Here is a 270,044-nt window from a genome sequence, read left to right on the forward strand (position 1 = left end):
ATCACATATCTTTCTTATACCTCTCAGAACAACCTGCCAAGGTGTCACAGAATGGGCTTCTTCTCACACATCAGTCATCAGTCAAGAAAACCTTCCCCTAGTTAGGCTAACAATTGCTTTTTTGTATGCATTTCCTCAACTCAGGTTGACTTTTTCCAGATGACCCTAGCTTATTTCAAGTTGACAAGAAAGTGAACTACCAAGGGTTACAATGTACTGAGTCATCTGGTATGAACTCAAACAATCCTCCGAGGGGGGAGTGAGGCTGATTATAGGAAAGACAGAAACAACATGCAAGAGACAGAGATCATGGTGAATACCATGGCAGCAGCAAGTGTGTTTCTCATAGCCTTCTTATCCTATAGTACCATGAAAAACAAACCCACAAGCTAACAGAAACAATTTGCTAAAATATACACAAGACATTTGCTCTCACCAAAAAAATTCCCCTGTTCCTTCCAACAAGGTCAATAGAATCGTCAGCTCCTGGCTGTGAGCCTCAAATACACCTCCTCTTATCATTCAATGCCTCAGCAGGCTGGGGAATCTGCCAGTAGGCCTTGACCTATATTGAGTCTGCCTGGTAGGCAGGCTTTTTCTCTTTTCCCCCCTCTGTTTCAGAGTAGTGGCAAACAGCTTCCAACAGCACACCACAAATATACAAACATTAGTAAATAAGGCTATATAAACATGTATGTATGTATGTATGTATGTATGTATGTATGTATATTTGTATGTTTTGGTTTTTTTTTTTTTTTTTGAGATAGAGATTCTCTGTGTAACTGAGACCTGGCTGTCCTAGACTTGCTCTGTAGAACAGGATGGCCTCAAACTCACAGAGATCCTCTACCTCTGCCCATTGAGTGCTTGCATTAAGGGGATATGCTGCCATGCCCAGCTTATGGCATTTAATTTTAATGCTTTCTGTTTATCAAATACCACTAGACGTATGCTGAAATGTGTACAGACAACTGCTTTGGAAATGAATTCTCTTAATTCTTAGTACTCTTACTACAAAGAAAATGATCAAGTTATTTTTTTCCCTAGAAGTACATCATATAAGCAGGTGAATTTGTATGGTTGTCACAAGTATTTGTGTTGCTTCCTTTTCACATCAAAATTAGTGAAGATGTAGTAACCACTTAGACATATAAAGGTATTCTGTATATAACAAATTGGCTGCTATGGTAAGTCTTTTCAAAGGCTAATTTCATGAATGAATCAACAACCAAACACATTCAACACTGACTGTAGCAAGGAAAGATTAATATCCTCTAACTTATAAATTCTGTACTGAGATCATTGATTTAGTTAGGTGCTTTATGTGTGTGAACAGACATGATGACCAAGGCAACTCTTTTTTATTTTTTATTAGATATTTTCTTCATTTACATTTCAAATGCTATCCTGAAAGCCCCCTATACCCTCTCCCTGCGCTGCTCCCCAACCCACCCACTCCCACTTCCTGGCCCTGGCATTCCCCTGTACTGGGGCATATGATCTTCACAAGACCAAAAGCAAGGCAACTCTTGTAAAAGACAGCATTTAATTTTGGCTGGTTTACAGGCTCAATTGTTCAGTCTACTATCATCAAGGCAGGGCACTTGATAGTATCCAGGCACAGAAGGGAGTAGAGGAGCAGAGAGTTCTACATCTTGACCAGAAGGAAGCTAGAGGAAGACTGAGTCTTCCCCACCAGTCATAGCTTCAAAGTCCACTGAAAAAGTGAGGCACTTCTTCTAAATATGTCATACTTCCTAATAGTGCCGCTGCCATGGACCACACATATTCAAACACCACATTCCACTCTCTGATCCCCATAGGCTTGTTCAAATACATACAGCCTATAGCTGCCATATCTAAGCCTAATGCAAAATACATTTAGTCCAACTTCAAAAATCCCCATAGTCAGGCTGGAGAGATGGCTCAGTGATTACTGGAGTGTGGGACTGCAGGTTACAGGGGATTATAGCAGAGAGGGAACTAGTGGCTCATGGAACAAGACATCCAGTCACTGCTGGGACTAACTCCAGAGAGTTGGTGGCTGGTGGCAGGGATGCAGGAGCATGGTCTGGCCCTCCCTTGCTATGTTCTGATTCTTTGTAGATAAGGATTGTTTACCCTGTGACATTGTACATAGGAAATATAAAGATATGGTATAGTGAGGTGAAATAAAAGTAGTTTTTACCATCTAAGTATTGAAGAAAGATGTGATTAAATGCCAATGGCTCTCATCGACTCAGGTGTTTGCATCCTTATTTTCTCGTTCATGGAACTGTTTGGGAAGGAGCAAGGTATGGCCCTTATGAAAGAGGTGTGTCACATGGGTTCATTTTGAGGCTTTAAAAGGCTTCTGGCAATGCCCACTGTGCTTGCTACTTTTTATCCGAGGTTCAAAATGTGAGTTCTTAGTTCTTCCTGATGCCATGTATTTATGCTGCCATCATTGACTCTAATTCTTGGAACTGTAAATGTAATTTGATGCCTTCAGTTATGATTTGCTTTGCCAATGGTGTGTTTTATGACAACAGTAGCAAGGTAAATACACAGAACACAGAAAATCTTCCCTTCTAACTATAGATATAGAAGGATAAATATACAGACGTGTTCTCTGGAAGTTCAGAACACAGAAAATCTTCCATTTCAACTACAGGAAAGAATATTTTTCAAACGTTATCCCTTGAGTAGTTATGATATGTCCTATGCCTTTGAAGTTAGGAATGATCCCAAAATTGACAAGTATAGACTTCCATAAAGAAGTAACCCTTTTAGCCAGGCATGGTGGCGCACGCCTTTATTCCCAGCACTCGGGAGGCAGAGGCAGGCCGATTTCTGAGTTCGAGGCCAGCCTGGTCTACAAAGTGAGTTCCAGGACAGCCAGGGCTATAAAGAAAAACCCTGTCTCGAAAAACCAAAAAAAAAAAAAAAAAAAAAAAAAAAAAAAGAAGAAGAAGTAACCCTTTTAAGAACATTCTCCTTTACTTCTAACCAGGATAATACCAAATAATTCTTCAGATCCCTCCTTTATAGAAGAGTGTTATGCTAGGAATGGTGCAATAAAAGCCACGAGGATTAAAAGATATACTGGAATCAATATGTATTATTATAGTATGTTAGTGAAGCAAGGTCAATTGGAATTCTAAATGAGACTTTGTCTCAAACAAACAAACAAAAAAAACAAATAAAAATTATACTTGTAAAGGACCAGCTGACAAACTTTTTCTTCCTGTTCCTAATTAGTCATAAAAGTAAAATTTTATTAATTTCTCTATTGTTCACTGTGGTTTTTCCCCTCTAATCATGTCCTAAGTTGAAGGTCTGCTTGGTTTTTTAACTTGCTTTTCCTCTGTAATTTTGAGATTTACACAGTGTAAGTTGTTTCCATTGTTCATGATGTCTTTAGAACTTGCAGATATTTAATTAAATTACTAATTATAAAACAACTCCACTTTTGCTATCACTTACAACGTACATCATCCATGAGTTTCAATAGAAAAGCTTCCTCTGCTCTTCCTCCGGGAGCCTTACCGCTCCTAACTGAGAGGAGACTGCTGGATTGGCCTGGATATAAAGTAATTTTTACCTGATAACATTTTGATAGTTTCTCTCTGGTTCATGACATCATAATAATGTACACCTTTAAAAAATTAGGTCTATTTGAAATGGCCTATACTGCGGAAGTGACTTTGTAGAACAGTGTGTCTCAAATTCCTGGATATAAATTTGCCCCCAAAGTGCTGGGATTAATAGCACATGCTATTATGCTTTGAGATACTCATTTTTGAAAATGATTGTATGTGTCCTGGTTCCAAATAACTGATAAGATATTTAGAGTGATTGTATTGTCATAGTTCTCCAGTGTTTCTTTTATCTATGTTATTAATTTCATTCTTCTTTGAGTGTTTGTGTGTTGTCATAGCATGGGCTTTCTTTCTTTCTTTCTTTCTTTCTTTCTTTCTTTCTTTTTTTAATTATTTTATGTATGAGTATACTGTTGCTCTCTTCAGACACACCAAAAGAGGACATCATATCCCATTACAGATGGTTGTGAACCAACATGTGGTTGCTGGGAATTGAATTGATGACCTCTGGGAGAGCAGTCAGTACTCTTAACCTCTGAGCCATCTCTCCAGCTCCCAGCACAGATTTTCTGAAAATTTCAAGGTGATCTTCCTACCTCTGTGTTCTGTTTGCTGGGATTGAAAAAATGTACTACTATGCCCAGTGTGTAAACAATAAGTTTCTCTCTCTCTCTCTCTCTCTCTCTCTCTCTCTCTCTCTCTCTCTCTCTCTCTCTCACACACACACACACACACACACACACACACACACAAATAGGGGTTTTTGCTGTGTCTTAGGATTTTTCTGCCGTAAACAAACACCATAACCAAGGCAACTCTTATTGGGGCTGGCTCACAGGTTCAAAAGTTCAGTCTATTATCATCAAGGCTGGAGCATGGCTGCATCCTGGCAGGCATGGTGCAAGAATAGGCAGCTTCATCTCCTTCATCTGGAGGCAGCTAGAAGTTCCTATGTGGTTAGGAGGAGGTTCTCAGTGTCCACCTTCTCAATGGCACACTTCCTCCCATGAGGCCACACTGACTACAAGGCTACACCTGCTGATAGTGCCACTCCCTGGGCCAAAGATATCCAAACAACCACATTCTACTAAGTAGCCCCCATAGGCTTGTTCAAACACAGGAGTATATGGAGGACATACCTAGCCATAGCATAATAAACAAATACATTTAGCCCATCTTCCAAAGTCCCTTTTGTCTATAACAGTCTCAACAAAGTTAAAAGTACAAAGGTCAAAGTTTCTTCTGAGATTCAATCAATGACTTAACTCTAATCCCCAAAGCACAACAGGAAACAAACTGGACAAACTCCAAACTCTGCATCTCCAGTCTGATGGCAAAGTGGTCCTCAGTCTTCAGATCTCCAATTCCTTTTTCATCTTTGTTGACTGGAACAAATTCCTTTCTCCCAGACTGGTCCCACTCCCTGTTAACAGCCTTCCTCAGCAGATATCCCAGAGCTCTGGCATTTCAAACACCTTGAGGTCACTAAGGCAACTTCAATGTTACAGTTTCTTGTTCCAATGTCTGGGGTCCACAAGTGATTTCTGGGCTCCTCCAAAGGGTTTGAATCACATCTTCAGGTCTGCCCTCTGTAGTACTCATGTCTCTGGTTGACTCTACTCCACTGCTGCTGCTGTTCTTGGTGAACATTCTATGGTACTGGCATCACCAATATATTGGGGTCTTCTGATGCAACTAGGCCTTATCAATAGCCTCTCATAGTCCCTTTACATGGTGCCAAACCTTAACTTCTTTGTGTGACCCCCTTCAGTCCTCATCTGTCCACTGTAACTGAGGCTGTACCTTCACTAATGGCGGAGGTGACTCTAACACATTACCAAGTCCAGTTGCAGCAGGAGGTAAAACCTTGGCTATCTCTGGAACATAGCTTCTTTGTGCTTTCAGAAAACACTTCACAGATTATACCACTGTTGTTGGACTCTTCTTAATCACCACTAAATTCTTAGCTCAGGCTAACCAGTAGTCCCAGTAGTCCTGTCTTGTTTTATTCTAAAGCCAGAGCTACATGGCAAAAGCTGCTTCTGTTGCTTGCTTGAGCTAGAACATGGCCCCTATGTTCTATTATCACCAGCTTTCTGTTTTCCAACTCCTTGACTGCCTAAGCTTGGGCTGTACTGGAACTTACTCTGTAGATTGATCTGGAACTCTGAGATCTGCTTGGCTCTGTCTACTGAATGCTGGAATAAAGGACTTGTACTACTACACCTGGACTTAAACTTTTCTATATTTGGAATTTGCTCTGTACTAGGCTGGCCTTAAACTCAGAGATCTGCTTGCCCCTGTCTCCTGGAATTAAAGGTGTGTATCACCATGCTTGGACCTAAGCTTAACTGCTTGGGATCTTGCCCCAAAGTTATCACTCCCTTTATCTGTTTATCTGCTTGATCATAGATTTTAGCTCCAATTCACTTCCTGATGCCTCACTATTGAACCATACATTTCATATTTTTTCCTTTCTCACCTTGTCCCTTTTCAAACAGTCTTCATAATACTAAAGCATAGAACAGAGTCTATTCTGGACTTTTTTGAGAATTCTTTTGCCATTCAACTAATATGAACCTCTTTACTGTAGCCTAACAACAGCAACAACAACAACAAAACCACAACAAAAAACAGTCTTTAGGCTACATAAGGACGTTTTCCACTGAATCTTCTTGGGCAAGGTCTGCAAAGTTAAAATCACTCTCAACAACAAAATCTTCCATATTGCTACTAGTATAGCCCATTAAGCACCACTTGGAGCATTCTACTGCTTTCAACTATGCTGTGTCCTTTCAGCATACTCTCACCCAACTACTTTATTATCTGAGCTTATCAGAGGAGGCAAGCAAGATCTCTGAATTCTTTTGCAATGTTAAAAGAAAAATATGTACTTGCTGCCTCCTAAGTATCAAGGGGTTGGGCTCTTGGGCTACTGATTCATAGGATAATCAAAAGGACTCTGGAATACATGACCAAATTCATATGTAATAATAATAATAATAATAATAATAATAATAATAATAATAAACTGGGCTTTTGGTCGGCATGAGAGGAGCTAGAAGAAAATGATAGCAGTACTTTTTTTTTTTTTTAACTCTGTAACAAGAGCTGAGCTATCTGGAGATCACTGGAGAGCAAACACAGCTCTTCAAGTTTTTTTTTTTTTTCCAAATGGGATTTCTGAGGTCAGAAACCTCAAGAATTAATTAGAGAGGTGTCACAGCTCTGTTAAAATGTTTTCTAGCAGCTATCCAGAGAAGGCTGTCAGAGAAGAAAACACAGCTCTTTTAGAATGTTTTTTTGTTTGTTTGTTTTGTTATTTGCTTTCTGATTTTGATAACCAAAAATTACTTTTAGAATTTTTCTACTGGACACCCACACAGTGGGTCTATGTTAAAAACATGGCTGCGACCAGTCTAGTGGGTATTTGTAGAAGAGCCCCAGCGTTCCTGAAGGCTGCTTGCTCCCTAGTAAATCCCAAGGACCCTTCTCACTCAGGTCACAGGTCTTCTCTTAGTTTGTTGCATAAGAACACACCACATGTCACATCTTTTCTCCAGTGTAAATTACTTCATACCACACTGCCAAGGAGAGGACTAGCAGAATTTTTTGATGATCCAAAGAATGGGGGAGGAGGGAGAAAAAGTCAAATCTGGAGCTTTATGGACCTGCCAGCAGCTGAGAAACAAAAGCAATGAAAACTTACAGAAGCTTTGGTATGCGCTTCTGAAGGAAAGAACCATGCTTCTAACTCTAGAACAGGAGGCCACGTGATGAGATTGCCAATGCCAAGTCCAGAGTGGTTAGAAAAGGTTGTTGATTCCATGGATGCCTTAGATAAAGTTGTCTAGGAGAGGGAAGATGCTTTAGGCTTCTTCAGATTGGTCAAGAAAAACCAAGACCTGATGCTTGGAAAAGCATCTTTGGACGAATCGTCTGGCACAAATTCAAGCACTGGCCTATACTTTGGTGCCTAAATAAAAGATACAACAGGAGGCGGTTCTTCGCAGTGCCTTATGTGGATCGATTTATCAGACTAAGCATTGAGAAACACACCCGTATTGAAGCAAGAAAGGGAAGTTTACAGAAAAAGAAAGAAAGAATTCTCCAGGAAAAAGTTCCCACATCTCTCTCAAGACTAGAAATCAAGTACCGTCGAAGATGAGGTCCAGAAGTCCGGTTCCATTTTTTCTTAAAGCCTGTGTCCTGATGTGAATATCTGTTAAGCAGTTTATAAAGAAATGTTCTTGTCAAGTGACATCAGTTGTCCTTCTAGCTCACATGACATCTTCATTAGCTCCACAAGTAGTGCTCCTTCTACCAAACACAGGCAGAGTTCAGGTTCAATTCCCACTGAATAGGTCCTGACATCTAAGCAGCTTAATGTCCCACCATGTCTTGGTCTACATGTAATGCTGGTCGCTAGAGCAATGCTAGCAGCAAAGTCAGTTTGGAAATGCTGTTCTCACCAGTAGTGTTAAGCTGTGAAGGGGAGGAGCTGAAGATGGCTCAGTGCTTAAGAGCACTTGTTGTTCTTCCAGAGAACCCTGCACAAATGTGGAAGCTCATAACCTCTGTAACTCTAGTTGTAGGGAACCAACATCCTCCTCTGGCTTATGCAGACACCAGGCACTAACTAGTGTGGTACAGATGTCCATGCAGGTGAAATACCCATATACATAGTTGTTAGCATGAAACGAACGTGGACACTAGTAGTAAAACAGTGATTGCTTTCCCACATCAAGTAATGGTAAAAGCAGTGCTGACAGCAGCAAGTCACAACAGACAAATCCAGAACCCTTCTAGGACAGCAGTGATTTTTGTTTAGTTTTGTAGGCCTAAGGTAAAGAGCACAGGCAGTAACATTTTGTTGGAGACTGACACTGAGCTATAAGCCAAAGTTCCCCTCCCTCCTTGAGAAACTTCTGACCTTTTGAAATGACAGCTGACAGAACATCAAGATCAGATAATAGTATCTGCAAACTTTCTGAGAAAAACCACAGAAGGTTCCCTGAGCTAAGAGTAGATAATAAGTTCCCAGGCAGTTATGCAGAACACCCCTGCCCCCGGGCTGAGGCACGGGCAAGGTTCTCCCTTTTTACTTCCTCCTTCTTAGTGCTTATATTCTGTAACCTTGCTCACAATAAAGAGACCTTGACAATCATTGCTTGGTCTCGCTCGTTCTTTCTCGTCCGTTTCTCTTTCAGGCATGGCCCCCCTCGAGCCCCCGAATAACTGAGTCCTATGGGTCGGGAGAATGTTTATTAGTCAGTAAAGAGTAATTCCACCAACCCCCAGGAAAGCTGGAAAGTACTTAGTGAAAGCAAAATATTTAGCGAAAATAGGCATTCATACAAAATTATAAAATGCCATTAATAAGCATAAGTGCATTGCAAGGAAAGCACAGACTCATTTAATCTATAGAGCCAGTTAAAGCCTTAGAAAGTTTAAGTGGAAATTGAAATATGAAAACATGTACAAACATTCTACAAAAGATGGTCATCTTTTCCTGAGAGTATTAAAGCTACAGATGTGAGGTGACGGCAGGCAGGGTGGAGCCCTCAAGGGCACTTTCTTCCTCTACACTGCTTCCCTCCTTCATATTCCTGTTTGGAAATCCACATTTATTGAAAGGTACCCTGTAGCCGGGCGTGGTGGCGCGCGTGCATGCCTTTAATCCCAGCACTCAGGAGGCAGAGGCAGGTGGATCTCTGAGTTCGAGGCCAGCCTGGTCTACAGAGTGAGTTCCAGGACAGCCAGGGCTATACAGAGAAACCCTGTCTCGATTAAAAAAAGAAAAAAAGAAAGAAAGAAAGAAAGAAAGAAAGAAAGAAAGAAAGAAAGAAAGAAAGAAAGAAAGGAAGGAAGGAAGGAAGGAAGGAAGGAAGGAAGGAAGGAAGGAAGGAAGGAAGGAAGGAAGGAAGGAATAAAGGGAGGTACCCTGTAAGGTGGAAAGAAACAATAATGCCTCTCTTTTTATGAGGTGGTGATTTTCACTCATAAATGTCCTTAACTGCTAAACTATTAAACTCCTTCCTCAACAAAACAAAACAAAACAAAACAATTTTTCTATCTGTATTTTTGACTTGGCCAGTAGATCCAAGCTTATTTTTACAGCAGTTTCTCTGACTTTAGTTAGAAAACCCATGAGCTATCTAGAGAGCTTTTAAAATTTTTACTAGCAGAGAGAGCTGTCTTGACCAGAAAGCTACCTGTCTCAGAGAGTGTTTAGAATAGCAAGTAACATCTGTCTAGAGCAGAGCAGAGCAGAGCAGAGCAGAGCAGAGCAGAGCAGAGCAGAGCAGAGCAGAGCAGAGCAGAGCACCATCTCATCTGGAAAGTCATCTCAGCAGAACATAGGCCACGCAGCTGTCAAGCTTGGACCCAGGGTTTGACTTCAAGTTGCTTGATTCCCTGCTGCTTTCAAATTCCCCTTCTCTTAGGAACCCAGACCTATTTGAGGTTGGTCCTTGGCACTTATACTCTCCGTTCTTTCTGTATATGAGAACTGTGGCATTGTTACATTTATTGGTTAGATCGAAGATCACAGATAATGACTATCAGGTAGCACTGGCCCCTGAGCAATCTACTTTTATAGTGTCATTTATTTGATTTTCAGCTCAGACCTTGTAGTACAAGGTGAACATCCCACAGGCATTTCTGTCCATCATTTTTATAATTTACACATAATTCTGCATGACTTTGAGCTAAGAATGATCTTTAAAATCTCTGCTTTTAGCCAGGTGTGGTGGCTCATGCCTTTAATCCCAGCACTTGGGAGGCAGAGGCAGGCGGATTTCTGAGTTTGAGGCCAGCCTGGTCTACAGAGTGAGTTCCAGGACAGCCAGGACTACACAGAAAAACCCTGTCTCAAAAAAACAAAAAGAAAAAATATCTCTGCTTTTACCTTGTGGCCAAGTTGAGAAGAAGGTTTAACTTAGCATGCATAGGGGTAGGCAAACCTCTATGTGAACGCATCCATATTCCCCAAGTAAAGTCTCAATGCTTCCTTTTTTATAAGAAAATCATTGCTTTGGAAATGGCTCCCATGCTCTCATTGCCTGCCACAAGAAAAAAAATTTTTTTTCTTACATCTCCTGACTAGATAGTTGTACTGGCTATTCTTGGTAGCCATATTAAATATATCTGGAATTAGCTAAAATTCAAATAGTTGGCTATTGTGGGGATTTTTTTTTATCTTAGCTTTTGAAATGGGAGAACCCTTATATAATCTGGATCTTTTAGTTGATATGATCCATCTTTAATCTAGGCCACAGCTTACATATACAAAGGACACTGAAAATGATAGATACCTCTTTCTCTTTGTCTACTTGCCCTACCTCTGGCTAGCAAGTTCATTAAAAAAACAAAAAACAAAAACAAACTGGCATTAGGCTTATTTCTTTGGAATTCTGATATATACTGAAGACCAGTTGAGGCATGCAGCCACATGGACTAAACCATGAGTGTATTCTTCAACTTTCCACTGGTAGACAGCCACTGTTGGACTAGTAGAATGACACAGCTTTTGAGCCATTCTAATAAGTCCACTTCCAACATGATAGAGAGATTGATTCTATCAGTTCTTTTTATCTAGAGAATTGCTGTTGCTATTTGTTTGTTGTACCAACACACTGAGGAAGATGTGCTGGTTAACAAGAGTGCTCCACAGTGTTTGTCATGTGCTTCCTGCTTGGGTCTGAGGGTTGACTCATAACTATTAGGTAGAAAGTACTTGCAGTGTACCTGAACCCTGAAGAAGACGCACAAAAATTTTTTTTGTTTCCTAATATCCCTCTTTAATTGTTAATATTCTGGGCACCTTCCCATTTGTGGGACAGACTGATAACTCCACTGTAAGTTGAGAAATGGTCTATAAAAGTGCCACACCAACCTTAGTTGGATCTGTGTGACAAGTTCCACATACTGAGGCAAAAATTTCAAAAGAAGGAGGCCTCTTGGAAATCTTGACCAGAGCAAAATATTGAGCTGAAGTTCTCATGGCAATGTATCTCTTTTTATCTTCTTCTATTCCTTTCCTTATTTACAAGATGTTCCTGATAGCCTGGGCTGGGGCTGTAAGCGAGACACTGGGTAAGATACCATCCCTTGAGATGGGGGTCACTGCCATGACCTTATCTTCGCGAAAACCAGCGCTTTACTTCATAAATCATTTAGGAAATTACAAAATAGTATTATGATAGATAAGAACTTTCTCAATAACAAAATTTCATATGGCTATACATCTGTCCTCAGAAGTGGGTTTGGTATATGGTAAAGAAAGCCTAAGATTAAAAAAAAAGAAGAAGAATTAAAATAGTTTAAATTTGCACCTTGAAGTTTCACAAAAAATTAGGTAGTAGATGTTAAATAATAACTGACCATAAAAATTTATTAACCTGCTCTTGGAAATATGCAATTAGCCTTGGATGATTTTGTGTTTAACTGTGCTAAATAACAATGATGTTATCTGTCCTACCCCTAATTACTACACTAAACACATCTTCTAAGAGTTGTAATACTTGTTCCTCATTATGTATAAAAATCCTCGCTTGAGAGCTGAAAAACACACTGATTCAAATTGCCTCTGTGTTTATTTCTGTTTGTCACCACCAAATCCTTACCCACCTAGTCTTCGAGGACCCTCGTTCCAAAGATTCCTACATTCCACTGGGGTGACCCGCAGCACACAAGTTATGGACCTTGATTGAGGGAGGAAGAGGAAGTAACTTCTGAGCACTGTGATTGGAGCTCAGGACAGCTCCAAAGTTGCAACAAGGTAGCACAGGGTCACTGCCCACAAAGGGGAGAAACAGGTAGCTCAGCATCCAGAAGCTGGAGTTGTGGATCCTCCCCGACCTGGGTGGGAAAACAAACACAAGATGTACTGAAATGAAAAGCTCTGCAGATCTGCAAAAGGACTGGCCTCTGACTAGAAGCCTGTGCCTGGAATTATTCCTCGCTGTCCCTTCCGCGCACTCTAACCCTAAAGGTGGTGCTTATGTTACTCATACACACTAGCCAATCAGCACATGGAGGCGGTCCTGCCAATCAGAGGAGAAGGCGGGCTTTTCCGGGAGCTTTCCTGCAAGTTCCTCTCCAAAGCGGAGCAATCCGGTGTGTTTCAGTTTGTTGTGGTCCACGTGTCGCTGCTGGGTGCTGTGAGAAGAGCTCAGGCAAACTCAGAAGTCCCGACATGGTAAGTGCAGGGCCATGTCCAACAAAAGGAAAGAGCAGGGGGCTGAGCAGAGGGAGCTGCTGTCTTGGGTCGTCCCTGGGGCTTGGTGATAAACAGCAGCCAGAAAGACAAGCAGCAACTTGTGAGGTTCCCTGTGGTCCTGTTCTCTCCCTGGAGCCGGAGGTGGCCTCTGAATAACCTCACTAGGGTGGCTGCATCTGCACAAAGCATTTGGGGAAAGGGCTTCTGTGTAGAAACATCCTTGGCAAGAAGCCAGACGCGGAGAGCTTTAGTTTCTCTGTATCTTCAGGAAGTTCTGGCCTTAGCATTTAGCCCTTTAATATGTAGGTTTGTAGGTGTAAGATCCCTTTGGCTTTGATTTTGTGGAAGCTGTAAAAGGCACCTCGTGTGTTGGGTAGCACTCCAATGTTGAGCTGTGATTTAGAAGCGTAAAATTGATGATGTAAAGGATTTACCAAAACTTACAGTGACACCAAGTAGAATGTAGCTGAGGGAGGACTGCCTCTAAAACACCCCACGGATAATAGGATGCTAGTATATGTGTTTTTTTACCAGGATTGTCCAGACATCTGTCTACAAACCATAACAAAGGAGACAAATCTGGTTTACAATCATGAATTAGGCCCATCCCGATATCAAAGAACAGGCCTCTAACAAGTGGCTCTAAGGGGCAAAATAGGGTCACGACCAACATTAAGGCCTGGTGTGCCATAAAGGTCCGGTTTTCTTCTTTCTTCCTTTCTTTCCTTCTTTCTTTCCTTCTTTCTTTCTTTCTTTCTTATATATAAGTACACTGTAGCGGTCCTCAGACACTCCAGAAGAGGGCATCAGATTTCGTTTAGGATGGTTGTGAGCCACCATGTGGTTGCTGGGACTTGAACTCGGGACCTTCGGAAGAGCAGTCGGTGCTCTTAACCACTGAGCCATCTCTCCAGCCCCCTTGGTTTCTTCTTGAGCAAAGCATAGTTTTGCCATGTGGACAAGACCACACTTGGTGATAACTGAAAAGGAAAACCACTGCTGTGCTGAGGACTGGCCTGGTCCAGGGAGGCTTTCTATGAGGCCTTCATGAATGGAGAATGGCCCAGCCCCTTCTCAGTCTCCAGAGCCAATGACAGCCTGGGGCTTAGGCTTAGGGGCTTCACCTAAGGCCCTGAAGTGCTGAGAATAAAATAGAGCTCCTTCTCTAAAGCAAGGATGGTGCTTGGGAGAGCGGGTGGTGGTCTGGGGCCAGGGCCTTCGGGGATGGCTTGCTTCAGATCCTGAGATCCCACCACATGCGGCTATGGTTATCAGTCCCGAGTCCAGTGTGGGCTTGGTCAGGAATGTTTTTGAGAGGTTCAGTGTTCCTTTTGTACAACGTTCTTCTATTAGATCCTTCCTGTGTTTTCCCCATTCATGATAGTTTGTGCTGACTCCACACAAGTCTCCTATTTTGTTCCATTTTGTCCCTGTAAGAAGTATACAGGCTGATATTCTCCAGAAGCCTGTGTGGCATAAGACAGAGCCCGTCCAAGACACCCCCATCCCAGCTTTGATACTTTCTTCCTTCAACTTTTCCAACCTTCGCATCTTCTGGCTCCTCTATCTCAGAACCCTGTCACTGATGAATGACCTGCTGTTTCAGGGCACTGATTTATTTAAGAAATAATTCTGATTATATCTATTCTGTGTAAGTCTCCCATCTGTGGGACTTGCAGTCTCTAGTCCATATTTAAATTGTTTAAAACATTGCCCAGGGCTGGAACCTAAGACACACTTACATGAGACAGCATATGTGGAATGTAAAATCTGTTCTGGGCTGTCTCTTCTCTAAGCATTAGCCAGAGCTGATTGCATGCTGCAATTAAAGAGATTTTTCTTAATTAATCTTGTAATTGTTTGTGGAGTGATTGCTCCTGGGGAAGGTATCTTATTCTAGGAGAGCTGCAACTTCTTCCCTGTACTAGAAGTGTTTCTAAGACAAGCTATGTTGACTCAGGCACCATTGATCCCAGTCTCATGCTCCCCGGGCAATGGCCTTGCTTTCCTATTGATGAAAATTCCTAAATTATTGAGATAAAGGATTGTACCACACCAGTGTTAAAATTCCTCATTTGAGTCATGTAATGAAGTGTTCATTTCAGTAACAGGTGAAGGGTTTTGCCAGTGGAGCATGCCTTCAGCCTTCAGATAAGAATAGGAGGCAGCTACTTCTTCAGGATTCCAACTTATACTGGAGACAAGCTGGAACACTAGCTGTCGTGGGACTGAGTAACTACTAGATCCTTAGATTTCCCATTGAAAATCACTCGTTGTTTGGTTAGTTGGGAGTGCAGATTGTTGGTCATTTTAATAATTTGCTGTACTATAGGGACATTCCATAAGTTCTGTGACTTTAGAGAACCCTCATTAATACTCATGTGAATAAAAATAGACCAGGTTTGTGGGTGTAGAAAATGGTTATGTTAGCTGGAAAGAGTCACTCACACACACACACACACACACACACACACACACCACTGAAATAGAAATTCAATATTGGGCTGGAGAGATGGCTCAGTGGTTAAGAGCACCGACTGCTCTTCCGAAGGTCCTGAGTTCAAATTCCAGCAAACACATGGTGGCTCACAGCCATCTATAATGAGATCTGATGCCCTCTTCTGGTGCATCTGAAGACAGCTACAGTGTACTTAGATATAATAATAAATAAATCTTTTTAAAAAAGAAATTCATTATTGACTACTTCCAGCTAACATAACCATTTTCTACACCCACAAACCTGGTCTGTTTTTATTCACTTGAGTATTAATGCCCTGTGCTTGGAAGACTGTCCTGCTGCTCCTTTCAGGCGGGGTCCGACTGGTCAGTGAGAAGAGATATAGACCAGTGAATGGGTGTCCTCCAACCTCCCTGGATTGGGGTGAGGGGACTGACTACAAATAAAGAGGGGCCTGTGTAAGCATTGAGTTCTCTGACCAACTTTGAAGCTGGTGTAATCACAGCAGAGAAAAGGAGGTGGAAGAAGGAAGGTGAGGGCCTTTCTGCTTTGACAGTAGTTGGTAATAGCAATGAGTAGTCAGGAAGTCAGTTTTAGACAATCAGTAAAAGTCCCAACTGGGCATCTAGGAGGCTCCCAGAGCAGGGCAATCACGAATCTGGATGAGGACATGAACTTATTTCTAGAAACCAAATTTCTATATTTATGCTACTTCAAGCAACACAGGATCTAGACAACCTGATGTGGTGTGCCTAACAGGAATGTTATTTTCCCTGTTAGAAAATGCAGAATGTGAGAGAAAAGACGTGAATAACACTTGGTGCGTCTAGTACGTATGTTTAGTCCCTGAAGAATATTGGATCATAAAGCCTGTTCCAACTTTTAAAAATATTTTTTGAGAGATAATTAAATCATTTCATTCCCTTTCTTCCTATTAAGTCTGAAACTTTGGGACAAATGGTTAAGTGGCTTACTTAACAAATCAAAGCAAACCTGGTTCTCTCAGCAGACCTCAGTCCCTACCTGATACAGGGTATGGCTTGCATATCTCGTCCTCTAGCCCAGGGGTAGGGCTGCCCTTCACCCAGCTGCCATTCCTTATGCAGTCCAACCATTTTGGTCACTTGGTCTTTTTCATCTGTCACTAAGCACCCTGACCTCTATGTTGGATCTGCTTTCTCCCTTCTTTCCTCTCTCCACGTGCCTCAGGGTTATGTCTACTTTGTACTCTCCAAGATGTCCCTGGACCTGGCTATTCTCTCTTTTATACCTAATAAACCCAGGAGCAGTCATGTCCTTTCCTTTTTTTTATTTCTTTTTTTTTTTTCCCACAGTCACTTTTTATTAACCACCCCTTGCTTTAAAATTCATAGCCATATTTTTCTTTTCAACTATGTTACTGTTTGAATTTCACTGCAGTTTGCCTGCAGGACTTCCCCAACTATGAAGCAAACATGACTGCGCTAGACATTGCATGTGTAATGGAATATGCAAACACAGGACTCTGTGCTGTGGGTGATTAGAACATTCTATTAAATACAATCTTCCGAGACCAGGGCTCTGCCTGCACCTAGGGTGGAAGGGCAGATCTAGGAAGGCTTCAGCTCTCTGAGGCATTTGCTCTCTGATCCCCCAGTAGAGGAGCTGCTACTGTCCTGAGGCCCAGCTGCATTTTTTCAAGCTAATGAGGGGGCTCTGGGAAGGGCTAACAGTCAGGATCACCAGTGGAAGGTAGCTTGTAGGTTCTTTCCAGGATTCTCCACAGATACATCTACAGCAAGCTGTGAGAAAGACCACAAGTCACGACATGGTGAGTGTGAGGGTCAGCACTGCCAGGCCAGGAGGAACATGTCTGCTGGGCTATCAGAGTCTGATCTGCTGAGACTGAGATGGGCAATTAGTCAGACTGTGGTTCTGTTGGTAGTGATCTGAACAGAAGCCCTTGGCCTCTGACCCTTCCCGAGTGTGGATTCCCAGGGGAGAGGGATGCTCTAGAGCCGTATTGGTGGAAGTCTGTGCTGCTTATAATAACATTATCCAGTGTATACACATAAGCCTTGCTTTTGGTGTGCAGTAGGAAGACAGATTCGAAAACTGAAGGTCTGGTTTCTAGAATTTCTGAACCTTCCACATTCAGTTTTGTGCAACAAATTTTATAGTTTAGAAATTAGAAGGTGGCAATATTTCATTAGAATACTTTTACCTTTCTACTACCTCCAGTCACAATGGCATGATTCACAGAAATTCAATTCTAGGGTATAAAAGGAGTTTCTAAAATGCAGAAGTTTCTCAGATGTGCATGGCACTGGGTAGGTGTGATAGGACATATCACAAATCTTGTGACATAATCCATGTAGCAGGAAGCAGACATTAAACTATTCTTCAATATTGTTTTGTGTGGGAGCTTCAATGGGGCTAGTTTTGCCTGAAATCACAAGGGGTCATGAGAGGCTGCAGTTAAAGCCCACCTTTGTGATTGCTTCCATTTACAGAGAGCTCTAGAGCATGGGTTTGGAAGACAGATCAGTAGTAGGTGAAGGATCAGAAATATAACAGTTTAGGGATCACTTTGAGTAATTTTTGTAAGAATCATGAAGTCTTTGTTTATTTAATTTGTATATATGTATAAAATCAGGTAGCATTGGTCAAGTTCACACTTTTCTTGTAGTTTCGTAGGTATTTTGATGAAAACTTGAATATATTTTGAGGCTTCTGTTTTGGCTTTTTCTCTTCATCCCTGTGTTTTTTCACAAATACTGTACACTTTCTTGATTATTGTATCTTTGCTATAAGTACAGAAGTCACACTGTGCCAATGTGTATACTATTTCTTCAAAATACTATTGAGAATTATGAGCTTTCTCACGTGACAAATAGACTTGGAATTAATGTTCCTCTTATAAATTTTTAGAATTTTTATATTTAAAATATCTTTGTCCTGTGTATCCTTTCCTTTTATTGTCTGAGATTCAGTATCTTAGATTCTCTCTTCCATCTCTATTCTGTGGGTGAACCTTGACCCCATAGTTCCTTTTTGAAGTCTTAAAATTTTGATTTACAGGATGCCCTTGGTTTATGCTTTACTTTTTTTTTTGTATTATTTTATTTATTTAAATTCCAGGTGTTGCCCCCTTTCTTGTACCCCCTACCAGAGTTCTTCACACACACACCCCTTTGCCTCTGAGAGGGTGGTCTTCCCCCTACCCGTTACCTTCCTGCCCCATTATCCACCCTCCCATTCCCACTTAATCCTCCCCAGCATCCACCCTCCTTGGGGCATCAAGTCTACAGGATTAGACTCATACTCTCCCACTGAAGCCAGACAAGGCAGTCCTCTGCTACATATGTGCCTGGGGTCATGGACTAGCCCATGTATCCTCTTTGGTTGGTGGTTTAGTCTCTGGGAGCTCTGAGGGTTCTAGGTTAGTTGATACTGTTGTTCTTACTATGGGGTTACAATCCCCTTCAGCTTCTTCAATCTATCCCCTAACTCTTCCATTGTGGTTCCTAACCTCAGTCAAATGGTTGGCTGTAAGTATCTGCATCTGTCTTAGTCAATTGCTGGTAGAGGCTCTCAGAGCACAGCCATGCTAGACTCCTGTCTGCAAGTACAACATGGCATCAAGTAATACTGTCAGGCTTTGATGCCAGCCTATGGGATGGATCCCAAGTTGGGCTGGTCACGGAATGGCCTTTCCTTCAACCTCTGCTCAATTTTTGTCCCAGCATTTCTTTTAGATAGGAAAATTTCTGGGTCAAAATTTTTGAAGGTAGTTGGATGGCCTTATCCTTCCACTGGGGGCCCTGTCTATCTAGTGGAGGTGGTCTCTTCAGGTTTCATCTCCCCACTGTTGAACATTTCGGCTAAGATCATCCCCTTTGAATCCTGGGAGCCTCTCATACCCGAGGTCTCTGGGACTTTTAGCTGTTAAGAACAAGGACATCATGAATTTTTGCAGGCAAATGTATGGAACTCAAATATCATCCTGAGCAAATTAATACAGATCCATAAGGACATGCATGTTATGTCCTTGCTAATAAGTGGATATTAGCCAAAAATTACAGAATGCCCATAATACAGTGCACATACAATATGAAGTTTAAGAAGAAGGAAAGCCCGAGTAAGAATGGTTAAATTCTACTTGGAAGGGGGAACAAAATAATAGGAGTTAGAGGGAGAGAGGGAGGAACCTAGGTGGGGAGAGGGGTGGAAGAGGGGAAAAGGAGAGCAGGACCAAGTATTGGGGAAGACAGGAGAGAAGCCCAGAGGGCTAGGAGAATGAATGGAAATATGTAGCTTCAGGGGACAGTGGGCAGGGAGAACCTCTAATTTATGCTTTCTTTTTCTATTTCTATTTTAAGCCCAAGAATAGTTGTCTTTTCTTCAAGTGTTTGTTCTTCTGGTTGTGAGCCTTCATGTGGTTGTTGAGAATTGAATTTTTAGGACCTCTGCTTCCTCTGGTCAACCCTGCTCGCTTCAGTTTGGCCCCGCTCGCTTTGTTCAACTCCGCTCTCTCCAGCCCAAAGATTTATTTATTATTATACATAAGTACACTGTAGCTGTCTTCAGATGCACCAGAAGAGGGCGTCAGATCTCATTACGGGTGGTTGTGAGCCACCATGTGGTTGCTGGGATTTGAACTCAGGACCTTCGGAAGAGCAGTCAGTGCTCTTACTGGCCTGGTTGGGAGTTTTTGAGTTTTGATTTTAGGTTTATGTTGTCTGGATTTTCAGAGAGTGTGTTGGCTGAGTGTTGCCTCTTTTACAGTTCTGTCCGGTGGTTGTGCTCAAGGGTGAATGTTTGCTGGTTTTAGAAGTTTGGGGAAAAGGAATCTAGGGAAAGATGATTTTAGCAATCCACGGGACACTTGACAGAAGAGAGGTGAAGTCGCCTCTTGTGATCTAGTCTAGTGCTTGGGAAAACTCTGAAAATTGTATCTAGGGTAACATAGTGTGGTAGATCTGTGGCCAGCCTATTTGGTCTTCTGGCAAGCATGGCATGTGTTTGAGAATGGGTTTCTTTGTGAGTAGGCGCTGGGACACAGAGATGAGGCAGGAGAAGAATGGCACTTGGGAAATGTCTGCATTTCCTGTAACCATGGAAATTTGTAGAGGAAGCTTTATCTAATATTGTGTTGCAATGCTTTGGGCAACTATGAGGATTGGGTCTGAGGTAACAGATAGTGGGATAGGTCTTTGGACAGCCTGCTTAGTGTTCTGTCTGGCATGGCCTATATTTGAGCAGGGAGTGTCTGCCCATAGTTGGGGGTTCAGACACAAAGATGGCACAGGAAGAGAAGGGAATATGGAAATACTCTTTTGTATCTACAAGAGGTAGGGACATGTGAGAGGAAGCTGCAGTCCTAAGGGCAACCTTGAATATTGGGTCTCAGGTAGCTGAAGCTGGGAGTGGTCTGGGGCATCCTACCTAGTTCCTTACCCAATATCTTAATGCTCAGGCATCAGATTTCCAGGGATCATTTATTTGTTTCTATATTTACTTAGTTTTTTGTTGCCTTCATCTGCAAAAGATTCTTTGCTCATTGGATAAAAAGTACGATGTGGATGGGCAGAACAGTCGGCAACTATTCATGCTGGGGTTGACCTGAGTTCAGACCCCAGCACCCAACCCAAGTTGGGAAGCTCATAACTACCTGCTACTCCAGATCCAAGGGACCGACACCCTCTTCTCATGTCTGTCACCTGTACACACATGGAGGATAGTCTGTCCCTCATACAAATGTTCACATAAATGGGATTACATATGTTTTCAAAAGTGCTTATGACCTATAAAGCAGTTAGCTTAATACAAGTTGTTAAAAGTTTATAGTAGAAAGCAAACACTGTTTTTTAAAAATCTACTTTCAATTGAATTTGGTTTTAAAAGTTTGCATTTCCTTACCCTGGTGCAAACTTGTATCCAGCCTTTAGTCATTGGAAACAGATGATTTCTAAATGATCCTAAAACACATTGCTTCTCTTTATCAAAAAGAGAGGAGATACTTTTAGTAGTCAATATTATTTTCTCCAATATCGAAACATTTGTATGCCTTAAGCAAATCTTTCCACTGGAAATAGTGCCGCCCCTCACTTTTTCCCCAGTTCATATTCTATTATTAGCAAAAGAGAGTGCCAGGGCCCACAGGATTAGTAATGCTCAGTGATTTCTTTGGATTTGATTGTGACTATAGTACTGTAGTTCTTGTTTAAAGGGCTGGGTTGTATTTACAGGTCTGTCTTTGTGTCTAATTTAATCAGTGGTGCTTTGTATGTTATATGATTTATTAAGTATAATCTAATTGATATTCACCAATTTTTGTCTTTTGAAAATTTATTACATTATGAGTTCCTTGAGTTTTTGTTTATTTGGTGACTTTCTGTGGAAAAACAGTTTTAGTTTTCTCTTCTTGATCCTAATGACTTGCTTCTCTTCATTTATTACCAAATCTATGTTTTCCTGGTTTTGTAGTCATCAGTGTTTGTGTTTTTGTTACTTAAGAAGTGTTTGATGTGGTTAACACATTGGTTTGGGGTTATTAAAACTTTGTCATATATTACTTTTAACTCTGTTCTAGTTAGCTTTAGTTCTTAACATTTTAGATCATATAGTCTTTGAGGGAGGCTCAATTGATGGTCTGCCTCCATCGTAATGGCTGGTGGCTGTGTCTTTGAGAAATTGTGTTGATTGATATGGGAAGGCACTTCCACTGAGGATAGCAATATCCCTAAGCAAGGGGGCCTGGGCTGGCCAAGAGAGCTAGCTGAGCATGGGACAGTGATCAAGCATGAGAGCAAGTGAAGAAACAAGGTTGGTCCATGCCTTTATTTTCTAGCATGAGTTTCTATCTTAAGTCCTCAAAATGATGGACTGTGATCTGATATAAGCATCCAGAAAAATTGTTCATTACCCGGAAGCAAGTTAGAATGAAAAATGGTACATAAAAAGGGATTTTGATGCTTGACAGAACCTGGGAATATTTTCTTTTAGCATTATATGGAAAAGATAAGATTTGAGATGGCCAAAGGCATAGAACTTTCATCTGCTGTTCTGTGGGACTTAGGAAGATTAGAGTATTAAGACAAAGGAGATAGATGCCATAGGAATCCAGTGGGAAATAGATGCTATGAACATTTTAGCTAGAAATCATGTGTTATATTTTTGGCCACAAATGTTTCTTACTCTGCCCATGCCGTGAGGAACGGGCTAAGGCAGAACTGAAGGATAAGTGTCTGACTTCTTAGATGTAATATTGAATCTGTTGGATGTTTATTTCCATGATTCATTTAGGATGGTAGTGGAAAAAAGAGCAACAAGTGGTGTAGAAAGAAATGCAAAGTCTGTGGTTTGTAGAGAAAAACACACTGAGTGGTTTCAGATGGCAGTCAGTACTGAAACAGAGGCAACAATTTTCAAGGACATTTTCACCATTAAAGGGAAGCCCATTGCGTTGGCTTGAAAGCATAAGAAAGTGCCATTAGAATAACAGTCCCCTTTTCTAAGCCTTGAATTAATGGAAGAAGTGGGCAAAGTGATTCCTAGTCCCAGGTAGGAACTTCATATAAAACCGGCTGCAACTACAGTCCATGTGTGGCAGGGTCCATCCCAATTTAGGAGCCAAATTTCTCAGGCTCACCCATATTGTGCTGGTTCTGGAAACAAGGAAGATGCAAAAATAATCCTCATGGATTCTTCCTTTCTGGTTTCAGTTCAGCGTTCCAGTGTTCTTTGTTTGGCAGAGTCAGGGCTCCAGTGAGGATACTGTGAGAGTTCATTGCAAGAAGGTCTATGGATGATGCTTAGTTGTATTTTGAGACCATAAGATGTTGAGATACCTATGGTATGGGAATCTGCCATGGAGAGATGCATATAGGGAGTGGAAGTACCGAAACTGAGAGATGTATGAGAAATATCAGGGATAGAGCCATGTAAGCACTTTGAACCTGAAGCCCCTTGTGGCTGAGACAGAGCTACAGGATTTAGTGTTTGCCCTGTTTGGTTTCTTGCCATGGTCTAATGCATGTATTCCTCCATATTGGAATGGAAAGGGTTGTTTGTGCCATTGTATATTTGAAAGATATAATTTGTTTTCTGATTTTACAAGATGTGGCAGTCACAAGATTGCTTTGAGTGTCAAAGGAGCCTTTAGATATTTGAACACTGTAGGGGCTATTGTAGACAATAAGGATTATTGAATTTAGACTAAATATATTTTTATGAGAGGGTGACAATGAACCTATAGTGACCAGTCACAATAGACTTATACTCAACCTGTTTCCTGTTCTTTATGACTGTGTTGTAGTTGAAACTTATCAGTCATCTTTCTTCTACTGTCATATCCTCACCATTACAGACTCTATCCATAATTCACATAAGGTACAGTAGAAGCTGTTGTTATTCAGTGCTAAGGTATTTCGCTAGCCTGACATTTTTATTTTTAGTTTTGTTTATGTTTTTGATTTTGAAGACAAAGTATCCCTTTGTGGCTCTGGCTGTCCAGAAAGTAGGTTTCCAGACCAGGCAGCACTTAAATTTAGTAAAGTGTCTCCAGAGTCCTATGATTAGATGTGGGGCAAAATGCCTGGCTTGCTTTGTTTTTATATTATTAGCTGATGGGCTTGGAATCTAGGTTATGTATATGCAGCATGTGTTGTTATTCTGAACTTCATCCACACTTGAATTTTGAAACTTGGCAGGGAGTATATTTATATTTCTCATGATGTCATGTACTCATGTCATTTTTGAATGACTATGAATATTTTCCCTGTATGTACAAATATGTACATCATGTGTGCCTGATGCTCACTGTAGGCAGAAGATAGCCTAAGAACTCCTGAATTTGGTACAATGGGCAATTGTGATCTTCCATGCATATATTGGCAATTTACTCCAATAAAGGCAGTACCTCTGGTGAGCCACCTCTCCTGCTCTATGTTTCTAATTCATGATCAAGATTTGTATTGCTAGTGTTTCCATCTGTCTATCTATAAATGTTTAAATATACATTCCCTTTTATTAAGGTCTTATTAATTTTACTGTTGAAACTGGGTCATTTGAGGTTTCTGAAAGATGAATCAGACTTGGAGTGAATATGTAATTCTTTGTAGGAACTTCAGTAAAGACCTTGGAGTTCTTTCTATCTTTTTTTTTTTGTTTGTTTGTTTGATAGATTGATTGGTTTTTTTTACAGGGGAGTTAGTGTCTTAATATGAACATGTTGATCTCCTGGAACTCAAGGCACAGACCAGGCTGTCATCCAATTCAGTGACGTACACCTGGCTTTGCCTCTTCACTCGTGGGATTAAAGACACGAGTGACTATAGCCAGCATGCTCATCATTTTAAAGTTACTAATTATTCATACAATTTATCTGATTTGTGCTCAGTACAATCGATCTGTTTGCTTCTGTGTCTTTGTGTCTGTTAACTGCCATTTCTCTGGGAAGACTCTTCCTCTTCAAGCGGTGCAGAAATGACAGAGGTGACGCTGATTCATTATTCAGTTTCCTTCTAAAATGCCTTGACTACAATAGAGCATTTGTGTTAGAAATTAATTAGCATTTGTGCAAGAATTACCAGAACTGTATGACTATATTCTCAATGAAGTATACATTCACAATGTTCTCAGTAATATGTTTTCTCATGCACACGTGCCTGGGATATTTTAGGGTAGAGTGACCTATGATGATGTGCAGGTGAACTTCACTCGGGAAGAGTGGGCTTTGCTGGATCCTTCTCAGAAGAATCTCTACAGAGATGTGATGCTGGAGACCTACAGGAATCTCGCTGCTATCGGTAAGACAGTGAATTTCTTTTCACTTTTTAAAATGTCTGTACAACTGTTTCTTTGTTATTGTTACTTGTTCTTGTAATTTCTGTTGAGAATGCGGAAGAATGAGGTGAATTAATCAGGCTTGGTTGTAAAGTTCCCTGAAGTTAGTAACTTAAACTTTCCTAATTTCCAATAGTCTAACATATGGCCTCTATATTTTAGGCTACGTTTGGGAAGACCATAATATTGAAGACCATTTTCAAAGTTCTAGAAGACGTGGAAGGTAATTTTTATGTGCAAACTGATAAAAAATATGCCTTGGAAGAAATTTTAATATGTCCTGCAGGTTTTAAAAAAGGCAACAGGGTAAAAATAGCACCGCTTTAAGTTGTGGATGATTATTAAATCTCACAAAACTATGTATGTTAATGTCATGTATCTAATTTGTGTCTGCAAGGCATTCCTCTAAGTACAAAGACATGGAAACAATACTTTCACAGCTCTCACCACTTGAATCACAGCCCAATAGTTACGCTATAGAACTGTTCAGCCTAACACCACTTTAACATTGCAAGGTGTACACATTAAGTAGGTGATAAGTGTATTTCCAAAACCTTTTAATAAGGAAACAGTCCATGCTAAAGCTGGTGTTAATCATTGCTAACTTTAGTGAGATGGGTAGTTTAGAAAGTCAAGAATGCTGTTGTGGGGAAACCTTAATCTCTGTCCGACATCTGTTTGAGTAAACAAGGTTACACTGTGGGACTGCAAAGTGAACACGTTTTACTTGTTATTCTCCTTTTAATAGGGATGTCATATGTTACAATAGGTACAAGCAATGTGAGCATAGGAGGAATATTGAAAGAAGCAACAAACCTTTTTGTCTTCCAGCACAATTTGAAGATATGTAGTACTCCCCAGTTTGAGTAGATTGTCTAAATGTGCTACAAGTTTACAAATAGTTTTCCAACTATATTAAGGGTATCTACAAAGTCACACTCAGAAAATCACTAGGGATGTGGAAATTTTTCTGTTTGTCTTGGTTCACTTTGCAAATGAAATCAGTGTGGTCAAGCTCTGAGTTCTTCCTGTTATCTTCAAATATGTGAACACACTCATATAGAAACAGGATGCTATAAATGTGAGCCATGTCATCAATGGTCTTCCCATCCCGTGTATCTTCAAAGATGCAAAAGAACCCACAATGAATGGGAACTCCATGGATGTAAACAAAGGAATAATAGATTAAGATCAGGTTGTTCTTTACAATTAGGCTAAATTGTAAAACTTACTCACACAGACGAAAAGATTCATCTGTGTTTTGAATGTGAGAAAGCTTTCACACGTGCCAATTGTCTTTGCAGGTATGAAAGAAGTCATACTGAAGAGCAACCCTCTGAGTTTATTCAACGTGGGAAGAAAGCCTATGTATTTCAGAGTCATAACCAAAGACATGAAAGAATTCATACTGGAGAGAAACCCTATGGAGATGTCCAACATTGTGAAGCCTTTGCATATAACAGTAGTCTCCAGATACATAAAACAACACTTGCTGGAGTGAAATCCTATGAGTGTAACCAATGTGGTAAAGACTTTGTATCTCACAGGTCTCTCCAAAGGCATAAAGGAGAGAAATCTTATTATGAATGTAATCAATGTGGTAAAACTTTTGCATGTCAAGGTGGACTCCAAATGCATAAACGAATACATACAGGAGAGAAAACTCATGAGTGTAATCAAAGTATTAAAGTCCTTGGATGTCAAAGTGGACTACGATATAAAAGAACACAAACAGGAGAAAAACCTTATGAATGTAATCAATGTGGTAAAACCTTTATATATCACAGTTATCTTCAAAAACATAAAAGAACACATACTGGAGAGAAACCCTTTGAATGTAACCAGTGTGGTAAAGCCTTTGCAGGAAATAGTCATCTCCTAAGACATAAAAGAATACATACTGGTGAGAAACCCTACGAGTGTAACCAATGTGGTAAAGACTTTTCACGTCGCAATTCTCTTCAAAGGCATAAACGAGTTCATACAGGAGAGAAACCTTATGAATGTAATCAGTGTGGTAAAGGCTTTGCATGTCAAAGTGGTCTCCGAATACATAAAAGAACACATACAGGAGAGAAACCCTATGAATGCAGTCAATGTGATAAAGCCTTTGCATGTCAGAGTGGTCTCCTGTATCATAAAAGAACACATACTGGAGAGAGACCATATGAATGTAATGAATGCGGTAAATCCTTCATACATCACAGTCATTTTCAAATACATAAAAGAACGCATACTGGAGAGAAACCCTTTGAATGTGACAAATGTGGTAAAGCCTTTGCACGAAACAGCCATCTCCTAACACATAAAAGGATACACACTGGAAAGAAACCCTATGAATGAAAGAAATATGGTAAACTCTTTGGGAGGTTCTCAGGACCCAAAGGAAGGTACCTTTGATGAAATCTCCTACAGTGGGGAGAAGGAACTTGAAGAGCCCACCTCTAGCAGAAAGACAGGGCATCAAGTGAGGGGTGGGGTTGCCATCTTATAGCCAAAATCTTTGACCCATCATTATTTCTGTCTGACAGAACTGCAGGGACAAAAATGGAGAAAAGCCTGAGGAAAAAGAGGTCCAGCGACAGGCCCAAATTGGGATCCAGCTCAAGGGGAGGCCCCAAGGCCTAATACTATTACTGAGGCCAAGATGTGCTCACAAAAAGAGGCCTATCCTGACTGCTCTCCGAAAGACCCAACAAGCAGCTGAAAGAGTCAGATGCAGATATTTACACCCAACCAATGAACAGAAGCTGCTGACCCCTGTGGTTGAATTAGGGAAAAGCTAGAAGAAGCTGAGGAGGAGGGCCACTCTGTACGAGGCCCAGCAGTCTTTTAAATGACCTGGATCTCAGACATTGGGCCACCAACCTGGCAGTATACACCAGCTAATATGAGGCCCCCAACACATATATAGCAGAGGACTGCTGGGTTTGGACTCAGAGAAGATACCTCTAACCCTCAAGAGACTGGAGGCCCCAAGGAGTGTGTATGTGGGGGGAGTTCTGGTGGGGTAGGGGGTTGAAGAGGTAAGGAAGTCCTCCTGGAGATGGGGGATATGAGACGTGCAGTAGTCAGAAGGTGGACCGGGAGAGGGATAAAATCTGGACTGTAAAAAAAGATTAAATAAAATAAAAAGAAACAAAAAGCAGCACATTTTGGGGAGCATCATCCACAGGCAGGCAACAGAGTCAGGGACTCTCCCTGGTCCAGTTGTTGGGGAACCTGTCTGAATACCAAACTGCACATGTAGTACACGTTTATGGGGTATGTGTGTGCAGTATCAGCCTATGAATGCCCTTTGGTTGGTAGTTTAGTCTCTCCGAACCCCCAGAGGTCCAGATCAGTTGATTCTTGGTCTGCTTGTGAACTTCTTTTTTTTTTATTGGGTATTTATTTTATTTATATTTCCAGTGCTATCCCAAAAGCCCCCCACACGCTCCCCTACCCACCCACTCCCACTTCTTGGCCCTGTCGTTCCCCTGTACTGAGGCATATAAAGTTTGCACGACTAATGGGCCTCTCTTTCCACTGATGGCCGACTAGGCCATTTTCTGATTCATATGCAGCTAGAGACACGAGCTCCAGGGGGGTACTGGTTAGTTCATATTGTTGTTCCACCTATAGGATTGCAGATCCCTTTAGCTCCTTGGGTATTTTCTCTAGCTCCTCCATTGGGGGCCCTGTGATCCATCCATTAGCTGACTGTGAGCATCCACTTCTGTGTTTGCTAGGCCCCCGGCATGGTCCCACAAGAGACAGCTACATCTGGGTCCTTTCAGCAAAATCTTGCTAGTGTATGCAATGGTGTCAGCGTTTGGAAGCTGATTATGGGATGGATCCCTGGATATGGCAATCTCTAGATGGTCCATCCTTTTGTCTCAGCTCCAAACTTTGTCTTTGTAACTCCTTTCATGAGTGTTTTGTTCCCAATTCTAAGAAGGGGCAAAGTGTCCACACTTTGGTCTTTGTCCTTCTTGAGTTTCATGCATTTAGCAAATTGTATCTTATATCTTGGGTATCCTAAGTTTCTGGGCTAATATCCACTTATCAGTGAGTACATATTGTGTGAGTTCCTTTGTGATTGGGTTACCTCACTCAGGATGATGCCCTCCAGGTCCATCCATTTGCCTAGGAATATCATAAATTCATTCTTTTTAATAGCTGAGTAGTACTCCATTGTGTAAATGTACCACATTTTCTGTATCCATTTCTCTGTTGAGGGGCATCTGGGTTCTTTCCAGCTTCTGACTATTATAAATAAGGCTGCTATGAACATAGTGGAGCATGTGTCCTTCTTACCGGTTGAAACATCTTCTGGATATTGTGGATCCCTTAGTCCCTCCTACAGATCCTGTACAAGACTCTTGGAGCTCCCTCCAATTGGCGATCAGTCTCAGCTTCCATTTTGGGCAGCTGCAGTCTGGAGCCTCTAAGAGGACAGTTATGCTCATCTCCAGTCCGTAAGTGCAACAGTATCATTAATGGTGTCAGGAGTTGGTTCTTGTCAGTGGGATGGGTCTGAAGGTGGGCCAGTCATTGCTGGCCATTCCCTCAGACTCCATTTCTTTGTTTCTGCACCTCCTGTAGGTAAGACAGTTTTGTGAGTTAGTGTCATCATTTCTTCATTGTGAGTCCTGCCTTGCTACTGGAGGTGGTTACTTCAGAATTTATATCACCCACTGCCAGGAGTGAGTCTCAGCTATGGTCACCTATAGACTCCCTGGAGACTCCCCCAGCCTGCTGCTGATTCCCTATTCACCCTCTGCACCCTCTTTCCTCACATAGGATCCTCCAACATTCCCCTTACCTTGCCTTTCCCACCCTGTTCCCTCCCTCCATCCACCACTGAAGAGTGTTATTTCCCCTTCTGAGTGGGATTCAAGCATCCTTGTAATTTAGCTTCTTTGGGTCTGTGGATTGTACCATAGTTATCCTGCACTTTGTGGCTAAAATCCACTTATAAGTGAGTTCATACTATGCATGTCCTTTTGAGTCTCGTTTACCTTCCCCAGGATGATAATTTGTAGTTCCATTCGTTTGTTGTCCTTGTTTTTAATAACTAAGTAGTCTTCCATTGTATAAATGAACCACATTTCCTTTACCTGTTCTGTTGATGGACATATGGATGGTTTCCAGTTTCTGGCTATTACAATTAAAGCTGCTATGAACAGAACGGAGGAGGTGTCCTGTGGTATGTTGAAACATGCTTTGGGTATATACCCAGGAGTTGTATGGCTGTGTCATGAATAGAATTATAACCAGTTTTTTGAGAAACTGGCAAACCAAATTAATTTACACCGTGATTTTACAAGCTTGCATTCCCACCAGCAGTGGAGGCATGCTCCACTTGCTCCACAGTGTTGCCTGCATGTGCCGTCCCTTGAGTTTTTCATCTTAGCCATCCTGATGGGTGTAAGGTGAAATCATATCGTCATTTTTATTTGCATTTCCCTGATGAGTAAGGATAGTGAACATTTATTTAAGGTTTTTCTCAGCCATTAGAGTGTCTTCACTTAAGAAAACTGTTTTTAGCTCTGTAGTCCATTTTTAATTGTATTATTTGTTTTGTTGTTTTCTAACTTGGGTTCTCTATATATTTCAGTTATTAGCTCTCTTTTGGTTGTATTTTCCCATTTTGTAAGCTTCCACTTTGTCTTATTGATGGTGTTCTTTGCCTTACTTTTCTGTTTCATGAGGTCCCATTTACTAATTGTTGATCTTAGTGCCTGAGATACTGATGTTCTGCTTCGGAAGTAGTTTCCTGTACCAATGAGTTCAAGAACTCAGCATGTGGGCACCGAGGGTTATTGATGCCTGAAGTGAGGAAGGATTAAATATGCCAAACACCTAAAATACTTAATTGTTTATTCTTAATACAAGTAGTCATTGCATGGCTCTTTGAATTTTATATGCACCTGAACTTCATACCTATGTTAGATTGGTTTAAAAATAACTTACACTTGGTAATATCTACCTTGTACACATTGCAGGTAGATAGATCTATTTGCCTGTAGTGCCTCTAATTCAATCAGGACATCATGCATGCATTACTCTTACCACCCAGTTTCTAGGAGAGAATTGTATTGTTATGAAAAATACAAAGTTGCATGACAATAGCATTGCATGTGTCTTTTCTCACATATTTGGCAATTATTGAAACTTGTCTTTTTTGTTATTTTTATTAATTGGTTATTTACATTTCAAATGTCCCCCTTCTTGGTCTCCCTTCCTTAAACTCTCATCCCATCCCCTGTCCCCTTTGCCTCTAAGAGGGTGCTCTCCCCTGTCCTCCCCCCACCCCCCACTCACTCCCACCTCACCCTTCTAGCATCTGCCTTCTCTAGGGTATCAAGCCTCCACAAGCCTTCCTTCCCACTGATGTCAGATTAGTCAGAACTCTGCCTCATATACAGCAGGAACCATGGACCAGCCCATGTATACTCTTTGGTCTTGGATGGAATATTGTCAGAACAGATGATAAAATTTCATTTAAAGTATGCCTTTAAATTTTATACTTATATTTTTTATACTGTAGTTTTAATGTAGATCAATACTAGTATGATTTCTTATGAGAAATCTTTACTGTTATTTTATTCTCCTCTTCAATATTTATCTCTCTTTTTCCTCTCTAACTTAATTGAGCTCCCTGTTTCTCTCATTTCTTTGGTCAGCTCACATACAGCCTGCTATTCTTACCGTGTTTTGCCCTCTCCAACCCGAACTTGAAGTAGCCCCTTTTTATGTCCCTAAAAATTTGTCTTTTCAATGTTAAATACAGTGTGTCATTGAAACACTGAATCAGTTATGATACTCTTGGATGAAGTAAAATGTTTTTAAAATTCTCCAGATATTTTAAAATTGTTCATAGTCAAGTATTAGGAACTATATACTCAATTTGTAGCAAATGTCTTAGAAATTTTTTTAAAGATTTATTTATTATTACATCTAAGTACACTGTAGCTGTCTTCAGACGCACCAGAAGAGGAAGTCAGATTTCATTACGGATGGTTGTGAGCCACCATGTGGTTGCTGAGATTTGAACTCAGGACCTTCAGAAGAGCAGTCAGTGCTCTTAACCACTGAGCCATCTCGCCAGCCCTGTCTTAGAAATTTTATTCTCAATATTTTTTTCTTTGTTCAAATACATTCGAAAACTGCTTGCCTGGCTCCCTACTCTTGGTGTGTGGTAGTGTTTGGGAGTTGTGGTCGGGGATGGGAGTTGTAGAATGTGCAAGTGTGTTCGCTTGTGTGTCTGTGTTTATTTGCTTGTGTTTAGAACTTGTGTTGCAGTTACGATCTTAATCTTATATATGATGCTTTACAACTGTGTCTGTTCTGTCTCAAGATCCTAGTATATGGCTATGTTGTGTAAGCACGTGATAGTAATAGGCAGTGGTATGTATAATCAGATGATCACAGGCGGATGTTCAGCTGGGACTCCCGAAATCACACCCTCTCTGTATTTAGAATCACTGTGTGCACTCATTATAAATTGAGCCTGGAATGATTGGGAAATGATCATCTTAAGAACATATTACTTAAAGGTCTAATTCATAGCATGAGTAATTTTGCGCCTTAGTTTTGTAGTTTGGCCCTAAGAGAACCTGCTGTGTTTTCTGAAGGTTCACAGTTACCCAGATGTGAAAACAGAATGACGATAGATCTCCTAAAATAAAGGGAATAAGTAAAAAAAGAAAAATTGGCATATATATTACTAATAAGCATGACAAGACCAGGAAGCCAAGTAATAAGGAACAGAAATCATTTATAAAAGTCATATATCTGTGTTAAAATTCAAATGTTATCTTTAACATTCACACTAACTTCTCTGAATGTGATCTAATCACACATAAAATGGGAATGTAGAAATGGACATATTTTTACCTTACAATTGGTGGGTCTTTAACAGTTATGGATATCATAGGAAATTTAAATACTTGATCCAATTTTCCTTTTGTTAATGGAATTTGTATCTCAAAAATTTCAAAAGTAAAATTAGAGAATCCAGAAGTTGCTTGATATATTCTGATCTGATTGTTAATGTTCAGAACAATTAAAAAAAAAGTTAATAAGTTTAATCAGATGTCCTGCTCACAGGCTGAAAGGTAAAGTCACTTGCCACCAAGCCTGGCGATTTGAGTTCAACCTTGGAGCTCACTTGGTGGAAGAAAAGAAGGGATTCCTCCAAATGGTCCTCGACTTCTGTATGCTAATTGTGGACTCTTGCACGCTTGATGATTTCCGTCAATGGCATCAGGAGTCGTGCTTTTACAGACAGGATACATGAGGTTCGGAAGTCTAGTCATACCTGGTTAAGAATGCTTACAAGGGAATGTGAAAGGGAGTACCTGAAGCAAGGGCAGCAGAGGATGCAAGGGTTCATTCACTCAGAAACAGAAGACAAGAGATCTCTTAGGCGAAGCATTGTTAAAACACATGTGAAAGCAGGGTCCCCTGTGAAGGAGCTAGAGAAGGTACCCAAGGAGCTGAAGGAGCCCCGCAGGAGGAACAACAATATGAACTCACAAGTACCCCCAGAGCTCCCTGGGACTAAACCACCAATCAAAGAAAACACATGGAGGGACTCATGGCTCTAGCTGCATATGTAGCAGAGGATGGCCTAGTCGGTCGTTAATGGGAGGAGAGGACCTTGGTCCTGTGAAGGTTCTATGCTCCAGTGTAGGGGAATGCCAGGGCCAGGAAGCAGGAGTTGGTGGGTGGGTGAGCTGGGAGAGTAGGGAGGGTATAGGGGGTTTTCGGAGGGGAAACCAGGAAAGGGGATAACATTGGAAATGTTAATAAAGAAAATATCTAATTAAAAACATATGTAAAAGATTTACCTTGGAAAATAATTGTAAAGGATACCACTGCCCAGAACTTACTGGTGTATTGTTGTCACATTGGTGTCTTCTACTTAGCATATGTCAACTGGCCAGAGTTATACAGAAGCAGCTGATCAACATAAACCACATAGATTTGCTATTCAAGTAAACATGATGACCTGATTTGAATGAGAGAGCTGTCATTCTACGTACCAATTGGAAAAGGAGCACAACAGGGCACAATGCAGGGACTTTGACTCAGGTGCTGTCAATCATAGGTGGAGGAAAAGGGAGAATGAAAACCTGTCTGTACCACAGTCTGCCTGGGTTACAGGCAGTCATAGCAGGAAGAAGCTGGTAACAGAAAATAGATCTATCTGGCTATACACAGACACCACAGAGAGTGGATATTCTAATAGCTCCATTCTAGGAGTTGTGGACCAGGATGGTGGTGGCCATGATTATTTGCATTCTCATGGCAGTCTGGTAATGGTAAATGACCTGAATCATCACAAAACAACAGAAACCAGAGACTTGCCCTTGTATGTGCAAGATAAAAGTTTAGCTGAATTACTGCCTCTGCATGACTCAGAGTCTATTTTCTGAGTATAACCAGGTGTAGCTGCTTTCTGTTAGCAGAGACTGAGGGAATGGCCAACAAATAACTGGCCCAACTTGAGACCCATCATGGGCAAGCACCAATCCCTGACAGTATTAATGATACTCTGTTACTCTTGCAGACAGGAACATATTGTTCTCTGAGAGGCTCTGCCCAGCAGCTGACTCAGATACATACACCCACAACCAAAGAGTGGATGGAGCTTGGAGACCCTTATGGAAAAATAGGAGGAAGGATTGCAGGCCCCAAAGGGGATAGGAACTCCATAGGAAGATAAGGAGAGTCAACTAGCCTGGACCCTTTTGGGGGTTCTCAGAGTCTGAACAACCAACCAAAGAACATACACGGGCTGGACCTAGGCTTCCCTGCACATATGTAGCAGCTCGTCCTGAACAATTGGAAAGGGGGCCCTCCCCAAAACTGTCACCTGTATGTGGGTTATGTTCTTGATGGGCTGCCTTGTTTGGCCTCAATGGAACAGGATGTACCTACACAGAGATTTGAAGTGCCAGGGTGGGGAGATACCCAGGGGGCCCCCACCTACTCAGAGGAGAAGGGAATCGAGGGATGGAGGTAAGGATTGTGGGATGGGGAGATGAGGATGTGACTTGAATAAGTAAAATAAATAAATAAATAAAAAATAAAAGCTGAAAAGAAAACAAACAAAAAAACCCAGTCTATTTCTCTCCATGAGCTGTGGAATTCATATCTCAAAGACTTACAAAAAAACTAATAAGAATTTATATTGAGCTACAAAAGACCACAAATAGCCAAGACAATCATAGTTGTAAAAATATTGCATAAATATTACAATACCCAATCTCAAATTTTACATAAGATGTAATGATAAAGACCGCCTGGTACTGTACTAACAAAATCGACAGATGAACCAAGAGAATAGGAAAGAGGATCCCAAAGCCGAACAAGAAAATCACGATCCCTTAAATTGCTACAAAGAAGACAAAGACATGCATTGGAAGAAAGACTAATGGTTCTGTCCATGCAGAAGGATGAAACTAGATAATACCTTTCACTTTATACAAAATAAACTTTAATTGTAAAACTTATCAGAGGTGTTGAAGACTACCTTCATTATATCTGAGTTGAGATCATGAAGTCATGGGAAGACACAGATATTACACAATCCATCCAGGGTAGTGACACTTAGCATGACATATATCTTTGTGGAACACACCACTGAGGAAGAGCTGATGAGAAGTGTTATGGAGTTTGTTTGAGTGTCTGCAGCAATGCTAGTCCTAATAAACACTGTTTTCTGGTAATTTTTTTAATTAGGTATTTATTTCATTTACATTTCCAATGCTATCCCAAAAGTCCCCCACACGCTCCCCCACTGACTCCCCCACCCACCCACTCCCACTTCTTGGCCCTGGCGTTCCCCTGTACTGAGGCATATAAAGTTTGCACGACCAATGGGCCTCTCTTTTCACTGATGGGCGACTAGGCCATCTTCTGATATATATGCAGCTAGAGACACAAGCTCCGGGGGGGTACATATTGTTGTTTCACCTATAGGGTTGCAGATCCCTTTAGCTCCTTGGTTACTTTCTCTAGCTCCTCCATTGGGGGTCCTGTGATCCATCCAATAGCTGACTGTGAGCATCCACTTCTGTGTTTGCTAGGCCCTGGCCTAGTCTCACAAGAGACAGCTATATCAGGGTCCATTCAGCAAAGTCTTGCTAGTGTATGCAATGGTGTCATCGTTTTTAGGCTGATTATGGGATGGATCCCTGGATATGGCAGTCTCTAGATGGTCCATCCTCTTGTCTCAGCTCCCTATTTGATATTCTTAAAGGGAGTACTGGTCTTATCTTCCCTTGAACTTTAACATTGGATGGATTATTGATTTCACAAAGAGTAGAATGAGCTATTAAAAACAATTTGTTACTTATATAAATTATTCTTTGCCTTTATATCTGCTGATTTTTATAATGACTCATACACCTACAGAATTATTGTGGCAAAAAGCTCCTCTTACTTGGATATTATGACGCAGTGGCTCATATGATAATACTTCGAAGAAAACAGACACTGGTTTATTTTGACAAAGAACCAGACATCATTATTCAGCCTGTTAATGTGGACCAAAATATTTGGCTAAAACAGCATAGTACAGATTTGTTGCTTGCTCAAATAGGATTTAAAGGCATTATAGACAATCATTACCCTCTATATAGGTTGATAAAAATTTTAAATGTACATAAGGTTTTATTTTCTAGTATGACATCTTTACAGCCTCTACATAATGTTCTTTTAATTTTTACTGAAGGCTCCTCTAAAGTACGTGCAGGATATATCATAACTAATCAAGAGGTAGTCATAGAGACTGCTGGGCTCTCTGCTCAGCTTAACAGCAGTACTATATGTTTTTCAGTCTCTAAATGGTGGCCTGACCTTCATTTTGATCTCTTTCAATTCATAGCAGGCCTAGTTTCTTAGGACATACCTAACCAATTACCCCATAGGGGTCTACCTGATTGTGATGGAAAAGAGTCCTGCTCCCCAAAGTCTTGCCCAAATGGAGGTTTAGATGGAAATTTGAGATGTGGACATTTGGTGCTTAGAGTCAATCTATGCACTTATCTTTTTTATGTATGTCCCCCTGGATGGAAGGACTAGATCCCAGGCTCATAATTCTGGAGGTGCAGAGGATTTTTCTGTCCTGCCTGGGGATGTGAGACCACAGGAAAAGTTTATTGGAAGGCCCAAGAAGATTTAATTATAGTAGCAAGGAATTGAACAGGATCTGGCCTGTCTAGTTCTAGTTATAAAGGTACTGACCATTATTATTGTTATAGCCTTAGTTGTGCCTCAGTTTTATTGTCTGGGTCCTGGACAGGAGTAGGATCTTGCATCATCTCTTCTTGTAATCTCACTATAGTGAAATTCACTGAGTCTGGCAAAAAGGTTAGAGAAGACTGGCTTAAAGGAAGGACTTGGAGACTTAGATTATCTAAAACCGGTTATGATGATGGATTATTCTTTACCATTAAGATTAAAACTGAACCTATCTGTTTTTCATTAGGACCTAATAAGATCATATAAATAAGCCTTAAAAGAGGAATGATAAAGATAAAAAGAATACTGCTGATAATAGGAATACTGCTTCCCCATTTTCTTCTCCAGTGTCTGGTATCCCTCGTAGTTGTATAGTTGCCACTACTACCTTTCCTACATTTGCGACTCCCCTTACAGAATTAATTGTGGGCATGTTTCATGTGCTTAATGATACTTATCCTAATGTCACTCACTCATATTGATTTTGCTATGATATAGCCCCTCCTTTTTAAGAAGGTAATGCTTTATTATCCAGCAATGTTTCTTACTCTAATAGCTTTTCTGATTGTTGATGGAATCAGAAATCTGGCATAGGTCTTTTCTCTACATGTTTCTGGACTAGGTACCTGCATAGTGAAAATTCATAAAGGTAAAAGAGAGCTTATGCAATCAAATGCTTACTGTTTCTACCTCTTCATTCTATTTTATTCCTCCAAAGGCGGGATGGTGGGTTTATTCCACAGGTCGTAACCCCTGCATTCACATACAAGCGTTTGAAAGCTCCAAAGACTTTTGTGTGTTGGATCAACTTACTCCTAGGCTCACTTATCATTCTTATGACAAGGTCTTGGATCACTGGGATGGAGGCTTCTCTCACCCGAGAGAGAGCTTGCTACAGCATTAACTATTTCAGTACTACTGGGCCTCAGTGTGGGAGGAACAGCTACTGGTGCTTCTGCCCTAGTTTTGTAAGGAAAAAGCCATGCACTTATTAGAACTGCAATAGATACAGCTATAGAAAAGACAGGATAGACACTTCTATTTCCCATTTGCAAGAGAATCTAATCTCCTTCTCTGAAGTTCTCCTTCCAAACACTAGAGGATTTGATATTTTATTCCTTCAATAGGGAGGACTATGTGCAGACCTCCATGAAGCATGTTGCTTTTACATCGATCATTCAGGAGTAGTAAAGGATTCTATGGCTAAAGTTTGAGAAGGTCTGGCCAAAAGGAAAATTAAAAAAGAACAGAATCAGGAATGGTTTGAATCCTGGTTCTCCACTTCCCCATGGCTTACAACTTTCATTTCTACACTGCTTGGACAATTTATTATAATTTATTTTGATGCTTTTAACTTTTGGATCTTGTATTTTAAACAGATCAGATGCCTTGATACAGGATTGCTTTCAGCAAGCTCAGCTATTCACCATGGCAGTTATTAATCACTATGAAGAAATGCATTTACTGTATAAGCAGCTCTGAAATGTCATTCATGGATCTGGTCTTATTTGAAAAGAGTGCTATAGAAGACCAGTTAGCCAGAGACAGGAAGACAATTAAGAGTGTTCTTGAGCTCCTATTGACCTAAGGCAGAGACATACATCAATGCTATGTTGGCTCTACATGATAGGTAAGGAGCAATATAGACACTAACCTAACTAGAACTAAGCAGGTCAGGAAGCAAGAGCTGATGAAGAGGCTATGGAGGGATGTTACTTATTGGCCTGCTTCCTCTGGCTTTCTCAGCTTGCTTTCTTATAGAACCCAATATTACTAGCCCAGAGATGGTACCACCCACAAGGGGCCCTCCCCTTTTCATCACTAATTAAGAAATTGCCCCACAGCTGGATCTCATGGAGCCACTTCCCCAACTGAAGCTCCTTTCTCTTTGATAACTCCAGCTTGTGTCAAATTGACACACAAAATCAGCCAGTACAACTGATCCCTTGTCAACTTGAAACACAAACACATCACTATTAAGCCTCAACCTTTACTTTCTTATTCATCCTCAAGATATAAATAACTTTAAAAGTCCTACAGTCTTTACATATTAAAAAGAACAATCCCTTAAAAATATCCAATATCTTTTAAAATTCAAAGTCTTAAAAATTCCAAGTCTCTTAACTATGGGTTCCACTGAAATACCTTCTTCCTTCAAGAGGAAAAAATATCAGGGCACAGTCACTATAAAAAATAAAATCAAACTCCAACCATCCAGTGTCTGAGATGCACTCAGAATCTTCTAGGCTCCTCCAAGGGCTTGGGTCACATCTCCAGTTCTGACCTTTGTAGCACACACCTTGTCTTTTAGGTTCCAGCTGCCTGTACTCCAATGCTGCTGCTGTTCTTGGTGGTCATCTCATGGTATTGGCATCTCCAAAACACTGTTGTCTTCAGCTGCAACTAGGCTTTACCAAAAGCCTCTTATAGGAGCTCTTCACGGTTCCAAGATTCAACTCCTTTGCATGACCCTTCAGTTCTGGGCCATCAATTGCAACTGAGGCTGCACCTACACCAATGGCCTTCCATGGCCTCACAGTGCTGAGTCTCAGCTGCTCTTCATGACCCCTTCAAAACCTATTACCACCTGAGTGATTCTTACACATTACCATGTCCAGCTGCAGCAGTAGGTAGAACAACCTTGGCTCTATCTGGAACACAGCCTCTTTGTGCTCTGCGAAAACACTTTCCAGAAGTTTTTACCTCAATGATGCTGGTCTCTTCCTAATCATCACTAATTTCTTGGCTGAAGCTAACCAGCATCAATAGTCCCAGTAATGTAAAGTTTTCAATTTAGTAGTTCTGGTATCTTGTTTATCACAGCTGATTCTTCAGTCCCAGATAACCAGAACCACAGAATCTTCACAATCAAAACAGCAACAATCCATAAGAGACTTTAATCTTCCCTCAGTAATTTCACAAGCCAGGTCCCCATCTTCTGCACTGTTCTCAAGGTTATCTTCCAAGCTCCCACAGAACTTTCCACAGAGTTCTTAGCATCCCAATGGCTCTTCTAGTGCAAAGTTCCAAAGTCCTTCTACACTCCTTCCCCAAATATGGTCAGGTTGTCATAGGAATGCCCCACTATGCTGGTACCAACAATGTCTTGGTCAGGATTTCTATTCCTGCACAAAACATCGTGACTAAGAAGCAAGTTGGGGAGGAAAGGGTTTATTCAGCTTACACTTCCATGATGCTGTTCATCACCAAAGGAAGTCAGGACTAGAACTAAGCAGGTCAGGAAGCAGGAGCTGATGCAGAGGCTGTGGAGGGATGTTCTTTATTGGCTTGCTTCACCTGGTTTGCCTGGCTTGCTCTTATAGAACCCAAGACTACTAGAACCAGGGATAGCACCACCCACAATGGGCCCTCCCCACTTGATCACTAATTGATGAAATGCCCCACAGCTGGATCTCATGGAGGCATTTCCTCATCTGAGGCTCCTTTCTTTGTGATAACTCCACCTTGTGTCCAGTTGACACACAAAACCAGGCAGTACACCTGGCAACAGACAACCAAGAAATGCCTCAAAGTCACATCACACAACAAACCTAACACAAGAGATATATTGGGAGGGACAACCCCAGGAAGGTGGATGCCTGACTAGAAGCAGAAGAGAACTGGGCAGAACCAGATGTAGAAGATCCAGGCTTTAAAGTATGTGCCTACTTTCAACCACTTGAGGATCTGCAATAAACCTGGAAGGTATAATAAGAGCAGAGCTCAGCACAGCTGTGTATATTTACTTTATTTTGTTGTTGCTGTGAGCAAACAGCTGGCAAGAAACAAAGAAATATGACATGCCTGTCATCCTAAGAGCAGGGAGCGAGGAGAAGATCAGACATTCAAGGTCATCCTTAGCTACAGTACAAACCAAAAGTAAATGAAGACAGGAAAGAATGAAAAAGAAAGGAAGAAAAAAAAAGAAAGAAAGAGAGGAAGGAAGAAAAAGAAAGAAAGAGAGGAAGGAAGAAAGAAGGAAGGAAGAAGAGAGAATGGAAGTAAAAAATGGCAACAGGTAATGATGGAGGAAATACAGAAAAGATGAAAAGAGGAAGGAAACAAAGATGTTAAAATGTTCATATGTTACCAGTGAATATTGATGATGTGCTTCCTTTAACTTTAGTTCCTTTTTTTTTTTTCTTTTAATTCAGCCAGGGACCTAATCCCATGTAGGGCAACACCCAAGATTGTGGTGTGCCTTCCCTTAACTCTCTAGAACTCCCCTCAGTTAGCTGTTTGGACATTCCCTAAGTCTCTGCTCCACCTCCTTTGCCTGCATTTCTTGTAGACAGGATTTTAGGGTTGAAACTTTTGAGGGTGGGTTGGTGTCTCTATTGCTCCACTGGGGTTCCTGCCTGGCTACAGGAGATGGCCTCTCCAGGTTCCATACCCCAATTTCGGGACTCACAGCTAGGGTAACCCCCACTGATTCTTGGGTACCTCCTTTATCCCAGTGTTTTTTTTTTTTCCTTTTCCTGTAGATTTCCCCTTCCTTCTCTCCCATAAGTTGCAGATTTCCGTTCATATTTGTGACCATCTAGCCATCTCTCCTGTTCTCTCCACACCTGATGTTGAAGCCGCCATTCCATCCCATCTCCCTCCCTCCATCTGCTGCTTATGACTATTTTGGTTGAGCCAGGTTAACCTCTTTTATAAGCTGCTTTAGACATAGTGTTTCACTACAGAAACATAAAAAGCACTTTTGTAAATATATATATTGCAAGACACATAGCAACCTTCAATACCTACTCAAAATCTTTCAAAATAAAAATCGTTATACCTGGATGAGCTATTTCATATAATTGTCAAGGAATATGATTATAAGTGCAAACAAAATAAACAAGGATTACTGTGTTTGCAAGTGCAGACAAAAGAAAGAGGCACATCACATCATAATGCTTGAATGGGTTGTTGGCACTTGTCACATTTTTTTTTGTCTAAGCTTGTGAAACTGAATGTTAGTGTGACAGCTATACATATCCCAAATCCGTTATAGTCATAGAGTTTCTCTCCAGCAGAAATACTTTCATGATGATGAAGATGGCAGAAATGTTCAAATGTTTGACCATATTAAATATATTCAAGTTTTGCCCCTGTGAGGAGCCGCCCTCACATTCGCCATTACAAGATGGTGCCGACATCCTGTGTTCTAAGTAGTAAACAAAAAATCTGCGCATGTGCTGGGGTAGTTTTCCACTCCATGTGCTCTGCCTTCCCCGTGATGACAACTGGGTCGATGGGCTGCAGCCAATCAGGGAGCGACACGTCCGAGGTGGAGGACAATCCTCCATAAAAGGGACAGGGTTTTGCCATTCGCTCCTCTTCTCCTCTTGCTCCTGAAGAAGTAAGCAATAAAGCTTTTGCCACAAAGATTCCGGTTGTCCTGAGCGTGTTCTTGCCGGTAGGGACAAAAGCTCGGGATATGCCCCAGTATGAATTATTTCATGATGACTAAGGCTTGTAAAATGTGAAAAGGCTTGATCTGATGTAGTGTACATTCATACTTTCCCTCCAGTATGGATTTCTTACATAAAGATGAAGACGACAGAAATGTACAAAGGCTTCACCATATTAAATATATTCACAGAGTTTCTCTACAATAATGTTTCTTTAGTGCTCTGAAGATGTCTGACATGCCAAGACTAGATCACATTGATTACAGTCATAGGGTTTCTCTCCTGTATGTGTTGTGTTCTTTTATGATATTGCAGACCACTTTGACACCCAAAGGCTTTACCACACTGCTTACATTCGTAGGGCTTCTCTCCAGTATGTGTTCTTTTATGCACTTGGAGATTACTGTGATTTGCAAAGGCTTTGCCACATTGCTTGCATCCATAGGCTTTCTGTCCAGTATGTATTCTTTTATGTTTTAGGAGAAGAGTGTTTCGAGCAAAGGCTTTATCACATTGGTCACATTCAAAGGGTTTCTCTCCAGTATGTGTCCTTTTATGTATTTGAAGATAACGGGGAAGTACAAAGGCTTTACCACATTCACTACATTCATATGGCTTCTCACCAGTGTGTGATCGTTTATGATTCAGGAGACTAGCTTGACATGCAAATGCCTTATCACACTGATTACATTCATAGGGTTTCTCTCCAGTATGTGTTCGTTTATGCTTTTGCAGACCACTTTGATACCCAAAGGCTTTACCACACTGCTTACATTCATAGGGTTTCTCTCCAGTGTGCATTTTTTTATGCACTTGCAGATTACTATTACTTGCAAAGGCTTTGCCACATTGCTCACATTCATAGGGTTTCTCTCCAGTATGAGTTCTTTTATGTGTTAAGAGATGACTGTTTTGTGCAAATGCCTTATCACACTGGTCACATCCAAAGGGTTTCTCTCCAGTATGTGTTCTTTTATGTGTTAGGAGATGACTGTTTTGTGCAAATGCCTTATCACACTGGTCACATCCAAAGGGTTTCTCTCCAGTATGTGTTCTTTTATGTATCTGAAGATAACTTTGAAGTACAAAGGCTTTGCCACATTCATTACAGACATAGAGTTTCTCTCCAGAATGTGTTCTTTTATGATACAGGAGACTAGTTTGACATGCAAAGGCTTTATCACATTGATTACATTCATAGGGTTTCTCTCCAGTATGTGTTCTTTTATGTCGTACAAAATGGTTGCTTTGTGCAAAGAATTTACCACATTGATTACATTTATAGGGTTTCTCTACAGTATGAATTCTTTGATGCCTTCGAAGATGACAGCGAAGAGCAAAGGCTTTATCACACTGGTTACATTCATAGGATTTCTCTCCAGTATGTGTTCTTTTATGCTGTTGCAGATCACTTTGACATGCAAAGGCTTTACCACATCGTTTACATTCATAAGATTTCTCTCCATGATGTGTTTTTTTATGCTGTTGGAGACCACTCTGACATGCAAACGATTTACCACATTGCTTACATTCATAGGGTTTCTCTCCAGTATGAATTTGTTGATGCCCTTGAGGATGGGTATGATATGCAAAGCCTTTACCACATTGAGTAAATTCAGAGGGCTTCTCTTCAATATGACTTTTTTCATGCCTGCAAAGATAATTGGTACATGTGAAAGCTTTCTCACATTCAGTACACTGATGAGTCTTTTTATCTGTGTGAATTAATTTTAAATTTTGGTCAAATTATAAAGAGCAATCTGATATTAAGGTATTATAAGTATTTTACATTCATGGTGTTCACCTTCATGATGGGTTGTTATGCATCTTTGAAGATGCATGTCATGTAAGAGCATTGATTAAATGGCTCACATTTACAGCATCGTTTTTGTGCAAGAGGCTTGTTAAATATTTGAAGAGAATGGAAGAACCCAGAACTTTATCACACTTATTATATTCATTAATTTTGCTATACTGTGAGTCATAATACATTTGCAAAGTGATCTTAGGCAAACAGAAATATTTCCACATTTAGTACTCATAGCGGATATTCTGTAGTATGAGTTTGTACATGGCCCCAATAAAGTTGGAAATTGAATTATTTGTAAACTTGTAGCACATTCAAACAGGCTACCCCAAGTGGGGACTACTATGTATCTTCTAATTACTGTTCTGGTTGAGAGAGAGGTTCGTTGCTACTTCCAATATTCCTATATTAATATGGCTGGTATCCATTGTGACATATGATAGTAATATGAAAAGAAGAACAGCAAGTGAAGAGGTTCCACATTGCATTCAAACAATTTGCCCTTTTATCCTTATACACATGTGGTATAGGGATTAAGGTTTTTACACATCCTTGACTGTCATAAACTGTCCCTATCACTAAACTTAGCTACATTATTACAAGTATGTGAGTGATTTCAGCTTTACTGTGGACTATTTTCCTCTTAGAAGGTTTTGGACATAGACTCATTACCTAATGAATGTGTGTACCCTTTACAATATCTGAGTGGTAGTCGGTTGAACAGATTGGCAGTTCTACAGCATAAGCTCTACTGGGCTGTGGTCCTAATGGTGAGATCTGTTAAGGCATTGTTTCTTTGTCTTTGCACGTAGAGGAATGCTGCGCAGCACAAATTAGATACCAGGCATTGGTGTACATGGTTTTGTGAGAATTTAGTGATCATCCATAACTTAAAGCAGTGCTTTTTTCCCCCCACCCTGTTACTTTCCTTTAAAATTTGCAGGACACCTTAAAATTTATTCAGAGACATTCTTATCAGTTTCCACATGCAAATTACCTTCCATGTCTTCTAGAACTTTGAAAATGTTCTTCAGGATTATGGTCTTCCCAACTGTAGCCTAAATATAATGCCAGAGAACGTATGTCATATTATTGGAAATTAGGCAAAATGTAAATTACTATCTTCAGCGAACCTTAGAACCATGCTTGATTTATTCACCTTGGTCTTCCTCATTCTCAACAGAGATTACAAAAAGAAACACCAATTAAAAAAAAAAAAACCACTTCTCCCTATATTTTACAAAGTGAAAAGAAATTCACTGTCTTACCTATAGCAGCGAGATTCCTGTAGGTCTCCAGCATCACATCTCTGTAGAGATTCTTCTGAGAAGGATCCAGCAAAGCCCACTCTTCCTGAGTGAAGTTCACATGCACATCATCATAGGTCACAACACCCTGAAATATTCCAAACATGTGTACATGAGAAAGCATAATATAGACAACACTGTAAATGTATACTTCATTGAGAATACGTTCATATAATTCTGGTGCTTCCTCCAATTATTTCCTGAAACAAATGCTCTTAGGTAATTCCAAATTAATTTTATAAGGAAACTCAGTAACAAACGAAGTTCATCTGTGTCATTTTTGCACCCCTTGGATAGGATAAAGAGTTCCAAGAGAAATGGCAGCTAACAGCCAATAAAGACATACAAGAAAACAGATCAACAGTACTGACCACACATCAGATAAATTGTATGATCGATTGCTAACTACAAAAATGATGAGGATGCTGGTGTATTCTCTCATGCTACCCCAACACTCAGGAGGTAGACACAAGTGTATCTCATTGACGTGGATTCCAGCCCGGTCTAAGCAATGAGTTTTAGGACAGCATGAGGTACATATTAAGACACTGATTGCCCTGCAAACAAATCTATCAATCAATCAAACAAAGAGAAAAGTAAAAAGACCTCAGAGTTCTTTACTGGAGTTCATACAAATAATTGTACATTCATTCCACTGTGTATTCACATTCCAGAAAACTTAAGGGTGCCAGTTTAAACAATAATATTAATAAAATCTTACTAAAAGGGAATGCATGTTTAAACAGTTATAAATGGACAGATAAAAATATCAGCAGTATAAAGGTTGACCATGAATTAGCAACATAGGCAAGGAGAGGTGCTCACTAGATGTATTGCCAGTTTTGCAAAAACTTGAGGTTAATTGCCAGTATTTACACGGAGGCCCATAACTACCCATTGTACCAAGTTCAGGAGTTCTAAGGGCACATTCTGAATACTTTGAGAATGAGGCCATAACATATGATGTACATATTCATGCATACATGGAAAATACTCATATTTATTTAAAAAATTGAAAACAAACAAAACAGCTAGTAATAATGCCAACACTTGCTATCGAATGGAATACCCAGGTAGATTTAATGTCATAAATACAAGACATCCTGATAAATTTAATATATTGTCTGCCAAATTTCAAAATTCCAGATGTGGATGAAGGTCATAACTACAGCATATGCTTTCATGTACAAAAACTTACATTTTAGGCTCATAAGCTAATAATACAGAGACAAACCTAGCCAGTCATTTTGGCCCACATCTGTTCCCATCACTAAGTTGTCAGAGTTATATGGATTATCAAATTCATAATTCCTACTTTCAGGACAACTAGGGCTGCACAGAGATACTTTGTCTTCGATATGAAATACAGACAAAAATACATAGTAAAAAATACAAAAAAATATCATTCTAACAAAGTAGCATAGCATTGAATAACAATTACTTCTACAGTATCTTTGTGACTTATGGATAGAGTCTTTAATGGTCAGGACATGATGGCAGAAGAAGGAAGCTGACTGATGAGTTTCAACAACAACAGAGTGGACACAAAGAAAAAGAAAAGGTATGAGTGAGTGTATAGATACTCAAATAACATCCCCATTTTGTAATTGAAAGGCTCCTCTACAAATCCTTCCCTAAGGTCCTCAAAAAAGCCACAGAGACAAGTGTTCAGAGTTATCACACTATGTAGGAGCTTTTATGAGTCAATCAACTACACTATAATTCTGGTGACTATAGGCCATCATTTCATGAAAATATGTGCCTTCCAGTTGGTGCCAGCGCCAGGCCACCTTGGGCCTGAACTCGGCAGACAGTCCCATGGTCCCCAGAGGACTCTCCAGCTTTCAGCCACCCTAGCACACCCAGGATCTTAGGATCACTGTTGAGTGGGACACAACATCTGTTCCAAAAGAATCATGCCCGGGGCCAGTTGGAACACAGACAGAGGAACCCCACCTGAGCAGTGGCTCAGGTTCCTTCAGGTCAGCACTAGTCTACCTTGGTTTCGAACTCAGTGGACAGACCCATGGTCCCGAAAGTAGACACCACTTCTAGGCGATCTAACACAACCAGGATCTTAGAATCCCAGGATCCCAGGAGCTAGGTCACACCAGGATCTAAGGGTCTCAGAGGAAGCTTGACTGCTAAGAACTCTGACACACCTAGAATCTCAGCATCACAAGATCCCAGAATCCCAGGATCACAAAGAAAGCTGAACTCTTTGAAGTTCTGACTCAACTGGGATTACAGGAAGGACAGGCTCCAATCAGATATATCGAGGACAGAGAGCACTTGAGATAATCAGATGGCTGGAGGCAAGCATAAGAACAGAAACACCAGATACCAAGGTTACTTGGCATTATCAGAATCAAACTCTCCCACCATAGCAAGTCCTGGATACACCATCACACCAGAAAAGCAAGATATGGATCTAAAGTCACTTCCCATGATGATGATGGAGGACTATAAAGACATAAGTAACTCCCTTAAAGAAATACAGGAGAACATATCCAAACAGGTGAAAGAATTGAACAAAACCATCCAGGATCAAAAAATGGAAGTAGAAAAATAAAAAAATAAAATAAAAAAAAGAGAAATCACTAAGGGAGAAAATTCTGGAAAAAGAAAACCTAGAAAAGAAGTCAGGAGCCATAGATGCAAACATAACAAACAGAATACAAGAGATAGAAGAGAGAATCTCAGGTGCAGAAGATATCATAGAAAACATTGACACAACAATCAAAGAAAATGAGAAATGAAAAAAGCTCCTAACCCAAAACATCCAGGAAATCCAGGACACAATGAGAAGACCAAATAGGTTAGATAAATAGGTTAGAGAAGAAAGATTTACAACTTAAAGGGCCAGTAAATATCTTCAATAAAACCATGGAAGAAAACTTCGCCAACCTAAAGAAAGAGATGCCCATGAAGATACAAGAAGCCTACAGAATACCAAATAGATTGGACCAGAAAAGAAATTCATCCTGTCACATAATAATCAAAACACCAAATGCACTAAACAAAGAAAGAATAGTAAAAGCAGTAAGGGAAAAAGGTCAAGTAACATATAAAAGCAGACCTATCAGAATTACACCTGACTTCTTGCCAGAGACTATGAAAGCCAGAAGATCCTGGGCAGATTTCATACAAACTCTAAGACAGCACAAATGCCAGCCCAGGCTATTATACCCAGCAAAACTCTCCATTACCATAAATGGAGAATCAAGGTATCCAATAACAAAAACAAATTTACACAACATCTTTCCACAAATCCACCCATTCAAAGGATAATAAAGGGAAAACTCCAACACAAGAAGAGAAACTATGCTCTAGAAAAAGCAAGAAAATAATCTTTCAACAAACCTAAAAGAAGATAACCACATTGTATTGGCTGATTTTGTGTGTCAACTTGACACAGGCTGGCGTTATCACAAAGAAAGGAGCTTCAGTTGGGGAAGTGGCTCCATGAGATCCAGCTGTGGGGCATTTTCTCAATTAGTGATCAAGGGGGAAAGGCCCCTTGTGGGTGGGACCATCTCTGGGCTGGTAGTCTTGGGTTCTATAATAGAGCAGGCTGAGCAAGTCAGTAAAGAACATCCTTCTATGGCCTCTGCATCAGCTCCTGCTTCCTGACCTACTTGAGTTCCAGTCCTGACTTCCTTTGGTGATGAACAGCAGTATGGAAGTGTAAGCTGAATAAACCCTTTCCTCCCCAACTTGCTTCCTGGTCATGATGTTTGTGCAGGAATAGAAACCCTGACTAAGATACACATGAATAAAATTTCAACTCTAGTGACAAAAATAACAGGAAGCAACAATGACTTTTCCTTAATATCTCTTTCTATCAAAGGACTCATCTTCCCAACAAAAAACATAGAGTAACAAACTAGTTACATAACAGGACCCAACATTTTGCTGCATAAAGGACACCCAACTCACTGACAAGGACAGACACTACCTCAGAGTAAAAGGCTGGAAAACAATTTTCCAAGCAAATGGTCCCAAGAAACAAGCTGGAGTAGCCATACTAATTTCGAATAAAATCAACTTTAAACCTAAAGTTATCAAAAAATATAAGGAGGGACACTTCATACTCTTCAAAGGTAAAATTTACTAAGATGAACTCACAATTCTGAACATCTATGCTCCAAATGCAAGGGCATCCATCCACATTCATTAAAGAAACTTTATTAAAGCTAAAAACACAAATTGCAGTGCACACAATAATTATGGGAGACTTCAACACCCCACTCTTATCAATGGATATATCTTGGAAACAGAAACTAAACAGAGAAACAGTGCAACTAACAGAAGTTCTGAACAAATGGATTTAATTGATATTTATAGAACATTTTATCCTAAAACAAAAGGATATACCTTTTTCTCAGCACCTCAGGGTACCTTCTCCAAAATTGACCATATAATTGGTCACAAAAAGGCCTAAACAGATACAGAAATATTGAAATAATCTCATGCATCCTATCAGATCACCATGGACTAAGACTGATCTTCAATAACAACATAAATAATAGAAAGCCCACATACATGTGGAAGCTGAACAACACTCTACTCAATGATAACTTGCTCAAGGAAGAAATAAGAAAGACGTTAAAGACTTTTAGAGTTTAATGAAAATGAAGCCACAACACACCCAAACTTATGGGACACAAAGAAAGCTTTCCGAAAAGGGAAACTCATAGCTCTGAGGGCCTCCAAAAAGAATCTGGAGAGAGCATACACTAGCAGCTTGACAGCACACCTAAAAGCTCTAGAACTAAAGGAAGCAAATTCACCCAAGAAGAGCAGATGGCAGGAAATAATCAAACTCAGGGCTGAAATCAACCAAATAGAAACAAAAAGAAACTTACAAAGAATCAACCAAACCAGAAGGTGGTTCTTTGAGAAAATCAACAAAACAGATAAACCCTTAGCCATACTAACTAGAGGGCACAGGGACAGTCTCCTAATTAACAAAATCAGAAATGAAAAGGGAGACATAACAACAGAATCTGAGGAAATCCAAAATATCATCAGATCCTACTACAAAAACCTATACTCAAAACAACTGGAAAACCTGGATGAAATGGACAAATTTCTAGACAGATACCAGGTACCAAAGTTAAATCAGGATCAGATTAATAATCTAAGCAATCCCATATGCCCTAAAGAAATAGAAGCAGTCATTAATAGTCTCCCAACAACAACAACAAAAAAAGCCCAGGACCAGATGGGTTTAGGGCAGGGTTTTATATGACCTTCAGAGAAGACCTAATTCCAATAATTCTCAAACTGTTTCACAAAATAGAAACAGAAGGTACTGTACCCAATTCATTCTAGGAAGCCACAATTACTCTGATACCTAAACCACATAAAGACCCAAAAAAGAAAAAGAACTTCAGACCAATTTCCCTCATGAATACCGATGCAAAAATACTCAATAAAAATCCTTCCAAACGAATCCAAGAACACATCAAAATGATCATCCATCATGATCAAGTAGGCTTCATTCCAGGGATGCAGAGGTAGATCGATATACGGAAATCCATCAGTGTAATCCACTTTATAAATAAACTCAAAGAAAAAAGCTACATGATCATATCATTAGATGCTGAGAAAGCATTTGACAAAATCCAACACACATTCATGATAAAAATTCTTGAAAAGATCAGGAGTTCAAGGCCCAAACCTAAACATAATAAAAAAAAATATCGAGCAAACGAGTAGCCAACATCAATCTAAATGGAGAGAAAATTGAAACAATCCCACTAAAATCAGCGACTAGACGAGGATGCTCCCTCCCTCCCTACCTATTCAGTATAGTCCCTGAAGTCCTAGCCAGAGCAATTAGACAACAAAAGGAGATCAAAGCGATACAAATAGGAAAGGAAGAAGTCAAAATATCACGATTTGCAGATGATATGATAGTATATATAAGTGACCACAAAAAAATCCACCAGAGAACTAAACTTAATAAACAGCTTCAGTGAAGTAGCTACATACAATATTAACTCAAACAAATCAGTGGCCTTTCTTTTTTTTTTAATTTTTTTACTAGGTATTTTCCTCATTTACATTTCCAATGCTATCCCAAAAGTCCCCCATACCCTCCCCCCCACTCCCCTCCCCCCCGACTCCCACTTCTTTGCCCTTGCGTTCCCCTGTACTGAGGCATATACAGTTTGCACGACCAATGGGCCTCTCTTTCCACTGATGGCCAGCTAGGGCATCTTCTGATACAGGAGGAGAAAGTGGGGAAGAGCCTTGAAGATATGGGTACAGGGGAAAAATTCCTGAATAGAATAGGACTGGCTGTGCTGTAACATCAAGAATGGACAAATGGGGCCTCATTAAATTGCAAAGCTTCTGTAAGGCAAAGGACACTGTCAATAACACAATACAGCAACCAACAGATTGGGAAATGATCTTTACCAATCCTAAATCCAATAGGGGGCTAATATCCACTATATATAAAGAACTCAAGAAGTTGGACTCCACAAAACCAAATGACCCATTATAAAATGGGGTACAGAGGTAAACAAAGAATTCTTGACTGAGGAATTCAGAATGGTTCAGAAGAACCTAAAAAATGTTCAACATCTTTAATCATCAGGGAAATGCACATCAAAACAACCCTGAGATTCCAGCTCACACCTGTCAGAAGGATTAGATCAAAAACTCAGGTGACAGCAGATGCTGGCAAGGATGTGAAGAAAGAGAAACACTCCTCCACTGCTGGTGAGATTGCAAGCTGGTACAACCACTCTGGAAATCAGTTTAGTCGTTCCTCAGAAAGTTGGACATAGTTCTACCGAAGATCTAGCTATACTACTCCTGGGGATATACCCAGAGGATGCTCCAACTTGTAATAAGGACACATGCTCCACTATGTTCATGGTAGCCATATTTATAATAGTCAGAAGCTGGAAAGAACACAGATACAGAAGTGGATGCTCACAGTCACCCATTAGACGGACCACAGGGTCCCCAGTGAAGGAGCTAGATAATGTACCCAAAGCTGAAGGGGTTTGCAGCCCCCTAGGAGGAAGGAACAACAATATGAGCTAACTGGTAACCCCAGAGCTCCCTGGGACTAAGCCATCAATCAAAGAAAACACATGGAGGGACTCTTGGCTCTAGCTGCATATGTAGCAGAGGATGGCCTAGTTAATAGGAGGAGAGCCTCTTGGTCCTGTGAAGGTTCTTTGCCCTAGTATGGGGAAATGCCTAGGCCAGGAAGCAGGAGTAGGTGCATTGGGGAGCAGGGAGTGGGGGAAGGGTATAGGGGATTTTTTTATAGGGGAAACTAGGAAAGGGGATAACATTTGAAATGTAAATAAACAGCATATCTAATAAAACAATAGAAAAAATAAGCAGTCTAAATTCAATAATCCGTATAGTCTGCAACAGTCCCTAAACTCTTCAAAAGTTCAAAGACTGCTTTGTCAGTCTAAGCAATCTCTTGACTGCCACATATTCTGATATCAGATAACATTTTGTGTCTTTCCAATATACAATAGCACAGGATACCCATTCCTATTTCAATAGTGAGAATGTGTACGTTAGATCATAGCAGGAAACCCAAGAGGGCAAACAGGAAACTCTGTAGCTGTCTCAGACACATGGGGCTTCAGTTTCAAAGTGCTTACATGGCTCTATCCCTGCAACTTCTCATACATCTCTCAGTTTCGGTACTTCCACTCCCTATATGCATCTCTCCATGGCAGATTCTCATATCATAGGTATCTCAACATCTTGTGGTCTCAAAATGCAACTGAGGCACCATCCTCATAGGTGCATGCAATGAACTCACAGAATCCTCACTGGGGCTCTGACTCTGCCAAATATAGATAGCTGAAATAGTGTTGAACTGACACCAGAACTGAAGAATCCATGACCATAATTTTGCATCTTCCTTGTTTCCAGAACCAGCACAATATGGGTAAGCCTGTGAAGATTGGCTTCTAAATTGAGACGGACCCTGCCACAGGTGGACCATAGTTGCAGTAGGTTTTATATGAAGTTCCTTCCTGGGACTAGGTATCACTTTGCCTACTCATTCCATTAACTGAATGCTTAACAGAAGGGAATCTTACCCTTAGGGCACCTTCTTATGCTTCCAATCCAGAGCAAGGACTTTCTCTTTAATGGTGATAATATCCTTGAAAATCCCTGCCTCTGATTCAGCACTGACTACCATTTGAAATCTCCTAGTGCTGTTTTTTTCTTTTCAAACCACAGACTTTGCAGTTCTTTCTACACCACTTGTTTTGTTTGTTTTTGTTTTGTTTTTTTCCACTGAAGTCCTGAATGTGTTACAGGTAATAACCATCCAACAGACTCAATATTCCAACTAAGAATCAGCCCCTTATCTTTTGATTCTGCTTCCTCAATTTCAGAGGTCATGGATAGAATGAAAAACATTTGTGGCCAAACTATCACACATGACCTCTAGCTAAATTTTTTCATATCACTATTTCCCCCTGAAATCCTATGACCTCACCTTACTCTGCCCATAATAGTCTAAACAGTGGCATCTACCAGGTCCTACAAGAACAGTAGATGAAGATCTGTGTACAGCTTTCTATGCCTTTGCCATCTCAGTCCTTATGTCTTCCACATTCCTTCAAAAGAAAACATTCACAGGTTCTGTCCAGAATTAAAATCAGTTTTTTGTGTATCATTTTTTTGTTCTAACTTGCTACTCAGGAAATGAACAGTTTTTCTTGATGCTTCTTTCAGATCACAGTACATCATTTTGAGAGCATAAGGTAGAAATGGAAGGTAGATAATACAGGCCAAAATATGGGCATACACTGTTTCCTGGCTTGCTCTCTTGTTTGGTCACTGTCTCGTGCTCAGCTAATTAGCTCTCTTACCCTGCCCAGATCCCCTTGCCTAGGGAGATTGCCACCCTCTGTGGAAGTGGCTTCAATCATCAGTCACCAATCTACACAACCTCTCACAGACACACTAACCAGCCACTCTGAAGGGACACACCCTCAACTGAGGTTCCCTCAGGTGAATAGATGCTCTGAAATGTTGAGAACTGAAGATGATTATGACACAGAGACGATAATATATGAGAAAGTTTTAGTAACACTTAACTAATGTCTTTCCCACACCAATCATTTTATTAAACCCCAAACACTGGTGATTATTACAACTGGAAAACATAGATATGCCAATAAATGCACAGAGGTGAGTCTTTAGGATCAAGAAGAGAAAACTAAAATTGATTTTCCACAGAAAGTCCCCAAACCAACAAACTCATGACACTATAGATTAAATTTTCAGAAGACAAAATAAATTAAAGGACAGACAAAGCAATAAATATAGACAGCCCCTCAAATAAGAAATGTGGGATTACAGTCAAAATCAAAGAAACCACTGGCCAGCACTCACCCTGTGGGCCGAGATAGTTTCCTTTGCCAATAATAGAAAATGGATTAGGGGGCTATTCCAGTTGGAGAGATATGCCTAAAGCATACAAATATTTCAACATTGTAGAAAACTAAAAAGTACTAAAAAGTACTACTAAAAAGTATCGCCCTTTTCATGATAAGGAAAAGATGTCTGTTAGGATCACTTAGAAGTCATTTTGTTTCCTATGATTAAATACAAATATGCACCAGTGGGAGGAAATGCAAACTTTTAAAAACCAAATGCAAGAAAGAAGATCTTTCAAAAACAGTGCATGGTTTGTACTATACACCAAACAGTTTCTTTGGTAGTAACTGCTTTATAAGTTATAAGCACATTTGAAAACATACTCTCTTCCCATTTTAATGTGTGTTTGTGTGTGAGACTGAAAGTCTTCCACGGATGTAGAGGTGACACATAGGGGAAGAGGGTGTCAGATATCCTAATCTAAAGGAGCAGGAGCCTCCGAACTTGGGTTTGAATGTTTGTATATGAACTCACGTCAACCCTAAAAAGAATAGCTGCTCACTGACCTGCCCAGCCCACTTAGTACTTGTTATCCAATAAGCAAACAGATTTTCAAAGATGAACAATATGAAAACCCTAAGTATAGAAGTAAATAAATGAACCCTGAGAACCTGGTGCCTCAGTATTAAGATGTTGGTTGCTGGACCAGGTAGGATGCCGCCAGACCTTCTCCACTTTCAGTTACCTAAGTCCAAATACTCCATATTGTCCCTAGTGTAGCAGCTTCCTCTTCTCTTTCCATGCCTCCTGGAGATACAACAGACCATTCCCATCTTCCCTTCTCTTCATGCGCCATCTCTGTATCTGATACTGCAACTATGGGCAGACAGCCCCTGCTCAACCACAAGCCATCCTTGTCAGAAGACTAGGTAGTCTGTCCAAAGACCTACACTAGTGTCTGTTACCTCAGACCCAGTTCTCACAGTTGACCTTAGCACTGGAACACAATTCTCAGGGGGAAGTTCCTCTCCCTGTGCCCATGCTTCCTGTAAAGACCACAGACCATCCATAACTGTCCTTTTCCCTCCTCAACTATGTCCCAGCCCTAACTTCGGCACACACCTCTTCTCAACCACGTGCCACTCTTGCCCGAAAACCAGGCAGGCTGTCCAGAGAACTAACACATTACCTAGTAGCCTAGATGCACTTTTCTGTTTCTGCTACTAATGGTCTAGAACATAAGAGGCACTTGACCGCTCTTCTGTCAAGTGTCCTATTGATTCCTAAGGTCATTTTTTTTCCTTGATTCCTCTTCCCCCAACTTCCAAAACCAGCAAGCACTGACCCTTGAAAACACCCCAAAATAGATCAGTAAATAAGGCAACACTCATCCAACAAACTGTCTAAAAATCCAGAGAACAAACAGAAATTCAAAAACAAAATGCCCACCCTAAGAAGGCAAACCCAGGCTGGAAAGATGGCTCAGCCGTTAACGGCTAGGCTCACAGCCCAAAATATAAGAGAAGACAAACCCAGAAATCAGCAGCTAGACCTATAATCACACCAAACCTAGATGCCCAGACACCAGCTTAGGAACATAATCAATAACAGCCAGGAAAATATGTCACCAAAGGAACAAAACTATCCCCCCACAGCAAGTCCTGCATATTCCAATATAGGCGAAAGCATAAGGAAAAGACCGTAAAACCAACTATGCGAAGATGATAGAAGTCCTTAAAGAGGAAATGGATAAATCTCTTTCTAAAAATCGCAGAAAGCACAATCAAACAACTGGAAAAGAAAAGAAAAAAGAAAAACGAATTCCATATATAAAGGGAAAAAAAATCAAGTAAAAAAGTGAAGAAAACATAACTGTTCATAACCTAAAAATGGAAATAGAAACAATTAAGAAAGCACAAACTGAGGGAACCCTAGCAAGGAATCTTTTGGATTGCAACGAGGAACTATAGAGGCAAGGTTCACCCACAGAATAGAGATTAAAGACAGAATCTCAGGCATTGAAGGTACAATGTAAGGAATAAATACACAGGATAGAGAGAGTTCCATCTAAAAATTCATAACAATTTATAACATGAACATTGATTCCAAAGCTATGTCATGAGAAAACTCAGAATTTGCAACAGGATTATACACAGTACACACACTGGCACAATGTGACATATACTCTTACAACACAGATATAATAATCAAGAATGTATATAAGATTTGTGAAAAATGATGGAATGTAGGAAAAAAAACAAAAAATATAAGCTTAAAAATATATTCAAGTTATCACCAAAATACCTAAGGAAACTACACCAGTAATAATTTGAACTTGACCTATGTTAGTGTGATTGTATGTATATACAAATTAAATGAACACAGACTTCATGAGTCCTGTACATATAACTCAAAGTGTTCCCTAAACTGCTGTATTTTGACCTTCCAGCTATTATTGATCTGTCTCCATGCTCTAGAGCTTTTTCTGTAAATGAAGGTGATCAGAAAGGTGGACTATGAGTGTGCAGCCCCTCATGACCCCTTGTGGTTTCACGCAGACCCAGCCTTACTGAAGCCCAGCCAAAACGATGTGGAAGAGTAACTAAGTGTTTGCTTCATGCCACGTGGATTATGTCACAGGATGTGCAGTCTGTCCAATCTACCTACCCAACAGCATGCACACCTGAGAAGTTCTGCATCTCAGAAACTCCTTTTGTACCCTGCAACTGAATTTCCATGAATCGTGCCATTGGGACTGGACATAGTGGAAAAGAAAATGGATTCTTATCATATATTATTGAAGGATCATCCCTATCACCTCCTTTCTATCAATTTCTAAACTTCTTATAAAATTTGTTATACAAAACTGAATGTGGAATGCAAGGGTCAGTACTTTTGGAAACCAGACCTCCAGTTTCCCAGACCGTCTCCCTACTGTATGCATAGCAAACAACTGCCTTTGTCAACACACTGGACAGTGATATTATAAGCACCCCAGCTTTACACTGCCAGTGCTCTTAAGCCTCCCCCTCCCAGGAAATCCACACTCAGGGAGGGGAACAGGCCAAGGGCCTGGGCTCAGATCACCACTCACTGCAGATCAGACTCTGAGAGCTCAGCAGGCATGTTCTCCTAGCCTGGGGACAGTGTTCCCCACACTAACCATGGCATAGCTTGTGGTCTTCCTCACAGCTTGCTACAGATGCATGCTAGGAGAATTCTGGAAAGAGCCTGCAAGCTACTTTCCACTGGTGATCTTGATTGCTAGGCCTGCCCAGCTGGGCCTCAGGACAGTAGCAGTTTCTCTACTAAGGGATCAGAGAGCAAATGACTCAGACAGCTGAAGCCTTCCTAACTCTGCCCTTCCACCCTAGGTGCAGACAGAGAGCCCTAGTCTGGGGAGATTGTATTTAACAGAATGTTCCAGTCTCCCAGAGCACTTATTTTCTTCTCCCAAGACACTGGGTCCTTTGTTTGCATAGTCCATTACACACACAATGTCCAATGCAGCCATCTCTACTCATGGTTGGGAAATCCTGCAGCCAAACTTCAGTCAAATTCAAACAGTAACAATAATTAAAGCCAAACATGGTCCTGAATTTTAAAGCAAGGTGCAGTTAATGGGAAGTGAATGGGGAAAAAAAAAAAAAGGACATGGCTGCTCCTGACTGCTCCTAGGTAAGATAAGGACAATGTTTACTACACGTGAAAAGGAGAGCATAGCTAGAACCAGGAACATCTGGGAGAGTCCAGAGGGGACAAATGTGGAGAAAGGAAGGAGGGGAGAAGCAAGAGCCAGACCAAGAGATCAGGCTGATGAATGGTAGATATAAAAGAGCAGGCAAGCAACAGGGTTGGATCACAGGAGGAATGGCAGCTAGGAGAAGGGCAGCCTAACCCCCAGGCTACAAACAAGGCTAGGTATGCCTGTATCAGGTAGGGACTGAGGCCTGCAGAGAGAACCTGTCAGGCAGGTTTGCTTTGATTTGTTAACTAGCCCTCTCAGCTATTTGTTCCAGAGTTTCAGACTTAAAAGTAGGGAGAAAGGAGAGGATGAAATGATTCAATTATACTCTCAAAGGTTGTGTTTAGAGCTTGAAACATACATTATGGTCCAATATTTTTCAGAGTCTAAACATATACTAGAACTTTCAAGTATTACTCATATTGTGTATTTTCAGACAAAACAAGTAATATTAATATTAGGCACATCCACACAGGTTTGTCTAGATCTTGTATAGCTTGAATCAGAGTAAATACAAAATTTGGTTTCTAGATAGAAGTTCAGTACCTTATTCAGATTCCTGATTGCCCTGCTCTGGGAGCCTCCTAGATGCCCATTTGGGACTTTTACTGATTGTCTAAAACTAAATTCCTGACTACTCATTGCTATTGTCAACTACTGTCAAAGCAGAAAGGCCCTCACCTTCCTTCTTCCCCTCCTTTTCTCTGCTGTGATTACACCAGCTTCAAAGTTGGTCAGAGAACTCAATGCTTACACAGGTCCCTCTTTATTTGTAGTCCCCTCACCCCAATCCAGGGAGGTTGGAGGACACCCATTCACTGGTCTATATCTCTTCTCACTGACCAGTTGGAGCCCGGCCTGAAAGGAGCAGCAGGACAGACTTCCAGGCACAGGGCAGCAGAGTCAGGATCAGGTGTTCACAGCAAATCTTGACTACACAGCAGAAGGAAAGGGTGAGCTACAGGAGATGTTGCTCTAAACACACACAGATAGGAAACATCTTTAGAAAAAGGAATGAATTTCTTAATGAATGGGAAACACTGGCGAATAAAAATGAGGTCAGAATGGCGATGCGTAAAGAATATGAAAATTTAAAAGTAATACCAACAATTGACTTTTTAAAAAAGACAACTATTGCTGAGGGCCAGCCCAATGTGTGGTGTTTCTTTTCTGGTGGGTTCATCTTACGGTAGTGGTGGGGGAAGAGTGAAGGTGGAGGGTAAGACTTTGTCTTATGAGTTTCTGAAGTAAGACTTTGTCTTATGAGAAATTTAGGGTTGCTGTATAATAAAAAGTTTACTTATCTAAGTTTAAGTAACTATGCCATTGTAGCTGACCTGCCTTCTGTGATCCTGAAGCCAGAAACTGCAGTTTCTGGCACTTAGCACCTCTTCCTCAAGCCACAAAGGATTCAGTAAATAGCCTTTGTTCTATCTCAGCAGGGATTGCTGGGATCTAACTTTCAGCCTCCTCCTTGGAAGTCTCAGGAAGAGAAGACATTAGAGAAGTGATTATAGAATTTATTACTAGTTGTAAAAAGTTTCTTATAAAAACTAATTAAGGGGGAAAGGTTCCTTAGTCGGGAAACAAAAAAAAAAAAAAAAATCCTCTAAGGTTAGTATAACTGGGGAAAGGCAAAGTCTCCTCTATTGATCTCTTTGTCCTCAGTACTTATACATCTTCCAGAATACAAGATCACATGTTACAAAGTTCATCACAAGTTCACACAAAAAAATCAAATTGTAAATTGAAATAGAAGTTTACAACAGCGAATGTTTACATGCATATCCATTAGGAGTAATTATATGGCTAAACATCCATCACCTGTCTGAGCTCCACAGGTTCACTGAAGGTTTAAAACCATAACTAATGTATTAGTGAAGTTTTGTATAGATAAAGCCAGTTGAAATTTTATCTTCTGTCCTAGTACCTATAATAAATCATTAGTTGCTTTTTAATGACCTTTGGTTAATTGTTTTACAACCTCTTGGAATGTGCTCTGAGTAGGAGAAAGTCTGGTTACCATCTAACAGAAATTAACTGGTGACACCTGAGAGACTGGCAGAGTTCTCATTGCAGCTTTGACTATCAGAAAGGGACCTAATAGAAGTCCCATTATAAAAGAGCTTAATAATCACAGATATAATTTTAGGAATTCTTATAGGATCATCATAAAGACTTAAGTCATTTATTAGTCTACATAGCATCACTACCAGACAGTACATCTTTGTGGATCTGCAGAGGGGTGTGTTCCTACTTAGTGATTGTTATATATGTTTAATAATAACAGGAAAAGCATATTAATAGCAGAAACCTTTCCCAAAATTAGTCCCTCACAGCCTAGCTTAATGAGGGCTCACCTGTCGCAGATTATATAATAATCCGAGGCAGGCCACTTCAGGATGATCACCTGCTAGTTATTAGCTTGTCCCATTACGGCTCCTGACAAAATATAATTGAAAGAACACATAGGGATAATGATTTTGAAAAGAGCTGGCCCTTCCCTGTTAGAAGGAATGGCATTAATATGATAGTGTTTGACCTTGTCCCTATGTGCAAAGTTAGCTGCTGAGATCTCTAACCTGACACACAGCCAATAACATGTGTTTCAAATTTCTGAGCTGACTTAACTGTGTCAACAAGGACTGGAAATATCTATATACATCCCTTAAATGGAAATTCAGTATTCACTTATCTCAGGTTAAATTGTACACCACCAATTTTAAAACACTGTTGTGGTAAAATTCTTCATCTCAAAAATTTAGAAAGTTTCTTCATCAATAGGAAAGCAAGGTCACTGCCTGGGGAGCATGAGACTGGGATCAATGGTGCCTGAGTCAACATAGCTTGTCATAGAAACACTTCTAGTACAGGGAAGAAGATGCAGCTCTCCTAGAATAAGATACCTTCCCCAGGAGCAATCACTCCACAAACAATTACAAGATTAATTAAGAAAAATCTCTTTAATTGCAGCATATATTCAGCTCTGGCTAATGCTTAGAGAAGAGACAGCCCAGAACAGATTTTACATTCCACATATGCTGTCTCATGTAAGTGTGTCTTAGGTTCCAGCCCTGGGCAATGTTTTAAACAATTTAAATATGGACTAGAGACTGCAAGTCCCACAGATGGGAGACTTACACAGAATAGATATAATCTGAATTATTTCTTAGATAAATCAGTGCCCTGAAACAGCAGATCATTCATCAGTGACAGGGTTCTGAGATAGAGGAGCCAGAAGATGCGAAGGTTGGAAAAGTTGAAGGAAGAAAGTATCAAAGCTGGGATGGGGATGTCTTGGACGGGCTCTGTCTTATGCCACACAGGCTTCTGGAGAATATCATCCTGTATACTTCTTACAGGGACAAAATGGAACAAAATAGGAGACTTGTGTCAAGTCAGCACAAACTACCATGAATGGGAAAAACACAGGAAGGATCTAATAGAAGAACGTTGTACAAAAGGAACACTGAACCTCTCAAAAACATTCCTGACCAAGCCCACACTGGACTCGGGACTGATAACCATAGCCGCATGTGGTGGGATCTCAGGGTCTGAAGCAAGCCATCCCCGAAGGCCCTGGAGGCCCCGAAGGCCCTGGCCCCAGACCACCACCCGCTCTCCCAAGCACCATCCTTGCTTTAGAGAAGGAGCTCTATTTTATTCTCAGCACTTCAGGGCCTTAGGGGAAGCCCCTAAGCCTAAGCCCCAGGCTGTCATTGGCTCTGGAGACTGAGAAGGGGCTGGGCCATTCTCCATTCATGAAGGCCTCATAGAAAGCCTCCCTGGACCAGGCCAGTCCTCAGCACAGCAGTGGTTTTCCTTTTCAGTTATCACCAAGTGTGGTCTTGTCCACATGGCAAAACTATGCTTTGCTTAAGAAGAAAACCAGGGGGCTGGCTAGATGGCTCAGTGGTTAAGAGCACCGACTGCTCTTCCGAAGGTCCCGAGTTCAAATCCCAGTAACCACATGGTGGCTCACAACCATCCTAAACGAAATCTGATGCCCTCTTCTGGAGTGTCTGAGGACAGCTACAGTGTACTTATATAAAAGAAAGAAAGAAAGAAAGAAAGAAAGAAAGAAAGAAAGAAAGAAAGAAAGAAAGAAAGAAGAAAACCGGATCTTTATGGCACACCAGGCCTTAATGTTGGTCGTGACCCTATTTTGCCCCTTAGAGCCACTTGCTAGAGGCCTGTTCTTTGATATCAGGATGGCCCTAGTTCATGATTGTAAACCAGATTTGTCTCCTTTGTTATGGTTTATAGACAAATGTCTGGACAATCTTGGTAATCAAACACATATACTAGCATCCTATTATCCGTGGGGTGTTTTAGAGGCAGTCCTCCCTCAGCTACATTCTACTTGGTGTCACTATAAGTTTTGGTAAATCCTTTACATCATCAATTTTACGCTTCTAAATCACAGCTCAACATTGGAGTGCTACCCAACACACGAGGTGCCTTTTACAGCTTCCACAAAATCAAAGCCAAAGGGATCTTACACTTGCAAACCTACATATTAAAGGGCTAAATGCTAAGGCCAGAACTTCCTGAAGATACAGAGAAACTAAAGCTCTCCGCGTCTGGCTTCTTGCCAAGGATGTTTCTACACAGAAGCCCTTTCCCCAAATGCTTTGTGCAGATGCAGCCACCCTAGTGAGGTTATTCAGAGGCCACCTCCGGCTCCAGGGAGAGAACAGGACCACAGGGAACCTCACAGGCCTCTGCTTTTGTCAGGCTGCTGTTTATCACGGAGCCCCGGGGAAGACCCATGACAGCAGCTCCCTCTGCTCAGCCCCCTGCTCTTTCCTTTTGTTGGACATGGCCCTGCACTTACCATGTCGGGACTTGCCTGAGCTCTCCTCACGGGACTCCGCGGCGGCACACGGAACATGCCAAGCAGAAATACTCAGGATTGCCCTGCTTCACAGAAAGGGCCATACAGAAACCCTCGGGATTTATCTGCTTCATAAAGGAACTAGCAGGAAAGCTTCCGGTAAAGCCCGCCTTCTTCTCTGATTGGCAGGACCGCCTCCATGTGCTGATTGGCTAGTGAGTCTTGAGTAACATAAGCACCACAATTAGGGTTAGAGTGCACTGAAGGGACACAGTGGATTAGTCCTGGGCACAGTCAGAAGCCAGTCCTTTTGCAGATCTGCAGAGCTTTTCATTTCAGTACATCTTGTGTCTGTTTTCCCACCTAGGTCCGGGGAGGATCCACAACTCCAGCTTCCGGTCGGCTACCTGCTTTCCCCTTTGTGGGCAGTGACCCTGTGCTACTTTGTTGCAACTTTGAAGCTGTCCTGAGCTCCAATCACAGCACTAAGTAGGCACTTCCCCTTCTTCCTCCTGTAATCTAGGTCCATAAACTGTGTAGCCCATTTCTCAACTTACCGTGGAGTTATCAACCTGTCCCACAAGTGGAAGGGTGCCCAGAGTATTAACAATTACAGAAGTATATTAAGAGACAAGAGTTTTTGTTTTGTGTCTTCTTCAGGGTTCAGGAAAACTACAAGTACTTTTTACACCTAATACTTATGAGTCAACCATCAGAACCAAGCAGGAACCATATGACAAACACTGTGAAGCACTCTAATTAACCAATAAATCTTCCTCAGTGTCTGGTAAAATAAAATAAACAAACAACAAAACCGACATCTATTTTAGTAAAATTTCTCTAGATAAAGAGAACTCGAATGGTCAAGAAGCGCCTAAGGAAATGTTGAACATTCTTAGTCATCAGGGAAATGCAAATCAAAACAACCCTGTGATTCTACCTCACACCAGTCAGAATGGCTAAGATCAAAAAGTCAGGTGACAGCAGATGCTGGCTAGGATGTGGAGAAAGAGGAACACTCCTCCATTGCTGGTGGGATTGCAAGCTGGTACAGCCACTCTGGAAATCAGTTAGGTCATTCCTCAGAAAATTGGACATAGTACTACCTGAGGACCCAACAAGATTCTCCACCATATAACAAAGACACATGCTCCACTATGTTCATATCAGCCTTATTTATAATAGCCAGAAGCTGGAAGGAATCCAGATATTCCTCGAGAGGAATGGATACAGAAAATGGGGTACATTTACACAATGGAGTACTACTCAGTTATTAAAACAATTAATTTATGAAATTCTTAGGCAAAGAGATGGATCTAGAAGATATCATCATGAGTGAGATAAGCCAATCACAAAAGAACACACATGATATGTACTCAATGATAAGTGGATATTGGCCCAGAAACTTGGAATGCCCAAAATACAATTCACAAACCACATGAAACTCAAGAAGAAGGAAGACCAAAATGTGGAGACTTTGATCCTTCTTAGAAGGGTGAACAAAACACCCATGGAAGGAGTTACAGATTCAAAGTGTGGAGTACAGACTGAAGAAATGACCATCCAGGGACTGACCCACCTGGGGATCCATCCTATATACAATCACCAAACCCAGACACTGTTGTGGATGCCAACAAGTGCTTGCTAACAGGAGCCTGATATAGCTCTCTCCTCAGAGGCTCTGCCAGTGCCTCACAAATACAGCAGTGGATGCTCACATCCATCCATTAGACTGAGCATAGGGTCCCCAATGAAGGAGCTAGAGAAAGGACCTAAGGAGCAGAAGGGGTTTGCAGCCCCAAAAGAGGAACAACAATATGAACTGACTAGTACCCCCAGAGTTCCCAGGGATTAAACCACCAACCAAAGAAAACATATGGAGGGACTGGTGGGTTTAGCTGCATATGTAGCAGAGGATGGTCTAGTCGGTCATCAATGGGAGGAGAGGCCCTTGGTCCTGTGATGGTTCTATGCCCCAGTGTAGGGGGATGCCAGGGCCAGGAAGCGGGAGTGGGTGGGTTGGTGAGCAGGGGGAGAGGGGAGGGTATATGGGGAGGGTGTTTTTTTCAAAGGGAAAACCAGGAAAGGGGATAACATTTGAAATGTAAATAAAGAAAATATCCATTAAAATGAACTAGATTATCATCATCATAGTTACTATATTATAATTAAAATTAAGTGTTTTATTTTTAAAAATAATTGATAGTCTCAATCTCTCTATCATGTTGGAAATGAATTTATTTGAATGGCTCAAGAGCTGTGTCATTCTACTATCCCAACAGTGCCTTTCTACCAATGAAAATTTAAGAATCTACTCATTGTTTAGTCCATGTGGCTGCATGCCTCAGCTGGTCTTTAGTTTATATCAGAATTGCAAAAAAATTAAGCCCTAATGCCAGTTTTTAAAAAATTAACTTGCTAGCCAGAGGTAGGGCAGGCAGACAAAGAGAAAGATCTTCAGTCTTCAATCTCCTTTGTATATGTAGGCTGCCATAACAAGCTGTGATCTAGATAAAAGGTGGATTTTATCAACTCAAAGATCCATATTATATAAGGGCACTCCCATTTCAAAAGGTACAATTAAGAAAATTACCCACAATAGCCAACTATTTGGATTTTGGCTAATTCCAGATATATTTAACTTGACTACCAAGAATAGCCAGTGCAACTATCTAGACAAAGACAGATAAGATTTTTTTTTCTTGTGGCATGCACTGAGAGCATGAGAGCCATTTCCAAAGCAACGATTTTCTTCTAAAAAAGAAAGCATTGAGTCTTTACTTAGGGAATGTGGATACGTTCACATAGAGATTTGCCTACTCCTAAACATGCTAAGTTCTTCTCATGAACTTGGTCACAAGGTAATAGCAGAGATTTTTAAAAGGATCCTTAGCACAAAGTCATGCAGAAAACATATGTAAATTATAAAAATGATGGACAGAAATGTCTGTGAGATGTCCTTCTTGTACTACAAGGTCTTAACTGAAAAGCAAGTAAATGACACTGTGAAAGTAGTTTGCTCAGGAGCCAATGCTACATGGTAATATCATTACTTGTAGTCTAAGAAACAAAGGTAAAAATACCACAAGTCTCACATATAGAAAGTAAAAAGATCACAAATACCAAGGACCGAACTTGTCTAGGTACGGGTTCCTAAGAGTATGGTATTTGAGAGCAGCAGGAAAACAAGCAACTTGAAATCCAATCATGGGTCCAAGATGGCAGCTTGTGTTTGGAGGGGTGTTCTACTCTGCTTTAGCCCTTTCTTGATATTCTAAAAACGCTCTGGTTGAAACAGCAATCTTTCTGCTCACAACAGGTCTCTCTCTGTATTTTTTATAAGAATTCTTGCATCTACTGGCCAAGTAAAAAAAGAAAACTTTTAAAAGTAATTCTTGGGTTATCAAAATCAGAAAGCAAATAAACAACAACAACAACAACAGTAGTAGTAGTAGTAATAATTCTAAAAGAGCTGTTTTTGTTCTTCAGACACCCTTATTTGGATAGCTACTAGAAACCATTTTAAAAGAGCTGTGTCATCTGTTTAAGTAATTCTTTGGGCTCCTGACCTCAGAAATCCCTTTAGAAAAAATTCTTGAAGAGCTGTGTTCGCTCTCTAGGGATCTTCAGATATCTCACTCTACTGTCACTACAAAAAATTCTAAAAATGAACTGCTATCATTTCCTGCTAGCTCATGTCATGCAGACTGAAAACCCAGGTGTATTTAAATTATGAATTTAGTTATTTATTCCAGGGTCTCTTTTGATTATTCTATGAATCAACACCTGTAACCCCAGGTCACAGGTGACTTAGAAGACAAAAAGTGCATTTTTTAACACTTCAAAAGAATTCAGAGACCTTGCATATCTCTGATAAGCACAGATGAAAAATTAGCTGGGTGGGTGTGTACTAGGAGTGAACAGCATAGTTGAATGCAGTTCAATGCTTCAAGATAGGGAAGGCCCCCTTCCACCTAGTCCTTGCTGCTGGGGCAGACCCTTAGTTGGTCTGCTCCCATGAAGACTCCATATCCTGATACATCCCAGAGGACCCTCTGCACTCAGTTGGTAAGAACACCACAGTCCCCACCTGGAGTGTCAGAGCTGCTGCTGGAAGCCTGGTGTGCTCCAGACTCTTCACCCACCAAAACCCATGCCCTCCCGAATGCCATTCCTCTTCCTTCCATCCCTCCCACCCCTTCCATCTGATCCTTGCTGCTGGGGCAGACCCCTAGTTGGTCTCTGTCTCTATGCCATGCAGTTAGTCTGGCTAAGGGCTTTTTCTATCTTGCTGATTTTCTCAAAGAACCAGCTCCTGGTTTGGTTGATTTTTTTTTTTAATAGTTCTTTTTGTTTCCACTTGGTTGACTTCAGCCATGAGTTTGCTTATTTCCTGCCATCTACTCCTCTTTGGTGAATTTGCTTCCTCTTGTTCTAGAGTGTTTAGGTGTGTTGTCATGCTGCTAGTGTATGCTCTCTCTAGTTTCTTTTTGGAGGCTCTCATAGCTATGGGTTTTCCTCTAAGCATTGCTTTCATTGTGTCTCATAAGTTTGGGTATGTTGTGGCTTCATTTTCATTAAACTCTAAAAAGTCTTTAATTTCTTTCCTTATTTCTTCCTTCACCAAGTTTTCATCGAGTAGAGTATTGTTCAGCTTCCATGAGTATGTATGCTTTCAATTATTTATGTTGTTATTGAAGATCAGCCTTAGTCCGTGGTGATCTGATAGAACACATGGGGTTATTTCAATATTTTTGTATCTGTTGAGGCCTTTTTTGTGACCAATTATATGGTCAATTTTGGAGAAGGGTCCCTGAGATGCTGAGAAGAAGGTATATCCTTTTGTTTTAAGATAGAATGTTGTATAGATATCTGTTAAATCCTTTTGTTTCACAACTTCTGTTAGTTTCACTGTGTCTCTGTTTAGTTTCTGTTTCCAGGATCTGTCCATTGATGATGGGGTGTTGATGTCTCCCACTATTATTGTGTGAGGTACAATGTGTGCTTTGAGCTTTACTAAAGTTTCTTAAATGTATGTGGATGCCCTTGCATTTGGAGCATAGATGTTCAGAATTGAGAGTTCCTCTTGGAAGATTTTACCTTTGATGAGTATGAAGTATCCTTCCTTGTCTTTTTTGATTACTATAGGTTTAAAGTCAATTTTTATCAATAGTAGAATGGCGACTCCAAGCTTCTTTCTTGGGACCATTTGCTTGGAAAATTGTTTTCCAGCCTTGTACTCTGAGGTAGTGTCTGTCTTTATCCCTGAGGTGGGTTTCCTGTATGCAGCAAAATGTTGGGTCCTGTTTATGTAGTCAGTCTGTTAGTCTATGCCTTTTTATTGGAGAATTGAGTCCGTTGACATTAAGAGATATTAAGGAAAAGTATTTGTTGCTTCCTGGTTTGTTTATTTTTTTTGTTTGTTTGTTTGGTTTTTTTGGGGTTTTTTTTTTTTTTTTTTTTTTTTTTTTTTTTTTTTTTTTTTTGGTTTTTCGAGACAGGGTTTCTCTGTATAGCCCTGGATGTCCTGGAACTCACTTTGTAGACCAGGCTGGCCTCGAACTCAGAAATCCTCCTGCCTCTGCCTCCCACGTGCTAGGATTAAAGGCGTGCGCCACCATGCCCGGCTTCCTTTTATTTTTATTGTTAGATTTGGGATTCTATTCATTTGGCTATCTTCTTTTAGATTTTCTGAAAGATTACTTTCTTGTTTTTTCTAGGGCGTAGTTTCCATCACTGTGTTGGAGTTTTCCCTTTATTATCCTTTGAAGGGCTGGATTCCTGGAAAGATATTGTATAAATTTGGTTTTGTCATGGAATACTTTGGTTTCTCCATCTATGGTAATTGAGAGTTTTACTGGGTATAGTAGCCTGGGCTGGCATTTGTGTTCTCTTAGGGTCTGTATGGCATCTGTCCAGGATCTTTTGGCTTTCATAGTCTCTGGTGAGAATACTTGTGTAATTCTAATAAGTGTGTCTTTATATGTTACTTGACCTTTTTCCCTTACTGCTTTTAATATTCTGACTTTGTTTAGTGCATTTGGTGTTTTGATTATTATGTGTCAGGAGGAATTTCTTTTCAGGTCCTGTTTATTTAGCGTTCTCTGGGCTTCTTGTACGTTTATGGACATCTCTTTCTTTAAGTTTTCTTCTATAATTTTGTTGAATATATTTACTGGCCCTTTAAATTGAAAATCTGCATTCTTATCTATACCCATTATCCTTAGACTTGGTCTTCTCATTGTGTCTTGGATTTCCTGGATGTTTTCAGTAAGGATCTTTTTGCATTTTGCATTTTATTTATTGTTGTGTCAATGTTTCCTATGGAGTCTTCTGCACCTGAGATTCTCTCTTCCATCTCTTGTATTCTGTTGGTGATTCTTGCATCTATGGATCCTGATTTCTTTCCTAGGATTTCTATCTCCAGAGTTGTCTCCCTTTGTGATTTCTTTATTGTTTCTACTTCCATTTTTAGATCCTGGATGGTTTTATTCAATTCCTTCACCTATTTTGCTGTGTTCTCCTATATTTCTTTAAGGGATATTTGTGATCCTTCTTTAAGGGCTTCTACCTCTTTACCTGTGTTCTCCTGTAAATCTTTAAGGGATTTTTGTGTTTCCTCTTTAAGGGCTTCTAACTGTTTGGCTGTGTCCTCCTGTAATTCTTTTTTTTTTTTTTTTTGGCTAAAATATTGTTTTCATTTTTTCCCAATTTTTTTAATTAGGTATTTACTTCATTTACATTTCAAATGCTATCCTGAAAGTCCCCTATACCCTCCCCTGCTGCTCCCCTTAACCTCCCATTCCCATTTCTTGGCCCTGGTGTTTCCCCTGAACTGGGGCATATAAAGTTTGCAAGACCAAGGGGCCTCTCTTCCCAATAATGGCCAACAAGGCCATCTTCTGCTACATATGCAGCTAGAGACACGAGCTCTGGGGGTACTGGTTAGTTCATATTGTTGTTCCACCTATAGGGCTGTAGACCCCTTCAGTTCCTTGGGTACTTTCTCCAGCTCCTCCATTGGGGGTCCTGTGTTCCATCCAATAGCTGACTGTGAGCATCCACTTCTGTGTTAGCCAGGCACTGGCTTAGCCTCACAAGAGACAACTACATCAGGGTCCCTTCAGCAAAATCTTGCTGGCGTATGCAATAATGTCTGCATTTGGTGGTTGATTATGGGATGGACTACCGGGTGGGGCAGTGTCTGGATGGTCCATCCTTTCCTCTCAACTCCAAACTTTGTCTCTGTAACTCCTTCCATGGGTGTTTTGTTCCCAATTCTAAGAAGGGGTGAATTGTCCACACTTTACTCTTCCTTCTTCTTGAATTTCATGTGTTTTCAAGTTGTATCTTGGATATTCTTTTTTTATTATTATTACGTATTTTCCTCAATTACATTTCCAAGGCTAGCCCAAAAGTCCCCCATGCCCTACCCCCAACTCCCCTACCCACCCATTCCCACTTTTTGGCCCTGGAATTCCCCTGTACTGGGGCATATAAAGTTTGCATGTCCAATGGGCCTCTCTTTCCAGTGATGGCTGACTAGGCCATTTTTTGATACATATGCAGCTAAAGTCAAGAGCTCCGGGGTACTCGTTAGTTCATAATGTTGTTGCACCTGCAGATCTCTTTAGCTCCTTGGATACTTTCTCTAGCTCCTCCATTGGGGGCCCTGTGACCCATCCAATAGCTGACTATGAGCATCCACTTATGTATTTGCTAGGCCCCGGCCTAGTCTCACAAGAGACATCTATATCAGGGTTTATCTTGGGTATTCTAAGTTTCTGGGCTAAAATCCACTTATCAGTGAGTGCATATCATGTGAGTTCTTTTGTGATTTGGTTACCTCACTCAGGATGATGGCCTCCAGATCCATCCATTTGCCTAGGAATTTAATAAATTCATTATTTTTAATAGCTGAGTAGTACTCCATTCTGTAAATGTACCACATTTTCTGTATCCATTCCTCTGTTGAGGGATATCGGGGTTCTTTCCAGCTTTTGGCTATTTTTAAGGCTGCTATGAACATAGTGGAGCATGCGTTCTTGTGGCCAGTTGAAACATCTTCTACATATATGCCAAGGAGAGATATTGCTGGATCCTCCTGTCATACTATGTCCAGTTTTCTGAGGAACTGCCAGACTGATTTCCAGAGTGGTTGTACCAGCTTGCAATCCCACCAACAATGGAGGAGTGTTCCACTTTCTCCACATCCTTGACAGCATCTGCTGTAACATTAAAATTTGATCTTAGCCATTCTGACTGTTATGAGGTGGAATCTCAGGGTTGTTTTTATTTGCATTTCCCTGATGATTAAGGATGCTGAACATTTTTTCAGGTGCTTCTCAGCCATTCGATATTCCTCAGTTGAGAATTCTTTGTTTAGCTCTGTGCCCCATTTGTTTGTGGAGTTATTTGGTTTTCTGGAGTCCATCTTCTTGAGTTCTTTATATTGGATATTAGTCCCCTATCTGATTTAGGATTGATAAAGATTCTTTGTCATTCTGTTGGTTGCCTTCTTGTCTTATTGACAGTGTCTTTTGCCTTACAGAAATTTTTCAATTTTATGAGGTCCCATTTGTCAATTCTTGATCTCACAGCACAAGCCATTGCTGTTCTATTCAAGAATTTTTCCCCTGTGCCCATATCTTCAAGGCTTTTCCCCACTTTCTCATCTATAAGTTTCAGTGTCTCTGGTTTTATGTGGAGTTCCTTAATCCACTCAGACTTGACCTTAGCACAAGGAGATAAGAATGGATGAATTCACATTTTTCTACATGTTAACCGCCATTTGTGCCATCACCATTTGTTGAAAATGCTGTCTTTTTTCCACTGGATGGTTTTAGCTCCCTTGTCGAAGATCAAGTGACCATAGGTGTGTGGGTTCATTTCTGGGTCTTCATTTCTTTCTATTCCACTGGTCTACTTATCTGTCACTATACCAGTACCATGAAGTTTTTATCACAATTGCTCTGTAGTACAGCTTGAGGTCAGGCATGGTGATTCCACCAGAGATTCTTTTATCATTGAGAAGAGTTTTTGCTATCCTAGGTTTATGTTATTCCAGATGAATTTGCAAATTGCCCTTTCGAATTCGTTAAAGAATTGAGTTGGAATTTTGATGGGAATTGCATTGAGTCTCTAGATTGCGTTTGGCAGCATAGCCATTTTTACTATATTGATCCTGCCAAGCCATGAGCATGGGAGATCTTTCCAGTTTCTGAGAACTTCTTTGATATCTTTCTTCAGTGACTTTAAGTTCTTATCATACAGATCTTTCACTTCCTTAGTTAGAATCACACCAAGGTATTTTATATTATTTGTGACTATTGTGAAGGATGTTGTTTCCCTAATTTCTTTCTCAGTCTGTTTATCCTTTGTGTAGAGAAAGGCCATTGACTTGTTTGAGTTAATTTTATATCCAGCTACTGTACTGAAGCTGTTTATCAGGTTTAGGAGTTCTCTGGTGGAATTTTTAGGGTCATTTATGTATACTGTCATATCATCTGCAAATAATGGTATTTTGACTTCTTCCATTCCAATTTGTATCCCCTTGACCTCCTTTTGTTGTCTAATTGCTCTGGCTAGGACTTCAAGTACTATATTGAATAGATAGGGAGAAAGTGGGCAGCCTTGTCTAGTCCCTGATTTTAGCGGGATTGCTTCCAGTTTCTACCATTTACTTTGATGTTGGCTACTGGTTTGCTGTAGATTGCTTTTATTATGTTTAGGTATGGTCCTTAAATTCCTGATCTTTCCAAGACTTTTATCAAGAATGGGTGTTGGATTTTGTCAAATTCTTTCTCAGCATCTAACAAGATGAACGTGTGATTTTTGTCTTTGAGTTTGTTTACATAGTGGATTACATTGATGGATTTCCGTATATTAAACCATCCCTGCTTCCCTGGGATGAAGCCTACTTTGTCATGATGGATGATCGTCTTGATGTGTTCTTGAATTCGATTTACCAGGATTTTATTGAGTGTTTTTGCATCGATATCCATAAGGGAAATTGGTTTGCAGTTCTCTATCTTTGTTGGGTCTTTATGTCGTTTAGGTATCAGAGTAATTGTGGCTTCATAGAATGAACTGGGTAGAGTTCCTTCTGTGTCTATTTTGTGGAATAGTTTAACAAGAACTGGAATTAGGTCTTCTTTGAAGGTCTATAGAACTCTGCACTAAACCCATCTTGTCCTGGGCTTTTTTTGGTTAGGAGACTATTAATGACTGCTTCTATTTCTTCAGGGGATATGGGACTGCTTTGATCATTAATCTGATCCTGATTTAACTTTGGTACCTGGTATCTGTCTAGAAATTAGTCCATTTCATCCAGGTTTTCCAGTTTTGTTGAGTATAGCCTTTTGTAGAAGGATCTGATGGTATTTTGGATTTCCTCAGGATCTGTTGTTATGTCTCCCTTTTCATTTCTTATTTTAGGATGCTGTCCCTGTGCCCTCTAGTGAGTCTGGCTAAGGGTTTGTCTATCTTGTTGATTTTCTCAAAGAAGCAGCTCCTGGTTTGGTTGATTCTTTGAATAGCCTCTGACAAAATCCAACATCCTTACCTGTTAAAAGTCTGAGAGATCAGGGAAACATACCTAAAAACTATAAAGGGAATATACAGCAAGATCATGGCCAACACCGAATTAAACAAAGAGAAATTTAAAGCAATTCCTCTAAAATCAGGGACAAGATCAGACTGCCATTTCTCTCCCTATATATTATATATAATACTTGAAGTTCTAGCTAGATCAGTAAGACATCTGAGAGATATCAAAGGCTCAAAAATTGAAAATGAAGAGGCCTAAGTATAGTTATTCACAGATGATATGATAGTATACATAAACCACCACTAAAATTCTGCCAGAGAACTCCTTTTATATATGTATATATTATGGTATTACTATTTTTAATATTTTTTAAATATTTTTATTAAGTATTTTCCTCATTTACATTTCCAATGCTATCTCAAAAGTCCCCCATACCCTCCCCCCCCCACTCCCCTACCCACCCACTCCCACTTTTTGGCCCTGGCATTCCCCTGTATTGGGGCATATAAAGTTTGCATGTCCAATGGGCCTCTCTTTCCAGTGATGGCCGACTAGGCCGGTTTTTGATACATATGCAGCTAGAGTCAAGAGCTCTGGGGTAGTGGTTAGTTCAAAATGTTGTTCCACCTATAGGGTTGCAGATCCCTTTAGCTCCTTGGGTACTTTCTCTAGCTCCTCCATTGGGGGCCCTGTGATCCAGCCAATACCTGACTGTGAGCATCCACTTCTGTGTTTGCTAGGCCCCGGCATAGTCTCACAATATATTTTTTATTAGGTATTTTCCTCATTTACATTTCCAATGCTATCCCAAAAGTCCCCAATACCCTTCCCCCAGCCCCCCACCCACCCACTCCCACTTTTTGCCCTAGCATTCCCCTGTACTGGGGCATATAAAGTTTGCAAGACCAATGAGCCTCTCTTTCCAGTGATGGCCGACTAGGCCATTTTTTGATACATATGCAGCTAGAGTCAAGAGCTTCGGGGGTTACTGGTTAGTTCATAATGTTGTTCCACCTATAGGGTTGCAGATCCCTTTAGCTCCTTGGGTACTTTCTCTAGCTCCTCCATTGGGGGCCGTGTGACCCATCCAATAGCTGACTGTGAGCATCCACTTATGTGTTTGCTAGGCCCCAGCATAGTCTCACAAGAGACAGCTATATCAAGGTCCTTTCAACAAAGTCTTGCTAGTGTATGCAATGGTGTCAGCATTTGGAGGCTGATTATGGGATGGATCCCTGGATATGGCAGTCTCTAGATGGTCCATCCTTTTGTCTCAGCTCCAAACTTTGTCTCTGTAACTCCTTCCATGGGTGTTTTGTTCCCATTTCTAAGAAGGGGCAAAGTGTCCACACTTTGGTCTTCGTTCTTCTTGAGTTTCGTGTGTTTTGCAAATTGTAACTTATATCTTGGGTATTCTAGGTTTCTGGGCTAATATCCACTTATCAGTGAGTACATATCATTTGAGTTCATTTGTGATTGGGTTACCTCACTCAGGATGATGCCCTCCAGGTTCAACTATTTGCCTAGGAATATCATAAATTCATTCTTTTTAATAGCGGAGTAGTACTCCATTGTGTAAATCTACCACATTTTTTTGTATTCATTCCTCTGTTGAGGGGCCTCTGGGTTCTTTCCAGCTTCTGGCTATTATAAATAAGGCTGCTATGAACATAGTGGAGCAAGTTTCTTTCTTACTACTTGGAACATCTTCTGGATATATGCCCAGGAGAGGTATTGCAGTATCCTCCGATACTACAATGTCCAATTTTCTGAGGAACCGCCAGACTGATTTCCAGAGTTGTTGTACAAGCTTGCAATCCCACCAACAATGAACGAGTGTTCCTCTTTTCCACATCCTCGCCAGAATCTGCTGTCACCTGAATTTTTGATCTTAGTCTTTCTGACTGGTGTGAGATGGAATCTCAGGGTTGTTTTGATTTGCATTTCCCTGATGCTTAAGGATGCTGAACATTTTTTCAGGTGATTCCCAGCCATTTGGTATTCCTCAGGTGAGAATTCTTTGTTTAGCTCTGAGCCCCATTTTTTTAATGGGGTTAGTTGTATTTCTGGAGTCCACCTTCTTCAGTTCTTTATATATATTGGATATTAGTCCCCTATCTGATTTAGCATAGGTATAGATTCTTTCCAAATCTGTTGGTGGCCTTTTTGTCTTATTGACGGTGTCTTTTGCCTTGCAGAAGCTTTGCAGTTTCATGAGGTCCCATTTGTCAATTCTCGATCTTACAGCACAAGCCATTGCGGTTCTATTCAGAAACTTTTCCCCTGTGCCAATATTGTCGAGGCTTTTCCCCACTTTCTCTACTATAAGTTTCAGTGTCTCTGGTTTTATGTGGAGCTCCTTGATCCACTTAGATTTGACCTTAGTACAAGGAGATAGGAATGGATCAATTCTCGTTCTTCTACGTGATAACCACCAGCTGTGCCATGAATTGGGTAGAGTACCTTCTACTTCTATTTTGTGGAATAGTTTGTGAAGAACTTGAATTAGATGTTCTTTGAAGGTCTGAAAGAACTCTGCACTAAACCCATTTGGCCCTTTGTCTTTTTTTTTGGTTGGGAGAGTATTAACGACTACTTCTATTTCTTTAGGGGATATGGGACTGTTTAGATTGTTAACTTGATCCTGGTTTAACTTTGGCACCTGGTATCTGTCTAGAAATTTGTCCATTTCGTCCAAGTTTTCCAGTTTTGTTGAGTATAGCCTTTTGTAGAAGGATCTGATGGTGTTTTGGATTTCTTCAGGATCTGTTGTTATGTCTCCCTTTCATTTCTGATTTTGTTAATTAGGATGCTGTCCCTGTGCCCTCTTGTTAGTCTGGCTAAGGTTTTATCTATTTTTTTTATTCTTCTCAAAGAATCAGTTCCTCATTTGGTTAATTCTTTGAATAGTTCTTCTTGTTTCCACTTGGTTGATTTTGCCCCTGAGTTTGATATTTTCCTGCTGTCTGCTCCTCTTGGGTGAATTTGCTTCCTTTTTTTCTAGAGCTTTTAGGTGTGTTGTCAAGCTGCTAGTGTGTGCTCTCTCCCGTTTCTTCTTGGAGGCACTCAGAGCTATGAGTTTCCCTCTTAGAAATGCTTTCATTGTGTCCCATAAGTTTGGGTATGTTGTGGTGTCATTTTCATTAAACTCTAAAAAGTCTTTAATTTCTTTCTTTATTCCTTCCTTGACCAAGGTATCATTGAGAAGAGTGTTTTTCAATTTCCAAGTGAATGTTGGCTTTCCATTATTTATTTTGTTATTGAAGATCAGCCTTAGTCCATGGTGGTCTGATAGGATGCATGGTACAATTTCAATATTTTTGTATCTGTTGAGGCCTGTTTTGTGACAAATTATATGGCCAATTTTGGAGAAGGTACCATGAGGTGTCTCGAAGAAGGTATATCCTTTTGTTTTAGGACAAAATGTTCTGTAGATATCTGTTAAGTCCATTTGTTTCATCACTTCTGTTAGTTTCAGTGTGTCCCTGTTTAGTTTCTGTTTCCATGATCTGTCCATTGATGAAAGTGGTGTGTTGAAGTCTCCCACTATTATTGTGTGAGGTGCAATATGTGCTTTGAGCTTTAGTAAAGTCTCTTTAATGAATGTGGGTGCCCTTGCATTTGGAGCATAGATATTCAGCATTGAGAGTTCCTCTTGGAGGATTTTACATTTGATTGTATTGAAGTGCCCCTCCTTTTCTTTTTTGATAACTTTGGGTTGGAAGTCACTTTTATTCGATATTAGAATGGCTACCCCAGCTTGTTTCTTCAGATCATTTGCTTGGAAATTGTTTTCCAGCCTTTCACTCTGAAGTAGTGTCTGTCTTTTTCCCTGAGATGGGTTTCCTGTAAGCAGCAGAATGTTGGGTCCTATATGTGTAGTCAGTCAGTTAGTCTATGTCTTTTCATTGGTGAATTGAGTTCATTGATATTAAGAGATATTAAGGGAAAGTAATTGTTGCTTCCTTTTATTTTTGTTTTTAGAGTTGGCATTCTGTTCTTGTGGCTGTCTTCTTTTTGGTTTGTTGAGGGATTACTTTCTTGCTTTTTCTAGGGCGTGTTTTCTGTCCTTGTATTGTTTTGTTGTTGTTGTTGTTGTTGTTGTTGTTGTTGTTTTGTTGTTTTGGTTTTTTTTGTTTTTTGTTATTATCTTTTGAAGGGATGGATTCGTGGAAAGATAACATATGAATTTGGTTTTGTCGTGGAATACTTTGGTTTCTCCATCTATGGTAATTGAGAGTTTGGCTGGGTATAGTAGCCTGGGCTGGCATTTGTGTTCTCTTAGGGTCTGCATAACATCTGTCCAGGATCTTCTGGCTTTCATAGTTTTTGGTTTAATTCTGATAGGCATGCCTTTATATGTTACTTGACCTTTTTCCCTTACTGCTTTTAATATTCTATCTTTATTTAGTGCATTTTTTGTTCTGAATATTATGTGTCAGGAGGAATTTCTTTTCTGGTCCAGTCTATTTGGAGTTGCCAGAGAAATCCTACAGTTGATAAACATCTTCAGCAGAGTGGCTGGATACAAATTTAAATCAAGGAAAAAATCAGTAGCTCTCCATTATACAAATGATAAACGGGCTCAGGAAAAAAATTAATCAAACAACATCCTTTAAAATAGCCACAAATAATATAAAATACCTTGGTGTAACTAACCAAGCACACGAACAACCTGTAGGACAAGAACTTCAAGTCTCTGAAGAAAAAAAAAATTGAAGTATCAGGTGGTGGGAAAAAAAATTGAAGTATCAGTATTGCTCATGGACCTACTTAGTCCAGTCATTTTTAAGCACTTAGGACATTTAATACTACTGTCCCCTCCTTTTAATAAGTATTAGCCATGCCTCAGGTTTTAGAACACTGGAGTCTGGGAGGGGCTCATCTCCCATGAGAGATGGATCAACTGAAGTCATGCTATGAAGATCAAGCAATAATTCTGTCCTTATTGGCAGTCATGCTTCCAACAGACCTCCATCCAGGCCGATTATTTTAGCTCTCCCAGTGTAGCATCACAGAGTTTACTCATTTTTTGAGACCTGTCTTGGAAAAGAAGGTTTCTTCTTCTTCTACGTGGTTCTTGTTCCAGCCACAACTTTAAAATGTATTCCTGTACACTCTGGAATGTCTCACACATATTCTGTATCCAGTTCCTTCACCTGGCTGCTTGATGTCTTCCTTTGCAAAGCATTCTTCCATCTTCTGCAACTGCCTCTGGCTCAGCGACATTTGAACAAAAATTTTCACAGGCTTCTTTTAAGTCTCTTATCAAATTCTTTTATTCATGAGACTTAAAACTCAAGAGGACAAACCACAATGCTTTTGGCTGATTAAGACAACTCAAGTGGAAGAAAAAGCTTCAGCACAAGACACATCCCCAGATTTCCTTAATAGCCCCAAGAATTATTTTCTTTTTCTTTTTTAAAATTCCTTTTTTGGGGGGCGGGGGTAAGAAACATTATCTTATTGGGGAAAAGTATGTAATCTGCTTTCAGTTTTTAAGAACACCTAGCAAACATCCAAGAAGACAACACACACAGTTTCAAAGGAACAAGGACAGACAAAAGGGCTGGTCGCCACCCCAGGGACACTGCCTCAAAAAGTAAGTCATATATAAGACTTTTTTTATTTTATAAGAAGGAAGAATCAAGATACTGTTTTCATGTGTATTAGATACAAAATATAGAATAATCTCTGACCCAGACAAGGGGGGAAAAATCATCCATCTAACACCTCAAGTCTCATGCAATAAAATCCAAATGTCTGTTGAATCTGTCTTTTCGATTCATGAACTGCCTGTATTTCCTCTTCTGAGACACGTTGATGGCATAAGCATTTACAGAGTTATCTGACTTCTTCCCTTTTGTGGAGTCAAAAGAGGCAAATCCCATTAATTTCATTTCTTCCTCTGTTTTACCCTCCTGATCTTCTCCAGTAATCTGATATTCTTTGTTCTTTATTTCTTTAGTTTCTTTCTTTTCCTCATCTCTTCTTTCCTTCAGTCGAGAAGGGGAGGGAGATGTGGATCTATGTCATCCTGGAGACCTGGAGCATCTTCAGTGTGAAGATTTGAGCAGCTTCTGCGTTCTCTCTCCCTGAACCTGAAACTTTCTGGGCATCTTCTTTCTCTCTCTCTTAAAAAAGTTTTTTTATTAGATATTTTCTTCATTTACATATCAAAAGCTATCTCCTTTCCTAGTTTCCTCTCCAAAAGTCCCCTATGCCCTTCCTCCTCCCTGCTCCCCAATGTACCCACTCCTGCTTCCTTGCCTTGGCATTCCCCTCCCATTGATGGCTGACTAGGCCATTCTCTGCTACATATGCAACTAGAGACACAAACTCTGGGGGGTACCGGTTAGTTCATACTGTTGTTCCTCCTATAGGGCTGCAGACTCCTTTAGCTCCTTGTGTACTTCCTCTAGCTCCTTCACTAGGGGCCCTGTGTTCCATCCAATAAATCACTGTGAGCATCCACTTCTGTATTTGCCAGGCACTGGCATAGCCTCACAAGAGATAGCTATATCAGGGTCCTGTCAGCAAAATCTTTCTGGCTTATGCAATGGTGTCTGGGTTTGGTGGTTGTTTATGGGATGGATCCTCAGGTGGGGACGTCTGGATGGTCCTTCCTTACATCTCAGCTCTGAACTTTGTCTCTGTAACTCCTTCCATGGGTATTTCGTTCCCGATTCTAAGGAGGCCCGAAGTGTCCACACTTTGGTCTTCCTTCTTCTTGAGTTTCATGTGTTTTTTCAAATTGTATCTTGATATTCTAAGTTTCTGGGCTAATATCCACATATCAGTGAGTGCATATCGTGTGTGTTCTTTTGTGATTCGGTTACCTCACTCAGGATGATATCCCCCAGATCCATCCATTTGCCTAAAAAAAGGCCACCAACGGATTGGGAAAGGATTTTTACCAATCCTAAATCCAATGGGGGACTAATATCAAATATACAAAGAACTCAAGAAGCTGAACTCCAGAAAAATCAAATAGCCCTATTAAAAATGGGGTACAGAGCATCTTCTTTCTCAATCCAGGATGTGGACTTGGACTGCCTACATTACCTACACAGGGAGTGGCTACTATGACTTGGATCCATTGAAGTTCTCCTCTTCCAACAGTTATTTTCTAACAGCTGGTAGTACTTGTTCCCAGCGCCAAGGCATGAGTGTATCCAGGGCCAACACTACAAGAATTTTAAAAAGTATTAATTTCATCAATCCATGAACTGAAGAACGGTGAGATTTCCATAGTAATCCACTCATCCAGAAGCATGAAACTCCATCATACCTCAATGAGAAAACCCACCAACCTCTGAGCTCTCCAATCTCAGGACTGAAATACCATCATTCATTACTCTGGAAATCTCCACCATGGAAACTCTGCCCGTCAAGACCCTATATAAGGGTCTTGTGTCTGCTTACTTCACTGCTGTTTATCACCTGAGCAGGGGCAGCCACCCTCCTGTGTTTCTGTCTCCCAATAAATCTCTTGTGTGAGGTTTATTGCATGTTGTGACTTTGTAGTTGGTATTTCTTGGCTCCTAGCTGACAGTATACCTTTCCCTTCAGAGCTGCAACAGTTATATTTTAGTGGCAAAATCCAAGTCTGGCCAAAATGCCTACTAACCCTCCAGCAAGCCCCTCATAGCATGAGACTAAATAATGCTATTCCTCTCTTAAGGTGATTCTTGACAGGGCCTTGATCACAGTGAAACAAAAGTTAAGAGATAGACACCGCCCCATGGTACCAAAAAGTGAGAAAAGGCAAAAGTGGGTTGTGCCAGCCCTGAGTGGTCACTAATGCTCAGATCTCACCAGAGTCTATTTGAGGAATGACAGACAACTGTCCATACAGTGCAGTGCCTAGGGCTGGTTGGTGTTATTCTGTGCAGACAGCTGTTTGGTGTTGATCTGTAGGACTTAACAGTTGATGGTATGCTGGACTTCACAATCTGTGGTTTGACTGAATTTGGACATTGCTGACTGGAATTCAACATTGACCATCAGTTACACTTGGACACAGTGAGTTCTTTCCTGTGATTTTTCTTTGCACAAGTTCAGAGGAATGGTTTTCTGCTTTTTGACTTTACTCTCTTGGGAGCTTTGACTTCAGCTTCTTCTGGTTTATTTCACTTTTCTCCATGGCTTAACATACATTTACCTTTCTCTGAACTATGATTTTTCTTTGTCGCTTTAAAATGGGGATTATTTCTTTTAAATTGCCCATTTATATTAATTGTGCAAGGGCATCTCAATGACACTTGCATCAAGACCCTTTGAGCATATTAACCCGGTTCCATTCTGGTTCTACCATATCTCTCCGTGTATCTTCCAAGTCCCACACACTCTTGCTTTCACCCAAGGCCCAACTGAATCAGATCTTAGAAATGGGGCATAACTTGTGATAGTTATTTTTGCTGGACAAAAAATTTAAATAAAGTGATCTCAAATTACTTCCATTTCCAGAAAATGATAAATTTTCATTCTTCTGAATAGATGTTGTGTGATTTTTGGCCCCTGATCTCATACTGTTCTTTTATCACATATGGAATTTTGCATCACATACATTCCTGGGTAAACCTAATTGATACTCAACTGTGGACATTAACTTTGTATCTTCTGTTCGTGATGGATGTCTTAGCTTAGAGTTCCAATGTTTTGACCTTTGAAACAGGGATTCTGATGTTCCTGACTTTTTGAGTTTTCATTTCCCTTTATGCTTTGATCCTTCTTTCTTCTTTCCATCCTCCATTTTTCTTCTTGATTTGTTTTTATGTCTGTGTGACCTTGAAGCATATCCTGACTTTTCCTTGGAGGTATCTCTGATTTTTTTCACGTTTTAAAATTGTTTATTTATTTACATTCCAAATGGTTCCCACCCTGATTCCTGGTGCCCCCTCTAAGAGTTCTGCACCACTTCTCCATTCCCCTTTGCATCTGATAGGGTGCTCACTCAACCACCTACCCTCACCTTACCTCCTTCCCCTGCCCATCCTCCTTCCCAGAGGCATCAGGTCTCAACATGCTTAGGTGCATCCTCTTCCACTGAGGTCAGACAAGGAAGTCCTCTGCTACATATGTGCTGGGGGCAACAGATCAGCTTATGTATGCTCTTTGGTTGGTGGCTCAGTCTTTGGGAGCTCCTAGGAGACTGGTTTAGTTGATACTGTTAGTCTTTTTTTTTTTTTGACCAGAAAACAGTTTATTTTTAAAAATAAATTTTATTTTGTTGCATAGGAATGTTTGCCTGCATATAGATATGTGCACTATTTGAGTGCCTGGTGCCCACAGTGACAGAAAAGGGCATCGGAGCCTCTGGAACTAAACTTACAGATGGTTGTGAGCTGTCCTGTGGGAACTGGAAGTAACATTTTCTGCAAGAGCAGCAAGTACTCCTAACCACTGCGCCATCTCCCCAGTCCCAGAAAGCTCAAAATTAAATGTTTTAATTTCATCAACATTGTTAGGCCTGGATAAGTTAAAAATCTTTGCATAACCAGTTTTCTCTAAAGAGAAGCATACTAGATGCTTTTGCAGAGAACCCAGGTTCAGTTCCCAGAACGTACTTGGTGGCTCACAACTGTCTGTAATTCTAGCTTTAGAGAAGCTGTGAACTCTTCTGACCACTTTCTGTGCACAAACACACATTCATACATAAAAGACACTTTCTAAAAAAGTCAGCAGGTAAATCTTGTTATGTAGACTTCAGGTTAATATCTTTTCCTGTTTTTAAGAGCTAGTCAGCAGAGAGAGCTGCCCTCAAAAACTAAGTCAGAAAACTGCTTTGTTGGAGATCCAAGGTAACCAAGTGAGTCCCAGAGTCTTGACATGACTCAGAGAACTCTGCAACCAATACTTTTAGCCCAGATTTTCCCACCAGAGAATATGACAATATCAGGTTTCTCTCTCATTTTCTTAAAATGCCCAAAGCAATCTTTTCTTTTGACATAGATTTTATTCCATTTGAGGATTATGAGAGAAGAGAGTGATGGAGGAGGATGAAGCTGGTGTTTTTCTTATAGAGGACATATGGGGCAGAGGGCCGAGAAGGACTTTTAGAATTTAAATTTTGACACCATCTCTAAAATTTTGCTAACATCCAGACCTTAAATATCTTGATTCTGAGAGTTTAAAATACTCTCATATTAACTTTATGTTGTTGACTTTGAGACAGGGTTTCTCTGTGTAGCCCTGGCTGTCCTGGAACTCATTGTGTAGACCAGGCTGGCCTCAAGATCCACCTGCTTCTGCCTCCTGAATAAAGGTGTGTGCCATCACTGCCCAGTTCATTTTTCTCTCTTTTTTATCTTAAATTTTTTTGAGACAGTGTCTCATTATGTAGCCTTGGCTGGCCTCAGACTCACAGAGATGTGTCTGGACTCACAGAGATGTATCTGCTACATTGCTTGGATTATTTCTTCTCTCTCTCTCAGGTTTATTTATTTATATAAGTACACTATAGCTGTCATCAGACACACCAAAGAGGGCATCAGATCCCATTACAGATGGTTGTGAGCTACCATGTGATTGCTGGGAATTGAATTCAGGACCTCTGGAAGAGCAGTCAGTGCTCTTAACCTCTGAGGCATCTCTCTAGCTCCTTTATTTCTACTCTTAAATGCATTTAAATTCCACTTAAAGCTGACTGCTCACTTATTATCTTTAGTTTTATTGCTTGGAGTTCTAGATTAGCATGCAGAAAAAAAATCAGCAATACTGAATGATCCTCACTGAGGGAAATATAAAGCCAAGATATCTTTAGTCAGAATTCTATTTACAAATGCTTACAATTTGCACTATCTTAATTGTCAATCAGAAAATCAACTCTGGGGGCTAGGGAGATGGTTTCGATCATCTTACAGAGGACCCAGGTTCTGTTCTCAGTACCTACATGGTGGTTTGCAATCATTGCAATTCCAGTTCCAGGGGATTCAATTTCCTCTTCTGACTACTGTGGGCATCTAGTACACATACATATTTGTAGGCAAAAAATAGTAAGACTGACTGGAGTATCAAATAGTAGCTTTTTTCCCATATTTTCCCTCCTTCCTTGGATCTATTTCCCATTCTTGAAATCTAAAGCCTATCTGTGCTTGCTGGGAATCTGTATCTCCAAAAGTTTGGTGCTGACTTCAACATTCATTCCCATGTTAGTTCTTCCCAGTGTGCATTCAGCTTTTCCTAAAGGTTTGAAGATACTCAGGACTCTGATGGTTGTCAGGACAAATGGCTGTGGTTCTTAGCATACCAAAGCACCTCTAGGCCCCCAGGCTCACTCAGTACCTGTAGCTTCTCTCAGCTCTTTTCACTCCACCCCTAACCTAAATCTCTTCACCTCATGTCTTCCCGGGATTCCCTTAGCTTCTGATTCCTACAAAAACCTGCCATTTCTGCCATGGACCTCTCCTCTCTTTGGCACTCCTTCCCTTGAAGGAACACCACCATATTCCAGGATCCCTTAATGCTTATCTGTAAGCACACAGACCTCTGTGCCTCCTACAGCTGGTGGCCTTTTCTTTTTTAAAGATTTATTTATTTTATTTATGAGTACACTGTAGCTGTTTTCAGACACACCAGAAGAGGGCATCAGATCCCACTACAGATGGTTGTGAGCCACCATGTGGTTACTGGGAATTGAACTCAGGACCTCTGGAAGAGCAGTCAGTGTTGAGCCATTTCTCCAGGCCAGGCCTTTCTTTTTTCTTTTCTTTCTTTCTTTCTTTATTTTTTTTTTTTAAAAGACAGGGTTTCTCTGGTAGCCCTGGCTGTCCTGGAACTCACTCTGTAGGACCAAGCTGGCTTCAAACTCAGAAATCCGCCTGCTTCTGCCTCCCAAGTGCTGGGATTAAAGGTGTGGACCACCACTGACCGGCCATTTGCAATTTCTAAGAATTTTGGGGAGAAACTTTTCTATTTTGTTAAAATAGATACAATTGGGGCTGGAGAGATGGCTCAGTGGTTAAGAGCACCTACTACTCTTCCAGAGGTTCTGAGTTCAATTCTCAGCAACCACATGGTGGCTCACAACCATCTGTAATGAGATCTGATGCCCTCTTCAGTTGTGTCTGAAGAGAGCAATGGTGTACTAATATAAATAAAATAAATCTTAAAAAAAAATAAAATAGATACAATCTCCCCAACCTTAGGGATATAACTCAGTGCTTTTAGCATTAACACAAGTGTGCTGAGACCGTGAGTTCTTCAACATGTTACCCTTTAGTCCTGTTTTTAGCATCCACTTTTCATGTCCAGCAGCAATTACTGAAGTGTTTGCCTAACGGCAGACAGTTTTCTATAAATTTTTTATTACACTTATTGACTTGAATCAGAACCTAAAGGAAAGCTAAACTATTTGAGGTTCTGGATTGTATGAATATAACTTATCCCCACCTTAGTCCCGGGCTTATAGCAATGAAGTAATGGTTTGTGGGTTCGGGATTTGAAGGGCTCAGGAACAGACCTGGCTAACTTCATTTTGTTTCTGAGTCACTTCTGTCCTAAAGAATTTTCCTAAGTCTCATACTGCTACCACGGGTGTCAGATGAGTCTTGAACTGCTTAAGTTTCTTTATGGTCTTTGGCACTGACACAAGTCTGCAAGGCCTACCTAAGGTCCACCCCAAACTAAAAGGACCCCCAATCGGCTCTGCTTCTCCTTCCTTTTTTGACACGGAGGATGCTGTAAGCACAGCGAACAGATTTTTAGTCATCAGATCTTTGTCCTTCCTGGTGTGATGATATTGCGAGTAAAACTCCTTTCCTATCCTCCGCATCGCGCATCTTATCCGTTGACTTTCTAGGATGGGTGTACCTCCAACATTGTCCTTGGGACGACCCAGAGCCGGAGGTCCATTGTCATTCGCAAACTCAAAAGTGACTATTGTGCTCAACAGAGGCCAGCTCATAGATGAGCTCCCAGCGTCCCTCACACTCCCGCGCTCCCCGGCTCCCGGCAACCTCTACCGATACTGTTAGTCTTGTTTGACATCCCATTCATCTCCTTCATTCCTTCCCTTACCTCTTCCAAAGGGGTCCCTAAGTTCAGTTTAAAGGTTGGCTGTAAGTATTTACATCTGTCTCAGCTGCTAGCAGAACCTCTCAGAGGAGAGCCATGCCAGGCTCCTATCTATAAGCACAACACGACATCAGTAGTACTATCAGGATTTGTTGTTTGTGCATGGGTTGGATCCCAAGATGGGTCAATCACTGGATGGCATTTCCTTCAGTCTCTGCTCCATTTTTTTGTCCCTGAATTTTCTTTAGACAGGAACAATTCTGGGTCACCTGAATCTGAAGATAGGTGGTGACCCCATCTTCCCACTGGGGCCCTGTCTATCTACTGGGGGTGGTCTCTTCCAGTTACATCTCCCCACTATTGGACATCCATTGAGTCCTCTCACATCCCAGGTCTCTGGGACTTTTTAGAGGTTCCCCCCAACCAAACCGCCAGAAGCTAAATATTTCCAATCATTTTCCTGGCCCCCTTGGTTTTTCTCTTGACCCTGCTCCCATTTTGTCCTCCTCTTCCTATCTACCAACCCCTTCTCTCCCTCCTTGTGCCTTCTATGGTTATTTTGTGTCCCTTCCTTAGTATAACTGAAGCATCCTCCCCTGTGCAGTACTTTCTGTCAAACTTCTTGCAGTTTGTGGGTTATATATCATGCGTATTCTATACTTTTTGACAAATATCTGCTTACCAGTGAATACATACCATGTGTGTCCTTTTGGGTCTGGGTTACCTTGCTAAGCATATTTTCTAGTTCCATCCATTTGCCTGCAAAATTCATTTCTTTTCTTTTCTTTTTTTTTTTTTTTTTTTTTTTTTTTTTTTTTTTTTTTTTTTAGAGAGACAGGGTTTCACTGTGTAGCCCTGGCTGTCCTGGAACTCACTCTGTAGACCAGGCTGACATCGAACTCAGAAATGTGCCGGCCTCTGCCTCCTGAGTGCTGGGATTAAAGGCATGCACCATCATGCCTGGCGATATCATTGTTTTTAATAGCTGAATATTCCATTGTGTAAATGAACCACATTTTCAATATCCATTATTTGGTTGAGGGACATCTGGGTGGTTTCCAGTTTCTTTTTTTCTTGGATATTTTCTTTATTTACATTTCATATGTTATCCCTGTTCCTAGTTTCCCCTCTGAAAAACACACTCTCCCTCCCCTCTCTCCCTGGTCACCAACTCACCCACTCCTGTTTCCTGGCCATGGCATTTTTCCACACTGGGGCATAAAGTCTTCACAGGACCAAGGGCCTCTCTTCCTATTGATGTCCAACTAGGACATCCACTGCTACATATGCTGCAGGAGTCATGACTTTCACCATGTGTGCTCTTTTGTTGGTGGTTTAGTCCCTGGGAGCTCTGGGTTGTACTGGTTAGTTCATATTGTTGTTCCTCCTATGGGGCTGCAAACACCTTCAGCTCCTTAGGTCCTTTCCCTAGTTCCTCCACTGGGGACCCTGTGCTCAGTCCAATGATTGACTGAGAGCATCCACCTCTGTATATGTCAGGCACTGGTTGAGCCCCTCAGGAGACAGCTATATCAGGCTCCTGTCAGCAAGAACTTGTTGGCACCTATAATAGTGTCTGGGTTTGGTGACTGTATATGGGATAGATCCCCAGGTGGGGCAGTCTCTGGATGGCCTGTCCTTCAGTCTCTGCTCCACAGTTTGACTCTGTAGCTCCTCTCATGGGTATTTTGTTCCCCCTTCTAATGAGGACCAAAGTATCCACACTTCAGTCTTCCTTCTTCTTAAGCTTCATGTGGTCTGTGAATTGTATCTTGGTTATTCTGAGCTTCTGGGCTAATATATACTTATCAGTGAGTGCATACTATGGGTGTTCTTTTGTGATTGGGTTACCTCACTCTGGGACCACCTGGGACCCTGAGGACTGAGGGAAGAGTTTGAGAAGTAGGTTTGAGCTAGTAGTCCTTCTGCCTCTCTTCTGTAGGAAGTTCAATGCGGAGCAGAAGTGCCTGAATAGTCCTGACATAGTGGCTTTCTATAAAGATGTCTCAGCAAATCTGCAAGTAGAGATATGTGGAATGCTGGCAAACATCCTGGAAACTGAGAAAGACTACCAGGCTTCAGAAAATCTTTCATGTACCCTGAGAATGATACCCAGGCTACCCTCCTACAGCTCTTCCTGAGGCCAGAGGAGACAGTGAAAAGGGAAGCTGAGGTCTCCAGAAGGCATGACCTGTTTGGTTTATCCAAGTGTCAAGTTGGGGATCTGGATTTGAGCCAACATCAGAATACTGAGAAGCAGGGAGGGTCCATCTGTCCTTCAGGACTGAATGCATTGTGCAGAGGGACAGCTCAGACCCACAGTTCTGATGGAGGCATTTATAGCATCCTGATTATTGCACAGACACACTGAGACAGATACCTAATACTTCACAAAGCATTACAGGTCTAGTCTCTGATTGTCCAGGTTGCTTTCAAACTTGAGTCATTTGATAATTACTCTTTACATCTGGTTGGGAGAACAAACACACACACACACACATACACACACACACACACACACACACACACACACACACACACTGGGTGGGATACATTCCTTCTAATGTGCCTTCTGTAAAGTTGATCTTCACAAACTTTGCCTGCAATGGAGAAAGTCTGCATTCCAAATGGCACTTTCATATTTTTGTGTAATTGCCACTTCTGGAAACATCCCTCTAAATCAGGTTTCTCTTGACTCCAACCCTAGCCAACCCTATGTGAAACATTAAACACCCTGGACAACTAGTTCAAAGAAGCCATGGGAAGCCAGTGTGGACCTTGTTTCACAATTTGGCCCAGGGCATCCAGCCATGTGCAATGTCCAGCTGACATACCAACTGTCTTTTCACAAGATACAAGTTGAGGTCTGAGGTGCTTGCCACTTGAGTCCAGAGAAGGGGATGGTAACAAATGCTGCAGTGGGCAGGGAAATGTTGATGGAAAAACAGATGAGTTCCCCTGCTCTGAACATGTAGGCTTTCCTCTGCGTGGCCTCTGATGACTTGCCACATTCCCTCTAAGTAGAAAGACCCAGAGGCCTTCATATGTGAAGATGAATTGGAATCCTAAACCTACCTTCTCTACTCTCTAGTGCAAATTATTTGGTATCTATTGATCATTTCGTTCTACCACAAAGCTGGCACTTGGCATGAATATTTCTGCTCCTTCTGCTCGGCTGCTTCATTAAATCTCCATTTCAGGCTAGTGCAATGAATGGTGCTTCCGGTGAGGTTCCATGAGCATTCCAAAGCCCAGTGCTGTGGAACTGCAGAAAAACACCAGGAAAATCACTTAACATGGAACAAGGCCTGAGGCTAGCCTCACATTCAGGGACCTGTGAAAGGGCCAGCATTTTGAACACAGACACCCATGGTGAAACACAGGTACTCCAGTTATGCTTCCTGGCACAAACTATCCAAAATACATGGTCAGTTACAGGGTGATGAACATCTGGACTCTGTAATTCTTACCAAACCTTCTCTGCTCAGGTCTGCTTGATGGAGGAGGCTCCTGCTGACTGACAGAGAAGTAGGGCCCGAGCCAGCCAAACTAACAGGCAGACTAAGAGGAACAGAAAAGGGAAATTGTTCTAATCCCAGAAGCAGCCAGCACCTTATTCTGACCCCTTGTTGTGCCAGGTGTTGAGAAAACTATCTGAGGCCTGTTGGAGAACATCCTCACCGAGGACAGTTTCTCTCTCTCTTCTGGAAGGGTGTAGGACAACAGCATTGTACTGGATGTTGGCCATCCTGTGTCTCTATGGTCACTGTTTTTCTTGCAGCTGGTAAGTACAGTGGCCTTATGCTTCCTTTTCTATGCTGCACTAACATAACATAGCTGTGTTGGAAGCAGCACATTTTTTGAAAAAGTGAGAAGTGGAGATTATACAATCCAACTTTTGTACTACAGGGGTCAGTCCACAGGAATTTCCAGTGGTCCTTGAGGAGATAGCTGCAGGTTTTTCTCAGCATCAATAACATCAATTGAGATAGGATCTCAACTTACATGGTAAATGTAGTAAAAATTGTGTCATTTTACACATTGAAGAATATTTCCATATTAAGAATGACATTCTGTCATTTACAGCCACAAAAATGAAAGACTTGATAAGTGGCTTGAGTCATCAGAGAACAACAGAAACCAGAGACTTGCCCTTTTACGTGAAAGATAAAAGTTTGGCTTTATTTTGGTCTATGCATTTTTCAGGGTCTGAGGTGTCTGTGTATAGCCAGATAGACTGTCTTTCTGTTACCTACTTCCTCTTCCTGCTATGACTGCCACTGTAACCCAAGCAGAGTATGATATAGACAGGTTTTCACTCTCCATTTTTTCCAACCATGACCCACAGCACCTGAGTCAAAAGCCCTGTGTTGTACTCTGTGGTGTTTCTGACTTTAATCCCTTCTTTCTACTTGGCAGGTAAAATGACACTTCTCACAGTCAAATCAACTGGTGTAACAGGTTCATCAAGTTTACTGGAATATGCAAATCCATGTGGTTTATACTGATCACCAACTTCTGTATAACTCTAGCAAGTTGACATATGCTAAGTAGAGAACACCAATGTGACAAAACACTCTGGTAAACTCTGGGCACTGTTTTCTTTCAAAATGGCTTGCCAAAGTGAACATTTCACAGATGTTGTGATAATGCTTTGCCTAAGAAATTCCATGTCTTGTGTTTCTGGAAGAACATACCCTTGCATCATCAGTTGTCTACCTGGGCCAGCATGGCTGCACTTAAGGGGAAGTGTGACACAGTTCCTGCCCCTGGAGCATCACCAGGCCATTTGTTCCCATGTGTGCTGTTGGTTGTTGTTGGGCTGAAGTTAATTTGATGTCTTTACTCGTTTATTTTCAATGCTTCTTTATGGGGAATACAATTACCCCATTACTCAGAGCTAATCATCCTATAATAAAAGAAATAGATGCAGTTCTTTAGAACAAGAAATGGAGGTGATCATGAGGCTGTAGATAAAGAGAAACATGACTTCTGCTTGGCCTATTGGGGCATAGCAAAGAATCTAGAAAACATAACCCAAATATCACAGAAAACATACATGGTCCTTTGTAGAAGTGGTTCATTGCCAGACTTGCCCTTGAACTTGGAATCATGAGAAGATACATGCACATTCTCTTCCAATGACTGTCACATTAATTATCCAGCATGAAATAGGGACATCAAGGATAGAGAGTTAAAGTGGTCTCAAGAAGAAAAGGCATGGGTAGAAAAAAAAAAAAAAGGAATCAATAAAATACAAGTGAATGGTAAATGGGTTTATTTAATAGATGAGAGACAGATGATGTAGTGTAACATTCCCAGCCTTGAGTAGAATAAGCAGACCTTGAACACTTGCCATGACAAGTCTTATTGACCTGGACAGAAACATATGCCTTGGCTGCAGTTGCAAGTTCTCAGGGAAACTTAGCTGTTTTGGCTGCCTGTGCTAACCTTGCTCTACAACTTACTCCAGCTGAATCAGGTTTTGTGGTTTTTCCCTTTATAAACACAAAGCTTATTATTAAACTTTGTTCCTTGATCAGAACACAAACTTGTCTTCATGCTTCTCTCATCCCTCTCCCTTTTCAATTTCCAGCCCTCCATTCAGGTGAACCCTGTTCAACAGTAGGCCACTAGATGGCTACAGGTGGTGCCTAATGTGGGGCCCGGGGTTTGTTGTTGTTGTGTTTGTTTGTTTCATTTTTTATTAGATATTATCTTTATTTACATTTCAAATGTTATCCTCTTTCCTAGTTTCCCCTCTGAAAATCCCCTATCCCCTCCCTTCCTCTCCCTGCTCCCCAACCCACACACTCTCATTCCTGGTCCTGGCATTCCCCTATACTGGGGCATAGAACCTTCACATGATGACTACAAGCCTCTCCTCCCTTTGATGACTACATATACAGCCAGAGCCACAAGTTCCACCATATGTTTTCTTTGATTGGTGGTTTAGTTCTAAGGAGCTCTGGGGGTACTGGTTAGTTTATATGTATTTTCCTCCTAGGGGGCTGCAAACCCCTTCAGCTCCTTGGGTACTTTCTTTAGCTCCTTCATTGGGAACCTTGTGCTCTGTCCAATGGGTGACTGTGAGCATCCACTTCTTTATTTGCCAGGCACTGGCAGAGCCCCTCAGGACACAGCTATATCAAGCTCCTATCTGCAAGCTCTTGTTGGCATCTGCCATAGTGTCTGAGTTTGGTGGTTGTTTATGGGATGGATCCCCAAGTGGGGCAGTCTCTGGATGATCGTTCCTTCAGGATCTGCTCTGAACTTTGTCTTTGTAACTCCTTCCAAGGGTATTCTGTTCCCACTTCTAAGAAGGATTCTGAGCTTCCACTTATCAGTGAGTGCATATCATGTGTGTTCTTTTGTGATTGGGTTACCTTACACAGGATGATATTTTCTAGTTCCACCCATATGCCTAAGAATTTCATACATTCATTGTTTTTAACAGCTAAGTAGTACTCCATTGTGTAAATGTACCACATTTTCTGTATCCATTCCTCTGTTGAGGGACATCTGGTTTCTTTCCAGCTTCTGGCTATTATAAATAAGGCTGCTATGAACATAGTGGAGCATGTGTCCTTAATACATGCTGGAGTATCTTGTGGGTATATGCACAAGAGAGGTATTGCTGGATCTTCTGGTAGTATTATGTCCAATTTTCTGAGGAACCGCCAAACTGATTTACAGAGTGGTTGTACCAGCTTGCAATACCACCAGCAATGGAGGAGTGGTCCTCTTTCTCCACATCCTTGCCAGCATCTGATCTTACCTGAGTTTTTGATCTTAGACATTCTGACTGGTGTGAGGTGGAATCTCAGGCTTGTTTTGATGTGCATTTCCCTGATGATTAAGGATATTGAACATTTCTTTAGGAGCTTCTCAGTCATTCAGTATTCCTCAGTTGAGAATTCTTTGTTTAGTTCTGTACCTCATTTTAAAATAGGGTTATTTGTTTCTCTGGAGTCTACCTTCTTGAGTTTTTTGTATATATTGGATGTTAGCCCTCTATCAGATATAGGGTTGGAAAAGACCTTTTCCCAATCTGTTGGTTGCCAAATTGTCTTATTGACAGTGTCCTTTGCCTTAAAGAAGCTTTGCAACTTTATGAGGTTCTATTCATCAATTCTTGATCTTTCAGCATAAGCTATTGGTGGTCTTTTCAGGAACACCAATAGCTTATGCTTTCATTACTAGGCTTAGAGGTGAGATTTCTCCTTTCTCTCCAATAACTGTCTAAAGTGGGACTGGCCAGGAGTGCACAGGGGACAGGAACAGTGGAGCAGCTGGGACAGGATCCTTCCAGTTGCCATCTGCACTCCGAAGCTAAGGCTGTTCCATAACCTTCTGTGTATAGGTCCCGCCAGGAGAGAGCTGGTCTCCCTGGAGTGCTGACACAGGCCAACAGGCTAACAGGAGGGACAAGCTCCATCCAGAGTTAGCAAGAGAAAATAACACCAGAGATAACCAAATGGCAAAAGGCAAGCACAAGAACCTTACCAACAGAAACAAAGGCTACTTGGCATCATTAGAACACAATTCTCCCACTACCGCAAGTACTGGATACCCCAACACACCAAAAAAGCAAGACTGGACTTAAAATTACATCTCAGGATTCTAGTAAAGAACTTTAAGGACATAAATAGTTCCCTTAAGGAAATATAGGAGAACACAGGTAAACAGGTAGAAGACCTTAAAGAGGAAACACAAAAACTTCTTAAAGAATTATAGGAAAATAAAATCAAACAGGTGAATGAATTGAACAAAACCATCCAGGATCTAAAAAATGGAAGTAGAAAAAAATGAAGAAATCACAAAGGAAGACAACTCTGGAGATAGAAAGCCTAGGAAAGAAATCAGGAGTCATAGATGCAAACATCACCAACAGAATATAAGAGATAAAAGAGAGACTCTTAGGTGCAGATGGTACCTTATTTGATATTCTTAAAGCGAGTACTGGTCTTATCTTCCCTTGAACTTTAACATTGGATGGATTATTGATTTCACAAAAAGTAGAAAGAGCTATTAAAAGCAATTTGTAACTTATACAGATTATTCTTTGCCTTTATATTTGCTGATTTTTATAATGACTCATACACCTACAGAATTATTGTGGCAAAAAGCTCCTCTTACTTGGATATTATGACGCAGTGGCTCATATGATAATACTTCGAAGAAAACAGACACTGGTTTATTTTGGCAAAGAACCAGATATCATTATTCAGCCTGTTAATGTGGACCAAAATATTTGGCTAAAGCAGCATAGTACAGATTTGTTGCTTGCTCAAATAGGATTTAAAGGCATTATAGACAATCATTACCCTCTATATAGGTTGATAAAAATTTTAAATGTACATAAGGTTTTTTTTTCTAGTATGACATCTTTACAGCCTCTACATAATGTTCTTTTAATTTTTACTGAAGGCTCCTCTAAAGTACGTGCAGGATATATCATAACTAATCAAGAAGTAGTCATAGAGACTGCTGGGCTCTCTGCTCAGCTTAACAGCAGTACTATATGTTTTTCAGTCTCTAAATGGTGGCCTGACCTTCATTTTGATCTCTGTCAGTTCATAGCAGGCCTAGTTTCTTAGGACATACCTAACCAATTACCCCATAGGGATCTACCTGACTGTGATAGAAAAGAGTCCTGCTCCCCAAAGTCTTGCCCAAATGGAAGTTTAGATGGAAATTTGAAATGTGGACATTTGGTGCTTAGAGTCAATCTATGCACTTATCTTTTTTATGTATGTCCCCCAGGATGACAGGACTAGATCCCAGGCTCATAATTGTGAAGGTGCAGAGGATTTTTCTGTCCTGCCTGGGGATGTGAGACCACAGGAAAAGTTTATTGAAAGGCCCAAGAAGATTTAATTATAGTAGCAAGGAATTGAACAGAATCTGGCCTGTCTAGTTCTAGTTGTAAAGGTACTGACCATTATTATTGTTATAGCCTTAGTTGTGCCTCAGTTTTACTGTCTGGGTCCTGGACAGGAGTAGGATCTTACATCATCTCTTCTTGTAATCTCACTATAGTGAAATTCACTGAGTCTGGCAAAAAGGTTAGAGAAGACTGGCTTAAAGGAAGGACTTGGAGACTTAGATTATATAAAACTGGTTATGATGATGGATTATTCTTTACCATTAAGCTTAAAACTGAACCTATCTGGTTTTCAGTAGGACCTAATAAGATCATATAAATAAGCCTTAAAAGAGGAATGATAAAGATAAAAAGAATACTGCTGATAATAGGAATACTGCTTCCCCATTTTCTTCTCCAGTGTCTGGTATTCCTCGTAGTTGTATAGTTGCCACCACTACCTTTCCTACATTTGCGACTCCCCTTACAGAATTAATGGTGGGCATGTTTCATGTGCTTAATGATACTTATCCTAATGTCACTCACTCATATTGACTTTGCTATGATATAGCCCCTCCTTTTTAAGAAGGTAATGCTTTATTATCCAGCAATGTTTCTTACTCTAATAGCTTTTCTGATTGTTGATGGAATCAGAAATCTGGCATAGGTCTTTCTCTACATGAAGTTTCTGGACTAGGTACCTGCATAGTGAAAATTCATAAAGGTAAAAGAGAGCTTATGCAATCAAATGCTTACTGTTTCTACCTCTTCATTCTATTTATTCCTCCAAAGGCGGGATGGTGGGTTTGTACCCCTGCATTCACATACAAGTGTTTGAAAGCTCCAAAGACTTTTGTGTGTTGGATCAACTTACTCCTAGGCTCACTTATCATTCTTTTTTTTACATTTATTTTATTTGTATGCATACACTGTAGCTGTCTTTAGACACACACTAGAAGAGGGCATCAGACCCCATTACAGATGGTTGTGAGCCACCATGTGGTTGCTGGGAATTGAACTCAGGACCTCTGGAAGAGCAGTCAGTGCTCTTAACCGCTGAGCCATCTCTCCAGCCCTCACTTATCATTCTTATGACAAGGTCTTGGATCACTGGGATGGAGGCTTCTCTCACCCGAGAGAGAGCTTGCTACAGCATTAACTATTTCAGTACTACTGGGCCTCAGTGTGGGAGGAACAGCTACTGGTGCTTCTGCCCTAGTTTTGTAAGGAAAAAAGTCATGCACTTATTAGAACTGCAATAGATACAGCTATAGAAAAGATAGGATAGAAACTTCTATTTCCCATTTGCAAGAGAATCTAATCTCCTTCTCTGAAGTACTCCTTCCAAACACTAGAGGATTTGATATTTTATTCCTTCAATAGGGAGGACTATGTGCAGACCTCCATGAAGCATGTTGCTTTTACATAGATCATTCAGGAGTAGTAAAGGATTCTATGGCTAAAGTTTGAGAAGGACTGGCCAAAAGGAAAATTAAAAAAGAACAGAATCAGGAATGGTTTGAATCCTGGTTCTCCACTTCCCCATGGCTTACAACTTTCATTTCTACACTGCTTGGACAATTTATTATAATTTTGATGCTTTTAACTTTTGGATCTTGTATTTTAAACAGATCAGTTGCCTTGATACAGGATTGCTTTCAGTGAGCTCAGCTATTCACCATGGCAGTTATTAATCACTAATGCATTTAGTGTATATGCAGCTCTGAAGTGTCCTTTGTGGATCTGGTCTTATTTGAAAAGAGTGCTATAGAAAACCAGTTAGCCAGAGACAGTAAGACAATTAAGAGTGTTCTTGATCTCCTATCAACCTAAGGCAGAGACATACATCAATGCTATGTTTGCTATACATGATAGGTAAGGAGCAATATAGACACTGACCTAAGACCTAAGCATGGTCACCTTGGCTATTCTTTACCCTAGATGGGATAATGGAAAACAAGTAAATCTTTTGCCCCCACCCACAAACTTGTATTCTTTATCTTAAAAAAAAGAGCGGGGGGGGGGGATTGTAACATTCCCAGCCTTGAACCGGCTGAGAAGACCTTGAACAACATTTGCCAACTGTTTGTTTGTTTGTTTGTTTGTTTTTACAACCTTGCATTTAATAAGCCTGAAACCATTCTCAGCACATGGCATTGTACACTGGCATCTGTGCAAACAGATTCATTTAACAGGTCATAGTTTTAAAAACTCATAGATACTGTGAGTTCTGTATAAACCGGTGGACGGCAAGTTAGTTCCTTTTTATTTATAAGCCTCATTGTCACCGCAGAATAAAGAATGTAGCCAAAGAAAGCATTATCGGTCACTCATATAGGACAGTGTTGTTTCTATAATTTGAAGCTTTCTGAATGGACGGGTTCAGACCTGATCCAAGTGTAAAAAGATCACTCAGTGAATAGACTATATGGGAACTGTACAAAATGTCATTAACTTCCATCATTAATAGCTTACTCAGCACTATACCACTATTGCTAGTTAAAATAACCTGCTTCTGAGGCCCCACGGAGGGAGGCGGCCTGCACAGGCAGCCTCAATGCCCTGGCCACCTCATGCCCAGGGCGTGCCATACAGTCCAACAGAAACTTTGGCTTTAGGAAGGAGTCACAGACATTGAAAAGAATGGCTTTAATCGTTATTAAATGTGCAGTGGGAGGGAGTGTGCTTCAGATAGTCTGGGCAGGGCTGGCGGCAGGCAGGTCACTCCTGCTGCCACAGCTGCAGACACTAGTTTGTATATGACAGACAATGAGGGAAAGCAGTCCCTTTCAAACAAACTGGAAAAAAAAATGTTCAGAGTGGTTTGTATCAACAGAATGCATTTATGACAATTACATGTAGAGACTCACGCACTCTAAGGCTCTCTTTATATCCTAAAGAAAACAGGCATTTACATTATTCATGACGTATACTAAATTTAAAAAAGATCAATTGTACACTTTCTCCTCAGACAGGATAACCTGCTAGAGTGTACAGCTTAACACCATCATCAGAGCTGTCCGCAAAGGGAACAGAGATTCAAAACAAAACAAAATGCTCTCTTGAGAATGAAGTGCTTCGCTTGCTGCTATAACCAGCAAGTGCCAGCAGTAATCAAATGGAGGAGGGCCCGACAGACAGGTCTACCTGGGCAAGCTGACCAGCACATCACAGTTTAAAAAGGAAGGTTATGAACGCTAAGTTACAAGTCCCAACCAGGCAGTGTCAAGCGACATCTATTTCTTTGCTCGCTTTGTGATCATACCCCGTGGTGGTGTGACAGGTCTCGTGGCGTTGGGCTTCTTTTTCTCTGCAGGCTTTAAAATCTTGAAGGAGTGTGAGAGTCCATCCACACTCATCATAGCACCTGCATTGTCAAACTCGCCACAGTAGTTGGGTGCAGAAAACAGAGTGACTAACTGCCTCTTTGCAAAAAATTCATAGCCATCTTCAACCACCTGATGGACTCTACATATAAGATCCAAATCATGCTTAAGGAGAAATTTTGCAACCACTTCTGCACCAAATGTGAAGAAGGACACTCCTCTGTCATTTTTCACCCCAGCCTAAGACATCTTTATCGGGGTGAGACCACAAAAGATCACAAAGAAGACCTTGATCTGGTACATCAGTTGGTCTCATAATTCGCCGAACTGCTCCATAGATTGAAGATCTGGTGATAAACCTCTATGACAGCAGAATATCTTCTCATCCACTATGGCTGCTATCAGTAAGCAGTTAAGGCCCATCGGACACACAAACTTTATATGCCCCAGTACAGGGGAACGCCAGGGCCAAAAAAATGAGAATGGGTGGGTAGGGAAGTGGGGGGGAGGGTATGGGGGACTTTTGGGATAGCATTGGAAATGTCATTGAGGAAAATACGTAATAAAACAACAACAACAACAAAAAAAAACAGTCCGTGGACGTTTTCCACAGCTTAATGTTGTATCTTCTTTTACACTCATCATAAAATCCGTAGATCCTATTGATGCTGGCGCACTCGTGGTTCCCTCTGAGAAGAAAGAAGTTCTCCGGATACTTGATTTTGTAGGCCAGCAAGAGGCAGATCATCTCCAGGGACTGCTTGCCCCAGTCTATATAGTCCCCGAGAAACAAATAGTTGCTCTCTGGAGGGAAGCCACGGTATTCAAACAGGCAGAGCAAATCATAGTACTGCCTGTGGATGTCACCACATATCTTGAGTGGTGCTTCAAGTTCTAAAAGGATGGGCTGACTGAGGAAGATCTCCCGAGACTTCAGGCGGAGTCCTCGGATCTCGTTCTTCTGGAGCTGGACATTCTTGCCTGGCTTGGACCCTCTCACTTCCAGCAGCCGTTGGGTGATGCTGTCGATGTTGAGTTTGTCGATATCTGCCATCCTTGTCCTGCTGCCAACCCTCCCGCAGCAGCAGCAGCAGCAGCAGCAGCAGCAGCAGCAGCAGCAGCAGCAGCAGCAGTGGCGCCGCCGCCCACTTGCCCCGGGGTCTCACTCGTCCTCCTTCCTCAAGCCACGAGCCCCAGGAGCGGTGGTGGAGGCAGCAGCAGTGGCAGCAGCAGCTGCGGCGGGTCCACACTCACCCGCCACCCCACCCCCACCCCACACCCCACACCCCACACACACACCAACCGCCCTGCTCTGCTCAGGGCTTCCTCCTCCTCTCACCACTGGGAACCACCGCCACAACCGGTCTTAAGGCCTTGGATAGAGACATCTGCCTTGGCTGCAGTTGCAAGTTCTCATGGGAACTTAGCTGTTTTGGCTACCTGTGCTGACCATGCTCTATAAAATACTCCAGCTGAAGCAGGGGATGGTGTTACATCCACTCCGGTAGTGATTTGCTTGACAGGTTTAGAAACCTGGAAGCAGTCCCGAGATGAAGAGTTTCACGGAAACTTAGTCTCCTAGAACTTTGGCATCCCATAGCACGTATGCTCCAATTTTGTCCTTGCGAATGGATCTGTGTGCTGTCTTTCAGTATTGTTCTATTATAGTTGCCTCCAAGCAACGACTTGCCAAATACCTAAGCAAAATTGAACTTTACTTCCTGACCTTCACCATGCCCTAGGTAGTCCTTGAGCCCACCTTGGGCTTGGAATTCAGTAAGAATGTTACCTATTCAGTGACATCCAGAATTGCCTCTAGTATTGTAAGAGAGATAGTGAAAGAAATCAGGCATTACTATCTACCACTTAGAGTTAGAAATCTCAGGGCAAGCCCGGGCGTGGTGGTGGTGCACGCCTTTAATCCCAGCACTTGGGAGGTAGAGGCAGGCAGATTTCTGAGTTCGAGGCCAGCCTGGTCTACAAAGTGAGTTCCAGGACAGCCAGGTCTATACAGAGAAACCCTATCTTGAAAAACCAAAAACCAACCCCCCCCCAAAATAAATAAAATAATAATTATAGTTATGTATGGCAGACTACATTACTTATTAGTAGAAAAGTCCCCCCACACTATCACTTAGAATAAAAGCCAAGTCGCTCCCATACACAGGAATTTACAATGGCTTAGGAAGTAGATCTGGTTGTGGTTTTAGAGTATTGCATTATTCACGAGAAGGTTAGCTAGAGAGAAACTCCCTAATTAGAACCATGACTTGAGTGTGAAAGTCCTTGCCCTGGGAGTGTAAAGACCTCACACCTGGCTTCTAAGAATATAGCTGACTTTGTCTCAGTTGTTTTATTGCCCAGTTCCTGCCAGTCTTCGTGTTTGCATTCCTCTGTTTTGTGTAAGAGTCATTAAGCATCCAGTAATCTCATTGTACCTTGCCGATGTGTCACCTAACTTCCCTATTTTTTTCTGTATAAAAAGTTTGATGCTCAATTTGACATTACATTCAGATACAGCACACTCTCTTGTGCCCCGTATTTGTTTGTCATTTCTCGCCGACCTTTGCCCACCTGTCTGGAACCCTGAGTTCTCCCGCGGATTGAGGGGGCCCAACTGAGGCTGATCCACAGCAGGATGGGTTTTGTGGTTTTTCCCTTTATAAACACAAAGCTTATTATTAAACTATGAGCTTTGATCAGAACACAGACTTGGCTTCGTGCTTCTCTTGCCATACTCCCTTTTTAATTTCCAGCCCTTCATTCAGGTGAACCCGGTTTGATCATAGGCTGCTGGATGGCTACAATCTAGAAGTAAATAGTATTAGAAGGAGAGTATATGAGGCTATGGAATTGCTAGGATGAGGAAAATAGATTAGAGAATTAAAAGATGATGTATACACACATACAACACATACAAAGTCTTTTGTTCTCCTGGCTACTTAAATAATTGGAGATGATAATCCAAGATGCCTGGAGAGACAGTAGAGAGAGCTAACTGCTTTACTTACATAAATTTTAAAAGTTTGTAAGGAATAATTTTACTAGTTGTAATATTTCTGTTTTTACATGAAAAGTTATTAAAGACTCCTGTCTGCTGTACTAGAAAACCACATGAGCTATGCCCAGCTACCTGTGAAGAACAGGCTAAAACCTATAAGGGAATGTGCTTTTGTTTGTGTTTAGTTTCTGCTCTGAGGAAGTGGGGATTGAGACTATAAATCCTGAACTCATATATTTAGAAAAAATTTAAAAATTACTAACAATGAACAAAGCCTTGGGCATGTAATTTTATTAAGTAAAAGATTGGGTTCAGGCTCTCTGGTCAGAAAGGAGAAGGAAGAATGCGGAGAATTCTCAGGAACAGATAGAATACCAGCTTGCATCTACTATTGACTCTACGTCCTTACTCAGAGAGTACCAGCTTGCATCCACTATTGACTCGGAGTCCTTACTCAGTTAGTGCTGCTCCCCTTCCAGCCTTTTTTTGAAGCCTCATCACCCTGAGGCTGGACTTTGGCAGCTGTCCTTGCTTCAGAAGCCCCCATCAACATTCCCCTGTAATCAATTTCAACCCAGGTATTACTAGGCTTCTGGGTCTCCTATATCATGCTAGCAAAAAACACCACTCTTGCTGCCATGTAGGAAAATCCCCCAACATGGGAGCCAGCTGGTGTCTCAACATCTTCAGAATCTTGGTCTTTTTCTACTCCTATTTTCTTTGGTCTTCTGCAAAGGATATGGAAGCATGACACAGTGAGTTCTTCTGAGGGCCCAAATATGGGAACTACTGGTGTAACTTTTTGCTGAACGAAGTTGGTACCATACTTCTCTATGTAGCTGCCAGGAGAGAATCAATTAGTTCTTTTATTTAAGTCAGTTATCTACATATGCCTATTTGGTACTAGGGGATTGGATGGTCTCATTTGATATTCACTTTGCTTCGGAATTGTATACAATAATTTGTATTGTTCCTTGTGAATAAATTGATTGGTTCAAAAAAGACCACAGGGATTTAACTAAGCAACAAAAATGGCTGTTGTAATTAATTTTTAATGTTTTTATTCTTTATGTGTGTATATGTGTCTTAGTTAGGATTATATTGCTGTGAACAGATGCCATGACCAAGGCAACTATTATGCGAACAATATTTATTTGGGGCTGGCTTACAGGTTCACAGTTTCAGTCTGTTATCATCAAGGCAGAGCATGTCAGTGTTCCGGCAACATGGTGTAGGAGGAGCTGAGAGCTCTACGACTTCATCTGAAGGCCACTAGGGGAAGACTGGCTTCCAGGCAGCTAGGAAGAGGATATAAAGGCAACACACACCTACTCAAACTAGGTCACACCTCCAAATAGTGTCACTCCCTGGCCCAAGCATATTCAAAACATCACAATGTACATTATTATTGGGTTTCTGAAAGTCAGAGTTAGCATGTAGAGGTCAGAGGACAATTTGTAGAAATTACTTCTTTCCTTCCATCAAGTGGATTGCAGAGTTTGAACTCAGATCACTGGGCATGGTGTCAGGTGACTGTGACTGCTCAACCTTTGATCAAACCATCTAATTAAATGTATATACAATTTTTATTGTTCCCATACTTTAGCAATCACATCAGAATATATAAAAACCTTCCATTCTCTAGTTGTACTTTTAAAATTTGCGATACACATTTTATAAACAAAATAAAATTCGATCACTTTATTTAAATTTGACATGTTATCCCTAATTGTAAAAGACCCACCAATTGTAAGGTAAAATATGCCCATTTCTATATTTCCATCTTGTATGTGATTAGAACACATTCAGAGAAGTTTTTCAAATGCCAACTGTGAATGTTAAATATAATGCTGAAATTCTAAAACAGTTATGTGACTTTTACAAATGATTTCTATTCCATATTACTTGACTTCCAGGTATTTACATGCTTATCAATAGGATATATGCCATTTTTATGTAAATGCATTTGTACAGATAGAAAGTAAGTAAATTTCTGATTGAAATGAAATCGGAGTTATCAGTTTCTGTGAATTGCATGAATCTTTAAGTCAACTATAAGTTATTTTAAACAGATGAAGGAAACACTGCTGATGTAATGGCATGTACTAAGAGGCACAAAGAAATTCTTTGGTGGGAATAAAGGAAGGAGAAAGGAAATTTAAGAGAGGTTAGCTTAGCAGCAGGATGGTGTCAATGTCAGTACCTAGACGGCCAGACATGGAGGCTAGGATATATTTGGCATGTCAATGAAGGTACAATTCTCGGAATTGAGAAGTATTGGATACCACAGTGTTCACAAAATACTAAGACGACACATAGATACAATTCTAAAAATCTTCATAGAGAAATACAAGAACAACAGAATATATGCGAGCTCTCATAAAGACAGGACATACACATGTAAGTATTGCCGCTCTGAAGGGAACAGTTTCCCCTTTACAAGCTCTGCTCAACTGCAAGGAAAGTTTCCCCCATACAACTGAAACATCTCTGCTCTGCATGAGGATGGTTTCCCAGAGAAAGTGTTACAGCTCTGTTGTGGCAAGGGGAAAGTTCCAGAGAAACTGTTACAGCTCTGCTCCTGCCTGGGAAGGTTTACCCAGTGAAGGTATTAACAGCTCTGCTGTGTTACAGCTCTACTCCTGAAAGTATTGTGGTGTCTTAGTCAGTGTTTCTATTCCTGCACAAAACATCATGACTGAGAAGGAAGTTGGGGAAGAAAGGGTTTATTCAGCTTATACTTCCATGTTGCTTTTCTTTTTTTCTTTTCTTTTTTTTTTGAGACAGGGTTTCTCTGTGTAGCCCTGGCTGTCCTGGAACTCACTTTGTAGACCAGGCTGGCGTTGAACTCAGAAATTCGTCTGCCTCTGCCTCCCAAGTGCTGGGATCAAAGGTGTGCGCCACCACACCCGGCTCCATGTTGCTTTTCATCACCAAAGGAAGTCAGGAATAGAACTAAGCAGGTCAGGAAGCAAGAGCTGATGCAGAGGCCATGGAGGGATGTTACTTATTGGCCTGTTTCCTCTGGCTTTCTCAGCTTGCTTTCTTATAGAATCCAATATTACCAGCCCAGAGATGGTACCACCCACAAGGGGCCCTCTCCTTTTCATCACTAATTAAGAAATTGCCCCACAGCTGGATCTCATGGAGCCACTTCCCCAACTGAAGCTCCTTTCTCTTTGATAACTCCAGCTTGTGTCAAATTGACACACAAAATCAGCCAGTACAACTGATCCCTTGTCAACTTGAAACACAAACACATCACTATTAAGCCTCAACCTTTACTTTCTTATTCATCCTCAAGATATAAATAACTTTAAAAGTCCTACAGTCTTTACATATTAAAAAGAACAATCCCTTAAAAATATCCAATATCTTTTAAAATTCAAAGTCTTAAAAATTCCAAGTCTCTTAACTATGGGTTCCACTGAAATACCTTCTTCCTTCAAGAGGAAAAAATATCAGGGCACAGTCACTATAAAAAATAAAATCAAACTCCAACCATCCAATGTCTGAGATGCACTCACAATCTTCTAGGCTCCTCCAGGGGCTTAGGTCACATCTCCAGTTCTGACCTTTGTAGCACACACCTTGTCTTTTAGGTTCCAGCTGCCTGTACTCCAATGCTGCTGCTGTTCTTGGTGGTCATCTCATGGTATTGGCATCTCCAAAACACTGTTGTCTTCAGCTGCAACTAGGCTTTGCCAAAAGCCTATTATAGGAGCTCTTCACGGTTCCAAGATTCAACTCCTTTGCAAGACCCCTTCAGTTCTGGGCCATCAATTGCAACTGAGGCTGCACCTTCACCAATGGCCTTCCATGGCCTCACAGTGCTGAGTCTCAGCTGCTCTTCATGACCCCTTCAAAACCTATTACCACCTGAGTGATTCTTACACATTACCATGTCCAGCTGCAGCAGTAGGTAGAACAACCTTGGCTCTATCTGGAACACAGCCTCTTTGTGCTCTGCGAAAACACTTTCCAGAAGTTTTTACCTCAATGATGCTGGTCTCTTCCTAATCATCACTAATTTCTTAGCTGAAGCTAACCAGCATCAATAGTCCCAGTAATGCAAAGTTTTCAATTTAGTAGTTCTGGTATCTTGTTTATCACAGCTGATTCTTCAGCCCCAGATAACCAGAACCACAGAATCTTCACAATCAAAATAGCAACAATCCATAAGAGACTTTAATCTTCCCTCAGTAATTTCACAAGCCAGGTCTCCATCTTCTGCACTGTTCTCAAGGTTATCTTCCAAGCTCCTACAGAACATTCCACAGAGTTCTTAGCATCCCAATAGCTCTTCTAGTGCAAAGTTCCAAAGTCCTTCTACACTCCTTCCCCAAACATGGTCAGGTTGTCACAGGAATGCCCCACTATGCTGGTACCAACAATGTCTTGGTCAGGATTTCTATTCCTGCACAAAACATCGTGACTGAGAAGCAAGTTGGGGAGGAAAGGGTTTATTCAGCTTACACTTCCATGATGCTGTTCATCACCAAAGGAAGTCAGGACTAGAACTAAGCAGGTCAGAAAGCAGGAGCTGATGCAGAGGCTGTGGAGGGATGTTCTTTATTGGCTTGCTTCACCTGGTTTGCATGGCTTGCTCTTATAGAACCCAAGACTACTAGAACCAGGGATAGCACCACCCACAATGGGCCCTCCCCACTTGATCACTAATTGATGAAATGCCTTACAGCTGGATCTCATGGAGGCATTTCCTCATCTGAGGCTCCTTTCTTTGTGATAACTCCAGCTTGTGTCCAGTTGACACACAAAACCAGGCAGTACACCTGGCAACAGACAACCAAGAAATGCCTCAAAGTCACATCACACAACAAACCTAACACAAGAGATATATTGGGAGGGACAACCCCAGGAAGGTGGCTGCCTGACTAGAAGCAGAAGAGAACTGGGCAGAACCAGATATAGAAGATCCAGGCTTTAAAGTATGTGCCTACTTTCAACCACTTGAGGATCTGCAATAAACCTGGAAGGTATAATAAGAGCAGAGCTCAGCACAGCTGTGTATATTTACTTTATTTTGTTGTTGCTGTGAGAAAACAACTGGCAAGAAACAAAGAAATACGACATGCCTGTCATCCTAAGAGCAGGCAGCGAGGAGAAGATCAGACATTCAAGGTCATCCTTAGCTACAGTACAAACCAAAAGTAAATGAAGACAGGAAAGAAAGAGAAAGAGAAAGAAAGAAAGAAAGAAAGAAAGAAAGAAAGAAAGAAAGAAAGAAAGAAAGAAAGAAAGAAAGAAAGAGAGAGAAAGAAAGAGAGGAAGGAAGAAGAGAGAATGGAAGTAAAAGATGGCAACAGGTATTGATGGAGGAAATACAGAAAAGATGAAAAGAGGAAGGAAACAAAGGATAAATGTTATAATGTGTAAAAGTTACTAGTGAATATTGATGATGTGCTTGCTTTAACTTTAGTTCCTTTTTTTTTTCCTTTTAATTCATCCAGGGCCCTAATCCCATGTAGGGCAACACCCAAGATTGTGGTGTGCCTTCCCTTAACTCTCTAGAACTCCCCTCAGTTAGCTGTTTGGACATTCCCTAAGTCTCTGCTCCACCTCCTTTGCCTGCATTTCTTGTAGACAGGATTTTAGGGTTGAAACTTTTGAGGGTGGGTTGGTGTCTCTATTGCTCCACTGGGGTTCCTGCCTGGCTACAGGAGACGGCCTCTCCAGGTTCCATACCCCAATTTCGTGACTCACAGCTAGGGTAAACTCCACTGATTCTTGGGTACCTCCTTTATCCCAGTGTTTTTTGTTTTTTGTTTTTTGTTTTTTCTTTTCCTGTAGATTTCCCCTTCCTTCTCTCCCATAAATTGTATATTTCCATTCATATTCGTGGCCATCTAGCCATCTCTCCTGTTCTCTCCACACCTGATGTTGAAGCCGCCATTCCATCCCATCTCCCTCCCTCCATCTGCTGCTTATGACTATTTTGGTTGAGCTAGGTTAACCTCTTTTATAAGCTGCTTTAGACATAGTGTTTTACTACAGAAACATAAAAAGCACTTTTGTAAATATATTTGCAAAACATAGAACAACCTTCAATACCTACTCAAAATCTTTCAAAATAAAAAGCATTATACCTGGATGAGCTATTTCATATAATTGTTGAGGAATATAAGTGCAAACAAAATAAACAAGGTTTACTGTGTTTGCAAGTGCAGACAAAAGAAAGAGGCACATCACATCGTAATGCTTGAATGGATTGTTGGCACTTGTCACTTTTTTTTGTCTAATCTTTTATAACTGAATGTTAGTGTGACAGCTATACATATCACAAATCCATTACAGTCATAGAGTTTCTCTCCAGGAGAAATACTTTCATGATGATGAAGATGGCAGAAATGTTCAAATGTTTGACCATATTAAATATATTCAAGTTTTGCCCCAGTATGAATTATTTCATGATGACAAAGGCTTGTGAAATATGAAAAGGCTTGATCTGATGTAGTTAGTGTACATTCACAGTTTCCCTTCAGTATGGATTTCTTACATAAAGATGAAGACGATAGAAATGTACAAAGGCTTCACCATATTAAATATACTCACAGAGATTCTATACAATAATGTTTCTTTAGTGCTCTGAAGATGTCTGACATGCCAAGACTAGATCACATTGATTACAGTCATAGGGTTTCTCTCCTGTATGTGTTGTGTTCTTTTATGATACTGCAGACCACTTTGACACTTGAAGGGTTTACCACAGTGCTTACATTCGTAGGGCTTCTCTCCAGTATGTGTTCTTTTATGCACTTGGAGATTACTGTGATTTGCAAAGGCTTTGCCACATTGCTTGCATCCATAGGGTTTCTGCCCAGTATGTATTCTTTTATGTTTTAGGAGAAGAGTGTTTCGAGCAAAGGCTTTATCACATTGGTCACATTCAAAGGGTTTCTCTCCAGTATGTATCCTTTTATGTATTTGAAGATAACTGTGAAGTACAAACGCTTTACCACATTCACTACATTCATATGGCTTCTCACCAGTGTGTGATCGTTTATGATTCAGGAGACTAGCTTGACATGCAAATGCCTTATCACACTGATTACATTCATAGGGTTTCTCTCCAGTATGTGTTCGTTTATGCTTTTGCAGACCACTTTGAAACCCAAAGGCTTTACCACACTGCTTACATTCATAGGGTTTCTCTCCAGTGTGCGTTTTTTTATGCACTTGGAGATTACTATTACTTGCAAAGGCTTTGCCACATTGCTCACATTCATAGGGTTTCTCTCCAGTATGTGTTCTTTTATGTGTTAGGAGATGACTGTTTTGTGCAAATGCCTTATCACACTGGTCACATCCAAAGGGTTTCTCTCCAGTATGTGTTCTTTTATGTATCTGAAGATAACTTTGAAGTACAAAGGCTTTGCCACATTCATTACAGACATAGAGTTTCTCTCCAGAATGTGTTCTTTTATGATACAGGAGACTAGTTTGACATGCAAAGGCTTTATCACATTGATTACATTCATAGGGTTTCTCTCCAGTATGTGTTCTTTTATGTCGTACAAAATGGTTGCTTTGTGCAAAGAATTTACCACATTGATTACATTTATAGGGTTTCTCTACAGTATGAATTCTTTGATGCCTTCGAAGATGACAGCGAAGAGCAAAGGCTTTATCACACTGGTTACATTCATAGGATTTCTCTCCAGTATGTGTTCTTTTATGCTGTTGCAGATCACTTTGACATGCAAAGGCTTTACCACATCGTTTACATTCATAAGATTTCTCTCCATGATGTGTTTTTTTATGCTGTTGGAGACCACTCTGACATGCAAAGGATTTACCACATTGCTTACATTCATAGGGTTTCTCTCCAGTATGTGTTCTTTTATGTAATTGGAGACTGCTGTTTTGTGAAAAGGCTTTACCACATTGGTTACATTCATAGGGTTTCTCTCCAGTATGAATTCTTTCATGCCTTTCAAGATGACTGTGATGTATAAAGGTTTTATCACAGAATATACATTCATAAGGTTTCTCTCCAGTATGCGTTCTTTGATATATTTGGAGATTAGTATAACATGCAAAGTCTTTTCCACTTTGCTTACATTTAACAGTATGCATTCTTTCATGCTGTTGAAGATGACTGTGTTGTGCAAAGTCAGTACCACATTGATTACATTCATAAAGTTTCTCACCTGTATGAACTCTTTTATACCTTTGAAGAGAATTGTGACATGCAAAGGCTTTACCACATTCATTAATCTTATAGTGTTTGTCTCCACCATGTGTTCTTTTATGTATTTGGAGACTACTGTGATATGCAAATGCCTCAAGATATTGAATAACTTCATAGGGTTTCTCTCCAGTATGAATTTGTTGATGCCCCTGAGGATGGCTCTGATACGCAAAGACTTTACCACATTGAGTAAATTCAGAGGGTTTCTCTTCAATATGACTTTTTTCATGCCTGCAAAGATAATTGGTACATGTGAAATCTTCTCACATTCATTACACATGAGTCTTTTTATCTGTGTAAATTAATTTTAAAATTTGGTCAAATTATAAAGAGCAATCTGATATTAAGGTATTATAAGTATTTTACATTCATGGTGTTCACCTTCACAATGGGCTGTTATGCATCTTTGAAGATGCATGTCATGTAAGAGCATTGATTAAATGGCTCACATTTACAGCATCGTTTTTCTGTAAGAGGCTTGTTAAATATTTGAAGAGAATGGAAGAACCCAGAACTTTATCACACTTATTCTATTCATTAATTTTCCTATACTGTGAGTCATAATACATTTGCAAAGTGATCTTAGGCAAACAGAAATATTTCCACATTTAGTACTCATAGCGGATATTCTGTAGTATGAGTTTGTACATAGCCCCAATAAAGTTGGAAATTGAATTATTTGTAAACTTGTAGCACATTCAAAGAGGCTACTCCAAGTGGGGACTACTATGTATCTTCTAATTACTGTTCTGGTTGAGAAAGAGGTTCGTTGCTACTTTCAAAATTCCTATATTAATATGGCTGGTATCCATTGTGACATATGATAGTAATATGAAAAGAAGAACAGCAAGTGAGGAGTTTCTACATTGCATTCAAACAATTTGCCCTTTTTTCCTTATACACATGTGGTATAGGGATTAAGGTTTCTCTACACATCCTTGACTCTCATAAACTGTCCCTATCAATAAATTTGCTACATTATTACAAGTATATGAGTGATTCCAACATTACTGTGGACTATTTTCTTCTTAGAAGGTTTTGGACATAGGCTCATTACCTAATGAATGTGTGTACCCTTTACAATATCTGAGTGGTAGTCGGTTGAACAGATTGGCAGTTCTACAGCATAAGCTCTACTGGGCTGTGGTCCTAATGGTGAGATCTGTTAAGGCATTGTTTCTTTGTCTTTGCACGTAGAGGAATGCTGCGCAGCACAAATTAGATACCAGGCATTGGTGTACATGGTTTTGTGAGAATTTAGTGATCATCCATAACTTAAAGCAGTGCTTTTTTCCCCCCACCCTGTTACTTTTCTTTAAAATTTGCAGGACACCTTAAAATTTATTCAGAGACATTCTTATCAGTTTCCACATGCAGATTACCTTCCATGTCTTCTAGAACTTTGAAAATGTTCTTCAGGATTATGGTCTTCCCAACTGTAGCCTAAATATAATGCCAGAGAACGTATGTCATATTATTGGAAATTAGGCAAAATGTAAATTACTATCTTCAGTAAACCTTAGAACCATGCTTGATTTATTCACCTTGGTCTTCCTCATTCTCAACAGAGATTACAAAAAGAAACACCAATAAAAAAAAACAAAAACACTTCTCCCTATATTTTAAAAAGTGAAAAAAATTCACTGTCTTACCTATAGCAGCAAGATTCCTGTAGGTCTCCAGCATCACATCTCTGTAGAGATTCTTCTGAGAAGAATCCAGCAAAGCCCACTCTTCCTGAGTGAAGTTCACATGCACATCATCATAGGTCACAACACCCTGAAATATTCCATACATGTGTACATGAGAAAGCGTAATACGGACAACACTGTAAATGTATACTTCATTGAGAATACGTTCATATAATTCTGGTGCTTCCTCCAATTATTTCCTGAAACAAATGCTCTTAGGTAATTCCAAATTAATTTTATAAGGAAACTCAGTAACAAATGAAGTTCATCTGTGTCATTTTTGCACCCCTTGGATAGGATAAAGAGTTGCAAGAGAAATGGCAGCTAACAGCCAATAAAGACATACAAGAAAACAGATCAACAGTACTGACTACAAATCAGATAAATTGTATGATCGATTGCTAACTACAAAAATGATGAGGATGCTGGTGTATTCTCTCATGCAACCCCAACACTCAGGAGGTAGACAGAAGTGTATCTCATTGACCTAGATTCCAGCCCGGTCTAAGCAATGAGTTCTAAGCAATGAGTTTTAGGACAGCATGAGGTACATATTAAGACACTGATTGCCCTGCAAACAAATCAATCAATCAATCAAACAAAGAGAAAAGTAGACCTCAGAGTTTTTTACTGGAGTTCATACAAATAATTGTACATTCATTCCGCTGTGTATTCACCTTCCAGAAAACTAAAGAGTGCCAGTTTAAACAGTAATAATAATAAAATCTTACTAAAAGGGAATGTATGTTTAAACAGTTATAAATGGACAGATAAAAATATCAGCAGTGCCCTTCCGGTCCGAACAGCACCGGGTAGCTAGGGTGCACAGTCGTCTGACTACCGCCAGCTACCCACAACACCCGCCAAGTGATCTTAAGACTTCTGGTGAGTGGAACACAGCATCTGCTCCAACCCAATCGCGTGGGACTTGAGACTGCATTAGTCAGGGAAGCAAAAACCCGGTCTGAGTAGGGGCACAAGCCCCTTCTAGTCCAAGCAGCACCGGGGTAGCTAGGGCGCAGAGTCGTCTGACTACCGCCAGATACCCACAACACCAGCCACGCGATCTTAAGAATTCTGAGGATTGGGATCTGCCCGGCTCAGGAGTGCTTTGCCTGAGCATCAGCAGCAGACATCTCGATTCCGGGACCCCGCCGAGTGTATCCTGCACAGAGAGCTGGCCATTTTCCCAGCCAGAGGACAGGGATCTGCCCGGCGTGGGAGTATTTTGCCTGAGCATCAGCAGCAGACATCTTGGTTCCGGGATTCCTCCAAGTGTATCCTGTACAGGCAGGTGACCATTTTCCCAGCCAGAGGATAGGGACCTGCCCGGCGCAGGAACTCTTTACCTGAGCATTGGCAGCAGACATCTTAGTTCCGGGACCCTGCCGAGTGTACCCTGCACTGCACAGACATCTTAGTTCAAGGCCCCCGCCGAGTGTATCCTGCACAACTACAGAGAATACCAGATGGCAAAAGGCAAACGTAAGAATCCTACTAACAGAAATCAAGACCACTCACCATCATCAGAACGCAGCACTCCCACGCCACCTAGTCCTGGGCACCCCAACACAACCGAAAAGCTAGACCCGGATTTAAAAGCATATCTCATGATGATGGTAGAGGACATCAAGAAGAACTTTAATAACTCACTTAAAGAAATACAGGAGAACACTGCTAAAGAGTTACAAGTCCTTAAAGAAAAGCAGGAAAACACAACCAAACAGGTAGAAGTCCTTATAGAAAAACAGGAAAACACATCCAAACAGGTGATGGAAATGAACAAAAACATACTAGACCTAAAAAGGGAAGTAGACACAATAAAGAAAACCCAAAGTGAGGCAACGCTGGAGATAGAAACCCTAGGAAAGAAATCTGGAACCATAGATGCGAGCAGCAGCAACAGAACAAGAGATGGAAGAAAGAATCTCAGGTGCAGAAGATTCCATAGAGAACATCGGCACAACAATCAAAAATAATACAAAATGCAAAAAGATCCTAATTCAAAACATCCAGGAAATCCAGGACACAATGAGAAGACCAAACCTACGGATAATAGGAGTTGATGAGAGTGAAGATTTTCAACTTAAAGGGCCAGCAAATATATTCAACAAAATTATTGAAGAAAACTTCCCAAATCTAAAGAAAGAGATGCCCATGAACATACAAGAAGCCTACAGAACTCCAAATAGACTGGACCAGAAAAGAAATTCCTCCCAACACGTAAAAATCAGAACATCAAATGCACTAAATAAAGATAGAATACTAAAAGCAGTAAGGGAGAAAGGTCAAGTAACATATAAAAGCAGACCTATCAGAATTACACCAGACTTTTCACCAGAGACTATGAAAGCCAGAAGAGCCTGGACAGATGTTATACAGACACTAAGAGAACATAAATGCCAGCCCAGGCTACTATACCCGGCCAAATTCTCAATTGCCATAGATGGAGAAACCAAAGTATTCCACGACAAAACCAAATTCACACATTATCTTTCCACGAATCCAGCCCTTCAAAGGATAATAACAGAAAAGAAGCAATACAAGGACGGAAATCACGCCCTAGAACAAGCAAGAAAGTAATCCCTCAAAAAACCAAAAAGAAGACAGCCACAAGAACAGAATGCCAATTGCAACAACAAAAATAAGAGGAAGCAACAATTACTTTTCCTTAATATCTCTTAATATCAATGGACTCAATTCCCCAATAAAAAGACATAGACTAACAGACTGGCTACACAAACAGGACCCAACATTCTGCTGCTTACAGGAAACCCATCTCAGGGAAAAAGACAGACACTACCTCAGAGTGAAAGGCTGGAAAACAATTTTCCAAGCAAATGGTCTGAAGAAACAAGCTGGAGTAGCCATTTTAATATCGGATAAAATCGAATTCCAACCCAAAGTTATCAAAAAAGACAAGGAGGGACACTTCATACTCATCAAAGGTAAAATCCTCCAAGAGGAACTCTCAATTCTGAATATCTACGCACCAAATACAAGGGCAGCCACATTCATTAAAGACACTTTAGTAAAGCTCAAAGCATACATTGCACCTCACACAATAATAGTGGGAGACTTCAACACACCACTTTCTTCAATGGACAGATCGTGGAAACAGAAACTAAACAGGGACACAGTGAAACTAACAGAAGTTATGAAACAAATGGACCTGACAGATATCTACAGAACATTTGATCCTAAAACAAAAGGATATACCTTCTTCTCAGCACCTCACGGGACCTTCTCCAAAATTGACCATATATTTGGTCACAAAACAGGCCTCAACAGATACAAAAATATTGAAATTGTCCCATGTATCCTATCAGACCACCACGGCCTAAGGCTAATCTTCAATAACAACATAAATAATGGAAAGCCAACATTCACGTGGAAACTGAACAACACTCTTCTCAATGATACCTTGGTCAAGGAAGGAATAAAGAAAGAAATTAAAGACTTTTTAGAGTTTAATGAAAATGAAGCCACAACGTACCCAAACCTATGGGACACAATGAAAGCATTTCTAAGAGGGAAACTCATAGCTCTGAGTGCCTCCAAGAAGAAACGGGAGACAGCACATACTAGCAGCTTGACAACACATCTAAAAGCCCTAGAAAAAAAGGAAGCAAATTCACCCAAGAGGAGTAGACGGCAGGAAATAATCAAACTCAGGGGTGAAATCAACCAAGTGGAAACAAGAAGAACTATTCAAAGAATTAACCAAACGAGGAGTTGGTTCTTTGAGAAAATCAACAAGATAGATAAACCCTTAGCTAGACTCACTAAAGGGCACAGGGACAAAATCCTAATTAACAAAATCAGAAATGAAAAGGGAGACATAACAACAGATCCTGAAGAAATCCAAAACACCATCAGATCCTTCTACAAAAGGCTATACTCAACAAAACTGGAAAACCTGGACAAAATGGACAAATTTCTGGACAGATACCAGGTACCAAAGTTGAATCAGGATCAAGTTGACCATCTAAACAGTCCCATATCACCTAAAGAAATAGAAGCAGTTATTAATAGTCTCCCAACCAAAAAAAGCCCAGGACCAGACGGGTTTAGTGCAGAGTTCTATCAGACCTTCAAAGAAGATCTAATTCTAGTTCTCCACAAACTATTTCACAAAATAGAAGTAGAAGGTACTCTACCCAACTCATTTTATGAAGCCACTATTACTCTGATACCTAAACCACAGAAAGACCCAACAATAGAGAACTTCAGACCAATTTCTCTTATGAATATCGATGCAAAAATCCTCAATAAAATTCTCGCTAACCGAATCCAAGAACACATTAAAGCAATCATCCATCCTGACCAAGTAGGTTTTATTCCAGGGATGCAGGGATGGTTTAATATATGAAAATCCATCAATGTAATCCATTATATAAACAAACTCAAAGACAAAAACCACATGATCATCTCGTTAGATGCAGAAAAAGCATTTGACAAGATCCAACACCCATTCATGATAAAAGTGTTGGAAAGATCAGGAATTCAAGGCCCATACCTAAACATGATAAAAGCAATCTACAGCAAACCAGTAGCCAACATCAAAGTAAATGGAGAGAAGCTGGAAGCAGTCCCACTAAAATCAGGGACTAGACAAGGCTGCCCACTTTCTCCCTACCTTTTCAACATAGTACTTGAAGTATTAGCCAGAGCAATTCGACAACAAAAGGAGATCAAGGGGATACAAATTGGAAAAGAGGAAGTCAAAATATCACTTTTTGCAGATGATATGATAGTATATATAAGTGACCCTAAAAATTCTACCAGAGAACTCCTAAACCTGATAAACAGCTTCGGTGAAGTAGCTGGATATAAAATAAACTCAAACAAGTCAATGGCCTTTCTCTATACAAAGAATAAACAGGCTGAGAAAGAAATTAGGGAAACAACACCCTTCTCAATAGTCACAAATAGTATAAAATATCTCGACGTGACTCTAACTAAGGAAGTGAAAGATCTGTATGATAAAAACTTCAAATCTCTGAAGAAAGAAATTAAAGAAGATCTCAGAAGATGGAAAGATCTCCCATGCTCATGGATTGGCAGGATCAACATTGTAAAAATGGCTATCTTGTCAAAAGCAATCTACAGATTCAATGCAATCCCCATCAAAATTCCAACTCAATTCTTCAACGAATTGGAAGGAGCAATTTGCAAATTTGTCTGGAATAACAAAAAACCTAGGATAGCAAAAAGTCTTCTCAAGGATAAAAGAACTTCTGGCGGAATCACCATGCCAGACCTAAAGCTTTACTACAGAGCAATTGTGATAAAAACTGCATGGTACTGGTATAGAAACAGACAAGTAGACCAATGGAATAGAATTGAAGACCCAGAAATGAACCCACACACCTATGGTCACTTGATCTTCGACAAGGGAGCTAAAACCATCCAGTGGAAGAAAGACAGCATTTTCAACAATTGGTGCTGGCACAACTGGTTGTTATCGTGTAGAAGAATGCGAATCGATCCATACTTATCCCCTTGTACTAAGGTCAAATCTAAGTGGATCAAGGAACTTCACATAAAACCAGAGACACTGAAACTTATAGATGAGAAAGTGGGGAAAAGCCTTGAAGATATGGGCACAGGGGAAAAATTCCTGAACAGAACAGCAATGGCTTGTGCTGTAAGATCGAGAATATACAAATGGGACCTAATGAAACTCCAAAGTTTCTGCAAGGCAAAAGACACCGTCAATAAGACAAAAAGACCAACAACAGATTGGGAAAGGATCTTTACCTATCCTAAATCAGATAGGGGACTAATATCCAACATATATAAAGAACTCAAGAAGGTGGACTTCAGAAAATCAAATAACCCCATTAAAAAATGGGGCTCAGAACTGAACAAAGAATTCTCACCTGAGGAATACCGAATGGCGGAGAAGCACCTGAAAAAATGTTCAACATCCTTAATCATCAGGGAAATGCAAATCAAAACAACCCTGAGATTCCACCTCACACCAGTCAGAATGGCTAAGATCAAAAATTCAGGTGACAGCAGATGCTGGCGTGGATGTGGAGAAAGAGGAACACTCCTCCATTGTTGGTGGGATTGCAGGCTTGTACAACCACTCTGGAAATCAGTCTGGCGGTTCCTCAGAAAAATTGGACATAGTACTACCGGAGGATCCAGCAATACCTCTCCTGGGCATATATCCAGAAGATGCCCCAACTGGTAAGAAGGACACATGCTCCACTATCTTCATAGCAGCCTTATTTATAATAGCCAGAAGCTGGAAAGAACCCAGATGCCCCTCAACAGAGGAATGGATACAGAAAATGTGGTACATCTACACAATGGAGTACTACTCAGCTATTAAAAAGAATGAATTTATGAAATTCCTAGGCAAATGGATGGACTTGGAGGGCATCATCCTGAGTGAGGTAACACATTCACAAAGGAACTCACACAATATGTGCTCACTGATAAGTGGATATTAGCCCCAAACCTAGGATACCCAAGATATAAGATACAATTTGCTAAACACATGAAACTCAAGAAGAATGAAGACTGAAGTGTGGACACTATGCCCCTCCTTAGAATTGGGAACAAAACACCCATGGAAGGAGTTACAAAGACAAAGTTTGGAGCTGAGATGAAAGGATGGACCATGTAGAGACTGCCATATCCAGGGATCCACCCCATAATCAGCATCCAAACGCTGACACCATTGCATATACTAGCAAGATTTTATCGAAAGGATCCAGATGTAGCTGTCTCTTGTGAGACTATGCTGGGGCCTAGCAAACACAGAAGTGGATGCTCACAGTCAGCTAATGGATGGATCACAGGGCTCCCAATGGAGGAGCTAGAGAAAGTACCCAAGGAGCTAAAGGGATGTGCAACCCTATAGGTGGAACAACATTATGAACTAACCAGTACCCTGGAGCTCTTGACTCTAGCTGCATATGTATCAAAAGATGGCCTAGTCGGCCATCACTGGAAAGAGAGGACCATTGGACACGCAAACTTTATATGCCCCAGTACAGGGGAACGCCAGGGCCAAAAAGGGGGAGTGGGTGGGTAGTGGAGTGGGGGTGGGTGGGTATGGGGGACTTTTGGTATAGCATTGGAAATGTAAATGAGCTAAATACCTAATAAAAATGAAAAAAAAAAAAAGAATTGGAAATAATCACCCATGGAAAGAGTTACAGAGACAAAGTTTGGAGCTGAGACAAAAGGATGGTCCATCTAGAGACTTCCACATCCAGGGATTCATCCCATAATTAGCCTCCAAGCGATGACACCATTGCATACACTAGCAAGCCTTTGTTGCAAGGACGGTGATATAGCTGTCCCTTGTGAGACTAGGCCGGGGCCTAGCAAACACAGAAGTGGATGCTCACAGTCAACTATTGGATGGATCACAGGGCCCCCAATGGAGGAGCTAGAGAAAGTATCCAAGGAGCTAAAGAGATCTGCAACCCTATCGGAGGAACAACATTATGAACTAACCAGTACCCGAGAGCTCTTGACTCTAGCTGCATTTGTATCAAAAGATGACCTAGTCGGCCATCACTGGAAAGAGAGGCTCATTGGTCAGGCAAACGTTATATGCCCCAGTACAGGGGAATGCCAGGGCCAAAAAATGGGAATGGGTGGGTAGGGGAGTGGGGGGGGTTACTTTTGGGATAGCATTGGAAATGTAATTGAAGAAAATACATAATAAAAAAAAGAGAAAAAGAAAAAAAATATCAGCAGTATAAATGTTGACCATGAATTAGCAACATAGGCAAGGAGAGGTGCTCACTAGATGTATTGCCAGTTTTGCAAAAACTTGAGGTTAATTGCCAGTATTTACATGGAGGCCCATAACTACCCATTGTACCAAGTTCAGGAGTTCTGAGGCCACATTCTGAATACTTTGAGAATGAGGCCATAACATATGATGTACATATTCATGCATACATGGAAAATACTCATATTTATTTAAAAAATTGAAAACAAACAAAACAGCTAGTAATAATGCCAACACTTGCTATCGAATGGAATACCCAGGTAGATTTAATGTCATAAATATAAAACATCCTGATAAATTTAATATATTGTCTGCCAAATTTCAAAATTCCAGATGTGGATGAAGGTCATAACTACAGTATATGCTTTCATGTACAAAAACTTGTAGGCTCATAAGCTAATAATACAGAGACAAACCTAGCTAGTCATTTTGGCCCACATCTGTTCCCATCACTATGGAGTCAGAGTTTTATGGATTATCAAATTCATAACTCCTATTTTCAGGACAACCAGGGCTACACAGAGATACTTTGTCTTCGATATGAAAAACAGACAAAAATACATATTAAAAAATACAAAAAATATCATTCTAGCAAAGTAGCATAGCATTGAATAACAATTACTTCTACAGTATCTTTGTGACTTATGGATAGAGTCTTTAATGGTCAGGACATGATGGCAGAAGAAGGAAGCTGACTGATGAGTTTCAACAACAACAGAGTGGACACAAAGAAAAGGAAAAGGTATGAGTGAGTGTATAGGTACTCAAATAACATCCCCATTTTGTAATTGAAAGGCTTCTCTACAAATCATTCCCTAAGGTCCTCAAAAAAGCCACAGAGGAGAGACTAGTGTTCATAGTCATCATACTATGTAGGAGCTTTTATGAGTCAATCAACTACACTGTAATTCTGGTCACTATAGGCTCATCATCATCATTTCACGAAAATATATGCCTTCCGGTTGGTGCCAATGCCAGGCCAACTTGGGCCTGAACTCGGTGGACAGTCCCATGGTCCCCAGAGGACTCTCCACCCCTCAGGCACCCTAGCACACCCAGGATCTTAGGATCACTGGTGAGTAGAACACAACATCTGTTCCAACATTACCGTGCCTGGGACCAGTTGGGACACAGACGCAAGAACCCCGCCTGAGCAGTGGCTCAGTGTGGGGAACCGCAAATGCCATTACAAGATGGCGCTGGTTTCAATAAGCCGACACCCATGAATATGGGTAAACAACCAATGTGCGCATGTGCATAAGAGTTTTTTGCAGTCACTGCCTGGCCCGACGCATATTAATGAGGTACTTGTAGCATAATCAATCAGGTATGGACACGTCACTCCTAGGCCTATATAAGCAGCACCAATTCTGGGCTTGGGGTCTCTTCACCTCTGCAATCAAGCTCTCCCAATAAACGTGTGCAGAAGGATCCTGTTTCAGCATCGTTTTTTGCTGGCAAATCAGGTGCGCGCAAGAGCTCAGGTTCCTTCAGGTCAGCACTGGTCTACCTTGGTTTCAAAATCAGTGGACAGACCCATGGTCCCCAAAGGAGACACCACTTCCAGGCAATCTAACACAACCAGGATCTTAGGATCCCAGGATCCCAGGGGCTTGGTCACACCAGGATCTAAGGGTCTCAGAGGAAGCTTGACTGCCAAGAACTCTGACACACCTAGAATCTCAGCATCACAAGATCCCAGAATCCCAGGATCACAAAGAAAGCTGAACTCTTAGAAGTTCTGACTCAACTGGGATTACAGGAAGGACAGGTTCCAATCAGATATATCGAGGGCAGGGAGAACTTGAGATAATCAGATGGCTGGAGGCAAGCATAAGAACAGAAACACCAGATACCAAGGTTACTTGGCATTATCAGAATCCAACTCTCCCACCATAGCAAGTCCTGGATATACCATCACACAAGAAAAGCAAGATATGAATCTAAAGTCACTTCCCATGATCATGATGGAGGACTATAAGGACAATAACTCCCTTAAAGAAATACAGGAGAACATATCTAAAAAGGTGAAAAAATTGAACAAAACGATCCAGGATCAAAAACTGGAAGTAGAAACAATAAAAAAAAATCACTAAGGGAGAAACTCTGGAAAAAGAAAACCTAAAAATGAAGTCAGGAGCCATAGATGCAAACATAACAAACAGAATACAAGAGAGAGAAGAGCTCAGGTGCAGAAGCTACCATAGAAAACATTGACACAACAATCAAAGAAAATGAGAAATGCAAAAAGCTCCTAACCCAAAACATCCAGGAAATCCAGGACACAATGAGAAGACCAAATAGGTTAGATAAATAGGTTAGAGAAGAAAGATTTACAACTTAAAGGGCCAGTAAATATCTTCAACAAAATCATGGAAGAAAACTTCGCCAACTTAAAGAAAGAGATGCCCATGAAGATACAAGAAGCCTACAGAGTACCAAATAGATTGGACCAGAAAAGAAATTCATCCTGTCACATAATAATCAAAACACCAAATGCACTAAACAAAGAAAGAATAGTAAAAGCAGTAAGGGAAAAAGGTCAAGTAACATATAAAGGCAGACTTATCAGAATTACACCTGACTTCTTGCCAGAGACTATGAAAGCCAGAAGATCCTGGGCAGATTTCATACAGACCCTAAGACAGCACAAATGCCAGCCCAGGATACTATACCCAGCAAAACTCTCCATTACCATAGATGGAGAAGCCAAGGTATCCAATGACAAAAACAAATTTATACAACATCTTTCCACAAATCCACCCATTCAAAGGATAATAAAGGGAAAACCCCAACACAAGAAGAGAAACTATGCTCTAGAAAAAGCAAGAAAATAATCTTTCAACAAACCTAAGAGAAGATAACCACATTTTACTGGCTGATTTTGTGTGTCAACTTGACACAGACTGGCGTTATCACAAAGAAAGGAGCTTCAGTTCGGGAAGTGGCTCCATGAGATCCAGCTGTGGGGCATTTTCTCAATTAGTGATCAAGGGAGAAAGGCCCCTTGTGGGTGGGACCATCTCTGGGCTGGTAGTCTTGGTTCTATTCGAGAGCAGGCTGAGCAAGCCAGGGGAAGCAAGCCAATAAAGAACATTCCTCCATGGCCTCTGCATCAGCTCCTGCTTCCTGACCTGCTTGAGTTCCAGTCCTGACTTCCTTTGGTGATGAACAGCAGTATGGAAGTGTAAGCTGAATAAACCCTTTCCTCCCCAACTTGCTTCCTGGTCATGATGTTTGTGCAGGAATAGAAACCCTGACTAAGACAAATTGGTACCAGAAGAGTGGGGTATTCCTGTGACAACTTGACCATGTTTTGGGGAGGACTGTAGAAGAACTTTGGAACTTTGGGCTAGAAGATCCATTTGGTGTTAAGAGCTCTGCCTGATGTTGTGTAGGAGCTTGGAAGATAATGTTCAGAACAGTGCAGAAAATGGAGGTGTGGCTTGTGAAATTTCAGAGGGAAAATTAAAGACTCTTTTCAGGGCCATTGCTATTTTGGATTGTGAAGATTCTGTAGTTTTGGTTAGCTGGGGCTGAAGAATCAGCTGTGATTAACAAGATACCAGAACTACTAAAGTGAAAACTTGGTGTTACTGGGACTATTGACGCTGGTTAGCTGGTTAGCTGGAGTTAAGAAATTAGCGGTGATTAAGAAGAGACCAGCTTCATTGAGGTGACATCTTCTGGGAAGTGTTTTCTGAGAGCACAGAGGCTGTGTTCCAGAGATAACCAAGGTTGTACCTTGTGCTGTGGCTAGACTTTAGAAATGTGTAAGAGTTACCCAGATGGTACTGGTTTTGAAGGCATGAAGGGGTCACACAGAGTAGCTGAGGCTCGGCACTGTGAGAGGCCATGGAAGGCCATTGGTGAAGGTGCAGCCTCAGTTGCAATTGATGGCCCAGGACAGAAGGGGTCATGCAAAGGAGTTGAGGCTTGGCACCATGAAGAGAACCTATGAGAGGCTGTTGGTGAAGTCTAGTTACAGCAGAAGACAGCAGTGTTTGGAGATGCCAGTACCATGAGATGACCACCAAGAACAGCAGCAGCAGTGGAGTAACAGGCAGCTGGAGCCTAGAAGACAAGGTGTGTGCTACAAAGGACAGGGCTGGAGAAGTGACCCAAGCCCTTGGAGGAGCCCAGACATTGGACAGTTGGAGTTTAAGTTTTGCTTTTGATTATGACTGTGCCCTGATATTTTTCCCTCTTGAAGGAAGAAAACATTTTAGTGGAGCCCACAGTTAAGAGACTTTGAATTTTAAAAGATACTGGACATTTTAAAGGGATTGAACTTTTAAAATGTAAAGACTTTGGGACAGTTAAAGTTATTTAGATCTTGGGGATGAATAAGAATGTAAGGGTTGAGGCTTAATAGTGATGTGTTTGTGTGTCAAGTTGACAAGGGGTCAATTGTACTGGCTGATTTTGTGTGTCAACTTGACACAGACTGGCGTTATCACAAAGAAAGGAGCTTCAGTTCGGGAAGTGGCTCCATGAGATCCAGCTGTGGGGCATTTTCTCAATTAGTGATCAAGGGAGAAAGGCCCCTTGTGGGTGGGACCATCTCTGGGCTGGTAGTCTTGGTTCTATAAGAGAGCAGGCTGAGCAAGCCAGGGGAAGCAAGCCAATAAAGAACATTCCTCCATGGCCTCTGCATCAGCTCCTGCTTCCTGACCTGCTTGAGTTCCAGTCCTGACTTCCTTTGGTGATGAACAGCAGTATGGAAGTGTAAGCTGAATAAACCCTTTCCTCCCCAACTTGCTTCCTAGTCATGAAGTTTGTGCAGGAACAGAAACCCTAACTAAGATACACATGAATAAAATTTCAACTGTAACGAGAAAATAACAGGAAGCAACAATGACTTTTCCTTAATATCTCTTAATATCAAAGGACTCAACTTACCAACAAAAAAACATAGTGTAACAGACTGGTTACATAAACAGGACCCAACATTTTGCTGCGTACAGGACACCCAACTCAGTGACAAGGACAGACACTACCTCAGAGTAAAAGGCTGGAAAACAATTTTCCAAGCAAATGGTCCCAAGAAACAAGCTGGAGTAGCCATACTAATATCGAATAAAATCAACTGTAAACCTAAGTTATCAAAAAAGATAAGGAGGGACACTTCATACTCTTCAAAGATAAAATTTACTAAGATGAACTCACAATTTTGAACAGCTATGCCCCAAATGCAAGGGCATCCACCACATTCATTAAAGAAATGTTATTAAAGCTAAAAACACAAATTGAACCGCACACAACAATAATGGGAGACTTAGAGCTGCAAGATCTTCGGCTCCAGACAACCGGCCACCTTCCTGGTGAGAGCACAGGGGTCCGCCCAGCCTGAGAGGTTTCTGCCTCAGGCCCCGGTGGGAGCCTCCTTGGCTCCGGGACTCTGAGGAGGGCAGGCTGCACGGGTGAGGGTGTGGAATACAGAGGCCAGCCGTTTCTGGGACAGGCGAGAGCCACAGAGCTTCTGAGGCGGCGCCATCTTCGGCTCCAGACAACCGGCCACCTTCCTGGCCAAAGCAACACAGCTTCTGGGAAAGATCCTGTTTTGGGCCTTCATCTTCAGCAAGGAGGAGTTCCAAACACCAGATAACTGTGCACCTTCCCTGAAAGAGGAGAGCTTGCCTGCAGAGACTGCTCTGACCACTGAAACTCAAAGGAGAGAGCTAGTCTCCCACGTCTGCTGATAGAGGGTAACAAAATCAACAGAGGAACAATCTCTAAACAAAGACAACTATAACAACTAACTCCAGAGATTGCCAGATGGCGAAAGGTAGACGTAAGAATCCTACTAACAGAAACCAGGACCACTCACCACCATCAGAACCCAGAACGCCCACTTCGCCCAGTCCAGGGCATCCTAACACACCTGAAAAGGTAGACCTGGATTTAAAAGCATATCTCATAATGATGGTAGAAGACATCAAGAAGGAATTTAATAACTCACTTAAAAAAATACAGAAGAACACTGCTAAAGAGTTACAAGTCCTTAAAGAAAAACAGGAAAACACAACCAAACAGGTAGAAGTCCTTATAGAAAAACAGGAAAACACATCCAAACAGATGATGGAAATTAACAAAAACATACTAGACCTAAAAAGGAAAGTAGACACAATGAAGAAAACCCAAAGTGAGGCAACGCTGGAGATAGAAACCCTAGGAAAGAAATCTGGAACCATAGATGCCAGCATCAGCAACAGAATACAAGAGATGGAAGAGAGAATCTCAGGTGCAGAAGATTCCATAGAGAACATCGGCACAACAATCAAAGATAATACAAAATGCAAAAAGATCCTAACTCAAAACATCCAGGAAATCCAGGACACAATGAGAAGACCAAACCTACGCATAATAGGAGTGGATGAAAATGAAGATTTTCAACTCAAAGGACCAGCAAACATCTTCAACAAAATTATTGAAGAAAACTTCCCAAATCTAAAGAAAGAGATGCCCATGAACATACAAGAAGCCTACAGAACTCCAAATAGACTGGACCAGAAAAGAAATTCCTCCCAACACATAAAAATCAGAACATCAAATGCACTAAATAAAGATAGAATACTAAAAGCAGTAAGGGAAAAAGGTCAAGTAACATATAAAGGCAAGCCTATCAGAATTACACCAGATTTTTCACCAGAGACTATGAAAGCCAGAAGAGCCTGGACAGATGTTATACAGACACTAAGAGAACACAAATTCCAGCCCAGGCTACTATACCCGGCCAAACTCTCAATTACCATAGATGGAGAAACCAAAGTATTCCACGACAAAACTAAATTCACCCATTATCTCTCCACGAATCCAGCCCTTCAAAGGATAATAACAGAAAAAAACCAATACAAGAACGGGAACCACGCCCTAGAAAAAACAAGAAGATAATATCTCAACAAAACTAAAAGAAGACAGCCACAAGAACAGAATGCCAACTTTAACAACAAAAATAACAGGAAGCAACAATTACTTTTCCTTAATATCTCTTAATATCAATGGTCTCAATTCCCCAATAAAAAGACATAGACTAACAGTATGGCTACACAAACAGGACCCAACATTTTGCTGCTTACAGGAAACTCATCTCAGAGAAAAAGATAGACACTACCTCAGAATGAAAGGCTGGAAAACAATTTTCCAAGCAAATGGTCTGAAGAAACAAGCTGGAGTAGCCATCCTAATATCTGATAAGATTGACTTCCAACCCAAAGTCATCAAAAAAGACAAGGAGGGGCACTTCATACTCATCAAAGGTAAAATCCTCCAAGAGGAACTCTCAATTCTGAATATCTATGCTCCAAATACAAGGGCAGCCACATTCATTAAAGAAACTTTAGTAAGGTCAAAGCACACATTGCACCTCACACAATAATAGTGGGAGACTTCAACACACCACTTTCACCAATGGACAGATCATGGAAACAGAAACTAAACAGGGACACAGTGAAACTAACAGAAGTGATGAAACAAATGGACTTAACAGATATCTACAGAACATTTTATCCTAAAACAAAAGGATATACCTTCTTCTCAGCACCTCATGGTACCTTCTCTAAAATTGACCACATAATTGGTCACAAAACAAGCCTCAACATATACAAAAATATTGAAATTGTCCCATGCATCCTATCAGATCACCATGGACTAAGGCTGATCTTCAATAACAAAATAAATAATAGAAAGCCAACATTCACGTGGAAACTGAACAACACTCTTCTCAATGATACCTTGGTCAAGGAAAGAATAAAGAAAGAAATTAAGGACTTTTTGGAGTTTAATGAAAATGAAGCCACAACATACCCAAACCTATGGGACACAATGAAAGCATTCCTAAGAGGAAAACTCATAGCTCTGAGTGCCTCCAAAAAGGAACTAGAGAGAGCACACATTAGCAGCTTGACAACACACCTAAAAGATCTAGAAGAAAAGGAAGCAAATTCACCCAAGAGGAGTAGAAGGCAGGAAATAATCAAACTCAGGGGTGAAATCAACCAAGTGGAAACAAGAAGAACTGTTCAAAGAATCAACCAATCAAGGAGCTGGTTTTGAGAAAATCAACAAGATATATAAACCCTTACCCAGACTCACTAGAGGGCACAGGGAAAGCATACTAATTAACAAAATCAGAAATGAAAAGAAAGACATAACAACAGATCCTGAAGAAATTCAAAACACCATCAGATCCTTCTACAAAAGGCTATACTCAACAAAACTGGAAAACCTGGATGAAATGGACAAGTTTCTAGACAGATGCCAGGTACCAAAGCTAAATCAAGATCAGGTTAATGATCTCAACAGTCCTATATCCCCTAAAGAAATAGAAGCAGTCATTAATAGTCTCCCAGCCAAAAAAAGCACAGGACCAGATGGGTTTAGTGCAGAGTTCTATCAGACCTTCAAAGAAGACCTAATTCCAGTTCTTCACAAACTATTCCACAAAATAGAAATGGAAGGTACTCTACCCAACTCATTCTATGAAGCCACAATTACTCTGATACCTAAACCACAAAAAGACCCAACAAAGATAGAGAACTTCAGACCAATTTCTCTTATGAATATCGATGCAAAAATCCTCAATAAAGTTCTTGCTAACCGAATCCAAGAACACATCAAAACAATCATCCATCCTGACCAACTAGGTTTCATCCCAGGGATGCAGGGATGGTTCAATATACGGAAATCCATCAATGTAATCCAGTATATAAACAAACTCAAAGACAAAAACCACATGATCGTCTCGTTAGATGCTGAGAAAGCATTTGACAAAATCCAACATCCATTCATGATAAAAGTCTTGGAAAGATCAGGAATTCAAGGCCCATACATAAACATGATAAAAGCAATCTACAACAAACCAATAGCCAACATCAAAGTAAATGGTGAGAAGCTGGGTCCCCACTAAAATCAGGGACTAGACAAGGCTGTCCACTCTCGCCCTACCTATTCAACATTGTACTTGAAGTCCTAGCGAGAGCAATTAGACAACAAAAGGAGACCAAGGGGATACAAATTGGAAAGGAAGAAGTCAAAATATCACTTTTTGCAGATGATATGATAGTATATATAAGTGACCCTAAAAATTCCACCAGAGAACTCCTAAGCCTGACAAACAGCTTCAATAAAGTAGCTGGATATAAAATTAACTCAAACAAGTCAATGGCCTTTCTATAAACAAAGAATAAACAGGCTGAGAAAGAAATTAGGGAAACAACACCGTTCTCAATAGTCACAAATAATATAAAATACCTTGGCGTGACTCTAACTAAGGAAGTGAAAGATCTGTATGATAAGAACTTCAAGTCTCTAAAGAAAGAAATTAAAGAGGATCTCAGAAGATGGAAAGATCTCCCATGCTCATGGATTGGCAGGATCAACATTGTAAAAATGGCCATCTTCCCAAAAGCAATCTACAGATTCAATGCAATCCCCATCAAAATTCCAACTCAATTCTTCAACGAATTAGAAAGGGCAATCAGCAGATTCATCTGGAATAACAAAAAACTGAGGATAGCAAAAACTCTTCTCAAGGATAAAAGAACCTCTGGTGGAATCACCATGCCGGACCTAAAACTGTACTACAGAGCAATTGTGATCAAAACTGCATGGTACTGGTATAGTAACAGACAAGTAGACCAATGGAATAGAATTGAAGACCCAGAGATGAATCCACACACCTATGGTCACTTGATCTTTGACAAGGGAGCTATAACCATCCAGTGGAAAAAAGACAGCATTTTCAACAAATGGTGCTGGTACAACTGGCGGTTATCATGTAGAAGAATGCGAATTGATCCATTTCTATCTCCTTGTACTAAGGTCAAATCTAAGTGGATTAAGGAACTCCACATAAAACCAGAGACACTGAAACTTATAGAGGAGAAAGTAGGGAAAAGCCTCGAAGATATGGGTACAGGGGGAAAATTTCTGAATAGAACAGCAATGGCTTGTGCTGTAAGATCAAGAATCGATAAATGGGACCTCATAAAATTGCAAAGCTTCTGCAAAGCAAAATACACCGTCAATAAGACAAAAAGGCCACCAACAGATTAAGAAAGGATCTTTACCTATCCCAAATTGGATAGGGGACTAATATCCAATATAGATAAAGAACTCAAGAAGGTGGAATCCAGAAAATCAAATAACCCCATTAAAAAATGGGGCTCAGAGCTAAACAAAGAATTCTCACCTGAGGAATACCGAATGGCAGAGAAGCACCTGAAAAAATGTTCAACATCCTTAATCATCAGGGAAATGCAAATCAAAACAACACTGAGATTCCACTTCACTCCAGTCAGAATGGCTAAGATCAAAAACTCAGGTGACAGCAGATGCTGGCAAGGATGTGGAGAAAGGGGAACACTCCTCCATTGTTGGTGGGATTACAAGCTTGTACAACCACTCTGGAAATCAGTCTGGTGGTTCCTCTGAAAATTGGACATAGTACTACCGGAGGATCCCGCAATACCTCTCCTGGGCATATATCCAGAAGATGTCCCAACCGGTAAGAAGAACACATGCTCCACTATGTTCATAGCAGCCTTATTTACAATAGCCAGAAGCTGGAAAGAACCCAGATGCCCCTCAACAGAGGAATGGATACAGAAAATGTGGTACATTTACACAATGGAATACTACTCAGCTATTAAAAAAATGAATTTATGAAATTCCTAGGCAAATGGATGGACCTGGAGGGTATCATCCTGAGTGAGGTAACCCAATCACAAAGGAACTCGCACAATATGTACTCACTGATAAGTGGATATTAGCCCAGAAACTTAGGATACCCAAGATATAAGATACAACTTGCCAAACGCATGAAATTCAAGAACAACGAAGACAAAGTGTGGACACTTTACCCTTTCTTAGAAATGGGAACAAAACACCCATAGAAGGAGTTACAGAGACAAAATTTGGAGCTCTGACGAAAGGATGGACCATCTAGTGATTGCAATATGCAGGGATCCATCCTATAATCAGCTTCCAAATGCTGACACCATTGCATACACTAGCAAGATTTTGCTGAAAGGACCCAGATATAGCTGTCTCTTGTGAGACTATGCCGGGGCCTAGCAAACACAGAAGTGGATGATCACAGTCAGCTATTGGATGGGTCACACGGCCCCTAATGGAGGAGCTGGAGAAATTACCAAGGAGCTGGGGGGAGCTGCAACCCTATAGGTAGAACAACAATATGAACTGACCAGTACCCGGGAGCTCTTGTCTTTAGCTGCATATGTATCAAAAGATGGCCTGGTCGGTCATCACTGCAAAGAGAGGCCCATTGGACTTGCAAACTTTGTATGCCCCAGTACGGGGGAACGCCAGGGCCAAAAAGGGGCAGTGGTTGGGTAGGGGATTGGGGGGGTGGGTATGGGGGACCTTTGGGATAACATTGAAAATGTGAACGAGGAAAATACCTAATTAAAAAAAACAATAATAAAAAAATAATAATAATGGGAGACTTCAACACCCCACTCTCATCAGTGGATAGATCTTTGGAAACAGAAACTAAACAGAGACACAGTGAAACTAACAGAAATTATGAAACAAATGGATTTAACTGATATTTATAGAACATTTTATCCTAAAACAAAAGGATATATCTTTTTCTGAGCACCTCAGGGTACCTTCTCTAAAACTGACCATATAATTGGTCACAAAACAGGCCTTAACAGATACAAAAATATTGAAATAATCTCATGCATCCTATCAGATCACCACGAACTAAGGCTGATCTTCAATAACAAAATAAATAATAGAAAGCCCACATACATGTGGAAGCTGAGCAACAGTCTATTCAATGATAACTTGCTCAAGGAAGAAATAAGAAAGACGTTAAAGACTTTTAGAGTTTAATGAAAATAAAGCCACAACACACCCAAACTTATGGGACACAAAGAAAGCTTTCCTAAGAGGAAAACTCATAGCTCTGAGTGCCTCCAAAAAGAATCTGGAGAGAGCATACACTAGCAGCTTGACAGCACACCTAAATGCTCTAGAACAAAAGGAAGCAATTTCACTCAAGAGGAGCAGATGGCAGGAAATAATCAAACTCAGGGCTGAAATCAACCAAATAGAAACAAAAAGAACTTTACAAAGAATCAACCAAACCAGGAGCTGGTTCTTTGAGAAAATCAACAAGATTGATAAACCCTTAGCCAAACTCACTAGAGGGCACAGGGAGAGTCTCCTAATTAACAAAATCAGAAATGAAAGGGAGACATAACAACAGAATCCGAGGAAATCCAAAACATCATCAGATCCTACTACAAAAGGCTATACTGAACAAAACTGGAAAACCTGGATGAAATGGACAAATTTCTAGACAGATACCAGGTACCAAAGTTAAATCAGGATCAGATTAATGATCTAAGCAGTTCCATATGCCCTAAAGAAATAGAAGCAGTCATTAATAATCTCCCAACAACAACAAAAAAAAAGCCCAGGACCAGATGGGTTTAGGGCAGGGTTCTATATAACCTTCAGAGAAGACCTAATTCCAATAATTCTCAAACTGTTTCACAAAATAGAAACAGAAGGTACCCTACCCAATTCATTCTATGAAGCCACAATTACTCTGATACCTAAACCACATAAAGACCCAAAAAAGAAAGAGAACTATAGACCAATTTCTCTCATGAATACCGATGCAAAAATACTCAATAAAATCCTCCCAAAACGAATCCAAGAACACATCAAAATGATCATCCATCTTGATCAAGTAGGCTTCATCCCAGGGATGCAGGGATAGATCAATATACAGAAATCCATCAGCGTTATCCACTATATAAACAAACTTAAAGACAAAAACCACATGATCATCTCATTAGATGGTGAGAAAGCATTTGACAAAATCCAACACACAGTCATGATAAAGTCTTGAAAAGATCAGGAGTTCAAGGCCCAAACCTAAACATAATAAAAGCAATATAGAGCAAACGAGTAGCCAACATCAATCTAAATGGAGAGAAACTTGAAGCAATTCCACTAAAATCAGTGACTAGATGAGGATGTTCCCTCCCTCCATGCCTATTCAGTATAGTCCCTGAAGTCCTCGCCAGAACAATTAGACAACAAAAGGAGATCAAAGCGATACAAATAGGAAAGGAAGAAGTTAAAATATCACTATTTGCAGGTGATATGATAGTATATATAAGTGAGTTTAGAGAACTCCTAAACTTGATAAACAGCTTCAGTGAAGTAGCTAGATACAATATTAACTCAAACAAATCAGTGGCCTTTCTATACACAAAGGATAAACAGGCTAGGAAAGAAATTAGGGAAACAACACCCTTCACAATAGTCACAAATAATATAAAATACCTTGGCGTGACTCTAACTAAGGAAGTGAAAGATCTGTATGATAAGAACTTCAAGTCTCTGAGAAAGAAATTAAAGAAGATCTCAGAAGATGGAAAGATCTCCCATGTTCATAGATTGGTAGGATTAATATAGTAAAAATGGCTATCCTTCCGAAAGCAATCTACAGATTCAATGCAATCCCCATCAAAATCCCAACTCAATTCTTCACAGAGTTAGAAAGGGCAATTTGCAAATTCATCTGGAATAATAAAAAACTTAGGATAGCAAAAACTATTCTCAACAATAAAAGAACCTCTGGGGGAATCACCATGTCTGACCTCAAGCGTACTATAGAGCAGTTGTGATAAAAACTGCATGGTACTGGTACAGCGACAGACAGGTAGATCAATGGAATAGAATTAAAGACCCGGAAATGAACCCACACACCTATGGTCATTTGATCTATGACAAAGGAGCTAAAACCATTCAGTGGAAAAAAGACAGCATTTTCAAAAAATGGTGCTGGCTGAACTGGTGGTTAGCATGTAGAAGAATGCAAATTGATCCATTCTTATCTCCTTGTACAAAGCTCAAGTCTAAGTGGATCAAGGAACTCCACATAAAACCAGAGACACCGAAACTTATAGAGGAGAAAGTGGGGAAGAGCCTTAAAGATATGGGTACAGGGGAAAAATTACTGAGTAGAACAGCAATGGCTGTGCTGTAAGATCAAGAATGGACAAATGGGGCCTCATTGAATTGCAAAGCTTCGTAAAGCAAAGGACACTGTCAATAAGACAATACAGCAACCAACAGATTGGGAAAAGATCTTTACCAATCCTAAATCCAATAGGGGGCTAATATCTACTAAATATAAAAAACTCAAGAAGTTGGACTCCAGAAAACCAAATGACCCTATTTAAAAAAAATGGGGTACAGAGCCAAACAAAGAATTTTTGACTGAGGAATTCTGAATGGTTCAGAAGAACATAAAAGATGTTCAGTATCCTTAATCATCAGGAAAATGCACATCAAAACAACCCTGAGATTCCAGCTCACACCTGTCAGAATGGCTAAGATCAAAAACTCAGGTGACAGCAGATGCTGGCAAGGATGTGAAGAAAGAGAAACACTCCTCCACTGCTGGTGAGATTGCAAGCTGGTACAACCACTCTTGAAGTCAGTTTAGCTATTCCTCAGAAAGTTGGGCATAGTTCTACCAAAGATCTAGCTATACTACTCCTGGGCATATACCCAGAGGATGCTCCAACTTGTAATAAGGACATATGCTCCACTATGTTCATGGTAGCCTTATTTATAATAGCCAGATGCTGGAAAGAACCCAGATGTCCCTCAACAGAGAAATGGATACAGAAAATGTGGTACATTTACACAATGGAGTACTACTCAGCTATTAGAAACAATGAATTCATGAAATTCTTAGTCAAATGGATGTATCTGGAGCATATAATCCTAAGTGAGGTAACCCAATCACAAAAGAACAATGCACTCAGTGATAAGTTGATATTAGCCCAGAAGCTCAGAATATCCTAGTATTTCCAAAACACATGATAATCAAGAAGGAAGACCAAAGTGTGGATACTTTGATCCTTAGAAGGGGGAACAAAATACCCATGGAATGAGTTAGAGATGAAATTCGGAGCAGAGACTGAAGGAATGACCATCCAGAAAATACCCATCTAGGGATCCATCATATAAACAACCACCAAACCCGGACACTATTGCAGGTGCCAACAAGATTTTTCTGACAGGAGCCTGATAAAGCTGAATCCTGAGAGGCTCTGCCAGTGCCTGACTAATACAGAAGTGGATGATCACAGTCATCCATTAGACAGATCACAGGGTCCCCAGTGAAGGAGCTAGCGACCGTACCCAAAGCTGAAGGGGTTTGCAGCCCCCTAGGAGGAACAACAATATGAGCTAACTGGCAAACCCAGAGCTCCCTGGGACTAAGCCACCAATCAAAGAAAACACATGGAGGGACTCTTGGCTTTAGTTGCATATGTAGCAGAGGATGGCCTAGTCAATGGGAGGAGAGCCTCTTGGTCCTGTGAAGGTGCTTTGCCCCAGTATGGGGAAATGCCTAGGCCAGGAAGCAGGAGTAGGTGGGTTGGGGAGCAGGGGGAGGGGGAAGGGTAACTAGGAAAGGGGATAACATTTGAAATGTAAATAAAGAGCATATCTAATAAAACAATAGAAAAAATATGCAGTCTAAATTCAATGATCTGTATAATCTGTAACAGTCCCTAAACTCTTCAAAAGTTCAAAGATTTATTTGACACTCTAAGCAATCTCTTGACTGCCACATATTGTGATATCAGATAACATTTTGTGTCTTTCCAGTATATAATAGCACAGGATACACAATCCTATTTCAATAGTGAGAAATGTGTACATTAGATCATAGCAGGAAACCCAAGAGGGCAAACAGGAAACTCTGTAGCTGTCTCAGACACATGGGGCTTCAGTTTCAACATGCTTACATGGCTCTATCCCTGCAACTTCTCACACATCTCTCAGTTTCAGCACTTCCACTCCCTATATGCATCTCTCCATGGCAGATTCTCATATCATAGGTATCTCAACATCTTGTGGTCTCAAAATGCAACTGAGGCACCATCCTCATGGGTGCATGCAATGAACTCTCACAGAATCTTCACTGGAGCTATGACTCTGCCAAATACAGATCGCTGAAATAGTGTTGAACTGACACCAAAACTGAAGAATCCATGACCATAATTTTGCATCTTCCTTGTTTCCAGAACCAGCACAATATGGGTAAGCCTGTGAAGATTGGCTTCTAAATTGAGACGGACCCTGCCACAGGTGGACCATAGTTGCAGTAGGTTTTATATGAAGTTCCTTCCTGGGACTAGGTATCACTTTGCCTACTCATTCCATTAACTGAATGCTTAACAGAAGGGAATCTTACCCTTAGGGCACCTTCTTATGCTTCCAATCCAGAGCAAGGACTTTCTCTTTAATGGTGATAATATCCTTGAAAATCCCTGCCTCTGATTCAGCACTGACTACCATTTGAAATTTCCTAGTGCTGTTTTTTTCTTTTCAAACCACAGACTTTGCATTTCTTTCTACACCACTTGTTTTGTTTGTTTTTGTTTTGTTTTTTCCACTGAAGTCCTGATTGTGTTACAGGTAATAACCATCCAACAGACTCAATATTCCAACTAAGAATCAGCCCCTTATCTTTTGATTCTGCTCCCTCAATTTCAGAGGTCATGGATGAAAACCATTTGTGGCCAAACTATCACACATGACCTCTAGCTAAATTTTTTCATATCATCTATTTCCCCCTGAAATCCTATGACCTCACCTTACTCTGCCCATAATAGTCTAAACAGTGGCATCTACCAGGTCCTACAAGAACAGTAGATGAAGATCTGTGTACAGCTTTCTATGCCTTTGCCATCTCAGTCCTTATGTCTTCCACATTCCTTCAAAAGAAAACATTCACAGGTTCTGTCCAGAATTAAAATCAGTTTTTTGTGTATCATTTTTTTGTTCTAACTTGCTACTCAGGAAATGAACAGTTTTTCTTGATGCTTCTTTCAGATCACAGTACATCATTTTGAGAGCATAAGGTAGAAATGGAAGGTAGATAATACAGGCCAAAATATGGGCATACACTGTTTCCTGGCTTGCTCTCTTGTTTGGTCACTGTCTCATGCTCAGCTAATTAGCTCTCTTACCCTGCCCAGATCCCCTTGCCTAGGGAGATTGCCAACCTCTGTGGAAGTGGCTTCAATCATCAGTCACCAATCACACAACCTCTCACAGACACACTAACCAGCCACTCTGAAGGGGCACACCCTCAACTGAGGTTCCCTCAGGTGAATAGATGCTCTGAAATGTTGAGAACTGAAGATGATTATGACACATAGACGATAATATATGAGAAAGTTTTAGTAACACTTAACTAATGTCTTTCCCTCACCAATCATTTTATTAAACTCCAAACACTGGTGATTATTACAACTGGAAAACATAGATATGCCAATAAATGCACAGATTCTGCCAAATACAGATCGCTGAAGTAGTGATGAACTGACACCAGAACTGAAGAATCCATGACCATAATTTTGCATCTTCCTTGTTTCCAGAACCAGCACAATATGGGAATCTTCAGGATCAAGGAGAGAAAACTAAAATTGATTCTCCACAGAAAGTCCCCAAACCAACAAACTCATGACACAATAGATTAAATTTTCAGAAGACAAAATAGGTGGCAACACTAACTAAAGTACAGACAAACCAATAAATATAGACAGCCCCTCAAATAAGAAATATGGGATTATAGTCAAAATCAAAGAAACCACTGGCCAGCACTCACCCTGTGGGCCATGGTAGTTTCCTTTGCCAATAATAGAAAATGGATTAGGGGGCTATTCCAGTTGGAGAGATCTGCCTAAAGCATACAAATGTTTCAACATTGGAGAAAACTAAAAAGTACTAAAAATACTACTAAAAAGTATCGCCCTTTTCATGATAAGGAAAAGATGTCTGTTAGGATCACTTAGAAGTCATTTTGTTTCCTATGATTAAATACAAATATGCACCAATGGGAGGAAATGCAAACTTTTAAAAACCAAATGCAAGAAAGAAGATCTTTCAAAAACAATGCATGATTTGAACTGTACCCCTAAACATTTCTTTGGTAGTAACTGCTTTATAAGCACTGTTGAAAACATACTTTCTCCTTATTTTAATGTGTTTGTGTGTGAGACTGAATGTCTTCCATGAATGTAGAGGTCACACATAGGGGAAGAGGGTGTCAGATCCCCGAATCTAGAGGGGCAGGACCTTCCAAACTTAGGTTTGGGTGTTTGTATATGAACTCACGTCAACCCTAAAAACAATAGTTGCTCACTGACCTGCTGAGTCCACATAGTATTTTTTATCCAATAAGAAAACAGATTTTCAAAGATGAACAATATGAAAACCCTATGTAAATATACAAGTAAATAAATGATCCCTGGGAACCTCATGCCTCAGTATTAAGATGTTCAATTCAGGACCAGGTAGGATGCCACCAGACCTTCCCGACTTTCTGTTACCTGAGTCCAAATACTCCATGTAGCTCCTAGTGTAGCAGCTTCCTCTTTTTTCCATGCCTCTTGTAGATACATCTAGATTCATCTAGAAACAGACCATTCCCATCTTCCCTTCTCTTCATGCCCCATCTCTGTGTCTGAGCCCCTAACTATTGGCCTACACCCCTGCTCAACCACAAGCCATCCCTGTCAGAAGACTAGGTAGTCTGCCCAAAGACCTACCATTCTCCCAGTTGCCCTTTGCACTGTAACACAATTCTCAGGGGAAGTGTCCTCTCGCTGTGCCCAAGTTTCCTGTAAATACCACAGAGCATCCACAACTGCCCTTCTTTTTCCACCTCAACTGTGTCTTAGCTCTGATGTGGGCACACACCTCTTTTCAACCACATGCCACTCTTGCCAGAAAATCATGTAGGCAGACCTAACACACTACCTAGTACCCTAGATGTAGTTTTCAGTTTCCCCTAGTACTAGACTAGAACATGAAGAGGCAGCTTCATCTCTCTTTGTCAAGTGTCCTATAACCCATTGGCTGAAGAAATGGCTCAGCCATTAAAGGCTAGGCTCACAACTAAAAACATAGGAGAAGACAAACCCAAGAATCAGCAGCTAGACCTATAATCACACCAAACCTAGATGCCCAGACACCAGCTTAGGAACATAACCAATAACAGCCAGGAAAATATGTCACCAAAGGAGCAAAACTATCCCCCCACAAAGCAAATAAACACAGACATCATGAGTCCTATAAACATAACTCAAAATGTTCCCTAAACTATTATAGTTTGATCTTTCAGCTACTATTTTTTTTCGGCAGTTCTTTTTCTTTATTTTATTGGGTATTTATTTCATTTATTTCCAATGCTATCCCAAAAGTCCCCCACATGCTCCCCCCCACCACACTCCCACTTCTTGGCCCTTTCAGCTACTATTGATCTGTCTTCCAAAAGCTCCATGCTCTAGACCTTTCTGTTAATGGAGGTGATCAGAAAGGTGGGCTATGACTAAGCAGCCCCTCACCAAAGTTATCACCAAAATACCTAAGGAAACTACACCATTAATAATTTGAACTTGACCTATGTTAGTGTGATTGTATGTATATACAAATTAAATAAACACAGACTTCATGAGTCCTGTACATATAACTCAAAGTGTTCCCTAAACTGCTGTATTTTGACCTTCCAGCTATTATTGATCTGTCTCCATGCTCTAGAGCTTTCTCTGATAATGGAGGTGATCAGAAAGGTGGACTATGAGTGTGCAGCCCCTCATGACCCCTTGTGGTTTCACGCAGACCCAGACTTACTGAAGCCCACACAAAACAATGTTGAAGAATAACTAAGTGTTTGCTTCATGCCACATGGATTATGTCACAGGATGTGAAGTCTGTACAATCTATCTAACCAACAGCATGCACACCTGAGAAAGTTCTGCATCTCAGAAACTCCTTTTGTACCCTGCAACTGAATTTCCATGAATCGTGCCATTGTGACTGGACATAGTGGAAAAGAAAAAGGATTCGCATCATGTATTACTGAAGGATCATCCCTATCACCTCCTTTCTATCAATTTCTAAACTACTTACAAAATTTGTCACAGAAAACTGAGTGTGGAATGTAAGGGTCAGTACTTTTGGAAACCAGACCTCCCGTTTCCCAGGCCGTCTCCCTACTGTAATCATAGCAAACAACTGCCTTTGTGTACACACTGGACAGTGATATTATAAGCACCCCAGCTTTACACTGCCAGTGCTCTTAAGCCTCCCCCTCCCAGGAAATCCACACTCAGGGAGGGAAACAGGACAAGGGCTTGGGCTCAGATCACCACATTGAGCAATAGAACCACAGTCTGACTCACAGTTCATCTCAGGCAGGGCAGATCAGACTCTGAGAGCGCAGCAGGCAAGTTCTCCTGGCCTGGGGACAGTGGCCACCACACTAACCATGGCATAGCTTGTGGTCTTCCTCACAGCTTGCTACAGATGCATGCTAGGAGAATTCTGGAAAGAACCTGCAAGCTACTTTCCACTGGTGATCTTGATTGCTAGGCCTGCCCAGCTGGGCCTCAGGACAGTAGCAGTTTCTCTACTAAGGGATCAGAGAGCAAATGACTCAGACAGTTGAAGCCTTCCTAACTCTGCCCTTCCATCCTAGGTGCAGACGGAGAGCCCTAGTCTGGGGAGATTGTATTTAATAGAATGTTCCAGTCTCCCAGAGCACTTATTTTCTTCTTCCAAGACACTGGGTCCTTTGTTTGCATAGTCCATTACACACACAATGTCCAATGCAGCCATCTCTACTCATGGTTGGGAAATCCTGCAGCCAAACTTCAGTCAAATTCAAACAGTAACAATAATTAAAGCCAAACATGGTCCTGAATTTTAAAGCAAGGTGCAGTTAATGGGAGGTGAATGGAAAAAAAAAAAAAAAAAAAGGACATGGCTGCTCCTATGTAACATAAGGACAATGTTTACTACACATGAAAGGGAGAACATCTGGGAGAGTCCAGAGGGGATAAATGTGGAGAGAGGAAGGAGGGGAGAAGCAAGAACCAGACCAAGAGATCATGCTGATGAATGGTAGATATAAAAGAGCAGGCAACCAACAGGGTTGGATTACAGGAGGAATGGCAGCTAGGAGAAGGGCAGCCTAACCCCCAGGCTACAAGGCTAGGTATGCCTGTATCAGGTAGGGACTGAGGCCTGCAGAGAGAACCTGTCAGGCAGGTTTGCTTTGATTTGTTAACTAGCCCTCTCAGCTATTTGTTCCAGAGTTTCAGACTTAAAAGTAGGGAGAAAGGAGAGGATGAAATGATTCAATTATACTCTCAAAGGTTGTGTTTAGAGCTTGAAACATACATTATGGTCCAATATTTTTCAGAGACTAAACATATACTAGAACCTTCAAGTATTATTCATATTGTGTATTTTCAGACAAAACAAGTAATATTAATATTAGGCACAGCCACACAGGTTTGTCTAGATCTTGTATAGCTTGAATCAGAGTAAATACAAAATTTGGTTTCTAGATAGAAGTTCAGTTCTTTATTCAGATTCCTGATTGCCCTGCTCTGGGAGCCTCCTAGATGCCCAGTTGGGACTTTTACTGATTGTCTAAAACTGACTTCCTGAGTCTGAACAGGTGAGAGGGTGCGCCAGAGAACCTGACAGCCTCTGGAACAGACAGAAGCACAGAGGCGCTGAGGCAGCACCCTGTGTGGGCCGGGGACAGCCGGCCACCTTCCGGACCAGAGGACAGGTGCCCACCCGGCTGGGGAGGCGGCCTAAGCCACAGCAGCAGCGGTCGCCATCTTGGTCCGGGACCCGCCGAACTTAGGAAATTAGTCTGAACAGGTGAGAGGGAGCGCCAGAGAACCTGACAGCCTCTGGAACAGGCAGAAGCACAGAGGGGCTGAGGCAGCACCCTGTGTGGGCCGGGGTCAGCCGGCCACCTTCCGGACCGGAGGACAGGTGCCCGCCCGGCTGGGGAGGCGACCTAAGCCACAGCAGCAGCGGTCGCCATCTTGGTCCGGGACCCGCCGAACTTAGGAAATTAGTCTGAACAGGTGAGAGGGTGCGCCAGAGAACCTGACAGCTTCTGGAACAGGCGGAAGCACAGAGGCGCTGAGGCAGCACCCTGCGTGGGCCGGGGACAGCCGGCCACCTTCCGGACCAGAGGACAGGTGCCCACCCGGCTGGGGAGGCGGCCTAAGCCACAGCAGCAGCGGTCGCCATCTTGGTCCGGGACCCGCCGAACTTAGGAAATTAGTCTGAACAGGTGAGAGGGTGCGCCAGAGAACCTGACAGCTTCTGGAACAGGCAGAAGCACAGAGGCGTTGAGGCAGCACCCTGTGTGGGCCGGGGACAGCCGGCCACCTTCCGGACCAGAGGACAGGTGCCCGCCCGGCTGGGGAGGCGACCTAAGCCACAGCAGCAGCGGTCTCCATCTTGGTCCCGGGACTCCAAGGAACTTAGGAATTTAGTCTGCTTAGGTGAGAGTCTGTACCACCTGGGAACTGCCAAAGCAACACAGTGTCTGAGAAAGGTCCTGTTTTGGGCCTTCTTCTTCGGCCAGGAGGAGGTCCAAATACAAGATATCTGCGCACCTTCCCTGTAAGAGAGCTTGCCAGCAGAGAGTGCTCTGAGCACTGAAACTCAGAGGAGAGAATCTGTCTCCCAGGTCTGCTGATAGACGGTAACAGAATCACCAGAAGAACAATCTCTAAACAGATTCAACTATAACTACTAACTCCAGAGATTACCAGATGGCGAAAGGTAAACGGAGGAATCTTACTAACAGGAACCAAGACCACTCACCATCACCAGAACCCAGCACACCCACTTCGCCCAGTCCAGGGAACCCCAACACACCTGAGAACCTAGACCTAGATTTAAAAGCATATCTCATGATGATGGTAGAGGACATCAAGAAGGACTTTAATAAATCACTTAAAGAAATACAGGAGAACACTGCTAAAGAGTTACAAGTCCTTAAAGAAAAACAGGAAAACACAATCAAACAGGTAGAAGTCCTTACAGAAAAAGAGGAAAAAACATACAAACAGGTGATGGAAATGAACAAAACCATACTAGACCTAAAAAGGGAAGTAGACACAATAAAGAAAACTCAAAGCGAGGCAACTCTAGAGATAGAAACCCTAGGAAAGAAATCTGGAACCATAGATTTGAGCATCAGCAACAGAATACAAGAGATGGAAGAGAGAATCTCAGGTGCAGAAGATTCCATAGAGAACATCGGCACAACAATCAAAGAAAATGGAAAATGCAAAAAGATCCTAACTCAAAATATCCAGGAAATCCAGGACACAATAAGAAGACCAAACGTACGGATAATAGGAGTGGATGAGAATGAAGATTTTCAACTCAAAGGTCCAGCAAACATCTTCAACAAAATTATTGAAGAAAACTTCCCAAATCTAAAGAATGAGATGCATATGAACATACAAGAAGCCTACAGAACTCCAAATAGACTGGACCAGAAAAGAAATTCCTCCCGACACATAATAATCAGAACATCAAATGCACTAAATAAAGATAGAATACTAAAAGCAGTAAGGGAAAAAGGTCAAGTAACATATAAAGGCAAGCCTATCAGAATTACACCAGATTTTTCACCAGAGACTATGAAAGCCAGAAGAGCCTGGACAGATGTTATACAGACACTAAGAGAACACAAACTGCAGCCCAGGCTACTATACCCAGCCAAACTCTCAATTATCATAGAGGGAGAAACCAAAGTATTCCACGACAAAACCAAATTCACGCATTATCTCTCCACGAATCCAGCCCTTCAAAGGATAATAACAGAAAAAAACCAATACAAGAACGGGAACAACGCCCTAGAAAAAACAAGAAGGTAATCCCTCAACAAACCTAAAAGAAGACAGCCACAAGAACAGAATGCCACCTTTAACAACTAAAATAACAGGAAGCAACAATTACTTTTCCTTAATATCTCTTAACATCAATGGTCTCAACTCGCCAATAAAAAGACATAGACTAACAAACTGGCTACACAAACAAGACCCAACATTTTGCTGCTTACAGGAAACTCATCTCAGAGAAAAAGATAGACACTACCTCAGAATGAAAGGCTGGAAAACAATTTTCCAAGCAAATGGTATGAAGAAACAAGCAGGAGTAGCCATCCTAATATCTGATAAGATTGACTTCCAACCCAAAGTCATCAAAAAAGACAAGGAGGGACACTTCATTCTCATCAAAGGTAAAATCCTCCAAGAGGAACTCTCAATTCTGAATATCTATGCTCCAAATACAAGAGCAGCCACATTCACTAAAGAAACTTTAGTAAAGCTCAAAGCACACATTGCGCCTCACACAATAATAGTGGGAGACTTCAACACACCACTTTCACCAATGGACAGATCATGGAAACAGAAACTAAACAGGGACACACTGAAACTAACAGAAGTGATGAAACAAATGGATCTGACAGCTATCTACAGAACATTTTTCCCTAAAACAAAAGGATATACCTTCTTCTCAGCACCTCATGGTACCTTCTCCAAAATTGACCACATAATAGGTCACAAATCAGGCCTCAACAGATTCAAAAATATTGAAATTGTCCCATGTATCCTATCAGATCACCATGCACTAAGGCTGATCTTCAATAACAAAATAAATAACAGAAAGCCAACATTCACATGGAAACTGAACAACACTCTTCTCAATGATACCTTGGTCAAGGAAGGAATAAAGAAAGAAATTAAAGACTTTTTAGAGTTTAATGAAAATGAAGCCACAACGTACCCAAACCTTTGGGACACAATGAAAGCATTTCTAAGAGGGAAACTCATAGCTATGAGTGCCTTCAAGAAAAAACGGGAGAGAGCACATACTAGCAGCTTGACAACACATCTAAAAGCTCTAGAAAAAAAGGAAGCAAATTCACCCAAGAGGAGTAGACGGCAGGAAATAATCAAACTCAGGGGTGAAATCAACCAAGTGGAAACAAGAAGAACTATTCAAAGAATTAACCAAACGAGGAGTTGGTTCTTTGAGAAAATCAACAAGATAGATAAACCCTTAGCTAGACTCACTAAAGGGCACAGGGACAAAATCTTAATTAACAAAATCAGAAATGAAAAGGGAGACATAACAACAGATCCTGAAGAAATCCAAAACACCATCAGATCCTTCTACAAAAGGCTATACTCAACAAAACTGGAAAACCTGGACGAAATGGACAAATTTCTGGACAGATACCAGGTACCAAAGTTGAATCAGGATCAAGTTGACCTTCTAAACAGTCCCATATCCCCTAAAGAAATAGAAGCAGTTATTAATAGTCTCCCAGCCAAAAAAAGCCCAGGACCAGACGGGTTTAGTGCAGAGTTCTATCAGACCTTCAAAGAAGATCTAACTCCAGTTCTGCACAAACTTTTTCACAAGATAGAAGTAGAAGGTATTCTACCCAACTCATTTTATGAAGTCACTATTACTCTGATACCTAAACCACAGAAAGATCCAACAAAGATAGAGAACTTCAGACCAATTTCTCTTATGAACATCGATGCAAAAATCCTTAATAAAATTCTCGCTAACCGAATCCAAGAACACATTAAAGCAATCATCCATCCTGACCAAGTAGGTTTTATTCCAGGGATGCAGGGATGGTTTAATATACGAAAATCCATCAATGTAATCCATTATATAAACAAACTCAAAGACAAAAACCACATGATCATCTCGTTAGATGCAGAAAAAGCATTTGACAAGATCCAACACCCATTCATGATAAAAGTTCTGGAAAGATCAGGAATTCAAGGCCAATACCTAAACATGATAAAAGCAATCTACAGCAAACCAGTAGCCAACATCAAAGTAAATGGAGAGAAGCTGGAAGCAATCCCACTAAAATCAGGGACTAGACAAGGCTGCCCACTTTCTCCCTACCTTTTCAACATAGTACTTGAAGTATTAGCCAGAGCAATTCGACAACAAAAGGAGATCAAGGGGATACAAATTGGAAAAGAGGAAGTCAAAATATCACTTTTTGCAGATGATATGATAGTATATATAAGTGACCCTAAAAATTCCAACAGAGAACTCCTAAACCTGATAAACAGCTTCGGTGAAGTAGCTGGATATAAAATTAACTCAAACAAGTCAATGGCCTTTCTCTACACAAAGAATAAACAGGCTGAGAAAGAAATTAGGGAAACAACACCCTTCTCAATAGCCACAAATAATATAAAATATCTCGGCGTGACTCTAACGAAGGAAGTGAAAGATCTGTATGATAAAAACTTCAAGTCCCTGAAGAAAGAAATTAAAGAAGATCTCAGAAGATGGAAAGATCTCCCATGCTCATGGATTGGCAGGACCAACATTGTAAAAATGGCTATCTTGCCAAAAGCAATCTACAGATTCAATGCAATCCCCATTAAAATTCCAACTCAATTCTTCAACGAATTAGAAGGAGCAATTTGCAAATTCATCTGGAATAACAAAAAACCGAGGATAGCAAAAACTCTTCTCAAGGATAAAAGAACCTCTGGTGGAATCACCATGCCTGACCTAAAGCTTTACTACAGAGCAATTGTGATAAAAACTGCATGGTACTGGTATAGAGACAGACAAGTGGACCAATGGAATAGAATTGAAGACCCAGAAATGAACCCACACACCTATGGTCACTTGATCTTCGACAAGGGAGCCAAAACCATCCAGTGGAAGAAAGACAGCATTTTCAACAATTGGTGCTGGCACAACTGGTTGTTATCATGTAGAAGAATGCGAATCGATCCATACTTATCTCCTTGTACTAAGGTCAAATCTAAGTGGATCAAGGAACTTCACATAAAACCAGAGACACTGAAACTTATAGAGGAGAAAGTGGGGAAAAGCCTTGAAGATATGGGCACAGAGGAAAAATTCCTGAACAGAACAGCAATGGCTTGTGCTGTAAGATCGAGAATTGACAAATGGGACCTAATGAAACTCCAAAGTTTCTGCAAGGCAAAAGACACTGTCTATAAGACAAAAAGACCACCAACAGACTGGGAAAGGATCTTTACCTATCCTAAATCAGATAGGGGACTAATATCCAACATATATAAAGAACTCAAGAAGGTGGACCTCAGAAAATCAAATAACCCCCTTAAAAAATGGGGCTCAGAACTGAACAAAGAATTCTCACCTGAGGAATACCGAATGGCAGAGAAGCACCTGAAAAAATGTTCAACATCCTTAATCATCAGGGAAATGCAAATCAAAACAACCCTGAGATTCCACCTCACACCAGTGAGAATGGCTAAGATCAAAAATTCAGGTGACAGCAGATGCTGGCGAGGATGTGGAGAAAGAGGAACACTCCTCCATTGTTGGTGGAATTGCAGGCTTGTACAACCACTCTGGAAATCAGTCTGGCGGTTCCTCAGAAAATTGGACATAGTACTACCGGAGGATCCAGCAATACCTCTCCTGGGCATATATCCAGAAGAAGCCCCAACTGGTAAGAAGGACACATGCTCCACTATGTTCATAGCAGCCTTATTTATAATAGCCAGAAACTGGAAAGAACCCAGATGCCCCTCAACAGAGGAATGGATACAGAAAATGTGGTACATCTACACAATGGAGTACTACTCAGCTATTAAAAAGAATGAATTTATGAAATTCCTAGCCAAATGGATGGACCTGGAGAGCATCATCCTGAGTGAGGTAACACAATCACAAAGGAACTCACACAATATGTACTCACTGATAAGTGGATACTAGCCCAAAACCTAGGATACCCACGATATAAGATACAATTTCCTAAACACATGAAACTCAAGAAAAATGAAGACTGAAGTGTGGACACTATGCCCCTCCTTAGAAGTGGGAACAAAACACCCATGGAAGGAGTTACAGAAACAAAGTTTGGAGCTGAGATGAAAGGATGGACCATGTAGAGACTGCCATATCCAGGGATCCACCCCATAATCAGCATCCAAACGCTGACACCATTGCATATACTAGCAAGATTTTATCGAAAGGACCCAGATGTAGCTGTCTCTTGTGAGACTATGCCGGGGCCTAGCAAACACAGAAGTGGATGCTCACAGTCAGCTAATGGATGGATCACAGGGCTCCCAATGGAGGAGCTAGAGAAAGTACCCAAGGAGCTAAAGGGATCTTCAACCCTATAGGTGGAACAACATTATGAACTAACCAGTACCCCTGAGCTCTTGACTCTAGCTGCATATGTATCAAAAGATGGCCTAGTCGGCCATCACTGGAAAGAGAGGCCCATTGGACACACAGACTTTGTGTGCCCCGGTACAGGGGAACACCAGGGCCAAAGGGGGGGAGTGGGTGGGTAGGGGAGTGGGGGTAGGTGGGTAAGGGGGACTTTTGGTATAGCATTGGAAATGTAAATGAGCTAAATACCTAATAAAAAATGGAAAAAAAAAAAAAATAAAACTGACTTCCTGACTACTCACTGCTATTACCAACTACTGTCAAAGCAGAAAGGCCCTCACCTTCCTTCTTCCACCTCCTTTTCTCTGCTGTGATTACACCAGCTTCAAAGTTGGTCAGAGAACTCAATGCTTACACAGGTCCCTCTCTATTTGTAGTCAGTCCCCTCACCCCAATCCAGGGAGGTTGGAGGACACCCATTCACTGGTCTTTATCTCTTCTCACTGACCAGTCGGAGCCCGGCCTGAAAGGAGCAGCAGGACAGACTTCCAAGCACAGGGCAGCAGAGTCAGGATCAGGTGTTCACAGCAAGTCTTGACTACACAGCAGAAGGAAAGGGTGAGCTACAGGAGATGTTGCTCTAAACACACACAGATAGGAAACAGCTTTAGAAAAAGGAATGGATTTCTTAATGAATGGGAAACACTGGCGAATAAAAATGAGGTCAGAATGGCGATGCATAAAGAATATGAAAATTTAAAAGTAAAACCAACAATTGACTTTTTAAAAAAAAGACAACTATTGCTGAGGGCCAGCCCAATGTGGGGTGCTTCTTTTCTTGTGGGTTCATCTTAAGGCAGCGGAGGGGGAAGAGTGAAGGTGGAGGGTAAGACTTTGTCTTACGAATTTCTGGGGTAAGACTTTGTCTTATGAGAAATTTAGAGTTGCTGTATAATAAAACGTTTACTTTTCTAAGTTTAAGTTACTATGCCATTGTAGCTGACCTGCCTTCTGTGATCCTGAAGCCAGAAACTGCAGTTTCTGGCACTTAGCACCTCTTCCTCAAGCCACAAAGGATTCAGTAAATAGCCTTTGTTCTATCTCAGCAGGGATTGCTGGGATCTAACTTTCAGCCTCCTCCTTGGAAGTCTCAGGAAGAGAAGACATTAGAGAAGTGATTATAGAATTTATTACTAGTTGTAAAAAGTTTCTTATAAAAACTAATTAAGGGGGAAAGGTTCCTAAGTCGGGAAACAAAAAAAAAAACAAAACAAAACAAAAAAAAAAAACAAAAAAAAAATCCTCTAAGATTAGTATCACTGGGGAAAGGCAAAGTCTCCTCTATTGATCTCTTTGTCCTCAGTACTTATACATCTTCCAGAATACAAGATCACTTGTTACAAAGTTCATCACAAGTTCACACAAAAAAATCAAATTGTAAATTGAAATAGAAGTTTATAACAGCGAATGTTTACATGCATATCCATTAGGAGTAATTATCTGGCTAAACATCCATCACCTGTCTGAGCTCCACAGGTTCACTGAAGGTTTAAAACCATAACTAATGTATTAGTGAAGTTTTGTATAGATGAAGCCAGTTGAAATTTTATCTTCTGTCCTAGTACCTATAATAAATCATTAGTTGCTTTTTAATGACCTTTGGTTAATTGTTTTACAACCTCTTGGAATGTGCTCTGAGTAGGAGAAAGTCTGGTTACCATCTAACAGAAATTAACTGGTGACACCTGAGAGACTGGCAGAGTTCTCATTGCAGCTTTGACTATCAGAAAGGAACCTAATAGAAGTCCCATTATAAAAGAGCTTAATAATCACAGATATAATTTTAGGAATTCTTATAGGATCATCATAAAGACTTAAGTCATTTATTAGTCTACATAGCATCACTACCAGACAGTACATCTTTGTGGATCTGCAGAGATCCGCTTCACAGGGGGTGTGCTCCTACTTAGTGATTGTTATATATGTTTAATAATAACAGGAAAAGCATATTAATAGCAGGAATCTTTCCCAAAATTAGTCCCTCACAGCCTAGCTTAATGAGGGCTCACCTGTCGCAGATTATATAATAATCCGAGGCAGGCCACTTCAGGATGATCACCTGCTAGTTATTAGCTTGTCCCATTATGGCTCCTGACAAAATATAATTGAAAGAACACATAGGGATAATGATTTTGAAAAGAGCTGGCCCTTCCCTGTTAGAAGGAATGGCATTAGATAGTGTTTGACCTTGTCCCTATGTGCAAAGTTAGCAGCTGAGATCTCTAACCTGACACACAGCCAATAACAAGTGTTTCAAATTTCTGAGCTGACTTAACTGTGTCAACAAGGACTGGAAATATCTATATACATCCCTTAAATGGAAATTCAGTATTCACTTATCTCAGGTTAAATTGTACACCACCAATTTTAAAACACTGTTGTGGTAAAATTCTTCATCTCAAAAATTTAGGAAGTTTCTTCATCAATAGGAAAGCAAGGTCACTGCCTGGGGAGCATGAGACTGGGATCAATGGTGCCTGAGTCAACATAGCTTGTCTTAGAAACACTTCTATTACAGGGAAGAAGATGCAGCTCTCCTAGAATAAGATACCTTCCCCAGGGAGCAATCACTCCACAAACAATTACAAGATTAATTAAGAAAAATTTCTTTAATTGCAGCATATATTCAGCTCTGGCTAATGCTTAGAGAAGAGACAGCCCAGAACAGATTTTACATTCCACATATGCTGTCTCATGTAAGTGTGTCTTAGGTTCCAGCCCTGGGCAATGTTTTAAACAATTTAAATATGGACTAGAGACTGCAAGTCCCACAGATGGGAGACTTACACAGAATAGATATAATCAGAATTATTTCTTAAATAAATCAGTGCCCTGAAACAGCAGGTCATTCATCAGTGACAGGGTTCTGAGATAGAGGAGCCAGAAGATGCGAAGGTTGGAAAAGTTGAAGGGAGAAAGTATCAAAGCTGGGATGGGGATATCTTGGACGGGCTCTGTCTTATGCCACACAGGCTTCTGGAGAATATCAGCCTGTATACTTCTTACAGGGACAAAATGGAACAAAATAGGAGACTTGTGTGAAATCAGCACAAACTACCATGAATGGAAAAAAGACAGGAAGGATCTAATAGAAGAACGTTGTACAAAAGGAACACTGAACCTCTCAAAAACATTCCTGACCAAGCCCACACTGGACTCGGGACTGATAACCATAGCCGCATGTGGTAGGAAGAGTTGGGATCTCAGGGTCTGAAGCAAGCCATCCCCGAAGGCCCTGGAGGCCCTGAAGGCCCTGGCCCCAGACCACCACCCGCTCTCCCAAGCACCATCCTTGCTTTAGAGAAGGAGCTCTATTTTATTCTCAGCACTTCAGGGCCTTAGGGGAAGCCCCTAAGCCTAAGCCCCAGGCTGTCATTGGCTCTGGAGACTGAGAAGGGGCTGGGCCATTCTCCATTCATGAAGGCCTCATAGAAAGCCTCCCTGGACCAGGCCAGTCCTCAGCACAGCAGTGGTTTTCCTTTTCAGTTATCACCAAGTGTAGTCTTGTCCACGTGGCAAAACTATGCTTTGCTCAAGAAGAAAACCGGACCTTTATGGCACACCAGGCCTTAATGTTGGTCGTGACCCTATTTTGCCCCTTAGAGCCACTTGTTAGAGGCCTGTTTTTTGATATCGGGATGGGCCTAATTCATGATTGTAAACCAGATTTGTCTCCTTTGTTATGTTTTGTAGACAGATGTCTGGACAATTCTGGTAAACAAACACATATACTAGCATCCTATTATCCGTGGGGTGTTTTAGAGGCAGTTCCTCCCTCAGCTACATTCTTCTTGGTGTCACTGTAAGTTTTGGTAAATCCTTTACATCATCAATTTTACGCTTCTAAATCACAGCTCAATATTGGAGTGCTACCCAACACACGAGGTGCCTTTTACAGCTTCCACAAAATCAAAGCCAAAGGGATCTTACACTTGCAAACCTACATATTAAAGGGCTAAATGCTAAGGCCAGAACTTCCTGAAGATATCAGAGAAACTAAAGCTCTCCGCGTCTGGCTTCTTGCCAAGGATGTTTCTACACAGAAGCCCTTTCCCCAAATGCTTTGTGCAGATGCAGCCACCCTAGTGAGGTTACTCAGAGGCCACCTCCGGCTCCAGGGAGAGAACAGGACCACAGGGAACCTCACAAGTTGCTGCTTCTGTCTGGCTGTTATTTATCACGGAGCCCCAGGGACGGCCCACGACTCCAGTTCCCTCTGCTCATCCGCCTTTTGTGGGACATGGCCCTGCACTTACCATGTCGGGACTTCTGAGCTTGTCTGAGCCTGCACACAGAACACGCCAAGAAGATACACTCCAGATTGCTCAGCTTCAGAGAGGAGGACCTTGCAGGAAAGCTCCCAGGAAAGCTCCCGGAAAAGCCCGCCTTCTCCTCCGATTACAGGACCGCGTATATGTGCTGATTGGCTAGTGAGTCTTGAGTGACATAAGCACCACCTTTAGGGTTAGAGTGCGCGGAAGGGACAGCGTGGAATAATTCCAGGCACAGGCTTCTAGTCAGAGGCCAGTCCTTTTGCAGATCTGCAGAGCTTTTCATTTCAGTACAACTTGTGTTTGTTTTCCCATCTAAGTCCGGGGACGACCCACAACTCCAGCGTCTGGATGCTGAGCTACCTGCTTCTCCTCTTTGTGGGCAGTGACCCTGTGCTACCTTGTTGCAAAGTTGGAGCTGTCCTAAGTCCCAATCACAGCACCAGTACTTTCCCTTCTTCCTCCTGTAATCTAGGTCCATAACTTGCATAGCCCATTTCTCAACTTACAGTGGAGTTATCCTGTCCCACAAGTGGAAGGGTGCCCAGAGTATTAACTATGAAAGAAAGATATTAGGAAACAAGTGTTTTGTTTTGTGTCTTTTTCAGGGTTCAGGTAAAGTGTGAGTACTTTTCGCCTAACAGTTACCAGTCAACCCTCAGAGCCAAGCAGGAAGCACATGACAAACACTGTGGATCATTCTTGTTAACCAGCTCATCATCCTCAGGGCTTTGGTAAAACAAACAAACAAACAACAAACCCCACAGCTATATTAGTAAAGTTTCTCTAGATAAAGAGAACTGATAGAATCAGTCTATCATGTTGGAAATGGATTTATTAGAATGGCTCAAGAGTTGTTTCGTTCTACTAGCCCAACAGTGGAAAGTTGAAGAATCCAGTAGTGGTTCAGTCCATGTGGTCACATGCCTCAGCTGGTCTTCAGTATATATCAGAATTTTAAAGAAATAAGCTCTAATGCCTGGTTTTTTAAAAATTAATTTGCTAGACAAAGGTAGGGCAAGTAGACAAAGAGAAAGAGGCATCTATCATCTTCAGTGTCCTTTATGTATATAAGCCACCACCATAAGGTGTGGCCTAGATTAAAGATGGATCTGTCAACTCAAATGATTCAGATTATATAAGGGTTTTTCCAATTCAAAAGCTATAATTCAGGGGGGGAAAAAGGCCCACAATAGCCAACTATTTGGTCTTTAGCTAATTCCAGATATATTTAACTCGACTACCAAAATAGCCAGTACAACTATCTAGACAAGGACAGATAGGATTTTTTTTTCTTGTGGCAGGCAAGGAGAGCATGGGAGCCATTTCCAAAGCAATGATTTTCTTATAAAAAAGGAAGCATTGAGACTTTACTTAAAAAAAGGTGGATGCATTCACATAGAGGTTTGCCTACTCCAAAGCTTGCTAAGCTAAATCCTCTTATGAACTTGGTCTCAAGGTAAAAGCAGAGATATTGAATGGCATTCTTAGCTCAAAGTCATGCAGAATTATATGTAAATTATAAAAATGATGGACAGAAATGCCTGTGGGGTGTTCATCTTGAGAACTACAAGATCTGATTAAGAAAATGACACTGTGTAAGTAGATTGCTTAGGAGCCGATGCTACCTGCTAAACATGATATGTGATCTAACCACTAAATGTATCAATGCCACAATTCTCAAATATAGAAAAGAAAAAGAACACAAATGCCAAAATGCCAAGGACCAAACTTGCCTATGTACGGGTTCCTAAGAGTACGGTATTTGAGAGCAGCAGGAAAACAAGCAACTTAAAATCAAATCATGGGTCCAAGCTGGTGGCACTGCTTGCTTGTGCGCTCTCTCTCTCTCTCTCTCTCTCTCTCTGTGTGTGTGTGTGTGTGTGGTGTGTGTGTGGTGTGTGTGGTGTGTGTGTGTGTGTGTGTGTGTGTGTGTGTGTGGTATGTGTGTGTGTGGAGTGTGTGTGTGTGGTGTGTGGTGTGGTGTGTGGTGTGGTGTGTGTGTGTGTGTGTGTGTGTGTGTGTGTGTAGGGGTGTTTCTGCTCTGCACTAGCTTTTTCTTTCTATTCTTAATACTCTCTGGTTTAGACAGGTATTTTTCTGCTCAAGACAGCTCTCTCTGTCTGCTAGTAAAAATTCTATAAGAATTCTTGGACCAACTGGCCTAGTCAAAAAGAAAACTTCCAAAAGTAATTCTTGGGGTTATTAAAATCAGAAAGCAAGTATAGTAGTAGTAGTAGTAATAATAGTAACAATAATAATAATAATAATTCTAAAAGAGCTGTTTTTTCTGGATAGCTGCTAGAAACCATTTTTAAAGAGCTGTGTCAGCTGTCTAAGTAATTCTTTGGGTTTTTGACCTCAGAAATCCCTTTAGAAAAAATTCTTGATGAGCTGTGTTCACTCTCCAGTGATCTTCAGATATCTCACTCTACTGTCACTACAGAAAAATTCTAAAAATGAACTGCTATCATTTCCTGCTAGCTCTTGTCATGCAGACTGAAAACTCAGGTTTTTTTAAAAATCATGTATGAATTTGGATATTTATTCCAGGATCCCTTTTGATTATTCTATGAATCAACACCTGTGACCCCAGTCCCTTGAAACTTAGAAGACAGAAAGTGCATTTTCTAACACTGCAAAAGAATTCAGAGATCCTGCCTGCCTCTGATAGGCACAGATGAAAAATTGGCTGGGTGTGTATGTACTGGAGGGACATAGCATGGTTGAATGCAGTTGAACACTTCAAGATAGGAAAGGCCACTGCTGAAAGTATTTCAGTTGCAAGGGAATCTTGGCATGTTGGTGATTCTTGGACATTGGGAAGGCCATTTATACAATATTTTTGACACTGTTAAGTCAGTGTAAAACACACAGCATGTGCTAGTGAATAGCAATATGAGTTCTCTTACACAAGGAATACAAGATGCTTATTTCCTGGTAGGAAGTACTGCTGGTAAATTCCAGAAGTTATTTAAATTATTTACAAAGAAACATTTGAATGTCATTCTTAGTCTTTTTGTTACAAGGTAAAACATAACCAGGAGCTTAGGTTTAATATATGATCTTGATGAGTAGGTAAGTAAAAGACTAAAACTTAGGACCACAACTAAACTCCACAGACTGACGTATTCATATTTTATGATGCAATGATGACCGGAGGCAGTCTGACAAAGAACTTGGCACAAACCTATTAGTTGCAATCCTTTGGGGGTCAAAAGGCATTTTTACGATGGTTGTCTGCAAATTTGTTGTTTATTTTAGGATTGGGGTCACCACAACATTAAAAAAAACTTGGCATTATCCCTGGTGTAAAAGTATGCACCAGGGTGGTGTCCCCATCCCTCTCAGAGGTGAAGGAGAGTGAGTCTGGGGAGGTACTGCGTATGGCGGGATGGGAGGCAACGATTGGGATGTAAAATGAATTCGATAGATTAATGGAAAAGTATGTTTCTCTTTACCTAAGGTCTCTTCAGACTAACAGAAAATGATTTAAATATATATGTTCAGGCTGGACTAAAACTTATGTTCCTCCTCCCTCTGCCTCCCTCAGCAAATCCTACCAGAATTCACCAAGCAGCTGATGGAAGCAGATGCAGAGACCCACCACAAACTTTAAACGGATCTAGGAGTGTCTTGTGAAGAGGTGGGGAAAAGGATGGAGCCAGCCGGAGGGGTCAAGGATACAACAGGAAGACCTACAGAGTCAAGAAATGTGGGCTGTTGAGGACTCACCGACCAAAGAGCATGCATGGGCTGAAGCTAGGCACCCTGCACTTATGTGGCAAATGTGCAGCTTAGTCTTCATCTGGGTTCCCTAAAAACTGGAGAAGGGTCTGTGTCTGACTCTGTGACCTGGCTTTGGATCCCCTTCCCCTATCTGGGCTACCTGGTCTGGCCTCAATGGGAGAGGATGGGCCTAGTCCTGCAGCAGCTTGGTACCCAGGAGGAGGGAAAAGGTATAAGGGTATGTTATGTTGTTATTGGGTAGAGAGGAGGGGGGCTGAGATCAGAAAAAATGGATAAATAAATAAATAAATAAAACATTTAAGCTCAACATGTGACAAGTTTTGAAAATATAAACTAATATTACCAGACATATATCTGTGTCGCCGAAAAAAAATCATTTCATTAGAATAAATTTCTAAAAATGAAGACTCTGAATTAGAAAATATAAATAAATACATATATCTAATATCTAACCTTCTTGTTTTTACTAGCATAGTAAAGCTATACCTGTTTATTTATTCATTTATTTATTTTGGAAACTGAGTCAAACAAGAACCTGATATGTTGTGTAATCATATATCATTTAAGAATCAAGAAAGTTTCCAGTCTCTATGCTATGGAAAGAGCTTTAATTATGAAATCATCATTTTTTATTTTAAACTATTAAGGATAATTCAGAAATGTAAGTCAATAGTCACTTTATAAATGATCAAATTGTTTAATATGTTAAGAACTGTATTTGTAGTAATGCTAAATATAACAATAAAAAACAAGGTAAGTTTTATTTAGCCATTTGATTTTGTTTGTTTGTTTCAATTATCTTTAATCTTTTTTTATAGTCCAGTTTTTACCCCCTCCCAGTTTGCCCTTCTTACATTTCCTTACCCCATTCCTCCTTCCAGTCTCCAAGAAGATGTACCCAGCCTCCCACCTTCCCCCACCCCACCCCATCCCATTCCACCAGGCCTTCCCATTCCCTGGGGCCTCAAGTCTCTTAGGGGTTAGGTGCCTCTTCTCTCATTGAGGCCAGACCAGACATATATCAGGGGTCTTGTGCCAGCTAGTGTATGCTGTCTGGTTGGTTAGCCTTCTGTTTTATGACCAAACAACTAAAACTAGACAAAGATTATTTAACTCAGATATGCTTTGTAGATACTTACCCTCAAATCTGCCAGACATGTGCTGAATATGACACATAAGATTAAAAGTACTATGACAGACAGAGACTCTCAGATCCTAGTAATGACATCCAAGGTCTCGACAACATAATAGACACAGAAACAATGCATTCTACCTGATTGTGTTAACGTTAAGCAATGGGAAAGACTGTCCCAATGCCTCTCACAGCCCTAGAACATGGCCTAAACTGTGGACAACCAAGACACAAGAGAATTGATTGCCCCACTTTGCATAGACAAGTTGATGTCAGTTCCTCCCATTCTCCTCTATAGGAATGTATACCTCTATATGTATTCCTCTATAGGAATGTATACCTCTATATGTATTCCTCTATAGGAATGTATACCTCTATATGTATTCCTCTATAGGAATGTATACCTCTGGCCCCATTGCAGCGCCGACCCCAGGGACTTGTGATGACTGTCTAGGTAATGGAGTATGGATGACTCTCTGCTATTTGAATTGATACATTCATAGGCCATTATAATTTATCCTTTTTGGGTCTCTGATCACATTAAGAGCTAAACTAACTGTAGCTTTGTCAGTCATGCAACAGCAGACAATCAGCTCTTCCCCCCAAGGCTATAAGCACCTTGTTAGTACATTAGTCCATTAGTTAGTTCATTAATTAATTAAAGCTACTGGGTGTCGGCTTAAGAAAAGGTAAGCAGGTTTGCCTTGCTTTCAGGCTTCATGTTAAAGGATAAACAGTTTTCAGATCTAACTTTTTACTAAAAGAACCCGTTTTACAACACCTATTCTAAATAATAATTACTTATTTATCTGATAAATTATTAAAATTGGTTCAAGTCCATACAAGGTGTCCTGGCTGGTTTTGTGTGTCAACTTGACACGGGCTGGAGTTATCATGGAGAAAGAAACCTCTGTTGAGGTGATGCCTCCACAAGATCCAGCTGTAAGGAACTTTTTCAATTAGTGATCAAGCGGGGAGGGCCAAGCCCACTGTGGGTGGTGCCATCCCTGGACTGGTGGCCCTGGCTTCTATATAAAAGCAAGCTGAGCAAGCCAGGGGAAGCAAGCCAGTAAGCAAGCAGTATTCCTCCATGGCTTCTGCATCCACTCCTGCCTCCGAGTTCCTACCTTTGTGAGTTCCACTCCTGACTTCCTTTGGTGATGAACAGCATATGGAAATGTAAGCTGAATAAACCCTTTCCTCCCCAACTTGCTTCTTGGTCATGATGTTTTGTGAAGGAATAGAAACCCTGACTAAAACAGAGTGTGTGATTATGTGTGTGTGATTCTCTTCTTTTGGGTTTGTTGTGAAATAATTAATTTCTTGTGTTTTCTTGGGTTTAAATGCCCTCCTTGAGTTGGAGTCTTCCTCCTACTATCCTACATATGGCTGGATTAGTAGGAAGATATTGTTTAAATTTTTTTTTCATGGAATATATTGGTTTCTCCATCTATGATAATTGAGAGTTTTGCTGGTAGCATAGCCTGGTCTGGCATCTGTTGTCTCTAAGGGTCTGCATGACTTCTGTCTAAGATCTTCTGATTTTACAGACTCTGTTGAGAATTCTGGTATAATTTTAATAGGTCTGTCTTTATTTTATACTTGACCTATTCATACCCTTACAGCTTTTAATATTTTTTCTGTGCTTTTAGTGTTTAGGTTCTGTAGGTTTCTTGTATGTTTTTGGCCATTTCTTTCTTTAGGTTAGGAAGTTTTCTTCTATGATTTTGTTGAAGGTATTTTCTAGCCCTTTGAACTGGGAATTTTCTCCCTCTTTTATTTCTGTTATTGTTAGATTTGGTCTTTTTGTTAAGATCTTTTTACATTTTGCATTTTCTTTAACTGGTATATGGATATCTTCTATGGTGTCTTCTATACCTGATATTCTCTCTTCCTTTTCTTATATTCCGTCAGTGATGCCTACATATGTAGTCCCTGTGCTCTCTCCTATGTTTTCCATCTCCAGGGTTGCCTCCATTTGTGATTTCTCTATTGTTTCTATTTCCATTTTTAGATCGTGGATAATTTTGGCCAATTCCTTCACCTGTTTGATTATATTTTACTTTATTTCTTTAAGGGATTTATTTATTTCCCCTTTAAAGATCTCAATCATCTTCATAAGATGAGATATAAAGTCAGAATTTTGTTCTTCATGTGTGTTAGGATACCCAGGGCTTGCTGTAGTAGGAGTGCTGGTTTCTGATGATGTCTCATTGTACTGGCTCTTGTTGATTATGTTCCTGTCCTTGCCTTTGGCCATCTGGTTGTCTCTGGTTTTGTCAGTCTGGTAGTCCCTGGGAGTAGGAGTCTTCTGGGACTGTTCTTCCCAGGTCACAGTAGGGTTTGGGGCGTGGGTGTCATACCTGGTTGTTGTGAATGGGAGCAGTCCTCCCAAGAGGCAGGCAGAGCTGTGTCCATGGGAGTGGACTGCAGATCTGAAATTGCAGGTAGAAGTGTGAACTGGAAGATAGGGATCAGGAAGAAAGAGTCAGACCTTATGCCTGCTGGATTGCCAGGGGCCCAGCAGACAGGGGATTGGGCTGTAGATATCTCACCTGGTTGTCTAGGTGTGGGCACGGGCCTCACAGGAGGCAGACAGAGCTGTGGGTTAAGGAGTGGGATGCGGATCCTTGATTGCAGGTAAATGTATGGACCAAAATATGGAACTCAGAAAGGACAAGGCAGACCATAAAACTTCTGGGTCCCCCAGGCCTGAGTACAAACTTGTATTCAGAAAAAGTGAAGGTGAAGTTAGTCCATAGAATGAATCAACTCATGTTTCAAAATGGTGTCTAGTTGCAGACAAAGTGGCTAATCAGAGAAAGATTTGACAAAACGGGATAAGCCCAATTCTCATGAAAAGAGACAGGAAAGAGAAGCTACTTAAGAGAGAGTGAAGAGAAGGGAGGCAGGCAGTTTTACCACAACAGTTATAGAGACTAGTTACAGAGAAAACAATATAGATATACAGAACAAACAGGAGAATGAGAAAAACCCAGGTGATTACAATTGACTGCCACAGTTAGTTTGAGGCTATTCGGATTAATTCAGGAGATGAGAGAAACCAGACTGAATCAGTCAGCTTGGTGAGGAGTTTGAACCAGAAGAGCTGAGTTGAAACAGCCAGCTAGAGACCAGAAAGAAGTAGGAAGGGGTGGGTTTATTCAGCAGAATCTCAGGGGCTGAAGACATTGTAGGCCTAGATTAGATTGCACAGAGGCTAGAAGCTTCTAACTAGGCCAAAGTTACCAGACTGAGGCAGTAAGCCTCTGAGATAACAGTTAGTACAGAAAAATAGAAATTAAATTTATTGGGGTGTATCCTGTGACATCTAATTTGTTTCTTAATTTTACATGATATCACAGCAAAGACATTGTCTGGAGTGTCAGTAGTGATAGTGATATGGAAGTCTCTAGATGGTCCATCCTTTTGTCTCAGCTCCAAACTTTGTCTCTGTAACTCCTTCCATGAGTGATTGTTTCCAATTCTAAGAAGGGGCAAAGTGTCCACACTTTGGTCTTCGTGCTTCTTCAGGTTCATGTGTTTTACAAATTGTATCTTATATCTCGGGTATACTAAGTTTCTGGGCTAATATCCACTTACCAGTGAGTACATATTGTGTGAGTTCTTTTGTGATTGGGTTACCTCACTCAGGATGATGCCCTCCAGGTCCATCCATTTGCCTAGGAATTTCATAAATTCATCCTTTTTAATAGCTGAGTAGTACTCCATTGTGTAAATGTACCACATTTTTGGTATCCATTCCTCTGTTGAGGGGCATCTGGGTTCTTTCCAGCTTCTGGCTATTATAAATAAGGCTGCTAGTGGAGCATGTGTCCTTCTTACCGGTTGGGAAATCTTCAGGATATATGCCCAGGAGAGGTATTGCGGGATCCTCGGTAGTACTATGTCCAATTTTCTGAGGAACCGCCAGACTGATTTCCAAGCTTGAAATCCCACCAACAATGGAGGAATGTTCCTCTTTCTCCACATCCTCACCAGCATCTGCTGTCACCTGAATTTTTGATCTTAGCCATTCTGACTGGTGTGAGATGAAATCTCAGGGTTGTTTTGATTTGCATTTCTCTGATGATTAAAGATGCTGAGAATTTTTTCAGGTGCTTCTCAGCCATTCGGTATTCCGCAGGTGAGAATTCTTTGTTTAGCTCTAAGCCCCATTTTTTAATGGGGTTATTTGATTTTCTGGAGTCCACCTTCTTAAGTTCTTTATATATATTGGATGTTAGTCCCCTATTGGATTTAGGATAGGTAAAGATGCTTTCCCAATCTGTTGGTGGCCTTTTTGTCTTATTGACGGTGTCTTTTGCCTCGCAGAAGCTTTGCAGTTTCATGAGGTCCCATTTGTCAATTCTCGATCTTACAGCACAAGCCATTGCTGTTCTATTCAGGAAATTTTTTTTCCCTGTGTCCATATCACCGAAGCTTTTCCCCACTTTCTCCTCTATAAGTTTCAGTATCTCTGGTTTTATGTGAATTTCCTTGATCCACTTAGATTTGACCTTAGTACAAGGTGATAGGAATGGATCAATTCACATTCTTCTACATGATAACAACCAGTTGTGCCAGCACCATTTGTTGAAAATGCTGTCTTTCTTCCACTGGATGGTTTTAGCTCCCTTGTCGAAGATCAAGTGACCATAGGTGTGTCGGTTCATTTCTGGGTCTTCAATTCTATTCCATTGGTCTACTTGTCTGTCTCTATACCAGTACCATGCCGTTTTTATCACAATTGCTCTGTAGTAAAGCTTTAGGTCAGGCATGGTGATTCCAACAGAGGTTCTTTTATTCTTGAGAAGAGTTTTTGCTATCCTAGGTTTTTTGTTATTCCAGATGAATTTGCAGATTGCTCTTTCTAATTCGTTGAAGAATTGAGTTGGAATTTTGATGGAGATTGCATTGAATCTGTAGATTTCTTTTGGCAAGAGAGCCATTTTTACAATGTTGATCCTGCCAATCCATGAGCATGGGAGATCTTTCCATCTTCTGAGATCTTCTTTAATTTCTTTCTTCAGAGACTTGAAGTTTTTATCATACAGATCTTTCACTTCCTTAGTTAGAGTCACGCCGAGATATTTTATATTATTTGTGAGTATTGAGAAGGGTGTTGTTTCCCTAATTTCTTTCTCAGCCTGTTTATTCTTTGTGTAGAGAAAAGCCATTGGCTTGTTTGAGTTAATTTTATATCCAGCTACTTCACCAAAGCTGTTTATCAGGTTTAGGAGTTCTCTGGTGGAATTTTTAGGGTCACTTATATATACTATCATATCATTTGCAAATAGTGATATTTTGACTTCATCTTTTCCAATTTGTATCCCCTTGATCTCCTTTTGTTGTCGAATTGCTCTGGCTAGGACTTCAAGTACTATTGTGAAGAGGTAGGGAGAATGTGGGCAGCCTTGTCTAGTTCCTGATTTTAGTGGGATTGCTTCCACCTTCTCACCATTTACTTTGATGTTGGCTACTGGTTTGCTGTAGATTGCTTTTATTATGTTTAGGTATGGGCCTTGAATTCCTGATCTTTCCAAGACTTTTATCATGAATGGGTGTTGGATCTTGTCAAATGCTTTCTCAGCATCTAACGAGATGATCATGTGGGTTTGTTGTCTTTGAGTTTGTTTATATAATGGATTACATTGATGTATTTCCCTATATTAAACCAACCCTGCATCCCTGGAATAAAACCTACTTGGTCAGGATGGATGATTGCTTTAATATGTTCTTGTTTTCAGTTAGCGAGAATTATATTGAGTATTTTTGCAATGATATCCATAAGGGAAATTGGTCTGAAGTTCTCTATTTTTGTTGGATCTTTCTGTGGTTTAGGTATCAGAGTAATTGTGGCTTCATAGAATAAGTTGGGTAGAGTACATTCTACTTCTATTTTGTGGAATAGTTTGTGCAGAACTGGAATTAGATATTCTTTGAAGGTCTGATAGAACTCTGCACTAAACCCATCTGGTCCTGGGCTTTTTTTGGCTGGGAGCATATTAATGACTGCTTCTATTTCTTTAGGGGATATGGGACTGTTTAGATCGTTAACTTGATCCTGATTTAACTTTGGTACCTGGTATCTGTCTAGAAATTTGTCCATTTTTTCCAGGTTTTCCAGTTTTGTTGAGTATAGCCTTTTGTAGAAGGATCTGATGGTGTTTTGTAATTCTTCAGGATCTGTCGTTATGTCTCCCTTTTCATTTCTGATTTTGTTAATTTGCTGTCTCTGTGCCCTCTAGTGAGTCTGGCTAAGGGTTTATCTATCTTGTTGATTTTCTCAAAGAACCAGCTCCTCGACTGGTTGATTCTTTGAATAGTTCTTCTTGTTTCCACTTGGTTGATTTCGCCCTTGAGTTTGATTATTTCCTGCTGTCTACTCCTCTTGGGTGAATTTGCTTCCTTTTTTTTCAAGAGCATTTAGATGTGTTGTCAAGCTGCTAGTGTGTGCTCTCTCTAGTTTCTTTTTGGAGGCACTCAGAGCTATGAGTTTCCCTCTTAGAAATGCTTTCATTGTGTCCCATAGGGTTGGGTATGTTGTGGCTTCATTTTCATTAAACTCTAAAAAAGTCTTTAATTTCTTTCTTTATTCCTTCCTTGACCAAGGTATCATTGAGAAGAGTGTTGTTCAGTTTCCACGTGGATGTTGGCTTTCCATTATTTATGTTGTTATTGAAGATCAGCCTTAGTCCATGGTGGTCTGATAGGGTGCATGGGAAAATTTCAATATTTTTGTATCTCTTGAGGCCTGTTTTGTGACCAATTATATGGTCAATTTTGGAGAAGGTCCCGTGAGGTGCTGAGAAGAAGGTATAGCCTTTTTTTTTTTTTAAGGATAAAATGGTCTGTAGACATCTGCTAGATCCATTTGTTTCATAACTTCTGTTAGTTTCACTGTGTCCCTGTTTAGTTTCTGTTTCCACAATCTGTACTTTGATGAAAGTGGGGTGTTGAAGTCTCCCACTATTATTGTGTGAGGTGCAATATGTGCTTTGAGATTTACTAAAGTTTCTTTAATGAATGTAGCTTCCCTTGTATTTGGAGCATAGATATTCAGAATTGAGAGTTCCTCTTGGAGGATTTTACCTTTGATGAGAACGAAGTGCCCCTCCTTGTCTTTTTTGATGACTTTGGGTTGGAAGTCAATCTTATCAGATATTAGGATGGCTACTCCAGCTTGTTTCTTCATACCATTTGCTTGGAAAATTGTTTTCCAACTTTTTACTCAGAGGTAGTGTCTGTCTTTGTCCCTGAGGTAGGTTTCCTGTATGCAGCAAAATTTTGGGTCCTGTTTATGTAGCCAGTCTGTTAGTCTATGTCTTTTTTGGGGGGAATTGAGTTCATTGATATTAAGAGATGTTAAGGAAAAGTAATTGTTGCTTCCTTTTATTTTTGTTGTTAGAGCTGGGATTTTGTTCTTGTGGCTATCTTTCTAGGTTTGTTGAAGGATTATTTTCTTGCCTTTTCTAGGGCATAATTTTCCTCCTTGTGTTTGCGTTTTCCCTTTATTATCCTTTGAAGGGCTGGATTCGTGTAAAGAGATTGTGTGACTTTGGTTTTGTCATAGAATACCTTGGTTTCTCCATCTATGGTAATTTAGAGTTTTGCTGGGTATAGTATTCTGGGCTGGCATTTGTGTTCTCTTAGGGTTTTATACCCTCTGTCCAGGATCTTCTGACTTTCCGTCTCTGATGAGAAGTCAGGTGTAATTCTAATAGGTTTGCCTTTATATGTTACTTGACCTTATTTCCTTATTGCTTTTAATATTCTATCTTTATTTAGTGCATTTGTATTCTGATTATTATATGTAGCAGGGAGTTTCTTTTCTGCTCCAGTCTATTTGGAGTCCTGTAGGCTTCTTGTATGTTCATGAGCATCTTTTTCTTTAGGTTAGGGGTGTTTTATTCTTTAATTTTGTTTAAGATATGTACTGGATCTTTAAGTTGAAAATCTTCATTCTCATGTTCTCCTATTATCCATAGGATTGGTCTTCTCATTGTGTCCTGGATTTCCTGGATGTTTTTAGTTAGGGTCTTTTCGAATTTTGCATTTTCTTTGATTGTTGTCCATGTTCTCTATGGAATTTTCTGCACCTGAGATTCTCTCTTCCATCTCTTGTATTCTGTTGCTGATGCTCCATCCATGGTTCCTGATTCCTTTCCTAGTGTTTCTATATCCAGAGTTGTCTCCCTTTGGGTTTTCTTTATTGTTTCTACTTCCATTTTTACATCCTGGATGGTTTTGTTCAATTCCATCACCTGTTTGGTAGTGTTTTCCTATAACTCTCTAAGGGATTTTTGTGTTTCCTCTTTAAAGGCTTCTAGCTGTTTACCTATGTTTTCCTTTATTTCCCTCTTAAAGTCCTCCATCATCATCATGAGAAGTGACTTTAGATCCATGTCTTGTTTTCCTGGTGTGATGGAGTATCCAGGACTTGCTATGGTGGGAAAGTTTGGTTCTGATGATGCCAAGAAACCTTGGTTTCTGTTGCTTCTGTTCTTAATCTTGCCTCCTGCAATTTGATTATCTCAAGTGATTGCTGCCCTCAATATATCTGATTGGAGCCTGTCCTTCCTATAATCCCAGTTGATTAAGGACTCCTCAGAGTCCAGCTTTTTCTGTGATCCTTTGATTGTGGGCTCCTGTGAACCTGAGATTCTGGGTGTGTCAGAGTTTTTGGCAGTCAAACTTCCTCTGAGACCCTGAAATACTGGTGTGACCCAGCTCCTATTATCCTGGGATCCTGTTGTCCTAAGATCCTGGGCGTGTTACAGTGCCTGGAAGTGGTGTCTCCTTTGAGGACCATAAAGCTGTCTGGTCAGTGATCCCAAGATCTGGTGAAGTGTACTTTGGGGACTGTGGCGGTGTTTGCCAATTCCACGCCCAAGGTGACTCGGTGCTGGTGCCAACTGGAAAAGACTTGTGCCCCTGGTCAAGCCAGTTTTCTACTCCCCTTCTGCTGTCTCAGGTCCTGCACGATTGGATTGGAACAGTTGTTGTGTTCCACTCACCAGTGATCCTAAGATCTCGAGGAGAGTCCTCTGGGGACCTTGGGGGTGTCTGCGGACTCCATGCCCTAGGTGACCCGGTGCTGGCGCTGACCGGAAGGGAGAAGCTTTACTTTTAATAGCCAGAAACTGGAAACCATCCAGATGTCCTTCAGCAGGAGAACGGGTGAAAAAAAATGTAATTTATACAATGGAATACTATTCAATTATTAAAACAAGGAAAAATAATGGATCGAACCATAAAAAATCAGATAGACCAGTGAAGTAACCTAGACTCAGGACATGCATAGTTATGTACTTAATTATATGTGGATTTTAGCCACAAATTATAGGATTTCCATGATACAATCCACAGAGCAAAGAAGCTAAATCACAAGTTCACAAGGAAGGATGCTTGACTCTCACTTAGAAGAGGAAATACCAGTCTTCAGAGGTGAATGGAGGCAGGGAACTGTGTGGCAGGTGGGAAGGTGAGGGGAATGCTGGGGGATAATGTGTGGGAAGAGAGGGTGGAGAGCTGCAGCTCTAGCTATAGGGGAGGACATCTGTAGGATATGCCAGAGACCAGGAATGGGGGAGGCCCCAGGGAATCTAGGAGGGTGACTGTAGCTGAGATTTGGTCCTAGCAGTGGGTGATATGGAGCCTGAAGTGACTCCCTCCTATAGCCAAGAAAGAACCCCAGTGAAGAAACGATGATCCCAACTCACCTACAAAACCTTCTTGCCCTACAGGAGATGTACAGACAAAGAAGACTGGGAGTCTGAGTGCATGACCAATGACTTTACACCCATAGCATTAATAAGAACCAAACCCTGACAATATTAATGATACTCTGCCATGCTTACACACCAGAGCCTAACCTAACTTTCCTCTTAGAGCCTCCAGACATCAGCTATCCAAATCTGAAGTTGAGACTGACCCCCCAAACATTGGAGGAAGCTCCAAAAGTCTTGTGGAGGATTTGTAGGAGAGATTGGGGAACCCAGAGGGGATAAAAACTTCACAAGTAGAGCAAGAGAGTCAAGTGACCTGGACCCTTGGGTGTTCTCAGAGACTGAACCACCAATCAAAATGCATTCATGGCTGGTACTACACTCCCCTCCCACACACAAGCAGCTTGATATTCAGACACCATACCCAAGAAATGGAGCAGGAAGAGTCCCAGACTCTGTTGCCTGCCTGTGGATACTATTCCCAAAACTAGGCTGCTTATCATTATGGAAAAGGCAATAGCTGAAAATGACTTCCTGTTTACAGTATGAAAAGAAGAGGATATTTTACTGCTGTAATGCTTCTACCAATTTTATTTTTTCATGAGTGAGATGGCTCAGTAGGAAGTGACTACAGTATACAATAATAGCAACCTGACCATGATCATTGTATAAAGATGGCCAAAATAGATGCTATAATGCTGTCACCAAGTCTCTGCTTATCTGATATGGTCTAGAAATCCATAATCACATTACACACACACACCCCAGAAACACTTTATTAAAAAAAAAAAACTTACTTTTATTACATCATCTAACATTTCTAGATAATCCTGTTTGGTGGGATACTTCCAGTGAAGTGCCAAATGGTAACTAATGGGAACATGAAGAAGCATGGAACATCAAATGATATGTATATATCTGCCAATGGAGCTATGTAGTAGGATATACAGTTGAGTGCTGATTATCCTACTCCATTATATCTCTGGCAGGTACATGAAAATGCAATTTTGAAAACACATGAGGCATTTAATGTTATATTCTATTAAACAATTTAATATTAGAACTGTAAAAAAGTGTTGACAACATAGCACACATTGTGATACATATTCTATTCTTTAATTTGTACTCAAGAGACTAACACATGAGAATCAAGAGATAAAATGTAGCCTTGACTAATGACTGACATCCAATGCAGGCTCGATAAAACAGCCCAGCATTTAAAGGGAAATTGTGACACTAGCATTTCAATTTCAAGGTGGTCCCATCCTCCTGTTAAAAGACAAGCCAGATTAAAATATTTTACAATGTCTTAGACATTGTGTTTTATCACAGTGAGAGAAAAGACACGAATACATACCCATAGTTTTACACCTGGATAAGTAATTTCATGTAATTGAAGAGTATTGCATTTGCAAGTATAAACAAAACAAAGGGGGCATCATCGCCTTTGTTCTTCCCTGTAAGAGTTCCTCACTGCATTCCCCCTACCCTTTTCCTCTTAAAAGAATATTCCCCTACCCACAAGCATCCCCTGCACCCCACCCCACCCCTAGGATCCCCTATCCATGGGGTATCAAGTCACTACAAGGTCAGGTGCATCCACTCCCAGAGGCTAGACCAGGCAGTCCTCTGGTAAATGTGTCTAGGGCCACAGACCAGACCATGTATGCTCTTTGGTTGGTGTCTTAGTATTTGAGAGCTCTGAGAGGTCCAGGGTAGTAGATACTGTTGTTCTCCCTATGTGGTTGCCATCTCCTTCAGCTTATAATATCCTTCCCCTAACTCTTCCATATTGGACCCAACCTCAGTACAATCGTTGGCTCTAAGTATATGCATTTGTCAGTTGCTGGTAGAGGCTCTCAGATGACAACCATGCTAGACTCCTGTCTGCAAGCACAACATGGGATCAGTAATAGTGTCAGGGTTTGGTACAAGCCCATAGGATGGATCCCAAGGTGGGCAGGTAACTGGATGGCCTTTCAGTCATTCTCTGCTCCATTTTTGTCTGTTTCCTTTAGACAGGAACAATTCTGAGTTAAACATTTTGAAGAAGGGTAGGTGACTCCATCTCTCCACTGGGGGCCCTGTCTATTTACTGCAGATTGTCTCTTCAGGTTCCAGCTCCCCCATCTTGTGCATTTCAGCTAAGGTTATCACCATCGAGTCCTGAAAGCCTCTCACATCACAGGACTCTAGGACATTCTGGAGTTTACCCCACACCCCATAGCAGCACACTTCCTTTCATTCTCCAGGCAATCTAAGCTTTTCTCCTGCCCCCTTTTTCCTCTGCCTCCCACCAAGATCCCCTACAGTGATTATTTCATTCAATCTTTCTTTGTTGTTGCTGTCTTTTGTTTGTTTTTCGAGACAGGGTTTCTCTTATAGCCCTGGCTGTCCTGGAACTCACTCGGTAGACCAGGCTGGCCTCCAAATCAGAAATCTGCCTGCCCCTGCCTCCCAAGTGCTGGGATTAAAGTTGTGAGCCACCACAGCCCAGCTCGTTCAATCTTCTAAGTGGGATTGAAGCATCCTCACTTGGGCCTTTATGTTAAACTTCAAAAGGTCTGAGTTTTATCATGGGTGGTTTGAACTTTCTGGTTAATATCCACTTATTAGTAAATACATACCATGCATTTCTTTTGGGTCTGGCTTACAGAACACAGGATATTTTCTAGTTCCATCCATTGCCCTGGAAAACTCATAAGATCCTTGCTTTTAATAGTCGAAGTGTATCCCATTGTGTAAATGAAACACATTTTCTGTAATCATTCTTTGGTTGAGGGACATCTGGGTTGTTTCTAGCTTCAGCCTATTATGAATAAAGCTGCTATGAAGGTAGTGGAGCACGTGTCCTTTTGGTATAGGTGAGCATCTTTTGGGTATATGCCCAAGAGCGCTATAGCTGGAAGATTGATTTCCAATTTTCTGAGGAACTGCCAGGATGATATCCAGAGTGGTTGTACCAGTTTGCAAGTCCATCAGCAATGGAGTGGTCCTCTTCCTCTACATCCTCACCAGCATGTGCTGTCACTTGAGTTTATCATCTTCACCATTCTGATTGGTGTAAGGTAAATCTCAAGGTCATTTTGATTTGCAATTCCCTGATGACTAAGGATTTTGAACGATTTTTTAAGGGCTTCTCACCTATTCATGATCTCTCTGTCAAGAATCTTGTTTAGTTCTGCCTCCATTTTTTTAAGCCTTTTTGAATGTTTAATTTTGTTAAAGTTATGTTGAATGCTATCCTAGGCATGACATCACAGCCACAAGGCTTACAGAATTGATCATCTTCATACCCATTGAGTTTCCTCAGATAATTCAGCTTTATGCCAGGTTATTCCATTTTGACACTGTCCCAGAACATATTGAGGTACAATTCATTCAGAAACTGTGCTTTGCAAAGGAGATGATCAGCATTTCAACAGTATGTCTTCCTGGAAGGGTAGACTCTGCTATGCCTTCCTTGTCGGCATCAAAAGACTCCAGAGGAATATGGACACATTTCATATCCCACTTGTAGAGCAAGCCTTCAAGTGACCAGTCAGCACTTCGGACCTGGTATGTAGACCAAAATTGAACTTTTGGATTCTTCTGCATCAGGAAGTATACTGTGGCTAAATTGCTTTCAAAATCTGGGGAGGGGTGGGGTGGTTTTTTAAGTGAGTTTTCTAAGATACATCCAGCCAAGTTTGCTATAAATTATACTTACCTTCTGGTTCAAAGAACACATCAGATCCAAGAATGATGTCTTGTGGTGGCAAAGACAGAATGTCCTTTGATATGTGGCCCCATGTTAGTCCTACAACTTAGACCTGTGGCAGGTTATTCATCTGGCAACTTTGCATGCAGATATCCAGACAGTGAGGAAACTCTGAGCTGTCAGATAGTATTACTTTAGCACCACATTTGGCAGCCAAAATCCCAGGAAGGCTCACTCCAGCTCCAACCTCTAAGACAGCTTTGCCTGGTAGAGATCTTCTGTGAAACCACAGGTAGTGGGCCAGGACTACAGCACAGGGCCAAACATACATTCCATACTGGACATGCAGGACCTGCGGGACGCGGACCTCCAGCACCGCCCGATCGCCTCCGGGACCTGGCTCCTCCCGGAACCGAAAGAGCTGGGTCCCGGCCATGAGGCCAGGCTCGCACGGAGGGGAGTCCAGGGACGCCGGGTCAGGAGGCAGTGCCCAAGGAGCGCGGGGCCGGACACTGTCCACAGCAAACACAGGAAGCCGGAGGCCGCAGCGGCCCGGCCGGAACCTGTCTCCATTTTTTAATTGGGTTTTGGAGACCTCAACATAAAACCAGATACAATGAACCTAATAGAAGAGTGGGATATTGCCTCAAACACATTTGCACAGTGAAAATTTTCTAAACAGAAAACCAATGACTGAGGCTCTAAGATCAACAAATGACAAGTGGGACCACATAAAACTGAAAAGCTTCGGTAAGACAATGACACTGTCAGTAAGACAAAAGAGCAACTTACAGATTGGGAAAAGATCTTCACCAACCCTATATCCAATAGACAGCTAATATGTAAAATATATATAGAATCCAGAAAAATAATCTTGTGTAACTGAATATGTGTGTCAGCTATAGATGTTAGCAAATTTTTTAGTCATAAATTGCCTTCAACATGAGTTCGTTAGGTTCTCAAGGACTACTTTGATATGCAAAGGCTTTAAAAGATGGATTATACACAAAACATTTTGTATGAAGATACCATGAAGTGCAAGTATTACACCCCTGATATCAATTAGGGTTTCCTTTGCACTATGACTCTTTATCTGTTCACATTACTACTACATGCAAATGACTTACAAACTGTATATTCATAAGATTCCTATCCACTATATGTTGTTTATGAATTTGTGAATAGCTGTGTTGTGAAAAATCGTTATAACATTGATTAGTTTTGCTGGGTTTCTCTCCAATGTGGATTTTTTTTCTTATGTATTCAAAAATGACTGTGGTATGCAAATCTTGGGAATAAGCAAATGAAACTTGTCCTAAGAATTGCCTTTTTGTTATCAGCATCAGTTTATTCACAAGATGAATCTAAGGTTAAATTCATAGGCCCTAGAGGAGCCGGAGACTTACAAATAGTGGACCAGCTTCAATTATACATCTTTTGTTCATAAAAACCATGACTGGCCGGGCGTGGTGGCACACGCCTTTAATTCTAGCACTTGGCAGGCAGAGGCAGGCGGATTTCTGAGTTCGAGGCCAGCCTGGTCTACAGAGCGAGTTCCAGGACAGCCAGGACTACACAGAGAAACCCTGTCTCAAAAAAAAAAACAAAAAAAAACAAACAAACAAACAAAAAAAAACCATGACTGCCCCTAACAATTTCTTTTTCTATGCATCTTTTATTCATCAAAACAATGTCTATTCCTAACCACAAAACAACAAATGGATATGATTGATTAGATTGTAGCACCCACATTCTGTATCAGCTGACATAGAAGACTACATGAGGAAAGCCCCTATCATTAATTCTGAGTGGTGGGAAAATGTAGCTGTAATTTGGCACAAATGTTTCTGGTTTTCAAACATAAAAACTCTCTATATAACACTCTGGTTCAGTATCAAGGTGAGTGGGGGGACTGTCACAGTTCAGCTTTCAAGTGTGTTCTCTAGCCCTGTTCCATCAGCAGCAGCTTCGTTACAATAAATTCTAGTCACTTGCATTACATGAGTTTGAGTTGTGTTGGATCTCAGAGGACCCTATTACACAAAGGCTTTACCACATTGCTTACACTCACAGACTTTCTCTACAATATGAATACGTTCATGATGAAGATTATAGAAATGTGCAAAGGTTTAAACATACTGAATACACTCATAGGGTTTCTCTTTCATGATTATGAAAACTTGTGACATTTGAAAAAGCTTTACCATACTAAATACTTAGTATGTGTTCTAATATGCACTTGGAGATTATTAGAATATGCAAAGGCTTTGCCACAATGCTTACATTCATAGGGTTTTTCTCCAGTGTGTACTCTTTTATGTTGTAAAAGATAAGTGTTTTGTGCAAAGCTTTTACCACATTGGTCACATTCAAAGGGTTTCTCTCCAGTATGTGTTCTTTTATGCATTCGAAAACTACTGTGATGTATGAAGGATTTACCACATTCGTTGCATTCATATGGTCTCTCTCCAGTATGTGTTCGTTTATGATACAGGAGTCCACTTGGACACAAAAAGGCTTTATCACATTGATTGCATTCATAGGGTTTCTCTCCTGTATGTCTTCTTTTATGTATTCGGAGACTAGTTGAAAATGCAAAGGCTTTACCACATTGTTTACATTCATAAGGTTTCTCTCCTGTATGAACTCTTTTATGGTATTGAAGAGAATTGGGACATGCAAAATCTTTACCACACTGGTCACACTTATAAGGTTTCTCACCAGTATGTATTCTTTTATGTCTTAGGAGATGACTCTTTCTTGCAAAGGATTTACCACATTCGTTACATTCAAAGGATTTTTCTCCAGTATGTGTTCTTTTATGTTGTTTCTCACCAGTATGTATTCTTTTATGTCTTAGGAGATGACTCTTTCTTGCAAAGGATTTACCACATTGGTTACATTCAAAGGGTTTTTCTCCAGTATGTGTTCTTTTATGTCTTCGGAGAATACTTAAACGTGCAAAGGCTTTACCACACTGTATACATTCATAAGGTTTCTCTCCTGTATGAATTCTTTTATGGTATTGAAGAGAACTGGGACTTGCAAAGTCTTTACCACATTGGTCACACTTATAAGGTTTCTCACCAGTATGTTTTCTTTTATGGCATTTAAAAGAACTGGGACTTGCAAAATCTTTACCACATTGGTCACACTTATAAGGTTTCTCACCAGTATGTATTCTTTTATGTCTTAGGAGATTACTCTTTCTTGCAAAGGATTTACCACATTGGTTACATTCAAAGGGTGTCTCTCCAGCATGTCTTCTTTTACATTGTTTAATACAACTGTGATATACAAAGGATTTACCACATTCATTCCATTCATATGGTCTCTCTCCAGCATGTGTTCTTTTATGATACAGGAGACCAATATGACATACAGAGGCTTTGTCACATTGATTGCATTCATAGGGTTTCTCTCCAGTGTGTACTTTTTTATGTTGTAGGAGATGAGTATTTCGAGCAAAAGTTTTACCACATTGGTTACATTGAAAGGGTTTCTCTCCAGTATGTGTTCTTTTCTGTCTTAGGAGATGACTCTTTCTCGCAAAGGATTTACCACATTGGTTACATTCATAGGGTGTCTCTGCAGTATAAATTCTTTCTTGTCTTTGGTTATGACTCTGAAATGCAAAGGCTTTATCACATTGGATAAACTCAGAGAGCAGCTGTTCAGTATGACTTCTTTCATGCCTGCAAAGACAATTGGCACATGTGAAAGCTTTCTCACACCATTACACTGATGAATCTTTTCATTTGTATGAATATGTTTTAGGATTTGGTCTAATTGTAAAGAACAACCTGATTTTAATGTACTATCACTTTGTTTACACTCATGGAGTTCCCCTTCATTATGGGTGGTTTTGTATCTTCGAGGATACTTGGACTAAGAAGAGCATTGATTACATAGCTTATATTTACAGCACCTTTCAACTATAAGAGGTGGTTCATATATCTGAATAGAACAGGAAGAACTTTACCACACTGAACACATAAATTTTGCTATTGTAAAAATAATACTATATTTGCAAACCAAGGCAAATATAAGAATTTCCACATTCCTAATATTACAGAGATAGTCCGCAGTATTAGTTTATAGATGTCCACAATACAGTTGGAAAGCCAATTATTTGTAAACTTGTAGCACATTTAGAAAGCCTACCCAAAGTGGGGAGGACTACATATCTTCTAATTGTGCTGGAAGCTAAGAGAGGTGTGTTGCTTCTTTCAATATATTCCTATTGTCCCATGGCTTATATCCATTGTAACATATGACATCCCTAATAAAAGAATAACAAGTAAAAGGCTTCCAATGAACTAACAGTTTGGTATTTTTCCACATACAATTTTGTTATAGGGATTAAGGTTTCTCCAGCACAGCACTCTTGACTATCATAAACCGCCCATCTTACTAAACTTAGCAATGTTTTTACTAGTATATGACTGACGTCAGCTTTAGTATGGACTATATACTTATTAGAAGGTTTTGTACATAAACTTACCACCTATTCAATGTGTATATTTTACAATGTCCAAGTGGTAGAGGTTAAACACACTGGCAGTTCTTCAGCATAGCTCTATTGGGCTATGATTTAAATGGTAAATCTGTTAACTCATTGTTTGTTTGTTTTTCTACTTAGAGGAATGGTTTGAAAACACAAAATAGATTCCTGACATACACAGTTTATCATAATTTAACAATCATTCATAACTTAAAGCAGTGTTTCCAAGGCATATTCTTATCAGTTTGCACATGAAAATTACCTTCCATATCTTCTAGAAATATGAAGATGCTCTTCCATATTATGGTCTTCCCAAACATAGCCTAAAATATAGAGGCCATATGTTAGACTATTGGGAATTAGGAAAGTTTAAGTTACTAACTTCAGTGAACTTTACAACCAAGCCTGATTAATTCACCTCATTCTTCCGCATTCTCAACGGAAATTACAAGAACAAGTAACAATAACAAAGAAACAGTTGTACTGACATTTTCAAAAGTGAAAAGAAATTCACTGTCTTACCTATAGCAGCGAGATTCCTGTAGGTCTCCAGCATCACATCTCTGTAGAGATTCTTCTGAGAAGGATCCAGCAAAGCCCACTCTTCCCACGTGAAGTTCACATGCACATCATCATAGGTCACTCTACCCTAAAATATCCCAGGCATGTGTGCATGAGAAAACATATTACTGAGAACACTGTAAATACATACTTCATTGAGAATATAGTCATATCATTCTGGTAATTCCTGCACTTAATTCCTGACACAAACACCTTAATGCAATCAAGGCATTTAAGAAGGAAACTGAATATTGAATGAACTTCACCTCTGTCATTTCTACACCCCTTGAAGAGGATAAAACCCTGCAAGAAAGTGGTAATTAATAGACATAAACCCACAAGTAAACAGTTCAACACTACCGAGCACACATTAGATAAAATGCATTCGTAATTACTAAGAAAATGATGAGCATGCTGGGTGTATTACTTGTGCCTTGAATCCCAACTCTCAGGAGGCAGACCCAGGTGTATCTCCTTGAATGGTAGGGTAAGCCTGGTCTATGCCATGAGTTCCACGACATCAGGAGGTCCATATTAAGACACTAACTCCCCTGTACAAATCAAACAAAGAAATAAAAAAGATGGAAAGAACTCAGAGGTCTTCACTGAAGTTCCTACAAAGAATTATATATTCACTGCAGGTCTGTATTCATCTTCCAAAAGCCTCAAGTGACCGACCCTGTTTCAACAGTAAAATTAATAAGTGCTTATTAATAAGGTATGCATGTTTAAACATTTACAAATGGACAGATGAAAATATTAGCAAGAAAAAAAAGAAAATATTCGTTATATAAGTCTGTTTGTTTGTTTGTTTGTTTGTTTGTTTGTTTGTTGAGACAGGGTTTCTCTGTATAGTCCTGGCTGTCCTGGAACTCACTTTGTAGACCAGGCTGGCCTTGAACTCAGAAATCCGCCTGCCTCTGCCTCCCGAGTGCTGGGATTAAAGGTGTGCAACCCCATGCCCGGATTCGCTATGTAAGTCTTGATCATGAATTAGGAACATAGGGAGGGAGAGGAGGCTCACCACAGGTGTTTCCTATGTTGCATATAATTGGAGCAAATTACCAGTATTTACATGGAGGCGCATAACTGTCCATTGGACCAATTCAGGAGTTGTTAGGCCATCTTCTGCCTACTGTGAGCATCAGGTACACAAGATAAATGTATTCATGCATACAGGGAAAATACTCATATTCACTCAAAAATTCAAAACAAATCCCACAGGTAGTAATAATGCCACACACTCACAATCCAATGGAACATCCATGTAGTAGTAATCACGGGACATCCTGAGAAATATAATATACTGTCTGTCAAGTTTCAAAATCTGAGTGTGCCTAAAGTTCAGCACATCAGCTCATGCATGCATATACAAAATTTACATTCCAAGCTAACCAGCTAACATAAAAACAAAACAAGCCAGGCATTATGGCCAACCTCTAATCCCACCCAGCACTCTGGAAAGAGAGGCAGGTGGATCACTAAATTCAAGTGCTGCCTGGTCTGCAAACCTACTTTCACGACAGCCAGGGCCACACGGATACATTGCATTCAAAATCAAAAATAAAAACAACAAAACCAAAAATATAAAAATATCAGTGAAATATCTTAGCACTGAATTACAGTTGCTTCTATTGTGTCTTATATGACTTAGTGATAGAGTCCATAATGATAAGGCTATGACAGCAGAAGAAAGAAACTGATAAGTTTCAACCACAGCATAGTAGACATATTTCAACATATTGAGTACATGGTAACTATGGTCACTATATATTCATGGTCATTCTATCATGAAAATATATTTGTCTAAATTCAATGGCTATAACAGCCCCTGCCCTATTCAAACTTCCAAAGACTCCTTTGACACTCAAAGCAATCTTGTGACTGCCACACCTTGTAAAATCAGGAAACAAATTATATCTTTCAAATATACAATGGCATAAACAACCCTTTCCATTCCAATATGGAAGAATGTGTACATTGGACCATGACAAGAAACCCAACAGGGCAAACTCTAAATCCTGTAGCTCTGTCCCAGCCATATGACGCTTCAGTTTTAAAGTGCTTAGGGGGCTCTATCCCTGATATTTCTCATACATCTTTCAGTTTTGGGACTTCCACTCCCTATATGCATCTCTCCATGGCAGATTCTCATATCATAGGTATCTCAACATCTTGTGGTCTCAAAATACAGCTAGGCATCTTCTGCACAGCTTCATAACATGAACACTCACAGTATCCTCACTGGGGCTGCAACTCTGACAAATATAGAAGGCTGGAATAGTGCTGAACTGAAACTAGAAAGGAAGAATCCATGACCATAATTTCACAACTTTCTTGATTTCAGAACGAGCACAATATGGGTGAGCCTGAGAAATTTGGCTCCTCAATTGGGATGGAGCATGCCACGCATGTACCTTAGTTGTAGCAGGTTTTATATGTAGTTCCATCCTGGGAGTGCCAACTCCTTCCATTAATTGAAGGCATAGCAGAAGAAATTATTACTCTTAGGGCACCTTCTTAGGCTGCAAATCCAGAGCAATGGGCTTCACATTAATGGTGATAATCTCTTAGTTGCTAAAGCACCACAACACAAGATCAGGGAAAGCTTTCTGTCCCAGTTTCCATGGTCCCAATAAATACCACAGATAATCCCCAAATGCCCTTCTTTTTCTGCTCCATCTATGTGTCCCAGCCCCTACTCACAAAGAAACACCTTCTCAACCATATGCTATGCTTGGCAGAAGACCACTTAGGCTGTCCATAGATCTGCCACAGTTACCCTAGATGCAATTTTCAGTTTTCTATAGCATTGGATTAGAACACAAAATGCAGCATCCCCAGATGGGTGTGTTGGCACACGCCTTTAATCCTAGCACTAGGGAGGGAGAGGCAGGTTGATTTTTGAGTTCGAGGTCAGCCTGGTCTACAGAGTGAGTTTCAGGACAGCCAGGGCTACACAGAGAAACCCTGTCTCGAAAAAAACCAAAAATAAATAAATAAATAAATGAATGAATAAATGAATAAATAAATAAATAAATAAATAAATAAAAGCAGCATCCCCTATCTTCTGTCACGTGTCTGTCAAGATTACTAAGAGCATCTTTTCCTTGAGTCTCTTCCCGATCCTCCCAAACCAGCAATCATTCCCTCTTGAACACACCCAGAAACCACTCAAGCAAATCAGCAAATATTCCCTCTTGAACACACCCACAAAACAGATAAGTAACTGAGGCCACACTCAGCCAACATACTCTCTGAAAAGTCAAAGAGCCAACAGAAACCCAGGCTCAAAACTCCCACCATTGTAAAAATGGCTATCTTGCCAAAAGCAATCTACAGATTCAATGCAATCCCCATCAAAATTCCAACACAATTCTTCAACAAATTAGAAAGAGCAATCTGCAAATTCATCTGGAATAACAAAAAACCTAGGATAGCAAAAACTCTTCTCAAGGATAAAAGAACCTCTGGTGAAATCACCATGCCTGACCTAAAGCTTTACTACAGAGCAATTGTGATAAAAAACTGCATGGTACTGGTATAGTGACAGACAAGCAGACCAATGGAATAGAATTGAAGACCCAGAAATGAACCCACACACCTATGGTCACTTGATCTTTGACAAGGGAGCTAAAACCATCCAGTGAAAAAAAGACAGCATTTTCAACAAATGGTGCTGGCACAACTGGTGGTTATCATGTAGAAGAATGCTCCACTATGTTCATAGCAGCCTTATTTATAATAGCCAGAAGCTGGAAAGAACCCAGATGCCCCTCAACAGAGGAATGGATACAAAAAATGTGGTACATTTACACAATGGAGTACTACTCAGCTATTAAAAAGAATGAATTTATGAAATTCCTAGGCAAATGGTTGGACCTGGAGGGCATCATCCTGAGTGAGGTAAACCAATCACAAAAGAACTCAAGTGATATGTTCTCACTGATAAGTGGATATTAGCCCAGAAACTTAGAATACCCAAGATATATGATACAATTTGCGAAACACATGAAACTCAAGAAGAATGAAGACCAAAGTATGGACACTTTGCCCCTTCTTAGAATTGGGAACAAAATACCCATGGAAGGAGTTACAGAGACAAAGTTTGGAGCTGAGACAAAAGGATGGACCATCTAGAGACTGCCACATCCAGGGTTCCATCCCATAATCAGCCTCCAAACGCTGACACCATTACATACACTAGCAAGACTTTGCTGAAAGAACCCTGATATAGCTGTCTCTTGTGAGGCTCTGCTGGGGCCTAGCAAACACAAAAGTGGAAGCTCATAGTCAGCTATTGGATGGATCACAGGGCCCCCAATGGAGGAGCTAGAGAAAGTACCCCAGGAGCTAAAGGGAACTGCAACCCTATAGGTGGAACAACAATATGAACTAACCAGTACCCCGGAGCTCTTGACTCTAGCTGCATATGTATCAAAAGATGGCCTAGTCGGCCATCACTGGAAAGAGAGGCCCATTGGATATGCAAACTTTATATGCCCCAGTACAGGGGAAAGCCAGGGCCAAAAAGTGGGAGTGGGTGGGTAGGGGAGTGGGGGGGAGGGTATGGAGAATTTTGGGATAGCATTGGAAATGTACATGAGGAAAATACCTAATAAAAAATATTAAAAAAGAAAAAAAAAAGAGTACTAAGAGCATCTTTTCCTTGAGTCTCTTCCCAAACCTCCCAAACCAGCAATCATTCCCTCTTGAACACACCCAGAAACCACTCAAGCAAATCAGCAAATATTCCCTCTTGAACACACCCACAAAACAGATAAGTAACTGAGGCCACACTCAGCCAACATACTCTCTGAAAAGTCAAAGAGCCAACAGAAACCCAGGCTCAAAACTCCCACCAAAAGAAGACAACCCAGAAATCAGAAGGTAGGCCTATAAAGACCACAAACCTAGATGCTTAGACACCAACTTAGGAACACAATGCATGACAGCCAGGAAAATATGTCACCAATAGAACAAAGCTATCCTCCAACTGCATGTCCTGAATATTCCAACCTAACTTAAAGCACAAAAAAAAGACCTTCAAAAGCAACTGTATGAAGGTGATAGAGGTCCTTAAAAGGGAAATGGATAAATGCAGGAAAACACAATCAAACAATTGGACAAGTCCAAGAAATTCTATAAGTATAGCAAGAAAACCAAACAGTTGAAGAAAATCTAACAGTTCACGATGTATAAATGGAAATGGAAATATAAAGAAAGCACAAAATAGAGGTTGGCCCTCCCCCCACACCATGTCCTCACAGATTTACATTATTCTCCTGGCACTCTGGGCTTCTTTCCTATCTTCCCCTATAACTGATCCTGACCTCATTTTCCCCTCTCCTCCGTATATCCAGACCCCACTTTCCCCTTTTCCTTTCCTCTCCTACCCTGATCCTTCCCTCTGACTTCCATGATTAATTTGTTCCCCTTTCTACGTGGGATTGAAGCATCCTCATTTGGGCCTTCCTTCTTGTTAATCTTTATACTGTCTGTAAGTTGTAGCATGGATATTCTGTAATTTTGGGCTAATATCCACTTCTCAGCGGGTACATAACCCACATATCCTTTGGATCTGGCTTTACTCCCTCGGGATGATATTTTCTAGTTCCATCCATTAGCCGGCAAGTTCATGATGTCCTTGTTTTTAGTGTTTAAAGTCCCAGAGATGTGGGATGTGAGAGGCTTCCAGGATAAAAATGCCAAACAGTGGGGATAGGGAGCCTGCAAAGACCAACTCCAGATATAGAAAAGGCCGCCAGTGTTAAGATGGGGTCACCCACTTATCTTCAAAAGGTTTGACCCAGAAATGCAGGGATGAACAGGAACAGAGACTGAAGGAAAGGTTATTTATTGACCTAACGAAATTGGGATTCCTCCCATGGGCAGGCACCAAACCCTGACTCTCTTATTGCTGCTATGTGATGCTTACAGACAGGAGCCTATCTATCATGGCTGTCCTCAGAGAAGTTCTAGCAGCAGTGTGCCTGAGGCAGATGCAGATACTTACAGCAAACCACTGGATTGAGGTCAGGGACCATGATGGAAGAGTTAGGGCAAGGACTGGAGAAGTTGAAAGGGATGATAAGAACAACAGTATCAACTAACCTGGAACCCTCAGAGTTCCCAGAGACTAAGGCACCAACCAAAGAGCATAGGTGGGCTGCTCCATGACCCCAGACACGTATGTAGCAGAGGACTGCCTGGTCTGGCCTCAATGGGACTGGATGTGTCCAATCCAGTAGAGACTTGATGCCCCAGTGAAGGGAGATATGCTCTGAGAATGAGGTAAGGGGTGGCTACAGAGGCTATATGTGAGTGGAGGAGCATCTTCTCAGAGGAAAAGGCTAGACTGGATGGGGTGAAGGACTCTGGGAGGAGAGACCACTAAGTAGGGCATCATTTGAAATGTAAATAAATGAAATAAATAAATAAAAAAGGAAAAATTATATTTTCTAGAGAAAAACATGACACGTATCAACAATCTATTCAAGCATTATGATATGATGCTCCTCTTTATTCTGTTTGCACTTCTAAATACAATACTTTTCAGTTACATGAAATTACATCCAGGAGTAAAACTTTAATCTATGGTAAGGTGGTGGTGGGGGTAGATGTTTATGTAGAGGAACACAGAGAAAAAGGAGTGGGATGGGATGAAAACTCTAGGAAGTGGGGACTGGGAAAGGGGGAAACATTTGGAATGTAAATGAAAGAATTTTATAAGTAAAAGAAGAAGAATTATATAAAAGATAGCAAAAACTAAGGGAATTCTGTAAATCAGATTTTTGGGACCGCAAAGAGGAACTAAATAGTCAAGGTTAACCCACAGAATAGAGATGGATGAGAGAATCTCAGACAATAGAAGGAATGGTTACACAGGACAATAACAATTTTAAATCTAAAAGTTGCAAAAATTTATAACAGGAAAGTTGATTCCAAGGCTGTACGTCATGTGGGAAAACTCAGATTGCGCTATAGTATTTTGAAGAAATAGTATACACATTGGCACAGTGTAAATTCTATACTTATAACAAAGATAGCATAATCAAGAACGTGTACAACAATTGTGAAAGAAAGTGGGGAAGCAGAGAAAAAGCCAAAAACATAAGCCTAAAATGCTATTCAAGTTTTCATCAAAATACCTAATGAAAGTACTCCAGGAAAAATTGAACTTGACCAATATTACCTGTGATTGTATGTATAAAGAAATTAAATAAACCGAGAATTCATGACTCCAATAACAACTACTCCAAGTTACCCCTAAAGTGTTATATATCTGTTCCTCCAGCAACTGCTGATGTGTCATTCAAACTCCCCATGTTCCAGAGTTCTCTCTGTAAATGAAGATGATCACAAAGATGGGCTAATGGCTCTGCAACCCCTCATGACCCCTTGGGATTTCAGGTAAAACTAGCCCCACTGAAGCCTCACAGAGAACAATGTTGAAAAATAATTTAATGTGTGCTGCCTGCCACATGGATTATATCACAAGATGTGCAATCTGTCTTGTCCACCTACCCAACACCATGCACACCTGAGAAGTTATGCATCATAGAGACGCCTTTTGTCCTCTGGAACTGAATTTCCATGAATACCATTGTAAATGGAGGCAGTGGAAAGGTAAGAGGATTCTAATCAAACACTACTGAAGGATGACCCCTATCACTTTCTTTCTACTAATTCCAAAATTATTTGTCCCAAATAACTGAATGTGGACGTTTCTGAAATTCTAGAAACCAGACCTTCATTCTTCCAATGTCTTCCTACTACGTATCAAAAGCAATTCTTGCATGTACACACTGAAAAATGACAGTATGAACACCACAGACTTCCACTACCAGTGCTCTACAGCGCCCCCCCCCCCCAATTGGAATTCAGGCTCGGGGAGGTCAGAGGCCAAGGGCCTCTGAGCATTTCACCACATGAACCAATCAATCCATAATCTGTCCCACAGTCCATTTCAGTGTCAGCATGGCATGGCTTGTGGTCTTCCTCCCAGCTTGCTACAGATGCATCGGAGGGGAATCCTGGAAAGAACCTGCAAGCTACCTTCCAATGCTGTGCCTGATTGTTAGGCCTACCCAGGGTCCCTCCTTAGTTTACAAAACTCAGATAGACTCAGGCCAGCTGCAGCCCCTCTACTGGGGGATCAGAGAGCAAATGCCTCAGCCAGCTGAAACCTTTCCAGATCTGCCTTTCCACTCTATGTGCACACAAAGCCCTGGTCTGGAGAAATTGTATTTAACAGAATGTTCCAGTCTCCCAGAGCACTTGTTTTCCTTTTTCCAGGCACAGGGTCCTTTGTTTGCATATTCCTTTACACATGCCATGTTCAGTAGAGCCATGTCTGCTTCATAGTTGGGAAGTCCTGCAGCCAAACTGCAGTCACATTAGAACAGTAGCAATAGTTAAAAGAAAAAGTGCCTATGAATTTCTTAACAAGGAGTGCTTAATGGGAGGTGAATGAAAAAAAAAAAAAGAAAGATTAAAGGATACAACCGCTGGTATGTATGGTAGAATAGAAAGTTTATTATACATAAAAGAGAGAACATAATCAAAGCCAGGAATATCTAGGAGAACAGAGTACAAAGTGAACATGACTCTAAACCATGTGGAGAAGGAGAGAAGCAAGATCCAGACAAAGAGATCAAGATGACAGATTAATAATAATGACAGTTTAATAATAAAACAAACAGGTAATCAAAAAGGTTGGATTGCATAAGGAATGGCAGCTGGGTGAAGGGCAGCCCTACCGCTGGGCTAGAGGGTGAGGTATGCCAGCCATATGACATAATAGGTAGGGACTGAGGTCTGCTGACAGCCTGTTCTGCTGTGACTTGTTAAATAAGCTCCTCAACCAATTGTCCAAGGGTTTCAGACTTATTTGCAGGGAGAAAGAAGAATGATATGATTGAATTATACTTGCAAAGATTATTTTTACAAGTTGAAACACACTTTACGGTCCAATATTCTTCAGGGACTAAGCATAAGTACTAGAGCACTCCAAGTCTTTTCTCTCACATGCTCTATTTTCAGACAGGAAAATTAACATTCCCGTTAGGCACACCACATCAGATTGTCTAGATCTTGTGTTCTTTGAACTAGTGTAAATATGGAAATTTGGTTTCTAGAAATAAGTTCAGTTCCTCGCCCACTTTTCTGAGTGCCCTGCTCTAGGAACCCACCAAGATCACCGGTTTGTACTTTTACTGATTGTCTAAAATTGATTACCTGACTACTCATTGCTATTGTCAACTACTGTCAAAGTAGAAAGGCCCTCACCTTCCTTCTTCCCCCTCCTTTTCTCTGCTGTGATTACACCAGCTTCAAAATTGATCAGAGAACTCAATGCTTACACAGGCCCCTCTCTTTTTGTAATCCCCTCACCCCAATCCAGCGATGTTGGAGGACACCAATTCACTGGTCTATATCTCTTCTCATTGACCTGAGTCCAGTCAACACCATGCCTGAGTATTGGTTGTGACCCTATAATGCCATCTTGAGCACCTTGTTAGGTGCCTGTTCTTTGCTATCAAGATGGGCCTTGTTGTTGATTGTAAAGGAAAGCTGTCTCTATTTTTATAGTTTGGAGACAAATGTCTGGACAATCCTGGTAAACAAACACACCCATACTGTTCTCTAGCAGGCCGGGTTAGCATGCTATGTACCTGGGGGGGGGGGGTGTTTTACAGGCAGTCCTCTCTCTGCTACTTTCTACTTGGTGCCACTTCCTACTTCCCAATTAAGTCTTTAGCATCATCAATTCTACTCTTCTACATCACAGCTTAATATTGAAGTGCTACTCAACATATGATAGGGCTTTTACAGCCTCCACAATATTAACTCCAAATGGATCTTACACCTCCATATTAAATGCTACAGGCAGAACTTAGAGAAAATAGAGAAACTGCGGTTCTCAGGGTTGGCATCCTGCTAAGTATTTTTTGGGCACACAAGCCCCTGCCCCAAATGCTTTGTAAAAATACAGCTCCCATAATAAGCTTCTTCAGAGGCCACCGCCAGGTACAAGGAGAGACTAGAACCACAAAGGACCTCACACATGGCCATATCTGTCTGGCTGCTGCTTACAGTCCAGCTGCTGGGAAAACCCACCACATGTGCACCCTTTACTAAACCGCTTGCTCCTCCCTTTGTGGGAGATGATCCTGCACTTACCATGTCCGGAAATTTTAAGCTTTTCAGAGCTCCCTCACAGCACCCAGCAGAGGCACTCAGGACACACCGCAGAGAAACCTTCTTTCAGGCTCAGATTCAGACAGGAACTTACAGGCTTGGTAACAGGAAGAGCGTCCTCTTCTCCTGAGTGGCAGGCCCGGCTGGAGGTTCTGATTGGCTAGTGCGTCTTGAGTGACATGAGCACCACCCTTAGGGGTCTAGTGTACTGAAGAGAAACTACCTAGTGTACCTAGTGGTTCCATCTTGGGAGCAGTCCTTTTCCAGATCAGCTGATTTGCATTTCAGTAGCACAGTGCCTGTCCTCCAATAGCCTGCGGGTCTCTCCTCCCACAGTGCACCTCAGAGGATCTACAACTCCAGATACCTGCTGCTCAACTGCCCATTTCTCCCCACTATGGGCAGCAACCCTGTGTTCACAACTTTGCAAAATTGGACTTTTTCTGAGCTCCCAGTACTCAGTAATCACTTCCCCTTCTTTCTCCTGCAATCAAGCTGGATAGCTTGCATAGCCGATTTATCCCTTCCAGTGGTGCTGAGTCCAATTCCCAGCAAGGATATGGTGGCTCACAGCCATCTGCAGTGGTGTCTGATGCCCTCTTCTGGTGAGTCTGAAGAGAGCAATGGTATACTCATATACATAAAATAAATAAATCATTTTTTTTAAAGAAATTTAAAAAATCAACCAACAGTGGAGTTATCAATCTGTCCCTCAAGTGGATGGGTATCCAGAATATTAACAACTAAAGAAGATTTTTGGAAAGAAAATTTTGTTTTGTGGTTTCAGGCTGAATTCAGGCAACCTGCACATATATTTCACCTGATGGTAATGAGACAACTCTCAGAGCAAAGCAGGAAACACATGACAAACACTGTGGAGCCCTCTTGTAAACCAGCACATACATCTTCCTCAATGGGTCTGTAAAGCAAACAAAACAACAACAACAAACCCGCGGCTCTGTTAGTGAAGGATTTTCAGATGAACAGAACTGATAGAACGAAACTTTCTATTATGTAGAAAATGGATTTATTAGAATGATTCATTATGTTCCACTAGTCCAACAATGGCTAACTACTATGGACAGTTGAAGAATCCAATAGTGACTAGATGTCTCCGCTGGTCTTCAGTATATACCTGAATTTCAAAGAGATAGGTTCTGATGCCAGAAAAATTCCTAGCAAGCAGACTAAGAAAGATCTACCATCTTCAGTCTCCTTTATATATATATGTAGGCTACCATCACAAGCTGTGGCCTTGATTAAAGGTGGATCTTATTACATCAAAAGACCCAGATTAAGAATAATTGTTCCCAAGTCTAAAAATATAATTTAGGAAAACATCCCATAGTACCCAACTCTTTGGGTTTTAGTTAATCCCAAATGTGGTCAGTTTGACTACCAAGAATATCTTGCAAAAAGCCTAAGGAAGAACAGCTGAGAAAGCTTTTTTCCTGTGGAAGGTAAGGAGAGCATGGGAGCCATTTCCAAAGCAATGATTTTCTTCAACCAAGGAAGCATTGTGATTTTACTTACAGAATCTGGATACATTCACATAAGGGTTTGCCTAATCCTAAACTTGCTAAGTTAAATCCTCTTATGAACTTGGTCTCAAGGTAAAAGCAGAGATATTGAATGGCATTCTTAGCTCAAAGTCATGCAGAATTATATGTAAATTATAAAAATGATGGACAGAAATGCTTGTGGGGTATTCATCTTGTACAAGGTCTTGGCTGAAAATCAAGTAAATGACACAGTAAAAGTAGATTGCTCAGGGGCCAGCTACCTGTTAATCATGATCTGTGATGTAACAAATAAATGTATCAATGCCACAATTTTCACATATACATAGGACAAAGCAAACAAATTCAGAAAACCTCAAGGATACTTCTCAGTATATATATCAGTGTATCTGTTGAGAATCTCTCTCTCTCTCTCCTCTGTGTGTCTGTCTGTGTGTCTGTCTGTCTCTGTCTCTCTCTCTGTGTGTGTGTGTGCGTGTGTGTGTGTGTGTGTGTGTGTGTCCACCATGGACCACCCCAGTCGGATATTGCATCCGTGGAATGAGGGTCCTTGTAGTTAGGTGGGTAAGCATTTGGCGGTGACAAACAGAAACACGGAGGCAGTTTGGATCTGAGTGTATCTTGCAGCTGCCAAGCAGGGAATTTTATACATTAAAAAGCAAACAAACAAACAAACATTACATCTTTTAGAAACTGTAAATAGTGAAACAATCACAAATACCAACAAACCCGGGCGTGGTGGCGCACACCTTTAATCCCAGCACTTGGGAGGCAGAGGCAGGTGGATTTCTGAGTTTGAGGCCAGCCTGATCTACAGAGTTCCAGGATAGCCAGGGCTAGCTATACAGAGAAACCCTCTCTCGAGAAAAAATAAAAAATACCAACAAAAAATCATTTGGCACAGTAAAGCACAATAATCATCCAAGCATTACAACTCTGAAACTATGTATTCAGTGAGTCACAAACAGAACAGGTAAAATGAATATTAATATAAATCATAAAAATATAACAATTCTAAAAGGATGTATTCAGTGGGGCAGTCATTCAAGGCTAGTAGCATATTTCCAAGAGCAGGTTAATAAATCTTTATGGTCAATACTTTTAAGCACTGAGCTAATTCTCCAGCCCCATGGTCAATTATTATTTAACATCTAATGCCTGATTTTTTATAAATCTTCAACGCATAAATTTAAACTATTTAAATTCCTTCTAATTAAGGCTTTCTTTACCATATAGTAAAACCCACCTCCAATGACACACGTGTAGCCATATGAAATTTTATTGTTGGGAAAGTTTTTATCTATCTTAATAGTTTTGTAAATGATTTCAAAATTAAAGTGTTGGTTTTCTTGGGGATAAGGTCATGTTAGAGACCCCATTTCTAGGGATGCTTTCTTACTCATTATTCTCCCTTAAGATCTTGGCCTAGGCTACCAGGAACATATAAATAAGAAAAGGAATAAGAGAAAACAAAACAGATAGATTGCCATGAGAACTACAGCTCAATATTTTTTCTCCATTGAAGAGTTTTACAACCAGTTCCAGGAGGCCTCTGCCTTTTGAGGTCAATTGCCTCAGTCTGTGGAACTTGCCACACAGATCCTATTGGAGGTGGTGTGGCATATAAAAATATATATATATATATATACATATATATATATATATATATATATATATATATATACACATATATATATATATGTATATATATCCATCTGTTGAGGCAGATGTCACTTACCTTTTACTATAGAGGTAGATATACATACACACACACACATAGAGACAGACAGAGAAACAGACATATAAAGGCACAAAACTTTCTATACTGTACAAAGTTTACATTACAGTTATTCAAATGTTGATTTCTCTTCCCCCATCTTTTGTCAATCCAGAGGAGACATTGTAATGCTTCTACCAAGAATCTGGTTTCAAGTTTTTGTAAACAGTTCTTTCCCTTTATTCTCTGTCTTGTCTTTTTTTTTTTTTTTTTTTTTTTTTTTTTGGTTTTTCGAGACAGGGTTTCTCTGTGTAGCCCTGGCTGTCCTGGAACTCACTCTGTAGACCATGCTGGCCTCGAACTCAGAAATCCGCCTGCCTCTGCCTCCCAAGTGCTGAGATTAAAGGCGTGCACCACCACGCCCAACTCTCTCTGCCTTGTCAGTAAGTGCTGGTCATCCAATAGCTGAGAAGAATCAAAGTAGAGTGGGACATCCAGTTGCAGAGGGAGGAGAGAAGGAGAGGAGATGTCCTAGGAGGACAGAGAAATTTGAGCCATGAAAGGGGGTCTGAAGAGCCAGATCAATAATAATATGCACAGGGTATGGTGGCGCATGCCTTTAGCCTTTAATCCCAGCACTCGGGAGGCAGAGGCAGGCGGATTTCTGAATTATAGGCCAGCCTGGTCTACAGAGTGAGTTCCAGGATAGCCAGGGCTAGACAGAGAAACCCTGTCTTGAAAAACCAAAAAAATAAAAATAATAATAATAATATGCAAGTAGCATGGAGGTAGTCAGATTAGCATATAAGGTAAGGATAGATCACTTAATTGATCAGCTATTGAGTTGCAGTTTTAAATAAATCTTGATTTCCCTGTGCAGGTATTGGGGACTAACACAAGGTAAAGAAAAACTAACACAAGATTAACTCACTTTTCATATTTATATTAAAATTAATTCATAATCATATACAACATACAAAAATAAACACACACACACATATTGACCAAGCCAACTCATTTAGTCAATGGGTTCTCCGGGTGAAAAAGTATAACGTAAAAACAAAATTCTAGGCCTTTAGGCCCAGGCTTGAGAATGTGACCTTTGTGACTCAATGCTCCAAGGTATGCTAATCATAAAACAGATAGCGACATTCCTCCACCCACCCGCTTCCTGGGTTCAAGGAGTGTTCTTTCAAAGAAAGTCACCCTGACCCACCCTGACCATTGCTAGAACCTGCTATGCAAAGGTGCTATTGTTAGAGGCTCCTAGAAAACTGTCTTGACTTTCCACTTCCTTGTGACTCTCAACTTGTATTTTTGGTATTTTCCAACTACACCCTCCCACCTCCTTGAGTTGTGGTTTCTTCCTTTAAATACCCCCTTACCCAGCTACTCGGGGCGCCTTGGTCCTCTACCCCTGGGTGTCCCAAGAGCACTCTTGAATAAAAGTCCTCTTGCAGTTTGCAGCAAGACCGTTTCTCGTGAGTGATTTGGGGTGTCACCTCTCCTGAGTCAGAATGTGGGGGAGTCCTCACATTGTGGGTCTTTCACAGGGAGGGTGGGAGGATTAAAAAACAAATTAGACTACACTGTAGCATGACCTCAGCCTGTTCTGAGACTAAAGCAGGTTTTGTTTTTCCCCAGTCTGTCCTTCTACCATTTCAAGTACATGCAAATAAGGTCAGGTCTAGGTTAAGAAACAAATGAGGCAATAAACACAAATAGTCAAGGAACAAACAGGTAATAAAGCCCTGTTTCAACTGATTCTAAGGGTTATTAGGATGACCAAGATATCTGGGCCTACTTCCATGTCCTAGCCAAAAGTCAAATTCTTGCCTGAACCCTATGTCTTTGTTCTAGCCCAAAGTCAGATTCCTGCCTAAGATTCCTGGCCCACTCTCAGACTCCTGGGTCAAACCTACTTCCTTGTCCTGGCCCAATGTCATATTCCTGCCAAGTTTCTAGAAGTGGCCCCAAAAGCGCTCCATATATATGATAAACCTGTGTGTATGTGTGTGTGCATGTGTGTGTGTGTGTGCAAGTGTGTGTGTGTGTGTGTGTGTGTGTGCGCGCGCGCACGCGTGCGTATGTGTTTACATGTGTCTGCAGGAAATGACTGGAACTGGAATTGGAGCAAAACCATATTCTAGAGATGAAATCTGAATTCCTTATAGCAACATTCAGTGCTCTTAACTTCTCAGCTATCTCTCTCACCAGTTCTTTAATTTTTTTTGTTTGGTTGGTTTTTGGTTTTTGTTTGTTTGTTTGTTTTTTGAGACAGGGTTTCTCTGTGTAGCCTTGGCAGTCCTGGAACTCACTTTGTAGACCAGACTGGACTCGAACTCAGAAGTCCACCTGCCTCTGCATCCCAAATGCTAGGATTAAAGGCATGTGCCACCATGCCCAGCCAGTGCTTTAATTAAAAAAATTTTTTTTACCTTTTAATTATAATGTATGACCTCACTTACCCCTTTTGTTCCTATCTGCATCACGCCTGAAATTGTTTCCAGTCAGTTTTTTCCTACTTAAGTATAAGTGAATAAATATGCTCAAATATATGAATAAAGTATTGTACCAGGGAAATGTTAGTGATCCCCCTAAACACAGACAGGAGTTAATCTGATGCAACTCACAGTAGGGCCTTTAATCTATTTGAGCTAGCTCGGACTCCCCTAGCCATCATGCAGGACAGTACTGGTGGAGAGGAAAGCCCTGAATTTCTATCTGAGCAAGGCTTTATAGTAAGCAGAAAACAGGGAATACATGTGCAGGCATCTAACTAGAAAGCTACTGTGGCCTTTAACATAATTGGATAGTGCTGGGAGTCATAACATAAACTTAATGTCTGTACTCCTCTGCATTGGTAGTCATTAGCCAGGGAGTGGGCTTATATCCTGGAGGTACAGGATTGTTGGGCAAATAACCTGGAGACACGGGTCTTGTTGGGGGTATAACCTGAAGATCCTGGTCTTGTTGTGGATATAACCTGGACACTGGAACTGTTTGGGTTTTGATGGGGAGCAACTTGAAAACTAATGCTGGGTACCAGCCTGTTAGTTTACCTGAGTTAGGTAAGGGTCTCTACAAACTTAGGTCAGGGTCTCTAAAATCATGTCTGAACTTAAAAGATTTGGCATCTTATCACAGGCTGAGTCCATTTGTGTTGTTTGTGCGCATATGGTTTCAAAACTGAACACATTGCATTGGTTGCTTTGACCACCATAGTGGGGAGCTCATCTTTTCCTGGGGCTAATTGTCCCACTTGGCAGGAGAGTTCTACTCTTTCATGAGCAACAGGATGGGATGTTGGGGGCACAAGGGTCCTTGCAAACACAGGTCACTAGGGAAACCAGGAATGTTAAACACGAAGGGTCCTCTTCTCTATGATGGAGATAAAATGCCTCCATTTAATGCAAAAGATGGAAGGTGGCTTTTATTAATGGCCTGGTGACTTCCTTGCCATCTTGGAGGCAGCTCACCTACCCTTTGCTATAGAGGTAGACCTAACTGACCCAAACTACCCAGAATGATGGTTCCAGACTCTTGCTTCCACAGACTCTTAGCTATCCTTAGTGAAGATGTCACAGTATTTTATGGTTAGCTGTCCTCTACCCTCTTATCCAGAGGCCAAATTAAATTCTACAGAACCTGTTCCCTTGGTCACATGTTCTTAGTAAAAGAGTTTCTTTGTAGTCATAGCTTCTGATTTATTATATACCTAGAAGTAGAATGATCAGACTGATCGTTGCCTTTAAATCTTTCCCAAATTGTACTGTGCTCTAAATATGCTGGCAGAGAATCCCCTGGTATTAGATTCCCCCAGTCTGATCTAGGTTGACAAAGTCAGTCTGTACTGGGTTTCCATTTTCATCTCTACCATGGTGGTTTGCTTTCTTATCTGATAGCTTCAGGGATCCCCTCAACAGAATTTGGACCCTCAAGTGACCTAGAATGCCTTGAAGAGGAAACATTACCAGGAATAGGAAACTTGGAGTAGAAAATACCTCAAAATCACTCACACACACACACACACACACACACACACAGACACACACACAGGAGCGCGCGTGCACGCAAAGAAAGAAAAACAAAGGAATGTAGATAAAGGAAGGACTGGAAAACAGGAACAATACAATAACTCTGAAGTCATTTCAAGTGCCATACAATCATTTTCAAAATGAACCAGTGCCATACAATCATTTTCAAAATGAATATTGCAAAGCATCATAGCATGTGCTATCAATTCCAGCACTTTAGAGGCAAATTCACATCCAGGAATTTGAGGTCACGATGCTCTACATAGTCACTTCCATAACATAACCCATCCAAATAGACTTATTTTTTTTTCCAAAAAAGCTTGGATATGGTCGCCCTGTCAAGAACTAGGGAACACCAACTAAAGTGATGCTTTTTTTTTTTTTCTCGGCCAATATTGCAGGCTCCTCTGAACTAAGTGTGAGAAGCAACCCTGAGTAAAAGAAGAGAAACTTTTTATATTCGGACTGAAGGCTAAGGTACATAGTAAATGATTACTAAACTGGGATGGATTTGCAGTTAGTAATCTAATTAAATATCTGTCAGTTCTAAAAACATACCATGAACACTGGAAACAATTTAAACTCTGTAAATCTCAAGATTATAGAGGAAAAACAAGTCAAAAAAAATTGACCTTCAATTTGGAAAGTGATTAGAGAAAACACCATTGTTAACAAACAGATCATAAGCCTAGTCTTTTACTTTACATATCAACTCAGTCATTCACTCCAAGTTTCCCTTTGATTATCTTAAGAATCAGTATCCCCTGATCCAAGGCCCTTAATTCTCAGGAGACACAAACCTCACATGTGTGCCCTTCCCCCAGTCTTGAGCAGGCTAAACAGACCTTGTGTGCACCACAATGGTTTTACCCCTGGAACTACGTCTACAGGAGCAGACTGCCCACTGAGCTTGCTTTGCAACAGGATCCAGCTAAAACAAAGGATGGGTCTGTGGGCTCTACTTATTTCCAGCCCCCCTTTCAGGTTTGTCCATGACCGCTGCAATGCTACACATTTTCTTTTAACATTGCAAAAGCATTCAGAGATCTGCTTGCTTCTGTTAAATACAGATTCTAAAGTACCTGGGTGGGACCTAGTCCTGAAATTACCATTTCTACCACACTTTGACATAGCCTTGTTCTGCCCCTGGTTGATCCTGAACTCAGGAATTCCCCTGCCTTTGTAAGCATAAACAAACACACAAACAAACAAAAAGCCTAGCTAGTTAATCCCAGCACTCGCGAGGCCGAGGCAGGTGGATTTCTGAGTTCGAGGTCAGCCTGGTCTACAAAGTGAGTTCCAGAACAGCCAGGGCTACACAGAGAAACCCTGTCTCGGAAAACAAACAAACAAACAAACAAACAAACAAAAGCCTAGCTAGGTGATATTGCCAGTGGTCACTACTTCCCAATCTGTTTATCTCCTATCTCTTTCCTTAGTATCTTTCTGACAAGTTGACTTGCAGCATACCTGCTTATGTTCCTTTAGATTTGTGAAGCTCCTTATATTTAATATTGCATCCTTATTTTTTGAGAAACTATAATTTTTTTGAAGCCAAGGTTTTAGAGGTTTTTTTTTTTTCCCATAGCTTTAAGGACTGTCCTGAAGGTCCCAGTTGCGGAGACCTTAGCCACACATTTGTCTCCTGGACTTGTGCTGTCTCTGATTATCATGGAGTCATTAATATTAACAGAGAGAACATTCCTTAAAAGAAGAACGTAAAAATAATAAAATAAAATAAATAACAATAATAATAATAATTTCAAAGAAGCCTTATGCCCCTTGCAGCCATTGCCAATACTGGAGGCCCACATCTACTGGCCCTGTACCAGGGGCAGGAACTAAGTCATTTTGTCCTCACCAAGGCCATTCAGGGCCTGGCACACGGTCCTACAATGGAACATGAAAATCTTATTTGTTGAATACTGCTGCAAGACCCTGACCCTCGGTCAGTGGTATTTACTTGGAGATGCCCCGAAGTTAGACACTGAGTAACAGATTGATGCAAAAGCAAGCAATTTGTTTTTTGGCCCATAGGGTCGAACTTCAATTAGTCCCTCAAGACTAGTTACTAGGTTGATTTTTTTACACAATGACAGAAAGTACCAATGTTCTTAGACAAAATATCACAAGATTGTTTTCTAGGCCCCATACTAATATCCTCCTCTGAATCCGCTGGAGATGGAACCTCAGAGTTTAAACAACCCCAAGCATCACTGTCGTCCATGCTCCCGCTACTATGACCCATTAAACGCTGCTTGAATTGCCCATTTGCTCTTCTAGCTCAAACCCCAGAAGTCCGTATTCCTCCAAGTGAAAGCATGGTCTGTCCTATCTGCAATATCCTAGTTTGTGGTACCAGTTTCCATCTCAGTTATTCTGTTATTTATGTGAAGAGGAACCATAAACGTGGAAATTCTTTTTTTTTTTAATTTTTATTAGGTATTTTCCTCATTTACATTTCCAATGTGGAAATTCTTAAAATAGAAAACATTGAATTGAGGTTGGGTTATATTTCAGAGGTACAGTCCATAATTATTTTTTTTTAATTTTTATTGGGTATTTTCCTCATTTACATTTCCAATGTGGAAATTCTTAAAATAGAAAACATTGAATTGAGGTTGGGTTATATTTCAGAGGTACAGTCCATAATTATTTTTTATTAGGTATTTTCCTCATTTACATTTCCAATGCTATCCCAAAAGTCCCCCATACTATCCCCACAACTCCCCTACCCACCCACTCCCACTTTTTGGCCCTGGCTTTCCTCTGTACTGGGGCATATAAAGTTTGCATGTCCAATGGGCCTCTTTTTCCAGTGATGGCCGACTAGGCCATCTTTTGATACATATGCAGCTAGAGTCAAGAGCTCAGGGGTACTGGTTAGTTCATAATGTTGTTCCACCTATAGGGTTGCAGATCCCTTTAGCTCCTTGGGTACTTTCTCTAGCTCCTCCATTGGGGGCCCTGTGATCCATCCAATAGCTGACTGTGAGCATCCACGTCTGTGTTTGCGAGGCCTGGGCATAGTCTCACATGAGACAGCTATATCAGGGTTCTTTCAGCAAAATCTTGCTAGTGTAAGCAATGGTGTCAGTGTTTGGACACTGATTATGTGATGGATCCCTGGATATGGCAGTCTCTAGATGGTCCATCCTTTTGTCTCAGCTCCAAACTTTGTCTCTGTAACTCCTTCCATGGGTGTTTTGTTCCCAATTCTAAGAAGGGGCAAAGTGTCCACACTTTGGTCTTTGTTCTTCATGACTTTCATGTGTTTTGCAAATTGAATCTTATATCTTGGGTATTCTAAGTTTCTGGGCTAATATCCACTTATCAGTGATTGGGTTACCTCACTCAGGATGATGCCCTCCAGGTCCAACCATTTGCCTAGGAATTTTATAAATTCATTCTTTTTAATAGCTGAGTAGTACTCTATTGTGTAAATGTACCACATTTTTTTATCCATTCCTTTGTTGAGTGGTATCTGGGTTCTTTCCAGCTTCTAGCTATTATAAATAAGACTGCAATGAACATAGTGGAGCATGTGTCTTTCTTACCAGTTGGAACATCTTCTGGACATATGCCCAGGAGAGGTATTACGGGATCCTCCGGTAGTACTATGGCCAATTTTCTGAGGAACCACCAGACTGATTTCCAGAGTGGTTGTACAAGCTTGCAATCCCACCAACAATGGAGGAGTGTTCCTCTTTCTCCACATCCTCGCCAGCATCTGCTGTCACCTAAATTTTTGATCTTAGCCATTCTGACTGGTGTGAGATGGAATCTCAGGGTTGTTTTGATTTGCATTTCCCTGATGATTAAGGATGTTGAACATTTTTTCAGGTGTTTCTCAGCCATTCAGGTATTCCTCAGGTGAGAATTCTTTGTTTAGCTCTGAGCCTCATTTTTTAATGGGGTTATTTGATATTCTGGAGTCTACCTTCTTGAGTTCTTTATATATGTTGGCTATTAGTCCCCTACCTGATTTAGGATAGGTAAAGATCCTTTCCCAATCTTTTGGTGGCCTATTTGTCTTATTGACAGTGTCTTTTGCCTTACAGAAGCTTTACAGTTTCATGAGGTCCCATTTGTCAATTCTGGATCTCACAGCACAAGCCATTGCTGTTCTATTCAGGAATTTATCCCCTGTGCCCATATCTTCGAGGCTTTTCCCCACTTTCTCCTCTATAAGTTTCAGTGTCTTTGGTTTTATGTGGAGCTCCTTGATCCACTTAGATTTGTCCTTTGTACAAGGAGATAGGAATGGATCGATTCGCATTCTTCTACATGATAACCACCAATTGTGCCAGCACCATTTGTTGAAAATGCTGTCTTTTTTTCACTGGATGGTTTTAGCTCCCTTGTCGAAGATCAAGTGACCATAGGTGTGTGGGTTCATTTCTGGATCTTCAATTCTATTCCATTGGTCTACTTGTCTGTCTCTATACCAGTACCATGCAGTTTTGATCACAATTGCTCTGTAGTAAAGCTTTAGGTCAGGCATGGTGATTCCACCAGAGGTTCTTTTATCCTTGAGAAGAGTTTTTGCTATCCTAGGTTTTTTGTTATTCCAGATGAATTTGCAGATTGCTCTTTCTAATTCGTTGAAGAGTTGAGTTGGAATTTTGATGGGGATTGCATTGAATCTATAGATTGCTTTTGGCAAGATAGCCATTTTTACAATATAGATCCTGCTAATCCATGAGCATGGGAGATCTTTCCATCTTCTGAGATCTTCTTTAATTTTTTTCTTCACAGACTTGAAGTTCTTATCATACAGATCTTTCACTTCCTTAGTTAGAGTCACGCCAAGGTATTTTATAATATTTGTGACTATTGAGAAGGGTGTTGTTCCCCTAATTTCTTTCTTATCCTGTTTATTCTTTGTGTAGAGAAAGGCCATTGACTTGTTTGAGTTAATTTTATATCCAGCTACTTCACTGAAGCTGTTTATCAGGTTTAGGAGTTCTTTGGTGGAATTTTTAGGGTCACTTATATATACTATCATATCATCTGCAAAAAGTGTTACTTTGACTTTTTTTCCAATTTGTATCCCCTTGATGTCCTTTTGTTGTCAAATTGCTCTGGCTAGGACTTCAAGTACAATGTTGAATAGGTAGGGAGAAAGTGGGCAGCCTTGTCTAGTCCCTGATTTTAATGGGATTGCTTCCAGCTTCTCACCATTTACTTTGATGTTGGCTACTGGTTTGCAGTAGCTTGATTTTATCATGTTTAGGTATGGGCCTTGAATTCCTGATCTTTCCAAGACTTTTATCATGAATGGGTGTTGGATTTTGACAAATGTTTTCTCCACATCTAATGAGATGATCATTTGGTTTTTGTCTTTGAGTTTGTTTATATAATGGATTACGCTGATGGATTTCTGAAGTTTAAACCATCCCTGCATCCCTGGAATAAAACCTACTTGGTCAGGATGGATGATTTTTTTTGCGGTTTTTTTTTTTTTTTTTTTTTTTTTTTGGTTTTTTTGAGACAAGGTTTCTCCGTATAGCCCTGGCTGTCCTGGAACTCACTTTGTAGACCAGGCTGGCCTCGAACTCAGAAATCCACCTGCCTCTGCCTCCCAAGTGAAGGGATTAAAGGCGTGTGCCACTACGCCGGGCTTGGACGATGGTTTTAATGTGTTCTTGGATTCGGTTAGTGAGAATTTTATTGCATCGATATTCTTTTTTTTTTTTTTTAACAAAAAGGATAAATTTATTTTAAAAATTCCAGGTGATGTCCCAATGTCAGTGAGTGGTTCCGTATCTTGTTCCTTCCATGACTACATTCAGTTACAGTTGTTCAGTAAAGCACAAGGCATGTGAATGCCCCAATGGTCAGAAAGCACTAAATTACCTCTGGCATGCAACACTGGTTAAGGAATGGTTACTACACAGTCTTTACTTCTCTTCAGTTAAGCAGAATCACACATTCCATGGGCATTCCCGCTAACTGAGGCTTAGACCCACAAGATCATGGTACCAGAGCAGACTGAAAACAGTTCCCTTTCTTCAACAACTTCAAGAGATCCTGGCCACCAACACATCACCTCCCTGCCATCTTGAAAATACAAAATATTACTTTTGATGAAAACTTTTATATCCTATTTAGAAAAATTCTTAAGTTGATACTTAAAAGAATTCTTATTTTTAATAATTTCCCACAACTATCTGATAGACTGATAGACCTTAAGCTTAATTATACAAGGTTTTCTTTTAAGATAATCATTTTCAAGGGGAAAATATTATCTTACTTGTATTTTAAAAATCTGCTTTATATAAAAATGTAGAAATGTCACACTGCCAAATATCCCTTTGATCCACTCTTACTGTAGCATTTTTACTTCTTGGGTGGAACTATGTAGGTGACACAAAGCCTTCTTCCTCTTCAGCAGGAGTGACTGGCTGGACATGGACAGCTTTATGGTTCAGCGCAGCTGTTAGGGATCTTGGTATTCTACCCCCTTCTTGCTGTGAAGGGCATTGCAGTGCTGCAGTGGCCAACTGTTGGCATCTGTCACATCTCAGTCATCTGGATCACTGCAGCACCCATGACTGGCTTAGTGGGATGGGAGTGATAAAGAATCCATCTCAGATAATCCCTTCGATCTGTTTATATCACATTGTGAATTTATACAAACTCCACTTCCAGCTGTAAAACAGTGCTATGTGATACACTTCTATACTGCTACAGAATACCTTCCCTGTAAATGCACTGGAACTTTTCTTGAGTGTTTTCTAGGCATTATTCCAAAAGGTAATGACCACATATTTGAAAACCCCAAATATAAAGTCAGTTTTCTTAATTTTCTGAAATTAGTTATTTGAGTTAAAAAGAATTCTGTAGGAATACTCACCCATCTCATCTAACTTTCAAAACAGTTAAAACAAAATTTTTAAAAATCAAACACCCACATTTGCTATTATGACAAGAATCTCTCAATTCCCAAACTACTGAAAGATCACGAGTCAGCGGATCTACGAAATCACACAAGACGAAGCAGAAAAGACGACAATTTACACACACATCCGGTTCTCTTTGCTTCGAATCATGCAGAGATTTAAATTAACTATTTTACTTCTAAGAAACTAAAATGTTTCTTAATCTGTAATTATAAATACTCAAGACACTCAAACTATTTGTGGCCAGTTGTTTATGCTTTTGAGATTAGACTGAATGTTTAACACTAGATTATGTATAAAATATTATTTCTGTTATTTGTCCATCTTCTATTGATGTGCCATTGTTATTGCCAGGGGAACTGAAAAATAGGAAAACAGTCTTGCTTGCAGCAGGGGTCTCATGCACTACTTTCTTCAGTCCTTTTGTGCCATAGTGAGAATCTGGGCCCTTGAGTGTTGCGCATGCTGTGTAGCAGACATTGAGCAGGATCTCTATAGGTTCTTTGAACATGACCCTGAATGTGTTAGCAGTCCTATCACAACTAAATCCAGTATCATTCTGTCCCAAGGTTTGTTTTTTCTCATATTCAATGATCTGTATATTCACTTGATAATCTGTGGGCCCGTGAATAGATCCATACAAACCAAATCCAACTACAGAGATTCTTCTGTTAACTGTGAACCTGATGCGATCGCTTGTCCCACTGTAACCCCAGCGGCTCTCTACTTGCTGGAATCCGTTGATGCAGCACTCCTTTCCTCTGAGGCAGCATCGTGGCCGATCAATGTACTCTACTCGGGGTTTAGGATTGACAGTAAAATGAAGAAAGAGGTTTACCACTTCACGGTCTGACAAAATTCCAGATTGAGCAGGACCTGCTGCAAACTCCTCAATTGTCATCAGTGGGAAGCGGATTAAGGAAAGTGCTTTTCCTAGAACTTTCTGTTTGTTTCCAAATGTCACAGCCAGTTGTTGTCTCTGACACTCTGCTTCTGCCCAACGTACAATAGCTCCAAAAAGTCGACTTTCTCGGATACTCAGTGTGTCTCTTTCTAGAACTGCACAGAGTGTATCTATGTCAATATCAGTAAACCCCTCCGCACTGATTGCATCCACTGTGCTCTTGTCTATGGTGTCCAGACAAAGACTAGCCAGCTGGGGCTCATCAAACAACCGCGCCTGAATAAGCAACATAAAGGCATTATCTGCCCTAAGATGTTTGGTGAGAAATTCTACGCAATGTGCTTCCAAGGCAGGGACTGCATATTTCTTAGCAGTATAAAGAGTGGTCATAACGGTTTCTGGACCAATTTGAACTTCGTCTGAATACAAAAATCTCAGCAGCGCCAGGAAGGCGGCGGGCTCCACGTCCGGCAGCTCGATCTCGGCCGACGTCGTGGCCATGCCGCCGTTGAACATGGCGTCGAAGACCGCAATGCCAGCCGCCAGCACGAAGCGGTGGTCCGGGATGCGCTGCGGGCCCCCGGCGGCCGCCGCACCTCGGCCCTTGCCCAGCACGAAACGCACATCGCTCAGCAGCTCGGAGTTGAAGAAGAAGGCGAAGCGCTCCTTGAGCGACGCCTTGGTGGCCTGCCAGTTGTACAGTAGCTCGAGCTGCAGGAGCAGCAGCGGCCAGAGAGCAGACGCGGCTGACCCGAGCGAGGCCATCCTCCTGCTGCGCGGCTCCGCTCAAGCTGCGAGCACCCGGCGTGCTGCCGCCATGGTCGAGCCGCCCCGCATCGATATTCATAAGGGAAATTGCTCTGAAGTTCTCTATCTTTGTTGGATCTTTCTGTGGTTTAGGTATCAGAGTAATTGTGGCTTCATAAAATGAGTTGGGTAGAGTATCTTCTTCTATTTTGTGGAATAGTTTGTGCAGAACTGGAATTAGATATTCTTTGAAGGTCTGATAGAACTCTGCACTAAACCCATCTGGTCCTAGCCTTTTTTTGGTTGGGAGACTATTAATGACTGCTTCTATTTCTTTAGGGGATATGGGACTGTTTAGATCGTTAACTTGATCCTGATTTAGCTTTGGTACCTGGTATCTGTCTAGAAATTTGTCCATTTCGTATAGGTTTTCCAGTTTTGTTGAGTATAGCCTTTTTTAGAAGGATCTGATGGTGTTTTGGATTTCTTCAGGATCTGTTGTTATGTCTCCCTTTTCATTTCTGATTTGTTAATTAGGATGCTGTCCCTGTGCCCTCTAGTGAGTCTGGCTAGGGGTTTATCTATCTTGTTGATTTTCTCAAAGAACCAGCTCCTCATTTGGTTGATTATTTGAATAGTTCTTCTTGTTTCCACTTGGTTGATTTCTCTGGAGTTTGATTATTTCCTGCTGTCTACTCCTCTTGGGTGAATTTGCTTCCTTTTTTTCTAGAGCTTTTAGGTGTGTTGTCAAGCTGCTAGTGTGTGCTCTCTCTAGTTTCTTTTTGGAGGCACTCAGAGCTATGAGTTTCCCTCTTAGAAATGCTTTCATTGTGTCCCATAAGTTTGGGTATGTTGTGTCTTCATTTTCATTAAACTCTAAAAAGTCTTTAATTTCTTTCTTTTTTTTTTCCTTTTTTTTTTTAATTAGGTATTTTCCTCATTTACATTTCCAATGCTATACCAAAAGTCCCCCATACCCACCCACCCCCACTCCCCTACCCACCCACTCCCCCTTTTTGGCCCTGGCGTTTCCCTGTACTGGGGCATATAAAGTTTGCAAGTCCAATGGGCCTCTCTTTCCAGTGATGGCCGACTAGGCCATCTTTCGATACATATGCAGCTAGAGTCAAGATCTCAGGGGTACTGGTTAGTTCATAATGTTGTTCCACCTATAGGGTTGCAGATCCTTTTAGCTCCTTGGGAATTTTCTCTAGCTCCTCCACTGGGGGCCCTGTGATTCATTAATTTCTTTCTTTATTCCTTCCTTGACCAAGGTATCATTGAGAAGAGTGTTGTTCATTTTCCACGTGAATGTTGGCTTTCCATTATTTATGTTGTTATTGAAGATCAGCCTTAGTCCATGGTGATCTGATAGGATGCATGGGAAGATTTCAATTTTTTGTATCTATTGAGGCCTGTTTTCTGACCAATTATATGGTCAATTTTGGAGAAGGTACCATGAGGTGCCGAGAAGAAGGTATATCATTGTGTTTTAGGATAAAATGTTCTGTAGGTATCTGTTAAGCCCATTTGTTTCATCACTTCTGTTAATTTCACTGTGTTCCTGTTTAGTTTCTGTTTCCAAGATCTGCCCATTGATGAAAGTGGTGTGTTGAAGTCTCCCAGTATTATATTGTGAGGTGCAATATGTGCTTTGAGCTTTACTAAAGTTTCTTTAATGAATATGGATGCCCTTGCATTTGGAACATAGATATTCAGAATTGAGAGTTCCTCTTGGAAGATTTTACCTTTGATACGTATGAAGTGTCCCTCCTTGTCTTTTTTGATAATTTTGGGTTGGAAGTCGATTTTAATCGAGATTAGAATGGCTAGTCGATTTTATTCGATATTAGAATGGCTACTCCAGCTTGTTTCTTTAGACCATTTGCTTGGAAAATTGTTTTCCGGTCTTTCACTCTGAGGTAGTGTCTGTCTTTTTCCCTGAGATGGGTTTCCTGTAAGCAGCAGAATGTTGGGTCCTGTTTGTGTAGCCAGTCTGTTAGTCTATGTCTTTTTATTGGGGAATTGAGTCCATTGATATTGAGAGATATTAAGGAAAAGTAATTGTTGCTTCCCATTATTTTTGTTGTTAGAGTTGGCATTCTATTCTTGTGGCTGTCTTCTTTTTGGTTTGTTGAGGGATTACTTTCTTGCTTTTTCTAGGGCGTAGTTTCCGTCCTTGTATTTGTTTTTTTCCATTATTATCCTTTGAAGGGCTGGATTCGTGGAAAGATAATGTGTGAATTTGGTTTTGTCGTGGAATGCTTTCTTTTCTCCATCTATGGTAATTGAGAGTTTGGCTGGGTATAGTAGCCTGGGCTGGCATTTGTGTTCTTTTAGGGTCTGTATAACATCTGTCCAGGATCTTCTGGCTTTCATATTCTCTGGTGAAAAGTCTGGTGTAATTCTGATAGGCCTGCCTTTATATGCTACTTGACCTTTTTCCCTTACTGCTTTTAATATTCTATCTTTATTTAGTGCATTTGTTGTTCTGATTACTATGTGTCAGGAGGAATTTCTTTTCTGGTCCAGTCTATTTGGAGTTCTGTAGGCTTCTTGTATGTTCATGGGCATCTCTTTCTTGAGGTTTGGGAAGTTTTCTTCTATAATTTTGTTGAAGATATTTGCTGGCCCTTTAAGTTGAAAATTTTCATTCTCATCTACTCCTATTATCCGTAGGCTTGGTCTTCTCATTGTGTCCTGGATTTCTTTTTTTTTTTTTTTTTTTTTTTTTTTTTTTTTTTTTTCCATTTTTTATTAGGTATTTCGCTCATTTACATTTGCAATGCTATACCAAAAGTCCCCCATAGCCACCCACCCCTTCTCCCCTACCCACCCACTCCCCTTTTATGGCCCTGGCGTTCCCCTGTACTGGGGCATATAAAGTTTGCGTGTCCAATGGGCCTCTCTTTCCAGTGATGGCCGACTAGGCCATCTTTTGATGCATATGCAGCTAGAGTCAAGAGCTCCGGGGTACTGGTTAGTTCATAATGTTGTTCCACCTATAGGGTTGCAGATCCCTTTAGCTTCTTTGGTACTTTCTCTAGCTCCTTCATTGGGGGCCATGTGATCCATCCAATAGCCGACTGTGAGCATCCACTTCTATGTTTGCTAGGCCCAGGCATACTCTGACAAGAGACAGCTATATCAGGGTCCTTTCAGCATAATCTTGCTAGTGTATGCAATGGTGTCCGCATTTGGAAGCTGATTATGGGATGGATCCCCGGATATGGTAGTGTCTACATGGTCCATCCTTTTATCTCAACTCCAAACTTTGTCTCTGTAACTCCTTCCAAGGGTGTTTTGCTCCCACTTCTAAGGAGGGGCATAGTGTTCACACTTCAGTCTTCATTTTTCTTGAGTTTCATGTGTTTAGGAAATTGTATCTTATATCTTGGGTATCTTAGGTTTTGGGCTAATATCCACTTATCAGTGAGTACATATTGTGTGAGTTCCTTTGTGAATGTGTTACCTCACTCAGGATGATGCCCTCCAGGTCCATCCATTTGGCCAGGAATTTCATAAATTCATTCTTTTTAATAGCTGAGTAGTACTCCATTGTGTAGATGTACCACATCTTCTGTATCCATTCCTCTGTTGAGGGGCATCTGGGTTCCTTCCAGCTTCTGGCTATTATAAATAAGGCTGCTATGAACATAGTGGAGCATGTGTCCTTCTTACCAGTTGGGGCATCTTCTGGATATATGCCCAGGAGAGGTATTGCTGGATCCTCCGGTAGTACTATATCCAGTTTTCTGAGGAACCGCCAGACTGATCTCCAGAGTGGTTGTACAAGCCTGCAATCCCACCAACAATGGAGGAGTGTTCCTCTTTCTCCACATCCTCGCCAGCATCTGCTGTCACCTGAATTTTTGATCTTAGCCATTCTGACTGGTGTGAGGTGGAATCTCAGGGTTGTTTTGATTTGCATTTCCCTGATGATTAAGGATGTTGAGCATTTTTTCAGGTGCTTCTCTGCCATTCGGTATTCCTCAGGTGAGAATTCTTTGTTCAGTTCTGAGCCCCATTTTTTAATGGGGTGATTTGATTTTCTGAAGTCCACCTTCTTGAGTTCTTTATATATGTTGGATATTAGTCCCCTATCTGATTTAGGATAGGTAAAGATCCTTTCCCAATCTGTTGGTGGTCTTTTTGTCCTATTGACGGTGTCTTTTGCCTTGCAGAAACTTTGGAGTTTCATTAGGTCCCATTTGTCAATTCTCGATCTTACAGAGCAAGCCATTGCTGTTCTGTTCAGGAATCTTTCCCCTGTACCCATATCTTCAAGGCTTTTCCCCACTTTCTCCTCTATAAGTTTCAGTGTCTCTGGTTTTATGTGAAGTTCCTTGATCCACTTAGATTTGACCTTAGTACAAGGAGATAAGTATGGATCGATTCGCATTTTTCTACATGATAACAACCAGTTGTGCCAGCACCAATTGTTGAAAATGCTGTCTTTCTTCCACTGGATGGTTTTAGCTCCCTTGTCGAAGATCAAGTGACCATAGGTGTGTGGGTTCATTTCTGGGTCTTCAATTCTATTCCATTGGTCTACTTGTCTGTCTCTATACCAGTACCATGCAGTTTTTATCACAATTGCCCTGTAGTAAAGCTTTAGGTCAGGCATGGTGATTCCACCAGAGGTTCTTTTATCCTTGAGAAGAGTTTTTGCTATCCTAGGTTTTTTGTTATTCCAGATGAATTTGCAAATTGCTCCTTCTAATTCGTTGAAGAATTGAGTTGGAATTTTGATGGGGATTGCATTGAATCTGTAGATTGCTTTTGGCAAGATAGCCATTTTTACAATGTTGATCCTGCCAATCCATGAGCATGGGAGATCTTTCCATCTTCTGAGATCTTCTTTAATTTCTTTCTTCAGAGACTTGAAATTTTTATCATACAGATCTTTTACTTCCTTAGTTAGAGTCACGCCGAGATATTTTATATTATTTGTGACTATTGAGAACGGTGTTGTTTCCCTAATTTCTTTCTCAGCCTGTTTATTCTTTGTGTAGAGAAAGGCCATTGACTTGTTTGAGTTAATTTTATATCCAGCTACTTCACCAAAGCTGTTTATCAGGTTTAGGAGTTCTCTGGTGGAATTTTTAGGGTCACTTATATATACTATCATATCATCTGCAAAAAGTGATATTTTGACTTCCTCTTTTCCAATTTGTATCCCCTTGATCTCCTTTTGTTGTCGAATTGCTCTGGCTAATACTTCAAGTACTATGTTGAAAAGGTAGGGAGAAAGTGGGCAGCCTTGTCTAGTCCCTGATTTTAGTGGGATTGCTTCCAGCTTCTCTCCATTTACTTTGATGTTGGCTACTGGTTTGCTGTAGATTGCTTTTATTATGTTTAGGTATGGGCCTTGAATTCCTGATCTTTCCAAAACTTTTATCATGAATGGGTGTTGGATCTTGTCAAATGCTTTTTCTGCATCTAACGAGATGATCATGTGGTTTTTGTCTTTGAGTTTGTTTATATAATGGATTACATTGATGGATTTTCGTATATTAAACCATCCCTGCATCCCTGGAATAAAACCTACTTGGTCAGGATGGATGATTTCTTTAATGTGTTCTTGGATTCGGTTAGCGAGAATTTTATTAAGGATTTTTGCATCGATATTCATAAGAGAAATTGGTCTGAAGTTCTCTATCTTTGTTGGATCTTTCTGTGGTTTAGGTATCAGAGTAATAGTGGCTTCATAAAATGAGTTGGGTAGAGTACCTTCTACTTCTATCTTGTGAAATAGTTTGTGCAGAACTGGAATTAGATCTTCTTTGAAGGTCTGATAGAACTCTGCACTAAACCCATCTGGTCCTGGGCTTTTTTTGGTTGGGAGACTATTAATAACTGCTTCTATTTCTTTAGGGGATATGGGACTGTTTAGAAGGTCAACTTGATCCTGATTCAACTTTGGTACCTGGTATCTGTCCAGAAATTTGTCCATTTCATCCAGGTTTTCCAGTTTTGTTGAGTATAAGCTTTTGTAGAAGGATCTGATGGTGTTTTGGATTTCTTCAGGATCTGTTGTTATGTCTCCCTTTTCATTTCTGATTTTGTTGATTAGGATTTTGTCCCTTTGCCCTCTAGTGAGTCTAGCTAAGGGTTTATCTATCTTGTTGATTTTCTCAAAGAACCAACTCCTCGTTTGGTTAATTCTTTGAATAGTTCTTCTTGTTTCCACTTGGTTAATTTCACCCCTGAGTTTGATTATTTCCTGCCGTCTACTCCTCTTGGGTGAATTTGCTTCCTTTTTTTCTAGAGCTTTTAGATGTGTTGTCAAGCTGCTAGTATGTGCTCTCTCCCGTTTCTTCTTGGAGGTACTCAGAGCTATGAGTTTCCCTCTTAGAAATGCTTTCATTGTGTCCCAAAGGTTTGGGTACGTTGTGGCTTCATTTTCATTAAACTCTAAAAAGTCTTTAATTTCTTTCTTTATTCCTTCCTTGACCAAGGTATCATTGAGAAGAGTGTTGTTCAGTTTCCACGTGAATGTTGGCTTTCCATTCTTAATGTTGTTATTGAAGATCAGTCTTAGGCCATGGTGGTCTGATAGGATACATGGGACAATTTCAATATTTTTGTATCTGTTGAGGCTTATTTTGTGACCAATTATATGGTCAATTTTGGAGCAGGTCCCGTGAGGTGCTGAGAAGAAGGTATATCCTTTTGTTTTAGGATTAAATATTCTGTAGATATCTGTCAGGTCCATTTGTTTCATAACTTCTGTTAGTTTCACTGTGTCCCTGTTTAGTTTCTGTTTCCACGATCTGTCCATTGATGAAAGTGGTGTGTTGAGGTCTCCCACTATTATTGTGTGAGGTGCAATGTGTGCTTTGAGCTTTACTAAAGTGTCTTTAATGAATGTGGCTGCCCTTGCATTTGGAGCGTAGATATTCAGAATTGAGAGTTCCTCTTGGAGGATTTTACCTTTGATGAGTATGAAGTGTCCCTCCTTGTCTTTTTTGATAACTTTGGGTTGGAAGTCGATTTTATCCGATATTAGAATGGCTACTCCAGCCTGTTTCTTCAGACCATTTGCTTGGAAAATTGTTTTCCAGCCTTTCACTCTGAGGTAGTGTCTGTCTTTTTCCCTGAGATGGGTTTCCTGTAAGCAGCAGAATGTTGGGTCCTGTTTGTGTAGCCAGTCTGTTAGTCTATGTCTTTTTATTGGGGAATTGAGTCCATTGATATTAAGAGATATTAAGGAAAGGTAATTGTTGCTTCCTGTTATTTTTGTTGTTAAAGTTGGCATTCTGTTCTTGTGGTTGTCTTCTTTTAGGTTTGTTGATGGATTATCTTCTTGTTTTTTCTAGGGCGTGGTTCCCGTCCTTGTATTGTTTTTTTTCTGTTATTATCCTTTGAAGGGCTGGATTCGTGGAGAGATAATGGGTGAATTTAGTTTTGTCGTGGAATACTTTGGTTTCTCCATCTATGGTAATTGAGAGTTTGGCTGGGTATAGTAGCCTGGGCTGGCATTTATGTTCTCTTAGTGTCTGTATAACATCTGACCAGGCTCTTCTGGCTTTCATAGTCTCTGGTGAAAAATCTGGTGTAATTCTGATAGGCTTGCCTTTATATGTTACTTGACCTTTTTCCCTTACTGCTTTTAGTATTCTATCTTTATTTAGTGCATTTGGTGTTCTGATTATTATGTGTCGGGAGGAATTTCTTTTCTGGTCCAGTCTATTTGGAGTTCTGTAGGCTTCTTGTATGTTCATGGGCATCTCTTTCTTTAGATTTGGGAAGTTTTCTTCAATAATTTTGTTGAAGATGTTTGCTGGTCCTTTGAGTTGAAAATCTTCATTCTCATCCACTCCTATTATCCGTAGGTTTGGTCTTCTCATTGTGTCCTGGATTTCCTGGATGTTTTGAGTTAGGATCTTTTTGCATTTTCCATTTTCTTTGATTGTTGTGCCGATGTTCTCTATGGAGTCTTCTGCACCTGAGATTCTCTCTTCCATCTCTTGTATTCTGTTGCTGATGCTGGCATCTATGGTTCCAGATTTCTTTCCTAGGGTTTCTATCTCCAGCGTCGCCTCGTGTCCTGGATTTCCTGGATGTTTTGAGTTAGGATCTTTTTGAATTTTCCATTTTCTTTGATTGTTGTTCCAATGTTCTCTATGGAACCTTCTGCACCTGAGATTCTATCTTCCATCTCTTGTATTCTGTTGCTGATGCTCCTCGCATCAATGGTTCCAGATTTCTTTCCTAGGTTTTCTATCTCCAGCGTTGCCTCACTTTGGGTTTTCTTTATTGTGTCTACTTCCCTTTTTAGGTCTTGGATAGTTTCATTCAATTCCATCACCTGTTTGGTCATGTTTTCCTGCAATTTTTTAAGGGATTTTTGTGCTTCTTCTTTAAGGTCTTCTACCTGTTTAGCAGTGTTCTCCTGTATTTCTTTAAGTGAGTTATTAAAGTCCTACTTTTTTTTTTTTTTTGGTTTTTCGAGACAGGGTTTCTCTGTATAGCCCTGGCTGTCCTGGAACTCACTTTGTAGACCAGGCTGGCCTTGAACTCAGAGATTCACCTGCCTCTGCCTCCTGAGTGCTGGGATTAAAGGCGTGCACCACCACACCCAGCTTAAAGTCCTTCTTGATGTCCTATACCATCATCCTGAAATATGCTTTTAAATCAGGGACTATCTTTTCGGGTGTGTTGGGCTGCCCAGGACTGGGTGGGGTGGGAGTGCTGCGTTCTGATAATGGTGAGTGGTCTTGGTTTCTGTTGGTAAGATTCTTATGTTTGCCTTTCACCATCTGGTACTCTCTGGACTTAGTTGTTATAGTTGTCTCTGGTTAGAGCTTGTTCCTCAGGTGATTATGTTAGCCTTTATCAGCAGACATGGGAGACTAACTCTCTCCTGAGTTTCAGTGTTCAGAGTACTCTCTGCAGGCAAGCTCTCCTCTTGCAGGGAAGGTGCCCAGATATCTGGTGTTCGAACCTGCCTCCTGGCAGAAGTTGTGATCCACTCACCAGAGGTCTTAAGATCCCGTCTTAAGGGTCTTGTGGGTACCTTGCGGGTGTCCGCATACTCTGCGTCCAATGTACCCTGGTGCTGGCGTGGACCGGAAGGGACTTGTGACCCTCATCAGACCAGGTTTACTGCTTCCCTAATTAATGCAGTCTCAGGTCCCATGTGATTGGATTGGAGCAGAAGCTGTGTTCCACTCACCAGAGGTCTTAATATCCTGTGGAGGGTCCTGTGGGTACCTTGTGGTTGTCCACAGACTCTGCGCCCAAGGTACTCCGGTGCTGGCATGGACTGGAAGACAGTCCATAATTATTATAACAGGAAACATGATGGCATATAGGCAGACATGATGCTAGAGACTTAACTGGTAATTCTATATCTAGATTGGGAGGCAGCATGAATAGAGAAGGACCCTGGGCTTAGTTTGAGCATTTGAAACCTGAAGGCCCACCCCCATTCACACACATCCTCTGACATGTTCATATGTGCTTCAACAAAGCCAAACCACTTGATAGTGCCAATCCCTTTGAGCCTATGGGGAGCCATTTTAATTCAAACTATGACAGTCTTATTTTAGAAACGAGTAATTTTTCTTCCTCCTCTTCTCCCATCTATCTTTCTGGTACCATACAAAGACTATGAATGTATTCCTGCATTTTTGTATACTCTTGCTTTTTCACACATTATCTTTAGCCTTTGCACACACTTTTTTTTAATTAGTCAGATTTGATTTATATATCAATAAATTCTCAATTCACAAGATGCCCACACAATAATTTCAGTGCCAACTGATAATTATATGAATTGCCCACCTAGATAAGACAAACTGTCCTGTAGTTATCCATCCCTTATAAGATATTCATAGCTACCTGTGGCTATTTAAAGCCATGTGAAATCTGGATCATCTTTTCCTTCTTCTATCTTCCTTCCTTCTCCTCATCCTCTCTTCTCTCCTCTCCTCCTTCTCTCTTCAACTTTTCAGCTGCACCTTCCCTTCCACTGCCCAATCACTGGCTCTAGCCTTTATTTTACAAGTTAAGGTAGGGAGAAGGTTCACAAGAAGTCACCTGTGTACCTGATTCACTCCTGGTCTGCAAACCCTCCTGGGAAAGTAGAATTAGCATCAAAATACAAGCAACACCAGGGATATCCACAACAGGTTGTCCTCAAGCTCAGAGATTTACTTTTCTCTGCCTTCCAAGTGCTGGGATTAAAGGTGTGTACCACCACCTCTTGGCCAATAATTAATACTTTTTTTTCTCTTTTTTTTTATTAGGTATTTTCCTCGTTTACATTTCCAATGCTATTGCATACACTTCTTACACACACCTGCTTGGTGACCTCCATATCAAGAGTAATGGATTTCTTCTATTCTCTCCATTCACTCTTGTTGGCAGCTCTTAATGTTTCCAGCTAGCCTGTCATCTTTTTCTCACAATACTTGAATAAAATTGTTCATGAGCTTCTTTTAAGAGTTTTACAATATTATTTTTTTTAACAAAACTAAAACCTCAAAAAAGAAACTCTCATGTTCTTACTAACACCTTTAAAGCATGAGACTACCTAAGTCTTGATTTCTGGATGCTTGGTTTATATAAGAGGAGTCCTTGACCTATTGCCATCATTTATTAAACTCTCAAATAAATGTCTCTACATGTGAAAAGATTCCCAACCTTTCACATGTCATTTTTTCAAACACCCTCATTTTTATTACATTAGTAAAACTACATACCTTTTACAATTTTAATGTTTGTGTATGTGTGCATGCTAATATGTGGTTTAGGTGCAAAAAGTGTTGGCTGGAGTACAGGGAGTCATGAAGAGCACATCTGATCTCTCAGATTGGCATTAGAGGTGACTGTGAGCCACAGTGTGTTGCTGAGAACCAACCCCGGACTTTATTACAATCAGAAAGCACTGTGCCATCTATCATCACTGTCTTCCTGAGGATGGTAGAGTGTCAACATATATTATTGCTTGCACATGTTAATTATACAAAGTGAGAGTGTTAATTATGAGAAATCCGTTTGTTTGGGGGTTTTTTGTTTTTGTTTTTCAAGACAGGGTTTCTCTGTATAGACCTGGCTGTCCTGGAACTCACTCTGTAGACCAGGCTGGCCTCGAACTCAGAAATCCGCCTGCCTCTGCCTCCCAAGTGCTGGGATTAAAGGCGTGTACCACCACGCCCGGCTGAGAAATCCGTTTGTGTATACTGAAATTTAACTATAACAACCCTTCGACTTCTTTCTTCTTACCCTGTCCAAATCCATAGAATGTCCCTGTTATTTAAAAAAAAAATCAGTGTCAATTTTCAAAAGTATAGTGTTTAACACAAGAGTTTATACTTTAATTCTTTCTGTACATAACTTTTGTGTTGTTATTTGTATTTAGGAGAGCAAAATAAAAGTTTTCCAATACATAAAACAATGAAAGCATTAAGAATACATGCAAATCAACAGACTTTTATATATAAAGCTATGCATTTGTCAATGTATCCCCCAAATCATAAGGATTATTGGCTGTATAAAAGATTCCTTTTTCCAATAAGGATATTCAACTCTGAATGAAAAAAAATAATAACATGAAAACTCAGAGATAGTACCACGATAATATCATGACAATTTATACCAAACTTGCTGTCCTTTGAAGGAAAGGAAAACAGTTATTTGTGACACTACATGCAGAGAAAAACAGCAAATCTTTTTTACTCTTGTCAATTCCATAAGAATAAGCTTTTCTTGGCATTGAATTCTAAATGGATATTATGACCTGAGTCCTAATAAGCAGCCAAACCCTTAAAAAGGTGATGCATTGGCTAGGCTAGCCAGGTGGTAGCAAAAGAGACTGAAAGAAATGAGAGAGCTTTCCAGGTCCTGCCATGGAGGGGTAAGCCATTCCTCAAAGCATGGTTGCATGTAGTAACCTCATTGGAGGTAGGTTATATTTAGGGGTTATAAGGAAGAATCAGGCATGACAAGCCAGTTCTTTTGTTCATGCCCATATAATGCTCTCTGGACAGGCCTGAATGTCAGCCCAGGATTCTGGTTCCACAGCTGTTGGAGATATGCTGTGCCAGCAGTCTTTATCTCCAAGGGCTTGTATGCCAGCAATAGCAGACGATTCCAAATCAGTCTATTATGGTGATAATCGACAACAGTAGTGACTGGATCTTTCCAACCTTTCTGAGTATAAAGATTCCAACAAGGTAACGCCAGAAGAAAGTGCTGACTGTGCATAATCTATGTGTTCAGCTGCTTAGCATTACTAAGCAATACTGTAGGAGGATTAGACTTTCTTTTCTCTGCTTCATTGCCAGTATTTCTCTTTCATCACAAAGAAACAACTGGTACACTTGGACTTCTACAGGACCTTGGAGCTCTTCCTGATGGGGCCATAAGCTTTATATCAAGTCACTTTAGGTTTCTACAAGTCCAGGGCTCCAATCCCACCTTGTTCACTGCAGCACTTTAAATCTCACACCTTTCGTACAGAACATGGAATTCTTTTTAACTCACTTTATGTCTACAGAAATTCATCCTCTCTTTGGGGGGAGGGGCGTGTTTCTGGACAGGGTTTCTCTGTATAGCCCTGGCTATCCTGGAACTCACTCTGTAGACCAGGCTGGCCTCGAACTCAGAAATCTGCCTGCCTCCGCCTCCCAAGTGCTGGGATTAAAGGCGTGTTCCACCACCACCTAGCTGAAATTCATCTGTTTTTGTTTTTGTTTCTGTTTTAATTTTGTTTTCGAGCCCCTTCTTCCGTCAGGAAATTGAAGGCTCCCTTTTCCCCTTCTCCACCTCCAGCTAGAGTGCGTTTTTGTCCGTAGGGATGGCAGAAGTCTTTGCTACTGTCTCCAGTACAACAGCAGCGATGAGTAGAAATGGGTACCAGGAGCTCTTTGTCTGTTCTGCATCCCAGGGCATGAGGTCTCCTCTGAAGCATTTAGCAGGGCACAGCATGAGGGCGCAAAGGCCTTTGGGGGGGATGACCCGTCCAGCAGGTCCAGTTATTTGAGGGTCTCGAGGGGACCTCCTCCTAAGAACCAAGTCGGGGGTAGAGAGAGACAAGGGCCTTGTGCTAATAACGACACGGAAACCGTTCTGGAATGCATCAAAGCCCCAAATGTATTAGTCAGGCCCGAGGTTTAAATGCACAAGCAAAAGAGGAAGTACAGATACTTATCAGTGGGAGGGGTAGGGCAATACAAGCAAAAGGAGAAGTACTTATGGGAGTGGGGGGGCAATAGAAATTCTTTCTTTTGGCAGCTACACGGGGAAGCAGGAACTTGATGGTATCAGGGTGTGGTCAGGACATCGGCGATGACTTAGGGCTGGAACATCCCGTGGTTGTTCTCAGAATCCATGTGTCGGTGGCCCGCTTTTGACCCCTTTTTCTTCTGGGGGGGGTGGTGGGGAGAGGCCCAATTTAGAGATCAGGAGTTGTCTTACTAGCTCCCAACAGGGGGGAGCAGTTAACTGGGAGTAGCACGAGGGAGCCAAGGCCTGTGGGTGAAGCAGTTGCTCTAGTATCACATTAGGGTTCAAAGCCTATGAGTAAAACGGTTGGTGTTTCTGTTTCTTGGCCATGGAGATCTCTGCAAGGATCTTAGCAGTTGGGCTCTGTGGGCTTTTTCTGTGGGTAAGAAGGGGTTATGTCTGAGAAACATTAAAAATACTCAACTATATGTTGGGACTCTATAATTCAAGTACCATTGCCTGGGTCTCTCAGTTTTGTATGTACCAGAACTTTGGGCCAATGTCACATTGGTTTAAAATAACCTATCTTCAGTAATTTCCAACATGTACACATTATCGTTAGATAAGGTTCATTTGTTTCTCCTGCCTTTAAGTGAAACAGGGCTTTTTCTTGTTAACCAGGTGAAGTGAGTGCTGTCTCCTGTGTAATATCTTCAAGTAGCCACAGCTTTGCCCTCCTGCTTCTCACTACAAATATCTTGAAACTCCTTGAAGTGGGGTACTTATGTTTTATAGATGGTGTTTACTGAAGCATATTGCCATATCTGTTGAAGCATTCCTGTTGGTTTCCACAGACTTTATAAGTGTGTGTCCAAGTCTACCATCACAGAGTGAGGATCAGTGGCATGAAATTGAAATTTATTATCTAGCATCTAAGAGCTGAGTGAAAAAAAAAATGGTAACACAAAAGGAACATAACTGCTTCTAGGTAAGTTTGAGGAAAATATTTATTATAGAGATGTGTTTGAGCATAGCCAGAGGGAGTGGGTTCTGGGAAAATCTAGAAGAGACATGAGGAGACTGAGCTGTGTCATATGAGGAGAGGGAGAGGGAAAGATGGGATATAAAGTGAAGCAACCAGGATACCCACAGCTTGAAAGAGCAATTAACCATGTTTGTAATATATTGGGAAGAGGAGACAACCCCCGCCCCAGGATAAGGATATTTGGGGTTTGGGCTGAGGCATGCCAGCCGGGAAAGACCAAAGGACTGAGGGATGTTGATTGTAGAAGGAAATAGAGCATCAGGAACCTGGTTAGAGGATGTGACACGTCTTTTTTTTTAAGATTTATTTATTTATTATATGTAAGTACACTGTAGCTGTCTTCAGACACACCAGAAGAGGGAGTCAGATCTTGTTACGGATGGTTGTGAGCCACCATGTGGTTGCTGGGATTTGAACTCAGGACCTTCGGAAGAGCAGTCGGGTGCTCTTACCTGCTGAGCCATCTCACCAGCCCGTGACACATCTTTTAATGTATACCAGGGGGGATTAAAATGGCCCACAATGTTCTAGAAAGGTTAAAAGATCAGAAGGTAGAGTCCCATGTGTTAAACAGACAGGGGTACTGGTCTAATCCTCACTACTATTATACTTTGTAACTTTAAGCAGGTCAAACATAGTGAGAAATTAACAAAAAAGAGTGAGAGTTGGAAGAAGTGAAAGAGATGAGAGGGGATCAGTAGGTGACACAGAGAGAAACACAAGGAATGAATGAATCTATACATGTTCACAGAAGACAAAATTCTAGACAAAAATCCATGTTTTAGAAAGAAAGGAGAGGGCTGGTGGCTCAGCGGGTTAGAATACTGACTGAACTTCCAAAGGTCCTGAGTTCAAACCCCAGCAAGCACATGGTGGCTCACAACCACCTGTAATGAGATTTGATGCCCCATTCTGGTGCATCTGAAGATAGCTACAGTGTACTAATATATAATAGTAAATACATAGAGAGAAAGGAAGGAAGGAAGGAAGGAAGGGAGGGAGGGAGGGAGGGAGGGAAAGAAAGAGAGAAAGAGAGAGAGAAAGAGAGAAAGAGAGAAAGAGAGAAAGAGAGAAAGAGAGAGAGAAAGAGAGAAAGAGAGAAAGAGAGAAAGAGAGAAACTATCCTTCACGAGGGTAAAGGGCTTGTTTTGTTTTGTTTTGTTTTTCTTTCTGAGTCAGAGTTTCACTACATAGCTTTCTCCTTCTTGGAACTTTTACTATGTAGAGAAGGCTGGCTTGGAATTCACAGAGATCTGTCTTCCTAAACAGGTATTGAAATCACGTGCCAATTCTTTAGCAAATGTCTTTTTAAAAAAAGATTTATTTATTTATTATATGTAAGTACACTATAGCTATCCTCAGATACTTCAGAAGAGGGCATCAGATTTCGTTAGGGATGGTTGTGAGCCACCATGTGGTTGCTGGGATTTAAACCCAGGACCTTCGGAAGAGCAGTTGGCGCTCTTAACCACTGAGCCATCTCGCCAGCCCAGAAAATGTCTTTTGACATCAGAAATTGCAGTTACAGATTTCATGAGGAGATACTTCTCTGCAACTGTGTTGTTTGTATGTTTTATGCTTTGTGCTTGCAGTATTTGCTCCCTCTGCTGACCTGCTAATGGTAGCTAGCATGTAAACTGTCTTCTCTATGTATCATGTCTGTGAGATCACTGAGAAGGGCATGGGCAGAGGCTTAGGCTCTTGTGATATTCCACTTCATCCTAAGGAGCCGCATGTCAGGCCACCACAGGTGAACCACTGTATGGAGAGTGGCCTGGGTGGCTGAGCCAGCAGATCAATGCCCCAATGCACACAACAGGCATGCTCCTTCTAGTGCAGTAATAACACAGAAATCACAACATGCATGCATGATGCCACCAAGAACTTACCATTAGCTGAGGGGCTGCCAACACACACACTGCCATCAGGTGCTAGCCCTGTTATCAAGAGGCCTCCTGAATGAGAGTGTGTAAGATGGGACTATACAGCTCAATCCCAGTTGCCCTGGGTCTAACATCAGTAGGTTTTAGGCTGCCCTCACAATGCTGTGAATGGACCAGTGACCAGGATGCCACTGGCTCAATAGGAGAAACCCAGTACATAGTTGGCCAACTGCATGTTGCTTCATTGTGGTCTGGTGTCTGGGACACCAATCACATGCTGACATCAGGGAAGGACTGGTAGCTATGTAACAACGCTTCTGCTGCCTGCACTTCCATGGCAACAGAGGGTCCCATAACATGTTGACATCTAATACAGATCTAGTACCCAGGATCCTATCTCATACTGGTCTGAAGGCTGTAGCACTGAAAGTCCAGGAACTGGCAGACCAAATACACTCTACATGCAGGGGTATATGTCAACAGATGGAGAATGCAACCCGTTCGTTCTGTCTATGCCATCTTTATCTAGCAAACCTCCTGTTCATCTGTCTGCCTAGGTATCTGCTTTTCTGCTTCCTAACATGTCCTTATCTGATTACCTAGAACTATCATCTCTAGGACTCACTATCTGGCTCTTTCACAAACCCTCTGATCACAAGTCTACTCAGAGCATTTTGTGATGCATGGCCTATCCAAAAGATGATACCGCTTCATATCTACACTTACAAACTAATTTGATGATTACTGTTAGAGTCACTAATCTCAGAGCTCGCATTTTGAGAGCTTTAATACCTGGAGGTTAGATGGAAGTGTGCAACTTCAGGACCCCAATGTGCAGGCAGGAAGAAAAAAAAAATTCCATTTATTTATTTATTTAGTTAGTTAGTTAGTTATTTAGTTAGTTTAGTTTAAACCTGCCTCCATTTCTTCCCAATCTGCACCTCCCCAGTCAGTGACAACTCTGTGTTCTAACTGTTGGGGACCCCGCATGAAGTCTGTTGTGCAACCTGTTACAAATGACTTGGAAGGGCTAGGTCCAGTCCGTGTATATTGTTTGGTTAAAGGTTCAGTCTCTGTGAGCCCTCAAGTTTTGAGGTTAGTTGAATCTGTTAGACTTTATGTAGAGCTCTTTTCCCCTCCAGGTCTTCAAATCCTTCCCCAACTCTTCCAAAGTTGCCCTGAGCTCTGCCTGTTGTTTGGCTCTGGGTCTCTTTCATCTGTTTAGTTCTGGTGATGGGTGGAGCCTCTCACAGGACAGTTATGCTAGGCTTCTGTCTGCAAGCATAAAAGAGTGCTATTAATAGTGTCGTGGATTGGTTCCTGCCCATGGGATGGATCTCAAGTTGCTTCTGCAACCTGTTTGTCCTTGAATTTCTTGTAAACTTAACAAATTTAGGGTTGAAGATATTGTGGGTATGTTGTTGTCCTTTCCCTTTACTGGGAGTCCTGGCTGGCAACAATAGGTGGCCACTTTAGGCTCTATATCCCCTACTTCTAGGAGTCTCACCTAGAATCACCCTCAGACTTTCTGGACTCTTCATCACAGGTCTCTGGTACATCTTTGGGATGACCTCCCCACCCACCGCAAACATACTTCTGGTCACTTTCCCTTACCCTCTCTTCATGTTTTTTCCTATACCAGATGTCTGTGTTCTAGTCTCTATTCCCTCTCACCTTCCAGTTCCCTCCCTCCATCCATCTCAGATTACTATTTTATTTTCCATTGGGTGAGATTCAAGCATCCTCCTATGTATCTTTCTTGTTCTCTAGCTTCGGGTCAGCGGACTGTAGCACGTGTATCCTTTATGGCTAATTCTACTTTTAAGCGAATACTTACCATACATGTCCTTTTGGGTCTCCATTACCTCATCTCAGATATTTCTACTTTCAAGGAGAAAGAATCATTTATTTATTTATTTATTTATTCATTCATTCATTCATTCATTCACTCACTCATTCATTGAACATCCCACTGCAACAGGATCCTTCTGCACACGTTTATTCAGTCCTGTTTCTTCTTGTTTATATCTCCCTTGTTTATATCTCTCTTGTTTATATCTCCCCCGAACCCTGGGCCTCTCACTCTTTTATACTCTCAGTTCTCATTCATTGACTGCCCCCTTCCAGGTTACCCCTTCCTACAATCCTTTTCCCATCCCCCTCTTTCCTTCTACTCTGAGCATATTGGGTCACATGAGTATCCCCCAACCCTGTCCATCCAAATCTCTGCAAGGTGAATTGCTTCCTCCCCCGCTGACTAAACAAGGCAGCCCAATTGGAAGTACACATCCCACATTCTGGCAACATCTTTGAGGAAGCTCCCAGTCCAGTTCTTTGGAATCCATATGAAGACCAAGGTGCACATCTGCTACATATTTGCAGAGAGGCCTGATAATGTTCTTTGGTTGTTTGTTCAGTCTCTGAGAGCCCCAAGGATCTAGGTTAGTTAATTCTGTTGATCTTCCTGTGAAGTTCCTTTCCACTTCGGGGCTGTAATCCTTCCTTCTATTCTTCCATAAGAGTTCCCAAGCTCCATCCACTGTTTGGCTATGGGTGTCTGTACCTATCTGAGTCAGTTGTTGAATAGAATATCTCAGAGGACAGCCATGTTAGACTTAAGTCTGTCAGGGTAACACAGCATCATTAATTGTCAGGGATTGGTGCTTACCTATGGATTGGGTCTCAAGTTTGAAAGGTTATTGATTGGCTGTTCCTCAGTCTCTGCTCCATTCCAGTCCCTGAATTTCTTGTAGAGAGGATAAGTTTTGGGTTGAAATTTTTAAAGGTTTGTTTGTGTCCCTATTGCTCCACTGGGGTTCCTGCCTGGCCACAGGAGGCAACCTCCCCAGGCTTCATATCCCCAATGTGGTGAGTCACAACCAGTGACATTCACGTTGATTCTTGGGCACCTTCCCTGTCCCAAGCTTCTGTCTCCTATCCCAGGTCTCTGTGTCCTCCTGTGGATGCCTCTATTTCTAGCTCCTCCATTAGTTGCAGAATTGACAGGAAGATTTAATTATTTATTAGATATCTTCTTTATTTACAGTTCAAAAGTCATCCCATTTCCTGGTTTCCCCTGAGAAAATTGCCTATCCCATCCCCCCTCCCCATGCTTATCAACCCACCCATTCCTGCATCCCTGTCCTGGCATTCCCCTGCATTGGGGCATCAAGCCTTCTCAGGACCAAGGGACTCTTCTCCCATTGATGTCCAATGAGGCCATCCTCTGCTACACATGCAGCTGGAGGCATACGTCCCAATATGTGTACACTTTGGTTGGTAGTTTAGGCCCTGTGAGTTCTGTTGGTACTGGTTGGTTCACATTGTTGTTCCTCCCATGGGGCTGTAAGCTTCTTCAGCTACTTTGGTCCTTTCTCTATCTCCTCCATTGGGGTCCCTGTTCTCAGTCCAATGGTTGGCTGAGACATCTACCTCTGTATTTTTCAGGCACTGGCAGAGACTCTCAGGAGACGCTGGTGGGATTGTAAGCTGGTACAACCACTTTGGCAGTCAGTTTGGCAGTTCCTCAGAAAATTGGACATAGTACTACCAGAGGACTCTGCCATACCAGTCCTAAACATATACCCAGAAGATGTGCCAACATGTAATAAGGACAAATGCTCCACAGTGTTCACAGCAGCCTTATTTATAATAGTCAGAAGCTAAAGAACCCAGATGTCCTTTAACAGAGTAATGGATACAGAAAATGTTTTACATTTATACAATGGAATACTACTCAGCTATTAAAAAATATGAATTAATGAAATTCTTAGGCAAATGGATGGAACCCCTCATCGTGGAAAAAAAATCATGTTTAGAAGTGGAAGGGATTCGACTTTATATATAGGATTAGGACTGCATCTCTGTTCATGCCCTACTGTTCTTGGAAATCTCAACCCCACCCCTGGCACCACAGAAGGAAATGTGTGGTTGTCTCTGGTCACAGAGGAGATGGACATTTCCTGGCCATTAAAATTAAAATGAGGAACAGTCCTGCAGAAGCTATGTTAGTCTTTAAGTAGTAGTGAGAGAACTATACTCAATAACCATGCTTTGAAACACTTTATAACCATATTTCCATAATCTAGTCTGTATAAATATTTACATGATGAAATATATTCCTTGGCAATCTGTGAATGGAAGATAAATTTCTGAAAACCACATATTTAGGTTGAAGTGGCATTTTCATTGGCGTGCACTGTCCTAGGGAATGATTTGCTACAGAAAGGATTAAAAGAAAATGAAGGATGTGAATATTCCGATGTCCTTTATCTTCTCCACTCAAAAGATAAGGAAATCTGCCTGACAGCAGGTCATGCACTAACCCTTTTTGCCTTCAACAATCGTTTCCAACAGCACTTAATATTGGAAACTGGAATGATAACTTATCTATTTTCGAGCCTTTTCTTCAATTCAGGGTGCAAACAGAGAGGGCAATGGCAGCATTTCAGATTATTGTATTATCTAAAGTCATTATAGACATGGACCATATTACTTTGTCTGCAAGAGATATTACTATTTTAGCTGACAGTCTGTGTTCAATCCACACTCCTACTATTGCCATGACAGGTAATTTAATAGCTAGCCTGGCTCATTCTAGAGCTGGGATTCCAGAGGCTTTCCTCACACTGGGAACAATCCAGTGACTCTGCTACCACCTGTACTCAGGAAGTGAAGAGGTTCAAACAGCATGTTCCTGTGCCCTTGGCTACCTCACTTACAATGCACATGCTTTCTGAATTCTGTTAACTGAGTGTAGGAATAAGCCTAACCAGTTCCTGCACATAAATAACATCAGTAAAGATGCAAAGACCAATCTTCAGTTCCTAAAGAAGTTTCCAATGAGTCAGGCGTGATGGCGCACGCCTTTAATCCCAGCACTCAGGAGGCAGAGGCAGGCGGATTTCTGAGTTCGAGGCCAGCCTGGTCTACAAAGTGAGTTCCAGGACAGCCAGGACTATACAGAGAAACCCTGTCTCGAAAAAAACAACAACAAAACAAACAAACAAACAAACAAACAAAAAACAAAAAGTTTCAAATGCAGCAAAGTGTGGGACTTCCATCCTTAAATCTTGAGAAAAATGGAGGACCGCCTGTAATTCCTGTCTTTAAACAGGGGAAAGAGCACCAAACAGAAAGCATGACCTAAAATCCAGCCAAGAGATTCCCTGACTTTATTACCTTCAGTGACTAACTTCAAAGGGCTCTTCAGAACAACACACAAGGCCAGTATTTCCCACAACACTTTTTCATTTCCACCTGGAGTTTCATCAGATATCATAAATGGATCAAGACCAAGAATAGCGTTTTTGAACAAACTTGGGAAAGATGAACAGAACACCAACCCAGACCCTGCAGAAAGCCAATAATTAAAAACAAAAAGCATTTGAAACATGAAAAAAGAAAAAGAAAAGAAATCTTGTCTGGCCAGTATGCTGTTGAAATAGACTTGGTGCCTTGAGAAAATTGTATCCTGTTTCTGGCACTCAGTTTCGCCAACTGTAAAATGAAAGAAGAAACCCAAAGTTTTAGTTTCATAGCACAAAGTTGACATTATTAAATGTATTGTTCTGCATCAATCAATGACATCTAAATGACACTATATTTTCACTTGCCTGACAATTTCTGAGTCTGGGGATGGATAGATGGCTCAGCACTTTATATCTCAATTCCAAGTAACTACATGGGTAACTAAAAACTATCTGAGCTCCAGGGGTTCAGAAGTGTTCTCTTGATCTTATTCATCTGCATTCATGTTCACACATCCACCATAACTCACATTGATACAAATATACTACACATAATCAGAAAATAAACACTCAGATTAAGTTAAAGTTTCATAGAGGAAAGAGAACACACATCCAGTTTTGGAGTTAAAATGGCTAAGAACTAGCACCATGACAGGTTCCTCTGAGGACAACCTCACAGCAGTGGCATCATCACAGTAGGCAGGCACCCATAGCAGGTAGCAGGGGGAAAATGATACCAGAGTCATTAAGTTCTTCCCAATGTGTTGATCTGAATACACTAATAATGTCTCAGAGCAACACAAATGTGTCAGTATTGCATTAAGGAAAATAAATGCAAGAGCAGAACTTCCGCAAGGGCAAGCACAGACTCGAATCTGCTACTTCTCTTCCCGTGTGTCTTGAGTTGTTCATGTATGTTGTGTGGGTCTGAATTAGTGCCTGCCTGAATGCTGGATTGGTAATTTGTTCACATGTCCATACTTGCATTTCAGTCTTTGTGTGCCTCTGCCCACAACCAAGGACTTCACTGTCTCTTTTACTGAGCAACACACAGAATATCATATGGGGTCGGAATGAGAGGCACTTCAGAGAAATCTTTAACAGCTTGCCAGCCGGGCGTGGTGGCGCATGCCTTTAATCCTGGCACTTGGGAGGCAGAGGCAGGTGGATTTCTGAGCTGGAGGCCAGCCTGGTCTACAGAGTGAGTTCCAGGACAGTCAGGGCTACACAGAGAAACCCTGCCTAAAAAAAAAAAAAAAAAAAAAAAAGGACAGATTAAGCAGACAGCTTGAGTTCACAGTAGAATATCGTCTTTTTTTTTTTTTTTTTTTTTTTTTTTACTTTTTCAAGACAGGGTTTCTCTGTGTAGTCCTGGCTGTCCTGGAACTTACTCTGTAGACCAGGCTGGCCTCGAACTCAGAAATCCACCTGCCTCTGCCTCCCAAGTGCTGGGATTAAAGGCGTGCACCACCATGCCCGGCTAGAATATCAGTCTTAAGTGACCTCATGGTGTATCACTAACTCTGGCTCTGGGGTTCAAGAAAAGTTCTGGTATATTAGGAAAGAATATGTACTTTCTGATTAATGTATCTTTACCCTAAGGGAACATTCACAAAATTGGTACCTAGTGCCCTAATCATGCACACTGGACTCCAAATCCAAAAGGTTATACTCTCTTTCTGTATTGCCAGGCTGGGTGCAAGTTTTCAGTCTAACTTCAAACTATCTCCTATCCATGTGACCACTACATAAAACATGGACAACTGTTCTTCAGCTAGCCTATCTCTTGAACTCTTTCAAAGGAGAGCTTTACTCAACTGACTGAAAGAACTAACTCTTTGTTATTCCAAAGTCATCATACTTTGGAACACACGAGAAGGATAGCTCAGCTTCTCATGAGAGGAAAATCACCTGAGATGTTTACACTGGGGAAACCAACATTTAATGGCAGTAAGTAACTCAAACAGCCCGAGATACTTCTGTGGCTCTCAGCATTATGGAAGGCTTGGGATATAAGCCTTCCTTAAAGCCTGTACTTCTACACATTATCCCATACCTGGCATTTAAGTACCTTTAAGTACTGACAAGAGTCAGTGACCTTCCGCAATTTGAAGACAAATCTTAAAAAAATCTTCCTGTCAGCTATATCAGGCTCCTGTCAGCAAGCACTTTTTGGCATTCCACAGTAGTGTCTGGGTTTGGTGACATCTATATGGGATGGATCCCCAGTTGGGGCAATCTCTGGATGGTCTTTCCTTCAGTCTCTGCTCCACACACTTTGTCTCTGTATCTCCTCCCATGGGTACTTTGTCCCTCCTCCTAAGAAAGACTGAAGTATCCACACTTTGGTCTTCCTTCTTCTTGAGCTTCATTTGGTCTGTGAATTTTATCTTGGGTATTCCGAGCTTCTGGGCTAATAGCCACTTATCAGTGAGTGTATACCATGTGTGTTCTTTTGTGATTGGGTTACTTAACTCAGGATGTTTATTCTAGATATGCTGCATTTGCTATCAAGAGATTAATTCACTTAATAGTGGCAAACTAAAAACATCATAAAGTATTCCAACTTGTCACAAAAGAGAAATAGTACCCTTTTGCCCTATATATCAATGCCAAGGTCACAAAACTAAACGTTCTGTACTATGCAAGGTGTTTGCATCTTAAGGTTATTTGTAACCTAACTTCAAGCTTTCTGAATGCTTACTTATTATTTGGGGGGTTGATAGTATAGAGCCAGGAAAATCTCTGAGGGACATATAAATAGCAACTAAATATAATATTTATAAAGGAAAGACATAGTCTTAGGTTTCCAGCAATATCATTGTAAAACAGGAGTTTTTAAATAGCAACCCTGACAGGGCCCCTCTCCCTTCTTTGACTATTTAAGATTAGGAACACCCTTTGGAACATAGATAATAAACTTAGGTTGGGAGAAACCTTACAGTATATAAAATTCTGTGTCTTTTGATTTTCATGATGCTGGAGCTTTGTCAAGGGCACTGTTTTTAAGATACAGTTTTACCAAATAAAACCAAACTGACTTTAAATAATATTCTCTGCAGTGTTTGGTTTTCCACAGTGTAAAGTTTACATTGGATTGGTATTGGGATTTCTTGGACTTTGCAAGTTCCTCTTTAACCCTTCCTATCCATCCCTTCATCCAGCCCTACTGTCAAATGGCCTTGCTGCAGTACAGTACAGAAAAGTTACAGAGTTTGCCATCGGGTATCTAGCTATCCATCCCTAAGGCTCTCCTGGATGTTCTAGGGCCTGCTCCATCGCTTCTCGGCTTAAGTGTAGGGCAGTTTAGAGAGTGAAGAGGTATTTGTTATGCTTCTACTCATTTAAAAAGTTGCAACAATGCAGGGTAATTCCGAAGTGGGCATGAAGGCAATCCAGGGGCCACCGTGTGCGTTCCTGTAATGCACAGCAATAACGTAGGAATCCCAGGTGAAGGTCTCCCAAGGCTGAGGCGGATTCATTTGCCCCCAGCGAGCATTCGCATTCGTTGGTCTCAGCGCGGCTCTCCGTGGCTACCAGTGAGGGGGTAAGGGTCACAAGTCCCACAGCAAGCGGTGACAATATGACAGAACCAGGCAGCCTTGGCTGCCACCCGCAGTCACATAACCCTATTCCCAAAAGGCAGCCCAGAATGTCCCCGGCGCTTTAGGCGCATCGAGCACACTGCCCGTCGGGCTGAGTCCCCCACCTGTTGGCACGCTCCCCCGAGCTAGGCTTTGGACACTGTCCACGGACAGGAAATGTGACAGACGATCATAAATATGCAGGAGAGATGCAACCAAGACAGCAGAGCCACCGGGTCAGCGCGAGCAGGAGCCACAGAGCTGGAGCCCGGCCCCAGTCACCTTGAAGCCAAGGCTAGGCGGGTCGCGCCGGCGCACTCCGGCCACCGCCCGGGCACAGGGGGCTCCGGCCGCGCGGACAACCACGCCGATCCCGCCGCCGCACGCCGTCCTCCACCGGGAGACCGGACCGCATGGAGCCGGGCGCGCCCTGGTCTGCAGAGCCCGCCGCGTGCCCCGGCGACGGCAGGAAGAAGATCCTAAACATGATTTTTAAGTATTTGCTGGCATGGATTTAAAGGCTGATTTTGTTTTGTTTGTTTGTTTTTTGTTTGTTTTTGTTTTTTAATGTTTTTTTAAGATATTTTCTTCATTTACATTCAAATGCTATCCCAAAAGTCCCCTATACCCTCCCCCTGCCTTGCTCCCCAACCCACCCACTCCAGCTTTCTGGCCCTGGCATTCCCCTGTACTGGAGCATATGATCTTCACAAGACACTCCAGAAGAGGGAGTCAGATCTCATTATGGATGGTTGTGAGGCACCATGTGGTTGCTGGGATTTGAACACTGGACCTTCGGAAGAGCAATCGGGTGCTCTTACCCACTGAGCCATCTCACCAGCCCCCAGACAAGATTTTTAAGATCTTGTTTTATACCTAAGGTATGACCTTCAGAATAGTTGCTCAAATGAATGTGAGTGGGACAGAGAGGCAGGCAGAGCATCTGCTGGAGACCTATTGTGTTCTGAAATCCTTTCCCTGTCAGGAGCGATCCGCTACTGCAATGGTTCTCAGCAGAGGGCTCTTTCCTACTGCCTTCCTTCATGCAGATCTGTGTGGAAAGACTTTGGAAACCTGGCGACCTGGCCATTGCTCCACACACTGAACACAATGGCAGAGAGAGGTCGTGAGTGTGAGGAAGAGAGACGGTTCTTAGCAAGGTGATGGAGATTATTCTGGGATGTGTAGGCATGGAAAACCTGCCACCATCTAGTTGCTCTGGCATTCTGTCGCTCTTCCAGGTTTGTGGAAGTGATTCATCTGTTCTTGTCATCTACAGGCAAATGCAAACTTTGTATTAAAGAAATTCTGGAATGCCTTAGAGCCAGAGGAATAGTTGGCAGATGGCATCTGTCATAGAATAATTCAGGTTTAGATAGTAAAGTCAGAGGCCAATAACCCTCAAGAGTAAGCAGTGTATATTTCCTTCTAGGAAAAGATCATGATAGGCATGGAGATGGTTTTCACAGGTATATACTCGTTCATTAAGAAGCTTGTTGAATGAGGGAAGTTAAAACTATAGAAACAGCTGCAGCCCTAACCAAGCACCCTCCACACATATGAAGCTAGAAGTTGCAGCAATCAAAACAGCCAGGTGTCCCTTTCGTCCTGAGTAGGTCTAATCACATTAAGTCAGACACTCTGAGTCGGTCATGAATGGAGAAATGCAGGAGGCTCCGTGGAAGAGCTCTAGGATATAGAAACAAAACAGCTCAGAGGGAATGACTGAGCATCACCCAAAGCTAATTAAGGTGGCAGCTTCTGTCCGTGTTTTATTCACACCTTGATCTGTGGGGGAATGGATACTGATACAAATATCAATATCCATGCTGTGTTAGATCTTGCTTGTTTTCAATTTTAGTATCTTCTCAGTTGTGAACTTCTGCAGTCACTATTCTCTTACTCAGAACAGATGAAGCAGACAGTGTGAGTGCTCCAACAAGGTCATCTTGTAATCCCACTGTTAAGAGATAGTGGTTCAGAACGTTGCTTTGTCTTGACCATCCTCTGAAGATTTTTGTTATGTGGAGGATATTAGGCTAAACTTTGAGTGTTTTTGCAGGTTTGGCGAGCCATGAGAGAGCCACCCAAGTACAAGTGTAATTCTGTCTACCTCACAGTACTATTGGGGCTGTGGTAGTTGAAAGAAAAATGTACAAAAGGTATCTTACTTGTTTGAAACAGAATACTCCTAGAGGGCATGTGGTAACTGAATGAAAACCCAGTGCCAGGGATGGGTTGCCCACCACAGAGTTGTTGGCTATGGAAAGCCTTGAGGGCCCACAAACCATAGATTCAATTGTTAAACGCCAGAATTAAATAGAAAGACTCTATTTGCTGAAGACAATGCTTTGACTGTAAGACATAGGAAATTAATCTGGGACTGACTGGAACTTCCTACCCTGCCAGAGGCAATCAGAGTGCCAGAAGGTGGCATACAGGTTTCTGGTAGAGATCTGTTACCAACATTCCTATGGACCTAGCTGGTTAAATTATTGACAAGCCAGACAGGATGTTCCTCTCATTCTGTAGTGACTAGATAAATAGGAGTAAGTTCAAAAGCTTTCTGATTGGTATTAAGGCCTACTCCATAAAATGGGGTTCATAGCTAGTATTGTAAGTGTGGACAAAACCCTGTCAATATGGTGAACATAGATCACAATGTGAAACAGCTTCTATTTCTTTATTACATGGATTAGATGTTCCTGTCATATTGCCTTCTAAACAAGTGTGTTTTTAATGCCATAGATTGCCAATGTTGTCAGCATCACCTCAGCCACCAGTGAAGGTCTTGAGATCAAGTGACTGTTGCTGTGACACAGTGGGTTAATTCTTAGCCATAGTGGATATGTATGCCACCCCTTCCAAGGCTCAGGGACCATTGCAGAAGAGGTGTCAGAAAGAATGTAGGAGCTGCAGAATGGGAGTAGAGTGCTGTGCAGCAGTTTCCTGGGATCTTGAACCATTTCACCCTGAAGGGAAGCTCCTTAGCAATAAGGCAAACAACTCAAAGTAGTTCCAGAGAGTCCCTGAAACTGACCAGATTCACTAGGGCACTCCTCTCAAGAGTAAACAATAATGGCTGCTGAGAGTTTCTTCAGTGAGGCAAGGCTTCAAAGAAGAATTTCAGACGAGGCAAGCTGTAAAGACTCAGATCAGACCAACTGCCTAGCAGAAGCAAAAAACAGCTGAACTGACTATAAGAGGTACAGATCAACTGAGTCACTTCAAAGTCCATGCTCCAACCAACTGAGCTACCTTAAAGAACACTCTCCAAATTAGTTGTCTAGAATTGGGCATGAGGTCTGCCATTAAGTGGGTTTTGTAAACCACTGATGCTCATCTGGAGAGAACTAAATTTTTTCCTATGCAGATTGTTAGTTGGAGATAGTTTGGGGTTTTTGTTTGTTTGTTTTGGTTTTTTGTTTGTTTGTTTTGTTTTTAAGACATTTATTTATTTATTTATTTATTTATTTATTTATTTAATGTAAGTACACTGTAGCTGACTTCAGACACACCAGAAGAGGGAGTCAGATCTCGTAATGGATGGTTGTGAGCCACCATGTGGTTGCTGGGATTTGAACTCCAGACCTTCGGAAGAGCAGTCAGGTGCTCTTACTCACTGAGCCATCTCACCAGCCCAGTTTGGGGTTTTTGATAGAGGCTTGTGTCCACTTCTGCTCACAGCTCAGGGAACCCATGTGTGCATGCTGCTACAGTAGCTGTGAGTTCATGTTTGTGTCAGTCTGTTGTGTTGAAAAAGCTTTGTTCTTTTTCTTTTCTTCCTTTCTTCCTTTCTTTTTTTCTTTCTTTCTTTCTTTATTATTTATTTTACATGCTTATCGCTGTTCCCCATCAAATCCCCTTCCCACAAACAGGCCCCCTTCCCTTTTTTTTTTTTTTTTTTTTTTTTTTTTTTTTGGTTTTTTTTTGAGACAGGGTTTCTCTGTATAGTCCTGGCTGTCCTGGAACTCACTTTGTAGACCAGGCTGGTCTTGAACTCAGAAATCTGCCTGCCTCTGCCTCCCGAGTGCTGGGATTAAAGGTGTGTGCCACCACACCTGGCTATCCCCCTCCCTTTCTTATCTGACAGGGTGGAGCCCAACTCCCCCCTTTCATCTTCCTACCCTGGCACATCAAGTCTGTGCAGGTCTTGGCACATCTACTTCCACATAAGCCAAACAAGGGCTTTTTGTTAGGGGAACTGGATTCACAAAAAGGCAAGAGCTTTAAGGACAGCCCCTGTTCTAGTTGTTGGAGGACCTGAATGAAGACTGAGATGCACATCTACATATATATTTGTAAGAAACCAGGGGAAAGCTCTTGGCATTCTGTTTTCACATCCAGGTAACTTACACATTCCAATAAACAGAGCAGGCTCTGTTATGGCCTAAACAAAATTAGTCATGCTATTAATTAGTCATTTACATAATGTGTTATCAAGATGATCATTTCTCAATTATTGTAGGTACAGTTTCTGATTTCTTAATAATTTATATTTTATATTTTTATTTATTTCATTTATATCCTGCCTACTATTCTCCTCCTGTTCACCCCCTCCCACAATCCTTACCACATTACCAGATCCACTCTGAGCAAGTGGGTATCCCCCCTCCCTAGCATTGAAATCTCTGTTAAGCTAGGAGCTTTCTCTCCCACTGGGGACAGAGAAGGCAGCCCAGTTAGCAGAACACATCCCACATTCAGGCCACAGCTTTTGGCATAGCCCCTTGCTCCAGTTCTTCAGGAACCACATGAAAACCAAGCTCCATATCTGCTACATATGTGTGGGGTAGCCTAGGTCCAGTCAGTAGATGTTATTTAGTTGGTGGTTCAGACTCTGAGAGGCCCAAGGTTCCAGGTTATTTGACCATGTAGGTCTTCCTGTGGAGTTCTTATTTCCCTTGGACCTGCAATTCTTCCTCCTACTCTTCCATAAGAGTTCCTAAACTCCAACCACTGTTTGTCTCTGGGTTTCTGTATCTGTGTGAGTCAGTTGCTGGGTCAAGCCTCTCAGACAACACCATGCTCCTGTCTGTAAGGATAACAGAGTATCATTAATAGTATTTGGGATTGGTGCTTGCCCATGGGATGGGTATCAAGTTGGGCTGGTTATTAGTTGTCCATTCCCTCAGTCTCTACTTCCTCCCCCATACCTGCATTAGGTGTAGACAGGATAAATTTAGGTTGAAAGTTTTGTGGATGGGTTGGTGTCTCTATTACTCCACTGGGGTTTCTGTCTGGCTATAGTAGGTGGTCCCTTCAGGTTACATATGTCCAACTTAGTGATGAATCACAGCTAAGGTCACTATCATTGATTCTTAGTTGCCTCCCTTATCCCAGGTCTCTTCATGAAAATGCCCTCTACCTCCTCACTCCTGTCATTTGCAGATTTCCATTGATTTTCATAGCCATCCAACCAACTCTCCTGTCCTTCCCCATTCCTGATCCTGAACCCCCAATTTCCCTCCACATGTCCCATCCCTCCAAGTTCCCTCTCTCCATTTGCCTCCCTTGACTATTTTATTCCCCTTCTAAGTGAGATTCAAGCTTCCTCACTTGGACCCTCAAGCTTCTTGCTTAGGTTATTTGGAGTATAGCATAGTACCTGTAATTTATGTCTAATATCTACTTGAGTACATAGGATACATGTCCTTTTGGGTCTGGGTTACCTCACTCAGGATCATATTCTCAAGTTCCATATATTTGCCTTCAAAACTCACAATGTCTTTGTTTCAAGAGCTCCATAGTATTCCATGGTGTACATGTACCGTATTTCCTTTATCCATTCTGCAGTTGAGGGACATCTAGATTGTTTCAAGTTTCTGACTATCACAAATAAAGCTGCGATGAACAGAGTTGAGCAAGTGCCATTGTGGGATGTTGGAACACCTTTTCAGTATATGCCTAGGAGTGGAATAGCTGGGTATCGAGTTAGAATTATTCCCATTTTCTGACAAACCACCAAAATTATTTCCAAAGTGGCTGTACAAGTTTGCACCTCCATCATCAATGAAGAATTGTTCCCCAAGCATCACATCCACACCAACGTGTGCTATTTTTTGAGATTTTTATCTTAGCCATTCTGATGGGTGTATGATGGAATCACATGAGTTTTTTTTTTTTCATTTCCTTGATAACTAAGAACTGAACATTTGTTTAAGTGATTCTCAAAATTGAGATTCCTGTTCAGCTCTGGATCACATTTTAAATTTTTATCATTTTATTTTATCATTTTTTATTTTTTAATTATTTTTTTACATTTTTACAGTCCAGATTTCATCCCCTTCCTGATCTGTGCCCCAACCACACCCCATTCCATACCTACCCCCACTATCCAAGAGGATGTCCACACCCTCTTACCCCCCTCCTTGGGGCCTCCCCACTCCCGGGGGCTTCAAGTTTCTTGAGGGCTAGGTGCATCTTCTCAACTGAGGTCAGACCAGGCAGTATTCTGTGTATCCAGTTTTTAAATTGGATCATTTGGGTTTCAAACTTCCTGAGTTCTTTGTAAGCTTTGAGTGTTAGCGATCTGTTAGAAGGATGGTTAGTGAAGGTCCTTTCCCAATTTATAGGCTGTCATTTTGTCCAATTGACACTGTTCTTTGCCTACAAAAGGTTTTCAGTTCCATGAGGTCCCATTTATCAATTGTTGATCTTATAGCCTGGGCCATTGGTGTTCTTTTCAGTAACTTGTCTCATGTACAAATATGTTGAAGGTTGTTTCCCACATTCTCTTCTATAAGATTTAGTGTATCTGGTTTTATGTTGAGGTCCTTGATCCATTTGTACTTGAGTTTTGTGCAGAGTGATAAATAAGGATCTATTTTTATGCTTTTATGTGTAAACATCAAGTTAGACTAGCAGCATTTATTAAAGATATTTTCATTTGTCCACTGTATAGTTTTGGCTTATTTATCAAATATACAGTGTTTATAAGTGTGTGGATTTATTTCTACATCTAGGATTTGATTCCATTGATCAACATGTCTGTTTCGGTACCAATACCATGCAGTGGTTTGGTTTTTTAAGTTACTCTTTTTTTTAAGATTTATTTATTTATTATATGTAAGTACACTGTAGCTGTCTTCAGACACCCCAGAAAAGGGCATCAGATCTCATTACGGATGGTTGTGAGCCACCATGTGGTGGCTGGGATTTGAATTGACGACCTTCAGAAGAGCAGTCGGTGCCCTTAACCACTGAGCCATCTCTCCAGCCCCCACCATGCAGTGTTTTATCACTCTTAAGCTTACCATGACAGACTCTCCAATCCTAACAGTGACTCCTCACCAAGGTCTCAAGAAAGATAAAAGCAGAAGGACAAAGGGCACCACCAGGATTGTGGTGTGATAACCACTACCACAAATGCTGCAATGCTTTGTCTGCTGCCAGAGCCTGGCCTAAACTGTGGACAAAGAGGACACCTGGAGAACTGATTGACACATGTTGGCAAGACAAAGTGAGGTCAATCTCTCCCAGGTTACTCTTCCACAGGAAAAAGACTCTTCATCTTCTGGCACTGATGGCCAAAGACTGACTCTGCCCTCAATGCCATAGAGACCCTGGAGCCTGCCATAAGTGTCTTGGTAATCAGATATGGACTAGTCTCTGCCGTTTTAATTTATACACAGGTCATTTGGATAACAATTTATTCTTCTTCAGATCTCTACTCACATTGATCGCTAAATTATTTGTAGCTTAACAGCTAAAAGAAAAAAATCACCATCACCATCACCACCAACAACAACAGCAAAAACTATAACAACAACAATAAAAAACAACAGTCAACTAGCTCTGTACCTCAAGGTGATCTACTGTTATGTTATTAAAAGGGGGAAATAGGTTTGCTTTTCCCACATACTTTATACTAAGTGACTGCTTTGATAATCAATTGCCTATATATCTCATAATAAATTATTGGATGGAGAAAATAAAAATTTGAACATACATAATAAGGTAAGAGAAAAAATATATAGGGAAAACATTTGAGACTGATTACAAGAAAACAACCAAACAGGTGAAGGAACTGAATAAAACCATCCAGGATCTAGAAGTGGAAATAGAGACAGTAAAGAAATCAAAAAGGGAGACAACACTGGATATAGAAAACCTAGGAAAGAGATCAAGAGTCATAGATGCAAGCATCACCAACAGAGTGCAAGAGATAGAAGAGAGAATCTCAGTTACAGAAGATTACATAGAAAACATTGACACAACAGTCAAAGAAAGTGTAAAATGCAAAAAGCTCCTAAGCCAAAATATCCAGGAAAGCCAGGACATAATAAGAAAACCAAACCTAGGGATAATAGGTATAGCAGAGATTGAAGATTCCCAACTTAAAGGGACAGTAAATATCTTCAACAAAATTATAGAAGAAAACTTCCCTAAAGAAAGAGATGTCCATAAACACAAAAGAATCCTACAGAACCCCAAATAGATTGGGCCAGAAAAGAAATTCTTCCTGTCACATAATAGTCAAAACACCAAATGCACTAAACAAAGAATATTAAAAGACGTAAGACAAAAAGGTCAAGTAACACATAAAGGCAGACCTATCAGAATTACACCAGACTTCTCACCAGAGACTATGAAAGCTAGAAGATGCTGGGCAGATGTCATACAGACCCCAAGAAAACACAAATGACAGTCCAGGCTACTATACACAGCAAAACTCTCAATTACTATAAATGAAGAAGCCAAGATATTCCAGGATAAAACCAAATTTACACAATATCTTTCCACAAACTGAGCCCTACAAAGGATCGCAGATGTAAAATGGCAGCACAAGGAAGGAAACTATACCCCAGAAAAAGCAAGAAAGTAATCTTCTTTCAACAAATCTAAAAGAACATAGCCACACAAACATAAAAATAACAACAAAGAGAACAGGAAGCAATTATCACTATTCCTTAGTATCTCTTAATATCAATGGACTCGATTCTGCGATTTAAAAAAAAAACATAGAATAACAGACTGGATATGTAAAGAGCTGGCATTTTGCTGCATACAGGAAATGTACCTCAGTGTCAAAGACAGACACTGCCTCAGATTAAAGGGCTGAAAAACATTTTCCAAGGAAACGGTCCCAAGAAACAAACTGGAGTAGCCATTCTAATATCAAATCAACTTTTAACCAAAAGTTATCAAAAAGGTAAAGAAGGACACTTTATACCCATCAAAGAAAAATTCTACCAAGAAGAACTCTCAATTTTGAACATTTATGCTCCAAATGTAAGGATACCCTCATTCATAAAAGAAACTTTACTAAAGCTAAAAGCACACATAGCACCTCATACAATCATAGTGGGAGACTTCAACACCCTACTCTCATTAATCCACAGATCATGGAAACAGAAACTAAACAGAGACACAGTAAATGTAACAGAAGTTATGGACCAAATGGATTTAACAGATATCTATAGAACATTTCATGCTAGAAGCACCTAAAGAAAGGATGTAAAACATCTGTAGTCATCAGGGAAATGCAAATCAAAACAAGATTCCACCTCACACCAGTCAGAATGGTTAAAATCAAAAACTCAGGTCACAGCAGATACTGGCGAGGGTGTGGAGAAAGAGGAACACTCCTTCATTGCTGGTGAGACTGCAGGCTGGTACAACCACACTGGAAATCAGTCTGGTTGTTTCTCAGAAAATGTGACACAGTACTACCTGAGAACTCAGCTATACCAATCCTGGGCATATACCCATAAGATGCTCCAACATGTAATAAGAACACATGCTCTACTATGTTCATATTGGCCATCTTTGTAATAGCCAGAACCTGGAAACAACACAGATGTCCCTCAACAGAGGAATGGATACAGGAAATGTGGTACATTTACATAATGGAATACTACTCAGCTATTAAAAACAATGACTTCATGAAATTCTTAGGCAAATGGATGGAACTTGAAAATATCATCCCGAGTGGTCACTCAGTCTCAAAAGAACACAGATGGTATGCACTCATTGATACGTGGATATTAGCCCAAAAGTTCACAATTCCCAAGATTCAATTCACAGACCATATGAAGCCCAAGAAGAAAGACCAAAATGTAGGTGCTTCAGTGCTTCTTAGAAAGGGGAGCAAAATACCCACAGGAGGAAATATGGAGACAAAGAATGGAGCAGAGACTGAAGGAAAGGCCATCCAGAGATGGTGCCACATGGGCATTCATCCCATATATAGCCACCAAACCCGACATTATTGTGGATTCCAGGAAGTGTTTGCTGATATAAACCTGCTATGGCTGCCTCCTGAGAGGTTCTGTCAGAGCCTGACAAATACAGAGGTGGATACTCAAAGCCTTCCATTGGACTACAGGATCCCCTTGTAGAGTAATTGGAGAAGGGACCGAAGGAGCTAAGGAGGGGTTTTACAGCACCATATGGGCAGAAACGGTGCATCAACTGCCCAGATGCACCTCCCTGGAGCTCCTGGGGAATGGAGTACCAACCAAAGAATACACATGGAGTGTCCCATGGCTCCTATTGCATATGTGGCAGAGGATGTCGTTGGTGGACATCAGTGAGAGGAGTGGCCCTTGAGCCACTCCTTGAGTGGGTGTTCGATGCCCCAGTGTTAGGGGCATGCCAGGGCAGGAAGCCAGGGGTGAGGGGAGGAGCACCCTCATAGAGGCAGGGGGAGAGGGAATGGGTTAGGGTATTTCTGAAGGGGAGACCTGGAAAGGGGAAAGCATTTGAAATGTAAATATAAATAAATAAATAATAACCTAAAGAAAACAAGAGACTTACTAATGCAAGTGATGAAGGTTAGAGGATCTAAAGAAACTTGGATGATGATGATTTAGAAATTAAAAATGCCTCACATGAGATGTATAAAGCTGGTAAATGCAAGTTATAATCATTGGAGGTTCTAAGAAGGTGTTTTAAGGCATATAAAGTTGCAGAGATATAAGAAATGATTTAAGGCATAAAAAGGGGGAAATGGTTCAAATTTCCCCTGCATGCTATTGTTATTTCAAAATTCCAAATTTTAACATTGATCAATATAGTTCTGATAACTAATGGAACACTGGCAGTTGACAATTCAGGCAGAAGTTCAAGATTTTAATTTTTTTATTGTCTTCTGAAAAAAATTTTTTTTTCCCGAGACAGGGTTTCTCTGTATAGCTCTGGCTGTCCTGGAACTCACTTTGTAGACCAGGCTGGCCTCGAACTCAGAAATCCTCCTGCCTCTGCCTCCCGAGTGCTGGGATTAAAGGCGTGCGCCACCACGCCCGGCTCTGAACATAAATTTAAAGATGCTTCTCATCACACTGAAAACATCTCTGTTCAATCTGTGGCTTTAAAACCTATAGCTTTTCTTTTAAAACCAGGTCTCAAAGGCATACATCTACTTCTGTTTGATAACAAATACCTGATAACTACTTTTTCTAAAAAATGGATTTTAATACAATGGTTAACACTAATGTACATCCTTTTGTAAACTAAAGTTCACATACGCCTCAGGAAATCAAGAGACCTAAGTCTTGGATCTGCCTACCACCAATCAAATGGACTCCAGATAAGTATAACTGCTTGTTCTTGCAAATGGGATTTTTCCCCCTTGGAATTGCAATTTCTTAACATCCTCACCTGATAGAAAATTTAAATTTCTGTCCCAAGTCTATATTCATCTCAGTACTTTTTCACCTGGCTGACAGACTCCATCCAGGGATCGCCTGTGGAGCTGCTGAACTCTGGACTTGCTGAAACCTGCCAATGTGATTGTTCCCTGTCTTCATCTGGATCCGCTTCTGCTAAATGCTCCATTGCCCTGTCTTTCACTAGCAACTCAGCCTTCCTTCACCTGTCCCTAGATCATGGGTGAATGGCTAGGGCATACTTCATATGTTGCTTAGGTGATGACCACGGACATCTTTTGAACTTCTGGCTATAATAGCCATATAGTTTTTCAGGCTTAAAAAGGTGTTGTAGTAACTTCAAATAAAATGATGAGAGCAATGCCCATGATGGAGAAAATGGCTTATGAATCTGTAAATTCACTTGTCAAGCCACGTGCGTGATATATTTGTATTAATAATCTATGGTTTCTGGTCATCTGGGGAAGGCAAGTCATTGATGATTTACAATAGAAAAGTACCACTGACATGAAATCTTGGTTTTTACCAGATCAACAAATCAAATGATATGAGAAATCAAATGTGATTAAAAAAAATCATTCCTGCCACCAAAAGTTCTTTAAAATATTTCCTTAGGGTCAATAAAAAGAAGTTGTATTCCATAAGAGTCAAAGCATATAGTCTGCAATAGTCTTCCAGATGTTATTGTTTTGGCAGCATAGAAACTGTGAGATTGGAAATGTCACAGAGAACACCTTGGACTTGGCACTGCTTAGAAGTGTTGGAGTCACTGAAGAGAGGCCATTGGCGATGGTACCTCCTTAGCTACAAAAGAAACCCCAGATTAAAGGTATCACAGAAATATGGTGAGGCGTGACGCCATGAGGCAGGGTTGCATTGCATAAAGAGGCTGGGGAAGGTCATTCCTGAAAGTGTAACTTCAGTTGCAGGGGAATCCTGGCAAGTCGGTGATCCTGAGATGGTCACTGGGATGGTCATTTTGATCAGCAGCATGGATGGAATGATTGGACCTCAGACTAGGCGAGAATCTGTATGTGTGCTGTGGAGGGTAAACCCAGAGAAGTAGAATTGCACAGTCACCTTTTTGACAAACTAGCTATGAGTTCTGATGCTGGACACTGAGCTCTTTCTAATGCTGGAACATTTTCTTGGCTTCCCTTTGGAACTATGCAAGAAGAAGGAAGTGTAACTTGGTTTTGATTTTTCTGGAGCCCACTGTTCAAACAATGGATATATTAAGGAAACACTGAAACTTTACTCTTGGATTTTTGAAAGAATGAAGGACTTTTAAAACTTGGATTGTTTTTTTCTTTAATTATTGTATTGTATTGTATTGTATTGTATTGTATTGTATTGTATTGCATTGCATTGCATTGCATTGCATTGCATTGCATTGCATTGTATTGTATTGTATTGCATTGTATTGTATTGTATTGTATTTTATATGAGTACACTGTAGCTGTCTTCAGACACACCAGAACAGGGCATCAGATCCCATTTACAGATGGTTAGGAGCCACCGTTTGGTTGCTGGGAATTGAGCTCAGGATCTCTGCAGTGCTCTTAACCGCTGAGCCATCTCTATCAAATTGATATCTTTAAAATATGATTGCAAGAAATTTTCACATGGACACTGTTCCCATTTGAAGTAACCTAGTATTTACAATATTCCTCACACTGTGGGGCAGTATAAAATACACAAGAGAATGTTAGCAAATAACAAAATGAGTTCTCTTACACAAAGAATACAAGACCCTTAGTTCCTGGTAGGGAGTGCTGCTGGTAAATTCCAAAAGTTATTTAAATTATTAAAAAAGAAACATTGATGTCATTCTTTGCCAGCCAGGTGCTTAGGCTTTCACCCATGGTAACCAGTCAAACAAAATAGCAAGCCTTAGAAGTTTTCTCATAGAAACAACTATCAGGAGTAATCAACACTTTTTCTAGGATTGATGCGTTATGAAGTTCCTTAATAAGTTACTGTCATCTGTTAGAAGGAACATAACCACTATGGAATATTAACCAAATATCTTATCAATGGTCTGTTTGATGGTATTTAAACTGATGTTCTTACATTTAATACTGAGAACAAAGTTTCAACCCCACATCTATGGCAAAAATACCTATTTGAAGTATGTTTTAGTTTGTAAACTATTGATTATCATAGTTATAACTTCTATTTGGGAAGTTCAAGTGAAACTCATGTGCTTTACTGCTACATAACAGGAAGCTGATTTTCTCAAACTGAAAATTTCAAGTTTGTGGCTGATAATAGTAGCTTTGCAATATTTGGAGTATATGCGTCAACAACGGTTGTTATATAGATTTATTTAGAAAAAATTCATGGTACCAATTAAGGCACATAACAGTGCCTTCATTATAGAAAAACAATTAATCATTTTACCTCCAGTATCAACTCATATCTCTGCTCATGAGTTGTTTGTGCATGTAAAAGCAATGACCGCCAAGTCCCACAACTTGAGTAAGTCCCAAGGGACCTCACATAATAGAGAGAGATGGCTGTTTCTCATACTTTGTGTGAGGCACTGGCATCGAAGGAAATTACATATATATATATGAATGGAGTTACTTTACAGCCATCTGCAGCAGCAGCTAGTTGAAATATCATCATTCACTCTTGGAAAGAATTATTTTCTTTTTTTAATTTTTTTTAATTAGGTATTTTCTTCCTTTACATTTCCAGTGCTATCCCAAAAGTCCCCCATACCTTCCCCACCCACTCCCCTACCCACCCACTCCCACTTCTTGGCCCTGGCATTCCCCTGTACTGAGGCATATAAAGTTTGCACGACCAATGGGCTTCTCTTTCCACTGATAGCTGACTAGGGACATATGCCGCTAGAGACACGAGCTCCAGGAGTACTGGTTAGTTCATATTGTTGTTCCACCTATAGGGTTGCAGATCCCTTTAGCTCCTCCATTGGGGGCCCTGTGATCTGTCCAATAGCTGACTGTGAGCATCCACTTCTGTGTTTGCTAGGCCCCAGCATGGTCTCACAAGAGACAGCTATATCAGGGTCCTTTCAGCAAAATCTTGCTAGTGTATGCAATGGTGTCAGCGTTTGGAGGCTGATTATGGGATGGATCCCTGGATATGGCAGTCTCTAGATGGTCCATCCTTTCGTCTCAGCTCCAAACTTTGTCTCTGTAACTCCTTCCATGGGTGTTTTGTTCCCAACTCTAAGAAGGGGCAAGGTGTCCACACTTTGCTCTTCATTCTTCTTGAATTTCATGTGTTTCGAAAATTGTATCTTATATCTTGGGTATTCTAAGTTTCTGGGCTATCCACTTATCAGTAAGTACATATCATGTGAGTTCCTTTGTGATTGGGTTACCTCACTCAGGATGATGCCCTCCAGGTCCATCCATTTGACTAGTAATTTCATAAATTCATTCTTTTTAATAGCTGAGTAGTACTCCATTGTGTAAATGTACCACATTTTTTTTATCCATTCCTCTGATGAGGGGCATCTGGGTTCTTGGAAAGAATTATTTTCATGGGGAGGCATGTGTGTCTATGTCTGTATGATAAAAAAGTCAAAAAAGCAGGAAATAAAAAGTCTACTACCAGACAAGCATTATTTAATTTTCATGGTTTTGCTCTCTCATCAGTACCATCAGCAATCATCACATTTGCATTTCCTTTTTAGACCACTTTGAACCAAATTGAAAGTAATGGTTATTAATTTCTACCATTGTCATATGTTATCATGGACTCATCATTGAATGTGCACGTATTTTTCAACTCTACTTGACACTGGAACTATAAGTTTTTGTAGATTTCTATATCCACTTCTTGTATTTAGGCATGGGCAATATTATTACTGATAATTACCCTAATTATTTTTCAAGATGAGTAGATATCTCTGTATTATTGAGTATGAAAACATGATCATCCCATTTTGTAATTCTGTTTAACTTTCAACATTTTTTAAAAAGTCAAGAACTTATTTTATTTATTAAACCATCAAAAATCAGATAACCCAGTGAAGTAACCTAGACTCAGAAGGACATGTATAGTTATGTACTTAATTATACATGGATTTTAGCCACAAATTATAGGATTTCCATGGTACAATCCACAGACCCAAGGAAGCTAAATCACAAGGAGGGCACAAGGAAGGATACTAGACTCTCATTCAGAAGAGGAAATACCAGTCTTCAGAGGTGAATGGAGGGAGGGAACTGTGTGGGAGATGGGAAGGTGAGGGGAGTGCTGGGAGATAATGTGTGGGGAGAGAGGGTGGAGAGCTATAGCTGTAGGATACGCCAGTGACCTGGAATGGGGGAGGCCCCAGGAAATCTAGGAGGGTGACTCTAGCTGAAATTCACTCCTAGCAGTGGGTGATATGGAGCCTGACGTGACCACCTCCTATAGCCAAGCAAGACATGCAGTGAAGAAATGGTGATCCCAACTCACCTACAAAACCTTCTTGCCTACAGGTATATAGACAAAGAAGAAGGGGAGTCTGAGTGCATGGCCTACCAATGACTTTACACCCATAGCATTAACAAGAACCAAACCCTGACAATATCAATGATACTCTGTCATGCTTACACTCCGGAGCCTAACCTAACTTTCCTCTTAGAGCCTCCAAACAGCAGCTATCCAAAACTGAAGTTGAGACTGACCCCCCAAACATTGGAGAGAACTCCAAAAGTCTTGTGGAGGATTTGTAGGACAGATTGGGGAACCCAGAGGATATAAAAAGTTCACAAGTAGACCAACATGGGCAACTGACCTGGACCCTTAGGTGTTCCCAAAGACTGAACCACCAACCAAAATGCATTCATGGGCTGGTACTGTGCTCCCCTCCCCCAAACATGTGTAGCATCTGTGCAGCTTGGTATTCAGACACGATCCCCAAATAATGGAGCAGGGAGAGTCCCTGACTGTTGCCTGCCTTTGGATACTATTCCCAAAACTAGGCTGCTTATCCTTATAGAAATGACAATAACAGAAAATGACGTCCTGTTTACAGTATGAAAAGAAGATGATAGTTTACTGCTGTAATGCTTCAGCCAACTTTATTTGTACATCAGTGAGATGCTCAGTAGGAAATGACTACAGTATACAATGATGGCAACCTGACCTTGAACATTGTATAAAGATGGCCAAAGTAGATGCTATAATGCTGTCACCAAGTCTCTGCTTATCTGTCATGGTTTAAAAATCCATAATCACATTACACACACACACACACACACACACTCACACACACACACACACTCACTCACACCAGAAATACTTTATTCTCTGATATAGCTGTCTCTTGTGTGGCTATGCCAGTGCCTGGCATATACAGAAGTAGATGCTCACAGTCATCTATTGGATGGAACACAGGACCCCCAATGAAGGAGCTAGAGAAAGTACCCAAGGAGCTAAAAGGGTCTGCAACCCTATAGGAGGAACAACAATATGAACGAACCAGTACTCCCCAGAGCTTATGTCTCTAGTTGCATATGTAGCAAAGGATGGCCTAGTTGGCCATCAATAGGAGTAGAGGTCCTTGGTCTTGCGAAGATCATATGCCCCAGTACAGGGGAATGCCAGGGCCAGGAAGTGGTGGGTGGGTTGGGGAGCAGGGTGGGGGAGAGTATAGGTGACTTTCAGGATAGCATTTGAAATGTAAAAGAAGAAAATATCTAAAAAAAAAAAAAAAAAAAAAAAAAAAAAGAGTCACAACTCACTGCCCCATTTAAAAAAAAAAAAGTTTTACCACAGAGCTGGCTCTAGCATGGTCACGCCCTTGCTACCTCTGCCATCTTTGCTGATGCTGCTAGTGCTGCTGCTTCACTGTTGTGTCCATTGCAGGCTGGGAAGGGCCAGATGCTTCTGGAGCCCATCAGTGAGCATTCCAAAGCCTTGTGCTGTGGAAACTGAAGAAAACACCAGGAACATCACTCAACACAGAGCAAGGCTTGCAGCCAGCCTCACCTGCAAGGACCTGGGAAAGGGCCACCTTTTTGAGCACAGAAAACCTGAGTAGAAGAGGGGCACACAGGTGATGCTTCCTGGCTCAGGCCATTGGGAAGGGGTAGTTATTTACAAGGTTATGCACAACTAGATTTTTGTAATTCTTGCCAAAACACTCTTTATTCAGGTCTTCTTGATAGAAGAGGCTCCTGTTGACTGATATGCAGGTAGGGCAAAGCCAGTCCTACAAGTGAGAAGAACAGGAAAAGAAAGACACATTCTGATTCCTGGAGCACACAGCACATTATGCTAACCAGTGTTGTGAGAGAACACTATCGGAGGCAGCTTTGAGAACTTCCTCACTGGGAAAACTTCTTTTCTGTTATGGCAAGAGCCAAGTGACCAGGGTAAGGACCTTCTCAAGTCCCTTCCACCCATCACCTCCACTGCTGTGTACATGGGCAAGGAGTGATATCTAGGGCTCTTTATGTTAGTGCCACCCACAGCAATAACATCAACACAGGCCTGCAGAACTGGTCATTTATCAAAGGATCCAGAGTTTGAAAGCTGTGTGGTTGTTGAGAACTCTAGCAGAGTTCTCATTGCAGTTTTGGCTATCAGAAAGAACCTAATAGCAGTCCCACTATAAATACTGATATAATTTTAGGAATTCTTATAGGGTCATCATTAAGAATTAAGAAGTTGGCCAGGTGTGGTGGTGTATGTCTTTAATCCCAGCACTTGGGAGGCAGAGAAATTTCTGAGTCCAAGGCCACCCTGGTCTACAGGGTGAGTTCCGGAACAGCCAGGGCTACACAGAGAAACCCTGTCTCAAAAAAAAAAAAAAAAAAAAAAAAAAGAAAACAAAAAAAGAATTAAGAAGTCATTTATTTGTCTATATAGCATCATAACAAGACACTATATCTCTGTAGATCTGCAGAAATCTACACCAAAGTGTGAGCTAATACCTAGTGGTTGTTATATATTTAATAATATCAGGAAAAGTATACTAATAGCAGGAATCTTTCCTAAAATGATATTCTCCAGGACCTTGTCTACAGGAGCAAATCTGTCCTTGAGTATGTTAATCCAAGGCAGACAATCTCAGGAAGATCTCCTAGTGATTAACTTATCCTATATTGGCTCCTGACAATCTGGGTTACCTTACTCAGGACATTTTCTAGTTTCATCCATTTGCAAACAACATTTGTGAAGTTGTCATTTCAAATAGCTGAGTGGTATCCAATTGTGTAAATGTACATTTTCTATACCCATTCTTTTTTTTTTCCATTTTTTATTAGGTATTTAGCTCATTTACATTTCCAATGCTATACCAAAAGTCCCCCATACCCACCCACCCCCACTCCCCTACCCACCCACTCCCCCTTTTTGGCCCTGGCTTTCCCCTGTACTGGGGCATATAAAGTTTGCAAGTCCAATGGGCCTCTCTTTCCAGTGATGGCCGACTAGGCCATCTTTTGATACATATGCAGCTAGAGTCAAGAGCTCCGGGGTACTGGTTAGTTCATAATGTTGTTCCACCTATAGGGTTGCAGATCCCTTTAGCTCCTTGGGTACTTTCTCTAGCTCCTCCATTGGGAGCCCTGTGATCCATCCATTAGCTGACTGTGAGCATCCACTTCTGTGTTTGCTAGACCCTGGCATAGTCTCACAAGAGACAGCTACATCTGGGTCCTTTCAATAAAATCTTGCTAGTGTATGCAATGGTGTCAGCGTTTGGATGCTGATTATGGGGTGGATCCCTGGATATGGCAGTCTCTACATGGTCCATCCTTTCATCTCAGCTCCAAACTTTGTCTCTGTAACTCCTTCCATGGGTGTTTTGTTCCCAATTCTAAGGAGGGGCATAGTGTCCACACTTCAGTCTCCATTCTTCTTGAGTTTCATGTGTTTAGCAAATTGTATCTTATATCTTGGGTATCCTAGGTTTGGGGCTAATATCCACTTATCAGTGAGTACATATTGTGTGAGTTCCTTTGTGAATGTGTTACCTCACTCAGGATGATGCCCTCCAGGACCATCCATTTGGCTAGGAATTTCATAAATTCATTCTTTTTAATAGCTGAGTAGTACTCCATTGTGTAGATGTACCACATTTTCTGTATCCATTCCTCTGTTGAGGGGCATCTGGGTTCTTTCCAGCTTCTGGCTATTATAAATAAGGCTGCTATGAACATAGTGGAGTATGTGTCCTTCTTACCCGTTGGGGCATCTTCTGGATATATGCCCAGGAGAGGTATTGCTGGATCCTCCGGTAGTACTATGTCCAATTTTCTGAGGAACCACCAGACTGATTTCCAGAGTGGTTGTACAAGCCTGCAATCCCACCAACAATGGAGGAGTGTTCCTCTTTCTCCACATCCACGCCAGCATCTGCTGTCACCTGAATTTTTGATCTTAGCCATTCTGACTGGTGTGAGGTGGAATCTCAGGGTTGTTTTGATTTGCATTTCCCTGATGATTAAGGATGTTGAACATTTTTTCAGGTGTTTCTCTGCCATTCGGTATTCCTCAGGTGAGAATTCTTTGTTCAGTTCTGAGCCCCATTTTTTAATGGTCTATACCCATTCTTGCATTGAGGGACATGTGGATTGTTTCTAGTCTCAGGCTGTTAAAAACAAGGCTGATATGAACACAGTGAAGCATGTGTCCTTGTTATATGTTGGAGTATCCTTTGAGTATATGCCCAGTAGTGGTATAGCTCAGTCTTCAAGGAGAACTGTTTTCAATTTTCTGAAGAACTGTGAGATTGATTTCCAAAGTGGTTGTGCCAGCATGCAGTCCCAACAGCAATAGAGGAGTGCTCCTCTTTCTGCACATCCTAGCCAGCATCTGCTGTCACCTGAGCTTTTGATCTTAGCACTTCTGATTGGTGTGAGGTGGGATCTCAGGTTTATTTTGATTTGTATTTCCCTAATGATTAACGATGTTCAACATTACTTTAGGTGCTTCTCACCCATTCTAGATTCCTCAGTTGAGAAGTCTTTGCTTAGGTCTGTTCCCGAGTTTTAATATGCTCATTTGGTTCTCTGGAGTCTATCTTCTTGAGTTTTCTGTATATATTGGATATTAGTCCTCTATCAGATGTAAGGTTGGTAAAGATATTTTTGCAATCTATGGTTTGCTGTTTTGTCCTATTGACAGTGTCCTTTGATTACAGAAGCTTTTCAATTTTATTAGATCCCACTTGAGTTGTTGATCATAGAGCATGAGCCAATGGTGTTCTATTCAGGAAATTTTCCCTGTGACAATGTGTTTGAGACACTTCCCCACTTTCCCTTCTATGAGATTCACCATATCTGGTTTTATGTGTACGTCCTTGATCCACTTGGACTTGAGCTTTGTTCAAGGAGATCAGAATATATGCATTTGCATTCTTATACATGTTGGCAGTTGGTTTTCTATATATTGCTTATATTATGTTTAGGTATGTGCCTTGAATTCCTGATCTTTCCAAGACTTTTAACCTGAAGGGATGTTGTATTTTGTCAAAGGATTTTTCAGAATTCAATGAGATGATCATGTGATTTTTTTTCTTTGAGTTGATTTATATAGTGGATTACATTGATGGTTTTCCAGTTGTGTTTAGTATAGGCTTTTATAGTAAGATCTGATAACTTTTTAAATTTCCTCAGTTTCTGTTGTTATGTCTTCCTTTTCATTTCTGATCTTGTTAATTTGGATACTGTCTCTGTGCCCTCTGGTTTGTCTGGCTATTTTGTTGATTTTCTCAAAAAACCAGCTCTTGGTTTGGTTGATTCTTTATATAGTTCTTTTTGTTTCCACTTGGTTGATTTCAGTCCTGAGTTCGATTATTTCTTGCCATCTACTACTCTTGGGTGAATTTGCTTCTTTTTGTTCTAGAGCTTTCAAGTGTGCTGTTAAGCTGCTAGTGTATGCTCTCTCCAGTTTCTTTTTGGAGGCACTCAGAGCTGAGTTTTCCTCTTAGCAGTGCTTTCATTGTGTCCCATAAATTTGGGTATATTGTGACTAAATTTTCATTAAATTCTAAAAAGTCTTTAATTTCTTCCTTATTTCTTCCCTGACAAAGTTATCATTGAGTAGAGAGTTATTCAGTTTCCATGACTATGTGGGCTTTCTATTGTTATTAAAGATCAGCCTTAGTCCATGGTGATCTGATAGGATGCATGGGATTATTTCAATCTTCTTGTAAATGTTGAAGCTTCTTTTATGTCTGATTACATGGTCAATTTTAGGGAAGGTTCTATGATGTACTGAAAAGGAGGTATATTCTTTTGTCTTGGGGTGAAATGGTCTATAGATATCTGTTAAGTCCATTTGTTTCATAACTTCTGTTAGTTTCACTGTGTCTGTTTAGTTTCTGTTTCCATGATCTGTCCATTGCTGAGAGTGGAGTGTTGATGTCTCCCACTATTATTATGTGAGGTTCAATGTGTGCTTTGAGCTTTAGTAATACTTCTTTTACAAATGTGGGTCTCCTTGTATCTGGAGAATAGATGTTCAGAATTGAGTTCATCTTAGTGGATATTTTCCTTTGATGAGTATGAAGTATCCTTCCCCATCTCTTTTGATAACTTTTGATTGAAAGTCTATTTTATTGGATATTAGAACGGCTACTCCAGCTTGTTTCTTGGGACCATTTGCTTGGAATTTTTTTCAAGCCTTTTAGTCTGAGGTCATGTCTGTCATTGTCACTGAGTTGTGTTTCCTGTTTGCAGGAAATACTGTGCCCTGTTTACATATCTAGTCTGTTAGTCTACGTTTTTTTATTGGGGAATTGGGTCCACTGATGTTGAGAGATATTAAAGACCAACTATTGTTGGTTCCTGTTTAATTTTTGTTGTTTGTGGTATTATGTTAGTGTGGTTTTCCTTTTGTGAATTTGTTGTGAAATGATTAATGTCTTGTTTTTTTCTTAGGTGTGGTTTCCCTCCTTGTGTCGGAGTTTTCCTTCTATTATCCTCTGTAAGTCTGTATTAGTGGAAAGATATTGTTTAGATATGGTTTTGTCATGGAATATCTTGGTTGCTCCATCCATAAGAGTTTTGCAGGGTATAGTAGCCTTGGCTGGCATTTGTATTCTTTTAGGATCTGCATGACATCTGTCCAAGAACTTCTGGCTACTAGGGTCTCTGTTAAGAAGTCTGGTGTAATTGTGATGGGTCTGCCCTTATATGTTACTTGGGCTTTTTCCCTTACCGCTTTTAATATTTTTTGTTCTGTATATTGAGTGTTTTGATTAGTATGTGACAGGATAAATTTCTTTTATGGTTCAATCAATTTGGTGTTCTCTAGGCTTTTTTAAAAAATATTTATTTATTTATTATATGTAAGTACACTGTAGCTGTCTTCAGACACACCAGAAGAGGGCATCAGATTTCGTTACAGATGGTTATGAGCCACCATGTGGTTGCTGGGATTTGAACTCAGGACCTTTGGAAGAGCAGTCGGCCCTCTTAACTGCTGAGCCATCTCACCAGCCCTTCTCTAGGCTTCTTGTCCACTTATAACCATTTCATTCTTTAGGTCGTGGAACATTTCTTCTAGGATTTTGTTGAAGATGTTTCCTGGCCCTTTGCATTAAGAATCTTTTCTCTCTTCTATTCCTGTTATTCTTAGGTTTGGTCTTTTCATTATGTCCTGAATTTCCTGAATGTTTTGGGTTAGGGGATTTCTGCACTCTGTATTTTCTTTGACTATTAATGTCAATATCTTCTATGGTATATTCTACACCTGAGATTTTTCTCTTCTATCTCTTGCATTCTTTGGGTGATGCTTGCATCTTGAGGCATAGTGGCTATGGATTCTAGACGATTAAGACAGGGAGATCTCCAAGTTCAAGGTCATCTGGGATTAAAGGTGTGATGGAACACACCTTTAATCTGGGCTACACCTTCTTCTGGAGACCATATAAGGACATTGAAAGAAGGGAGTCTCGCTCTCGCTCTCACTCCTTTGACTGCTTGCCATGTGGGACTGAGTAACTGCTATATCCTTGGACTTCCATTCACAACTACTACTGAACCATTGTTGGGAGTTGGACTGCAGACTGTAAGTCATCAATAAATTCCTTTACTATATAGAGACTATCCATAAGTTCTGTGACTCTAGAGAACCCTGACTAAGGTTCTAGGGTTCTAGGTGACTAGGGTTGCGTCCCTTTGTGATTTATTGATTCTATTTACATGTTTAGAACCTAGGAGGTTTTGTTCAATTCTGTCACCTTGTTGGGAGCTATTAAGACAACACTATTGTCCTGATCTCTAAATTGGGCCTCTCCCCCCCCCCCACCGAGAAGAAAAGGGGTCAAAAGCGGGCCACTGACACATGGATTCCGAGAACAACCACGAGATGTTCCAGCCCTAAGTCATCTCTGATGTCCTGACCACACCCTGATACCACCAAGTTCCTGCTTCCCCGTGTAACTGCCTAAGAATGTGCAATTCTATTGCCCCCCACTCCCACTGATAAGTACTTCTCCTTTTGCTTGTATTGCCCTACCCCTCCCACTGATAAGTATCTGTACTTCCTCTTTTGCTTGTGCATTTAAACCTCGGGCCTAATACATTTGCGGCCTTGATGCATTCCAGAACGGTTTCCATGTTGTTATTCGCACAAGGCCCTCGTCTCTCTCTACCCCCCATTTGGTTATTAGGAGGAGGTCCCTTCGAGACCCTCGAAAAACTGGACCTGCTGGATTGGTCATCACCTGTTTGATTGTGTTTTCCTGTATTACTTTAAGGGGTTTATGTGTTTCCTCTTAAGGGCTTCTACTTGTTCACTTGTGTTCTTCTGTATTTCTTTAAGAGAGTTATTTATGTCCTCCTTAAGATCCTCTATTATTTTCAGGGGGGTGGGATTTTAGGTCAGAATCTTGCTTTTCTGGTGTGTTGGTGTGCCGCAGGCCCTCTGGTCCCTTGTGCCTGCGTAGGAAAGGGTCTCTAGAGTAGATGGGCAAGATAAGATGTAGTGACAGACAGATACACGAGAGTCGTGTTGAATCTGAATGTAATTTTCCAGTCGAGCATCAGACTTTTATAATACAGAATAAATTGCAGAACAAGGCACATTGAATTTTTCCAGGTGCAAAAGGAGTGACTTCAAAAGGAACCAGATAAATGTTTACATTAGAGATTAGCACTTTCTGCCAGGCAAGAGTTTTACACTTAGAGTTAATTGCCTCAGGGTAGTTGACTCTTGACATGCCTCAAGAATAATGTAGTGTCACTGACCCCAAAATTCTCTAGGCCTCGTTAATTCTTATCTATATCTGAAGACTGTCTATTTTCAGTATAGTATACTAATTTGCTCTTGGCATGGAATGTAGTCTGTAATAAGAATTTCTATCTCAGTGAGAATTTTAGTCTCTATCTGTAAACTGCTGAGTAAAATGACAAGTGCTTAATTGTTTACTGAATGGGTTAAACTCCTTGCTGCTATCTGGAGTCTAAGAACACTGGGAAAAGGCTTTAGCTATGTTAGAATACAATCTTAAAAGGCATTTACTATAAGGTAAAGCTATATAGAGTGCACGTGGATCCATACACTAGACTAAAGTGGATTTGGAAAATTAATTTTATGGGTTAGGGAAATAGCCAAAGATCCGGGAGTAAGTTTCCTTGAAACTTTTTCCTCATGAGAAAGCTTTCAGACTTTCATCTGTCAAGCTGACTCCACCGGAGTCCCTGGCATTCCACCCTTTTTTTTTTTTTTAATAATTGATAATTTATCTTTATTTCTCAGCCGAAGTTCCAGGATGTCCCGCTTCGTCGTAGCTACAGATCTCAGGAGCACTCTAAAGATGAGTGGAAACACAATGATTACTAATAAAGTAATGCCAAAAATAATAACAAGTAGGATAATATATTGAACCCAATTCAGGGGGTTCAATGCACTTAAGTTGTTCTTTAAATCTCTAGCCAATTCATCAATGTTCCAAGTGTCCAGATGGCTTTTACTAATATCTGAAATTTTTACCTTTAACTGTTCTAAGTCATGAGAAATATCAGTATCTTTCCATATACCCTGTAAATGAGTTTTTGTCTTTTCCCAATCCGTGGTCGTGTTGTAAGGTAAAGGCGTGACACAAATGTATAGGAAAGAAGCATGACATTTAGTAGCTAACCTGGTCTTGATATTAGCAATATCTTGTCCTATTGTCAGCACGACTTCTTTTAGGGCGTTAACCTTTGCTTCTAATTTTTTATCTATAAAATACAACTCTGACAATGCCACAGAAATATTCTTATGCATGTCATTAACAAAATGAGCGGTATGCTGTTGCTGTACTAAAGCTGTGGTGGATAACGTAAAGGAAGTTAAAATAGCAATTAAAGCAGTAATTCCCAGGATCAAAGCTGCTACAAATCTCTTAGGTCTAATAAGTTCGTTTAGTCTTTTTAAAGCTTGCAATCCGGAATTCTCAAATCAAGGAGCATTTTTAACTCTACAGGCAGCAAAGCATAAGCAGATCTTTTGAACAAAATCATAACAGTAGATTCCTTATTTAAATTAGGATCTACACAATTAGTTAAATAACAAGAATTACAATGCATATGAAAAGACTTGCCAAGATTGGTGATCTTAACTCTTAAAATTATCTAACAATGTAGCATACAGGTAAGGTACACAAGCTTTTACAACTATAGGGGAGTTGGCTTGAATGGCCAAAAACAGTCTCTGATGAAATCTTGTCTAATACTTAGTAGCAGTCCTTTTGCCTCACGAGTCAGCTTTTTTAGTTGTCTCCAAGTTGACACCAGGTCTGCTCTCCTTGTTATAGTCCATGGTGGAGATAGGAAGAGTTTCTTTATTTTGCTTGTGAGTGACTGCTTTCTGATTTCTCTTTCTTCTGTGCACTCAATACAGCTTTCTGGTCACCACTGTCAGGGCACTCAGGAACTCACAGGTCAGCTTGTCATATGAATCATTCTGGGAGCTAGCACGCTCTTGTAGCATTCTGTGGAAAAAACAGAAATATTGCCCCCTTTCCCCCATATTAAGTATCTGAACAGGATCATGACATGTGCAATTAAGTGGATCTCTTTATCTCATGAGTATGTCTGATTGTAGGGTGCCATAGACACTTAGAGAGATTTTTGGCATCTAAATTTTTTTAAAAGATATAGATTTAAAGTTCCACAGTACTGTTTCCTTGGGAATAATAAAAATCTCAGTAACATGGATAACATTAAATTGTTGATAAAACATCTCAAATGCTTGGCTATAATAGCCAGTTTTAATTTTGATTTGGAACACCAAGTTTAAGAAAAATTAACACAGGCAACTATACTTTTAGTTGCTATTTTATTAGAGCAGTTGTAATTAGAAAGTTTAAAAAGTTATCAATAGTCACATGTGCATATTTTATTTTTGTAAAATTAAAAAGTATCTATTTGTAATAATTGATTAAGTATACATCCTCGAGAATTAATACCAATGTGTGGAACAGGTAGAAACTGAGGACACTGAGATCAAATCTTTACAATATGACATGCACATTTATTTATTTACTTATTTATTTATTTATTTATTTATTATAAATATCAAATTATTATCTCAAACCACTACTATTTTGATGATGTAAAGAATGAGGTTATATGGCAATTATTTTTGTATAAGATCTATAATTTACCTGGGATAGAAATCTAGCGTGGCATTGCCTTAAGAGGTTTTTACCAGGCAATCTTTAACATTTTAAAACACTATCTACAGCACATAATTTAATTATCTGTGCTGAAGTAGGCAGAAACTCAAAAGAATAAACATGTGATCCAATTTACATATATTTTTCTTTCCATAGAAAGGTTGTTTTTAAATACAGTAAATGGGATGCATGTATGTATGAATTTACAAAAGCATGTATAATAAGCAATTAGCTTATTTTTAGGATGAATATTAATTTTATTTAAAATGATGGTATGCAATAGGTCAAATATCAATATTTTGTAATAACTAATAGCTGTTTGGAAAAAAGAATTTTTAATTCTTAATTAGTACCACAGCAGCCTTATATATAATAGGATGTTAAAACTTTGAGGTGAAGAAGGATGATTTTTATATTAATGTTTTCTCTTGTCAAAGAATAGCTGTGGACACATTTAATAACAATAACTAGAATATGTAGCTAATATTTGATTACCATTAATTACAATAGATACCAATATATTACAGAAGTTTTCTCTATTCTCTGTTAAAGCCTTTTTGGTTCTCACCAGTTAATTTGAATCTCACTTGATAGTACCTAACAAAGGCTTAGGTTCTCCTGTGGTGAATTTAAGGTGAGGTCTTAGTCAATTAACATCTCCTGGAAGTTTTTTGAAAATAAAATTTTGAAGTAAATATGTATCAATTTTTCAGTATAACTAAAGCCCTAAATATAAAGAAAGATATTGTCTCTGAATCTTATGAAGCAACAACTATTTCCCAGAAGTTTAAACTTTTCTTCTAGAGACATTAGCTAATAAAATACTTTTCCACTTAGGAAACAATATATACTGAAAGATTTAAACTTTTTGCTTCTTGTATTGAAGCCTGGACAATGAAAATTTCTTACATAATATAAGACTATATCAGCCGTACCTAGGGGTAAAAATCTTTAATGGTTACCAGTTTACTAGAAGTAAACTCTTTATAAATGGAAAAAATAGACTTTTAAATCTATAATAATTTTACATGAAGTAGGCAAGTTATTTTGTAATGCCTTTATAAGTTTTATAGCCTGATTGACCTTTTATAAATCTTGAATTTAGACTTAATCATGAACAACACTTGGGTAGATCTGAAAAGAAAAAATGTTGTTTAGCTAAAAGAAATTCCCCTGAAGGCAGGGAGGGTGAAGTTTCAAGAACTTTTCTAGGCGCAGTCTGTAAAACGTAAAAAACTTTGCACAAGCCTTTTTGAGGCTGCTTTAAGCTTTGTATCAACACAAATGTATATATTTTTTAATTTGAGTATCTTGGCCCTCCTGCAATGAGGACAGATTTCAGAGGAGCAATTTAACTGTCTGTCCATGCCTTTGATTTTGGACAATCTTTCTTAAGATGACTTATACCTTAAACATTTTCTTTTATGACCTTTTATGGTCCTACAAGGCCGCAGCCATAGTCAAACTGATTGTGTGAGGGTCTAATTTCTGCACAAAGATGAATATTTCTAGTTAATTCTGTTTTGCTTTGTATGGCTGAATGTCCCAAGTGAGCAGCATTAGCACTCTTATAAGTTGATTATTCTAGTAATAATCTTAAGTATGGGTGAGTTAAAAGTCTTAAGCTTTTGATTAAACTGCAAACTGCAGTCAATGGGACACTGGCAATTTTAACCAGAATTTTTAAGTTTCTGTTGCAATATTAGAACATATCTATAACTTTTGGAAAGCAAGACCCAATTTTAAACAATTTATTCTCCTTAAAATCAATACTAAAAACATCACTACTACGTTACAAAATTTTCATTAATGTATGACAGTTTAAATTTTAATGTTTCATTAAAGAGACATTGTTTTAAAATCTTATCTTTATAAGTCTATCTTTTAGGATAAGAATTACACAAAATGTTATCTCAATTTAGAAGTATCTTTAGAGGACTAGTTCTCTGGGCTGGTTTATGCCAGGTGCTTTTGTTTGAAAATGACTCTGGCTCTGAGTTACTACTTTTAAGTTAACTTTATAACCAGTGTTACATCCTTTTAATTATACCCAAATAACTTATAAACCAATTTTCTATGACTAAAATATGTAGATCATATTTATACCTTTAAAACCAATAAAAAACCAAATGGAGTGGCTACATGAATCTTATAAATTTAGATCAATCAAAGAATTTTACTTTTTATAGCTATACTTGTAAGATAAAACACACTTTGTCATATGTTAGACACAATAATCACAAACTTGCAGAGAAAGTTTTAGGAAAAAACAACTATCAGCTTATTTGTCTTAGAACTAAGAGGTTGCAGATTCCTTTTCTTTAAAAACAATTTCTAGCAGGGCCTCTCTTGCTGTGCTTGATTTATGGCTATAGTGAAGGCTCTCTCTCAGCCTCCTATGTGCAGACTGAGAGTGAATCAGCAGGTAAAGTTTTAACCATTTATTTTTGTTTTATTTATTTATTTATTTTTAAACATGAAACATAAAACAGTCATTCAGACAACGACACAATCATTCAGACAACGAAACAAAAGAATGAATTGACATGATTGGTGCACCAAACATTAGACAATACATAAAGGGGGTAGAGAATTTCTCCTATAGGGGCCAGAGAGAATGAAACAGGGCGTCCCCCGATTTCTCTCTGTCCCTGGGAGAATTCTAAAATCCATTTTCTTTTATCCCTTTCTTTTCTTTTCCTGCTTGTAAGAGACAGGTTGTCAAATCAAGATTAAAATCCAGAATTTTCTAGCAGCTCTGGCAAGCATCCAAACTTCTAATTTATTTAATCTGAGGGCAAATTTTTAAGAAAACAACCTCTATACACTAAATGTCTCAAATAGCCTAAAAGTTTACCATGTTGAATCTTTTTGAAGCCATCATCAGTCCACACTTAGTCATATATTTTATAGTCACCTGCAAAAACGCTATTTTCTGCAACCAACAAAAATACCATTTATGGAATGAATTATATATGTTTTAGGAGATGACTTAACTTTCAATAAAGCCTTTTTTACGAATTTTTAGCAAAATGTAGGATTGGGAAATTGTAAATAAGGTAACAGTAAGAAGTGACCTATATTTTGACTTTTATGAAGTCTCTTTTTATACTTTGACCATAATTTAACCATAACTTTTAATTTAGCCTAAAGTATCAGAATCCACAACTTGAAGTTTTTCTTATAACTGGAACTGTGTCCTATAATGAGCTCCACAGTTTCTGAACGGGGCTAAGAGACTGCCCCTTTAGTTTTTCGCCTTACCTGCTTCTTAGTGAGCAGAGTCCCATCCTTATGGGACTTTGATCTGCAATCATTCCCCCAAGGTTTCCACCGCAGCCTGGACAGACCTGGAGAAAGGCCCTTCTTGTTTCCCGAGGGATTTTTACAATCCTTACTCAGGTGCCCCGGTTTTTCACAACCGAAACATGCAGTTCTATAGTTCTTTGTCTTTCCAGCTTCTCTAGTGAGCTGAGTCCCATCCTTATGGGACTTTGATTTACATTCACTTCTCCAGTGCTTGTCACAACACTGGGAGGGACCCAAAGGAATGCTCTTCTTGTCTCCTGAGAGATTTTTACAATCTTTTCTCAGGTGCCCCGGTTTCTTGCAACCGAAACATGTAATTCCACACGTAGCGCCGAATTTCTTCCCTTTCCTTTTTGTGGCGTAAGCTAATTCCTGCATTACAGCCAGTGAGGCATCTACACATGCTTTAATATTCCCTTTTGATTTTGACTGCCCCATGATAAAAACTTACTCGTTTCTTAACTGATTTACGATCAGCCCGCCTGCAGCACGGTCAACGAGGTCCTATCTTTGCCTGAGAAAATAAAGAATAGAAAGAAAAAAAAAGAAAGAAAAGAAAAGACTAATCTACTCTGGTGTCCCTGTTCGAAGGCGCCATCTGCCGCAGGCCCTCTGGTCCCTTGTGCCTGCGTAGGAAAGGGTCTCTAGAGTAGATGGGCAAGATAAGATGTAGTGACAGACAGATACACGAGAGTCGTGTTGAATCTGAATGTAATTTTCCAGTCGAGCATCAGACTTTTATAATACAGAATAAATTGCAGAACAAGGCACATTGAATTTTTCCAGGTGCAAAAGGAGTGACTTCAAAAGGAACCAGATAAATGTTTACATTAGAGATTAGCACTTTCTGCCAGGCAAGAGTTTTACACTTAGAGTTAATTGCCTCAGGGTAGTTGACTCTTGACATGCCTCAAGAATAATGTAGTGTCACTGACCCCAAAATTCTCTAGGCCTCGTTAATTCTTATCTATATCTGAAGACTGTCTATTTTCAGTATAGTATACTAATTTGCTCTTGGCATGGAATGTAGTCTGTAATAAGAATTTCTATCTCAGTGAGAATTTTAGTCTCTATCTGTAAACTGCTGAGTAAAATGACAAGTGCTTAATTGTTTACTGAATGGGTTAAACTCCTTGCTGCTATCTGGAGTCTAAGAACACTGGGAAAAGGCTTTAGCTATGTTAGAATACAATCTTAAAAGGCATTTACTATAAGGTAAAGCTATATAGAGTGCACGTGGATCCATACACTAGACTAAAGTGGATTTGGAAAATTAATTTTATGGGTTAGGGAAATAGCCAAAGATCCGGGAGTAAGTTTCCTTGAAACTTTTTCCTCATGAGAAAGCTTTCAGACTTTCATCTGTCAAGCTGACTCCACCGGAGTCCCTGGCATTGGTGTATCCAAAGCTTGCTGTAGTGGGAGAACTTGGTCTGATGGTACCCAGTCCCATTTTGGTTTCAGTTGTTTATGATCTTGTGCTTGCCTCTCGCCATCTGGTTATCTCAGGTGTTAACTGACCTTGCTGTCTCTGACTGGATCCTGCCTCTCCTGTGTACCTCCTTATGATGGACCTCCTTGAGTCAGGCTATCTCTGCAAACGTGGTTATGACATACCACCTAGGAGTCAAACTGTCTCTGAGTGTAGGCTTAGAGGTGCTAGAGCACTGATCTGTTCCTGGGCACAATTATAGACCAGAAGGATGGTGTGGCACCAACAAGGAGAAAAGGTCCTGCCTACACTGGGCCCGGTACAGGTTTCAGTTAGGCCAGGTATTGGGGTGGAAGGTATCTCACCTGTTAGCCTATTTCTGACAGACCTCCTGAGAGTCAAATTTTCTCTGGGTGTGGAAGAGGGTCTGGAGGGCTGGCTCTACCCCTAGGCCAAATTGTGGGCAGGAAGGAAGATGTGTGTCTGCTCTGCTGGGTGAATAGGGCCCACCTCTGCTAGGCTGTGTGGGGTTCCCAGTTAAGGATGAATTTTTAAGATGGGTCTTCCACATAATTTCTCTGGCAATGCCATGCCTGTTTTGAAGATTCTTAGCAGTGAGTCACTGACTAAAGTGTGATACTTCTTATAAAGTGGAATGTTACAGCCCAAAGTGTCTCTGGTCATCTTCACACACTTCAATGGCCACTGATGATCCTCCTCTGTATGTGCATCCAGCACCTTTGTAACTATAAGGTCAATTTTTTTTTCAGTGTATGGGGAAGCCCCTAGCTCCCACAAACTCTAGGCTCTGCTTGCTGTAAGAAAGCAAGTGAAATCTAATGCATAGTCTCCCTACTCTGCTATAACCCATTTACCCCAATATATATGTTGATTCCATTGACTTTGGACTTTTTTCCCCGTGACCATGAATGTTATATACCCATGAAGGATTCTTGGTCACTTGGGGCAACCTGAACCCACATTCACTGGCATAGTCAGTCACATTTGGGTTCAAATAAACTCTGGAGCAAGAGCCATCTTCTACCTCAGCACCAGCCACTAGATGTCAGAGTTGTTCTGAAAATGGCCACATTGCAGCTTTCAAATGAAAGTTACAGCAGGCCACACAGCTCTTACAGAGAAACAGAGGCCATGCATGTATGATCAAATCTCCCAAGCTCTGTCTATTCGATGAAGATAAAAGGACGTGTGTTGTGTGACACTACTTCTGGGGAGACTTGTGCAAAGGCTACCTCCCCATAGAGAGGAGACTGAATTATACTAAGGAAACTGCTGAAGTCTGACTTGTTGAACCAATGACTTCAATTGAGAAGACAAGGAGGACAGATATGTCCCATGGAGCAGAAGGACAAAAGCTCACTCGATCTTGATTTTCTGTAGGAAGACAGTGTGAAAGTGGGAACCCAATCTCTTTTGGTACAGGACTTGAACCTGCAATTAAATGTGGATGGGGTTCTCTGAGAACTCTCATCCCTATGGGGAAGTTTCTTTTCCAGGAATGAGGGATGGACATGTGACACCTGTCCAGGCAGAGGTAACTCAGATGGCTTCCGACGACTTTGACCTTAAGGAGCGTATCTGAATAGTGAGATCTTCACTGTGGTGTATTTCTCTTACCCTCTGTATTACTTAGAGTTCTCTGGTGGTGCAGAATTTTAAAAACAAATATGTTAGCCATTTATTAGAATGGCTTACTGTAGGCTGTGGTCCTGCTATTCCAACAATGGCTATCTACTAACAGACCATCCAAGAATCTACTAGTGGTTCAGTCCACAAGACTGGATGTCTCAGCTCTTCGTCAATATATTCCAGGATCCTGAAGAAGCCAGCTCTAATGCCATGTAGGAATGAAGTTGCCAGGGAAAGCAAACAGACAAAGAGAGAACAAGCTTCCTTCTGCCATGTCCTTTAAATAGGCTGCCAGAGAAAAAGTGGATCTTCCTACCTCAAAAGATCTGGATTAAAAATAGATCTTCCCGCTTCAAATAATTTAATTAAGAAAAAAATTCCTCACAAGTATACCCACCCCCTGGGTTTTAGTTAATTCTAGAGATAGTCAAGCTGACAACAAAGACTAGCAATCAGACTTCTTATTTCTTCTCTCTAGAAGTATCGGCTTTCTTTGTGTATATTTGCCATCACAAATCACTCTTTTGAGTCATGTGACTCTGAATGTAGATATACCAGCTGGAGCAAAAAACAAAGGCATTGTAATTAGGGTTTTAACCAGGGAGACACTAATTTAAGCAGCTTTGAATTGTTTTGAGGCTCCAAGAAAATGGCAGCTCCCTGTAAACTCTAAAACAGCAATTCATTTTTGATATTAGATAAATTAAGCTATTTTATTAGAATGGGGTTAGTACATCCAATTTTCTGTGTGATGGGGGAAGAAATACTTTGCACAGATGGTGAAACCTAGCAGTGTCTCCAGCTGTGGTCAGCCTGGTCTAAACACCAGCCTGCACCTTAATGTACGTATCCTGAGGCCCAAGACAAAAGCCCAATTCAGCCAGGCATGGTGGTGTATACCTGTAAACTCAGATACTGAGAGATCAAAGACTGTATGTTTGAGACCAGCCTTGGCTACTTACTGAGAACCTGACTTTGAAAGAAAATGACAGAAAAAGCAAACAAGCAAATAGTGAGCTTATCTTAAAGGGGGAATGTCTAAAGCCTGGTTGAAGAAGAGACTCCCATGCTTTGTTAAGCACCCAAAATGCTTCTCCATTTTTTTCCTTTCTTGATTAAGTGATAAATTCTATTTTCCCCCTATTAGTCTGTATGTTACCAATCTATTTCGTGCACTCCAATTGTCAAAACTTTAGAAAGAAAATTAACAAAGGCCAAACAAGTTTTGAAATTATAAACAACAGTATCCCACTGAGTGCCATTATCTCCCTCATATATATGAGGAAACCGAGGCAAATGCTTAAGGGAAATTGACAGTCATCATGAAAGCTGGAATGGGAGTCTGTTCACCCACCATACGAACCACTCTTCTAGACTTAGTTTACTTTTTATTATATGTGCATGCATGTGTCTGTGTATGATGTCTTCTATGTGCTCTACAGAACATATTATTTAGTTGGAAAATGAGATTTCTTATACCTGGCATGGTAAAAATAAAACCTTGTCCCACAAATACTTCTCAGTATGAAACAAACAACACAATTTTGGACCTGTGAGTCCAAATCCAGTTTAATCCTTGTATCCATATGGTAGAAGAAAAGAACAGACTCTCACAAAGTGTTCTCCAACTTCCATATGTGTCCATTGGTCTGGTTGTGCATACATTAGTAAACACAGATAAGCATGTGTGTACACATGTACACAAACAAATTATAAATATGGGCGGGAGAGTTGGCTCAGTGGTTAAGAGTATATACTACTCTTGCAGAGGACATGGGCTTAGTTTCCAGCACCCATATTAGGCAATTCACACTGACTGTAACTGACAGGTCCAGGGGAAGTGACACCCTCTTCTGACCTCCAAGGGCACCTGCACATACAGGTATACACGTACACATACATATAGTCAGGAACACACATATAACATAAAATAAAAATATATCTTTTAAAAATGTGGACTTTAGAAAAAAACAAAACATTGCAGTTTCATGTAGTCAAAGCAGTGTATACCATTTCAGTAACATTTGCAGAATACATTGATACATATGGTATTGCCTTGGAAGTAGACAACTTTCTACTCTAGTTTTGTGGAGAGTAATTATCATTTGCAACAAATGATGCAGTGAGATTTCACATGAAGTTTCTTACATAATCTTGACAAGCCCCGAGCACTTGTTTTTACCAGGCAGCACAGCTTAGGAAAGTGTGGAAAGCAGAGGAGGTTGGGCCTAGCTGTAAGAACAGGTACACTGTTAGGGAAGGGAAAGAGCCAATGTTTTTAGTCATGAAGTGGTCATTAGAAGTCAGCTAACTGGTCCAGATTACACGCACTGTAAATAGCAAAGCTAGCAGTCAAGCTGTGGGTAACACTAAAATGCTCAGCTCAAAAAACTGTATCTTTTCTAATCTTCTCATCTTATATGGAAGAATCCTGGAAAACATTTCTTGCCTCCTTCATTTATCTCTGGCAGTCATTCAGACTGGCAATCTCACAGTTTACAATGCTTTGCTTACTTTATTTGATATTAAGAAATCTGAGACCAGGGCTGGAGAGATGGCTCAGCAGTTAAGAGCACCAACTACTCTTCCAAAGGTCCTGAATTCAAATCCCAGCAACCACTTGGTAGCTCACAACCATCCATAATGAGATCTGATGCCCTCTTCTGGGGTGTCTGAAAACAGCTACAGTATACTTATATATAATAAATAAGTAAATCTTAAAAAAAAAAAAGAAAGAAAATCTGAGACTAAAATTGCATCTGTTTCCTTCACCAACTCCACTGCAGCAGAGCAGCAGCAGTCACCAAATTGCCTTCCAAGGAAGTGCAAGGCTCTGTGTTCAGATCCCCAGCACCTGTATAAATAGCCATATGTGGTGCTGCACAGCTGTAACTAACACTGAGGAGTGGAGGCAGGGACTGAAAGAGGCCCAGAAATCACCAGCCATCACCATATCCGTGATGTCTTAGTAAAAGACCCTGTCTTAAATGGTAACACGAAGGGTACTAGAGAAAGACAGTGGACCTTGGCCTCCATGCACACTCACTTGGTCCTGTGCATACCCTCATATCTACATGCACACGTAATGCACATTCTCACACTTACCCCAAAACACAAGAGAGCACTTAATACTTAGAAATTCAACACACATTTACCCAGGAATTCATGGAATGAAACATGTACCAACTGACATATAAACAGAAGCACAAACACAGAAGCAAGAGCAAGATACACATGGCAGTCATAAAGAATGAAAAATTATCAGCTTCAAGAAATGGACATAAGGGCTGGTGAGATGGCTCAGTGGGTAAGAGCACCCGACTGCTCTTCCAAAGGTCCAGAGTTCAAATCCCAGCAACCACATGGTGCCTCACAACCATCCTTAACGAGATCTGACTCCCTCTTCTGGAGTGGCTGAAGACAGCTACAATGTACTTACATATAATAAATAAATAAATCTTAAAAAAAAAAAAGAAATGGACATAAATTGAGATTACTGTATTTGATTAATAAATACAGTGTAACAAAGACAAATTATCATGATATCTCATATATTAGGAATCTTTGTGCTACAGAGGTGGATTTAAGTTAAGGGAGGCGTAGGATGGGATTGGAAGATCAAAGAGGGGATAGACAGTACCAGAGTAGACCAAGTTTACATGATAAAAGTGCATGTATGTAAATGTCAGTGAAATTCCTCACTTTGTACAACTAATTCATACCAATAAAAATTGAAAATAAGAAAGAAGGCACAGGGGGCTGGAGAGATGGCTCCAGAGGTCGTGAGTTCAAATCCCAGCAACCACATGGTGGCTCATAACCATCTATAATGAGATCTGATGCCCTCTTCTGGTGTATCTGAAGACAGCTATAGTGTACTTACACATAATAAATAAATCTTAGAAAGAAAGAAAGAAAGAAAGAAAGAAAGAAAGAAAGAAAGAAAGAAAGAAAGAAAGAAAGAAAGAGAGAAAGAAAGAAAGAAGAAAGAAAGCAAGCACAAATTTAAAGTGATAAAAATAAAATGCAAAGTCAGAGAAAGAAAAACAGAAGATAGTTAACTTAGCAATATACCATAACAAGAAGACAAACCTGAATTCAAAAGTCTCCAAATGCATAAAGTCGCATAGCCCAAAAACTGAGAAGACTCTAAGTGCAACAAAACTGGTGGGGGTCAGGGGGAGTTAATTATGACAAAATGTAGCAGATGATCAATGTCAAAGTCCAATCAATCACCAACAACCAAACCTACACCAATCACCAACTTCTCTAAGTCCAACCACCAACTTTCAGGTGCCACCAAACATCTCTCTGCACAATGATAAAAAACCAGGCTCAGCCAGTGCATTACACGGATAGCTGTCTGCTATTCCTCACAATTACATGGCTCCTGATGAGATCACAGCATCAGTGGCTCAATCACAGCTGGCACATCCCCCTGGGCCTTTTCTCATTTCATGTCTCCATGGGCTATCTCTACTAGTTGATTTCCATTTCACAGGGAACATCTACATAACACGCAGCAACTCAAGGGACAAAGGCTTTATTTTGGCTCGTGCTTTGAGAGGTACGGAAGGCCTGGTGGTGGGAGCAGCTGGTGCCCAGACAAGAATCTATGAAGTGACTAAATACATTGGCTCTTTCCCTTCCCTAACCGTCTACCTGTTCTTACAGCTAGGCCCAACCTCCTCTGCTTTCCACGCTTTCCTAAGCTGTGCTGCCTGGTAAAGCAAGTACTCACACATGAGCTTGTGCTGGACATTTCACATCACATAAATCTTAACAAGAGCCTTTTATTTACTATAACAATGAGACAACGAGAATGATAACTATGGAGCCTGCTAGAGTGGTTTTGTGTGCTGTGCTCTGATCCCTGCTGCTGGGTCTTGTGAAGTGCGATCAGGCAAGCTCTGAAGTTTCAACATATTTTACGCAGTTTCCATATGCACCCAGGAGGTGACCCTGTGCCACAGCCCTCTGTACCCCAATCACACCCAGCAAAAACTTGCCCCCCAGGAGTATTGACACTCCCAAGCTCACAGGAAATCCAGGGACAAAGAGTGGATCAGAGATTGAAGGAAAGGCCATCCAGAGACTGTTCCACCTAGGGATCCATCCCATCTGCAGACACCAAACCCAGACACTACTGCTGATGCCAAGATGCACTTGCTGATAGGAGCCTGGTATGGCTGTCCTCCAAGAGGCTTTGCCAGTGCCTGACCAATACAGATGCAGATACTCATAGCCAACCATCAGACTGAGCACAGGGACCCTAATAGAGAAGCTAGGGGAAAGACTGAAGTTGAAGAGGTTTGCAACCCCATACGAAGAACAACATCAACCAACCAGAACCCCTCAAAGCTTCCAGGGACTAAACCACCAACCACAAAAGTACACATGAGGTGACCTATGGCTCCAGCTGGATATATAGCAGAGGATGGCCTTATCTAGCATCAATGGGAGGGGAGGCCCTTGGTCCTGTGGAGACCCGATGCCTCAACATAGGGTAATGTTAGGGCAGTGTAGCAGGAGTGGGTGCATGAGTCGGGAGCTCCCTCATAGAAGCAGGGGGTGAGGGATGGGATGGGGGTTTGCAGAGGGGAAACCAGGAAGGGAGATAACATTTGAAATGTAAACAAATAAAATAACCAATACAAAAGAATGATAATTATGCATGGAACTGATATTTACTAGTCAGTCAGGGAACCAGTATGATGCTGCAATGGCTTTTGCAAACTCTACCTAATATTAATTTTTAAAAACTTCATTATATCTATACTCAATGTATTCATTTTTTATTTTTCATGTATTGAGATTATACTTGTATAATTTTCTCCTTCCCTTTCCTACCTCCAAACCCTCATATATCCCCCCAGCTCTTTCAAATTCATAACATATACATGTAATATATAATACCATAGATATATTTAAAAATCACATTATATATACATATATATATATATATTCAAAAATATAAGCACAAACTGCTCAGTCTGTATAACAGTACTTGTCTGTATGTTTTCAAGGCTAGCAATTCAGTATTTGAGGCCCAGTTAGTATGCTCATCCCTAAGAAAGACCATTTCTGCAGCTGTCAGTATCCCTCAGTTGCTAATAGTTCTTTGTTAAGGGTTGAGGCATCATGAGGTTTTTTTGGGTTTTGGGGTTTTTGGGTTTTTTGTTTTTGTTTTTGTTTGGTTTTGGTTTTGTTTTTCTTTGGCTTTTCGAGACAGGGTTTCTGTTTATAGCTCTGGCTGTCCTGGAACTCACTCTGTAGACCAGGCTGGCCTCAAACTCAGAAATCCTCCTGCCTCTGCCTCCCAAGTGCTGGGATTAAAGGCGTGCGCCACCACGACCGGCACATTATGAGTTTTTACCCACCTACAACAGCATGCCTGGACTTGGAATCCTTGTTCAGTTCATGTTTAGACAGCAATGCTGATGATTTTTTATAGGTGTTGCTTCCACCATTTATAGGAGACACAGTTTACAGCAAACTGCATGATTCTCCTGCTTTTCAATCTTTCCACTCCCTCTTCTGCAATGTTTCCTGAGCCATAGGTGCAGGAGTTGTTTCGTAGGTGTACCCATTTGGGGCTGAGCTTCACATCCTTGCATTTTGATTGGTTGCTGTTTTCTAGAATGGTCTCTGTCTGTTGCAAAGAGAAATTTCCTTGAGGAAGGATGAGGGCTATACTTAACTGTGCATACAAGAACAAAAATTTAGAATGTTAGGGATTATGCTAGTTTAATAAAGTAGCAGACATAGGTTCTTGTACTCCAAGATCCATGACTAGCTTTGTGTCCTTGGCTAGGTTTCCAGTACCAGGCTTGGTTTCTCTCTGGTTGAGCAGGGAAGTCTTAAGTCCAGATTAGAGAGCTGTTGATGACTGCCAGAGTATGCATGTACTACCGCACCTTTAGAGTTATCAATGTCATGCTGATTGTTGCTATAGTTCATATTGTTGTAGTCATAGTTTGGAACAACTGTTGGTTCCTTCCCTTTTTTGGAAGTTACATGCACCTCCTGGTACCATGAAGGCTAGTTCTGAGGGAAGAAGTATCCAGATCAGTTCTAGCTCATGGCTCTCTTTGGATCTAAGACTTTGTTTTTACATGATCTAAGACTCTAACATATCCAAAAATGTTAGTTATCTCTAATTGTACATGATACATACATGATTGGGAAGGGGAGTTGGAACGAGGCACTTCCTTTCTTCAAGGTGGCTAATGAAGGGAGAACCATCAGGGGGTTCCCTGATGATGGAAAGACAAAGGAGAAACCAGACACAGATCTGTGCACTTGAGCCTGGTCACATTTATCCTGGAGGATGGAAAGCATGGGATCTAGCTGGAAATAGCCAACATTGTATTAGCCTGAAATTCCTCTCTTTTGAGGGAGGAGGACACTCACTTGATTCTTCAGATTGTCTGCTTCCACTTTGCATGTACACACTTACTGCCTGCCGGCAGAGGCTTTCAACAGTTGGCAACCCGTACCCCTGGTCAAGGAGGATCTCAGGTTGGCACAGGTAACAGCAGGCACTTCTCTCAGTTTGATGCGCCTTGGTGATGTACTATCAAGGTCCCTTAGAAAGGTCCATGGTGGGACACTCCAACTGCCGCACCAAACAACTCCACTCAAGCAGGAAACAGTAAGATCACCATCACCTACACTGCAAAGAGCAGCTGGGGTGACCTCTTCAGAAGGCTGGTCTGGAATGATGAAAATGTGAAGTAAAACTAGCCAGGCAGTTTTAGGGCATGGACACTAAAGAACAGCAGTTCCCAGAAGGTCTGCGATCCTATCTGCAGTTCTGTCCTTGGCCAGAGTCCAGAAATGCCAGAAGGAAGTCCTGGTTTCCTGTCATCTTCTCTCCTCTTTGTGTAACCAGTGCCAACTGTGTGACCGCTCATGCCTCACCCCACTTCCTGCTGTTGATCCTATAAAAAGCTGCCAGACTAGCAGGTGCTTGATGGTACCCCTTGATGGCACTATTCCTGGAACCTGCTCCTGTTATCCAGTAGCTCTGCCTTCTCTCTCCTAAGCAGCCAGTAATACAACTCTTTTCTAAAACTCACCCTCTCTGTCCCATGAATTTCATTCTTCAAATTCACACAAGAACCTAGAGCCACTGAAAGTTTTGTATGACCTTGAGCTTCCAGCACCCTGACTCCTGAGTAAATAAGTCCACCTAGATGAAGAGAGAAAGTCTCTGTCAAACCCAAAGACAGAACCACCACCACCACCACTCCTCTCCACTTCAGATCTTGTGAGAAATCAAAACTAAAAGGGAAACAATGTGTAGTAGCTGACACTAAGCAATACAGCCTGAAAAGTCCAGTGACACATCAAAGAAGGTCCACAGTGAAATGGAGAACAACCTGGGTGCCTACCATAGATCTGAGTGTAGCACACAGGGGTCTGGGCTTCTAACCCACCATAGAGACATCCCTCAGGTTGCTGGACAGGGTCAGGTCCATACCCATGTGGCATCACACTTGCTGTCCCAAGTACAGGAACATTACCTAAGCAGCTGCCTACAGTGACATCCTAAGGACATTCCCAGTACTCAGAGACATCCCTTACAGTGCTCACAGTATAGGTCCAGTTCTCTGGGGGCTTCTTGTAAGAGGATCCCAGAAAAGGCTCATCTCCAGGAACCTGCTTGAATACAGTCCCCCTCCCCCTAGGACAAGCCTTTACCAAAGGGGGTTTATCGTATCATAATGGTCATGGAAGGGTCAGTATCCAGGAAGACCAGATAAACAGGATGCTCCCTAATGTAGGCTCAGTACCCAGAAGACTTCTATACTTACTTCATGGAAGGAAGGACAAGCACACTGAGGGCTGCGCTCATGCTGGAAACAGTGAGGACCAGTAACAATGCTGTTGAACTTACATTGCTCCTAGGGCAGACCCAATATCAAGAGGGTTATCCACGTATGTCCTCAAGGCTAGCCCATTACCTATGGGAACTGCCTCATTGCTGAATTCAGGTACCTTATCCTGGGAGCCACTAGCACACTGAACTCCATGTTAGGCCCCAGTACCCAGGGGGCCAGCTGAGAACTGTCCACCAGAGTATTGACTGGTACTTGTGAGCCCATCTGCATGCTTTTCAGGTTAGAGTCAATACCCAGGTGGCCATGTGCACAATGCATCCAATGGAAGGCCCAGTATCCAAAGGAACAATTCCAGGCTAGTCTACTTAAAGCCCAGTACCATGGGGTACCTCATACATTTGCCACTTCAAGCCCTGTGCCACAATCTGGCTTGAGGACAAGGGCAGTACCTCAAAGACCACTTGCACTCTGCAACCTATGCATGTGTAGCTCCAGCAAGTAGGAGATGACCCACCCTGGCCAAAATGCATCCTTAGTACCCAGGGGCTGTCTACATGCTGACCTAAGGACAGGCACAGTCCTTAGGTACCTCAGGGACTTCACCACAGCTGACCTTAACT

At 40.8% G+C, this 270,044-nt stretch overlaps 4 protein-coding genes and 5 pseudogenes across 15 annotated transcripts; 3 read left to right on the plus strand and 6 right to left on the minus strand.

Moving 5' to 3' along the window:
• Gm14125 (predicted gene 14125) lies at positions 6,970-7,842 on the plus strand (annotated as a pseudogene).
• 3300002I08Rik (RIKEN cDNA 3300002I08 gene) lies at positions 7,588-64,180 on the minus strand. 10 transcript variants are annotated; one of them, XM_006500134.4, is made up of 5 exons: positions 63,813-64,150; positions 45,805-45,931; positions 45,534-45,594; positions 12,213-12,443; positions 7,588-8,826 (listed from the first exon to the last, which is right to left on the minus strand). In XM_006500134.4, exons 1-4 carry the CDS (start codon positions 63,867-63,869, stop codon positions 12,245-12,247), a joined length of 444 nt encoding a protein of 147 aa, XP_006500197.1. In that variant the 5' UTR covers positions 63,870-64,150; the 3' UTR covers positions 7,588-8,826; positions 12,213-12,244. The 10 variants fall into 10 exon arrangements, with proteins under 10 accessions (XP_006500197.1, XP_011238065.1, NP_081293.4 ...); XM_011239763.3 differs by lacking the exon at positions 7,588-8,826 and adding an exon at positions 44,259-44,380 and having other exon boundaries at positions 11,372-12,443; positions 63,813-64,010; XM_011239764.3 differs by lacking the exons at positions 7,588-8,826; positions 12,213-12,443 and adding exons at positions 28,230-29,671; positions 44,259-44,380 and having other exon boundaries at positions 63,813-64,009.
• Positions 12,675-28,238, plus strand: Gm10130 (predicted gene 10130). Its single transcript, NM_001374676.1, has 4 exons — positions 12,675-12,783; positions 24,927-25,053; positions 25,253-25,313; positions 26,395-28,238. Exons 1-4 carry the CDS (start codon positions 12,781-12,783, stop codon positions 27,431-27,433), a joined length of 1,230 nt encoding a protein of 409 aa, NP_001361605.1. The 5' UTR covers positions 12,675-12,780; the 3' UTR covers positions 27,434-28,238.
• Gm14122 (predicted gene 14122) lies at positions 98,355-100,923 on the minus strand (annotated as a pseudogene).
• Zfp442 (zinc finger protein 442) lies at positions 103,705-152,726 on the minus strand. Of its 3 annotated transcripts, none has more exons than XM_011239742.3 (4): positions 136,941-141,799; positions 112,436-112,562; positions 112,166-112,226; positions 103,705-111,014 (listed from the first exon to the last, which is right to left on the minus strand). In XM_011239742.3, exons 2-4 carry the CDS (start codon positions 112,467-112,469, stop codon positions 109,202-109,204), a joined length of 1,908 nt encoding a protein of 635 aa, XP_011238044.1. In that variant the 5' UTR covers positions 112,470-112,562; positions 136,941-141,799; the 3' UTR covers positions 103,705-109,201. The 3 variants fall into 3 exon arrangements, with proteins under 3 accessions (XP_011238044.1, XP_011238043.1, NP_001297574.1); XM_011239741.2 differs by lacking the exon at positions 136,941-141,799 and adding an exon at positions 113,824-113,849; NM_001310645.1 differs by lacking the exon at positions 136,941-141,799 and adding an exon at positions 152,627-152,726 and having other exon boundaries at positions 104,139-111,014.
• Positions 152,727-170,553: 17,827 nt separating this feature from the next.
• On the minus strand, positions 170,554-171,408 carry Gm14127 (annotated as a pseudogene).
• Positions 171,409-172,215: 807 nt separating this feature from the next.
• On the minus strand, positions 172,216-186,288 carry Zfp345 (zinc finger protein 345). Its single transcript, NM_001034900.3, has 4 exons — positions 186,205-186,288; positions 175,981-176,107; positions 175,721-175,781; positions 172,216-174,649 (listed from the first exon to the last, which is right to left on the minus strand). Exons 1-4 carry the CDS (start codon positions 186,205-186,207, stop codon positions 173,155-173,157), a joined length of 1,686 nt encoding a protein of 561 aa, NP_001030072.2. The 5' UTR covers positions 186,208-186,288; the 3' UTR covers positions 172,216-173,154.
• Positions 186,289-200,493: 14,205 nt separating this feature from the next.
• On the minus strand, positions 200,494-202,110 carry Gm14121 (predicted gene 14121; annotated as a pseudogene).
• Positions 222,319-223,552, plus strand: Gm14128 (predicted gene 14128; annotated as a pseudogene).

This window comes from Mus musculus, chromosome 2, assembly GCF_000001635.26.
Source record: "Mus musculus strain C57BL/6J chromosome 2, GRCm38.p6 C57BL/6J".
NCBI classification, from domain to species: Eukaryota; Metazoa; Chordata; class Mammalia; order Rodentia; family Muridae; genus Mus; species Mus musculus.

What these genes read in the sequence shown, in the direction of transcription:
- Gm10130 (NM_001374676.1), top strand. An exon ending in CAGGAATCTCGCTGCTATCG is followed by an intron (nt 25,054 to 25,252) that starts GTAAGACAGTGA and finishes TCTATATTTTAG; the next exon opens with GCTACGTTTGGGAAGACCAT. An exon ending in AGTTCTAGAAGACGTGGAAG is followed by an intron (nt 25,314 to 26,394) that starts GTAATTTTTATG and finishes TTGTCTTTGCAG; the next exon opens with GTATGAAAGAAGTCATACTG.
- 3300002I08Rik (XM_030252044.1), bottom strand. Translation starts at nt 63,869, where the DNA reads ATGTTCCGTGTGCCGCCGCGGAGTCCCGTGAGGAGAGCTCAGGCAAGT. An exon ending in CAGGAATCTCGCTGCTATAG is followed by an intron (nt 45,595 to 45,804) that starts GTAAGACAGTGA and finishes CATTATATTTAG; the next exon opens with GCTACAGTTGGGAAGACCAT. An exon ending in AGTTCTAGAAGACATGGAAG is followed by an intron (nt 44,381 to 45,533) that starts GTAATTTGCATG and finishes TTATCTTTGCAG; the next exon opens with GCATGAAAAAAGTCATATTG.
- Zfp442 (XM_011239741.2), bottom strand. Translation starts at nt 113,844, where the DNA reads ATGTCTGCTGCCAATGCTCAG. An exon ending in TGTCTGCTGCCAATGCTCAG is followed by an intron (nt 112,563 to 113,823) that starts GTAAAGAGTTCC and finishes GGAATATTTCAG; the next exon opens with GGTGTTGTGACCTATGATGA. An exon ending in CAGGAATCTTGCTGCTATAG is followed by an intron (nt 112,227 to 112,435) that starts GTAAGACAGTGA and finishes CATTATATTTAG; the next exon opens with GCTACAGTTGGGAAGACCAT.
- Zfp345 (NM_001034900.3), bottom strand. An exon ending in CAGGAATCTCGCTGCTATAG is followed by an intron (nt 175,782 to 175,980) that starts GTAAGACAGTGA and finishes TCTATATTTTAG; the next exon opens with GCTATGTTTGGGAAGACCAT. An exon ending in ATTTCTAGAAGATATGGAAG is followed by an intron (nt 174,650 to 175,720) that starts GTAATTTTCATG and finishes TTGTCTTTGCAG; the next exon opens with GCATGAAAGAAGTCATACTG.